This window comes from Mesoplodon bidens, assembly GCF_964165515.1.
Source record: "Mesoplodon bidens genome assembly, chromosome: 10".
NCBI lineage: Eukaryota > Metazoa > Chordata > Mammalia > Artiodactyla > Ziphiidae > Mesoplodon > Mesoplodon bidens.
The window spans coordinates 8,573,251-8,847,375 of record NC_138172.1 but is presented as its reverse complement, the minus strand read 5'-3'; the positions used below and the strand labels follow the sequence as shown (position 1 = coordinate 8,847,375).

The following is a 274,125-nucleotide window of genomic DNA, read 5'->3' as shown; positions in this document are numbered from 1 at the left end:
CTTAAAAAGAAAAAACTCATTTTCAAAAAATGCAAAGTAAAACCAGGTTGAAATAAATCACTTATTTATATTAAAAATATGTTGACTATCTGCTCTGAGCTGAAGAAGACACGGGCCCTGCCCTCCAAAGGCTCCCAGTCTCATGTGGGAAAGGAACACGTGAACTGACCCTTGTGAGACAGTATGGGGTGTGCAAAAAAAGGGCTCTACCCTGAAGAGGCTGGGAACCCAGGGCAAGGGCGTCCAATTGCACCTTGAGGTGAGGGTCAGGGGAGGGAATGAAATGGAGGGAGAACCAGAAAAGGCTTTCTGGAAGAGCCAATACCCAGATTCACACCTAGATGAACTCAGCTAGGTGATTCTGTTCATCTTCTCTTCTCCTCGAAATATTTCCTCTCTGGCTTGACTGGAAACGACACCCTCACCTGCTTTTCCTCCTGCTTCTCTGACTGGGCCTTCTCAGCCTCCTTTTCTGACTCCTTTTCACTTCCCTAAATTGAAAGTGTTGCAGCACCTCAGAGCCCAGTCCTTGAATCTCTTTTCCTCCATATTAACACCCACGCCTAGTGATCTTATGCAGCCCCATGGCTTTAAATACTAGCTATAGGCTGATGGCACCCAAACTTCCATCTCCATGCCTGGCTTTGCCTCTGAACTCCACATCTGCATATCTAGCTGCCCACCTGACATCTCCACTTGGATACTGAAAGGATCTCAAATATAAAATGTCTCAAATCTATTTCTGGTACCCCTTCCAAACCACTCCTGTCCAGCCTTCTCATCCCATCCCACTGCAGCTCATGACAGGGCAAGTCCATCCACTCAAGGCTCATCAAAAACATTGCTTCCTCTCCTCGGCTCGTAACTTCTGACCAATCCACCAGGAAATCCTCTCCACTATGCCTTCATTTTATCCAGAATTTAACTCCTTCTCACCACCTCCACTCCTGCACCATCATTTCTCACCTGAAATAGTTCTACCTCCTAATGGATGCCCATGCTTCTACCTTTAGTCACCTGTACCTTTCAAAACAGCAGCCAGAGTGATCCTGTCAAATGTAAATCAGATCATTCAGACTACGTTCAAACCATCTAACAGCCTCCTATTTCACTTGGAGCACAAGCCCAATTCCTTACAATGACCTGTAAGACCTCACATGATTTGTCCCACCCCCATAAGCTCTCAGACCTTGTCTCCCACTACTTTCCCCTTTGTTCACTGGACTTCAACCGCATTGTCTCCTTGTAGGGCCTCAAACACCCCAGGCACATTCCTGCCTCAGGACCTTTGCACTTGCTGTTCCTCAACCTGAGATGCTCTTTCACCAAATAGCTACGTGGTTCACACCCTCGCTTCCTCCAGACCTTCTACCCAAAGGTATGTTCATCAAGACATTTCTTGGCTACCCTGTCTAAAATTCCAAGCCCTACCCTCAAAACTTCCTATGGTTTTTCCTTGCCTTATTTGTTTTTCTTCTTAGAATTTACTATTACCTTGCATGTTTTACTTAATTAACGTGTATTTTTTTATCTCCCCCACTTGAATATAAGCTCTGCGAATGTAGGCATTTTTGTCTCTTATTTACTACTGTGTCCCTAGCACCTCAGACACTGGTTAACACGTAGAAGGCACTCGATAAATATTTGTCAAATGAACAAAGGGAAGCGAATTCCATTCCAGATTGGATAAAAGCTGAGAGAATGACATGATCATAAGATATAGTTCATATTCCTTTAATGAAAATAACTAACATATTTTAAATGTATTATTTAAACTTAGAAGACAAAATCTGGAAGAAAAAAATATTTGGAACAGTAAAGCTATATAATAAACATGTTTTGCTTTTTCTGCAATTTATAATCATGCTTATTTAAAAGTTTTATAAATATTTTTAAAAGCTCAGTGAGTTTTCAAATGCTTCAAAATATTAGGAAGTTATTTTGGAACATTCAAATTGTTAAAATGTAGAACGTAAAATCATTTTCAAAAAAATTCAACTTGTCAGCAACCTTAGAAAATAAACTAGTTTAACATTTAAATGTTTTGAAACTGTGTGTTAAGATGTTTGGATCTAAAATGGGAAAAACAGTTTGGAAACAGTTGTGAAAGCCAACAGTTTTCCAATTGATCATGTTTGAAATTTAAAGTTTTTATCTCGGCGAAGAAGGAGAGAGAATACATCAAACATTTCAAAGTCACTTACAAAGTAACATTTCCAAATTTGGGGGGAAGCAGATTGAAAATTTTCAGGGATACTTTTTGTAGCCCTGTATTTAATAGTAAAAACTGAAAATGTGTCTTCCAATAGGAAAACTAGTAAATAAATAAGGTATTTTAAATGGGATATTAGAAAATAATACCAAACACACTCTGCAAAGGAAGTACATTGTTTATAATTTGTAAATCATAATCCCATTTAGATTTTTTTCTAGGAAGTTGAATGTATGTGTCTGTAAGACATACCATGCATATGCATGTGTAAAGGGTTACTTATCCCAGCTGTTAACAGTGGTTGCCACCAGAGTGACAGGTGGGGAAGGTTAGAGAAACATGGGAAATTTAACCTATCCCCTGTTTTAAGGTTCTTTGAAATGTGATGAGTTATCTATCAGGGTTTTTTCTTTAAAAAATAAAAATAAAAACTATGAAAATGGTTTCAAATGTTTTCAGCATCAGAGGGTCTGAGATACCGAGATGAATTAAATCTGTTCCCAGCTGCTAAAAGACTGAAAATATATTAAAATAACCAGAAATGGTAAGGAATCACTGTTCCACAGTACAATAAACTCTAGAGCAAGAGCACAAAGCTCAGGAGATGTACAGATAAAGGAACATTTCAATTTGTTAGGAAGCCTTCCCAGAAGATAACTGGGCCAGTGCTTGAGGGACAGATAGAGCTGGGTCAAGATATTTCGGGCAGATTAGAGGAGCTACGGCATGCAAAGGGCACACTGTGAGGACAGGGAGCCATTTAGCTTGACTGGCAGATGGGCTGAAGACTCCACACCATGGTTATTGCTCTGAAGGCTGGGCCCAAATTGGGATGAACTTTGGAATAAAACAAGACATAAGCAAGTCAACACTTCAGCCTGCAGAATCCATTGTGGTCCAATTCCAAAACCTGTGGGTTTTCTACTAAATCTCGGGCCTTTTCTCTGATAAAAACGTCCCTGAGTGTGGCATCCTCACACAAAGCCGTCTTTCTAAAGGTGAAAGGTCACTTATACCTAGCTTATCAAATGGAGAGAATCCCAAATAATAAACTTAGGTTCAGCTTTTAAACTTTTCCTACTAAAGCAACATCCATGATTGTGTTTGACCATCCCAGCAACCTAAAAGAATAGATGATTTGGGGTATTTTTGTCTCCCATTTTATAGTGAAGGTCATGGAGACCCAGAGACACATCCACTCTGAAAACTGGTGGCTTGGCTGGAACTCAAGTTCACATGCCTGGCGCCTCCAGTCCATAGTGCCCCCCATTAGATCACACCATAAAATGATGATAGTCTTTAAAAGCTTAAGTATCTGATGACACATGCCACCATTCTCTACTCTCACCCCTTACAACTGGCTGTCGGCAGCACGTCAGAGAAAATACTGGAAAGAGATATTCATTTCTCTATGAATGTTCTTTCAGTGATCTTTTCTCCTCACTTTTGAATGAGGTAACACTTAATTTGTTGCTGTTTAATCCCCAAAGGAGTCAAAATCTGTAGAAATCTATCTCAGGTAGAAATCAATGATTCAAAAAGAATAAAGGAAAGAAGCTAGTGCTCTAGAAGGGTAATAAGAAAGATGCAAGTCACCTTGCTTTGATCAGGAGTTAATTTATCTTTGAGAAGAGAGAAGGATACGTGACAGGTCACCAGCAACTGGCCTTGTTGTCTGCCTCTGCTCTGTAAATTCACTTTCATGATTACTTGCAGTCACTCTGAGAAAAAACTCTTAAACTACTTTGGCCTTAATGTCTCTGAACTTCTAAGTCCTTACCTAAAAATGATAACAATCATAATATTGAGTGATAATAATAAAAATGACATGGAAGGCTGACCACAATTCTGCTTCTAGCCAAGCTGGAGAAACGGATTAGATTTACCCTCTCACCTGAACAAAAGATGGACAGAAAATCTGAAACAATGGCTTTCAAAACACTGGATAATAGGCAATGAAGGACACTGATACCTAAAAGATGAAAAACAAACAAGGTGAGTCCTAGAATTCCCCTAGATTACTGACTTGAAGTAGTTTCCTGTCTAAAAAATCTTAAGCACAAGGCACAAAAGGATCAAACTCTTTCTAAGGAATGTAACTATATAACAGAACACAGTTTTAAAATATTTATAAGAATACAAAAAAAATCCAGCAAAAAAAAGACATAAAATTCATAGTGTCTGGCACACAGTGAAACATTACCATATATTCAAAAAGCATAAAAATATAACCCATAATGAGGAGAAAAACCAATTACTCAAAACCAACCCAGAAGTGACACAGATGTTAGAATTAGCAGATAAGGACATTAAAAGAGTTACTATAAATCTATTCTATATGATCAAAAATTTAAGTAGAAAGTTACTTTTTAAAAGGCCAAAATAGAATATCTGAGGTAAAAACTAAAACATTTAAAATATACTAGTTGGAGTTTGCAAAACAAAATATTAGTGAACTTGAAGACATAGTAATAAATATTTAGGGCTTCCCTGGTGGCGCAGTGGTTAAGAGTCTGCCTGCCGATGCAGGGGACACGGGTTCGTGCCCCAGTCTGGGAAGATCCCACATGCCGTGGAGCAGCTAGACCTGTAAGCCATGGCCACTGAGCCTGTGCGTCTGAAGCCTGTTCTCCGCAACGGGAGAGGCCACAACAGTGAGAAGCCCGCGTACCGCAAAAATAAATAAATAAATAAATAAATAAATATTTAAAAAACGATGGCCAAAATGTTCCAAATTTGATTAGAACTATAAACATATAGTTCCAAGAATTTAATGACACATAGCACAAACAAGTAAAAAAATAAATAAATTCGAGGCACAGCATAATGAAATTGCTCAAAACCAGTGAAAAGGAGAGAATCTTAAAATCAATCAAAGAAAAAAGGTTTTATCCCATACAGAACAAAGCTAAGAAAAGGATGGTAACAGAGTTCCTGCTGGAGACAATGCAAGCAGGAAAACAATGGAACATCGTTAAAGTACAGAAAGAAAAACTGTAAACATAAACCTGTACACAAAGTGAAAATATATTTCAAAAAAGAAAGTGAAATAAATATACGAAGAATGCCAAAAATAGTAACTACATGGGTAACTATGTAAGATTGTCTCTTATTATTTGAATTTCCTCAGAACGTAATTGTTTGAAAAAAGCTGTGTGTGAGATTTTTATAACATATGTAAAAATAAAATATATGACGAAAATAGCATAAAGATGGAAGGGGGAGAAATGGAAATGTAAGGTTCTACTACACTTGGGGTGAAATAATAGCACCTGAAGGTAGACAATGATAAGTTAAAGATGTATGCTATAAACTCTAAAACACATAGCAAAATTTTAAAAAGTTATAAATAAAAAGCCAACAAAAGAAATAAAATGGAATCATAAAAAATACTCAATCCACAAGAAGATAGAAAAGTAGAAAAGGGGAACAAAGATAAGATGGGACAAACAGAAAACAAATAGCAAGATGACAGTTTAAACCTTACCATGTCAATTATCACATTAAATGCAGATGGTCCAAATATCCCAATTAAAAGGCAAAGATTGTCAGATTGGACAAAAATGTAAGACACAACCATTTGCTACCTTCAAGAAACACACTTTAAATACAAAGATATACATAGGTTAAAATTAGAAGTATGGAAAAAGATATACCATGCTAATCCTAATCAAAAGAAAGCTAGTGCAGCTATATCAATACCAGAAAAGGTACATTTCAGAGAAAAGAAAATTATCAGAGATAATAAGAGTTATTTTATCATGATAGAGGTATTATTCATCAGAAGGCCATAACACTCTTGAATGTTTATGAATCAAAAACAGAGCTTCAAAATACAAAGAGCAGAAATTGACAGAACTGCACAAAGGAATAGATAAGTTCACAAATACAGTCAGATATTTCAGTATCCCTCTTTCAACAATCAAGAGAATAAACAGAAAATAAGCAACATGATACAGAAGATTTGAACACTATGAACGAAGTTGATCTAATTGACATTTATATTTATAAACACTCCACTCAATAACAGATGAGAGGTATTGTAGTAGGTTTGCATTCCCCCCAAAAAAGTGTGTTAATGTCTTAGCCCCCTGTACTTGTGGATGTGACTTTATTTGGGAAAAGGATATTTGCAGATGTAATTAGTTAAGATGAGGTCATCCTGGATTACAGTGGATTCTAAATCCAATGACTGGTGTCCTTATAGGAAGACCATGTGAAACACAGAAAGACACAAAGGGAGAACATCTTGTTATGATGGGGGCAGATTATCCACAAGCCAAGGCACACCAAGGATTACTGGCAACTCCCAGAACTAGAACAGCAGGGAATAGATTCTCCCTCAGAACTTCCAGAAGGAACCAACCATGACATTGATTTTGAACAAAACCTTGATTTAGAATTTCTAGCCCCCTGAACTGTGAGAGATTAAATTTCTGTTGTTTTAAGCCACCTAGTTATGGTAATTTGTTACAGGAAATCTAAGAAACTAGCACAGGTATAGATCAAAGTACAGTGTAAGGGGTGTGAATAAGAAAAGTCAGGTAAAAGAGGTATTTAGGAGAGAGTAGAGTGTTGTCTATCTTCTTTTTTTTTTAAGGTTTCTTTTTTTTTTTTTATGTCAACCATTTTTTTAAAGTCTTCATTGAATTTGTTACAATACTGCTTTTGTTTTATGTTTTTGTTTTTGGGCCATGAGGCATGTGGGGTCTTAGCTCCCTGACCAGGGATCGAACCTGCATCGCCTGCATTGGAAGGTAAAGTCTTAATCACTGGGCTACCAGGGAAGTCCCATGTTGTCTTTTTTCTCAGCTTCCTGATTTGAAATGAGTTGAAAGTTTTGGAAATGATTTTAAAACAACTTGAGATATTCCAAAATAGCATTAAACAAATTTGGGTTCAAATTTTGATACTTGTTAGCTGTTAGACTTTGGGTATAGCAAAGTTTCACTGTACTTCATATCCAGAAAACCCACATCAATAAATAAAATGTCCTGCTCAAATAACCAAGAAGTTGGATAGCTCTGGCTTCACACACAGCTAGATTCAGAATCAGTGTGGTCAGGCCTCATTTTCTTCCTATCTTGGCTCTGCCTTCTGCTGTCCTGGCTTTATATGTAGCCTTCACATTTTACCCTGGCAATGCCAAGACCACTGCCACCATCTCAGCCTCCCTTCCCTGAGTCCAATGGGAAGATGCTTGTTCAGCTGATTTGAAGAAAGTCCCCTAATTCCTTCTGATTGTACTGCCTTAGATCACATGATCACCCTCATCCAATCTCTGCAGATTAGGGAATGTCACACTCTGATTGGTTTAAAATCTGCATCTCATATTCCATTCATGCAGTTGAGGTGGAATTCCATCCAGAGAGTGTGGGAGGAGTTAATTTCCAATCAAACACTGGGGGCCGTTTCTAGAAGCAAGGGGTTTGGCTTCTGGGGAGGCAAACAACAAATCCCCACTATGAGCATCAAACCCAGTTTCCAGCATGTGATGAGAATTCAGGAAACAGTATCTTCAACTTTAATTCTGGATCAGAAAGTGGCTAGTGATGTTATACCATATAAGTGTGGACATAAAGCCAATAAAGCAGAAAGAGTTTTACTCAAAGTTTTGACAACTTTTTCCTCAGGAAATTAGGTCAGACAAGAAACACTGTTCAAATAGCATACACCAGGCTATAATCTCTAAAGGTAATGTTAAGGAAAACTAACCTTAAGGATATTACGTGGCCATCTGCTGTTTTGAGGGATGTCCATAATCTCTTTTCCTGGTCATAGGACCCATCTCTTCATCTCCAGGGATGGAAATAAATTCAGAGTCAATTGAGGGTTCGTGTCCCCTAGCCTACAATGATTGGTCCTGAAGAGATTCATGGCCCAACCTATGCCAATAGGACAAAACCCAGAACTTTTATTCTGTTTACTGAAAATGTGATGTTCTTCCTGATGGGGTTACTAAGCTTGCAGGTTATGACCCTATAGTTGCTAATGATTACCTTTCTCACCATTATGGAAGGCTTGACTGAGAAGACAACACAGAGAACAACAAATCTCAAAGAGAAAGAGAGAGATTTTCCAATGACCATATTTAAGCCCCTGGATCCAGCCATACCCGAATGCAGTGGTACCCCTAGACTTTCCAGTTACGTGACTCAATAAATTCTTGTTTTGCTTAAGTCAGGTTTTGTTGGCCAGTAGAAATCAAATCTTTCCACTCACAAAATTCCTTAACTCCAACACAGCCAATTCAGTCCAGGACCCTGACAAGGCTTCAAGTCCCAGTGGAAAGTAGACAGCAAATGCACTTTCTGAGGATCAAGCTTCAGATTTCTTGCTCCTTGGTTGTCTACTCCGTGCATGTCTGACTTCAAGCACTTGAATTGTCTTGACTGTCAGGTTATTTGGACTTTGTCACTGTTCAATTTACAGCTGTGTCAATGTAGAATTTGGAACGACAAAATGTAATAAATGGACCCTATTTGCTGTGATGCTGGAGCTTAGCCAGATCTTATCATCCTGCAGGTGATGCATCCACAGCTGAGGCCAGGATGAAAGGAGCATAGGATGGGCGGGTGTAGGGACAAAAGGTAAGAGTTTAAAAAGGCAAGGACGAGAAAGTAAGGAGAGGCACTGGATGCTGTGGAAAGAGCCCTGGGCTGGATGCACCCAGACCAGGGTCTAGGTTATATCCTAACCCTGTTCTACCTAGGGAAGCCTCTTCCCCTCTTGATACCTCAATGTACCACTGTATAAAATGGGCACAGTAATGTCTGCCAGGTCCACTTCCCCAAGGTGATTGGGGAAAAAAAATCGAATGAAGTAACACATGAGCCAGGGGCCCTCAAAATGGTATGGACATTCTTGTTGTTGCACTGACCACTTCCATGGGGAAGAGCCATGGGGCAAGGCCAGGTGTCCAAGGTATTTTCCTTGTCACACTGGTAAGAAAAATGGGCTCAGATGAGGAAGTCACTGGCCTATAGTCACACGGCTGAAGAACAGGAAGACAGGCAGGATTTCAATCCTGGTTTGGATGAGCCCAGAGTGCATCTTTGTTTTACTGCTTCTGCTGGGCATAAAAATTCAATTACAAAAATAATATTAAATAATTTGAGGAAGAATAAACATTACTGAGTACCCACTCTGTGCTAAGGACCTCAAAACAGTATCGCATTTAATACTTTTGACATCCTTATGAAACAGATCCTAATTTACAGAAGAGGAAACCCTGAAAGTTGCAGTGACTTGCTCAAGGTCACAGAGCTGGCAAGTGGCCAAGGCAGGACTTGAACCTAGGCAGCGTGGCAGCAGAGCCAGCAACCTGTGAACCACTAAGCAGTAGAGGCTCCTAGGGAACAGAATTGGGGAGAGCAAAGTGAGGTCCCCAGTTCAGACAGAGGTGATCCTGGGCCCTGAGCTTGATGGGGGTGCTGCTCCAAGACGGTGAGGTCTGAAGCACTTCCGTAAGCTCTTCTCATTTACTTGAGCATCCCCCTGCTGCATGCTGCATGCTCTGTGGCTCGGCTGGTCCTGGACCAGACGGAGGCGTCCATTCACCCTGAGCTTCTGCGCCAGGTCTATCAGAACTTCTCCCCTCTGCCTCTAGGGTCTTCGATACGCGCTCAAGTCCATCAGTGCCTGCAGCCGATAGAAACTCCAGGGCACTTCAGGGTTCCCAGCTCCGCCGTTACCAAGTTAGCCTGTCAGCCAACTTCTCTGCTCCTGCCTGCCCTCCCTCCCTCCCTCCTTCCTTCCCCTCCGCAAATAGTTATTTAACATCAGTGAGTCTGGGGAAGGCAGAACGAAGCCAGGAGGTTCCAGGACCACCCCCACTCCAGCAATTTCCAGGAGCATTTGTCTGTGACCCCACAGGCCATCTTGGAAGCCACTCTCTGGCCCCCTGGACTTTCAGATGTCCGTCAGGACAGGCTTCTCCTGGGCACTTGGTTCTCAGCCACTTGCCAAGTGCTCAGGTATCTACTGTTGTTCGCTGATGGCTTATGCCTAGTGTTACATATCATCACCCCAACAACCCCAGGAGACAGATATGATTACCTCCCAGATACGCCACTAATGAGAGACCTCACAAGTCGCACGGGGTCTGAAAGTCACACAGCAAATGGTGCAGCCGGGCTCCCCTCTGCTGCACCATCGTGGGCTCCATGTTGGCTCCTTGGCAGGGGCACAGCAGGAAGAAGGGACTTGTCCCTGGAGAGCAGGAGACCCGGGGACCAGCCAGGTCAGCTGCCCTCCCACAGGGAACCTTACCAAGTCCTAACCCTGCTCCCAGCTCTGAGCTGTTCACCATCTGTAAGCAGGGGCTTCAGGCTGGATACTATTAATAACAATACTACTGGTAGCCCCCCTTTCCCAAGTCCTTATGCAACACAGGGCACTCTGCTAGGGGGATTGAACTGGCTGCAAACATGGGCTCTGGATTCAAATCCTGGCTCCACTACTTACTCATGAGTGACCCTGGGCAAGTGACTTCAGTTTTCTCAGTTTCCTCATCTGTAAAATGGGGGTAAAAACAATACCTACTTCAGAGTTTCCCTGAGGATTTAGTTAGTATAGATAAAGGTACTCAAGGCTGCATCTGGATTTAGATTTTGTTGTTGCCTTTTTGCAATCTTTGCCTTAATTATCTCATTTAGTACTCTCAGCAACACTTTCAAGTAGAGACTATGATCTCCATTTTACACACAAGGAAACTCAGGCTCAGCAAGGCTAATTAACTTGTCCAAAGTCACACAGTGAGTTAAGTTTAAGACTGCAATTTGAACCCAGGTTTGCATGTCCATGTTCTCATCCCCTGCTACACATCATTGCACTACATCATGGATTCTCAACTCCAACACTATGACATTTGGAGCCAGGTAATTCCTTATTGCGGGGGCTGTCCTGTGCATTGTAGGATGTTTAGCGACACCCCTGGCCTCTATTCACTACGTGCCAGTAACCAGCCTAGTTATGACAACCAACAACGTCTCCAGATATTGACAAATGTCCCCAGGGGGCAAAATTGCCCCTGGTTGAGATGCAGGATGCTCCCTGAGGTCAATTTCACTTTACCATTCTACATTTCTACTTCTATTAGAACTTCGACCAAATGACAAGAGAGCAGAGAGGGCGGTGATGCTGTTCATGCCAGGAAATAAAGAAAACCTAGTGGAAACCTCCTTCTCGGGACTTGCCTACCTCATCCTCATAGGGCGGCAGCTAGTTCATCTGCCACCTTTGTGCTAATTAAAGAAAGGTGCACCCACTCAACAGATAAATTACTGCATTGCATCTTTTTCACTTTTTATCATCTTTGAAGTTGGCATGTGTCTTATAATCAATGGCCTATCAAGATGTGATTGGCAGCATCTCGTCTTAGTTGTGCACCTTACAAGCAGCAGCATCCTAAACGTGATGATACACAATTTGCAAAGATCCCCCCCACACCATCCCACCCCGTGGAGAACACAAATTAGAAAAAGGCCCCACCTCTGCGCAGAGGTGGCCCAAAGGCCGTGGCTTGGCTAAGTGGACAGTGCATCAGCATGAAGAAAAAGATGCTCCTTTGTCCAGGAGGACACAGGGCACAAGGACAAGGCACAGGGCTTGGGGGAGAGAGCACAGGCTTTGTTTCAGCCCCAGGGGCATTTGTGCAGCATACAACCTCACCACAATACATGGTGAGCCTGCCACCCGTCATGAGTCACTGACTAATTCTATCCAACCCCAGGGGCTAAGAATTAACATATCATCAAAGACCACTGGATACTACATGGCTTCTCAGAGCCAGAAATAATTTTGAGTTACAGTTTCTTGAAATGGTTTTCAGTTTTTTTTCAAACCCCAACAAAGCAGATTGTTTTACAAACTGAGAATGGCAACCAATTACCTGCGACTCAAAGGCAAACAAATAAACATCCACAATGTGATATTCTTTTTTACAAAAAGGGAAATGCTCCCTCAACAGGAGACAAATGTAGCAAAGCATCTGTTAAAATGGTTCCCCAAAGAAGAATGAGTTAGTCTAAAACTGACAAGGACAACAGCCATACATCTTTCTCTGCCTTCATAAAACACAGCCTTCTTTGAAATCGATGTGATTACTTGTGAAGCCTAAGTTCCTCTATTTTTTTCTTCTTTGAAGCTGTGTGTGCCTTAATGTGCTTTAAATGTGTAATAAAAATATAATGAACAACATTCCTTTATTCACTGTGGCTGCTACAACATATGCTATAAAGCCCGACTCCTATAAAGTTGAATTTTATGGCATTTCTTACACCTGTTCCTTCAACTTAGAGCTGCCCTACAATACTGGTCAGAATTGAGTGTTTCTCTCTCCAACCTCTAGCTCCCAAGAAAATGACTGAGCTTGAACTTGGAGTTCCCATTCCTGCTTCTTTCTTTTCCTCCCATTATCACTCCCACACTGTCCCCTAACTGCTCTCATCTTCCCAGTCTCTCCCACCATATTCCACCATGAAGACATGCATGCTAGGCATGGCTAGTGAGAAAACCCATACCAGATACCCCTAACCAAAACCTCTAACTATCTACCTATCTATCAATCGATGGCCATGCCACCAGCATGAGGGATCTTAGTTCTGACCAGGGATCGAACCTGTGCCTGCTGCACTGGAAGCGCAGAGTAGTAACCACTGGACTATCAGAGAAGCCCCCCAAACCACCTTTTATATTAAAATGTTAAGTAGTGGAGTTAGATCCGGGCTCAGCGAACTACAGCCTGTGGGCCAAATCTGGCCCTCCTATATTTTTACAAATCAAGTTTTACTGGAATACAGCCCTGCTCATGTGTTTGGGTAGTATCAAAACCAAAGGCTCTCTAAACCTAGCACATTGTCATGCTACAAAGGCAGAGTGGAGGAGTCAGAACAGAGGTTGTACAGACCACAAAGCCTAACACATTTACTATCTGGCCCTATCTGCACTGCAATTTCCTGTGAGTCACATGGGGATAATAAAAGGAGCCTACACCGTGGGACTGTGAAAATGCACAGCGCTTACAACAGTTCCTGGCACGCGCTGTGGCAAGAACTCAAGAGTCGGGCGTTGCTACCATCCCAACCTGCATCCTCTGCTCTCTAGCATTTCCCTGCCTGCATTCCCCAGATGACAGAAACGTCAGTCCACCGCTCGTGTCTTCCCTGCCTGATCTTTCTGTCTCCTAATCCACCGCTTCATCCCACACCTTCAGCACCCCCGTAAGGCCTCTCAGATGTGCACGCAAAGCCTTCCACATAGCCAAATCCTCCCACTTCTGAAATCCTTATTCCTTTCCACTTTTCAGTGGCTTCTGATACCAGAGACCGCACTCCTCTTGGGGAAGCACTTCCCCCCTGGGAATATCCATCCAAGGACACGGACTGACTGTCACAGGCGCTCTAGGTTCTCATGCTTTAGAGAACATTAGTTCTTTTCCCTGAGCTTAACCCCTCGTGAAGCCACATGAAGGCAGCACATTCTTACAGAGGCCCAGCCACGCAGAGCAAGCCCTGCAGGCCCCAGTCTTCACTCCAACATCTGCCTAATGACATGAGGCTCTATTATGAGCCCCCGCTGAGGACTAAAGATAAACTTTCCTTCCTTGAAAACAATCATTACAGTTTGGGTTTCCCAAAAAAGCAGCCCCCGAGACAAGACTGGAATGCAAGCAGTTTATTTGGGAAGTAATCTCGGGAACGATTGGAGGAGGAGAGGGAAGTAAAGCAGAGAAGGGAACAAAGAAACAAGAGAAGGTGTGGAATCAGGACACTTATAGGGGTGGCAACCCGGGCTTCATTCTGATAGGGATCTCGCCGATATAGCTCAGGACGTGTGATCCCACGAGGACAAGGAAGTACCCTTTGAGGCTCTACCCACCACTTCTGATCAGTCATTGGTTGAGGGATGCTCCCTAGGGTGTTAATTATCCCGCCCTTCCAGCCTGCCAGGCATGAGCAGATGGCACCCGGAAATGAGACCAGAGTGCACTGAAAAGGTGAAGAGGCAAGGGGATGGGGCACCTGTAGCATCAGAAGCAACACTGAATCAAACAAATTGCCCCCCGTGGAAGGAGAGGATGGGTTTGGGGTTAGGGGAGACTGCAATTTTTTTTTTAGAAATTGAAATATGCTTGTTAAATAAAGCTGCTATGTGGCTGTGAGAAAACAACTTCCTTAGCCAAAGACAACTAAAAGTGTTAGGATTTGGAACACAGAGTATTTATTCTTCTGAGAGGATTGCTCTGGGGTGTGTGAAATAAGAGCAGCTCTCCACCTTCAAGGTATTATTAATGTTCCTAGGCTGTCAGTCAAGCTCTGTTTTCATTTCATTTGTCCTAGAAGAAAATATTCCCCTTTCTCTGCACTCAGGATGTATCACTTTTCCTCACCAGTACTACAGACCACGACTGTCCTTGCCGTGACATATTGAGTTTTTTTATACTTTTATTTTCCTTTACATAAACACAACTGACACTTTTAAGTTTTCAGGTTGGTCTTTATTTGACAATGCAATAAGTGAGAGACAAAGATATTTTAACATTAAGCAGCTATTTCAAATTCACTCATTTTGCGGCTCTTTCTGTTCAGGCACTCCTTCAGCCAACAACTAGTTTTCTGAATAGTTACTGTGTCACTTGTTAAAGGTGGAAGGAAGGTGTTAACAAATTAATCACCCATAACGTCTGCCTTCAGAGAGTTTAAAGTACAACTGTGTTGCAGAGAGCATTTGTTATTTTGGGTCTGCCCAGCATCCTTCCCTCCTTTTGGTGATGGCACCCTGATCTCAGCACACATAGCCCCCCCGCCAATTCCAATCAGGTCATGTGACCCAGGCCAGTCCAACAGCTCGCTGACTACTCTGAGACACAGTGATTGGTCCAGAAGTCACCACATGATCAAGTGTGTCCTACCAGAGTGAACTCCAGGACTTGTGTGGGACCTTTCAGGAAGAGATGCTTCCTCCTTGCCCTGTTGAATCTGAGCCCAAAATGACTTAGGCTGGAGCTCCTGCAGCCATTTTCCTTCCATGAGAGGAGAGGCTATCTAAGAATTCAGCTAAAACAGAGGAGGTGGAGCTGAAGGATGAATGAATGGGAGGAGTCTTGATGACAACCGGACCAAACATTCACCTCTCTCTGGACATTTTGGTGATGGGACCCAATAATGTCCCCTTTATGGCTAGGCCTCTTCACAGTAGATTTTCCAATAAACAGAAGGAGGCTTTACCAACCCAAAATCAAGTAAGATGGTATTTTCTGATGAGCAGTTTCACATGTCCATCAGTTCCACGAGACAACAATGTAACGTGGCCGCTGAGAGATTAAATGTTTCCTTAGGATGTAATGACAGAACCACAGAGGTGTGATTCTTGATCTTGATCTTCACTGGTCAGACCCCACCTAGAATATTCACAAATTCTGGCTACATCACCACATAAAACAAAGATATTCAGAGGAGGAAGAGCAGGATGAGGTAGTTTCTGAAAACCATGTTATAAGAATGATTGAAATACCTAAGATGTCTATCTAGCAGAAGAAAAACAGAAGTTATAATTTTATATTATATGCACAATTACTTGACTTATCTGAATGACTGGGACATCGTAAGGACCACCAAATCAGTAATGCCCTCCTGGTGAAATGTGTTTCAAGCCAGCCTTTGGCTTCTGACTTTCTCTGAGAGGCTGAAAAGCTGACAACATGCTTTACTGGTCTGTGAAAGTAAGCCTAAAAGCTGAATTCATCAATGTTACTTGAAAGTTAATTCTGTTACAGGCAATACTGGAGTACTGGACGTCGTCCACTCATCCAGCGTTGCCTGGTCTCATTTATCACCAAAGGTAACTGAGCAGAAGCAGTTCGCATGTCGGCAGAGTCAGACACAAATTGAAACTTAAAGGAAAAGACACTATAACATAACACAGGTGCCCTATCAATGCACTCCCTGATTTAATGCCCACATCTCTTCAATCTTATGTAACTAAACAGCATATTCCAGCCTTAGGGGATTTACTTAACAGACATAGTTGGAGCATCTAATGAGAATAGGACATTGTACAGGTAAATTTAATTGATGGGTATATAATTCAGCAGGATACAACTGATGCCCTTGAAGAACTTATCTATTAGTATAAGAGATGTTGCATACGTAAGAGAAGCACAATGGTAGAACAGTGAAGGCAGCTAAAAAATAGTAATGTCCCCAGTGGCATCAACTCCTCTTTTTTTCCCTCTAGACAGACACTGCTAACGATCATGAGAGTGTTTCCCACTGAGCCTAGATACAACCTCAGAATCCTTCTTAACACAACTTTACAGAGAGCAATTATTAACCAACCAGATTTCATTTCTGAGATGAAATCTACTTGTCACACCTGAATTGGAGTTTGGAGGGAGAACAGATGGATTCCCACTGCAGAGATTTCTGGTACTAAAAGGATAGCGAGATCGTCTCCTCATAGAGATCTGAGGAACATTCTCGCCATACAGAAGAAAAAAACATATGAGCCGTAACTGAGGTGGGAAAGAAAGAGTAGTGCATTATGACCGAAGTCTCTGAGAGTGGAGATGATGCTAGAAATGGAAGATTGAGGGCTTAGATGCTACACTAGGAACTGGAAGTTACTTGGAGGATAAAAAGAACCATCAAAAAAATTATATAAGAGAAGTGATATTTTTATAAATATCACTGGCTGGACTCTAGGAAGAAAAAGAACAGGAGTTGGGCCTCCCTGGTGGCGCAGTGGTTGAGAGTCCGCCTGCCGATGCAGGGGATACGGGTTCGTGCCCCAGTCCGGGAGGATCCCATATGCCGCGGAGCGGCTGGGCCCGTGAGCCATGGCCACTGAGCCTGCGCGTCCGCAGCCTGTGCTCCGCAACGGGAGAGGCCACAACAGTGAGAGGCCCGCATACCGCAAAAAAATAAATAAATAAATAAAAATAACAGGAGTCAAAAGCAAATTAAAATACAGAGAGATGAGTCAAACAGTCAAAGCATAGAGTATGACATATGACATATGACAGAGTATGAAGGTCTGACAATGAAAGTAAAAAAAAAAAAAAAAAAAAAGACAGAAGAATTCTTCTAGAGAAGAAACAGGAATAATGATGGTGTACTGGTCCCGACAGTGGGAGGATGAGGAAGGGGAAACGCAGATCATGACTCCAGATTCTGAATTTGAGTGAATAAGAGGATATGGCATCATTAGCTAAGATACAGAAGACTGGTCCCCTATGGCGCACGCTGAGCACTGAAGTACAGTAGGACATCCTGTTACCATGTCCAGGTAGAAACTGAGAATACAGGCCTGGAACTTGAGGAGAAATACAGGGTGGAGATATGGAGGTGAGAGCTCCAGTCATGAGAAAGTAGGAGGGTGGGTGGACGAGAGGAAGGATGGCCAAAGGGCTATGGAAAGAAAGCCTATTTTTAGGAAGCAGCCTGAAGGAAGAGCCACATAAAGAAATCAAAATGGAGCACACCATTTTTTAAGATAATAACTCTTAACAAGGGCTATAGATGATTTTGAATCAACTAGGATGTTTATTTTTTCTTTTTAGCAAAGCAAGTCCCTCTACCAGCCTTGCACTGGCTATTGGTGTGGTTATCTAGAGGCCACCGTTGGAACCACTCACTCCCTGGACCTATGGCCCTCAGGATGGACAGAGCTGTGCACAAAGCCATGAAGAGACTGGTTTAGCTACAGACTCAGCTCCAAGGAAACAGGACTCCCAGGGTCGGGTGGAGAGAAGCATCCCCTCGTGCACCCCAAATACATTTACGGCAGCCCCTCGGAGTCAGGCTTTGGCTTGACCCTAGGGATTACAGACGTGAATAAAACTCAGGCCTTTCAAATCCAGCACTTGTTAACACTTGAAAATGTTAACAAAAATATGATGGAGGAAACAGTTTGTCTATCCAAGGTGAAGGGTAATCAGAAAAGGCTAACCAGGTGTGAGAAATTTTCCTCTGACTTTCAAGGGACCTGTACTAGGCCTAGTACCCACTAAATCTGGATAGATGGATGGACAGATGGGTGGATGGATGGGTGGGTGGGTAGATGGACAGAGGAAGCATATATTTGTTAATGATAGTGATGTGGAATAAGTGTTAGCATACTAGAGTAAGCTATCTTTTTCCTCTCCCTGGTAGCTAAAGAAGAAACTAGTTTAATTGAAGTAAATCTGAAAGAGAAAGACAAACACCATATGATATCACTTATATGCAGAATCTAAAATATGACACTAATGAGCCTATCTATGAAACAGAAACAGACTCACAGACATAAAGAACAGACTTGTGGCTGCCAAGGGAGGGGGGAGGGATGGAGTGGGAGTTTAGGGCTAGCAGATGCAAACTATTATACAGAGAATGGTTAAACAACAAAGTCCTACTGTATAGCACAGGGAACTAACTATATTCAATATCCTGTGATAAACCATAATGGAAAAGAATATATATGTAATTGAATCACTTGGCTGTACAGCAGAAATTAACACAACATTGTAAATCAACTATATGTCAATTAAAAAAAAAGATGATACTGGTTTAGTTCTTTCTCTTTCTACACTCTACTTAAACGATACAGCAATTGTCACAGACCTCCTTTTCAATTTTTGGAAAAAGGGACAAAAAAAACCCCACGTACATGCTGATTTCCATGAAAAAAAAAAAAAAGATTGAGAGTTAATGATGAACTACACCACTCCTCTCCCCACCCCTGCTCTATGTGGGTGGTATGTGGTGGGAACAGAATATCTAAAATGAGAGTGAGAACTCTTCCTGGGCAGAGGAGTTAGCTGTTCCAAAATGTTGCTGGACTCAAGGGCTAGGAAACAACAGGGGACTGGATGCCTACCATGGAGTACACGAGGTCCTGGGTGAGACCAGAATCCCTACTTGGACTGCACTTCCCTGAATGTAATACATGGCAAAAACAACTAGTCCACCAAAATTTCATGGGCTCTCTTGCATTTCCAGACGTCTTGATTTGGACCATATGACTAGCTCTTGTCAATGAACTGTAAATGGAGACAACATATATCCCTTCTGGACTAATGCAGTTAAGAGCTGGTGTGCATTTTCCAACTCTCTCTTCCCTCTCTGGTGATCTATAAATCACACGTTCTAGATATCATAGTTAAGAAGACGGAAGAGGCTGCCAGAGCAAGAGATCCACCTTCGATGAGTTACACCAGTGAGACGTAGGGGTTTATTTGTTATTGCAGCATAGCCTAGCATTGTTCTAGTATCTAACACCACTCTGACCATGAAGTACATGGGTCACAAGTTCATTACAGTTATGATAGTGATATTGAATAAATGTTTTTTAAGTCCTCACACTCATTCTCATACTACCTAATTTCCCAATTCATTGCCTATAAAATACACAAACACTCACACACTGTTTTGTTGTCAGATGCACATACCAAAAAGATAAGTAGGTAGGTAGACAGATAGATAGGTAGGTGCTTTCAATACAACTACAAGGCAGAAAAAACAAAGAAAAAAAAATTAGCATCCGTATCTATCCAAATCAACCACTGTTTGTATTTTCTTACTCACATTGCATTAGATGAAAATATGTTTCAAGCATACTTTTCAGAGGAACAAAACACAAAAGTAATAACAGGAGACACCACTGATATTACTTGTATGTATGAATAGCAAACTGGCATAGAAGTTAGTATCCTGTTTTCAAGACAGTCCACATAATTCAAGGAACACTTATAAAGGTGGTTTGGAAGATGAATCATTTTTATTTCAGTAGCTCAGGGGTAAATTTTAACTACCCTCTCATTTTTTCTATTAAAAAAGGATATAGAAAAAAATGACAAACAATTTTTTTCAACCCTGTAGCATAAGTATTAGGGACAGTCAAAAACACAAAGAAAGAAGAAGGAAGGGGAGAAAATGAAAAAAGCTTTTTGCTATTATATTGTTACAATTTATCAATAGTGTCCCATAAAATTTTTATGTGACATCCTGAGATGTGATAAAAAAGTCATAAGTTTAAAATAAAACTGTACCTCTAGTTCCCTTCTAATCAGTCTATTTGTGAAACTGTAGCAAATACTAAACCTAAATTCTGAAAGCAAATAGAAGGTAGGCTCATAGGAAAAAGACAAAAAATAAAGAAAAAAATATTGTTTTTTCCTTTAAGATATTAAGTTTATTTTATATAAATAAAAATAATATTAAATACTGTATTTATTTATTTTATTTCAATTTTTATTTTAAACAATACCATTACTTATTAAACCTTTCTCAAGGTGTGCAGAAAGATGGCAAAGTCTCCCTCAGTCTAATTTCAAGTACTGTAGAATTATTTTTCAGTTTTCTTCACTGACCCATCTGTCCATCCTTTCATCCATCCCAGCACCCATCTATTCATCCCCCATCCATCCTTTCATCCATCATAACATCCATCCATTCCTTCCTCCCATCCATCCATTTATTCCCCCATCCATCCTTTTATCCATCCCACCATCCATCCATGCATCCATCAATCCTCCCACCCATCTATTCATCCCCCATCCATCCTCCCATCCATTCATTCATCCATCCACCATCCATCCATTCATCCCCCATCCACCCATCCATCATCATTTATTTGTCCCCCACATCCCTGCATCCATTCATTTCACTCACCAAATGTTCAATTAGTCTATGAAATGCGAAGTGCTAACCTCAAAGAACTTTGTAAACTATCATATATATAACTTTAGAGAAAAGCTGGTAAAGATATGACATAGGAGAGGTACCAAAAAGTACTGAGTTTGAAGAGAGGAGTAGTCTCACAGTGGAGATGGAAACGTCTTCATGGAAGAGAAAGTTGAGGGTGGAAATAAAGTCAAAGCAGCATCTCGTTCAGGGCCTTACAGATGAGGCTGAATCGGAAAGCAGTACCGTTAACAAACAACTACCCATCTCAAAGCAAGTTTATTAGCTGCCAATGAAACGTTTAACATTCCGCAAACCACTCCTGGAACATTCTACCATTTACTAAAAAGTAAAAACCTAGAATGCGGATCAGGGTGGCAGTTTTGTTTTTTTCTTAAACTTTGTTAAGCAGAAAGTTTCACAATGCCTTTCCTAGTGGGGCCTACAATCAAAATGTCATCAGATTGCCTCCTCCTGTTTTTCCAATCTCTCAGGGAAATTGCTGTTCAAAAAAACAGCCATAGCAGAACATTTTGACATTATTTCTATGCCGCTGTCCAAAAAGGTGGCATTTCGTTAATGTCGGCATTCAGGTGTCATTCACATCAGAAGCTGTGACTATATTTTTTTCAACCTAGGGTTTTACTTTTCTAATGACAGGTAAGGTTATCCCCACCCCCTCCACCTGCCCCCCCAAAAAAGACCCAAAATACCCTTGGTTATATAAAAAGGGAACTGAGCAATATCTCTGGGGCCCTCTCATGGGATTGATGAATTGGAAATACCGAGTTGCTGGTGAAGCAGCCACACTTTGGTCTTCTATTTCCTACTTCTCTTGTCTTAATTCCATGGAGGCTCAGAGCTGGGAATTCTCTTTACAGGACTGGCAGCCTCCTCTTCTGTTTTCCCATAAGCTGCACCGCTATTTAATCAAGGGAGCTAATCAACTGTGGAGTTCATAATGGTTGTCGGTCACATTTCCTGTGTTATGATTGATGAATGGAGATGATTTTAGACCGTTTTCATCCTAATGCATCCTAATGCATTTTAACATGCATTATGTGAACTTTCTGCTTATGATAACTGACACTGTTTTTTCATAAGGGTTAGTGATCAATTTTTTCCTTTTTGTAAAAATTCAAATAAAAATGAGTCCGTGTATGACTGTGAGTGTGTGTGTGTTGAATAAATAAATCTCAATCCACCTCCTTTTCTGCCAAAAATCAAAACCATTTACTAAGTCACCTTTCTCCTGTCTCTCTTTTTGTACCTCTCGAATCCATTCTCTCCCTTAAAATAAAAGTTAATAAAATTCAGGGACTTCCCTGGTGGCACAGTGGTTAAGAATCCACCTGCCAGTGCAGGGGACACGGGTTTGATACCTGGTCTGGGAAGATCCCACATGCCGTGGAGCAACTAAGCCCGCGCACCACAACTACTGAGCCTGCGCTCTAGAGCCCACGAGCCACAACTACTGAGCCCATGTGCCACAACTACTGAAGCCCGCACGCCTAGAACCCGTGCTCCACAACAAGAGAAGCTACCGCAATGAGAAGCCCGTGCACGGCAACCAAGAGTAGCCCCCGCTTGCCGCAACTAGAGAAAGCCTGCACGCAGCAATGTCTCCAACGCAGCCAAAAATAAATAATTTTTTTAAGTTAATAAAATGCAGATTACCCATAGACAATTGCCTGGGGCAATTGTCCCCATGGCCACTTGGGGACACAGTGTGAAAAAAGTGAAGTTTCTCTCCTAGAACTGGTCTAATCTAACTACTGAATCCTGAACCCACGAGGCACTTACTTGCTTCATTTACAGTGTCTTCTATACTCCCTCCTATTTTCCTTCGTTTTTTGATTACTTAACAATGCTTCTTAGTAATAATCTCAGAAGAATGTCTTGATACACTGAAACCATTAAGGACTTTCTCCACAGAGAAATGTACTTGAAATGTTCATCAGATAGAGGGGATGGGGGGGGGGGGGAGCGCTGTGGAGGAGTCCATGGCAGTCATAACAGGAAAAATTAGTAAGACTTAAAATGTTTATTTCAACTCAATGGGGAAAGAGGTGTTTTTCTTTCATTATTAAGTTCTTAAGACAACAAAATCACATTATCACACTATAAAATTGAGCAAAATGCAGAACGATCTTCTGCATAATAAGAAGTAACCTTATTATCTTGATTACTTTTAAGCTTCCCTTAGCCCCTAGCCCTTAGTTATCTCCTGAGATTACAGAAATCTCGACAATTATCCTTTTCTGTAAATCCCTTTTCTATTTGCTTTACTTAAATTTCGTAGGCTGCACTGTAACCTACTGAAGAAGGGGGTCTCTATTCTTTGGAGTTTAAATATGAACTCATTTTATCTTCTCCAAGAATTGCCACCAACTGTCCTCTGTAGAAGTCCCATGGCTGCCCAGGATAGAGTCTCTCTCCTGACATCTCCATCTGACTGTATAACTTGTGGTCACCTTTGGTTATTAAAACAGTTTCAGGTTGGGCCTTTGGGATCCATCATGTTTGTTTCAAAGCATCAATTTCATAGTCATTCCAAAGTAGCCTCTTTCCTTTCCCTCCCCGATACAGGCTACAATGGCAGCTCATGATCCCAGAGAAGAGGGAGGCGGGCAGAGCCTGCAGTTTGCTTGCCAGCCCTGCCTTCCTTGTGAATGGTGGTTAAGGTGAAGAGGAAGAAGGAAACACATCTTTCGTGACTGCCCCAGGGCTGCGCTGAGACTTCTCCTTGACTGGCCATAACCACTGATCTATTTCTTAGTCTATGGATTTCAGGACGATGAGTGGAGGCTCCAAGAACCCTGTTGTTGTGAGTGTCTCTCCACGCCCTGCCTAACAGGCAAAGCCTCAACTCCTCAGCAGAACATGCAAGGTTCTTCACAATCAGATTCAAAACTCTTTTTCCAACGTCATTTCCTGCGACTCGCTTTAGAAACCCTATACTTCAGCTCCATGAAACCTCTGTCAGTTTGCCCGCATCATCCTCTGTCCTGGCTTGTCCACTGCTTCCCCATCCCTCAAGTGAGACTACCCTTCCCCCTCTCCTCAACGCTCTAAATTCTTATTTATCTACCAGTCTTGGGATGCGTCAGGCTTCCAGACAGGCTGGGGGCTGGGGACAGGCCTGGTTCACTGAGTTCTCGGGAATCCTGAAACAGAGGACTCTATAACTACAAGATTTACAAACAAAAGAAAACTGAAAACATCCAGACTTCCTTTCATGGTCATCGAGACATACAGCTGGTATTCTCCCTGTGCTTCCAGTTCTTCCTATGATGCTGTTATAATTTTCTATAGCGAAAAGTCAATTTAAAAATAACAATAAACCAGGGACTTCCCTGGTGCTCCAGCGGTGGAGAGGCTGCCTTGCAGTGTGGCGAATGCGGGTTCGACCCCTGGTCGGGGAGCTAAGATCCCACATGCCACGGGGCAGTTGGGCCCGCGCGCCACAGCTACTGAGCTCGTGCGCCACAACTGGAGGGAAGCCCGTGCACCGCGATGGAAGACCCCGCATGCCTCCACGAAGATCCCGCGTGCTGCAGCTAAGACCCAACGCAGCCAAAAAGAAATTAAATAAATAATAAATAAATCTTAAAACAAAACAATAACCATATAAAAAAGCCATCAAGGAAACAGTTAAAATTTCTTTCAAAAGCCCCATCATGACTCCCATGTAAATGATGCTGTTTTCTTAAAACAAATAAATCATAAAAATGACCCAGAGAGGCTTCCCTGGTGGCGCAGTGGTTGAGAGTCCGCCTGCCGATGCAGGGGACGTGGGTTCATGCCCCAGTCCGGGAAGATCCCACATGCCGTGGAGCGGCTGGGCCCGTGAGCCATGGCCACTGAGCCTGCGTGTCCGGAGCCTGTGCTCTGCAACGGGAGAGGCCACAACAGTGAGAGGCCCGCATACCACAAAAAAAAAAAAAACAAAGACCCAGAAAATTAAAAGCCCTGATTGTTTCACTGAATGTTACTTCCTTGAGAACACAAACTCACACAAACACACACACACACACACTAGGGAATTTCATTAAGACAGCTTTTTATACATTGTCTCACATATAGTTCTCTAAGAGAATAATACAAAGTGATTCTTCACATCAAAAACAACAAAAGACAAAAATCAGGTAATGTTAAAACACGATATTCTCTGTGCCAAAGAATAAAACAGTAGAAAAGATTTTATCTTTTCATCTATAAATCACTGATACTTTTTTCAGGAGGGAGAAGACTTATAATTGGTTAACTGGAATGGAATTTTCTACTGTGTCATTTATCTCCTTCTCCTCTCTCCAAAATAAACTATGTATGGGAATAATCTAAAAGTTTAGGAAGAATATTGGCTTTAAGTGAGCAAAATACTTCTATTTCTTTTCTGAAATGACCTTTGTTTGAAGTTTCGTTATGCTATATTCAGGAGAAGAGATACAAATTGAAAATTAGTTTGGGTTTTTCCTTCCTTAGATGTTTGAACACAATTTCCATAATGGACTCCAGGGGGCAGTCAAGCTGGGTCCTGTGAGAGACAGTGTACGCAGCGGGTAATGGACTGTCTTCACCCTGTCAGACCTCCACCGACATGGGACTCCAGGTCTGGAGCAAGGCACATCTGGGCTCATAAAACTAGACAATCTCTGCTCTCTAGCACTCAGGCTTTCCTTGCTGGAAACTGAGCAAATGCAGCACAATTTCTTCTGTAAAGGCCAAAACAACCACAGACTTTTTTTTTTTTCTATCTGAAACAAAATAGTTTCCTGTTTGTTCTTTTTTTTAATTTTTGAATTTTATTTTATTTATTTTTTATACAGCAGTGTATTAGTCATCCATTTTATTAGTCATCCATTTTATACATATTAGTGTATATATGTCAATCCCAATCTCCCAGTTCATCACACCCACCACCACTTTCCCCCCCTTGGTGTCCATATGTTTGTTCTCTACATCTATAGACTTTTAAATTTAATTTAAAATTTAATTTTGGAGTTGAGGCAAACAGAGTCTTAACGGAGACATAATGGCCAGAGGATCTACATGAAGCAGGTGAAAAATGAAAAAGAAACACTGGCTTCCTGAAAGTGACATCACAGACCTTTCCTTACCACCATGTGAGGTGTGGATGTGATCCTCTGGGGCTTCACTCACACAGTCACAGAGCAAGAGTTCAAAATCTGTTGTAAAACACTAGACCTAGTATAACCTCACACCGGTCAGAGTGGCCATCGTCAAAAAGTCTACAAACAGCAAATGCTGGGGAGGGTGTGGAGAAAAGGGAATCCCTCTACACTGTTGGTGGGAATGTAAATTGCTAATAGCCACTATGGAGAACAGTATGGAGGTTCCTTAAAACTAAAAATAGAGCTACCATATGATCCAGTAGTTCCACTCCTGGGCATATATTCAGAAAAGACAAGAACTCTAATTCAAAAAGATACATGCACCCCAATGTTCACTGCAGCACTATTCACAACAGCCCAAACATGGAAGCAACCTGAATGTCCATAGATTGAAGAGTGGATAAAGAAGAGGTAGTACATACATACAATGGAATATTACTCAGCCATAAAAAAGAATGAAATAATGCCATTTGCAGCCATATGGATGGACCTAGAGATTATAATACTAAGTGAAGTAAGTCAGACAGAGAAAGACAAATATCATATAATATCACTCATAGGTGGAATCTAATTTTTTTAATGATATAAATGAATTTATTTACAAAACAGACAGATTTCAAAAACAAACTTATAATGACCAAAGGGGAAATGTGGTGGGGAGGGATTCAATTAGAAGCTTGGGATTAACATACACACACTACTATATATAAAATAAATAACCAACAAGGACCTACTGTATAGCACAGGAAACTCTACTCAATAGTCTATAATAAGGTATGTGGGAAAAAGAATCTGAAAAATAATGAATATATGTATAACTGAATCACTAGGCTGCACACCTGAAACTAACACAACATTGTAAATCAACTATACTCCAATAAAATTTTTTTTGAATTTTTAAAAATTTAAAAAGCAAGACACTATACCTAGAATTGTTGGAGTCCTCCCTCACTCCAGAGAGATCTTAGATCACCTCTTGAAACTGTGAATTCTGTTCACACATTGCTCATGCTGGTAAGTGGCTGTTATAAAAACTAATAATAATAACAACAGACGCAGTCTTTGCTCCGATGGGAATTTGGGGGCATGGCAGCGGCACGGAGTAGTGTGCACAGAGAGTCTGGGCCTCGCCGCGCAGAGCAGAAGTCCCAGCTCCGACAGTAACCAACCACTTGGTCAGTGGGGGAAATCCCAGCTTCCGTCAGCCTCAATTTTTCAATTGTAAAGTCAAGTCGGATGAGAACTGGGGGGATGTCAAAACTTTGAAAATGACTTAAGAACCCTTTGCTCAAGTGAAATCTTAGGCAAGATTTCATAACATAAATGGATTAAAGGTTACTTTACTCCGGTTGAGGAGAAGAGGTGAGGCAGAAACCCAGCCATCACAAGGAGACCCTGGAGATCTAAGGACCATGCTTTGAAATAGCCTGGGCTTTGGAAGATGACTTCTGAAAACCTCTCCTGCCCCAACACCCAATATCAGGGTTCTGCAAACTACAGCCCCTGGGCTGAATCCAGCCCACTGCCTGCTTTGTTTTAAAAAAATGCTTAATTGGAACACACCAATGCCACTTGTTTAAGTGTTGTCTATGGCTGCCTTTGTGCTATAAGGACAGAGTTGAGTGGTTGTAATAAAATATTTCTTTCTATCCCCCAACAGAATATATGTATAACTGAATCAAATAAGTTTGACAATCACTCCCCTAAACACTTTCAGCTCTGTACCTGGAAGCACACAGCATCCAATCAATGCTAGCATCTTCCCATCACCCCGTTCTATACTTGAAGAAAATGGGGTGCCAACTGACTGGTAGGAACACTTCTCCAATAAGAAGCCAATCTAAAAACATTACATGGACAAAGAGAATGGAACAGGGTAGACTGGGTTTCAAATAATGTGATTCAATCATCCTTCCGACCATGCAATTGAAAAATAAAGCAATGGTGTCACTTCCTTTCTAGTTGGGCACTGTCCCAACACAGAGACCTTCAGAAAAAGTAATAGGAAGCTCAGGCGACTCATTTCCCATACTACCTACTGAATGAGGAAAGGGAGAGACTACAAAGAGAAAAGGAGTTGCAATGAGTCACTTAGTCAATAAAAAGCCAAAAAAAAAAAAAACCAATACGATTATTTGAAAGGAAAACAGTGAAGACACTAAGAAACTACAAAACTAGGGCTTCCCTGGTGGCAGGATGATTAAGAATCTGCCTGCCAATGCAGGGTACACGGGTTCGAGCCCTGGTCCAGGAAGATCCCACATGCTGAGGAGCAACTAAGCCCGTGCACCACAACTACCGAGCCTGCGCCCTAGAGTCTGCGAGCCACAACTACTGAGCCCACGTGCCACAACTACTGAGCCCGCCACGCACCTAGAGCCCGTGCTCCGCAACAAGAGAAGCCACCGCAATGAGAAGCCCGTGCACCGCAACAAAGAGTGGGCCCCGCTCCCCACAACTGGAGAGGACCCATGCACAGCAACAAGGACCTAACGCAGACAAAAATTAATTAATTAATTTTTAAAAAGAAAAATAAAGAAAACAAAATACAAAACTAAAGTAAAACATTAATGATTCCAGCAGTACAGGAGATCAGAGCTCTTAATAAAACAAATAGTTTTTACACTTGAACTTGGGCTTCACTACTGCATGTGGGATTTTCTAATCCATCACTCAAACATGCGAAACACTGGCTTTGGCCACTGGTTAATTATTGGATTGTCATAACCCTTTTCATGCTCACCCACCTTTTTTTTTGAATAAGCTGATTTTGTTAGTGTTTTTTATTTAGTAATTACTGTCTCCTGACAAGTGCCTCTCCCATACCTGTCATTTTACAATGGAATCTACTGAGAGAAGGAAAAAAATTCCCTGTGTACAGAGACTCCAAATGCCTTACCATCTAGTCTCACATGTAGTTTTAAAACAGTGGAGGAGGGACAATGAACAGCCATTCTGATGCCATATAAGTCTATCAAGAGCCCTAAGGAAATACATAACTTCTTTTTTATATATAACTTCCTTTAAGTGTGTGTGCAGAATTAATAACCCTTTTTAATTCACTGATGCATTTCAATGAACCCTGGGCTTAGCTATCTATTCGAGCCAATTAGTAGTTATTTCTGAGCTCCTACAATCATCAGGATGACTAATTTAATGACTGCCATGACCAGTGTTCACAGCTCTCACACAGGGTGTGTGGTGGAGGCTTGCTGAGAACAAGAAGGGGTGATTCCACAGCCTCTTCACAAATAACATGAAAATAGGAATTTTTAAATCACTTCTACCTTGGTCATATTTCGCAAACCAAAAAATGATATTCTTTTTAACTCCTCTGGGTCCACAGAGCCCTTTGGTCACCGAGCCACAGCTGTGAGCACCTACTATGTCACCAAGTATTGGCTGATGATGGTGTCAGCTACTTACCTCTCTGTATGGCCACCCTACTAGACTGCAAACACCCTGGGGGCTGAGAGAAAGTCTTATTTATCTAGGAGTTTCTTATCCCTAACGGAGTACGAGGTACTTTCTAGGTTCTGTTCAGTAAATGTGCATTAACTTAGACGTGGCTTTGCTGGTGTGACAAGGCTCATGCGAGTTAAGGACAATGCCACCAAACTATGAAACCCTATAGGGCACAAACCATATTTCGCCTCCACGTATCACCAATGCCTATCATCTACAAGGCCTCGCACACAGCAGCCACTAAATGAATGCATGTGGAAAGAAGGAAAACTTTTCACTGGAACGTAAAAAGCCCATTTGGTGCTATGAAAACACAGCAATGTGACCAAGTATACTGTGCATCTAAATCAGGAGTCAACAATTTTCTTCTGCAAGGGCCAGTAGTAAATATTTAAGGCTCACAGGTTTTCCTGTCTCTGTTGCAGCTACTCCATTCTGTTGTAACATGATAGCAGCCACAGACAATATGTAAATGAATGTGTTCCAATACAACTTTATTAACAAAATCAAATGGTGGGCCAGATTTTCCTGCCAGCCGTAATGGGCTGACTCCTGCTATAAATGAGAAAGGCAAAACAATAAAGCTTTTAGAATAAAGTATCGATATGACTTCAGCATAAGGAGTGTTTAAAATACAAAAAAAAAAGCAGTTACCCTTCCAGAAAAATTACAAGTGGACTTATCAGAATTATGAACGATGGGATATGACACGGCCATGAAACAAACAACTTGTAGCTAGCAACACAACATGAATAAATCTCACAACACAATGTTGAACAAAAAAGGCAGGACACAAGTGTGTACACAAAAGCATCATTTAGAGAGGGAAAAGGTAAACCATAGGGTGGGAAAGAAATTTGCCACTTATATAACTAACAAAGGCCATATACCCATGAAAGAGTTCTGGAACCAATTCCAATGTGCATGTGTTTTTCTCCCCACACCAACAAGCAGTTCCACAACACCAGTGCGGTGTTCTACAATTTAACTCAGCTCTGACACTGTCTACCCAGAGATAGCATCAGATTCCACAGGTTAAGGGCTCAGTCCTACAAGACTGTCCCCCCTCCAACTTCAGATGCCAGTCATAAGCCCAGGTTATCACCTGTGCTTCTGGATGACTGGCTATAAACCAGAAGTTCCCATGACCTCCTCAGTGGGTTCAACCAATTTTCTAGAGTGACTCACAAAACTCAGAGAAATATTTCACTTACTAGATCACTCGTTTGTTACAAAAAGATATAATTCAGGAACAGCCAGATGGAAGAAATGCATAGAGCAAGGTATGGGGGATACAGCAGGGAGCTTCCATGCCCTCTCAGGGCACACCACTCTCCCCAGACCTCCACATATTCACCAACCCAGAAGCTCTCCAAACCCAGTCCTTTGGGAGATTAATGGAGGCTCCAAGACATAGCCACGATTGATTAAATCACTGGCCATTGGCAAATGAATCAACCCCCAGCTCCTCTCCCCTCCCCAGAGGTCAGGGGCTGGGACTGAAAGTTCCAACCCTCCCATCACATGGTTGGGTTCCCTGACAGCCAGTCCCTTCCTTAGGTATGGTCCAAAACTCACCTTATTAGCACTAAAAATGGCATCTTTGTTGTTCTCATCACTTAGGAAATTCTAAGAGTTTTAGGAGCTCTCTGCCAGAAACAGGGACAAAGACCCAATATATAACTCTTATTATCAATCACAATATCACAACCTATAATACATAAAGAACCCCAGATACCAATAAGGGAAAGACAAGTGAAAAAGAAAAATGAAAAAGGACAAGAACAAGCATTTCACCAAAAAAAGTATGCCCAAATGGCCAAGAAACATATGAAAATATGATCAACTTCATTAGGAATCTGACAAATACAAATAAACATCACAGTGATGCACCACTACACGCTCACTAGAATGGCAAAAATTCTAAAGGCTAGAAGTGGTCCAAGACAGTGACGTAAGAGGATCGTGAAGTCACCTCCTCCCACGGACACACCAAATCTGCAGCTACGGATGGAACAATTTCCTCTGAAAAAGACCTGAAAACCAGTGGAGCAGCCCTTCACATCAGGCAAACAAGGGAAGACCCACATCAAGCATGTAGGAAAGGCTGGGACATAATCTCACCCTAACCTCCATCCCAGGCTGGATGACCCAGAATCAGGGGAGAACTCACAAACCCAGAGCTTCTCCCCAAGGAACAGATGGTCTGTACCCACATCAGGCACCCCAACCCTTAAGATCTGCACCTGAGAGACATCTGGCCAGACATCGCAAAACATCTGGCTTTGAAAACCAACAGGGCTCACATCCAGGAGACCCAAAGGCCTGTCATGAACTGAGAACCGCCTCTAAAGGGCTGGCATAGACTCACCCACCCCGGGGCCCAGCACGGAAACAGCCACTGGAGAAGTGCCCAGACTTCATGTGAAAAAGAATCGTTTCCTCATCTTGAAGCATCAGCCTGAGAGACAGGGGCCTGTTGGGATACTCTCCAGAGACAGAGGAGTTGATGGATGCCTTGTCCTACTTTCCCTCTACCTTGCTAAAGTCACTGGGTGCCATTTTTTGTTGTTTTTATTCTAGATTTTTTTCTTCTCTCTCTCGGCCAGCATCATCCTTACCCTCCAACCAGCGGGCACCAGCTTCACATTCCCCCTCTGCCAGCTCCACGACACCAGGAGGTCCCAGAGGGGAGCTTTACATGTGTCTGCTGCCTGGGTTCTGCAGCTGCTGCCCAGGGGTTGGCCCTTGAACTCCTGGCTCTAGTGGCCATGGGGGCTTGCACTCCTGGGCCCCTCGGAACTGTAACAATCGGAGAGACAGTGCTTGGCTAGTCACTACCCCAGGGTTCAGCAGAGACAGCTGACTCAAACATATACTGCATCTTTCTGTGAAGAAAAGCCTTTCTGTTTGTTCTGGAGCCACAGCCTGGGGGGCAGGCTTCAGGTCTGGCACATGTACAGAGGCTACGGACATGCCCCAGGGAGTGTAGGCAGGGGGCTGCCATCTCTGCACTGTCCCTCTGCCCCACGACAGCTCACCCAGTATCTCTTAGACACTTAGGGCCTAGACACTTGTCTGGAGCCCTGATTTTTGCGACTGTCATCCAGGGAACACATCCAGATCATCAGATGTGGTGGCCAGTGGGGCTTACTCTTGCAATCCCACAGGACTGTATATATGTGCATACTTTAAAATCTGCTGCCTGGGGATCTGACTTCCAATCAGCCTGAATCTAGGTGCTAAGATCCCTCCCTCTGGGACACGGACAGGTCTTAGCATACCCTGGATTACTGGGAGCTGATAAAAATAAAAGAGGCTGGGCTTCCCTGGTGGCACAGTGGTTGACAGTCCGCCTGCTGATGCAGGGGACGCGGGTTCGTGCCCTGGTCCAGGAAGATCCCACATGCCATGGAGCGGCTGGGCCCGTGAGCCACGGCTGCTGAGCCTGCGCGTCTGGAGCCTGTGCTCCACAATGCGAGAGGCCGCAGCAGTGAGAGGCCCGCGTACTGCAAAAAAAAAAAAAAATTTTTTAATAAATAAATAAAAGAGGCCGCTAGGACAGTCACAAAGATGCAAGAGACAACAAAGAGCTACGACACGGCTGAGTGGTAAGTTTTAGCTCCTATATGAGGCGTCTCCTTCAAGACTGCAAGAAGTAGCTGTTTCATCTAATGCATAGACACTAACACAGAGAGTCAAACAAAATAAAAAAAACAGAGGACTATGTCGCAAAGGAAAGAACAAGATAAAACCTGAGGCAAAAAAAAAAAAAAAACTAATGAAAAAGACTAGTAACACCAAGTGTTGATGAAGATTCGACCAACAGCACTCTCTTGTGTGGCTCCAGGAGCATGAAATGGTACAGTCACTTTAGAAAACAGACTGTCACTGTCCACTCATACCCTCCTAGGTGATACCTTGGAGACATGCATGCCCAGATGCAACGAAATACACATTTAAGACTGTGCATAGCAGCATGCCTTGCTGGAAATGACTGGAAACAATCCATGTGTCCATTAACAGTGGAATGGATAAATGTTCATACAATGGAATATTCTACGCCAATGACATAAGCCACAACTACACACAAAGCATGGACAGAGTTCACAAACCTAATATCGAGAAGAAGAAAAAAAAAAGCCAACCACAAATGAACACATACAATATTAGCTCATTTATACAGAGTTCAAAAACAGGTAAAACATAGCCAGTGACTTACCAGAGAAGGTGGCCTTGTGGACACATTCATGGTGCAGAGAGGAGCTGTCACTGATATGGGTGTCCTGGGGGCTCTGAGTCTGGCTATTGGTTTCTTGCCCTGTAATTACACAGGGGTTTGCTTAATAACAATTTATTAAGCGGAATATTAATATGTGTGCACCTTTTGTGCTGGTAATAGTTCACAATTTTTCAAAAAGGATTTAAATTATTTGAGGCCTGCCATCTGTGAAATGAGATTTTTTTTTAATAAAAAAAGCATCTCTAGCAGGACTTTTTTCTTTTCAATGATACCACTGCCTCTTAATGGATATGTTGTCATCATCGTGACAAGAGTAATATTATGTGATTTCACTTTTTATGACTTTCACTAGCTCATAAAAGGTAGTGCAGTTCTGTCTGGTTCCCTTGACATGCTGGTTGTCAGGGCACTTCCTCTGAAAATGCAGTAAGCCACACGGAGATGACATCTGGATGTTCCCTGTCGAGAGCCCCAGCTGACCCCAGGCTGGGAGTTACCCCAGCCAGGCACCACACAGGTGAGTGAGGAAACCTCAGAAGATCCCCACCGCCAGCCAGTGGAGTCTTCCCAGCTGAGACCCAGACATCCTGGCTCAGAGATAAGCCACGTGCCATACTCCATCAAAGTCCCTGACCCCCAGAAACCATGGGCACAATGACACAGCTATTGATTGATGCCACTAAGTTTTCAGTGTCCGCCCAGTCAGAATGGCCATCATTAAAAAGTCTACAAATGACAAATGCTGGAGAGGGTGTGAAGAAAAGGGAACCCTCCTACATGGCTGGTGGGAATGTAAGCTGGTGCAACCACTATGAAAAACAGAATGGAGGTTCCTCAGTAAACTAAAAATAGAATTACCATATGATCCAGCAATCCCACTCCTGAGCATACACCCAGACAAAACTAATTCAAAAAGACACATGCACCCCTATGCTCACAGCAGCACTATTCACAATAGCCAAGACATGGAACCAACCTTAATGTCCATCAACAGATGCATGGATAAAGAAGACGTGATACATATATATAACGGAATACTACTCAGCCATAAAAAAGAATGAAATAATGCCATTAGCAGCAACATGGATGCAACTAGAGATGATCATACTAAGTGAAGTAAGTCAGACAGAGAAAGATAAATACCATACGATATCACTCATATGTGGAATCTAAAATATGACACAAATGAACCTATCTATGAAACAGAAACAGAATCATAGACATACAGAGCAGACTTGTGGTTGCCAAGGGGGAGGGGGTGGGGGAGGGGTGGGGGTGGAGGCTGGGGTAAGCGGATGTGAGCTTTTATATATGGAATGGATAAACACAAGGTCCTACTGTATAGCACAGAAAACTATATTCAATATTCTATGATAAACCATAATGGAAAAGAATATTTAAAAAACAATGTATATATATGTATAACTGAGTCACCTTGCTGTACAGAAGAAATTAAAACAACACTGTAAATCTTCAATAAAAAAAAAAATATTGGTTAGATTCTAGTAGGAGAAGAAAAAAAAGAAGTTTGTGGTGTCCGTGAGCTACTGGGATGACCACCTTACCACCATTATTTCTAATTTTTGTAAGATGAAAAGAGGTAGTTCATCAGCATTTTCCAGGGGGTGTGGGTAAGGCTTGGAGCAATAAGATGAGCCAACCAACCTTATATGGAGGGACCCCAACTGAAACCTGAATCTGTCCCCACAGTCTGGGCACCGTCCATACGCCATGCTGCCTTTCTTTCAGGGAGGGGTCAGTCACCACAACAAAATACCTCAGGAATGTTTGCAGCAGAGATAAGAGAGTTTCCTCCGTGTAACCTTTAATGCTGAGCCCAACCAACAGAATTTCCATGAGGAGAGGGAGAGGGGTTAACGTCCACCCAATAGCTCCAGAGCACAGGCAATTCACCCAGCCCACAGTTTCTCACCTGTGAACTATCACTCAAGATACTGGGACGTACCATCGGAGAATATCTGCTTGGGGCTACCTTTGGGGTTTTCTTTATGAAGGTAAAAATAAGGAAATAACAGAAATGTTAAGAAATAATGATGCCCTTGGACACATTGCTTCTTGGCCAACTGACTCGTCTTAAGAACGTGGAATTCTTACACATGTCTGCACAGCACTTGAAGTTTTCAAAGTGTTCCTAAAACATACCTTGGGTGAAAGTCCTTGGTAAATTGTAAGGCATGTTGAGGGACAGCACCATTATGACACACAGGGGACAATACAAGTTAAGGAGCATATATCTGCTGTGGCCATGGAAACAATGAAAGAAAAGAGGAAATGAAAGGAGGATGGGCACATGCCATGGGAATGTGATTTCCCTCTTCCGTATCCTCAGTATCAAGAACAGAGCCAGATACACATATGACGTCCAATTTCCAGAACGGTATCCGGATATTCCCTTCTACGCCAGCCACTGAAAGTTCCGCTGTCTCACAGGACAAATGTTCCTTCCCACTCTGCTCGCTCCATGGAGGAGCTCAGCAAAACTTCATCACAGCGATGAGGAGGAAAAGAGTGAAAGCCTGTCTGCGTATTAATGGTGGCCAAGGTGACTTTCCCCTTTATGAGCTAAAGGACACTAGTGTAAAAGACAGAGGTCTGTAGCCCTGTGAAGAATCCTATTCCCCATAAAAGGGTGTTAGAACTCCATCCGATGGTCTCCATTCAAGGACTTCCTGCTTTTCTAAACTACGAGAGTTTAAAAATGTGCTGGGTGACTCAGTCTGACCCTCTTTTTTATTTCCACTGCAGCGCATATAATGGAACAGAACATGAGGTCAAGGAAGAAGTAGAAGAGAAATTCACTTTCCATGTCAGAGAAGAAACGGAAAGAAGAAAGATCATGCTCCGAAGTGGTTTCCGCTGCTCTCCAAGGAGCAAAATACAATGAAAGATCCAAAAAGGAGGGTGAGAAGCCATTTCTTTGCACAGCTTTTGAACTGATGTATTTTACACTCGGAGGCTTTTGTTGTATCCTGCTCTTCAGGGGTGGAGAAAGTCACTTCAGAACTTGCTCGGCCATCTTCTGCTTTTTATGGAGTTTGTAATGGAGTTGGGGGTTGGTCTACCTTCGAAGGACAAAGGATTCTTTGTTGATTCTAAGTCTTTGTGGAATTCTTCCTATGTGTTCCTACCGTGGCAAGCTCTGGGTCTGACCTTGTGCCCCAAATACAGTTGGTGATCAAGAGGTGGTTGGTTTGTCATTCAACTATGGACTGCGCTAGGCCCTCAGCTCAAGTTGATGAAAGAGACCATCTCTGCCTTCATGGAGCTCCCAATATAATGAGTGGTGGTGGCACTCGGCTACTGAAGGCCACCTTACTAGAGGCAGAAGTGACTAGCTACCTGCCACAAGTTCATGCTCCCCTTCATAGAGGAGTCACTGGGAAGTAGTTGCCCACTGTGTTTCTAGGCCCTTTAGACAGGGTCATACAAGGTCATCATGTGCTAACCAAAGAAAGAAGTGATGTACACTACTTCCAGACTACAAAACCTTACTTCCTGCACAAGCCTCCAGGCTCTGTCTCTGCCCCCTTCTACTGGTTGGATGTCAATGCCTGTGGAACATCCAAGGTAGGACAACCTTTGTCAGCCTGGATCCCTGAATGACTCTGTGGAACAGAGATTCTGCCCTCACTCTCTGCACTGCCACGCCACCATCACTTATTGGACTTGACATTAGCAAAAACTCAATTTCTATTGTATTAAGCCACTGCGATTGAAAGTTTATCTATTACTAGTGCTAGTATTCTACTAACTACTCATACAGTACCTTCCAGTTCATTCATTCATTTTTTAATTTATGCAACATATCACTGAGAGCCTACTATTAGCCTGGCATAGTTCCAGATAATTGGGGCACCTTGGGTGGGGAGGGTCAGAAAATAAACAAAAAGATAAACACACAAGAGAACTGACCTTGTAATAATGCTACGAAAGTGTCTTAGTCCATTCAAGCTGCTATAACAAAATATCACAGACTGGGTAGCTTACAAACAACAGACATTCATTTTCTCATTTCCGGAGGCTAGACGTCCAAGATCAAGGTGCCAATACGGTAACACTCTGATACAGGCCTTCTTTCTGGTTCACAGCCAGAGTCTTCTCACTGTGTCCTCAAATGGTGGAAGGACAGGAGCTCTGTGGGATCTTTTAATAACGGCAGTAATCCCATTGATGAAGGCTCCACCCATACGACCTAATCACCTCCCAAAGGCCCCACTTACTAATACCATCACCTTTGGAGGTTAGGATTTCAACACATGAATTTGGGGGAACACAAACACTCAGACCATAGCAGAAGGAAAAACAAACATTACATGATAGACAATTGAGAAGCATCTCTGAGGAGATGACTATTTGACCTAAGACCTGAGGATATAAAGGAGCCAGCCATGCCCATATATACGAGAAGAACAAATGCAAGCTGAAGGAATAGCATATGCAAGGGCCTCGAGTTAGAATATCACTAGGCTTAGTCCAGGAATCAGAGATGTGTGGGCTATCCCAGCTAAAGCAGGATAGGAAGCATAAACCAAGACAGCTCCTAGTGAACCAGGAGGTAGAGACCACTACTCATGACCTTCTGACCTTTCCAATCACTGTGCCAAGGTCAATCACTACTGCCCTGTGGTCCCAAAGCTCTGCTGCCTTCCCAGTGCTCCATGCTCTGGCCGTGGCTATCACTGGTGAGCACTGCCTGACCCCAAAAGAAAGTTTTTTAGCAGCTGCAGCAGCAAGCATGATTTCAGAACACCACTTGGAGTCATCTCCTTCAATCAATGAAAAAATGTTAATTTCTAAATTTTTTTGTAAACTAGGAAAAGATCTATTGGTTTGAATGTCCCCAAGAATATCGGCCTGAGGGTTTCAAGAAAACAATACCACACAAAATGCTAAGTATTTCTTTATGAGATAAATTGATAAAAGGCAGGGCAATCACAATAACCTCACTATGGAATGTTTTTTTTTTGTAGTAGGGAAGAGGAAATTGTTATAGTTCCAATTCAACACATGGGACCACATTTGATATGAACTCTCCTGCATGAAATACTGAATTAATTTCTGTTATCAATTGGAATATGTTCCTGGCTTATTCACTGTGAATTACCCTGGCTGAAAATATTGGCTATTTTTCCTCCTTCAGATTAACCTGAGGGATAAACTGTCTGATTCAGATACAGAGAAAAATCACTGTTTTTATTTGATGCCTTTTTCTTCCCAAGGGGACAAGAAAAACATTCTTACCACTATCAACTTGTTTCTAAGAAAAGAAGGTGTCATTTCCCTAAAAATCTATCACACAGTCCAATAATGAGGTTGCTCTGAGCTAGGATGGGGAAGATTCCAGAAGATGATTTAAGTAGAAAGGAACAAATGAGGCTGGGGTGAAAGAGAAATACTGAGTAGTTCCAGATGTGGCCTCAACCCTGGGGGCAAAGGGAAGCAGAACCTCTGACATGCAATTGTCTGTACATGAAAAGAAGAGCTGGGAGAGAGAGAGGTAAATAGAATTAGGAAGCTGGATTCTGGTCCGGACTGTACTGGTCTCTCTTCCAATCCTAATGGTTCTACGGTTCTTCAACAATGTTCATTGAGCGCTGTAATGGATATTTTTATGTGTCAGCCTGGCGGGGCCATGGTACCCATATATTTGGTCAAACACTATTCTAGATGCTTCTGTGAAGGTATTTTTTGGATGGGGTTAATATTTAAATCAGTGAATTTAAGTTCCACTGCTCTAATGTGGATGGGCCTTATGCAGTCAGTTGAAGGCTTTGAGAAAAAGACTGACCTCCCCCAAGATAGGAAATTCTACCAACAAGTGGTCTTCGAGCTTCAACTGCAACTCTTCCCTGGGTTTCCAGCCTTCTGGTCTATCCCACAGATTTTGGATTTGCCAAGTCTCTCCAATCACATGAGCCAACTGCTTAACCTAAGTATTGGTTTTCCTGCTGGTTCTGTTTCTCTGGACAATCTCACTACAAGCATGTACCATGTACCTGGCATCGTCCTAAACACTTGGGGTTTATAGGGGTGGAAAAGAGGTAAAGTTCAGAGCCTTCTTGGAGCTTACGATCTTGGCCTGTGCAGTAAACTCAGAGAGCATGGGATCCTCAAACCCTGTGCAGTGCAAAGCAAGGACTGGCCCTTGACTGCTCCTGGGAGATAATCTCTAAGTGCTTGGAATATCCTGCCTAATAAGTATGTCTTTGTACCACTGGGGCCTTGGGCCATTCCTGATACTTTATGCTAACAATGAGATCTATGGTGAAGGCCTGCTTTTGCTGACCTGGGACCCTGGGCCACACTGCAGCAGTTTGACCTCTAAGGGGTCCTGGAGACTGAGTAGCTAAGGTCAGTCACGTGGGTGATCCACGCCTAGGTGAATGAGCCCTGATAAAAACCCTGGACACCAAAGCTTGGGCGAGCTTCCCTGGTTGGCAATACCTCATACATGTTGTCACATATTGTTGCTAAGAGAATTAAGCATTGTCCCTATGACCCCACTGGGAGAGGAAAGCTGATGCCCACTCTCTCCTGGACTCCACCTTATGTCACTTTTTCCTTTGCTTATTTGTATCCTTTCTCTGCAATAAACCACACCCTTGAGCATAACAACTTTTCTGACTTCTGTGGCTCCTTCCAGCGAATCAGCAAACCTGAGGGTGGTCTCAGAACCCTTGACACATTCAACAACATACACTGAGCATCTACTGTGTGCCTGCCACAACCCTCAACACTTGAGATTTACAAGGAAGCAAAAAAAAAGGCAACAACACCTGCCCTCTTGGAGCTTATGACCTTGGCTATGTCTTTGGGGACTCGAAGTGAGGTCATGGCTGTCATGTTCATTTCCTGGTCACAGTCCTCAGGAGTCAGCACTGACCAGGGGTAGAGTGAGAATCAGAGATGTGTTGAGGTGGTTAAAAATAAATAACTAAAAGAAAATAAAAGCCTAGTATGATCATGGGCTGCAAGGGAAGGAGATGTCTTATTTCATCCTGTTCCCCTCCTCTTATTTCATACCCGGAATACGCCCAAATGCGATCAGCTCTAAAGACCTTCCCACACCATTAGCAAACCACTGGCAAATGAGAATGAATGGAGGTGAGACCGTCCCCACTGGTAAAAGTGGCCCAAAGCTTCAAAGGCTCTAGAGGGAACAGTGGGAAAATGTGCGGATGTTTAAGTAGTGGTTGTCACCTGGAATGATTTTGCCCATCACAAGACATTTGCCAAGGTCTGGAGACATTTCTGGTGGTCACAACTGGGGGCATGCTACTGGCATGGAGTCCACAGAAGCCAGCCCACCATGCACAGGGTGCCCCCTCCCAATATGGAATGATCCAGACCCAAATGGCAAGAGTGCTGAGGCTGGGAAACCCTGAATCAGAGCCAAAGAAGACAGAGATCTACTTAACGAAATGAATCCTCTTCTTTGAAAACTATGCAAACATGGAAGCTGGCGATCTGTAAGAAATGCAGGACATTTCCAGAGAGAAACTATATAACCAGTCCTTGGGGATATTACAGAGGAGACCCAGATCCTGAACTACACGTGATTCTTGAACGTGGACAGGAAGCTATGTGGAGTGGCCCATGAGTCCCCATCCAGTTTAAGCATGAAGAAACATCAGAAGTCAAATGACTTAGATACAGTCTATGGTGCTCTGGGAGCAGAGTTAGAATTAAAACTCTAGCTGTGCAATCTAGCAAGGCAAAGGCCCCAAACCTCTCTCCTTTGGCAGGTACAATAACTTAACTGAATGGGAAATAAAAGTAATGTGATTGTTATCTAGAACGATTGCATCTACATTTTTGAGCACTTCCTACTAACCCCTCTGGATGTCTTATCTCCTTTAAACCTCTCACACAAGAGTGGAAAGCACCAACAAGGATGAAATGACAACCTCTCAGGCAGCTACTATTATTACACCCGTTTCTCATATAAGGCCACTGAGGCTTACCAAGATGAAGTAATTTGCTCAGCGCCATTCAGCCAGGACGCGGAAGAGCTGGGATGTAAGCACAGCCTGTCTGACAACCAAGTCTGTGCTGTATCCTGTGTGCGCCAGCTACACAAACAAAAAGAAGCATCTGGAATACCAAGCAAAGCATTAATGATCTTGCTTGAACAGTGGATCACAGTTAAATGCTAGAAATTACCTTTCTTGAAGAATCCCAGGTAATGCAATCTCACCACCTTTCATCCTCTATCAGTGCAACCAGAAGACTCAGTAGAGGTTAGACTCTGGGTCTCCCTGAGCCTAAACTTCCTGGCTTGTAACATGGGATGATGACCTGTCATCATTCACAATCTGTTGCAATTACTAATCAGATCATTCTTATCAGGCAGGGTCCCAACAGGAAACAGATGCAACACTCAAGAACAATCCAAGGAGGCCTTCTTTACCAAGGAATTCATTCCAAACCTCAAGGGACAGTGCAGGAACCTCCAACAAAGGTGGAGCCATCCAGATCCTAAGGGACCAAGGAACTAAGGGGCCAAGGAGTGAGTGGGTCCCAGAACATGGAAGGAAATGCAATGTAGAACACTCCACCTTGGGCACCCAAGAGACTGGATCTGTGTCACAGCTGACCATATAGAGAGGGAGGGAGTCGGGACAACAAACACCCTGACCTTGCTCTCCTCTCCCACCCATCCCGTCTCTTGCTGGGGCTCTGCACTGACCACTGGTCAAACCCAAGAGAAGAGACAGGGAGGGGGGCCCGTTGGTAAACTTTCCACAGGTCACCTCCCAGGGGTAGAGAGAAGAGAGAAGACTGGAGGGTGGACCAGGAGGCACAGAGAGACACAGTCAGGCATGGGACACCACAGAGCCATCGACATGGGAAAACTCTGCAACCACACTGGGATCAGAAGGAAAAATACAATTTTAAGTATTTTTCACATCAAATTTGGAAGAAGTATTTTTTAAGGTCGTATCAAGTGTAAATGTACATTTGATGGAACAGGCATACTTATTACAGCTGATCTGGGTCAAGATGTTCATTGTATCTGGAAGGCAGTTTGGAATAAGTAGCAAGGAGTGGTGAATATCCTTGCCCTTTGACTCAGTATTGCCACTGATATACCTACAGCTATTCTTCTACTAGAATATTCACTGTGGCATTATTTATTAAAGTGAAAAGTTGGGAAATTGAACGTCTAACAATATGGACTTGGTTGAATAAATTAGAGTATGTAAAACTCTACAACCATGGAAAATCATATTATTGAAGAACATGTATTGATATAATAAAATGTTCATAATATAATATTAATAGAAAAAATCAAGTTATAAAATATATACCGTGAAACCCAATTCTGTTAACATATTCTGCCTGAATACACCTGAATTCAATCAGGAAGGAAGGATCTCAAAATACTAGCTCTAACTACTTCTGGATCATGGGATTTGGGGTGATTCTTATCCCTTGTTAGCTGAGGAAACAGGAGAAAGAGAAAGGAAAACAAATGCCAGACATCAGTGTGCCTCCAATCAGCAGGAAAATGAAAGTTTCAAATTTCAGGTGAAATGCTGTGCCATCCCCAAATGCCCTCAAGTGACATCAGAGAACCCCAGACAGAGAAGGGAAAAAGGGGTGCTCCTAGAGTCCTCTTCCCTGGTTGGGAAAGACAAGAGTCTAAAATCAAATAAAAGTTCCAAGTCAAATATTTATTATTTCTTAACGTGGCGATTTAAAGTCAAGCTTTAGTTATTTTAAACAATAAGCCCTAAATTGAATGGTCCTATCAGAATCCACACTTCCCATTCTCATTAAGTGACACCATTTACTGTTTGCTGGTTCCCAAAGCTTCAGCAACTGTTTCTTAGAGACAAGGAAACCCAGTTTACCAAACTCTTTCCCATACATCACTTCCCATATATTATCCCATATTCATTTCCACATTTACATGTTAGGAGCTATGCAAAGGCCCTAGCACAACTGCAGGATGATAGCAGATGATTCCTGAGCTCAAGAACAATGGGGCGGGGGGAGCGATGCCATTGTTCTAACCTTGTACATGAGGAAAGTGAGACTCAGAGCAGTGAAGCTTCTTGCCTAAAGTTACACAGTAGGTGATGACTTGAGGCCAGGAATCCAGAGGCATTTCCCCTCTACCAGCTTCTCTCCAGATGGCTGAGTATTCTTGAGCCAAATGCAAGGCTAAGAAGCCCCCTAAGCATGGAGACCCTGATACACAGCTGCCCATAGGGCACTATGCATAAGACCCTTAAACGGGTTGTTCTCGATTCTGCATTTCATTTCTCAAAATTCACCCCAAAGGAATCCTCAAAGAGGCACATAACTTTTGATGCACAGAGATATTTCTGACTGTTATTTATAAGAGCAAAATGGCAGGAAACAACATAAATGTCCAGCAATAAGGCAATAGTTAACTAAGGATGCTATGTAATGGAATACCACGAAGCCATCTTAAATGCTTCCAAAGAATGTGCCCCAATAATATGAGAAAATGCTCACAATATGACAACCAGAAAAAAGAAAATAATCTGACACAGACAACAAACTGTAATCTAAAAGGAAAAGTATAAAATGATGATTTCAAAGAAAAATGACTGCTTCTCGCAGTCTCTAAGTAAATACTTCCTGGGAGGACCTCTTTGTTTTTCAAAACAAAACAGCTTGAACTCATGAAGAATCTTTTCTGCTGACCTCTATCCTCAAAGTAGTTCAACAAAACTACATTTCTTAATAGCTTTACTTCTAATCTCAACTCACACACACGAAGCAAAAAACTTGAGAAAACAGAAAAACAAAAAGAAAACAAAAGCACCAATAACTTTCACATTTACCCTACCCAACCTGTGCCCCCAAGATAGTCACCTAACAGTTTTGTCCAAAACTCTCCCATTTTGCTCCCAAGCTATGGTCGCTCTTAACGAAGTCTTTACATTCTGTAATTAATATGTGTACAATTGTGTTAACAAAAAGCAAAATATTCTTTAACTCTACAAGTACACTTTGTGTCTTCTTCTCTCTTTTGTTGTTCAAAAATGAACTAAATTAAAAAAAATAAAATAAACCCTACCAACTCACCAAAACCAGCCTTCCCTTCCCCAAGCATGGGAGGCAGGGGAATTCTTTACGACTAATGAACGAGTAAATGAATAAATAAACGAAACAAGTCTGAAATAATGAATGCACGCCGAGTCAATGTTTCCCAGCCTGGAAGAGAGCATACAAGACCACCTGCAAAGCTCTTTCCAGCCCACAAACAATTAATGGGACGAAAGGGGGAGGAACTTCCCTGGCGGTCCAGTGGTTAAGACACCTGAGCTTCCACTGCAGGGGGGTGCAAGCTTGATACCTGTTTGGGGAACTAAGATCCCACATGCCCATCCCTCTTGGCACGGACCAAAAAAAAGGGGGTGGGGGGAATGCCTAGCAGCTCATGACCACCTCCTCTGTGCTATAGCACCAAGAAGCCCTTCAGGGTGGGCGTAATTATCTTCATGTAGCAGAGAAAACAAGGGGGCAAAGAGAGAGCAAGAAAGTAGCCCAAATACACACAGATAGTTAAAGAAAGACCAGGGATGTGAATCCAGGTCTCCTGGCTCCACAGTGAATTACTTCCTCTAAGTATTATAAATTATGATATTATAACTATATCTTAAATATATTCTTACTCTATGTAATGATAGTATTGTATGAGTATCAGTATTATAAGACATTATATCGCTTATAAAGCCAATAAGCACAGGCATCTAAATGACCAATTGCTACCATTCTATACAATCCCTGACCCTATAGAACAGCTGAACTTGCCCACAAATCATCACTGATCTGAGAGGGAAAAGGTAGAGGCCAAGTGGTACCCAACTCTGCCTTGTGTCCTGAAGAATTCCTAGCAGCTCCGCTCTTGGTGTATTCCCCCCAAAAGAACATTTCATGAGAAGGGCTTCCCCTCCCCGCGCAAGTGATGACTGCTGGCGTGAATCCATGGTGGGTATCAATCCCATTACCAGCCAACTCTGACTTCCTGATGTAACCTGCAGTTCCACCCATTGTAATTTGGTGTAAGCGAGTGAACTTTCAAGAGTGTCTCCGTCTGCTTTCCCTTGATCGGGAACAAAACAGCAAAGTAAATGCCTGCCACTGAAAGGCATTTGTAGCGTGGTGATGTGAAGGTCAAGAGAAGGTCATTTACTGCCTTCTCCCCTCCTCCCAAGGTTGGCACAGTGAAGATTTCTAACACAAATAAAGTAAAAGGACCAAAGGCAAGACGAATGCTCCCTCTTCTCAAACGCTTCTGGGAAAAACCAAGGTCCTTGATGCGTTATATTACTTCAGGGAGAGAGACTCCTGTGATAACATGAACGTGCACAACAGGAGAATTCCAGCCCCACCTCGCTAACAAAGCAATCCAGCCAATGCATGCTCTTTTTTTTCCTAGACAGTATTATACCCTCCCCCTCTCACGCCACATTCGGCTTTTGCTGTCTTTTGGACCAAACTGCACCTAAAATCATGAGCAGGCCATGGAGACAGCAGAAGATCTTGTGGCCAACACAAAGTTTCAGAGAGTTTCAAACTCATCCGTAATTATGGGGAAAAAAAAAACAGAACCCTTGAGGCAGCTTACAGTAGAGTATACACAAAGAGGACAGATCCAAAAACTCCTTAGAAGAGTGAGCCTTGATGTTAGTGGCTGGATTCAGGAATGGGCCAGCGTGTGGGAGCGAACAAGTGCTTGAAGCCATAACATCGAGGGAGTTGTTGACGAGAAAATCCTAACATAAGTAAGTGATAGCATCGGGAAGCACAAACCCATTTGCTGTTAGTTCAGCCGCGCGGCTGACACGGTCTTGGTGCTCCGGCCGGGTGTCAGGCCTGAGCCTCTGAGGTGGGAGAGCTGAGCTCCGGACACTGGACCACCAGAGACCTCCCGGCCCCTGGTAATATCAATCAGAGAGAGCAAGTTCTATCAAACAATTAGAGAAGAGCTAACACCCATCCTTCTCAAACTTTTCCAAAATACACCAGAGGGAGGAACACTCCCAAACTCATTCTACAAGGCCACCATCACCCTGATACCAAAACCAGACAAAGATGTCACAAAAAAGGGAGACTACAGGCCGGTACCACTGATGAGCACACATGCAAGACTCCTCAACAAAATACCAGCAAACAGAATCCAACAGCACATGAAAAGCATCCTACACCATGATCGAGTGGGGATTATACCAGGAACACAAGGATGCTTCAATATACGCAAATCAATCCATGTGATACACCATATTAACAAATTGAAGGATAAAAACCATACGGTCCTCTCAATAGATGCAGAAAAGGCTTTCAACAAAATTCAACACCCATTTATGATAAAAAAAAAAACCCTCCAGAAAGTAGGCATAGAGGGAACTTAACATAATAAAGGCCATATATGACAAAACCACAGCCGACATCATTCTCAATGGTGAAAAACTGAAACCATTTCCTCTAAGATCAGGAACAAGACAAGGTTGCCCACTCTCACCACTAGTATTCAACATAGTTTTGGAAGTTTTAGCCACAGCAATCAGAGAAGAAAAAGAAATGAAAGGAATCCAAATCGGAAAAGAAGAAGTAAAGCTGTCACTGTTTGCAGATGACATGATACTATACATAGATAATCCTAAAGATGCTAGCAGAAAACTACTAGAGCTAATCAATGAATCTGGTAAAGTAGCGGGGTACAAAATTAATGCACAGACATCTCTTGCATTCCTATACACTAACGATGAAAAATCTGAATGTGAAATTAAGAAAACACTTCCATTTACCATTGCAACAAAAAGAATAAAATATCTAGGAATAAACCTACCTAAGGAGACAAAAGACCTGTGTGCAGAAAATTATAAGACACTGATGAAAGAAATTAAAGATGATACAAATAGATGGAGAGATATACTACATTCTTGGATTAGAAGAATCAACATTGTGAAAACGACTCTACTACCCAAAGCAATCTACAGATCCAATGCAATCCCTATCAAACTACCAATGGCATTTTTCACAGAACTAGAACAAAAAATTTCACAATTTGTATGAGAACACAAAAGACCCTGAATAACCAAAGCAATTTTGAGAAAGAAAAATGGAGCTGGAGGAATCAGGCTCCCTGACTTCAGACAATACTACAAAGCTACAGTAATCAAGACAGTATGGTACTGGCACAAAAACAGAAATGTAGACCAGTGGAACAGGATAGAAAGCCCAGAGAGAAACCCACGAACATATGGTCACCTTATGTTTGATAAAGGAGGCAAGAGAATACAATGGAGAAAAGACAGCCTCTTCAATAAGTGGTACTGGGAAAAATGGACAGCCACATGTAAAAGAATGAAAATAGAACCCTCCCTAACACCATACACAAAAATAAACTCCAAATGGATTAAAGACCTAAATGTAAGGCCAGACACTGTAAAACTCTTAGAGGAAAACATAGGCAGAACACTCTATGACATAAATCACAGCAAGATCCTTTTTGACCCACCTCCAGGAGAAATGGAAATAAAAACAACAATAAACAAATGGGACCTAATGAAACTTAAAAGCTTTCACACAGCAAAGGAAACCATAAAGAAGACGAAAAGACAGCCCTCAGCAGGGGAGAAAATATTTGCAAATGAAGCAACTGCCAAAGGATTAATCTCCAAAATATACAAGCAGCTCAATATCAAAAAAACAAACAACCCAATCCAAAAATGGGCAGAAGACCTAAATAGACATTTCTCCAAAGAAGATATACAGATTGCCAACAAACACACGAAAGGATGCTCAACATCACTAATCATTAGAGAAATGCAAATCAAAACTACAATGAGGTATCACTTCACACCGGTAAGAATGGCCATCATCAGAAAATCTACAAGCAACAAATGCTGGAGAGGGTGTGGAGAAAGGGTAACCTCCTGCACTGTTGGTGGGAATGTAAATTGATACAGCCACTATGGAGAACAGTATGGAGGTTACTCAAAAAACTAAAAATAGAACTAACATACGACCCAGCAATCCCACTACTGGGCATATACCCTGAGAAAACCATAATTCAAAGAGCCACGTACCGGGCTTCCCTGGTGGCGCAGTGGTTGAGAGTCCGCCTGCCAATGCAGGGGACACAGGTTCGTGCCCTGCAGGGTCTGGGAGGATCCCACATGCCGCGGAGCGGCTGGGCCCGTGGGCCATGGCGCTGAGCCTGCGCGTCCGGAGCCTGTGCTCCGCAACGGGAGAGGCCACAGCGGTGAGAGGCCCGCGTACCGCCAAAAAAAAAGAGCCATGTACCACAATGTTCCCTGCGGCACTACTTACAATAGCCAGGACATGGAAGCAACCTAAGTGTCCACTGACAGACGAATGGATAAAGAAGATGTGGCACATATATACAAGGGAACATTACTCAGCCATAAGAAGAGACGAAATTGAGTTATTTGTAGTGAGGTGGATGGACCTAGAGTCTGTCATACAGAGAAGTGAGTCAGAAAGAGAAAAACAAGTACATATGTTAACACATATATATGGAATCTTAAAAAAAAAAAAAAGTTCTGAAGAACCTAAGGGCAAGACAGGACTAAAGATGCAGACATAGAGAATGGACTGGAGGACACAGGGAGGGGGAAGGGTAAGCCGGGACGAAGTGAGAGAATGGCATGGACATATATACACTACCAAATGTAAAACTGATAGCTACTGGGAAGCAGCCGCAGAGCACAGGGAGAGCAGGTCGGTGCTTTGTGACCACCTAGAGGGGTGGGATAGGGAGGGTTGGAGGGAGACACAAGAGGGAGGGGATATGGGAATATATGTATATGTCTAGCTGATTAACTTTGTTACACAGCAGCAACTAACACAAAATTGTAAAGCAATTATACTCCAATAAAGATGTTAAAAAAAATCCTTAAATCCAAATAAAAAGGCAAGAAGCAAGAAATAACCATATTCAATTTGCTGAGACTTTCTGAATATATTTTCACATGTTAGTTGATAATTTCCTAATTTTCCAGAAACAGCAGATTCTTTTGTCCAGATGGGCATTTTTTCCTGGGCTGAGCAGCTCTTGGAGAAGTATGTGTATTTTATTTAATAAACGTTCTTAAAGGTTATTCACCCAACTTCAATATATTTGCAGAAGAGTCTACTCAGCAGGGTCTATCAGCTTCACAAAATGAACATTCTTGTGTTACCAGCAACCAGATCTAGAACGTAATGAACTGCCCCACCCCCAGTCTCTACCCTCTCCCACCTCTTCCCAAAAGGCAATCAATACCCTAACTCCTATCACCAGAGGTTAGTTTTCCCTGGGACGTTATATAAATGGGATCACGGTTCTTGCGCTCAACACAATGTCTGTGAGGTTCAGCCATGTTGTTGCACGTAACAGTAGTCTACTTGCATTATTACAGCACACTCCCTTGTATGACCATACAATATGTGCTATACGGTGGGTGCACACTTTGTTCATTCCTGTCCCCAGCTATCATGAATAGTGCTGCTAGGGACACACTTGTACATGTTTTGGAGTACAACTGCACACATATCTGTTGGAACTGAATTGCTAGATCATATGGTCTGTATATAGTCAGCTTCAATAGATATCGTCAGTTTTCCAAAGTGATTGCACTGATTTGCATGCCCAGTGACAGCCTTCCTATTGACCTAAAACGTTTTTCCAAGGTTTAACTGGTTTTGAATTTTTATCAAGTGATGCACATTCACAGTTTTAAGAAGCAAATAATCCCATAAGGGTTATAATGCAAAAGATCAGTGTCGTGCCCCACCCTGAAGTCCTATTCCCGAGAGCTAAGCATTTTCAATCCCTTTAGTGCCTTTTCCCAGCACTTGTCTTTATTTTCCCACACATTCATATTTTCATTCCTTAATTGATTGTTTTAAGGATTATCTATTGATTTCCTCCTATAGAAAAAAAAGTTTTAGCACTCTTCATCCTGTGCCTCCACCATCCCCACACACATTTCACATCTACCTTCCTCATAATACAACTTTATCAAGATGTTCGTTATATCAACAGAACAAGATGTTATTGTTTAAATTATTGCTATGCAACTATTATTCACAAATGAAACCAATATAACTGCACTACCTTTCTTATGCAAAATTTTGTTTTCCCTGAAGTTAGTGATTGCCTTTATTTTTCACCTACTCAATTTTCTAATTATCAGTTTTTCTCAGACTCTTTGGCTGAAATAGAAAATCCCTTACAAAAGGGTCCCACTCCTTGGGAATCCATCCGTACTGCATTTTCCCTCTGAAGTTTTGTGGGGTTTGGGGGTTTGGGGTTTACTGGGAAAAGATCTCTGTCTTCCTGCTGAGAGTCCTGGACAGCTGTCATACTAGGAAATTCCTTTATCATTATCCTAAGAATTCCTTTACTGCTTCTGAGATGGATCCCCTGTCTCCGAAATCTTACATTTTCTTTCTTGATATTTTCTCTTGCTTACTGGAGCAAATCATCCAGTAGCTCCCTGAATGTACATGTTCTGAGACCTCCCATCCATGTCTGCCTTCTTCCTGCACATTTGATTGACAGTTTGGAGGCATCTGAATGTCTGTCTAGGTTAGAAGCCAGTGCTCAGCTTTGAAGACACTGCTCCCTTGACTTGCTTCATGTTTGCCGCTGAGAAGTGGGATCTCACTGCGATTCCTGATCCTCTGATGTGTGACCCATGTGCTCTTCTCTGGAAACTTTTAGCCCCTTCTCTTTTTATCCTGGTGCTCTGAAATCCCATGGTAATGTGCCTTGGTGCAGACGCATGGGCTGACTACAGTGAGTCTTTTCCACGTGGAGATTCAAGTTCTTTGGTTCTCAATACATATAGGATTTTTTTTTTAATTCTTCCCTTTTTGTGTCTCTCTTGGTTGGTTATTGGACCAACTGTATTGATTCTCTGATTTTCTCATAATTATTCTTCTGCTACCCATTCCTTTGTTCTTTTGTATTACTTTCTAGGAGATTCCTTCAACATTAACTTCCAACCTTCTAATGATTTTTTTCATTTCTGCTATAATATTTTTAATTTCTAAGAGCTCTTTTTTCTTCAGTCGTTTTAAAAAAAAAGCATTGTATTTTGTTTCATCAATGAAATATCTTCTCTTTTCTTTGTGAGAATACTAATTAGAGTGTTTTTAATTAAGTTGCCTTCTGGTCCTTTCACTAACACTGTGTTCATCAAGTACATTTTCTCAGAGGATTTGCTTTGGTTTTTCTCATTTGAGAACAGAAGCTTTCCTCAACAGTCTGGGGACTCCTTTCTATATATCCATTGATACTTAAGAGAGAAGCAGTAAAGAGCTGATTGGCAGCTCTCTGTGAGTAGGCAGGGCTTTACTGGAAAGTGAGTGGGTAGAAATTTATCTAATTCATCAGAGATCTTTCTCTTGGAATGGTCAATTGCTACCAAGAAAAGTCCTCCCTTCTCTGCCTGAAGAGTATGTACCAGGCTGCCTATATTCTGGGAATTGAGGACAGGAAAAGGACTGGAATGAAAACTCTCTTCCTTTATTTCATTTTAATGTCTGAAGCCAGACATTGCTCCTGATGTCCTCAAAGTGGGTCCCTTCTGATGGAGTTTCTCGAGAGACAAACTTCCTTTCTCCAGATGCTGTGGGGAAGGAGCCATTATCTGGCTCTTTGGAGTAAGAAGGGGCATCTGGGAATAAAACGATTACATATGCAGTATGAATAGGGCTGTGTTTTGTTTTGTTTTGTTTTGTTTGAATTGCAATCAACAGAAATAGACTCTGGCAATTTAAATGGGAAAGGAGTTTGTTACCTGGTGGGTGGTTCACTCAATTCTTGGGAGGGCTGGAGAACCAGGCTCCAGGCTCATCTTGTAGAACTAGGCCCAAAACCACCCCCACAGAACAGGCCTGATGAGGACATCTTCACAGACTCTGCTACCCTACTGAGCACCCAAGTCAATCATCACTGCTTCTATCCCCACTGACGCCAGAGCTATTGAGTTGGCCAAAAAGTTCGTTCCAGTTTTCCACAGCATCTTATGGAAAATATATAAGAAACTTGAACTTACAAGCACTGATTACCGCTTCCACTAAAAGCCTGAGTCTCCTGCTTCAAAAATGAAAATGCACAGAGATCCTCTCCCTTCAGTACTCTTCTGGATTAAAATTTTATGTGTATCTGATTGGCACAGTCAGGTCACATGACTATGGACTAGCTGTAGGAGAAGCTGGGATTTAGAGTTCAGATTGAGGAAGCAAGACTCATAACTTTAGATTTCCCTAAATATGAAAAAGTTACTCAAAAGATGATGGACAGCCAAAAATATGAAGGCTATCCTCTACTGAACTGAATCCTTCACGTCTGTCTTTACAGATATCTGTGGGCTCCAATTTTCAAGTCTCTAGGATTCTGTGGGGGAAGTTGGCTTGCTTCTTGTTGGAATTTCACCCTCCAGGCCCTTAGTTCCAGCTTTCTTGCTCTGCTAATCTAGTTGCCATTTGTCCATTTGCCTTCCGTCTTCTCAACACTCACTGAAATCCTTGATTTGCTATTGTTTCTTCTCCTATGCTCTTTGTCACTGTAGGTTTCTGACTTTTTAATTCCTTTTCCGTCATTTTAGTGGGGTTCAGGAGGGAGCAGAAATCAATGTGTGCTATGTTTAATCAGAATTTAAGCTAGCTTTTGTGCAGCTATGAAGAAGAATGTATGTCCCAAGGTGACTTATTGATTATTCAATGGACTAGAATAAACTCTTGAAAAAGTTAAAATTTCTCCATGGGCTCAGACACATCAAGACTGCCACCCTCACCTGCTGACATTCTTCTACCCAGGCAAGAAGCCAGGCCTGTGTGTATTTGAATAATGAACTCTTCTTGCTGGGAATTTTATGTATTTCAGGAATGAAAAAAAAAATTAGCAAGATGAGTCCCTCTTTGTTTTCACCACATGATGGAGAAAGGCAGCTCCAGTCTCCTAAAACTATGGCATTTCTCTGCCTCTCTCTCTCTGTCTCGATTCAATTTGAAAATCTCAGGGAAGGATTCTTATTGGCTGGCTTGGATCATGCACCCACCACAGTGAGGGAGCATGAGGATCTGGGACTGATCCAGCCTGCCTTAGTCTGTGACTGGAGCGTGGGTCTGTCACCACAAGAGGTTAGGGGAGTGATGCAAGACAGTCGTAGGCAAGGGCAACCTAATATGTGTAAATGGCACTGCTGTACAGTGGATCTTCTCGAATATCACGTCACCACTGCAAGATGCAGATGGGGAAAATAAACTTGCAATGAGCTGAATAATGCCCACAAGACAGATCCACACCTGCATCCCTGGAATCTATGAATGTTACCTTATATAGCAAAAAAGGAATGTGCAGATGTGATTAAGGATCCTGAGATGGAAGATTATCCTAGATCATCTGGCTGGGCCATTTAGGCTGGGTGTAGTCCTGCTGACACCTTGATTTAGCACCATTAAAGTTAGTTTGAATTTCTGGCCTCCAGAAAGAATGAACTTTTGTTGCTTTAAGCCACCAGGTTGTATTTTGTTACAGCAGCCATAGGAGACTAATACAGACTTAATATAGACTCAATAATCTCTGAGAACAGAGCAATCAAGACGAAGGGAGTATACTCAGTAGAATGGGAACTAACCAGGAACTACATGCCCTGGGAATCCTCAAGTCCAAACACTGCCACTGATACTTCTGTCACCATAGACGAGACACAATCTCAGAGCCTCCCCTTCCTTACTGATAATGTGGGGTAATAATACCTGATTCACAGTATTCCGCTGAATAATGAAAGAAATAAGAAAATAAAATAGGAAAAAAATAGAACTGACATTGCTTTGTAAATTTAAAAGTACAATTTAAAATGTATAATGATTACATTTAATAGACAAATTCATCCAAACCATTCCCGTAAGTTGAAAGACAAGTACTACTGGGACCTTTAACTTTTAAAATGTAGGACGTGGGGGATCTCCCTGGTGGTACAGTGGTTAAGAATCCACCTGCCAATGCAGGGGACACGGGTTCGAGCCCTGGTCCAGGAAGATCCCACATGCCATGGAGCAACTAAGCCCATGTGCCACAACTACTGAGTCTGCGCTCTAGAGCCCACGAACCACAACTACTGAGCCCACATGCCACAACTACTGAAGCCTGCGCACCTAGAGCCTGTCCTCCACAACAAAAGAAACCACCACAATGAGAAGCCTGCGCACTGCAACGAAGAGTAGCCCCTGCTCGCCGCAACTAGAGAAAGCCCACGCGCACCAACAAAGACCCAATGCAGCCAAAAATAAATAAATAAACAAATTTTAATTAATTAATTAATTAAATGTAGGACAATGACTTGCACTGGAATTCACTGGATGGAACAGGAAGGCTTGGGGATTTGGCTAACAGAAACCTGAGTTCTGGGGAAAGAATTGATTTACTTTCTTCATCTAAGGTCAGCAATTTCAACCACGCAGGCAAGCTACCCACCCGTTCCAAGCTAAATGTACTTTGCCAGAAAGACTAGACACAATATATCACATCTACGAGGCATGATAAAATGCAACTTTGACAGAAATTCAGCCCATTCAAATGGCACTGTTGCTGTTCCAAACATCTGCATAATGACTCTTCGAGAATTTTTCCAAAGCCAATTTTACCAGCGAAACAAGCAAACAAATAAACAATTCACTAATTCAAGCTAAGCCTTTGACTTGACTCCAAAATGGTGCTCCCCTGCATAACTTCCCACCTTATCCACAAGACTTGGCTGTGAAAGTGTTGAAGAAAGTTCCAAAAATGAACACTATCCTCAAAGGACCAAGATTTGCTAACATCAAAGATGTTCTGAAAAGAAAAAAATTACTCCAGAAGGTCATTCCAAAAAAGGAGATCCAAGATTGTTTCAAACAATGGTAAATCACTCCAGTGAGTTTCTAGTTCCCCTAGAGGGACTAATTGTGAGGCAGATGTGCTCATTTCTCTGTACTGAGACGCAGAAGACTCTGGCAGGAAAAGACTTGGGTATTGGAGACAGACTGATCTGAGTTAGAATCCAGCTCCGTCGCCCACCTGCTGGGGGGAGCTCGAGTGAGTCACCTATCTTCTCTGTTTCCTCTTCCATAAAATAAAGATAATATCTTGGGTGACCATTTAATTTATTGTCCATCCAGGGCACTTTGGAAAGTGAAAAAGGGCTCTTTTAATATTTGCATCAGGACAACAGGCAAAACCAGGATGCCTAGTCATCCTAATAGCCAACTCCTTTCAGGGTTTTTGTGAGAATGAAGTAATATAAGAGATGCATAGAGTGTGCTTAAGTGAAAGCCCAATAAACGTTATACCGAGTTTTAAAAAAAAATCCATTGACTTGCTGGTGAGGCCTGTTTGCTCCAACAGGTCTTGGTTTCAAATGCCTTGTATTTACAACTCTGTGCAGGTCTGGCCCCTTGCCAGGTCCACTATGATAAATGGCTGTGTGTTTTCCACTGACTGCTTGGCGGGGCTGCCGACACGGCCTTTCTGCCCTCCATCTGTAGGGTATCACCAGCGAGTGGCAGGCTTCCCTGTGAGCCCAGCCAGGCAGGTGACAGCGCAAGGCCCATTATTCATTTGCTCTGCACGCACAGAGCCGACCGGACAGTGCAGTTTCCAGGCTTGTGACAGGCTCAACGTGGACACTTGCGCTTGAACGGCTGAGCTTTCTCAAGAAAAGTCAATTAAGTCCAAGTGCATCTGCACATCCAACAGTATACAGTAGGCACGCACACTTTTCCATTTCACCCTGGGATGACAGAAATTTCTTTGGAGAAAAAGGTTGTTAATAATCCAAGTCCTGTATAAGCTGTTATACTCTTTAAGGTTAGTACCTACTTCGGGAACAAATATATCTGATTATCTTAACAGGAAGTCAGGGTTCTCTGAAGAGCTCCAGCCATGTTTAGTCTTCTTCCGGCTCCTTAGACCTCCCTGAACAAACTGCAGTCAATAAAAAAATAATAACACCAATGACAACAGCATCCTGTAAAGATGAGGGGCACAGACTCAGGTCACGGTCTGCCTGGATTTGTACCCTGCCACTTATTAGCTATGTGAGCTTGGGAAGTACCTGAACTTCCTGGTGCCTCAGTTTCCTCATCTGTTAAATGGATATAATATGAGTAGCTAATTTTTGAGCAATGGAGTTAAGTGAGCCACTTATAAGTAGTAAGCCCTACGTAGATTTTGTTAAATTTTGTTTTTATTCTATAATAAAACAGCAACAGCATCACAATAATATAAGCTCCCATCTCCTAGGTCCTTACTAGGAACTAAGTATTTCATAGGCTCCAGCTGCTTCTTCCTGACATCATTCCAACTCCAATTCTCAGACACCAGCTGGGAGTCGTACAATTCAGTTCAACTCCAGCACTAACTAACCGGGGTTAGCACGGACCCCACAGGTTAAGGGCTCGGTCCCACAAGACTGCCCCCACTTCACACGCCAGCCGCAAATGGGGTCCCCAGACTACCCTCCCTTCTTCCCAGCTGACTACAACTTCAGGAGTTCCCAGGATCCTCCCTTAGGTTTAGTCATTTGTTAGAATAACTCACAGAACTCAAGAAAGCGCTGTACTTATTGTTACAGTTTATTATAAAGGAAACAAATGACAGTCGGGTGACGAGGCACACAGGGAGCTGTCAGAAAGGGTCCCGAGTGTAGGCGCCTCTGACCCCGCAGAGCTGGGATGTGCCACCCTCCTGGCACGTGAATGTGTCAACTTGGAAGCTCCCTCAACCCTCATCATTCCACGTGTTTTTATCAAGTTTCATTACGCAAACACAATTCATTAAATCATTGGCCATTAGTAACTGAACTCAGCCTTCAACCCCTCTCCCCTCCCTGGAGGTGGGGGGGGTGCTGAAAGTCCCCCCTCTCTAATCAGTTGGTTGGTTTTCTGGCAACCAGCTCCCCAGGAAACCTACCATGAGTCATCTCATTAGCATACAAAGCACACTCCCCTCGCTAAGGAAATTCCAAGGGTTCTAGGAGCTCCGTGCCAGGAACTCGGGTCTTGTACACGTTCTTTGAGCACGTTATCTCATTATCATTATTCCTTTCTGAGGATGAGAAAACTGAGATTCTGAAAGGTTGAGTTACCTGCCCCAGGTCACACGGCTGTAGGAGACCGAGCTGGGAATGGCCCCGCGTCTGTCCAACCGTAGGCCCTTTTCTTTCCTCCACACCAGACACATGGCCCAAAGTCCAGCAGTCAGAGAAGGAAGTGTCCAAACGAAGCAGGCTGCCTCTCACTCTGATGTCCCGAATTCATCCCTGTGGACTCGCAGCTTGTCACCACGGAGGGGGAGAGCTGTCACTAAAAGTAAAAGAACTAATTCACTCTGGGAACCCTCTGGGGGGACAGCAATAGGGTGGTGGTCCCCTGTCAGGTGCTGAGTTTGACGCAGAAAGAGGAAAGCAGCTTTCTCCTCACTTCACAGAAGCACAGCACCCACTCTGGAAAGCAAGCAAGCCCTCAGGCCTGGCTGCAGACAAAGGAAGAGCCAGCACCGCCGGGCCTGGCAACGACCACAAGCCCTCATGGATGTGCTGCAGCCGAGCAGGCCCCTGTGGGGCTCCTGGGCATGGAAGCCTTTCAGTGTCCCCCATTTCTGGTTTGGAGGGAATGGACTCCGGCCTCCATGACCTTCCCTGAGTTCTAAAGGGCAGATCCGAACAGGTGCTAATCAGGGGAGGGAGGGGACGCAGAGACAAGAGGGGAGCAGCCAAGAAACAGCAGTGCAGCCTTGGGGCAGGGTCCTGGTTCAGCCTCAAGGGATACACAGAGTATCTTTGAGCTCTTTTACAGAACGAAAACCCCCAACAAATGGCAGATGTTAGCATTCTTCATTCCAGAGAAGGTCACGGTTTGATAACCTCGAAGAGCTCATCAGGAGACCACCTGAAGGCAGATTGAAGGAGTGCAGCCCCTGCACACACCCTGATCCTTATCAGCAACCCCGCCCCTGAACCACAGCTATAAAACCCCTCACCAAATCCTCCCAGGTTGGGACCCACAGATTTTCAGGGCACGAGCCCACTGTACCCCCCTTTGCCTGGCAAAGCAATAGAGCTATTCTTCTCTATTAATACTTCACCCAAAACTCTGACTCCGAGATTCAATTCGGTACCAGCACACAACGGCTGGAGTTTTCAGCCTGAGAGTCAGCAACCACAGCAGAAGACGAAAGAAAGAGAAAGTCCCAGAAGTCCCTGACCACACAAGTGACTGAATGGATTTGTTCAGGGGTACGTGAAAATTCCTGGCCAAGACCCTGCAAGATGCCTGCGGGTTACTGTGAAGGAACAGGCAGTGTGTGTGCAAAAAGAGATAGCAGCCAGGCCAGTCAGGGCTTCACTCGGTCCCACAGGCACATAGACGTTGGGCTAAGATAAAATCCAACCTCAGATTCGATTTCAGAAAGGCAACATTTGATGCCTTCTTCTCTTAAGAGCCAACTGATACGTGATTAATGCAATTTTTTTTGCATTCAAGTTAAGCCCTCCAAAAATGTGTCTTATTAAATGCAGACAACTGGTCTGTACGTAGAGGTAGCATCTGATGGGGGGATGTGAACGACCAAGATCTATTTTAATTACAATACGACCGCAAGCGGACTTGCCCAGTTCACCGTCACAGCTGCCATCAAAGTCTTCATCCAGGTAAACCTGACGATTTTCACACTGAAACCCATAATAATGATAATAAAAATGCTGCTCCAGATGAAACAATAGAACAATGAGAGGTTTATTAGTGCTCCCTCTGACATCCAACCTGGAAAGTCTGCCTATGCTGACAGATGAGTTAGGGACAAAGAAGAGCTGCCCATTTAACAGAATCCGTTTTGGAGTCTCAGCACGTCAGAAAGGGGCTAAAAAAAAAAAAAAAACAGTCGGGGAAATATCTGAGGATTTGTGAATGTAAACAGTGTTGATGGTTTTTTCAGGTTCAACTTTATCTTGACTTCGCAGCCAGCATCATTAAGCAAACATTTTTAAGTTCAATTGCATCTTGAGTGAAGCCAGCTGCCATCATCAGGCAAACATTAGATTTGGGACATGTGTCCATACAAAAATGATTTGCTCTATTGACTGCGACACCAACAGAACAAACTCTGGACCAGCTGAGTCTATCAGAATCAGCTTCTTTCATCCTCACCTCGCCACCCCCTCCCCTCAAATCCCCTGTCCGTCAGAGAAAATTGTCTCTCTCCTTCCCTCCAAGGGCTGTTATGGTCCAGAAATGCAGGACCTCACACCCCTTTGCCTCAGAAGAGGACTCTAACCCCAACTGCCTCAATTATCTTGTTTAAGGGGACAAACCTAATAAATCAAACGCTCTCCTGGCTACTGAACAGTGTAAACTTACAGCTGTTTCATGAACTATTTCAGGGTCAAACACTCCTAGTATCTGAACTGTAATCATGTGTTGTCTCTGCTCCTATTCCTCTAAGATTATCCCAGAACTATTCTGCAAAGGAAAAATCCTACACAGAAGCTGGCACCTTGCTTCGTGTTTTCCATCCCAACCCCCAAAGCCAGAGTTTTACAATCAAGACTTAAAAAATTTCCTAGACACTCAGGTTAGTGCTGATGACGATGCTCGTTGTGGGCAACGAGCAGAGTGGATTCTGTTCAGTGAAGACTTTCCTAGTTATGGGTCTGGACCCCAAGGAAAACTCCTCAAAGCTGTTGGCTGATCTTCATGCTACAGAGGGACCAGACCTGTAGTGCTGGCCTGTGAAGTCTACCCCCAGACACGTAAAGGGAATTTCTGTTAACTCTGTAAGGATCTGTTTCAACTGAAGGTGGCTACAAATTCTTTGCCACTCCTTCCATCAAGAGGTGGGTCCACTACCTTGAGGGCATCATTCTAAGTGAGATAAATCAGACAGAGAGAGATACTGTATGACCTCACTTATATACGGAATCTTAAAAAAACAAAATGAACCCCCAAAACCCCAAAAACCAACAAAAAAGATACATGCACCCCAATGTTCACAGCAGCACTATTTACAATAGCCAAGACATGGAAGCAACCTAAGTGTCCATCAACAAATGAATGGATAAAGAAGATGTGGTACATATGCACAATGGAATATTACTCAGCCATAAAAAAGAATGAAACAATGTCATTTGCAGCAATATGGATGGACCTAGAGATTATCAAACTAAGTAAAGTAAGTCAGGTAGAGAAAGACAAATATCATATGATATCGCTTATATGTGGAATCTAAAGTAAATGATACAAGTGAAATTATTTGCAAAACAGAAACAGACTCACAGACATAGAAAACAAACCTATGGTAACCAAAGTGGGGGGGATAAGGAGGTTGGAATTAACATATACACACTATTATATACAAAATAGATAAACTACAAGGACCTAATGTATAAAACAGGGAACTGTATTCAATATCTTGTAATAACCTACAATGGAAAAGAATCTGAAAAAGAATCTGAATCACTATGCTGTATGCCTGAAACTAACACAACACTGTATATGAACTATACTTCATTTAAAACAAACAAACAAACTCGTAGAAACAGATCAGATTGGCGGTTGCCAGAGGCCGGGGGTGGGGGTGGGTGAAATGAATGAAAGGGGTCAAGAGGTACAAACTTCCAGCTACAAAATAAACAAGTCCTAGGGAGGTAATGCATAGCATTACATAGCTGACTACAGTTAATAATACTGGATGGTATATTTGAAAGTTGCCAACAGAGTAGATCTTAAAAGTTCTCAGCACAAGAAAAAACAAATTGTAACTACGTGTGATAACAGATGTTAACTAAACACTGTGGTGAGTGTTTCACAATATATACATGTATCAAATCATTATGCTGTACACCTGAAACTAATAAAATGTTCTATGTCACTTACAGCTCAAATAAAAAATAATTAAGAAGTGGGATCCACTTATTCTCCCTGTAAAGAAAAAGGACTGGCCTTGAGAACTGGGCAAAAGTGCTGCCATGCCAGAAGTAACTTCTGGGCCTGGGCTTTAAGAAGACTGGCAGCTTCTACCTTGGTCTGTTGGAAGCCAAGAGCCAGGTAAGAAGCAGGAATACTCTGAGTCCATCCTGCTCCATATGGAGGGGCTCTGAGGACGAGACACCACGTAGGAGAGAGAGAGGCCAGGCGGCAGCAGGGTGACGACGTGTGAGTTAGTAAAGAACCACCTTGAAGGCAGGTCCTCCAGCCTCAGCTGCCTTCACTGATGATGCCAGGTGGATCAAAACCAACCTCCCGCTGAGCCTTTCCCAAGTTCCTAATACCCACAAAACTGTCAGCAAAATACACAGGTCACTGAAAACGATTAAGCTTGGGGAGAGTTGGTTATGCGGTAATAGATCATTGCAATAGAATTCATTTACCGAAGATGCTTACATGGCAAGCATTTTCCCACATCAGGGCCTTTACAGTGTTGTTGTTGTTTTTTCCTTCTGACTGGGATGCTGTTCTTCTAATTGCTTCTGCCTGGGATGTTTGTCCGACCACGTCCTTCGAAGTGCTCAGGCTGTACATCAAACACCTCCAGCTCAGAAAGCCTGCCCTGACCACACTTTCTGAAGTGTGTGCTCCCAACACACACAATCCGAGTCTCCCTTTATCCCAACACCCAGCTGAAATACCTTCCCTGACTCATTTTTTTCCTAGTTAATAATGGGTGTCCCCATTCCTTAAGAATATGGAGCTTTGTCTTCTCTGTTCATGGCCATGATTTCAATCCCCCAGAACAGTGCATGGCACATATTAGGTACTCAAGAAATATCTGCCGACCAAAGTAAACATTCCTTTAAAAAAAATAAAGAAAGAATATGTATATCACCAGAATACTTGAGGAAACAAAATGGACCTCCAAGAGGAAAAAGTTGTAAGTTGTGATAAAATTACATTGTAATAAAGCAAATAAAAGCTTTTATCCCTCACTTAACCCGGTTCTTGTGGTTCTTGTGTTTCCAAATTAAGAATCTAAAGGAATGTTTTAAATTTTTCCTTCCTGATTCTCCAGAGTAAGACGCTGGACATTAAAATATCATTTACAACAGACATTACTCCATTATCGAGCAACGCTTCCCTCTTAAATGCAACCCATTTTTCTCACCTCAAGATTTCAATTTAAAATGTACACGAAGGTGCAATTTTGTTAAGCGAAAACCGTGAATTCAAGGGTATTGCCACAGTGCCACCTGGTGGTGAATGCTGATTCTGCACATTTTTCTCCTGACTCAACGTGGGAATAAGCAGGAAAGGAATCTTGCACCTCAGATTACAAAATGTGTGACATATGAGATCTTATTCGAGATGCAATGTTTTGACATGGGTAGTATTATTCCCATGTCATGGAGGCTGAGAGAAGGGAAAGGACAAACATTTATTGATACCTAATACGGACTATATTAGGTAAGGCCTTTTGAATCATTTTTCTCATTTAATACTTGAAATAATCTCAGGATATTGATACTACCGTCATGTAAATAAGGAGACTTGCGCATGCGCACCGTGATGTTCAGTGTCTTGTCAGACATCTAGTCAATGGAGGTTTGGATCCAGGAATGCTGGCCTCTGAGCCTGTTTCCACTGTATCGTACAGCAGCACTAAACAGCTTCACCAAGTTTGCCAAGCCGGTAAATGTTAGAGACAAAACCAAAGCCCCAGACTTCTGGCTCCGAAGTTAACTCATTCTATCAACATTTATTGAGTGCCTACTCTACGCCAGAGATTCTGCTGGATGCTGGGACATCCCAGCGACCCATATCTATCACGGTGTTCTTTCTGCAGCCCCAGAAAGCCAGTCATTGCCTTTTCCTTCAAAATGTGACCAACACATCAAAATCCATCCACTCATTCATTCATCCAACAAATAGTCATCAAACTAAATTTCACTGTGGCCCAAAGCAGAAATAGTCCCTGCCATCATGGAGCTTATAGCCCAGTTGGAGAGACAGATATTAATCAAATAATCACAATAAAATGTAAAATACCCATCGTGGCAGAGCTGGGGGTAGGAGAGATGTGGTACATAAGGGCGTATAATAGGGAGAGTTGACAGTTCAGATCATCACGAAGTCATGAGGAAGCCAACGGAATAGTAGGAGTTATGGAGGCAAAGAGGAGAGGAAAGAATTCCAGGCGGAGGAACCTGCATGTGCAAAGGCCCTGAGGTACTTGACGGATATGTATCATCCGAAATACAAAAAGCCTTTCCACCAGGCTTCTGCCTTACGTCAGAAAATAGAAGTACATTCTACAGACCTCAGATGCACTCAGAAAACCTGAGGTAACTGAAACAATCCCAAGATGCCCATTTTGTAACTATCAAGTAATTAGAAGAGCCTCAAATTTGTGTACTACTTTCAATTTCCAAAACACTTTTACACCCAGATTATGTTTACTCTTTCCCAAAGAGAAACTTATGGTTATTCTTGCACACACAGAGGAGAGGGAGGCCCAGAAAAGCCAAAGGAGCTGTCCACAGTAGCTGGTAGCCCTCAGAAAACTTCGCAATCCCAATCCAATTATGTTTTCACCACGCTTCCTGGTGTTAAATTACAGTGTAACTGACTCCATGGTCACTGCTAATTTACCACGCTGCAATCTGAGAGTAACCATTTGACAACTAAATCAAAATTAATTCTGATTTTCACATTATTAATGTTCTTAGCTTCCTAGACAACAACTTTGCTACATGTACTTCACTGGTCAGCAGTACTTCGGTTAATATTCTGGTCTAAAAAACAGATACCAGGGCTTCCCTGGTGGCGCAATGGTTGAGAGTCTGCCTGCCGATGCAGGGGACACGGGTTCGTGCCCCGGTCCGGGAGGATCCCACATGCCGCGGAGCGGCTGGGCCCGTGAGCCATGGCCGCTGAGCCTGCGCGTCCGGAAAAAAAAACAGATGCCAGTCTCCTGTTTTCTTGGCTATCTGATCAACACTCAACTGGGGAATTTAATCAACTGATCGATTTCAAACTAGTTAATTTTTTCCACTGAATTGCTCAATTCTTTAATGGATTTTTAGCAAATTGATCAGTTACATGAGAGTTGGGAAGATACAGCAGGATAGATCAATTAACTTTAAACTTAGTACGAGAGTGGGATAGGAGGGAATAAAAGCTATCATTTGTATTCCATAGATAAAATTCAAACCCGTGGTAAACCGCATTCACCAAAATCACTACCAGAGAAAAGCAAACCCTGTCATTCATTTATTTGTGCATGCACACATGCATTTATACCTTCTTTCAGTCATTGTCATTAACTTTGTATCTACTAAGTGCCAGACCTGGGCCAAGTAGGATGGTACAGAAATGATTAAGAGGAGGGTACAGTACAAGAGTATGCCAACTACCAATTTCTTGCTTTTCAGCTCCAAATCCATCTTTCACTGCCTGCTCCGTGAAAATATCTTCCGAAGACGACAAGATGCTAAATGTTGTCAGTAGAGGGCGCTGGAGAAACACTGCAAGAAGAAGAGGCTTCTCTTTCCACTCCCACGCTTTTCCATTTGCTTCTTCTGGTTTCTACCAAGAGCTGTTGCCAGCAGTGTTGGGGGGGGGCAGGGCGGGGGAACAGCTGGTGACCGTCATCCCCATCAAGTTTCAGTGACATCTACAGGATGGATCTCCAGGGAGTCACAGGCACCCAGCAGCCAGCTCCCAGCTTCACCCCACCTGCACCTGCAAGGGGTTTCTCCTGCTTGCTGGTCTCTGCCTCTCCTCCTGTTGTTTCCTGCTTGCCCTGCAACTGTAGACACCCACCCACACCCACCCCCGCCCAGAGAACATCCCCGCACAGTGGCTGCAGGGTTGAAGTTCAACCCAGTCTGAATCCCCACTTAGGAAGGGGGTCCACCTTCTCATTATGTCCCTTCCTTCAGACTCTCCCTTGGCCCTACGGTATTCTTTGGGCTTCTCTTTACTCCTCTCTCGATAAGCTCTGATATAGGCAATAATTCTTTGACCAGTGGTGATCAAGCAGGGGTCACTTTCAGACCAAGGGACAGTGGTGATGGTCTAGACATGTTTTCAGTTGTCACAACAGGGGAAGGAGGAAGCAGTGTTCCCGGCAGCCAGTGTGCAGAGGCCAGGGATGCTGCTAAACATCCTCAGGGCAAAAACACTCCCCTGAATTCAGAATGATCCAGCCCCAAATATCAACAGTTGCTGAAGCTGAGCAACCCTGCTTCATAGTCAGCTTTCCCTGTTGAGATGACTGTGTGGGTTTTTTTTCTCCTCCTGGACCGTAACTGATGCAGAGGTTGAGAAAGAAATGCAGAGAGATAAATTAAATCAGACCCTGGGAAGTTTCCTCACCAGGCTCTTGTCTTAGCAGCTCTGGCTTGTCTAAAGAACCCTGCTATGTTTTTAATTGTATTGTTTGACCTGTTGTTGCTGATGGAGTGAGAAAAAACACAAGTGCTGGAGGATGAAAAGAGGAATCCTGGGAAATTTTTTTTTTCCTTTAGCTTGGCATGGAATTTTCTTACTGATGAATGGGGAACACATACTCCACACACTCCAACTGCTATTCCCTGCCGAAAACAGATGGTGGGAACAGTGAATAAGGACACCACAAGATGGCAGCTCAAGTGCTCATTAACAAAGAGAATTTAAACATGAAATACTAGAATATAAAGTGTAACACAAAATCACCTCCTATTAGAGTGAGAAGGGCACTGAAAGACCACCAGTCCAATGGTACCCAAATCAGGAGGAAAATCAGAGACATCTGGAGATTTTCTGAAGAATACAGCTTCTGGGGCCCCAGCCCATAATGATTAAATCAGAGTCTCTGGGAGGCAAGAGAGTCTAATGCTTTTATTTTAAACAGAGCCACTGCTGGCCTATAGGGCACCTTTATGAAAAATAGAAAAGGCATTGTTCTCTGAACCAGGTACATGACTTGGCAGGTAGAGAATCTGGGTGTTAGTCCCCTCCCATCCTCTCAGGCAAGTTCACTTGTGCAGTGCACAACCTGCACAACTCTACATGGGAGCCCTGATTTGCAAAACGAAGAAACTGAGGCCCACAGAATTCAATTTCATTCTTTTGCTAATTTATTCTCTGGCCCATTCATTCACTCAACCACTGAGCGCTTGATACAGGCCAAACTCTGTGGGAATAAGATGAATAAGACATGGCCTCCACCCTCAGGGAATGTACAATCCATCTGGAAAACAACTTGAACAAAATGCTTTTGTGTATGTTATTGCATCTGATCATCCAACAACACAGAGAGGTAGGGAGTAGTATTATTATCCCAGTTGGACAGGTTGAGAAACAGAGGGTGTGAAACGTGCAAGATCACACACAAAATCCGGTCCTGAGATGGAATCAGAACTCAGACCCTCAAATCTCAGGGGAGTTCTTGTCCCTTAATTCAATGTTGCCTGCTCTAGGAAGCCACAGTGTTGCCCCAGATCCCAGCCTCGCACACAGCCTATCCCCCCAAAGGCGGGCTGTCAGGAGTCATTTTCTTCCCTAGTCTCACATCCTTGGGTTTTCTCCCTGACGAGGGAGACCTGTCTGTCAGATAGACATCCATGCACACAGATGCCCTCTCAGTTCCAATGACTGGATCTGAGAATGAATGAGAAATTGCAGAGGAAGGCAGGACCACATGAAGGTAGTAAATGGATCTCCTGTTCCTGGAAAACGTACCCAGGGTTCATCTCTCCTCTAACAATTAAGTGTTTTCTTCACAGCGCTAATCACTAGATGACACTAATGCTTAACTCTGGATTTGCTTCTGCCATACACATGTCAGTGCTTGGAGGATTGGGATTTGCCTGACTTGTTCGGTTGCATCTCCCAGAAGGAGGACAGTATCTGGCTCATAGAAAACACTGGCTGAAAAAATGCATGAAGGAAGAAAGGAAGGAACACATTTTATAGAGCTCATGAAGCCGGGCCAACCAAACCTTTATCTGCCTTTAGGAGAAAAGCCAAAAGCAATGTGACTTTGTAATTTCAACAAGAAGCCATAAAACCCTCTATCTTTAATAATGCAGTGTCTTCTTTGTCAGGAAACGAGTATTTCCTTTCCAAAGCCGTACGTTTATAGCTAAGACATTTTTTGCTTCACTGTCAATAAAGAAATTTTCTTCAAGTGGCACTAGCCAGTTTATGTTCCCTTTCTTTTTATGGGAACAGTTAAAAAAAAAATCCATCTCGTCATTTTGTGCCACTCCAACGCGCCAGAATAAACCATCCAAATCAAATGTGGACAGGATGAACACCATGCTAGTGATGCATCACAGAGCCACAAAATACTAGAGGTGGGAGAAGTCTTACAGAGTATGTGTGTCAGTCTCATATTCTTAAGGACACAAGGAACTGCAGCCCAGACTGGTTAAAGGAATTACTGAAAACCACATGGCAAGGTGGTATCAGGGCTGGGACCAGATCACAGCTGTCACTGATGGTTCATTTCTTCTGTTAAGGTGATCAGATCAACTACACTTCAATAAATTTTTTTAAAAGATAAAAATAGTTTAAAATAAATAAATAAAAAATTTAAAAAGATTATTAGAAATAGAATCACAGCATCAGGCATCTGTGACACCAACCTGCACTTTCATGGAGCAATGAGAAAAGAAAAATGTGGCTCTAATTCAGCTGCCCTATCTTCCATTTCTAGTCTCACCACCCAGTTCTGGGATGAATGGGTGTGACTTGAAGTTGAATGTGTCAGGTAGATTTTGTGGCCTACAAACCGCAAACTCAAAGCCTAGTGGCTTAAAGAAGTGACCACATATATAGCACATGGTGCTATGGGTTGGCAACCGGGGCTGGGCTCAGCTGGAAGATTCTTCTGGCCTCAGTTCACTCATGAATCAGCCATCAGCGGCTGGTTATAGGAAGCCCCGTTTCTGGGGGGAGCTGGTATATCCGCTGGGGTGATCACAGAGATCAGGTCATGTGCCTGCCATCCCTCGGCAAACTAGCTGCGCTCGTCAACACGGCAGTGGCAGGGTTGTGAGAAAGAGAAAAAGCCCGTGGGGCCTCTTGAGGCCTAGGCTGGAGCTGGCATGCCCTTCCTCCCAGTATTCTACTGGTATGTCAGACCACAGGCAGCCTACCTTCAGGGGCAAAGACAAGACTCCACCTCTTTATGGGTGGAGCTTAAAGTCACATTGCAAAGGCATGGGAACAAGGCAGGAATGAATTGGGGACCACTTTTGCAATCTCCCATGTCAATCAACAAGGTGAACACACCCTTCCCCCATTGCACTAGAGTCTGGCACACCCTGCTTTACAAGAATCTCCCAGCCAATCAGGACATTCATGCACATCTTTACTGAGTATAAGCTCACATCACTATTAAGAGATAGTAAGAGGACACGATATTTGAAATGGAGAAAGTCACCAACCCCTTCGGGGAAGTTGGGTGCACAGAGCCACCTTAAATAGTTACACACCGGAAGTTTACTTAAACAGTAGTTAAGTGTGTGGGTCCTGGAGACACCAGCCTGGGTTTGAACCTCAGGGTGACCATTCAGCAGCTGTGTGACCCCACACAAATTACTGAACCTCTCCAGACATCAGTTTCCCTGTTGGCAAAATGGGATGAGCATCACCATATGGTTTCATAAGCCTGGAGTGAAGATTAGGTGGAATAATGCACAGGCCTCACACCCAGGAGGCATAACAAACACTGCTGACCACCAGCTTTCCTGTGATTATAATAAAAGAAGGCGAGACAAACTTTCTCTCCTGCACCCCTGGCACTTTCGTCTTCTGGGTCCAGGCAGAATTCGGTGCCTTGTGGCTCTGTCATCCACAAAGGGGAGAGGCCTCGGGAGAGGGCAGTGGCCCAGCCCAGGAGAGCAGTCAGATATCCCAACACTACAGGATGGAGGGGAAGACAGCACTGGCCTCTCTCCCGTGCTGCATCCTTAGAGGGGGCAGGACCACCCAAAAGGTATAATGAGCAGAGACAGGGTGTCCACCCTAAGCTCTATGGCATTCAGACCTACAGAAAAGGTCCCAGGAGAAACCAGCCCCCGAGAAGCATGGGGGGCCACGACAGCCAGGAGTGAGACCAAAGAGGCCTTCACGTGCCCTCTGGGCCACGGGAACCCCATGGGGCCCTCACACAAGCCTGGGGATGGCGGGGGGCTGCTCGAAACATAAACCAGTCTGAAGGTCTTGCCCTTTCTGACAAATGGGGGAAGGGCCAAGGCAGACTGATTTGGTTTAGAAACACAGAGAATGTGGATTGTTTCTGGTGTCTTCTTCTCCCCAACTCCCCCCTCCCCCTCCCCCCTTTCTTTTTCTTCATGTGATACTGGTGCATAAGTCCATTTCACCCGCCCATAGAGCACAAGCTCAGCTAACAAACAACCTCAAAGTTGGGAAAATGTGAATGGCCACCAGCTCAAACGGTGAACTCTACCATCTCAAGATACCGAGGTCTGAGAGACCCCTAGTGGCCACTCTGAGGTAGCACAACCTCAAAGTTGGGCTTAGCCTTGAACCTGGGGTTGACCCCTGTTCTTGATCTTGGCTGAGTGACTTCACCCCTCTAAGCCTCAGCTGCTGCTGCTGCTCTGAGGATTAAAAGCGTAAAACTTGTACAGCATTTAGAGAAGTTCCTGGTGCAACTGAAGAGTTCAATAAATACTGGCCCCCGTCTTACTATCACCTTGCAGATGAGCACACTGAGACACGCAGAGGACTCTGCCAAAGCAGAGGCACACTCGTGCATCAGGGGCCAGATCAGATCCACGTGTCCAGCAGATTCTCCGAGGGCAGCTGTGGGTTCATTTTACCACATGCCCTTCCAGCCCCACCAGCTGGGATACCCGCTTGTTCTAATGACACATCAGGGCTCTTCCCTGAAGGCACCCCGGACACCCATCAGAGAGGAAAGGGATTTGGAATTCCAGCCTCGGCCCACAAGCCCTACGCTGGCAGCTCCTTATGAAAACAGTCTCCCCTCACACGCCAGCGTGCTGATGGGTGCTGGTTTATTTCAAGGTAGAGCTGTGGCCAGCGCCGTGACGGCTGGAGAAAGCAAATGGGAACCAACAAGGGAGAGATGGCCCCAAGGCAAACAGCCAGCCGGCGATCGACAGAACTCATCTGTCGGCAAGCCGGACACCAAACTCAAGTGGGTCTGCTGCCAGTCTGAAGCATTTATCTTGAAGGCTGAGATGCAGTGGGTGTGCCAGGAGAACAAGTTTGCATTTCAAAGATGTCTCGAGGAGAAGTGGTACCTGGCCTGCCAACAAGGTCTCTGAAGGTTTGTAACCCCTCAGCATCCAGCAAAACAATCACTTTATAAAGGCGGCTTAACTCTGTCAGAGGCTCAGCTGGGTGACGTGGGGCATTTTCTCACGCTTCCCCCCAGAAACCCTGCGAGGTTCTCCACCCACGTGTTAGAGGTCAGAGGATCACCCCAGCAGGAAATCAGATGGTAACCAGAAGCTGATCAGTCACCCTTCCCTCCCAGGTACGTTTCTACAAGGCCAACTTAGCCATTGGGCCTAAGAGGCAATACTTCTAGGGGACTTTGAACATGTTTTAATTTTTTTAATAAAAAATGAATTTTTAGGGTGAAGAAAATATTTCACTACAGGATGTTAATATGTTTGTCTTTATGCCAACGTATTTCTTTTTCCTTAAGTGGCAGTGAAAGTGCCTGGTCCCATGACCTGGGTTAATCCAAAGGCCAAATGGACATAAAAAATGATGCTTAAAAGGACAAAGCTTTCACTTTGAAATGTTAAAGTGTCCCAGGAAGCAGCAAGCTGATGGAGAAATGGCCCTCGGCTACTCAGGGTCAGGGTCCCTGCTCCCTTTTCCTTGGTTTTCTTGAGCTCATCAACGTCCCCTCACGTGAAGGCTGGTGCCACGTGGTGCCTGGGACTCAGGCTTCGGGACAGTGGGTGTCCAGCTTCAGTGAGCATCAGAATTACCTGGGGAGCTTGCTTACAAAGCTCCCACCTCCAAGAGACACGACTTAGACTGAACCATAAGTAAGTTCACAAATGGCCGTTTCACAAGGTTCAATCTAATAATTCGGCAGATCTGAGTTGGGACCAGGTAAAATGTTTTTCTGTCAAGTGTCCCAAGTGACCCTGATGCAGGGGACCCCGGAACCTTTCTCTCTGGAGTCCGACGGACACGCCTGAGTCTGGTCTCCACTGTCTCTTACCAGCTCTTGCCCGAGTTACCAGGTGCAGCAAAGATTTTAACGGTCAAATGTCCATGTGCTCCTCTACAAGGTCAGCAGTCTCCCCCACCTGTCTCTCCCTTGGCCTTCACCTTCAGGGCCCCATCTTCCAGATGGCAAGGCCACAAGCTGGGAGAGGACCACCCGACCAACTTCCCATCTTTGCTGTGTTAAGCAATGGGGATTTCCAGGCTTACTTGTGGCTGCTGCCTAGCCTGGCCCTTCTTAACTAACACAATTAGTCTTTTCCCTGCACGCTGTGTACAGTGTGACTGTATTTGGAGAAAGGGCCTATAAGGAGGTAATTAAGGAGGTAGAGGGCACAGCCCTAATGTGTTAGGATCAATGCCTGTAAGAGACACCAGGAGGGGGCTTCCCTGATGGCTCAGTGGTTAAGAATCTGCCTGCCAATGCAGGGGACATGGGTTTGATCCCTGGTCCGGGAAGATCCCACATGCCATGGAGCAACTAAGCCCGTGAGCCACGACTACTGAGCCTGCGCTCTGCAACAAGAGAAAGCCAGCACAATGAGAAGCCCCCTCGCCACAACTAGAGAAAGCCCACTCGCAGCAACAAAGACCCCACACAGTCAAAAATAAAATAAATAAATTTATTTTTTTAAAAAAAGAGACGCCAGGAGAAAGCTCACATTCCCTCTGTCCCTGCCACACGAGGACACAGAGCAGCCCTCACCAGGCACCAAATTCAGCTGATGCCTTGATCCAGATGTCCAGCCTCCAGAGCTGTGGGAAATAAATGCCGGTTGTGTCAGTCACAGCCTGAGCAGACCGAGGCTGGGGGACTGTCCTGGTGGGCTCAGGGTAACCACAAGTGAGCGAGGAGGTGGGCGGGCGACAGTCAGAGATGGAAGCAGAGGTCAGAGAGGTGTGATTGCTGGCTTTGAAGATGGAGGGAGGCTCGTCAGCCAAAGAATGGGGGCCGCTCCAGAGCTCTAAAAGGCAAGGCTAGGAATTCTCTCCCAGAGCCCCCAGAAAGCATCGCAGCCCAGCCGACGCCCTGATGTTAGCCCAGCCAGCCCCAGTTTAGACTTCTGACTTCTAGGACTATAAGATAATAAGTTTGGGTTGCGTTAAGCCATAAGGTTTATGGTAATTTGCTAGAACAGCCACAGGAAACCAGAGCAGGAACCAACCTGAAAGAGATCCCAGTGGCCAAAACTGGGAGCACTGGGACCAAAAAATATCCATAGCATAATACTGGATTACAACTCAAAGTGTATGATAAATATCTGAGTTAATGCATCCATACTGATATAAACGACTGAATGAATGAATACATGGGAAGAAGAGATAAGTCTCCATTTAGGGAATAATTTCAAATAATAGAAGTAGATATTTCAGATAACTGCATCACTTTGCTGTACACTTTGCTGTACACCTGAAACTAACACAACATTGTCAATCAACAATACTCCAATATAAAATAAACATTTTTAAAAAAGAAGAAGTAGACACTTCACCCTGCAGGCAGAGCTTAACCATCCACCTCAGGTGAGCACAGACTCCACCTAGTGACTTGCACCCAGACTAGGGGTATGGGAAGGGGTTGGGGGCGGGGGGGCGTGGAACACAGACCTAGAAAACCTAAACTCCACATGCTCAAGGGTGACTCAGGAGGGGGGTCACTCTTGGTGCCGCCATGAGACCCCGATCTCATCACGAGAAAGATCAGACCCAAATCGAGGGAAATCCAACAAAAGATCTGACCAGTACTCTTCAAAACCGTCAGTCATGAAAAATAAGGAAAGACGAGAACCACAGCTCAGAAGAGACACACTGCTGGGTGCTGCGTGGGGTCCTAGATGGGATCCTAGAACAGAAGGGGGCACTGGTGTGGAAACTGATGACACGGGAATAAAGTCTGGAGTGTAATGAATAGGTGAGGAGTGGGGAAGGGAGGGAAGAGATGAGGAGGGGAGGGGAGGGGAGGGAAGAGATGAGGAGGGGAGGGGAGGGGAGGGAAAAGATGCAGAGGGGAGGGGAGGGGAGGAGAGAGGAGGGGAGGGGAGAGATGCAGAGGGGAGGGGAGGGCAGAGATGCAGAGCGGAGGGGAGGGGAGAGTAGGGGAGGAAAGGGGAGGGGAGGGGAGAGATGCAGAGGGGAGGGGAGGGAAGAGATGCAGAGGGGAAACGTGATTATTTCTTAGCAACCTGAGTTTGTGGTTACAATGCCCCAGCAGCCACATAAACAACAAGGATGGGGTGAATATTATCATTTACTTCATAGTGCTAGTTAGAAACACTGACACACAGAGAACCCCGTAGGCAAAGATATGTAAGCGTACAGTTACCTTTAGTCTACACCCGAGGGGCAGTTCACTAACATTGGAAATTCCCTAATCAGGAATCCACATCGAAGTGGTGGGGGGTAGTGTCTAGTGGACTCTCATGGGGGGGGGGTCCAAACTCCAGAAGCCGCCACCTGAAGCACTTCAAACCTCTCCGTCTAAATCTGCTCTAGAGGGTCATTAGTTAGCAGATGAGGCGTTAGAAATAATTTTTCCCTGATTCAATGAGTGAAGTTCAGGGTATGTGTGAGGCTGGAAGTACGGTGATGCAGACCCTCCATGCCGGTCAGCGCCGGACAAGCAGCCGCCAAGCCACATGGCGCCTCGTGTCTGGAATGCCAGGGGTCCTGTCCCCCCCACCCGCCTTTGTCTCCTCGCCGGTCGCCGGTCGGATTAGAAAGCTTAGCTGCTGTGTCACTAACCCTTTCAGACAAAGGGCCTGTTGAAGCCTCTAAAAGCACCAAGGGTCTGTTTCTGTTTTGTACATAAGTTCATTTGTATCATCGTTCTAGATTCTACACAGAAGTGATATCATAGGACATGTGTTCTTCTCTGATTTACTTCACTTAGTATGATCATCCCTAGGTCCATCCACGTTGCTGCGGGTGACACTGTTTCATTCCTTTTTATGGGTGAGTAATACATTCCACTGGACATATGTACCACCTCTTCTTTATCCATTCATCTGTCGATGGACATGTAGGTAGCTTCCATGTCTTGGCTACTAGTGTACACAGTGCTGCAATGAACATTGGGGTGCATGTATCTTTTCGAATTATGGTTTCCTCCAGATATATGCCCAGGAGAGGGATTGCTGGATCATATGGCAGCTCTATGTTCAGTTTTGAGGAATCTCCAAACTACTCTCCGTAGTGGCTACACCAATTTATATTCCCACCAACAGCGCAGGAGGGTTCCCTTTTCTCCACACCGCCTCTAACATTGATTGTTCGCAGACTTTCTGATGATGGCAATTCTGACCAGTGTGAGGTGGAACCTCACGGTACTTTTGATTTGCATTTCTCTAATAATTTTTGATGTTGAACATCTTTTCATGTGCTTTTTGGCCATGAACTTATTTACAAAACAGAAACAGACTCACAGACTTCGAAAACAACTTATGGTTACCAAACGGGAAGGGGGGTGGGTGGTAAATCAGGAGCTTGGGATTAACACATACACACTACTATATATAAAATAGATAATTAACAAGGACCTACTGTATAGCACAGCGAACTCTACTCAATACTCTGTAATGACCTATATGGATAAAGAATCTGACAAAGAATGGATATATGTATATGTATAACTGAACCACTTTGCTATACACCTGAAACTAACACAACATTGTAAATCAACTGTACCCCAATATAAAATAAAAGTTAAATTAAAAAAATACAAAATAAAACAAAAGCACCGCAGGCTGCCAGTTCATGAGCCCACAGGACAGTGTGGGGCTGTTCCCATGGCCACCTGCTCAGTAACAGGTACATGTGTGGCACAGCTCAGCGGGGACAGGATACACCACCCAGAGGCGAGGCGGCGAGGGGACACCTAGAGCCCACACTTGCCTCCAATAAGTGAACCCTTATTGCCAAAAAGAGCTGGCCAAATGAGCATGTGCCCAAGTGGGGATGGGAGGGAGGAAGGGAGGAAGAAAAGGGGAGAGAGGCGAGAAAGGGAGTAAAGGTGGAGATGGGGGAAGGAAAGAGGAGGGAGGGGCCGCTGAGCAGGAGCCCGGCTGGCTCGGGATGAAAGGGGATGAGGGACAGGAGCGGGTTAAGAAGGTCGGTTGCTGACGCAGCGATGGCTGGCCCAGATGCTCGGCCAGCAAGTGAAAATGCGACCTGCTTGCTGAGCAGTTTTTGCTGCCCCTGTGGTCCCTTCCGCTGCCACGAGCTGTCTGTTTCCCAGACAGAGCTGGCTGCAGGAGGAAACATTCTGGCCTGTGACTAAATAAACACAGGCAGGAGAGCTGAGTGGGACCAGTATGAACCGAGGTCCGGGGCAGAGAGGGAGACGGAGGCCCTGGCAATGGCACAAGGGGGTCCTGAGTTCCAGGGAGCGGAATAAAGTTAAGTGTTAGACCAACCAGGGCCCCTTCCTGCTGCAGCCATTGGGCACCAGGGACCCTAACAGCAGAGAGGAGGCCAGCCACGTCCTTCCGGTTTCTCCAGGAAGCAGCAGCTGGAGTCTCTCCTCCTCCAGGAAGCCATCCCTGAATGCCTCGTCCTTAATAATATTTTCCTCCACCATGTGCCTTCTGTGCTGCTTACACATAACACTTTTAGGCACTGAGAAGAGCACAGGGATTTGGAGACGATACGATAGTAAAATACGAATAATAACAGTGAAAATTACTGGGGACCCAGCCTGTGTGAGGCACTTACTCTGTGCCACGCTCCTCGACATGCCCTGTACACATTGTCTCAGCCAATTTTCACAACACATGACACAGGGACTCTGAAAATCCCCATCTTAGTGGTGGGAAAATAAGGAAACTGAGGCACCAAGGAGCCAGGCATCTTTCCCAAGGTCACAACCAGTGGGTAAGGAAGCCAGGATTCAAACCCTGAATCTGACCCTAGCACTTGACACAGTAAGAAAGAAAGGCAAGGACACAGGCTACGTGTCAGTTAAATACAGGAACACATGTGGGCACAGGTGTACATGATGCCTCATTTAAGCACGGTAAGAATTCTGCCAAGCAGATACTCTTGTCCCAATTTTACAGATAATAAAACTAAAGGACAAAGAACATATTCACTGTTGTGATCATAAGAATCACCATCATTAGTCCAGTGTTTGCATTATGGCAGGTGTTGTACTAAATGCTCATATATATTAATTCAGTATATTTCACTGATTCTAACATGCCATCATTGATAAGATGAATCATTAATTTAAAAGAAAAAATACTGCCAATTATAATAGTAAGACTTGTTATGGGTGGAATCGTGTGCTCCCCAAACTCCTGTATTGAAATCCTAACCCCCTGGACCTCAGAAGGTGACCTTATTTGGAAACAGGGTCACTGCAGATGGAATCAGTTAACATGGGGTCACAATGAAGTCCGGGGGGTGGCCCCTGAACCAATATGACTCGTGTCCACAGGAAAAGACCACCGTGTAAGGAGACAGACGTGTACACAGGGAGAACACGATGTGAAGACTGGACTTAACGCTGCTACAAGCCAAGGAGCTACCAGGAGCTGGGAGAGCCCCCCAGAACAGATCCGCCCTCCAGGCTCCAGAGGGAGGACGGCCTGACAACACCTTGATCTAGGACTTTACCCTCCTGAACAGGGAGAGAATACATTTCTGTGGTTTAAGCCACTCAATTGGTTGCGCTTTGTTGCAGCAGCCCTCACACACTAAGACGACACTGTTGCTTGGAAGATGCACTCGAATTATGAGATACTGAAATGTCAGTTGTCCAATCATGAAATAAGATAGTTCGGTCTTCAAAACAAACCCACAAGTGATCCCCAATTTACGGATGGAGAAATCCAGGTACTAAAGTATCTTACCCAAGATCCGTGTTATGCATTGGTGCAGCCAGGATGGAATTCCCCATAGCTGCACGCGTGCACACACACACACACCCCTCTAGATTTATACTTAGGTCCTCAAGTTTTAGACCATTTACAATTACTGACAAAGTTCCATCCCCAAAGAGGGAGGGCCATCTGCCCAAGGGGAGGGTTCACTGACCATTCCTTTTCTGGCCTCTGCGGCCAAAACCAAACCAAAGTTTGCTCAGTGCTCAGGCTGATGTGTGCCTGCAGCTTGGCCTCTTCATCGAGTCGTGGAGATTCTCCAGCCGTGCCCTGGTACACTTCTAACCATCACGCATCAGATGGGAACGGAGGCCTCTTCGAGGCACCCAGCAGGAATGCTGACCGAGGCCACGGCTCGCCCCCTCTGCATAACGAGTGGGACACAAAGTCCCCAGAAGGTTTCTGAAGTCTCCCAGGTGGCCTGGGGGCATCTGTGTCATGGTCTGGCAACCCTACTAAATTCTGGGCATGCCTTTTAGTCCCTTCATCATGTTCCCTACGTGCTTTTAGTTCTGAAAAGCATCTTGAGAAAAGGGCATTTTTAACACCACTCAGAGATACTCCATTTTGGTGATACTCCATTTAACACCCCTCAGAGATACTCCATTTAAGGACGAATAATTCCAGGGCTTTTGTTAAGAATTCATGATAGGGGCTTCCCTGGTGGTCCAGTGGGTAAGAATCCACGCTCCCAATGCAGGGGGCTTGGGTTCGAGCCCTGGTCAGGGAACTAGATCCCACACGCACGCCGCAACTAAGACCTGGTGCAGAATGAATGAATGAATGAATGAATGAATGAATAAATAAATAGATAAATAAATAAATAAATGAGTTCATGATGAAGTGCCAGGGCTCCACACACACAAGGGGGTCAGAAACTGGCATTCACCAGTCTGACCGCAGGAAGGTGGGCTGGCTCTGTTTGTTCCCTGCAGGATCCCTGGTCCCAGCCCAGAGCCTTGCACATAGCAAGCATGCAATAAACCTCACAGAATTAATGAAAGGGGTAAGTCTCTGTCTCAGAGGTTTTCCACAGTCCCCTTGCTGTGTCTAAAATTTTGTCATTATAAACTCATTCCTTTAGACTGAAATAAAAGTCACCTAGTAAAATGCACAATTCCCAGGAAAAGACAAACCTTCAGCACTGAGGAGTTACCCTCTTAGCCAGGATCAAGTCAAACATCCTACAAGAAGACAGAGGGAAGAAAGAAGAATCAAGGGTGCAAGAAAACAGAAGCCTGAACAGAGAAGCAGGAGATGGAAACAGCCTTTATGGGGCACCTTCTATGTGATAGGGCCTCTCCAGGCAGCCTTCCTACATTTAAGGTGACCAACCATTTCCTGGACTGACTGGGTTTCTAGGATGCAGCACTTTCAGGGCTAAAATCAGGAAAGTCCCAGGCAAACAGGGGCAAGTCTGTCATCCCACTTTCATCATCTCCTTTCATCCTCACAGTGGTCCTAGGAGGTAGGCACTAGATGTCCCAATTAACAGATGAAGAAACTGAGGCTCAGAAAGGTAAGTCTCGCCTAAAACCATATAGAAAGTTGGTCGTTTGGGCCCTAATTCACAGAGGAAGAAACTGAGGCTCAGAAAGGTTAAGTCTTGACTAAAATCATACAGAAAGCCAGCTGTCTGGGCAAAATTTAAATCAAGACTCCTCTGGTTTCAGAGACCAAGCTTACCCAGTCAGACCATGCCATGAAATCCAACTGACTTCATACTTGATTCAAATATCTTTTCAGCCTCCAAATACTTCAAGGGCAATGAAGCCCGGCTCGCCAACCTCTGAGAATTCCCTAGACCAGAATGGAGCCAGGTTCTGTGCCGGGCACGGTGCAAGTCTTAGATAAATACCTGTCGCGTGAATGAGGGAAGAAGCAGTTGGGATACCTGGGTCCACCCCATCCCCCCCGACTCCAACCTGAAGAGTAACCTACTCTCCCCGGTCTCCGTTTCCCAGAGGTTTTCTGAGATGGAAGGATCTAGAGCCAGACCTTCCAAGGTGGTAGATTTTGACTGGGCAGGGAGGAGAGGGGAAGGAGGGTTCGGGAGGGTGGAATAGCATGAACCAGGGCAGGGAGATGGGACGGGGGTGTGAGTCAACCAGATGGAGACTCGAGAAGACAGTCTGCATCAGAGCGAAGGGCCCAGGTGGCAGAAGGCTCTGGACGCCCAGGGGGATGGAGACAGAGGAAAGCAGTAGACGCCGACTTATGTTCACTTTTTCTCATTATTTTTCAATTTCTCTTTCTGTATGCTCTTCAATAAAAATAGCACATTCCTGAAGTAGGGCACATAAATGTCTAAGTACCATCCATGCACTGGGGCTTTTCAGGGTTTTTCACGGCTGGGGCATAGTCAGAACAACCTGGAAATCACTACATTTAGCACAGGGGAGCCTAACTTTTTTTTTTTTTTAAGTAGGGAAGTGAAGTGGTCCAAGTACCTACTATAACCTCCTATTCCCCTGGGCTTTACACTCCCCGAAAATACATTTTCCTTTCCCTCCAATTATCCAGTTACTTACTTTGCTATGTTGTCTTAAGTTGAACAAGCCATAGATTCTGATTACTGGTGAAATACATATCAGCTGGGGGATAATCTGAAGGCCAGTTCCAACTGGACGAAAATATTACCCATCTCAGGTGGCAACGGAACTGACATTCTCTGTATTCATGACTCTTGGGTCTAAAACTGAACAAGGGTATTAAAAAATAGATTGTAATCTAGAACGTGCTGTGTGCCCATTGTATGCGGGCGCCTCGAACATAAAAGAGAAAGAAAGCGGGGGGAGGGGCGTCTCGCTGTTTAATGGCAGACACGGGCATGTGAATATGTTTCTACAGTTCCATGTAATGAGGGCCTGGTAGATATTGGATTTTCAGTAAATAGTTTCAACGAAATGAGAAGATGAATGAAGAGCTAAAATAAAGAGAAAGAAGAAATGTCTGGAAACCCCAGAGGAGCAAGTGCCCGGCGTGGCCGGGGCGGAGCAGGGGTGACGCATGCAGCTGGTGGCTGTGAGTGGTGATGTAGGGAGAATGACCTTGCCCGGCAGAGAGGATGATCACAGAGGGGACACTCAGTCTCCCCGCATCGAAACCTTAGCTCTGGTCCTCCTGGCAGTGCCCTTCTGGAGAAGAGGGGATGGGACGGACCAGTTCAGTTTGACTGCTGAGGAATGTTGCAGGAAAGATGCTGCCTGACTCCACAGAGATGGAGGAACAAAGACAGGAAGGTGGAAGACAAAGGGATGGAGGGGCGGTTGGGGAAAACAGCGGGGAGAGAAGAACAAATCTGAGGGTTCGCACTCAGTTTTGACAACTACCTCATCCAACCACTAGGGGTCACCAAACGCAAAATCTGCTAGAAACAGGTCTAACGAAGCCAGGGAATCTTAATCCTAAAAAAAATTCCTGAACTAAGTCCCAGAAAAGTCTTAAAGCTACGGAATGCTATACCCAGATCACTCGAGGTCAAGGAGGACTGATTTTCCTAATGATGCCAAAGGAGATACCACACGTCTAGGGTCCGGCATCTGCATCTCAGATACACAGGGTCTCAGGGAAGCCTGTGAACATCCTGAGGGGAAGGACCACTACTAGCCCACTTTACAGGTGAGAATACTGAGGGCCTGAGAGGCTCTTACCGACTCAAGCTCACACAGCTAGGAAGTGCCTCAACAAGGACTGAATCCAGGTCTGTCCGAGTTTACATCTGGGCTCTTTCACCTGTACGATGACATCCATCCCAGGGACGTGACGCATTGTCACCAGCACAGTGAGTCACCAGGCACGAGGCTCAGAAGACAGACTCAAGCACTTCTTTAATTCACTAACTCCATTTTTCTAATACAATCTCTCTCCTTGATTTTACAACAGCTAAGCGGTATAGCGGGCAGGGGGGAATGGTAGCTTGGATGATCCCAAACAGCAGAACTTTATTTTTTTAACTTTTGACATATGTGTATATGTTGCATATGAAACAAGGGGGCATCTGCGTATGTTTTTTAAATCAACCTATTTGTCCTCCCCATGCTGTTCAGGTGGGATAACATTCATCTGAGTGGTATGTTGCCTGATACAGGACGTAGATGAGAATTCGGATCTAAAGAGAGAAACGGCATGTAAAAGGCCTGGAAAGCTCAGCGAGGTTCACGCTTTGCCACTCACACATCACAAGTCGAGGGACAACAAGAGTTTGGAGGGGAGCGGGATCCTGCATGTACAAGAAGAGGAGCTGCAAAATCTCAACGATGTACTCACTCCCTGTTTTGAACATTTCCTGGGAGCCACACAAGTGGCCAAGGCACGCCTTTGTCCCTTCAGGACTGGTTCCCACGGTGAAGACCTCTAAGTGAGTAATCACAATACAATACACCCAGTGCTACATGTGAGATACACTCAAAGTGAAGGGAAAAAAAGACAACAGGGAGGAGAGAAGAGGCTTGCAGGGGATGACATTAGAAACCATGGGATCTGGGTTTAAAAGATGAATAGAAGTTCAGGTACAGAAGGGGATGTTGATCAAGAGGAAGGGCAGGTGCAAAGGCACAGAAGGTCAAGGGCACAACAAGTTCACAGGATGGCAAAGGTCTGGGGGGGCCTGGGAAATGTGAGGAAATTGGGAAGGTGGACCGCAAGGAGACTGGAGGGGGAGGCAGGGGCACTAGACTTGGTGCCACTAGTTGCTGAGAACCTGAAATGTGACTGGTCCAAATTGAGATGTGCTGTGTGTAAAATCCAGAGCAGATTTTGAAGATTCAGTGGCAACAGAGAAAGCAAAAGACCTCATTAATATTTTTATATTGTTTGCCTGTTGAAGTAATACTATTTGGGATGTACTGAGTTAAATAAATAAAATATATTACGGAAATTAATTTTGCCTGCTTATTTTTACTATTTTAACATGGCTACTAGAAAATTCGAGATGGCAAACGCAGTTTGCCTTGTAGCTCCCCAGGACAGCGCTGGGCTCATTCGAGCATGAGGGCATCCAATGCCGTCGTAAAGGAGTCGGGGCTCATCTAGTAGCAAAAGGGAGTCACCAGAGGTCTGCAGCAGAGGAGCGATTCAATACACTGAGGGTTTAGAAACACCGTGCGCGGGTGTAGACTGGAGGGGGAAAGCTGTGGTCTGGGAGGGCTCTCTGGGGGCCATTACAGTTTCCTAAATCGGGAATGCTTAGATCTGAAGAAAGCAGAGAAGGGAAACTTGGGAGAGCTATTCAGGAGAAGAGAAAATTCCTGGCAGGTAAACTTCAGACGACTGCACTGTGAAAAGACACACGATCCAATTACGGTCCTCCAGAGGGAAATCCTTTCTCATCACCCAATCACACCATCAAACCTCCCTGGCTGATGTAGAACACAAAGCTGAGAAGATAGTTTTCAGGGCACAGGAAAATACAGCCGGATGCTTAAGAACAGGACCTAACCCACTTTCCTTCTTACGGATCCAAGAGAAAACTGCGACCCCATTAGTCCCCAGAGAGCAACGCCTAACAGTGTGCTCTTTTATACCTCCCCTCAAGGCTGCTGAGAGGAAAGGCCGTTACCATGGAAACAGGCCCAGCCAGGAAGCCCAGTGGAGCAAACACAGACAGTCTCACGACCTGCTGTGTCCACAGAGCCGACTAGTTGGTAAATTACACCAGGCACATACCAGAGACCCAAAGCAAACAGTAAGTCATCCCAACGCTGTGCTGGAAGAGTTCCAGGAAGAAATGTTGAACTTGGAAGCCGTGTGGCTTGGTTCCCAGGCTACGAAGGACCATCTTCCAATACAACGGGGCTGGCGATGGGGCATCTTGACAATTTACTATAGTTATAGTGAGTATCTTGTAGCATGTAGCCATCCCAGACTAGAGGTACTGATGGCAAGAGAGATGCCAAGGTATTCTATACAGAAGGAGGAGATCAGTGGGCAAGTTACTTCCCCTTTCTGGCAGACTCAATTATGCTTACCTGTAAAATGGGTATAATCTACATATCACAGGATCACTGGCAGCATGCGTGGAGACAAAATAGGCTAATAAATGAGAAAAATGTGTAGTTGGCATATAGTAGTTGCTTAACAATAAATGTTAGCGTCACTTCCCACTCCAGTGTAGCCATACAATGTGTGGCATCTAGAATTAAAGATAGTCTCTGTATCGTCTGCACACTATATTAAGTATGGGATTATCACTTCCCTCACTTTAGAAACAATATTTCTCTTAAGGAAGCCTCAAGCTGCCTTAGCTTTCTCAGTACCTACCACTGAATAAAAGCACAAAGTGATTTCTTTCCCTTTTTATTTTTTCTACATCAACTGCAGCTCAGCCACATGTCCTGCATTTTCTACTGATACAACTAAAGATTCGGATTCAAGTCCTGGACTCGTCAACCATCCCAGGAAATCCCATTTATTAGCCTGAGGCCAAAGCTCTAGCCCAAGAAGATCATTTAAAAGCTGTCATCTGTTACAGAGAACAAACTGTGGATACTAGTGGAGAGGGGGGAGGGGCAACACAGGGGTGGGAGAGTAGGAGGTACAAACTATTAGGTGTAAGATCCACTCAAGGATGTATTGTAAAACACAAGGAATATGGCCAATATTTTGTACTAACTAAATGTAAAGTAACCTTTAAAAATTGTATAACAGTGCTTCCCTGGTGGCGCAGTGGTTGAGAGTCCGCCTGCCGATGCAGGGGACACGGGTTCATGCCCCGGTCCGGGAGGATCCCACATGCCGCGGAACGGCTGGGCCCATGAGCCATGGCTGCTGAGCCTGCGCGTCCGGAGCCTGTGCTCCACAACGGGAGAGGCCACAACAGTGAGAGGCCCGCGCACCGCAAAAAAAAAAAAAAAAAAAAAAAAAAAAAAAAAAATTGTATAACAAATTTAAAAAACCTTTTTTAATAAAAAACATTTTATATATATATTTTTTAAAAAGCTGTCATCTGTCCTCAAAGAGCTGTCTGGAGCAGTGTTTTTCAAAATGTGGTCTCCTAGTCCCCTGAACCAGAATTAATGGAGGTGATTGTTTAAAATGCAGGTTCATAGGCCCCATGCAAAAAACAAAGAACAACCCCTTTTTTGGAGAGGACGAACTTTATCTGAGGCATGGGAGAGACAAATCCTGGAAAAAAATTCCAGATCTACGTCCCCTAGGAAGATGACGTCTCCTGAAGCAATACATTGTTCTGTAGCCAACGCCCAGTGAAGTAAAGGGGCTCTCCTCAAGGGGATTGCTGACTCTTCCAGTTAACGAAACCAAGAAACGCTGGAATGACAGGAAACTGTGAAACGAATCTATGCGGAGGTTGGAAAGAGGGAGGAAGTGGAGGTTTAGAAACAAGGAGAAGTGATCCTGGTCTAGCAGAGTCTTCTACTCCATTCTGAGTCTACGGACACTTTCTATTTCTTGGTTTACTGTTACCATGTCATAAAATTTAACCGATTAATCACTGCGTCCATTAAGAGTCTTTCATCAGAAGCTACAGAAACTGATTCAGATTAACTTCATCAGAGAAGAAATTTATTAAAGGATGTGGGGCGACTCACAGAGTCAGAGAAAAACTGGGAGGAAAGAAAGAGCCCTCAAAAAGCCAGAAACCAGGGCATCTATGAGCATCTAGGTAGCAAGAAAGAAGCCAGGCCCAGTCTCTTCAGGACACGGCATTCTTGATTAATCAACCCCAAACACATATGCTCTTGTTCCATTCAGCAAAACTCCTGGGAGGGAGAGTCTGGGTCCAATGTGCATCCCCCAGCCAGGGGATGGCAGACCATCCTGACCAGTGGATTTTGCACACCCACGCCCCGTCCCCCCCGAGACATCTGACACTGTCTGGAGACATTCCGAGGCATCCATGGGTTGTCACCCTAGGGATCTGCTAAATAACCTACAATGCACAGGAGAGCCCCCTACAGCAAAGAACCCCCCTTCTCAAATACCAGTAGTGTCAAGGTTGAGAAACCCTGATCTTGACTGACTGGTCCAACAGGAATGCAAAAGGGACATTTCCTTAATGGAGAGTTGAGGATGTAGTGGCCACACCCACCGTCTGCTCCACCCAGATTCCCTGAGTCCCTTCGGCCATTTCTCTTTTCCCCTTGCCCAGCATGGCTGCTTCCACCTCCCACCTGCAACCTTCTTCAAAGGACAGTCCTTGGATTGTTGGAGTCACCTGTAGGCTCAGAAAGCTGAGAGTGCCTGGGCATTTCCGTCTCCCACGATGACCCTCAGCTAGGGTGGGAGGGGCAGGGAAACCCAGCTCTCTTACCTCAAGTCAGGTGCAATTTACACCCCAGAACACCCACAGGATCAGGCTGAGGCTGGGACCTTAATTGCTTGGTACTTTCTACTTCCCCACTTTCTTCCAGGGTCTCCTGGGAACACTTTCTTAACAACTCATTTGTACCCAAACCCCCTCTCAGGGTTTGCTTTCAGGGAACCTGGCCTAAGACAAGATGAGTTACCAAAAGAAAGGGCGGGAAAGACTGCCGGACAGTCAAAAACAACAGCGATCTACTAGGAGACCTCCTGCAGAGGTTTCCAGCTCTCCCCTCACTACGTGACAGGTTACTGGGTGGCCAGGGGTCAAGTGCGTGAGCTTTGCAGTCAAACCTGGGTTCAAACCCTGATTTTCCTACTGTGTGGCTTGAAACAGTCGTTTCCTCAACTGTTCCCTTTTCATCTATAAAATGGGCATAATGTTAATACCTACTCACAGGGTGGTCTGGAGGATTAAAAGGAAGAAGAAGTGTTTATTCTGACATGGAATCCTTTATGAATACTCTTAAAGGCAGCAGCTATGGTTAATAATAATCAGATCAAGAATCTTTAATTTACACAACAATGAAAGCTACTCCTTTAAATTAGTTACAGTTAAAGAAATTCACCTTTGAATGGGAATCCAGAAAGTGGGGATTTGTAGAAAGGTAGGCGAGACCCTTACAATTTATGAAGTAATGAGTGCCTTTATCTTATTGGTTTTATTTATAAGGTACACGGTAGCCTTTTCACAGTCAGTAATAGTTTAGAGAGAGAGAGAAAGAGAAGCGGGGGGGGGGGGGGAGGGAGGAAAGGAAGGAGGGAAGGAGGAAGGGAAGGAGGGGAGGGAAGGAGGAAAAAAAAGGCCTCAGAATCTAAATTAGCTAAGAAGCATCGCCCAGAAACTGACCCAACCTTGATGGAATTCCAACGGGTGGGTTGCAGGCCATCTGTTACCTAGAATTACATCTTCATCTTCACGAGCAGAACCAGAGACTTAAGGCTCCAAGACACTTTCTAATAATGAATAGCAGGTTGCCACTTTCTGATCATTACTGGTACATACAGCAAAATCACCGCTGCCGCAAGGCACCAGGCATCATCCCTGTGGATGGCTGAAGAGGCAGCCAGCGCATCCAGGCAGGAAGAGGAGATTATGTAGAGGGAGAATGATGATGCTTAGTCCCAGAAATGAGGTGGGGGAAGGCATGGCAGAAACCCAGGTGTGGACCCCTGGGGAGCTGAACTGCTAGCCGCCCGTGTAAATCAGGGCACCTGAGGGGTAAGGTCGCGATGGATGCCTTATGAATGGAATAGAAGAGATCACTAGTCTGCAGGTAAGAAAATTAGATATTTGCAAGCAGCAGAGATGAGCAAAGCAGAGTAAGCAATCTTCATGATGTGCAAACAAAGCCCTTCCAGGGGACTGAAATCAAAGGATATTAAGAGAGATTGAGAAGAGGCGCAGAACGCTGGTCTCAGTGCGGGAAGGGAAGAGAGTTCTCAAAACCCCTGTGTGTCTGCCTTCTTCGCAGCCTGTCTGGTAATGACGTTAAGGGCGCTCTCGTGAGATTAACAGGATGCCTTCTGCTAGGGCCGCGGGCACTGTCTGACACAGCAGCCACTCGCCACACGTGGCTATGAAATATGTATTCTTTAAAATCAAATTAAGTTTAAAATTCAGGTCTTCAGTTCCACTGGCTTCTAATCCCAGCTCAGGGAACTTGGTTTAGGGAAGTCCCATCCCCCCACCTCAGAGGCCCCATCGGAAAATAAAGGGGAGCCGATGAGAAGGCTGCGGGACCTCTGCCAGCTGCGGTGCTCCCTGCTCTGGGTCTGCCTTGGAAGAACTCAGGAGGAGCCCCATATTAGGTGATCAGTAGATCATGGAAACCTACAAATCCAAGCAGCACATGGCCCCGCGGACCCAGAGCTGTGCTGCCCAGATCCACCTCGGGGAGGAATTTGCTTTCTGTGGCTCCTGGGGCTCCGTCTCAGCTGCAGAGCACCGTCCCCCCAAGCTCCGGCCTCCTGGGAGCAGCCCATGACTGAGAGAGGCGGGGTGGAAAGGCCCGGCCCTTTCTCCATCACAGGGGACACCTCCTGAGCCCCCAGAGCGTCGAGGAGGCTGGGGGGGCCACAGAGTCGTTCAGCGTTCCCTCTGCACATCCCCGCTTCCTGCCCACCCTGTCCCTGGTGCTGGCCCCAAACAAAGGTCACGTGCACTCATAAACATCTCCGAGCCTGCTGCCAGAAAACCCCACCCTGTGGCAAACGGAACAGTGTGCGTGGCGCGGCAAAGTCAGACAAGTTGAATGAACGGATTCTGTGAGGTTCGGTAAGATAATAATACCAATAAATAACAACTCTCACAGCTAGCGGCTATAGGGCACTAACCAAGCGCCAGGCACCATTCCACGCACTTCACACGTGTTCACACATTTAACGCTCATCACGACCCAGCGGATTAGGTGCCACTGTCACAGATCAGGAAACTGAGGTACAGAGAAAGCCCACAGCCAGGAAGGAAGCCGGCAGGGCCCGAGCCCAGGCAGACGGGCTCCAGAGTGTGCGCCCCTAAGCAGCGGCTTGTCATCATTACTCTTACGACGGGTCTTAAGTCACCGGCCTCCCTGGGCTTCCCTTTCTTGTTTTGTGACGCTTGTTCCGTGATACTTGGCCACAATGAGCTCCTGGTGCTGGGTGCCCTTCTCACCGTGTCCATGGTCGCCCAAGGCCAGACGCGGAGTCGGGCCCGGCACCCAAAGGCCACTGCTGCCTCCACCCCGACGCTCCTGGCGCCTCTCTGGTCTGCCTGCAGAGAAAGCGAGCCAGAGGAGGACAGGAGAAGGGCTCTGACCCTGCTCCCCGCTCCTTCAGGGCACGAGACGCTGCTCCGGAAACCCCAGCCCGCCCACGTGCTGTGTCTCCTCTCCCAGCATCGCAAGGTAGAACAGGTAAACGGGCACGGAAAGTCTGCTGCGCCAGGGTCTCTCTCTTCCCCTCTCTCTCACACACACGCACACACACAATGTGAAGCAGGGCTTTCTCCAACTTAGCACCTAAAATGTGCCAGGCACTATCCTAAGAGCTTTTCATCTGTTCAGGTCTTTAACCCTTCAACAGAGGTGGTAACCGAGGCTCAGAGAGGGGAAGTCACTTTCCCAAGGGCAGAAAGCGGGCAAGTGTCAGACGGAGGATTTACACCCAAGCAGCGTCCAGCACCAATGCTTTTGGTCTCTGATGAGGCAGAGGTCTCAGGACCCCCAGTGGTGTTTATTCAAAGGAAAGATACCATCCCCAAACTGCACCCCAGCCCCAGACACACCCGGACTCCTGCAAAGAAGCAGGAGACTAAGGGGGTGTTGTTAAAGGAGAGAGAGGGGAAAAGGAAGGAGACAGGGAGGGAGAGACAGACAGATGGCTGGACTTCTCAGCCAGCGGGTGCCCACAAGGAAGGAACTACATCAGCTGCTTCTCCACTCTGACACCTGCCCAGGCAATGGCTGAGTTATCCCTTACTTTTGCAGAGAAGGGAGAGAACTGAAGAGAGAGATGGCAGGCAGAGGGCTGGGACTGGAGGACAAGGATACATGAGTTTCCTGATGGTTAGGAGGGCGCTAGGCCCTGGTATATGCACTTCAGACTTATAGTGATTCACTCGACCCCGACAATGGCCCCACGACATAGACGCTTTATAATCCCTATTTTGCAGGTGAGAAAACTGACGCATAGAAGGGTTAACTGATTCCCCGACAGTCACAGAGCCGGTAAGTGTTCCCTTGAGTCTCATCTCTAATTAGTTAACTATCTTCAGTTTCCATGACTGTGAATCTCCACGTAGCACGGAGTCCAGCAGTGCTGGCCCACGGAGGGATGGAAGGAACACAGCCCTGTGTGTCAGGAGGCCTGGTTTCAGTCCCATTTCTGCCCCTAGCAAATTCGCATCTCGGGCAGGTTCCTTCCTCTCTCTCAGCCTATGTGTCCCCATTTATAAAAAGACAGGATTGACTTAAATGATGAGCTATTGTGGTAACAGTAATAGAAGTAGTACAAGTATCACTAGTAGTAATATTAAAAGTACACAGTAGTAACACAACCCTGTAAATCAACTAGACATCAATTTTTTAAAGTACATCGTAGTAGAACCAGTAGGTGCAGTAACAGAAGAGGGAACAGTAAACACAGTAGTACTAGAAGTACTATTGATAGAAGCAGTAGTATAATTAGTAAAATATGTAGTGGTAACAGAAGTGGTAGTAGAAGTTATGGCAGATGAAGGAGGAGGAAGAGAAAAAGATAAATAGTAGTGATAAAGGAAGTAGTACTAATGGAAGAAATCATCCCAGTAACAGTAGCAGTCATAGCAACAGAGGTTGTAGTAGTAGTGGTGATAGATTACTACTAAGAGGAATAGTGGTAGTAATAGAAGAAGTCATAGTAGTAGTAGTAATGAAAGAAGTAACAGTAGCGACAGAAGTAATAGTAGTAATAAAAGGAGTCACTGAGGAAGAGGAGGAGTAAACCTACCGACACTGACTGGCAACCTCCTCTGCACCAGGCACTGTGTGTCTCGGACACTCACTCCTAACATCTCTCCTTAGGTAGCTACCTATCCTTATGCCCATTTTACAGACGGGAAAACTGAGACTTGGAGATGTCAGCCTGTGCAAGGAGGTGGTAGAGTTTGGACTGTCCAGTCTGATGTGTCTCCCGCCACCCAAGCGCCCCCGCCAGGCCAGGCTCCCTCTCTAAGGCCCCCCACACAGTGCTCCAGAGGGAGTGGCTGGGTCCTTTCAGCTGTTATGATGCTCATTCCAAAAGTTTTGCTCCGTCGCATGATCTGGCCCCCTTGCCCTCTGAATTAGAGGGAAACTCAGAACTAATTTCCCTCAGAGAAGGCCCTTTAGAACTATTTTCCATGGAATGCCCTCTTCGCGTTGTTGGAAGGATCTGCATGAGACTGGTTGTCACCCAACACTCTGTTGACATTTCCTTTTTAAAGAACATAACATACATTCTTGGGCTGGACTCAAACATTCTTACATTCTGGTGTGTTTTTTTTTTTTTTTTAATTATTTATGGACAGACATAATAGTTGGAAATGCTAGGTGGAAGCCCCGAGTTCTCTCTTCTTCTGTGATGAAGGACAGAGAATGTCAGCCGTCAATAATCCTAGGAGGAACACTCCCTCTCCAGCCCCAGTTTGAAGGAAGGGCACAAAGCTTCATAATAATAACAGAGAATGTAAATTGAGCATTTAGTGTAATTCAGATGCTGTGGAAAACATTTCATATGCTTTTTTAAATTTAATTTTCACCATAACTTATGAGATAGAGTATTGCCATCAGCCCCATTTTACAGATGGTGAAACTAAAGTTCTCAAGCTATTAAGAACATCTCCCAAGGTCACAAGTAAGTGACAGAGGAGGGCTCTTAAAACACAGGTCTGTTTGAATCCAAAGAAGGACTCCCAGACTGACTGGGAGTAGCTGAAATTAACCAGCTAAGGGAATTTAAGTAACTACAGAAGGACTAACCCACCAAAAAACAGTCATCAGAGGCCACTGCCAGTACCCACGAAGTAAGACTGGGGATGGGGTTGGCTCTGGGAATATCTTCACAATTATTCACTCATTCACTGTTTGTTCAACAAACATGTACTGATCACCTTTTGCCCAAGCAAAGCCCTAGGAACTAGGAATATAGGGGGAACCAAGTTGAGCAGGAGATACAAATCAATTACAACTCAATGGCAGAAATGAAACACTTAGGTTAACACAAAGGGACTACAGCAATCTGGGAGGGGACCTGATACAGACTAGGAGGAGGGAGGGTACAGTCAAGGAAGGCTTCCTGGAGGAGGTGACACCAAACTGCTATTTGAAGGACAAACAGAAGGTCACCAGGTGAGAGAGGCTGCCTATGGAAACAGTGTCCTAGGCAGAGAGGATGGCAAGCCTGGGGGAAACAGAGAGGGAGGCAAGAATGGGGAACTGGAGACCGGGTGGATGGATGGTGGCAACAGAGGCCTTGGTCTTGGGGGCTGGGTGATAAGAGCCAGTAAAATCACACAACGGAGAACTAAGTCTCCTAGTTGTGGCTCCAACTCCAAGCTCAGCCAGCTACTCTCTTGTTTTCATTGGCTTCCCATGTAGGTTTGTCTGTAGAGAGAGAATGTCCAAACAGGAGCTACATTTCAAATGCAAATTGATAAACTGACTCTGCAATTCTTACTTATGGGTCTCAAGCAAATCTGATTATCACCAGGAAGTCAGTCCCCCGGGGCCCAGTCTCCCGAGTGTCCAAGCTCACATAATGAAAACCCAGACGTACAACATGGTGCCCTCCAGAAGATCGAAATAGACATTTCTCCAAAGAAGACATACAGATGGCCAACAGGCACATGAAAAGATGCTCAACATCACTAATCATTAGGGAAATGCAAATCAAAACTGCAGTGAGATATTACCTCACACTGGTCAGAATGGCCATCATCAAAAAGTCTACAAACAATAAACGCTGGAGAGGGTGTGGACTAAAAGGACCACTCCTACACTGCTGGTGGGAATGTAAATTGATAGAGCCACTATGGAGAGCAGTATGGAGGGTCCTTGGAAAACTAAAAATAGAATTGCCATATGACCCAGCAATCCCACTACTGGGCATATATCTGGAGAAAACTATAATTCAAAAATATACATGCACCCCTATGTTCACAGCAGCACTATTTACAACAGCCAAGACATGGAAGCAACCTAAGCGTCCACTGACAGAGGAATGGATTAAGAAGATGTGGTATATATACATACAATGAAATATTAGCCATAAAAAAGAACAAAATAATTCCATTTGCAGCAACATGGATGGACCTAGAGATTATCATTCTATGTGAAGTAAGCCGAAGACAAATATTATATGATATCACCTGTATGTGGAATCTAAACAAAAATGATACAAGTGAAATGATTTACAAAACAGAAATAGACTCACAGACATACAAACTTACGGTTACCAAAGGGGAAAGCAGGGGCAGGGATAAACTGCAAGTTTGGGATTAAAATATACACACAACTATATATGGAACAGATAACCAGTAAGGACCTACTGTATAGTGCTGGGAACGATACTCAGTCTTGTGATAACCTGTAATAGAAAGGACTTTTAAAAAGCATATATACATATATACACATATAACTGAGTCACTTGGCTAGAGACCTGAAACTAACACAACATTGTAAATCAACTATATTTCAATAATTTTTTTTTTAAAAAAAGAACACGGTGCCCTCACTCTCCATGGGCCCACCTGGTTGGGCACACTGCTGTCAATCCGTGCATCACTGTTTATGGAACATCTGCACCCGTTAGAATCCTTTTTTTTTGCGGTACGCGGGCCTCTCACTATTGTGGCTTCTCCCGTTGTGGAGCACAGGCTCCGGATGCGCAGGCGCAGCGGCCATGGCTCACGGGCCCAGCCGCTCCGCGGCATGTGGGATCCTCCCGGACCGGGGCACGAACCCGTGTCGCCTGCATCGGCAGGCCGACTCTCAACCACTGCGCCACCAGGGAAGCCCCTAGAATCCTTTTGATTGTGAGCAACAGAAAACCCAATCCAACGTCTTCAACAATAAGGCCACTTATTATTTCACCTATCGGGAAGTTCAGAGGACCCAGAGTTAATTCAGTAGCACGGTGATGTCATTCCGTGGCAGATTTTCACCTCCCCCCCCCCATTTTTGCTCCGCCATTGTCTCACTATAGCTCTTACTATCTGACATGGAAATAATATTCATCAGAAGAAAAGGGACTTTTCCTGCCCCACTGTTACTCCCCAAAGGGCCCCCTCCCCAGATAATTTCCCTTCATATTTCACTGACCAGAAATTGGTCATGTGCCCCTTATAATTCGGCAAAAGTTGGTTAAAAAAATAAATAGAAAGATTTGCTTGGACTCCATCCGTCACAGGGAATGGAGAAAGTGTCGCAATGCCTGGCACGCAGCTCTATGGAGAAGGGCAAGAGTGAATTATCAGGGACTCTACCAGCCAGGAAAGGTGGGGGTGGGTGAGAAATGGATACGGGTCATAGTCTGCTGCAGTGGCCATGCCCCTGGCATACAGCAGGAGCTCCATAAATGTTTCCTGAATGAGGACAAGGAACAAGCAAATCGACATGGTTACCAGAGGGGGAGCAACAGAGCAGCTGCGGACACGTCTTCAACACAACCCTTTGAGTTGAAAGCAACAGGAACGCAATCCAAAAAAGTCTCAGAGAACATTAATTATATGTATTGGTCCCCATAATTGAGGGGTCTGAGACTGTACTGGCTTCAAGACATCGCTGGCTCCACGTATTCAAATAATATTTTTAGGAATCTGTCTCAACTCGTCTCTGGACTCTGCTTTTCACAAGATGCAGCTTCAGGCCCAAGTACCCCCAGTTCAACAACCCCAAGAGAAAGGGGACCGTCTTCCCCAGTCTTCCAGCCCAAGTCCCTGATCTGACACTCAATAGCCTGGCTCAGGCCATGAGTCAACCCTGACCCCAAACCCTGTGGCCAGAGGGGGCTGACTGGTCAGCTCCAGTCACATGTCCATCAGATCTGGGTCACACGACTGGCTCTCTTTGGCATTTTCCAACGTTCCTCACAGCTTCCACCTAAGTTTTCTCTGGCAGGTGGGAAACAAGTGACCAGTCTGTGCATTTCAATAGCCTCCACTCCAAGCTGAACAACAAAAATTACTTCCAAGAATCATTCCAAACCAAGAGCCGGGTAGGTGGTTGGGAAAAGAAGTTCATGTTTAATTAATGGAAACTGACAGTCTTCAAATGATCTCAGTGGTAAAAACCTCATTTAGCCTAGGTTTAAAAAGGGAACACTTGGGAGATTATTAATGAAGCTTGTTTTTCATGGCTCCAGTGAAAACACAGGGGGAAGTATAATTGATGCCATTCGGTTAAAATGTGGCAATTTAATCACTGGCAGATTTGTTCAGAGGGGTAAGGGTGGGGACAGGGCCAGAGCAGCACCAACCCAGCAGGCACATCTGAACAGTGCACGGCCTAAGGAATAATCCAAGCTGCCTGTCTTGGAAAAGGAGTTGGACTGAACAGGTTAACATGTCAGTGGGTTTTATGCAACTCAGATCCCACAATCAGTGCACTAATTTCAGGAGAATTTCCAAAATGGGGCCGTCCTGCATGAGCCTGTACGAGGCATCAAGCATCACGGTGATCACGTGACAAACATAAGAACACATGGCCATATAGGTTTGGTTGGGACATATTCTTTGCCCCAGTTTTCCCACCGAGAGGCCTTTGCCCTTGCTGACCTCCTCCCCAGATGCCCTTCCCCGTGATCTCTGCATGGCTGGCTCATACTCGGTCTTCAGATCTCATCTTAAATGTCACGTCGTCGCGGAGGCCTGACCACAGGACCAATTTCCCGTGGTGCTACGTGAATCCCCAGCATCTCAGCAGCTGATATGTATGTGGTCTATTGGCATGTTCATAGACTTGTGTATGTCCTGGCTTAAGGATGGTCCCATACGGGCAGAGCCCTGTCCAGTCTTGGTCATCGTTACGTGGCCAGTATCCCAACCGGCGACTGGCGCTCAAGATATGTGTTGAAAAGATGAATGAATTCTCTCTGGCCCTGGCCCCCTGACACTCAGCCCAGACGGGGCCATGGCTGACTCGCTGCTCCTCTGTCTCCCCTGCCTTCTCACCCTCACCGACGCTGTTCCCTATGGGGTGGGCACGTCCTGCCCACTCTCACGTCCTTGGACAGCCTCATGAATCTTGGCTCCCATGCTTTGCCAGCTGCGGGTACTCAGGAAAAGGGTTCATGTTTCTGGGTCTCAGTTTCCTCATCTGAACAACGGCGGTCAGAACAGCATCAACTAACAGAATTTCTGGGAGGGCTCAACGGGGTCAAGTGCACAGAAGATGAAAGGTCCAGCCCTGGCACCTCACCCCACTGTTTTGGGATTCTAGCATTAATCACAGCTATCCGTCCGTGTGTGTACCGACAGGCTGTGAAGTCTTCAAGGAGGGAAAGACATGCAGTTTCTCTGTGTATTCTCAAGTCTTGCATTTTGCCTCAAACACAGTAGGTGCTCAATAAACGTTTTTCAAATTAAACTGGGTGCCATTCCAACAAGACCCAGGCATTCTAGTGGCTTCTGTACTCCTTGACCTTCAGCTCTCCAGAGAAGGCAAACCCATACAGCTCATGTCTGTAGCAAAACTTTAAGAAGAAAGGCTGCCAGCCATGAGAAAGTAAGCTTGCCCTGCATTCCCCGCGTCAAACAGAATTGTTTTCAGTCAAACGTCTAGTCTGTGCACTCAGCCCTCCAAACCCATGTTTATTAGGGTGATCGCACAGAACAAGTAGGAAATAACATTTGGCTGGTATCTGGGCCTGTCATCTCTCTCTGAAATGGACGCATCTTCACATCCACTTCTCAAGCAGAGGCCTGTTCCCCCCACCCCGCACCAAAACTGCCCAGAAAACACAAGACCTAATGCCCTAGCCTTTTGCTGCCTCAAATGGCAAACGCTTCTGTTCTCCAGCCTCAAGGGTTGTGTCAACTTTAAGATCCTGACTACAGGGCCACAGAGGAGCCAGACATGCTAACAAAATATTATTTGCTTCCCTGGTCTTTGGTGCATTCAACAGGAGCCTTCAATCCCCAAGACTCTGAAAATTCCTGTCCCAGCCCCTAACTTCACTACTCACCTGGGCACTGATCATTTTTTCAGACACCTAAGGTGGCTCCAGCATCTCATTCCAAGTTCTGACTCCACTCTCTTTTTTTCCAACGTTATGAATGTGCTTCTTTTTTAAAACGTATTTTGCTTGGAAAGATCTGTATGTCCTCATTACAGTCTTTCAGATTTCACCGGAGCATAATATGCCCCTGAAAAAGTCAACCACCACTGATTAACATCTGCAATGCGTACACTTAACAGGGAAGCAACAAGATACGCTACATCATCCCAAGATGGTGCTGCTGTTGGGAGGGGAATGGGGTGATGGATGTGAGATCGCCGACGTGCCATCCGGAAGCCATTCTTCATTCAGCAAGTCGTCATTTATTTGGAATATCTGTTCCATGGATTTAAGGCATGTTTTCTCATTCAATAGGAAAATGGAAGAAATAGGTCGAGACCTTTCATTTTTCTCATTCCTGTCGTATAAACATGAAGAAACTGCCCTCTCTAAAAATGCTACTAAGTTAGGGCAGCCCAGGGATATTTCAAGCCTGCATTCTGGCCATTTCTCTGTTTTATGTGGCTTCCTGCTCTCACATCTGATGAAAATAGCTCTTTCCATGGCAACACTGCATAGAGATAGGGTAGGTTTGGGATTCTGTTAAGCAATACTGTTTATCTTGAAACTGAACTGAATTCTCCCCCTTTTTCTCTCACTCCACAATCACACCAGTCTTGGCAGACTCTTGGGAGCGTGTGAGGACACATCTTTACCGAGGGATTGTAGTTCTTCCTCTAGTCCCCCGTACAACGTTAATCCTGTGTACCTGTAAGGAGGTTTCAATTTTGAGTGCTAGAGTTCAAGATCCTAGCTTGATATTCAAGACCCTTTACAACTGGCCCTGCCTGCTTCTATATTTTCATATCCTAACAGTGCCTACATTTTACAGTACATGCTAACAATGCCAAGCTGCTTATCTGGGACCCAAACGTACCTGGACTTTCACGGCCAGCTCACCACTGCACTATAGTCAAGTTCAGCGTATCACCCTCTCCCACACATACACATGCTTACACACAAATACAGAGACACACAAATCCATGCCCTAGAGCATTCAGACCATAAAGTGTAATTTTACTGACGGTCTATGGAGACAAGACTGAAGAAGGGGATTAGACTGCGCCTCATTTGGCCAAGGTCCTCTAACAATTCCTTCGAAAATATTTTCTCCAAATCCCTTTCCCTAAGACAACTGTCAACTGTCTCTCTCCCCTCTTGATGCAGAAACTGCTCTCCAATTGAAGTTAACTCTTTCTCCTCATCCCGCCCTCGGCTCAAATATCCATGGAACACAAAAAAAAGGGGCTGAGAGATTGAAACCAGATCATTAGGCACACCCTGATGACCCAGCATTCCTGGTGAGTCCCGGGCTGTGGAGAGATGGGTGCTGGTGCTCCATTCACTCACTGTGTGAAGTTTACAAACATACCAGGCAGCTCTGGCTCTGTGAGTGCACTGGCCACTCCCTCTTCCTGGCATGCCCTTCCCACGCTGCCTATCTGATGAACCATTCAAGGCTTCAAGACCCAGGACAAGAATCACCACTTCTGAGACACCTTGGGGATTTCAGACTTGCTTCCTCATCCAAAGGAAAAAATGGAAGTCCAGAGCTGACCGCTCTGACTTAGCACTGTTACACAATTCTTGGGTTCTGCACTCGTTGGCACCCCCTTTTGCCCTATTAGGCCACAAATTCCTTCAAAAAGAAGTCTTCCTACCTGAACGTCGGCTCAGCACAGTGCCTGGTACTTAGTATATGCTCAGTAAACGTGTGTCAGGTGGAATTTTACTTTTACCACATAGCTGGGAGTTAGGTGGAGTGGATGTATATAAAAACAGGAATCCTAGGCAGATTCTTTCTCCTTTCTGAGCCACGGGGTATGCTGAATGCATTCTCTAAGCACTCTCCCTGCATTAATTCATTCAGTCATCACAATAATCCTATGAAGTAAATGTTACCACCATCCACATTTTACAGATGATAAAGATAAAATTTTAAATTTCCCTATTGCAGATTTTTAATAGTGTTCAAAATACCTGTTGCCCACCCCTTATATAATCCTATGTAAGAGGATTATATACTCACGCATGGGTATGTGACCTGCTTTGTCCTATGAAAACTAAGACGTGAGGTGTGTCATCTCCAGAGCTTTACGAACCAGCACATGGTTTCCCCTCTTTTCCCTCGGTCCTGTGAATAGCCTGCATCCTGTCACTCTGGGTCCCAGAGTGAAGAGGATGTGGAACAGAAACGCAGCTGACCACTGTGGCCAAATAGGACAAGCAAGTCCGTGTTTATAAGCCACTAAGATTTGGGGGTCATTTGTCACCTCAGCGTAACTTAGCCTAAACTGACTAATGAACTCCACAAACCTGGAAAAAAGTTTCCATGTTCCCATGTCAGTAAAAGAGACTAACGTCCACCTAGCCACATACACTATAAATCTGGAATTTATCTCTGCTACCTCTTCTCCCCCCGCCCAACCCCCCGACCAAAAAAAAAACGTTCAAGTCCTGTCAACACGCTTCCTAAATCTCCCTGGGATGGAATGTCTTCAACTTCCCCCTTCATCTGCCATGCCACCATCTCAGGTCAGGTCACCAACATCCTCTCCCCTTGGCTGTTGAAAAGATGTATCTGAACTCCCCGGACCCACGCTCCACCCACCTGTCCCTCCTTCCACACTATCCTATAAGGACGGCATCAATCACGTCACCATGGTGCTTGAAAACCTCCAATGCCTCCCCATTATTCTCTGGAGACAGAGCGATATCCTTAACCTGGAGACAAGTCGCCCCATGACCTGGCTCCGTCCCCCTCCCCAGCCTCAGCTTATCCCTCCCTCCTACTTAACCTCACTGCTCCAGCCACTCTGCCCTTTTATCCACTCTTAGACAAGCCTGGTGTCTTCAACGCTCAGGCCTCGCATATACTGTTCCTTCCACCTGGGGCTCTCTCTCCACTTCAGCCATCATTCTCCATCTTGCTACTCAAATGTCGCTTCCTCGGGGAAGCTTCCCCTGGCCCCCATCGTTTGGCAAACAGCCCTTTACTAAGTGTTTTCACTGAACCATATACTTCCCTTACATACTATTTTTCACAGTTGCAATTTTAGATGTATTTATAAGATTGTTTTCTGAAGCTGCCTCCCCAACTAGACCATGTTAATGAGAATCATGCCAAATTCACCTTTTAACCTGGTCACCCAACAACTTCTGAAACATGGAAGATGCTCAAATGACATTTGATGAGTGAAGGAATGAATAAACACGGGAAGTGGAGACCCTTTCCATCTGGACATTCTAGGGTTCCCTGTAGCGCTTGAAAAATACACGGGCTTGCTTTCCCTCTTAAGCTGGAAAAAAACAACCCTTTCCACTCAATTTGTTGGGTCAGGAAATCCCAGATACTACAGTAGTAATATTTTTGTCCATGTTTCCAATGGTACTTTCCCATGTAATCTCATCCACTTAGCCCTCCGGCCATGAAGATAAGAAGTTAAATTCAGGCTTGCTCTGGACACTGGCTCTGGACCTAAAGCAAATAGATGAACATGAGTAGTGACAAGTAGGGCTGTCTCTCTGCCGTCTCTAAGTTAACTTGGTCATAAGCTAAAATGGACTGCCTGTTTTTGGAATGGGTTACAGATGGTGACCAGAAATGGAGCACTTGCTGATATTTTCCCTCAACAATAAGCCAGAGCTCGGGGCATCCCAGGGGCACGGACTGAGCAGTTTCATATAAACAGTATCAGAGGGCCACGGCGGGGCCCCCGTGTTCTTCTAGACACCGATGGTGACACTGGCTGAGCTACTGCCCTTACTGACGGCAGTCCGAGGGAGGAGGGATGGGCCAGCTGCCAGAAGATGCTCTGTAGCTGGCAAGGCTCTATTTATTTCACAGAGTTCCAATCTGAGTCCTAGAAAACAGCCCTCAACAGTTGTGTTGAAGTTCGCACAACAGGGGAGCCCAAGCATGAGCAGCAGGCTATGATGAAAAGAACCAAGCTCTGCCCATGTTCTTGGGTTCAAATCCCAGCACAGCTACTAATCATAATGTAAAACTGGGCAGCTCACTGCATTTCTCTGAGCCTTAGTATCTTCATCTGTTGAATGGGAAGCACGGCAAGGATAATTCTTTCTACCTCTGGGACAACTAAATGCACGTGAAGCACCGAGCAGGTAGTAGGTACTCAAAGAACACCCACATCTTCTCCCCATCCCTAACCCTTCTGCCAAGTATGTAGCGAAGTCGAAGCTTCAGCTTTTATCTAAATAATTAAGAGAGCGATTCTTTGAATCTCATACTCTCATCTTTAATGGAAAGAATGAAAACTTTTAGTTCCTTTAGAAGTATGACAATTGGGGGTGACTTAATGAAAACCCCTGGAACACTGTAGAAATGAGTGCATATTAAGAAGGATCTCTCCTTCCGCCACAGAAACAGTAACATCAATGTCTGTCTCTTCTTGAGTGTCTCCCAGGGGTCAGACACAGGAAGAGGAATCAACTTGCATTTTTAACTGGTTCCTTATACATCCTGAGGGTCTTCAAGACAATTACAACATCTGACTTATTGTTTTTAATGTAGCAAACACCTTTATAGCATTTACTTTCATTCTGCAACAGTGCTTCACAAATGTGAATTCATTAAATTCAATGAGGTTGGTTTTATTATTGTCCCACTTTACAGATGAGATCAGAGGCAGAGGGAAGCTAAGCAACTTGTTCAGAGTGATGTAGCAGAACAGGGATTCAACCCAGATACTCTAACTCCAGAATCTGTGTCCTCAGCCACGATGGAGACTATGCTTCTATGTTAACAGGAAGCATTGGCTTCAAGCTGCAGCACAAAATCTGTTCCAATCCTTTGCCCTGGGAACTTAGCGGCCCTTTCTTTTTTCCTCCTTGAAGCAGAGAGGAAATATTTATGGATGTTCCACAGCCACACCACGGGGGCAGAAGTCAGTTTGCACAAGGGCCTAGCATGTGGAACTCTTCAGTCAGTGAAGTTCTAGTTATTTCTTGAGGCTCCACTTTGGAGCAAGCCCTCATGCTGGTGAGAGCAGATGGGTGGAGCCTCTGAGCGGACAGCCGGAGGTAGTGCACGGGAAAGATCTCCATCACCTCCTAAACTTACTTACTTACTTACTTACTGATTTATTTGGCTGCAGCATGAGGGATCTTCGCTGCCACTTGCAGGATCTTTAGTTGTGGTGTGTGGGGTCTAGTTCCCTGACCAGGGATCAAACCCAGGCCCCCTGCGTTGGGAGCATGGAGTCTTAACCACTGGACCACCAGGGAAGTCCATCCTTAACTTTTTATTATAGAAATTTTCAAACAAAGGGGAAAGGTGGAGGGAGGGCTAAATTAGGAGCTTGGGATTAACACATACACACTACTATATATAAAATAGATAATCAACAAGGACCTACTGTATAGCATAGGGAACTCTACTCAATAATCTATAATAATCTATAATGGAAAGGAAGCTGAAAAAGAATGGATATATGTATGTGTATAACTGAACCACTTTGCTGTGCACCTGAAACTAACACAACATTGGAAATCAACTATAATATAAACTAAAAATTAAATTAAAAAATTTTTTCCAACATTCACAAAGCTAAAGAAATTGATCATTTTCAATTCGAGGACTGATGTCTTTACCGACGGAAAAACCAGAGCGTGTTCGACTCACGTGTTTCAAAGGTAAATGAGGCAAGTCCAAATATATTCCAATTCCCATCCTTTCTCCCCAGGTCCACTGCTGTGACCTCAGCCCAAGCTGAAGGTCTCACTGCCTGGAAAACTGAGGCAGAGGCCTAACAGGTCTACAGTCTCCCATGCCTGCTGCCCTCAACTATGCTCCCTTTAAAGCAACCACAGTGAGCTTCGTAAAGTATAAATTACGTTACATAACATCCCTACTGAAGCCCTCCAGTGGCTGTCCATCACACAAGAATCAAATCCAAACTTTTGCCATAGCCCTTAAGACCCCACGAGATCAGCCCACAGCCAATATCCTCAACCTCATCTCCCACCAGCTCCAGCCAATGGGCTTTCTTTCAGTTCCTCAAACAGGACAAGTTCCTTGGAACCACAACACAGGGCCTTTGCACTCACTCTTTCCCTACCTTAATTTTTTTCTCCAAATGGTGATATGGCTGGTTCCTTGTCATCATTCAAGGTTCAACTCAAACACCACTTCCTCAGAGCACCTTGCTTGATCACCCCCATTTAAAGGACTCCTCTGGCATGTTCTAGTCACTTGCTTATGCATTTCCTGTTTAATTGTTTATTGGTTCTCTCCGCTAACTGGAATGCAAACTGCACCAGAGAGCAGAGACTTTGTCAAGTTCACAAGTGTCTCCCCAGTGCCTGGAACAGTGCCCAGGAGGTGTGTGATCAATATTTGTTGAATGAACTAACAATACCTGACGAAAATGAAATATGCAAGGGTGATGGGCTGCCACTCCTACGATTACACAGCGTCACGTAAGGCTCCACCTCAGGGCTTCCCTGGTGGCACAGTGGTTAAGAATCCGCCTGCCAATGCAGGGGACACGGGTTCGAGCCCTGGTCCAGGAAGAAGATCCCACATGCCGCGGAGCAACTAAGCCCGTGCGCCACAACTGCTGAGTCTGCGCTCTAGAGCCCGCGTGCCACAACTACTGAAGCCCGCACGCCTACAGCCCGTGCTCCACAACAAGAGAAGCCACCGCAATGAGAAGCCCACGCACCGCAACAAAGAGCAGTCCCCGCTCGACGGAACTAGAGAAAGCCCGCGCGCGGCAACGAAGACCCAATGCAGCCAAAAGTAAATTAATTCATTAATTTTAAAAAAGAGAAAGTGTTCACCTCAGCCGAACAGCGTGAGAGAAGCTCCCTCTCTGTTGTTGGCTGCAATGCTGTGAAACAGACAGGGGAGAGTCATGTGGCAAGGGGCCCTCCAGGAGCTGAAAGGGGTCCCCAGAAAAAAGCCAGAGAGGAAACGGGGACCTCAGTCCTACAACCAAAGCGGATGGATTCTGCTAGCCAGCCAAGGGAGCTCAGAGGTGATTCCTGCCCCAGCTGAGCCTCTGATGAGACCACAGCCCTGGCTGGCACCTGGAGTGCTGGTTGATAAGACCGAGTGGGGGACCCAGCTAAGCTGTGCCTGGACTCCAAGGTAATTAACATTTGAGGTAATTAACATTTGTCTTGTTCTAAGTCACTAAACATGTGGTAGATGGTGTCACGGCAATAGAAAACTAATACAAAGGAGATTAAAGTCATTCAGTTATTTACAGAAACAAAGGTGCCTTCACTAAAGGTGCCTTCTGCACTCAGGCCAAATCAGAAGCAATTAGAATTTACAGAGCCTGCAATCAAGAAAATAAAGAATATGATGCTTTTATTTACTGTTTCAGAGACAAAGTTTGTAAACCAGTGGCCAATATGGTTATGATGTCCTCTGGTAGTTAGCATTAAACTAAGAAAAATGTCCCTATGGGCTTCTCTTCTGGAGCAGAAGGGAGAAGAGAGACTTGTTGCACTCCCCAGCCAGGGTTGGGGGCAAGAAAGTCCCAAAGGAGGATGTATGTTGTGGCCAAGGACACAGCCGACTGAGACCCTGAGGTTTACAGGAAAAAGAAGAAAGAAGACTTTTTGTTGTGCACAACTTGGGCCCCAATTATACAGGGGTGCCTCGCCATAAAGGAGCCACTGGTGGGCCCCAGTGTACAAGCTGCCCCCTCTTTCATCTCTCTGTCTCTCGGGGAACCAGCTATAAGCATCTTCAGATCACTGACTTGCTCAGGGAGGAGCTTAAGGACATGCTGGGGCACCCATCATCTTGGTCACCGTGCACTCCAGCCCAGGAGGCTGACCTGGGCTCACTGGGAGTTAAATGATGGTGCTGATCAGCACTGGCACTGGGTTGATTCTGAGCATGAGTTGGGTTTTAGGTCCAACCACTTCCCCAACTCCTGGGTAAATTTCATGACACACTTGTGACGGTCCCATGGGGATCATCGTCATCCCTCAGAAGTCATTGCAGTCAGCACCTTGAGATGGCTGACACCAGGCACCAAACATATTTTTGAAGAGAAAGTACAAATACATGGCGGAGCACAGATGCAAAAAAAAAAAAAAAAAAAAAAAAAAAAAATCATAACTAGAACCAAGGGACCTTCCTGGGACATTGTCTTCATACTGACTAGTGATCTGCATCGAAGACATGGAGTGTTTTCCTCCAGGAGGTTGCGACTCAGCTGCCAGGCAGTGACTAGTGTGTGGGGGGGCACACTCCAGCCACACAGGCACCCTGGGTACTAGTATCCTCTAGGGGCAAAGAGAAGGGGAACGCATGTCAAGGTCTTAGGGAGAAGGACTGAGGGGCTCTCTGGGAAGAAAAGGGGGCACAGAATCAAGAGGGAGATGAACGGGAATGAAGGACAAAGGTGCTGAAATAGGACTGGCATGAAATCAACGGGGAGAGGAATGACCATCACTAATGAATATCACTCACCTTCGGTCATAACCAGGTTCCTTGGGAAGTGTAGTTCTTGCACGAACAGCATCAGCATTACCCGGAAATTTGTTGAAAGTACAAATTCTCTACTACCAGAAATGCTGGGAGCAGAGTGCAGCAGTCTGTGTTAACAAGCTCTCCAGGTGACTCTGATAAATGAAGTTTGAGAACCATGGCTGTTAGTTATCCAATGCCCTCACACTGTCTTCAGGTTCCAAATCTCTGCCACATCTAGAGGATAAATGGACTTTATGTTCTTCTCACCTTCCCTCACGTAATCGTATGAGCCCTGTCTGCCAGGCCTTCCCATCACTACTCCCCCTGGAAATAAGCCACCTAATTCATACTCAGGTGTTAATGGTTGTCACAGATTGAATTATCAGCCCCAGCTCTTCAGTGAACCCTCCCTGCATTTGGTGCCATTTGCGACAAAGCCATGCCCTTCCTCCACAAAAGGCACATTATATAACCCTTTCCCTTTTCTTTGGGCTTCGTCATGTGACTTGCTTTGGCCAACAAGACGTTAGCAGATGTGATACAATTAGGGGCTTGAAATGTGCTTGTGCAGTTGAGCTTAACCTCTGACACCTCTGCCATCCCCATGAGATGGGTTCCCCCCGGGAACACGTGACCCCCTCAGCCTGATCCCAGAATGAAGCCATGTGGAGCACAGCCAACCCAGCACAACCTAAGCCAATGCACAGACCGATGAGCAAAATACTTCTTGTTCTAAGATTCTGGGTTTGTTTCTTATCCAGCAATAGCTGACCAGTACATTGCGCATCAGTGGATTTTGGTGCTAGTCACCTGGTTGATCTATTTCACCTACGACGTGAGCCTCCTGAAATCCCAGTGTCTTATGGCAGAGTAGGACTTTCAGGCCCTTGAAAGGAGATAGTAGGGAATAAATTTTAAGGGGACCAGTTTGGTCGATGGCAGCTCTCCACTTCTCTCAAGCAGACTGTGAGCAGGGCTGCCCTGCAAGACTCTACTGGGTCAGACGATGAGAAAGACACATGGGGCAGAGTGGGAAACAAGACTGGAAGGAAAGACAGGAATGAGTTTGAATGGAAAAGGGGACAGCAGGTTAGAGAGAGAAGAAGGTGACCAGCAACAAGCATCATTTGACATGCTCACTATGTCCCACTGCTGAGGGCCCCCAAAGGGAATGTGTAAGTCTCTCAGCTCCAGGCAAACCCATCTTCATTTATTCCTGCTTCTGACCAGGCTTCCCTGTCACCTGGCTCTTGCTTAGCACGCCCTGTTGCAGCAGTGCCCGGATGAGAAGCAGCATCCTCTAGGTGGGAGGCGGCCGGGCACTGTTTGTATTGAGGAATTATTCACTCTGGAAGCCAAGTACTCCCACCCAGATTCTTAGACCGCAGTTAATTGCTCCTGAAGTGTTCTCTTAGTTGGGGTCACAGCAGTAAAACGCCACACGGGCTCTCAGAGCTGCCTGGGAACTCAGATGGTGAGAGAGGCACCACGTGTAACATGCTAGCTGCCACAGGACAACCCTGGCCACGTGGGAAAAGCTGAGGTTCCTCTTGGTCATTGGCACACACCTCCCTACATGGCAAATGATGCTTGCTATGCGCACAGCAGTGGCATCTGTCCCGTAAGTCAAACTCTGTCAAAAGGAGAAACAGTTTAACAAGTACTCCCTGGATACCCAGAGGCGGGGACTTGGCGGTTTTCCACACTGGGTTGCCAGTGTCTGAGACAGGCTGTGAATACTCTCTCTTCTCTACCCCAGTGAATTCAGCTGGTTCGTGCCGTGACAACATCAGCCAACGCACCCCGCCCCCCACCACAGGGATGCGAGCTGACCCAGCTTCTCAGAAAGAAAGGGAGGTTAAGGGTAACACTGCCGGCTGAGTACGTGCTTTGTGCCACGCAGCACGCCAAGTGGTTTACATCAATTGCTTTCATTCCCATCTTCACTCTGCGAGGTGGTTTCCTCACCCCCATTTTACAGACGAGAAGGCTAAAACTCAGGGAGATAAGGTCACATAGCTGTTAAGTGGACCGCCAGGGTTGGAATCCAGACTGAGCTAGAAGCCACCATTGGCATTCTTGCTGTAATACACTATAGGCGCTTGTCTACTGTATTAATAATCATTTTACTATTAACTTCCTGAGGACAAAGACTGGGTCTGTTCTCTCCCTGGGCTAGGTTTTACACAAATTGTCTCATCTAGTCTTCTCAACGCTAGTGTCATCCTCATTTTACAGATGAAAAAAGTAAAGCTCAGGGGCTTCCCTGGTGGCGCAGTGGTTGAGAGTCCGCCTGCCGACACAGGGGACACGGGTTCGTGCCCCGGTCCGGGAAGATCCCACATGCCGCGGAGCGGCTGGGCCCGTGAGCCATGGCCGCTGAGCCTGCGCATCCGGAGCCTGTGCTCCGCAACGGGAGAGGCCACAGCAGTGAGAGGCCCGCGTACCGCAAAAAAAAAAAAAAAAAAAAAAAAAAGTAAAGCTCAGAGAGGTTTAAGCAACTTGCCTAAGGCCACACAGCTAGTAAGTGGTAGAGCCAGGATTTGAACACAAGACTGATTCCAGAGTCTGAATCCCTCATCAAGTGCCCTTTCCTTAGGTTGTGGATGTCTGTGCATTACCACCGTATCCGGCCTGTTGAGAAGTGCTTATGAGTCAGGAAAAGAACTGTCTAAAGAATGTAGATTTCTCCAAGCCACAAGACACACCCCAGACCTCTTAGAGACACGTGACCTTGCTAACTTCTGCGTCTATGGCAACCTTGAAGCTTCCAAAATATTTTGGGAATGAACTCTACCCTCTCACACAAATGCCCTGACCCTGCCTCTGGAACTCACCTTTGGAAACTGCAAGAATGAAAACAATGAGAGCAGTAGGTTTGAACGAGTGGCTATAAAAGCACGGCACTTGGATGAGAAACAATATTAAAAATGTATTCCAGAGGGTCACAGTTCCCCAGCCCGAAAATATCCAAAAATGGAGATAAGAGAGATAAACTGGAAGAAACAGAGCCATGTTCTAGGATAGTTTTCCCCTTGTTAACCCCAGTCTCCATGAGCTTGGAAAGAGACACACAGGGTTTTCCCCACGGACACATCAGAGGCTCCCTACCTGAGCTCATACCATAGTAGATGGAACCATTTTTCTCTCTCAAAAGCTGCCTTTTCGGTTTGGTTTGGCCTTGCCTGCCTACCACCTCTCCTCTCTTCAGGGAGCATCACCCTCATTTTCCTGGAGGGGAAGTACCATCTCCCACTCGGGTTCCCGGGTTTCAGGAGGGGAGAACTGCACTGTCAGTGCCAAGGGCACCTGATGTAACCCGGTTTCGCCAGGTGGCATATTCCGTGGTCCTGGCTACAAGGACTGGTTCAGGACCTGCTGGCAGCTCAGTCTGGGCCACCCAGAGGGAGTCCGAGGCTTGTGGGGAAGCTCCCGGAAGAGCACCCCTCCTCCCCTGCCAGTGTCGGCAGCTGCAGGAGGGGATGGTGCAGGGGGAGACTGTCAGGGGGACCCTGCCTGGAAGGGAACCTGTGAGATGGGGGGAGACTGACTCCTGACTACGTGAGCTCATTTTGCCAAATGAGGGGTAACCTCAAGTTCTCCCTGCATGGCCAGATTCGAACGTGAGAAATGCACAGCTTGGTTCTTTGTCAACAGCTACCCAAAATCCTAGCTCACAGAATAATAATGAGTAGAATCCAGGAGAGAGACACAAACAGCCTACATCCTGGGGCGCTGGACTGGCGATCCAGTATTAACTGGGTATGTCCTATGTCCCACACCCTAGGCCAATGCTCTTCTTACTTTGAGGGCAACTATACTTGCTTCTACTCAAGTGATCCTTCCTGGAATAATCTCCACTCATCTCCATCCAGTGCACTCCTACTCATCCTGCAAAACCCTCCATCACCGCCTCCTCTAGAGTATGACGCCACCCCCTCTGGGCTCCCACAGCATGGGTCCACATCTCTGTTGTCACCTCTGTCATACTTCCTTGTTTCATATCTGCCCATGTGGTGATTTTTTTTATTAGCAGTGTAAAAATATTGAATGTGAAAATAAATAAAAATCCTAACAATATATGAGGGAACGAGATAAAAAGCAAGATAAATTCTCTCTTTCAACCCAGTGTCTCTCCCCAGAGGCAAACATCATCAACACTCGGTGTGAATCCATCCAGGTGCTTTCAATCGCACTACGTTGAAATGTCCTAGGACATGCAACATTCCAAGGACAGGGATTTGGCTTCCTACGTTTTGTAATGATACCATGGTGCCACTCAGCCTGGATTCCACCCTGGCCCAAACACTGACTACAAGTTGTGACCTGGGACAAGTTAAGTAAACTCTCTGTGCCTCAGTTTCCTCATCTGTAAAATGGGATTTGTCTCCTGTCTCATCAGGTTCTTGTGAGCGTTCAATGAGCTGACACATTAAAGCACACAGAACAGAGTCCGGCACGTGCACAAATGATTACTGCTACCATTAGTCTCTCTCTCCAGTGTCTAGCCCTAAATAAAAAGGTCTGACTAGGTGGGGATGCATTTCTCTCAATCTGTGTGATTTCAAGTGTGCATGTACCTGGGTGACCTCCAGGACTCCAGCTCGTCCCTCAGGCAGTCTTCTGGAACTTTCTCACTGACATTTCCTCCCCTTGGTAAGATCCACCTTCATCACCGCTACTATTTACTGAGTTCTTATGTGCCAGAGCGTATCGTATCTCATTTTACCTCCTGATATTCTTATTTATAAAAAGTACTCACCATTGTTCATGGCAGCATTATTCACCACAGCCAAACTACGGAAGCCACCCAAAATATGGGAGAACTTGGTCAAGGTTCCCACAACTAGTAAAAGGCATTCAACACAAGTCCCTGTCACCCTAAGTATACTATGTGCCCAGTGTGCCTGGTTCATTGTCGGTGCCATTTTCGGTGCTTAATAAGTTATCTCTTGGATGCACAAGAGAAGCGAAAGCTATCCTGATGATTAGCCTTAATTTTCCCTCTGCTAGGTGTAGTCAATGGCTTCCTGGAAACAGAGAGACAGCAAATGAAATCAAGGAAGAGTAAGAAAGACGTCAGCACTATCTTTGTTCACCCTGGGACCCCCAAACCCCAAAGCAAGGAAATTCCTTGGTGCTGCCAATCCAGACACAATTTTCCAAAACGACCCACCCCACGCTGTGGACCAGACAAGTTGGACTGTGGGCTGGCGGGGGATGGTCCCTTCCAACACGTCCACCACACACGTACTACAAGCAGAAGAATCAAAGAAGCTGGAGGTAGGTCCCGAAGCTTGGCTGGAAGAAAAGCTGTCGTGGTTCCGAGGAGAAACTGAAGCCCAAAGATGGAGGGACCCATCCAACGACCTCCAGCCCATGGGTGGGACCACAGGGGCTGGAGCCAGACCTCGCATTCCAGGCCCACGGACTTTGTAGTAGGAAGACAGTGTGGCCCTGAGATCCTGGATATACACTGGGTCAAACAGGTCCTCCATGGATCGCTACGTGACCTCAAGCAAGTCACTTCACCTCTAGGACACTTGGTTTCTCCACTGATGAAGTGCAGATATTAATTCTTCCGTTTGGATTAGTAAAAAAAAAAAAACCCAAAATCAGTAAGTAAAATACAACCAATGCAATAGAAAAAGCAGGGAAAAGAAACAGACAGTTCACAGGAAAGGAAACATAAGGCCAAAAATAAATAAATTGATATTCTGCATCATTAGCGATCAAGAAATGCAAATCAGTACCACAACAGGAGACCAACTTTTTTATGTCTATTAGCCTGGAAAGTACATTTAAATGTGACAATTCCAAACACTGAATTGGATGTAATCCGAAGCCTCTCTTATAAGTTGCTGGTAAGTGTGTAAATTGGTGCAACCGCTTTGGAAAACTGAGACACAGAAGAATGTTCAAAGGCCACAGGGTCGACAAGAGCAAAAGTCTGGCAACCACCCAAAACCCCGGAGCATAACAGTGACTGAATCAACTGTGGGCTATTCCCCAGTGGAATCTTCTAAGGCCATCTCTATAGATATACCACGAGAAGGGCACAATACAGATGATCTCGGCCACATCCCTCAAATTATGAGTCCCTTGATACAAAGTTAAAAAAACTAAAATGAAATATACACATGTAGTATGAATGTACACACACGAGATACAATTCTATCAAGAGGAAAAGCCAGAGGCTGGTGGGAATGGGGTTCAGGATAATGGCCACCTCGGAGCGGGTGGCAGGGATGAGATGGGGGAGGGACCCCAGTATACTGAGATGTAGTTAGTGTCTGCACTTGAAGTCCAGGCCATGAGTGGTCACTGCATTATTAAAATATGTAAGTTTTCACATGTCATGAACTTAGAGTCGTTATTAATTTAATCCTGTGAAGCTGAGGACCAGTGACAACGACAACAGTGACTCCTTCTGGCGGGGACGCTGTGAGGCTCCGGCTCCCAGGCACCAGCTGCGGGCTGGGGGTTGGCACCCGCCCATAATCCGCATGTGGCTGGAAGACAGCTTCAAGCGAGCTAAAGAAAATAAAATTCCTTTCCCTCTGACTCCCTCTGCCTCAGGGCTCCACCGATCCTGTGAATCATTACAACCTTTCTGCTCTCCTGGGCCTGGTGCTTTTAAATATCACCCAGCTCTTGTCCAGGAGATGACAAGACCCGGTTACTTCCAAAATCGTCAGCTGACATTTTTTTGGATAGCAACCTCTTCAAAGCTCGTGATGTGCCCACGCTTTCCCTACAGAAAGAATTCTCACAGTCGAGTCTCTGGCCCTGTCCTTTGAAGGATTTCACGCGGCCTGGACTTCGGGTTAAAAGAAAGCTGGCTTTCAGCAGTAAAGGGGTGTGTGTGTGTGTCGGGGTGCTTGTTGACACCACTCTCCCAGCAGCTGCAGGTAAGAGTTTTTCCTCCCACGTAACACAAGGGACAGAGAAGTCATTTAAGCTTTATACATACTGGCAGGCTCAAAAAGCAAGTCACCAGCCTTAAAAACAAGGCTCTGTTTCCTGTGGCTAACTTGCAAATCCAGTCATATTTTCAGCTAAGAAGGCAAACAGAGAGGGTGGAGGAGATGAAGGAGACCCATCTTAGGCCAGTATCTTTACCGAGAGACCAGGAGGAGAAAAGCTACTGGAGTCTTTCCCTTTCAGGGAAAAGGAGGGCAGCCAAGCCCACAACAAGCCCCACACCCCGGAGTGTAGCTGAAGTAGGCATTTCTTTCTGCCCCTTCAAGAAAAACATCAGGACACCAGTGAACAGGGTGGCAGACGTATTTGTGCCAGATCCCAGCCTCAGGGCTTAGAGACAGGGAACAGGGTCGAAGAAGAAACTGTTCTGCAGTCCACAGAGCTCTAGAATGGAATGGGCTGCCTGGAGAGGTAGCAAGTTCCCATCTCTTAAAAAAAAAAAAAATCTATACCTTGTGATAAGCCCCTCTTAGATGAGGAATGTGGAATGTTCTGGTAGAAGGTTCTGGTAGAACCAGATCAGAAGCTGGAAGCTAGAGGTAGAGAGGATGAAATAAAACCCTCTGAAAGTAAAGGCAGAAGTTTGCAGAACCGGAATGCAGGCTCACAGCTTCTACAATATTCTCAGAGAAGCGTGTGACCCAAGATGGCTGTTCTCCTGCTCTCTGTACATCCCCTGCTGGGCCAGGGCCTGCTTCACCTACACCCTACTCACCTGACTGACCTTCCTACATACTTATCCCAGGCCCCATATAATGACTGGTCTAACTTTAGCCACCATGGTAGCTTATCAAAGGGGTGGTGAGGAGTGTGCCCTTCTGTTGGTTTCCTTGGTAACTGATGAGCCAACCTGACATCAATTCCCCTGTAACTGGTAACCTTCCCCTCCCCCACGCCAGAGCAAAGACTGCCGCCATGTCCTGCCCTCTGTCCATCTCACACAGTGGGGTGTTGCTCCAGGACCCTGCTTCAGACATATAAGCTCCCCCCATTCATTAAACCATGCATGTCTCTGTTGCTGACTCTGGGCTTGCTCTTCCGGTCTTAAGGCTGAGCAAGTACAGGGCTTGTATGCCTGTGGGGTGCAGCCCAAGAGACCCTAAGAAAGATAATGAACCAACAGACCAGATAATCTTTAAGGTTCCTCCCCCAATCAGGCCCCAGGTCCTGGAATCCTTTATGTCTCTGAATTCAGGCTGAAGCAAGCAGATATTTTCTTAGACTCCAACAAGCACCCTAAGTAGAATGTGGGCTCCATGAAGGCAAGGATTTCTGCATTTCCTTCACGGCTGTAGCACACCAGCATCTCCACCTGTGACTGACACGTGCTAGGACCTTGGGGAACATCTGCTGATGAATGTAGGTGAATGGACGCCAGCCAAAGCCTCTATTTCTTCTCCTAAGGTGACCCATGGGCCACGGTGTCTCACCTGGACGGCCGTGGAGGAGGCAGGGCCCCAGCCAGTGCTCATCCTGGGACCTTATCTGCACGGATTCAAAGAGTCACCTCTGAATGTCTAGGGATGACCACATCTGGAGCTTCTGTCGGCTCCTCATTATTTAATCCGATGGGCAACCCTGAAATGTCTCCTCCTCCCCATCTAGAAAGGAAGGTGTTAACTGTGGCCCTGGACACCAGATTTATAAAAGGCTTCCGCTGCCCTTGACCTCCACGTAGCTGATATTGAAACCTAATTGTGTTGATGTTGGTCTCCAAGGTAAACAAAGCTTTACAGGGGAAATGTTTGGACCTAGAGATTCCTGTGTGCTCCAAGTTTGGACTAAGAGCCGGAATCGTGAGCATTTCCCTTCATTTCCTTTTAAAGGGCTGTGTTTAGCCCAGCCGGGTGGACAGCCCCAAACCATGCCTACGGGCAATTTTCAAAAACAGCCTCTGGAATACAATCAATTCTTTCCACCTCTGTGGAATTTCACCTGGAGGAAATGCCAAGGACTGTACCTCAATGAAGGCCCCAAGAGCCTAAGAGCCTAAGAGCCAGGAGAGGAGGGGAGAAGACGGCAAGGTCAGCAGAGAAGAGAGAAGAGAAGGACAAACAGCAGCGGCTAATCTGAACTGCTCAGTTCCACCCTTAAGATGTGCCCCTTGCAAAATAAAGCCTTTTAATTTTAAATGTGCAATGGCTCAGTGACTCTTTTCAACAACCCTGAGGAAAAGGTTTCACTTTCCCCATTTTATTGATGGGATAACTGAGGTCTCAACACTTGCCCAAGGTCACACAGCTGAGGTACAACCAAGCTGGGATGTACACAGAGATAAATCCGCACTCTTAACCACCAGTTTGCACTCTCTCTTTATGCCCAAATCCTGCCCCTCTCATCACTACAGATATCCTTCTATGGGATATGAAGGATGGTTTCTGAGTTAAATTGTGACTCCTCAGGCCTAGAGAGAAGAGAAAGTGACCATGTGAAATGAGGAACTAATATATGGGTGGGTTGTAGAGGCTGGAGATGGGAGTGCAGCTTGGTGGGGAGACCAGTGAGCCTGACCCTGGCCAAATCCGGGCCAGGGCAGGGTTTGAATTGGGGATGGAGTGTGGCCAGGACTGTGTACTAGAAACAGCAAGCTGATGATGGCGAGCCAGCCCTCAGGAGGCCCCAAGCAAGACGGACACCGCTGGGATGAGGAAGTCGTCTGGCCCACGGTTCTCCCGGAAGGGGTGAGCCTGGTAGACCTCAGCCTCGTAACCCAGTCTGGGCAGCTGGCCCCTGTTGGGTTTGGCAAGGAGGCATCTATGAGCTAAGCCGGAGATAATGCCGAGTGTCCCCTGTTTAGAGACGAAGAGGATCTGCTGCATCCCCATCACAGCCGGGCCCTCACACGGGAGGGCTTGGCAGTGTGTCTGGCTACCTTTGTTTCCGATACGTGTAGCGTCGCACCCAAATTAAGAGTTAGGCTCATCCTTGGCACACACGGCTTAACAATCTGAAAATGATCCCTGTATCGTGCTACTCCAAGTGCGGTCCAGAGACCGGCAACAACAGCATCACCTGGGAACTCGTCAGAGATGCAGAATCTCAGGCTGCACCCAGATCGGCTGAATCAGAATCTTTAAAGCCTGAGAAGCCCTGCCTTAGACGGTGCCGCAGCCTAGGATCAGAACCTCTCCAGCTATACTTTTCCAATCTGCTTGATGTACAAACTCCCCAGGTGAATCAGATACATGCTGAAGACTGAAAAACAGGACAGGAGAGCTTTGAAATGTCATAAGGACACCATCACTGTGGCATTCAAACCACATCTTTCAGATACCTCCTGCACCCAGGAGCAACACAAACATTTCCTTTGAGACGGCAAGAAAGGTATCATCAGTTGATCTGTAGCCCACCTACTTCTGGAAACGGACTCGTGATAGCTTATAAACAGAGCGGGCCAGCTAAGCAGCATGACACAATGGGGACTGTGGGACAGTTCCCCAAGCCCACAACCCACTCAGCGCCTTTCTCCACACATGGGCTATTAAAGAGCCTAAAAGTCCATCACTGTGTTCTCCTTGGGCTTCTTTTTAAAATTATAAGCTTTCCCCAGAAGAAAAAGCACATCTACATTCAGACCCAGCCGGTGAGGAGCCTTTTCAGAGCCTGCTTCTCCCCGTGGCGATCTGTCAGCAAGTCTTGTCATTCGACCTACCTCCAGAGAGAACCTTGAAAGTTCCACTCTCCACCTCCACTGCTGCGTCACAGCTCACGTGTGCCTGCCAAGAACTTCCCAGCTGGTCTCTCCGTTCCCACTTCCGCCTGCCTCTGCTCTCCGCTCCACAAAGCACTCAGAGTGGTCCCTGAAAGACACAAACCCCATCATGTCACATCCCAGCCTGAGGTTAAGAATTGCCTGTATCCATTTCCTTTGGCTGCTGTAACAAATTACCATAAACATGGTGGCTTATAATAAAAATTTCCTGTCCCCCAGTTCTGGGGAACAGAAGTCCAAATCAGTGTGATTGGGTTGAAATTAGTGTGCTGGCAGGGCCACGCTCCCTCTGGAGGCTCTAGAAGAGAAGCTGTTCCTTGCCTCTTCCAGCTTTTGGAGGCTGCTGGCATTCCTTAGGTCGTGGCCGCATCTCTCCTATCTCCCCTTCCCTGGTCACACTGCCTTCTCTTTTTCTGTGACAACTTTCCCTCTGCCTCTTTCTTCACAGGGATACATGTGGTGGCACTTAGGGCCCACCCCGATAATCCTGGTCATCTCCCCACCGAAAGATCCTTCACTTCATCACACCTGCAAAGTCTGTTTTTGTCCTATCAGATGACATTTACAGATTCTAGAGACGAGGATGTGGATATCTTTGGGAGGACCACTATTTAGCCTACCACACTACGTTTCCATCGCCCTTGCTGAAATCCAAAATCTTTACCGTGGCTCTGAGGTCCTTTTTGAACTGGTCCCTACCCACCCCTCAGACCCTCAGACCCCATCTTGTTCCACATTCCCCCTCTCCCAGCACACCCCTCTGTTTGCTTTTAGATTTTCAAGTAAGCATGTCCCTGCCAAAGGGCCTTGGCTCTTGCAGTCCCTTTTGCTTGGAAAACTACTACTCTTGGCCTCATCTGATGGACGAATGAATGCCTTCTTCCCAAGAACTCAGGAAAAGGAGAAACAGCAACATGAGGAGAGACGAACTGTGCCACCTCCCAATATCGCCTGGTTAAGGATGCTCCCACCCACTCTTCCTTCAGGTTCCAAATGCCCCAAAACATCCACAGCCCTTGGTTACCTGTAGACTCTGTCCGGAACGGAGTCACTTTGGACAGTAAGGTCAGAACTGGGATAGGGATAATGCCAGTGGCACCAGCCCAGCCTCCATGTTCTGGGAGAAAATGAGACTGTCCAAGATATAGAAATCTGTTTTGATTTCCTTTTTATGACGTGTCTTCTTTTAGTGGTCAAGAAACACCCGCTGTTGATTTTGTGGGAATTCTGCAAAGGCCACTGCTAATGGGAGCATCCTGCTCTGGAGACAGGAGGCTTGCCCGTGGTAAAATGACCTTTAATTTTCTCCTGACTCTGAGAACAGATCTCTCATTAAATGGAATTTCTAGTGTGCTATTATGATGAAAATGTAAAAGGCTTTTTCTTGCCCCAAAAAGGAGTTTTGTGTAGTTATACAAATCAACAGCAATCAGTAGTATATTACAGACAGTGGCTGGTCTCAAGTTATCAACTCACCTTGTTCTAATTTGCCTGGGTCTTTCTCCATTAGCAGTGTCAATCCTGCATCCTGGGAAACCCCTTAGTCCCAGATAAACCAGGATAAACTGGTCACCCTAGTGGTAGCTAAAGGCCTATCCCTAATACTTGAGGAACCCAGGAGAAAAGGGTACAAGCAGAGGCCTATATACGGTATGTCTAAATATACAGAATTTATAAGTCAAGCTGACACACTGCTCAGTAAAAATATGGTCCATCTTCCTACCATGATCAATGTCTTTAAAACTACCTGGAAGGCTAGGTTTTGAATTCCAAGCTCTTGGATTTTCCTGTGACTTCTGTTTCCACCTTCATGAACCACTCCCAAGATCTGTCCCACACTCTAAGGGATCTTGCTCACACATATGCAGATTCTCAAACATCATCCACATGCCATAAAGGGCCACCTCTTGGTTCTCCATCAGGCCTACCGGTAAACTGTGCCAAGGTCCATCCTCGGAGGAGAATGGTCCCACAGAAGAGGACCGCTCTGCTCTGGAAGTGGCATTAGGGTCTTTCAAGCAGGAAATTCTAGGGTCTAGGGAACCTAAGCCTGGCCTGGAAGGAGTGGGTGACCAGAGGGCCAGGGTGGGGTCCCCAGGACAGGAGCCACTCTTGCCCTTGGGACTCATCCCTCCCTGGAGGTCCCTTGAAATTGAAACCATGGGATACTTTCCAATGTCCAAACACACCAGGTCCTCCTGGGCAGAGGTCAGAGTTGACCAACCCAGGGAAATAAAGTTTACACAAAACCTTTTAGATGCCCTTAGACTATTCCTAGAAAGAAGGAACTAAGGTCCTCTGTACAGGAAACAAAATTATACTATGGTGAGGGGGAAAAAGCCATGAGGCAAAAAAGAAGTTCTGAGAGAAAGGCTCTCTTGCCTGGAGATAGATAAGAAAAGTATCGGTGACAGAGAGGAGACTGGGAACTTGCCAAGCTCTTCCTGCAGAGTCCACACTAATCCAGGTTTCTGTTTTCCTTTATGGGATTTACTTTGATGGGTGATGCAGACTGTAGGCCAAGTATCAGTGTATTGAAAGCAATGCACTCTGGAAATGACTCTGCTGCTTCTGCAGCCTTGCTCCTCTGAGTGTGGTGAGTGCCAGGCCACCACTATTACATAAATAACAGCACAGAGGTGATTTGATACGAGGTGGTGAGAAAGATCATGAAGGTAGAAAGCACTGCCGTGGTGCTTAAAGGACAGTGTCAAACAAGTTGGCTTCAGATCATTCCACTTACTCACGATGAGACCTCCGGTGGGTGACTTTGCTTATCTGAGCCTTGGTTTTGCTTCTTCAGCAACAGAGGGATCCAAATAGCACCTACCATATGTGACTGGTACGAAGATGAAATCAGACACAGCATATAGAGAACTCAACCGGTGGCTGTAACACCGTGTTACAAAATGTCCCCTGCTGGTACTAACAGGAGTGCTGGTGATAGCTGCAGTACCGCGTTAGCAGAGCAGTGCTGGCTGTCAAGAAGAGACAGTACCATTATAATTATATGGGATTTAGGCAGACTAGGTGGATTCTGAGTCTCACTGTTTGTGAATCTGGAAAAGAAGGAGTCGTCTTTTTTTTTTTTTTTATTGAAGTATAGTTCATTTAAAATGCTGTGTTAGTTTCAGGCGTACAGTGAAGTGATTCAGTTTATATATATATATATATAACTTATATATATTCAGTTTATATATATTATATATATAATAACTGAATATATATATAAAAGAATATCCTTTTTCTGATTCTTTTGCATTATAGGCTATTACGAGATATTGCATATAGTTCCCTGTGCTATACAGCAGGTCCTTGCTGTTTAGCTCTTTTATATACAGTAGTGTGTATCTTTTTTATATATCTGTGTGTATCTGTTAATCTCAGACTCCAAATTTATCCCTCTCTAACGATGGAGCCATCTTTCATGATAATGAGACATCGGGTAAAAGAATCCCTTTGGGGAAGGGATGATGGATGAACTAAGCCTGTGGCAACTGCAGACACCGAACAGAAAGGACAGGGAGACACGAGGAAATGTGACTCACTCACGCCTCCACTGAGAATATGCCCCCGTGAGCACAGAGTCAGCTCAGACCACGTGGGCGACACCAAGAGAAGCTGCCGAGTGCGCTCACCATTATATTCACAGTTGTACAGACTCAAGCTGAGTCATCATAGCAGTTCAGTCACATCTCGAGTGATAGAAGGCTGACCACTCACTGGCAAGCCTGAATCACCACACTGCTACAAGTACCGCCATCCCTGGCCAAACTGAGGTACTACTCAATGTGTAGATGAATCACTTCTAAATTAAGCATGAAGATTTCCAAATTAGCTCACAGTCATCTAACATCTGGACAAGAGATATCTATTACTGAATTGGACGAGGGGACATAAGGAGAGAGAAAAAATAGAAAGAAGGCTATGTTCTCTAAGAAAACTATTTTCTTTTGAAATATAGGACCTATTTATGCAAAAATGACTGACTCATTTTCTTTTTCTGATCATCGAAAAGGAAAGCGAGTGGGTGTAACGGAGTGCTTTACAACCAAATAAAGATGTCATGTGGGCAGTAGGTTCGTAACTCAGTTTATATTACTGTAGCTACATTTAAAATGCACGTATGAGCATACCACTGAGTTATTTCTGGGCTGCACTGCCTAAGGTCTTTCTACTCTTACATGTAGCTTCCCTCAAAGACTTCTCATGCCTTCTGGGAGGCAGGAACACAGCTCACACCAAGATGCTCTCTGACCTGGTCACCCCAAGTTCTTGCTCCTGTTCCCGTGGGCTGCCAGCCTCATTGCAGAGTACTTGGCTCTTTGGAAGTCAGCTAGGAAAGTCCAGAGGCTCTCTTTTTTTTTTTTTTTTTTTGCTGTACGTGGGCCTCTCACTGTTGTGGCCTCTCCCGTTGCGGAGCACAGGCTCCAGACGCGCAGGCTCAGCAGCCATGGCCCACGGGCCCAGCCGCTCCGTGGCATGTGGGATCTTCCCAGACCGGGGCACGAACCCGCGTCCCCTGCATCGGCAGGCGGACTCTCAACCACTGCGCCACCAGGGAAGCCCCAGAGGCTCTCTTTGCCTTGAGTTCTCTGTGCCTTTGTAACAGGCTTCCCAGGTCCTGGGAGGAAAAAAGCATCTATGGTTATCACCACGAGCTCTGGGAGCAGACACAACAAGGTTCAATCCTGGCTGTCACTTCACTCTGTGCAACTACAGACAAGTTGCTAATCCTCTTTGAGCCTCAGCTTCCTCATCTGTGAAATGGGGATACTTGGAGTCCCTAACTCAAGAGTTATTGGGAGGATTAAGTATGACCATCTTTGTAAAGGACTTCGCTCAGTACCTGGCCCCATACCAAGAGTTTCATAAATGTGAGCTCTAATTCTTTCTAATGGAGGACTGTCTGCAGTCACTTATTTAGACACCCTGGAAGTTAAGCCCCTGGAATCTGATGTTTTAGGTAATAGAGAACTGTAATATCCAGCCAAACTGATCTTCCTTCGCCTCAGGGCCCATGTTTTTCCTATCGCAATGATCCCCATTCATCACCTTTTGCTGTAATTGCTTGCTTAACATCTGTCTTCCCCGGGAGAGTAGATCCTGTGAATTTTTTTTTTTATCACTGCCGCATGCCCCACACCCAGCAGAGCTTTCGGTACAGAAAGAGATGTGCAATGGTTGTTTGTCGAATGACTGAAAGACTGAGAAATCAAGGGACCAATGGAATGAGACCACGTGACCAACTGAACCACAGACCAAATGACTGAATGACCTGAGTGATTGAATGAATGAATGAATGAATGAAATTAATCATCTACATTCAACGGATGATCTGAAAATATCTTCCTAGCATGACAAAACACAAGACTACTAAATACAGGATTTTAACTTGGACAAGTAGGATCTTTGGGGGCATATAACATAGTTGGTTTTCGGTATCTTAAGCAGTTCAGTTCTCCCTCCCCGCTATCAGTGATGGCACGGGTGATAATACCCGACTGGAAAACATTACTCACTCCACACTCATGTAGCCCTCAAACTGCACATCCCTCCCCCACGCCATCATAACCCAGGATCTGCTTGACAGCTTCTGGCCTCGGCGTGTCTATCTGTGTCAGATGACATCATGGCCAAACCATGTTGTCTTGGGCTGTGAGAACAACTGGGAGAACCAAGGGGAAGCAAGCCCCAGATCTTTCACTGCCTAATTTCTGAAAACGATGAGTCTTCCCTGAAATCGCCCACCCCTTCTTCTGGGTGAACTCATCCAGTCTTTCCAGAAAGGCGGCTCAGGGGCAAGGTCTTGCTGGACTCCATCGCGGGGATTTGGTGTCTTCATACCTTGTTCATCAGCCACGGGACACGCGCATCTTTCAGAAGCTCTGGAATTCTGCCCACGGACGTCGGGACGTTGTGCTGCATTCTCAGAGGGCCTCTCAGGACATACACAGTTAGCCAGAGAAGATGCAAATTGTTTTTAAATGATAACCTGCCTCAAACTAACAGACTGAAAATGACCATTGGATGGTACTTTGACTATCCTATCCTCCTGAGAATCTGTGATTGTAACGAAATAACTGAAACACTTACTTAAGGCCATTTTCCTGCTGTGATGGAGGAAAGGACCCCCACATCCAGGCTGAGCAAAACCTTAAGGGGCCCTGGGAAGATTTTAAGTGAATGAAGCATGATGACTACCTACCTGAAACTAAGCAAAGAGTAACTGCATAATAATTAAATAATTACACAGCCACCAGGTATCAAACACCTTCTCCATGCCAGGCGCTAGTCTGCATGCTTTCTAGACATCAGCACATTTAACCTGCGTGGCAGTACTATAAGATTGGTATTATTGTTTCCATTTTACAGATAGGTAAACTGAGGCTCCCAGTAGGTGCCCAAGCAGGGATTTGACCCGAATCTCTCTAATATCAAAGCTGGTGCTCCTACCCCTCTAGAGGCTGCACCACAGCCCACCGAGATAGGAGGGAAGGGTGAGCGCCAACAAAGTGGAATAGAAGGGTGGGATGTAACTTAGGCAGGATAAAGTGGTACCTAAAATCTGGAGGGGAGAAGGGGAAGAACTGAACACAGGACCACAGTTTTCTAATAGATCAACCGCCATCACGTGAGAAAAGGAGAGCCCTCCAAAGAGATTCCAAAGGCTGGAAAGAACAGATGGGTGACATCCTGGGCGGCAGATGTCAGCCCAAGGTAACCAAGCCCCTCGTAACAGTGAGCGCTGTCCCAAACTGCTGGAACTCTCTGGTCAGAGAATGAGCTCTTAGACACGGAAAGCATTCAAGCACACCGGAGGAAACACCCTCGTGGGTGCCACAGAAGTGGGGATGGGGTACCTTGGGGGTCCCGTCCAACTCCCAGTCCCTCTGCTGGCTCTGGGGAAATGCTCACTAAGCATCTGACAATGTTACCCTTGCGTGCACCCGACCACCATCTGCCGCAGGCATGCAAGTAAAACAATCTTTGCAGAACCGGCCCATAGCAACAGTTTCATCTCTCTCAGGACAGAGGAAGCAATAATGGGGAACAGTTATTCTGAACCTATTTGTGATAAACAAGGAAGAATTGGGTGGATGTTAGAAGGGACAGGAATCTTGGGTGAGGAAGGCAACTACACGTATTACTGTACTGTTTGCAATGGATTGGGTGCATTCCCTTACTAAAGCTGGGTACGACCCTCTTGAAGTGGGGCTCATCATTTCCATCTTACAGCTAGAACAATCTAAGAGAGAAGTTCATTTGCCCACGCTGCATCGCTAATAACTGGTTCAAACTCAGATATGCTGATTTCAAAACCATTCCTCTTTTCTCCAAAGTACGTGTTGAACCCAGGGAGGGGGAGACCGAGCAGAGCCCTGAGAGCACGGTACTGAGGACAGGTAGGTTGTGAAAGGCAGAAAAGGAATGATAAGTCTGCAGCGTAGAATAAGACACAGGGAGCAGGTCAGAATGGGCTGCTCAGACAAGCTAATTTATAATCACTGAGCAAAGACAAGAAACACGAAATGCATCAAACCAGAAATCACCTCCTTCACAATTCAGTCTAATTTTGGCCTAGAGCCCAAGCTACAAAACTGGTTCCAAATTGCCAATAATGCAGGTTCATAGACAGGACCTCAGACATTTCAATCTGAACAAAACCCACATATGTCAACTTTGCCCTCAAAGGTAACATATAAAAGCACCATCACCATTTTTTTCCAGAGTACAGCATGATTTCAACATCCCGTAAGGAGATGTTACCAGGTAACACAGGTTCACAAGGCTTTGGAAAATTAAAATGCCAACATGGCAGACAGAATGGAAAACAAGATGATGAGAAAGGATGTTAATGAGTGCTTTAACTATACTGATTTTTATCCCCTCTCTGTTCCTTAAGTTCTCCTGGGAAACTGGGGTGCTACAAGGCTCCCCCCGACCTCTCGCTCATTAGAGATTTCATGATGGGCTGAACAGGCCTGATTTTCCCCATTATCTGCTGTGTGAAAGTTATTCTAAAATAGATTTTATTCTAAACAGTTGCTATAATTAGCTTGTTGAGGTTTACCTACAACTGGACCACAGGTTTTAAGTGTCTGTTGTGGGCACAGAGGGCTGAAATGCTTCTTATGTCTACGCTAGGGATTCAGACCCTACACTGTAGGAATTAAATGTGATGAACTTAGCCTGACACATGGAGAACAGCCCAAGAAATGGTTGCTGTTGCTTTAGCTGTTGTTTTGTAGTTTTTATTCATACCATCTTTGGAGTTTGACACATGTGAGTCCAATTTCAGGCTCTGCAACCAGCTATGTGACCTCAGGAAAATTATGTAACGTCCCTAGGGCTCAGTTTGCTCTACTGTAAAAGGGGGACAAGACCACCGCCTCAGGAAGGTGTTGGGAGGATGCAGTGAAATCGCTCAGGGACAGTCTGGCAGAGTTGTGCTGATGGGAGCTCAGAAAGGGCACTTGGACCCAATTATCCTGAGCACAACCCCTGAAGCTGGGAATTCCCCCTTGGAGAGGCCACTGTAAATCCTCCACCCCACCCCCTGCAAGCTAGTCCACCCAGGACCCCCCTACCCCCAAGACCACAATCATTCTCAGGCTAGGAACTCAGAGCTGCACGTTTGCCCCTTAATCCCATTCAACCGCCTTTCTCCTTCGTGAGTCATATCAACACCTGGCGCCAGTGTGCCAGGCCAAGCACAACAAACATCAATATTTTGCTACCGCTTGGTTGCAAACTCCATGCAGGTCAGCAAATTACAGTGATTCCAGTTTAGGAAGAGGGTCCAACTCAGCAAATTGCTCCGGGTTCCCCAGTGTCTCACGCGCAAGCCTCATCCTCAAAGACTCAAGACGAGCACCCTGTTAGCTGGGGCCTGGCACGGGAATGCTTCACGTTTGGAAGGGCCATCGGGACCCAGACCCAGCTGCTACACACAGCCCCGCATTCGCTCCTCAAGCCATTTTCAGAAACCAGGGGACCGAGGCACAAGGGAGTGAGAGACCTCAAGTCACCATCACTGACCGAAGTCACTCCACGGTCAGTCTTCTCCTCAAGACTCAACAGCAGCCGGCAGATCTGCCCAAGAGAAGGCTGCCAAGTTTCTGTCTTGCCTTTCCTAGCATCTCTATCTGGTTTTCCTATTCTAATTAATTGCTAAGCCTCAGATTCTTTTAACTAACTCACATGCCAAGAGCCAAAAAGACAATGTGAGAGACCACAGGGCAGCCCGTATCTCCACAACCTAGGGAAGGGGTCCTCTCTAAAGCCCACTTTAGCTTCTGGATGGCTCAGGGGGCTAGCTGGAAACACTCGAAGGGGTAACTGAATGGCGTTTAACGAAAGGGCAAATCAACGAAGGAGAAAATAGCATCGTTCCATGAACCCACTTGGAAGGCGCAAGCATCCCGGGGCCAGCGACCACAGGAGGCAGGGACCACGCCCGGCCTGCAGGGGCAGAGGGAGAGAGCTGTCCCCAGGCTGACGGGAGCTGTGGCCGCAGGTGGGGGAACACGACCACCTCCGAAACCCAGGCCAACAGAGAAGAAGCGAGGATATTTAAGACACCCACCTCTGATCTCGCACCGGGGCCTCCTGCGCTGGCTGAGCTGTGCGTGGAGAACGCGGGTCAGCCTCCCAGGCCCAGAGCTGGAGGCGACAGGAAAAGGGAATCTTGAGGGGTCACAGGGAACATCCAAAATGATCCCCAGCTGCCGGGAGTCCTGTCTCTACGCCATCGTCCAGGCTGAGCCCTTACCCCGAAGCCAGGCATCTCCTGAGGGATCCCTGTTGGGTTTGGATCCCAACTAGCTCTGAGGCTTGAGCAGCTCACATAACACAGCGGAGCTTCATTTACTCATTTGTAAATAGGATTAACAATACCCACCACCTGGGGCGGTCTTGAGGCTTCACCACGTAAAATGCTGACGGGCACAGAGAAAACACCGAGCACCTGTTCGCTTTCTTCCTACCACGCAGACACGTGCTGCGCGCGCGCACACAAACGCACGTGCGCACATAAACGCATGCGCGCGCACGCACGCAAATACACGTGCGCGCACACAAACGTACGCATGCGCACGCACACAGACGCTCACAAACGCACACAGACGCACACAGACGCACACAGACGCACACACACACCGAGGATGGATAGGCGGAAGGTAGCAGTAAATACTACACCTATGGAAATTATACGTGGACGTGGTTCAGTTCTCCAGGACCATAACTAGAAAGTTCTCGTTGGTAAGAGTAAATGCTGCTTTGCAAAGGCCACACTCAACTCATGTAACTTACTGCCCCAGGAAGCGTTAAGAATTGAGGGGAGCAGATGTATTTCTTTTAAAAATAGGTACCAGGGCTTCCCTGGTGGCGCAGTGGTTGAGAGTCCGCCTGCCGATGCAGGGGACGCGGGTTCGTGCCCCGGTCTGGGAAGATCCCACATGCTGCGGAGCAGCTGGGCCCGTGAGCCATGGCCGCTGAGCCTGCGCATCCGGAGCCTGTGCTCCGCAACGGGAGAGGCCACAACAGTGAGAGAGGCCCGCGTACCGCAAAAAAAAAAAAAAAAAAATAGGTACCAAACATCTCCCCAGGAAGTAGCAGAGAAGTAAATCTTTTTTTTTTTGGCGGTACGCGGACCTCTCACTGTTGTGGCCTCTCCCGTTGCGGAGCACAGGCTCCGGACGCGCAGGCTCAGCAGCCATGCATGGCTCACGGGCCTAGCCGCTCCGCGGCATGTGGGATCTTCCCGGACCGGGGCACAAACCCGTGTCCCCTGCATCGGCAGGCGGACTCTCAACCACTGTGCCACCAGGGAAGCCCAGAAGTAAATCTTTCAACCAGATCCAAGAGTAAGGAGGATGATAGTATGTTGGTTTTCAATACACTGTGTGATAAATTACCACGAACTTAGCAACTTAGAATGTTTATCATCCTGCCACGTGGTTGTTGGCAGAATTCACTTCCTTACAGACGTGGAACTCGTGGCAGCTCACTTCTTTAAGGCCAGCAGGACTGAGGTAGAGATTTCCTCGGTCTCTGACGTCTGGCTCCTCCTGTGAACAGCTCACCTGATTAGGTCAGGCCCACCCGGGATAGTCTCCCTATTAGGGACCTTAATTACATCTGCAAAATCCCTTCACTTTGGCCATAAGACTCAACAACATCACAGGAGTGGAATCCCATCACCTGTGCCACATTCTGTTCATTAGAAGCAAGTTAAGAGGTACCACCCACACTCATGGGGAAGGGATTATCTAAGGACCTGGGTCATTGGACAGCATCTTAGAATTCGGACACTACAGATAGTTATAGATGAACATATGGATATGCCTTGTATGGCAAGAGGAATAAATATTGTTATCCTCATTTTTTTTGAAGGACTCAGAGACTCTTAAATATATTGCCCAAATCACTGAGCTCACCCCCGTGATGAAGCTGAAACACACATGGAGATTTTCTGGGTCTCAATCTCGTGCTCCTTCCACTCCCTTGTCAACCTGGCAAAGAAGGGAATGGCTCCATCACACCCTCAGGTGCAACACAAAGCTGATGTTCAGAGGAAATTGATCACGTGCCCCCAGTAACTAATGACAAATTTGAGTTGCAAGTGGCCTAGTGGATGACAGCAGCCACACCGCTTTCAGCAGAGCCAGAATCAAATGCAGGGCTCTGGGCTCGTAACCCAGTGCTCCTTTGCAATGGACAGATCTTCTTGTGCGTTTCACTATCCCTGTCAAAGACAGGCTCTAAGGCAGGAGAATAGCTGGGTCCAAGAATCATGTTTTGTTTTCATCCAGATGCTTTGGCCTTACAGGCAAAGCCTTTCTTGATCTAGGAGTCAGTCCATCCAAAAATCTGGAGAAAATTAGATAGTTATTCTAAAATTAAAGTTACTGTAAGCATGGCAGGAAAGAAACCAAAAAATTCAAGTCGTGAACAATTCACATATATATGGTACAAATGATGGTCCAAGCTGATACATATTAAAATATATGATGTAGTTCATGGTATATTTATATCAATTAAAACACATTAAAACATACTATGTGGTTCACGGATTATTGATATCTACCTACTCTTAAGTGTTGGGTGTTTTTAATGAAAACAATATGTTAAGGCAAATCATAACCAAATAGAAGCCATCATGCATGTTTGCATATTAAAACAACTAAACCACATTTGCTACATTATAACAGTAAAAACATCTTTGTGAGCCATGATGATTGGGGATTTTCTAAATTGGCATGGAACTAAAAGATCTGGGTTCCAGGTTTTGCTTGGCCTCTTTCTAGCTCTCTTACTTTGAGGAAATCACTTTTCCCTCCCAGCTCAATGCTTGAAACACACATACGAGGCCAGAAACTCAGTTATGGGTTCCCAGCCCCTCAGCCTCATGCTCTGATAATCAGGGGTTGTTAGTTACCAACTGGGTTTCTATTAGAAGCTCCTGGGTGTCCTTGCTGTGGGTTAACTAGCAAATCAGATACTGCCACTCCCCTACTTAAAGCTCTATAACACCCTGTCCAGTATGGTAGCCACTGGCCACGCACGGCTATTAAGCATTTGCAAAGTAGCTGACCTTAGCTGAGATGCCCTGTAAGTATAAAACACACACCAGGTTTCAAAGATGTAGCACAAAAAAAGAATATAAAACATCTCAATAATGTTTTACATCATTCACAAGTGGATATGACACCATTTCAGATATATGGGGTTAAATAAAATATAGTTTACCTTTTTATGACTCTTTTTTAATGCGGCTATTAGAAAAATTTTAATGATATATGAGGCTCCCATTATATCTCAGTGAGAACACTGATCTATAGTTTCCTACTGTCCTCAGAAAAAAATTTAAATTCCTTGGGACTTCCCTGCTGGTGCAGTGGTTAAGAATCCACCTGCCAACACAGGGGACACAGGTTCAAGCCCTGGTCCGGGAGGATCTGACATGCCGTGGAGCAACTAAGCCCATGCGCCTCAACTACTGAGCCTGCACTCTAGAGCCTGCAAGCCACAACTACTGAGCCCTCGTGCCACAACTACTGAAGCCCTCGCGCCTAGAGCCCGTGCTCCACAACAAGAGAAGCCACCACAATGAGAAGCCCGTGCACCACAATGAAGAGTAGCCCCCGCTCGCTGCAACTAGAGAAAGCCCACGTGCAGCAACGAAGACCCAATGCAGCCAAAAATAAATAAATAAAATAAATTAAAAAAATTTTTTTTAACTCCTTATCAGCATCCAAGGTGATCCAGTTCCCACAAGGTCCCCTCACAAATTCTCCTTGTCCCTCATTACTCTCCAACTGTAATGACCCTATGATCCCTCAGACACATCAAGCCCATGCCCACCTTAGGGTCCTAGCACTCATGACTCCATCCTTCTGGAATGTTCTTTCTGTGGCAACTCTGCTCATCGCCATGCTGACTCGAACTCCCTCTTTAGGTTTCATCTCACATATCACCTCCTCAGTCAGGCCTTCCTGGACCACCTGATCTCAAGGGACCACACATCCAGTGACTCACTCCTCCATTTATTTCCTCTGAGGCCCTCATTGCCATTCTTAGTTCCCTTGTCTAATCATCTGTTCACCTTTTCCATGCCGGTCTCCCCCAACCGGAATAGAAGCTGTATGAGGGCAGGAACCTTTCCGGTCTTATTCAGTCTATGTCATATCTACAGCTCAGGGCCTCACCCATTAGAGTTCTCAGCTCAATGTTTGTTGAATGCATGAATGAACAGTGAAAAGAGCATGAAACTCAGAGTCAAAAAATCCCACTCAGGACAAACCCAATGACAAGGATAACGACACCATCACCTTGTTCCTAATGCTGACTCTTGTCCTGTAATCAATCCTTGACAGTCACTATAGGAGGCAGCGTGATAACTCAGAGGACACAGTCTGGAGCTAAAAGCCCTGAGTTTGAATTTCACCTCTGCCACCTGCTGGAGTATGACCTTGGATGGAGCCCTTGACTGTCCCAAATCTCCATTTTCTCCCAGAGATATAATTAGAATTATTACGGAATAATTAGAATTATACCACGGTTGTCTTGAAGGTCAAGTAAGATAAGAGCTTTGTGAATCAAAAAGCCCCAGTGATATTCATCGGACCAAGACATTCTTGAAGGGGAAGGATTCTTTTATTTACCTGGGTGTCCCCAGCACCTACAACAGGGCTTGGCTTAAGGCAGGTGCCCCCAAAACTACTTGATGGATGAATGAAGCTTCTAATAAGCCCCAGCACCACCAAGCAATGAACCTTGGGGAAATCAGATCTCTTTGCTGTTCCAACCTGGAAAAGACACCCCATTTTCTCCCAAAGAGAAGCAAAAGGACCCCAGAGATGGAGTGAGGCTGAGATATAATGAGCCCTATTGCCTCCATTTTCCAGAACCGTCCGGATTATAAGACTGTCCAGGTGCCCAGTCAAAACTCTGACTATAGGTCCCCTGGAACATTTGGCTTGAGAGTAGGATTTAAAGAGTCAGAGTCAGCACCCTCAGCTGAGGACAGACTAAGCAGTACAGGAAGCAGGGAGCAGCTTTCTGCCTACGACAGGTTCTTTTCCAGAAAGGAGAGACAAGGCCATCTAAACAGTAGCTGCTGCTTCTTTTTTTTTTTTTTTTAATTTATTTATTTATTTATTTTTGGCTGCGTTGGATCTTCATTGCTGCGTGCAGGCTTTCTCTAGTTGTGGCGAGCAGGGGCCACTCTTCGCTGCGGTGCACATGCCTCTCACTGCGGTGGCCTCTCTTGTTGTGGAGCACGGGCTCTAGGTGCACGGGCTTCAGCGTTGTGGCTCGCGGGCTCCAGAGCACAGGCTTAGCAGTTGTGGCACAAGGGCTCAAGTGCTCCGTGGCATGTGGGATCTTCCCGGACCAGGGCTTGGACCTGTGTCCCCTGCATTGGCAGGCGGATTCTTAACCACTGCGCCACCAGGGAAGCCCCCAAGCAGTAGCTTCTGATACTCATATTCTGAGAAAGAGCCACAATACCTGCTTCCTTAACTGAAACTGTAGCCAAGGGTAAAAATAAGAAGAGGGGAAGACTGTCTTGTTTGGAGCTAAACAGTGTTACAGTTCATAAAAGTCAAATTATTCCATGGAACAATAATTTCTCAAAATGGGGCAGGGAGGGTGGCTGGGAAGAGAGTGGGAAATGACTTCACTGGGTAGGCTTCTGCCTAGTTTGCAAGGGATAAAGCTTGCCTTTGTTATTCTCCTGGCTTCTGTTCCCACAGCTCTGAAGTCTAAAGGCTTCTGGCAGGACATCCCAGTTCAACACCATTGTTTCTAGGATTTGCTACTGAAAGGGCTATTCACGTGGAAACCTCTCCCAGTCCAGGCTTCCGTCAGCCACTGTTAATTTACACCCTGGTTTAATCATGCAGCCCACCTAGGAAGTTTGGACAAACCAGACCAGGGGTGGCACTGAGCCATCTCTCCCAGTCCCACCTTGCCAGCTCACTGCTGGTTCAAAGCCAGAACGCAACCTCCATTCATTCCCCAGATGTGTTCTGAGCATCAATCATGGGCTAGGTGTCGGGGCTACAGGTGGGAGCAAGCGAGACAAACACTGACCAGAGCAGAAATCCATGAAAGGAGAAAAAGATCATCCCGCGTCTTGGAAAAAAGGAGTCACAGATAGAAAGCCCTTTCCAGGAATGTGAAAAAAGAACCACAGCTTGGGATCATGGGTCAAGATTCGGGACTGCTGAGGATGATGATGTGTTAAGAACCAAACTGGAGGAGGCTTTAAGAAGGAAAGCATCTCCAGTAAGAGAAAAAGCCCTAGAATGTGCTGCAGCTTCCCTGTCCCCTTACATCAGTCCCACACGACGTACTTTGAAACCACCCTGCATTCTTCTTGCAGCCGGGTTTTATTTTAGCCCACTTGAGCCCTGGTTTCCAGCAGGGGGGCACTGCCAATGTGGGTTACAGGAAGAAAACCTCATGACAGAGTACTCTCCTGTCTGGGAAAAAGGTGAAAAGGGGCTGTGTTTAATCCTCTGTCTAGGCTGGGAAAATGGCTCTGGGAACCCAGGTCTGTGGAACTGGCTTAATAGCTATGGATTATAGGCAGACAGCATGACACAGTGAGACCTGGCCGATTTTGTCTTCTAGGACTTGTGATGTTAGATGTTGCAAGAGACTTCCTCCCAAGGATGTGAGAAATCCACAGATGGAATGTTGCTTGTCCAGACCTGCATGACTCAATTAATCTCAAAAAATATGAATTTCCTAGTTTATGGCTTGTTATCCTGTGTCCCTTCTCCCCAGATGATCTCTCACGCTCCCTCTCTCAGGTTAAAGCCTTGCTGAAGAGTTCGCCTTTGTCCCAGTGACCCTCTCTGATCCTATTCCCTCATCCGTTAAATGGGAGTGACAATCATCATCATTATCATGGTAGCAATAGCAATACCTGAGATAATTACTAGATAACAATGAGAAAATATGACTACAGGAGTGAAGATGTATATGCTGCCACTTATAAAATCAGGACAGTGTTCTCTTCCTCCCTGAATGGAGAGGACTGACACGAAAGCAAGTTATAAAAGGCAGATTAATACTTTACAAACATTAAGTTTAAAACACAAATCACAACTCACTGCAATCTCACCTCCTCTCCGATGATTGGAAAACTTGCCCAGGTTTGGGAAAAGCTAGCCAGCTTAGTCAAAGCTGCTGCATACAACCTGCCCACCCCTCTACCACAAGGCAGAAAGAGTGGGCAGGGGAACACAGCTCAGCATTTATTTTTGGACCCAGCTCACTAAAAATACCCGAGCCTTCCTGTTTGATCACTCTCCCTTTTGACCTGAATGGATCGCGGGGCCCGGCGGCCCGCCCCACCCTCTGCCCATTGTCCTTTAAAGGAGAAGGGCGTGGGGACGGATTCCTGCCGCTCAGGGACAGATGTGCGCCGCCCGGGCAGGCAGGGGCCGCGGCCGCACTGACGTAAGGGCAGCGCTCACTCAGCTGCAGCCTCCCGGCCGGGCCCAGACCAACCGAAGGGAGGGGGGAGCCGCGCGCTGGGATTGGCTGGCCAAGCGCGAGCGCCCGCGCCGATTGGCTGGCGAGGTTTTAGAGGGAGTCCCGCTCTCCAATTAAAGGGCCCCGCCGCGCCGGGCTGCGAGCAGAGCTCGCCCTGGGCTAGCGATCCTGGCCATTCAGCCACCGCTGTCCGCGCTGCGCGCCCTCGCGCCTCCGCCTGAGAAGCCAGGCGCTGTTTGTCCACCCCAGAAGAGGATGGCAAAGGTGGCCAAGGACCTCAACCCAGGAGTTCAGAAGGTGAGCTGCGATCTGTCTGTACTTACCCAGATTCTTTCTTTCCCCGTTTCCCTCTCCTCTGTGTTTGAGGCGGCTTACCTAGAAGTAAGGAGAAGGAAATTCATTAAATTCCGAGACTTAACAGAAAATAGAATAGCTGGGAATAGTGTTTGAGCTAACAGGCACACACCCCAAATTTTACTCTTAAAGGCCGTCGTGTAAAGTTTTTGCCAAGGATCTTAGTTCTCTGATGCTGCTAATTAAAATTTAAATAAGGTAAAACTTTTTCTGAAATGGTAATTCTCTGGTCTGTAGTGGGGGAAAGACCATAACTTCCCCCTCCTGTGATTGAGGTGAAGGTTTGGGGAGGGGGTTATATTTACTCACAAGGAATCTCCCTTTTTGCTGTCATCCTAGCGTTTTGTGTTTTTCAGACTCACACACACACACACAGAAACCAGTTTCTTTAGTTGGTAATATTGGCAGTGGCAGCAATTCCAGCACAGGGGAACTAATTTCTGTCCCCAGGGTCTGCACGTTTCCCTTTCAAGAAGGGCTGGCCGGGAGCCCAGAAGGTCATGGGTGAATTACTGCCTGAGGGGCCTGCAGCTGTGCCCTAGCCCCAACCACCGCCTTACGTACCTGCAGGCAGTTGGGAGGGGGCACAGGCCGGAGGCTTAGAGGACCTGGGAGCTGGAAGGAAGCCGAGAGACAGCCTAGACCAGTGGAGAAACTGAGGTCCAGCGTCACAAAGAGTTGCTCCCAGCAGGCAGCAGAGCCTAAGGAAAACCTTAGGCATCGAAACCCCAGCCCTGCCACTTTTTAGCTGCATCACAATGACAGAGTCCCTTTTCTGAGCCTCAGTTCCCTTGTTTCCCATGGGGGGATGATAGGTCCCACCTCCCTCACAGAAGCAGTAACAGCTATGGTACCCTGTAGGGTCATCTCCCAAAGAGAACTTGGTCTTGCAGGGCAAAGTCCTCTTTAGACATTTGCCATTACCAGAGGCACGGGGTGGGGGCGGGGGTGGGGGGTGCCGGGGTAAAATGAGAGGGGAAAAAAAAAAAACAACTATGTCAGAATCAAAATGCAAGCCAGCCACTTAGAGGTGCAGGATTCACGCATCTGATTTTTACAGCTACGCCACTGCATGGCTGGCCTGCCCCAGACTCGCATACACAGAGTGCACCAGACCCTTCTGAATGTGTACACCAGGGCAGACTTCACCAGGGCATCTCTCTGGAATGCACCTGCCCCCATTGCATTTGCCAGACTATCTGCAGAATCCAGTCATCTCTCCTCCTATGGAATTCTCACAGCATGTTAGACCTTGGTGAGATACCCGGTAATTTCTACCACTAGTGAGTCAGGCACACACTGCTCTCACTCCTCTACCCACCTTTCTAAACTCCTGCAGGACAAACCTTTCTCGCTCATCTCTGTCCTGACGCAGCACGCCATGCACAGCAGGACTCAATCAACTACAAGTGAACGGGCTAAGACCATGGTGTTCTCGGACGGTACAATTTGTGCGTTATTGTTTTCTAACTTGTGGCGGCAACCGGGATATTTGTGTGTCTGAACTGCCTCCCCAAATTCAGCCAAGGTAAAAGAGTTCAGAGCTAAAGGGGCAGCGTCCCACTGGCCACTGGAAAATCAGATGGTTCGGGGTGGTTTTACTACAAGCTAGTGGACGGTTAGTGGGTGAAGGGAAACAGGATACACGGAACACCCCTCCTCAGCACAAGCCCCGGCCACCACTCGGAGGAAGGCTTGCTTTTACTTTCCTTTGCATGGGAGCGTGTGATTATCCGGATTAGAGGTGGAACACAGTCTCCGACCTGTCACCCTCTAGTGCCAACTTCCTTGGCCTGCAAAGCGTTTATTTTCCATTTAGATCCAATTACAGGCTTAGCGAAAGAATGTGGTGGGTAGAGATGAAAGGGTGGATATTTTTTACCCTTTGGGACTCTGACAGTCAGAGGAGGATCACCACTTGGTTGATTAACGCATGTCATCAACTCAGAAAGTCAAGGGAAGGGAAGGGAATGGGGGGAAAGCTCCACTTGCTTTTGTATAAGCTTGGACTTGCTGAGCTGTACAGCGGTGATTAAACACTGGGTCACATCAACAGCATGCTGCAAAACTTTTATTGCATAATTTACTTTCAAAAGCTGCAACAGTGGGGGGTTTTCTAACATTTGGCTTCGGGAGGCATAATCACACTTAGGCATTTTGAAACAATTTCATAGCCCCTTAGAGCTTCAAGGGACCTATTTACAAAATGAGAAATGATTTCAAATGGGCTACAAGCTGACTCCACTGCCCTGCCCCCAAAGGGATGGGCGCTGCAGGGAATCCCTAGCAGCTGGAAAGTCAGAAAAAAAAGTCTTCAAGAAAGAGAACATAAAATCCCAAACCTGGAGTAGGCTTTGAGACCATCTATCCAATCCCAAGCAGACAGGGGGACTGGCCGTGGGTCACATCCATAGTTCGTGGCAGGGTGTAGAAATAGTTGCCTACATCCTCTCATCTGTACTGAGTCGAATGCTCTCATTGGCGGCTCTTGAGTCACGACTTGTTTTTCAACTGGGAAAGAGGTTTCCTAGCATGGAGAGTTTCCCTGAGAATCAGGAACTAGCCACCATGCTCTGGTAACAAAAAGCCTGGAAGGCCAAATGCCATTTCTCTTGGTGGAATCAACCACCACTGTGGATGTGCTCTTCTCTTGTTTATTAAGTGGTTAGTATTCTTGTAACCAGATCTGGGTTCAAATCCCAGCTCCACCACTTACTAGCTGTGTGCTCTTGGGCAAGCTGATTTACTTCTGAGTCTGCGTCCTCATCTGAAAATTGGGAGACACTAAAAGCATCTCCCTCCCAAGGGGTCCGTGATCATGAAATGAGCTGATGCGTACAAAGGGCTCAGCACATGAGCGCAAATAGGTTTAGCCATTGTTATTGGCAGTGGTGGTTGTGTATTTCAGTGGATGTGTGATTGCTGAAAGGAGTCTTTTGGTGGATGAAGGACCTGTTTTTTTTTCTTCAGCTGACTGGCCCATCTGACGAGTAACTAATTTTCATTCGGCTGAGTGAAAGCCAGCTGCTCAGCCTTGATAACCTAGAACAATGACCAATGACCTTGTCTTCATTCTAGCCCAACAGATACAAAATCTGCTTACACAACAGAGGTCATCAGTCACTGAGCATTTCACTCTGGAGTGCTGGAATGGTAGGCCTGGAAGCAGACACAGAGCTCTTTTTACTTTATAGATTAGGAAACTGAGACCCAGAGAGGTCAAGCCCCTTCTGTGAGATTGCTAAGAAGGTGGGCCAGGGCCCATTAGGCTCTGTAAGAATACAGGCCCCTTGGCTGCCAAAGAGCCATTTGCAGGAGTTTGGAAAGGACTAGAACAAAAAAGATCAGAGAGCATGTTCACTGCTGACTCTGAGTCTGCCAGTGGACCGGCTCCGGAGGGTTCTATTTTTCACCCCTCAGCACCATGTCGGAGGAGCGTGAAAGAATGGTTCGTCCTAGTGCACTGCCAGGTTCAGCGGGGCGTCTCCCTCCACCCTTCTCCACATCACGTCCCTCTTGGCTTTCCTGTCCTCCAGCTCTGCCCTCCCCTCCGTACTCAGCCCTTCCTGCTTTCACCTCCAGTTCCTGCCGCGTGCAAAACTGCTGGCGCACTGCCTGGGCAAACCGATCCAACATCAACACGGCTCCTCGAGAATTGTCCTTGGCTCCCTCCATCTTAGAAATATATTAAGCTGTCACTTAAAGAGTTTAATAGCCAAGCCATTGGACACATGCCCATAGGTGTATAAGTAACTTGGCCCAAAGAGAGCCATATTTAAAAAAAGAAAAAGAAAGAAAGAGAAAGAAAGAAAGAGAGAGAGGAAGAAAGAAAGAGAAAGAAGGAAAGAAAGGAAGGAAGGAAGGAAGGAAGGGAAGAAAGAAAGAGAGAAATTATCCAAGTCCTTCTTAAAGATCTCCCCAAACAGATGCTGAAGCCACTGCTTGTAAGTTGCAGATGCTTGTCATGTTGTGCAGACACGTCCGAATATATGGGGTTGCAGTTAACAGTTGACTTTCACCAATGCATCCACCCCCTTGAGGTGGTGGAAGGCAGGGAAAGGTACCTCGCAGATCATCTCTCGGCTTTATTCTAAGCCATCTCAGCTCCAAGGCCTTCTCCCGGCCCAGGGCTTACCAACAGTTCTACAGGCAGGACAGGGGAAAAATGACTTTGGTATTCCCCTCTGGATCCCATGGTATCCCTTACGGATCTTCCCGTAGTTTGATCTCCTCTCCACGTTAACTGACTAAAGGTGACGAGGGAGAAAAAGAATGGGCTAGATTCAGCAAAAGCCTGGGGACCAGGAAGGAGGGACAGGTGCACAGACTCACATGTGCATCTTCCTTTCCCACCCCTGCTCCTGCTACTTCCAGTGAGGGTAAGTCAGGAGCAGAGAAGTCAGGGAATAGTTCCTCCTGTAACCCACCCACTAGGGTCAACTGGGCTCCACAAGAGGTATTCCATTTGACTTTGGCAAGGAGAATGTTTCCTTCCAACTTGCACATTCAAAACAGTGTCTGTATAATAAAGTGGAAATCTGTCCTGATAAGCACAGACCCTGGGAGTTCTTATCTCCCCAGTGTTCATCCAACACCATTTAAATATGTATCATAAGAAAAGTTTTCTGGCTGGGGGTGTGGGGGGTCGAGTCATTACAGTAACTGCAAGCACTTACCGGCGACTTTGGATAGGTCACTTTCCCTAGGAAGTGGCCAACCTTGAATGAGAACTGGACTTCGTTCCCCCTGCAGTCCACTGACCTTTCCTGGATACCATACTGTCTCCCAAAGAACACATGATTATGGGAAAACAGGACTAAAACTCAGTTCCACTGAAAGCAGAATTGGGGAACAGCTTTTCGGGACCTCCAGAAAGAAGAGACAGCTGCTGCTCTCTAAGTGGCTTTGTTTGGAAATATCCCCCTCTTCCCTTTCATTTGCTAACAGGAAGAGGATTTGGCTGGCAGCTGCCGTGACTTCACCAGGTGCAGGGCCACCAGCTACTTGTACAGGAGACCCTCAAGATCGAACCATTTCCTTAACTTCACATGCAACATTGGGGCTGGCTATCCTGAACCCATTCTGGGAGCTGAGCACATATCCATGGCACAGATCTGCAGATGCTCCAGAAATGCTATCTAGATAGCTTTTCTAGAAAGAGTGAAACAAGAAGTCAGGTCTCCTGTGTGGACCAAGACTCTTTTAGCGGCAGAAACTTGTATTTGGTACCTAAGCCTAAATATTTGATGTGGAAATCCAGTTGCTCACTGTCTGCTCTTTTTTATGAGAAGTGTTTACATGTTTTCTCAGAAAGGATGTGGTCTTACTTTCATCATCCATTTGGACTCTTGTCCCCTAAGGATCTGCAGGAAGACTCATCTGTTCTCTGTTAGGATGGACAAGTTTGGGGAAAGGCACAAGAAAGGAAGGAAAGATGTCTTTTGAGTACATTCAGGATGCTTGAGGTTTTCTCACATCCTATCTCTCTTAGCCTTTAGGACTACTGTGCAAAAATATTAATATCCTTTTTACACATGAGTAAATTAACGCTAAGTGTTTAAATGACTTGCCTAAGATCATATGATGACACGTTAAGAACTCATACCCGGTCTTCTCTGATTCCAAAACTGAAGCTCTTTCCACTACAGGAAGAAACCAGAAGGCTTTCATCAGAAGCAGAAATCTGGTGGAGAAGGACTAGGATTATTACTACAGGCTTCACACAGAGGTCAAGGTCTTCCTACACATTGATAGTGTGATTCAGGAATGGCCCAGCATTTGCCAACGGTTACCAGGCATCTGTGCCTCTCTGATAGCTCTTGGCCACGACCAGGTGTATACCATCACCCGCACCAAGTCAAAGCTATTTCCCAGGTAGAGAAGAAAGACTTTCTAGATTTCTCCCTTCCTGGGTTTCTAGAAGTCTGATAGAACTGTCTAGAGAGAAGGCTGGTAGAGAGACAATCTAAAGAATCATACAATATTATCCAGAAATTACTGAAGAAGCAATGATACTTGACAAAAAAAAAAAAAAAATCCTAGAGATCCAAGTTCCAGAGCTTCCAGGAAATTCTATCCTGGGGATAAGCTTGGCCTCTGGAATGTGTATCTCTACATGCCTGGTCAGCCTGACTCACGGTCTACCCAATAACACGGGAATCAGGACCAAGCAAAACAGCCCAAGCCCCCACCAGGACATGCTTTAAAAGGAAATAAGATTGCCGAGGGAGAAGAAACCAAAGGCTGTATTTGGCAAGTCACTCTTTTGAAGGACAAAGTTAGTGCCTTGGTCCAGCCCATGGCGGCTGTTTCAAATCCACATGATATGTGTATGGACTGATTTTTTTTCCTCCTCCTATTTTAAAACATGGGGTCCTTAAAATTAATCTTTGGAGAAAATATGAAGGAATCATTATATAAAAGAGCTGAGACAAATCTAGTGATCTGCCTGGTCAATCCCTTCATGTGGCAGATGGGACATGGGGGGAAAATGTCACATCCAAAATTTACATGTGACATAGCAGAGATGCACTGACTCACAGCATCTTTTAAGAATGAAGGAGAAAAGGGTATCTTCTCTCTTCCGTCACTTCCATGGCCATGGTACCCTGATTTCATGTCACCCTCATACCTTCAAAGCTCAGAAGGCCAGGCGAACATTTTGGCTGTGAACGTATCTTTGGCCACATGGTTCAGAGGCCATTTTGAGAAGTGGCTAAACATGCAGCCTTTGCAAGCATGGAGATCTAGATGTGACACGTAGTTCTGACATTTTCTAGGTCTGCAGTCAAGTTGCTTAGCCTCTCCGGACCTCTAGTTCCTCATTTGAGAAAGAGAATTAATAATACTGCTATATTTAAGCAGGAGTCTAATGAGATAAAGCAGGTTAAGTGCCTGGATGCATAGTACGTTCTGAAAATAATATTGCCTCCTGCTCTTATTGGTACGCCCTCTCATCAGCCCAGTGCAGAAATCCCATAGGTAGTTAAGTGCTAGAACGTGGAAGACCAAGTTCAGCTTACTGACGTCACAGGTGGCTTCTAAGGTATCAGACCGCAGGACCTTCTCTTTGTAGTTAAACTTAGACCTGGCCATAAATAGACTCTGGTCACATCATCTGCAAAAATCTTGACAATGGCAACAATTTGCCTTGGGTGTGTGGTTGCCACACTTCCAAAAAGCAGCCCTCCCCTTTGCTGAGACCACTCGTTGGCCCCAGCTGGGTGATCTGACCCAGGCACTTACCCTCGCCAAGGCCTCGGATGTCTTGCTTATAAGACAGGGTAACAGTCACCCATTTCTTCATTTCGCAGATATTTATTTAGTACCTATTTTGTGCTGAGAACTCAGTACAAGGCAATGAATAAGAAAGTTTTGGCTCCTGTCATGTAAACTTGAGTCCAGTGCAATGTGTTTTACATGACAGTGAGAGAAGAACCAAATAATGGCAGTGTTCTTTCACTCTGTGTGTTCCTTGACCTCCCCCATCACACACACACACACACACACACACACACACACACACACACCCCTCTTCCTCCTCTTTTGCTGTCTACCCTCAGTTTCAGCACTGCACACATCTGAGCCACTCCCAACCTCAGTCATCTCTACAGTGTAACAGTGAAATAAGTATGACAATTCTGCCCCCAGCTGTTGCATTTTAAACAGGGCACTGAGTGAAGAGAAGTCTGAGGCAAGGGGGCTACTGACAGCTCTCACGTACCACCGGTAAGCAGCGGCCCCATCAGCCCCCTCACAACTGGCGGTAGACCAGTAGTTGTCTGTGCTCAGCCCATGTCCTCAGACAGCTCAACACCCCAGGCTCTCTCCTTCCTGGTGCTGGTGTCAGAGGCACCAAAGGGCAGGAGCATGGGATGAGAGCTCTGGGCTGACTAATGCCCCATAAGAAACCTGCCTTAAGAAGGTAGCGTCTATTTGGGCTATATGACTAAGAGGCATTTCCACGTACTGATTCACGAGGCTGCCCACCAAGGTGACTGACCTGGCTAATCCTCTGGCTGGAAGAGGTTGTGGGAACGTGGAACCCAGCCCTGCCCTCATCCTGGAGGAGAGCCACCCACCTGCCAAGGCACACCTGTGCTCCCCTCCCCCGCTTTGGCCCTGTGGCCACCAGTGTCCTTGTTAAGGGCGCTGGCTCTGATGGTGGGGAGGGGTCAGCATTTGAGGCTTATTTTAGAGGAAGTCTGGGAGGGAGATTTTGTTTTTAATCTTGTTAGTAGATAGAGGAGAGGTTCTTAACCCGGGATCCGTGGATAGAATTGAGGGACGTAAATTAAGAAAACTATCGCATGCTTATATACCCAACCTCTAACTGAAATATAGAATTTCCTTCCATTATAAATGAAGACAAAAGCCCTGGCAGTTTAGCATCCCCTATGCCTTTTTCTTTTTCTTTTTTTTTTATATGACATTTAAGTTAGAAAATGATAACTGGAAATAGACCCCGTTCCCTTCATACCGATGGAAATCTGATGTTTTCATAATCCTATTACAGCCAAGAGAAATGCCGGGCATACTGCTCATGCCTGTCCTTATTCTGAAATAACAGTAATTAAATCCACGGCTGGTCTTGTTAATTAATTTAACAAAGGCCCGTGTGTTACTAAATTACAGATTTGTTTTTATATATTGGTATTATTTCAGTAATATTCATTTCCTTTGTAATCCTACATATTTTAACTTGTGCATTTAAAACATGGTTCTGAGAAGGGACACTTCCATATCAGACAGTCAAAAGGCCTCAAATAGATTAAGACTTCTGTCGACATAAAGCTTTAACAGTATTCTACACACATGCGTGCACAAATATACACATGTATGCATATAAAACACACATGCACACACACAACCATAGTGGATTGAAATCTGAGGTCCTTAGAATGGACAAACGGGGTTCAAATCCCAGCTCTGCCACGTGTTTCCTATTTGGATAAATCACATTACCTCTGAGCCTCAGTTTCTTCATCTATAAAGTGGGCCTAAAATTGTTGTCACAACAATCTATTAAGTTCTTAACACAGTATTTGACAACTAATTAATGTGTGTTACACAAGAATTATCATCACTATTGAAAGAGCCAATAAGAGTGAAATGGTAAAGAGAATGAAAACATTATTTTGATGACACTTATTACCCACCTCTGATTTGGCTGACTTTAAGAATTTATTCTGTGCAAACACATATTCCCTGTAATTATTATAAGCCAGGGACTGAGCTGGGAAGCGGAGAAGTAAAAAGGAAAGAAATCCCAGAGGCTGATGGTTTGAGAGACAGAACAGCCAGTCTGGCCATCAGAGAACCAAAGCAGTGCCAAAGGCCTTGATCAGAGGTACAATCCAGGGAGTGAGGGAGATCAGAAGAGGAAGTACTTAACCTCACCTGCGGAGGTCAGGGAAAGCTTACCGAGGAGACGGCATCTGAGCTGAGTGTTGAAAGACAAGGATGAATGAGTATTAGGATCAGGTCACAGGCCAGTTTTATGCGTTCCAAGTCTGAGACGCATATTCTCCATCTGATCTGACTTCTAATTTGGGGAATATCATCCATCTTGAACTACAGAGAAATACATTCCTACGTATCCATCCATCCATCAGGCATGTCTTGTAACTTTCTCGTATGAGAACTTGTTCCTCTCGCCTCTCAACCAAAACCCTTGGGGATGGTAGGATAGCAGAGCCTGCCAGCTGGCATGCTTGAGACTCCTAAGCTCAGCAAAGGAGTTCCAGCAAGCTCACCCCCAGTCAGTTTGAATTTTTGCAGGAAGATGTAGATTTGTGTTGTGATCAAAGGAAAAAAAAAAGTTACCTGAGGATATGCAACATATATGGAAAGAAAGGAACACACAGAGACACAGACAGACAGACACACACACCCTCTGCAAAATTCAGCACGCTGTCCTTGTGAGCAGAATGTGAAAACACAATTCAGAGGACCGTAGGATGCTGTGTCCACCCCAAGTTTTATTCACCTTCCAATTCTCAAGTCATTTAAGTGGTAATTAGAGGAAAAGAAACTCTACAGAGGATTTCTTGATAAACTGCGAGGGGGAAAATCAGCCTTTCGAAATATGGAGACTTGAGTAACGAGATCCAGACTCTTGCATCAAAACAATTCCTTTTGCACTGTTCTTCAGATTTCTGACTTGGTCTGAGACTGTGGGTCTCTTCTTGCCATGTTTTTGAGCAGGTGATGCCTCAAAATGAAAACCATATGGTTTGGATATCAAAATACCACTGGGATGATTGTTGTCAGTTGATTTTTTCAGTTGCTTGTGGTACGTTAAACAGAGGGGGGATAAAAATCCCAGATGATTCCCTGCCAATTATCTGGAAAATGAAATTCTGGGGACCATCCCTCTGTTTGCAAGGATCTGACAAAGAGGTGAAGTTTGATGGAAAAGTTGTGTTTCCTCAAGTCTGTCCTCATTCACAGCCAACAGGCCCAAACAGCCTGTGGAGAAAACACACCTTACACTAAGATTCACACTAATTAGAACGGCTCTTGTCACCACCCTGTACCTTTCCTTGGACCCAGCCCAGGGCTGAGACCATCACAAGGGAAATCATCATATCCTTATTTGAATAATTATTATACTGTATATTTCAGCAATTAGAATTAATTTTTAAGAGGTAGAACGGGCCTTATAGGTTCCCTGGGTCAACTTCCTTGTTAACAAACAAGGAGAGAGATCCAGCAGGTTAGGTGAATCGCTCAAGGTCACAGAGGTAATTAGTAGAAGAGCTAGGATTAGAATTCAGGATGTTTTAGCATCTCACGTTCAGAAAGACTTAAAAACTATTTTGTCTGGGCTTCCCTGGTGGCGCAGTGGTTGAGAGTCCGCCTGCCGACGCAGGGGACACGGGTTCGTGCCCCGGTCCGGGAAGATCCCACATGCCGCGGAGCGGCTGGGCCCCTGAGCCATGGCAGCTGAGCCTGCGCGTCTGGGGCCTGTGCTCCACAATGGGAGAGGCCACAGCAGTGAGAGGCCCGCGTACCACAAAAAAAAAACCAAAACCTATTTTGTCCAAGTAGCCTATCCAAAACCTTAAATGGGAGATGAACCAGAGGGCCAGGTGCTGTAAGAACCACTGACAAGCACTGAAACCTCGTCAAGAGATCTGGTTTTTTGAACCCCTTTAATTATTAGACAGCTCTTTCTTATTTTGAGCTAAAATCGTTCTCTCTCTGCAACTTCCCGCCACTCCCCATTGGTTCTCTCTGTTTCCTCAGTTCCTTAGTTCAAGGATGCAATGGCCATGTTTTTCTAACATTCTGGTTCTGGTTCACCGACCAAGTCCTACACATTGGTCAAGACTGAGGTCAGAGCATCTATTTCCTGGGTTGCTTCCTACCTGCTGGGAGGCCTAGAATATGCTTTTAACTGAGTGACATGGCCCACAGACAGCCCCCACTTTTTGTTTTGGCATCAGTTTTGGGACGTGTGTCACCTCCTCCAAGTAGGTACTTCCATCCTCACCCAATAGGGAAGGCCACTTCTGTGCCACCAAACTATCCTGTTCCTTGGAAGAGAGTTTTTTTTTTTTAAGTGGAAAGACATGTCAAGTGAAAGGAAATAGAAAATTTTAAATCACTAAGGGAAGAACTCCAAACCCATATCATAAACACTCATGAAAAATCAGCACTGTTCCACATGCAAAGTACCTGATTGATCAAAAGTAAGGGTTGGGGGGGGGGGTGCAGGTAATACGAAATCAGAGGCAGCTATGAAGGAAAAGAAGAAAACCTTGGTAAATAGGGTAATACCTTTCTGAAAAGCTTTTAAAGATGATTTGCAAAGTTGTCATAGCTTATTACTCTATGGAATGCTAGAACAGTAAGAAAGTAGTCTAAGTTTTATATCCTTATGACTCTTGCATCTGGAGGGAATGCTCAGTAAATAAATATGAAAGCTGGTCATCAAAATTAACTCGATTTCATTAAAAGATACCACTAAGAAATCGAAAGACAACCCAGAGAGAGAAAATATTCATAGTACATATATCTGACAAAGGATTGTAACCCAAAATAGATAAATAACCTCTATAAATCAATAATTTTGAAAAAGCAATCCCGTTTTTTTAATAGGTGAAGACTTCAATAGGCATGTCACAAAAAAAGATGTCTAACTGGCTGATAAGTGTAGGAAAAGGTGCTCAACCCCATGACTCATCAGAGAAACACAAATTAAAGGCACAATGAGATAGCATTATACACCCTACAGAATGATGAAATTAAACATTGACAAGAGCAAGTGTCGAGGGACTTCTCTGGTGGCGCAGTGGTTAAGAATCCACCTGCCAGTGCAGGGAACACGGGTTCGAGCCCTGGTCCAGGAAGATCCCACATGCCACGGAGCAATTAAGCCCGTGCGCCACAACTACTGAAGCCCGCGTGCCTAGAGCCCATGCTCTGCAGCAAGAGAACCCACCACCATGAGAAGCCCGTGCACCGCAATGAAGAGTAGCCCCCGCTCTCCACAACTAGAGAAGACCCGTGCGCAGCAACAAAGACCCAACGCAGCCAAAGATAACTAAATAAAATAAATTTAAGAGCAAGTGTTATAAGGGCGTGGAGCAGCTGAACTCACATACATTGCCAGGGAGAATGTAAATGACACACCCACTTTGGAAAACTGTTCGGTAACCTCTAATAAGATTGAACATACACCTACCCCGTGACCCAGCAGGGTCTATATCCATGAGAAAGGAGCACAGATGTCTACCAAAAAATTTGGACAAGAGTAGTTGGAGAAGTTTTATTCACAATGGCCAAACTCTGGAAATAATTCAAACCTTCATCAACAGGAGAATGAATAAATAAATTATTTTACATCTACACAACAGAAAACTACCTAGTATTAAAAAAACTACTAATATATGCATCAACGTGTGTAATCTTAAATAAGTTGTACAGAAGAAGTCACACTCAAAAGACGACCTACTGTCTAATTCCATTTATGTGAGATTCAAAAACAGGCACGACCCATCTACAGTGACGGAAGTCAGAATAGTGGCTAAGAAGAGGTTGTTATTGGCTAGAAAGCAGCATGAGGGAACTTTCTGGAGCACAGGAAGCGTTCTTTATCTGGATGGTGGTCCCAGGGGATATACATATAAGTACTCAAGTGAATACGTGGGATTTCTGAATTTTTACTGCATGTAAATTTTACCTTGAAGCACTGTTAGAAAATAATCAAGACGATATTTGACAAATAACTGGAAAGGGCTGCATATTCAAGCTGAAGGATGTGGGGACAAAGAGGCTGAGGGCTGAGTTCTTGCTTCAGCCCTGGGAAGGTACCACTTTAACAGACAGCTTTGTCCCAGGGAGCTGCCCCTAGGACCCTTTAGAATCTCTCCAGTGACTTGAGTCTGGCATTAAAGTTTCTACATGATGGGGCCCTGATCAGCCTTATCCATCACTACAACCTTCTGTTTACCCCAACCTGATCTGTCACTTTGTCCCTGAAAACGCTTGATCTTCCTCACTTGCATACTAAAAGGCCTTCTTCTCCGTGGGCCAGAGTCCCATCCATTCCTCAGCGCCTTCCTCTGTGAAGCCTGCAGTGCAGACAAAGTTCTCTCTCCTCTGAACTCCCAGCATGGATTTTGCTCTCCTACTGAATGGACGTTTCGTTTCCCAAATGGTCCTGGAACACATGCTATCACCGTCCCACCCGCTTAACTCCTGTCCCATAACATCTTTTTTGTCCCTACATCCTCCATTACTAAGCTCCTTGAGGGCAGGGGTCATGCCTTAATTCTCCTTTGTGTCACCTCGGAAAGGCTGGCATACAGTAAGGGCTCAGTAATATTATGGACAGAAAAGGAAATGGGATGGAATCAGGACACAGGAGAGAGAAGGAAAGGTATCAAGAGAAGTGAGAGCGGGCTTCCCTGGTGGCGCAGTGGTTGAGAGTCTGCCTGCCGATGCAGAGGACATGGGTTCGTGCCCCGGTCCGGGAGGATCCCACATGCCGCGGAGCGGCTGGGCCCGTGAGCCATGGCCGCTGAGCCTGCGCGTCCGGAGCCTGTGCTCCGCAACGGGAGAGGCCACAACAGTGAGAGGCCCACGTACCGCAAAAAAAAAAAAAAAAAGAATTGAGAGCAAGTTGGTTCTCCTTCCTGACGGAGACAAGGAATCCTGAGAGGATAGAAAGGGGGAGAGAGAAGATGGGGTCGGAGGACAGAGACAGACGTGGAAGAGAGTAGGTGAGACTGTTAACCTCTTCCACAGCCCCATACACGTTGCTTAATCTAAAACCTTCTGGTGCGTGGACCACGATCAGAACTGGCAAGATGGTGGGAATGGGGCCAGATGAGTGGGAGGAAGACTCCTTGGGAGTATTGAGGAAGGATCTTAAGATGAAAAAGAAATGAAAGTGAGGGGGATGGGGAAGGCACCATTCCAAAGCAGACTCGGAACTTTTGAAGTCTGGCCCCAAATTTAATGATCCTCCTTCGAACGCATCTATAAAAGGATGGACTTTAAGATGGCAGATGGGCCAAGCCTTCATTTGTTTCCTTCCTTCAGACAACAAACTGAAACCTTCATCTGAACCTTGAGGCCCCGTTTCTGGCTGGAAGTCTCTTGAGAACAAACTCCAGTGATTTCTCTGGTCTGGGGAGAAAGTTGGCTGGGACCTCTAAACAACGGCAGCCTCATCTCAGAAGGGTTGGCCCTCCTGAGAGATAAGATCCAGGGGGACGACTGAAAATTGGCTGAAATTTCGTCCAAACCACTCATAGCTCAGGCCGATATCTACTTTAAGTTTCTAGTCCTTAATGAATATTTATACCAAAGTAGAGCCAGTGGAAAAGTTCCATCTGTGTGGATTTTGAGAGTTTTGCCTTCCCTCAGCCACGTTAACAAACTCAGGAAAGTGGCAGAATCACTGCCAAGCACATGCTCTTTGAAGTGCGAGCAATTCTGAGAAGGGCCCTGGACCCATCATATTTCTTCTCATCCTGAAGGCTCAGAGGCGGGACATTCCCTTCTTTAAAAATGCTTAATATCAACACCTCTCGGTACTTTACAATTTTAGCCCAGCCTTTCACACTGTGCTGAGCGTGAACTCTTTTTTGAAAGAGGAGATAAGCCTATTCAAAGCTCTGCTGGGTGAAATTGCTTTGTTGGCTGCTCTTTTCCCCATCTTTTGAAAATCTGAATGGTCCAGTTCATCACTTTAAATCTCCTCTTTACTCTGCGAGTAGAAAAATGGCCCCAAGTTTTCTCCTCACTTTTATTAGTCATTCCATACTCCTCGGAACCAAATCACCAGAAACTTGAACCAGTTCTGCTCTTGGTATACAGGGCAAAAAGAGAAGCCTTGCCCTTGCACTTGGCCTATTAACTGCACTTATCAAGCACAGGCTGTGTGCCAGGCATTGTGCTACATAGTTTTTTCCTAATCTTTACACAAGTCCTATTTTACAGATGAGTCAACTAAGGTTCAGAGGGATGAAGTAAATTGCCACAGTGACACAGCTAACGTGATGAACGTGAATTAAATGTTCAGGTCCTCGTCTTCCCTCTAAACCATTTCTCGTCTATATCGAACGTGTTTACAGGGTTCCAGAACGATGGGCCATGAACTTGTTGGTCACAGATGAATTGAGCTGGTACCCAGACATGCATTAACAATGTTGAATCACATTAGGCAGAATTTGTCCCCCTTTTCAGTTCTTTGATCCTTTGGATTATATCCAGGAGGAAGTCTGCACCTGGTGCTAAAATGGCTTTAACACCTGGATCACTTGCCCAGTGTCACTTTGAACAGATGGAGAGTGGTCCTCAGGTTCAGAGCTTTAAAACGGCAACAGTATTAGCTAGAATTTAATGTTGTTGTTTCATATTTATTGTATTTTTTATGGCTACCTCCTATTCTTTCAAAACAAACAACTTTTTATTGAAGCATAGTTGATTTGTAATGTATTAGTTTCAGGAGTACAGCAAAGTGATTCAGTTATACACACACATGTGTGTGTATATATATATTCTTTTTCAGATCTTTTATATTATAGGTTATTACAAGATATGGAATATAGTTTTCTGTGCTATACAGTAGGTCCTTGTTGTTCACCTCTTTTATATACAATAGTATGTATCTGTTAATCCCAAACTCCTAATTTATCTCTCCCCGCCACCCTTCCCCTTTGGTAACCATAAATTTGTTTTCTATGTCTGTGGCTTAATTCCTATTTTTATATGTTTTAGGGATAAAGGTTTTTTTTTAAGAAACAGGTTTTTTAAAAGTGATCTGTTTGAAGAAAAATTATAAGTAAACAATCACACAGATGGTATACTGAGGATAGGATTTAGGAAGAAGGAACGTAGGGCTTCATAAACACCTAATACTTCATAATACCTGATCTCTACAGCACTTTCCAATTTTCAGTATCTCTTATATAAATTACCACATTGGATTCTCACAACAACCCCAAGAAGCTGGTAGGAATTATCCATTTTCAAGATGATGCATTTAAAAACTCGAGGTTCAGAGAGCAGGAACTGCTCACCACGGTCACACAGGCAGTGAGAAAAGCAGCCAGAGTTCAGGTTCAACTCCAACATGTATGGTGCTCCACCAGCACTCCGCCGGCACATCACGTCAAGGGCAGGAGCAGAGGAAGGGCTATTCCGAAGCAATGGGCCAAGGCCAGAAATGCCAAGGAAAGTCTGCAGAACTTGATGGCTCTCCCGATTGGCCTGAGTTTTCACAAGTTCCCCGTGCTTGTATATATTCTATTTCCTGGACAAGCCGGCGTTTGCTCCATTCTGAGTTTCTCTAGAGAAGTCTGACTCTCTCTCCTTCTAGTGAGTCTCCTTCCAGAAGATTCAGAAACTGGTCCTCCCATCAGGGCAACGTCTCCTACCTTCTGGGATCCACTACAGAAGGGGTGACACAAACTAGAAATGGGCCCCTCAAGGAGGAAAAGCCAGCCTCCGCCCGGTAAGAAGAGCATTTCTTCCAGCAGTTGACTAGGGTTCAGACCGCAGGTCCAGGTGACTGGATGAGCAGGGATTCCATAAACGTGGGGGAACCAGTGGGTTTGGGTGGCAAAGGAGCTGAGTTGTCAATTCCACCAGTCTATCCACAGAGAGTTTGCAGGAGCTGAACACACTCCTGGAAATGATGCCAAGAGCCGGAGGGAAGAGTTGAAGCCGTTTGAGCAGATTGATGCATAAGAGAGAAGCATCCTGAGAACCAAGGGGAGACCAGAGCCAGTGCTGGAACCTCGGAGGGGGGAGGGGAGCAAGTGAGGGGAGCAGAGAAGGGCTGCCCAGGCGGGTTGGGGGACCAGGGGAGGCTAGAATTCTGGAAACCACAGGAAACCAGGGTGGATCTTCTTCCAACTTGTCCTGCAGACAAGTTGTGTTAGCTTTTACGGCACCAAGAAGCATTGCTCGAAGGCAAAACTGAAAGCGTTACCAAGGAAGCTACTGAAACCCATGTTTATTGAGGAGCTACTATATGCAAGGCACTGCCTTAGGCACTGGTGAGAGAGAAATGAACTAGACACACAGGGACCCTGCCCGCATAGAACTTACGGCCCAGCAGGAAAGAATGACATTAAAGAGTTATATCCAGGGCTTCCCTGGTGGCGCAGTGGTTGAGAGTCCACCTGCCGATGCCGGGTACACGGGTTCGTGCCCCGGTCCGGGAAGATCCCACATGCCTCGGAGCGGCTGGGCCCGTGAGCCATGGCCGCTGAGCCTGCGCGTCCGGAGCCTGTGCTCCGCAACGGGAGAGGCCACAACGGTGAGAGGCCCGCGTACCGCAAAAAAAAAAAAAAGAGTTATATCCATGATTAAATAATTACAATCATGATGGGTACCACAAAGAAGTATAAGATACAGGCTTTTCTAAGACCCTGTAATAGGGGTACCTAAAGGTTCAGAGGTTCAGGAGTGTGTTAGGTGAAGGGAGAGAGATGAGGAAGATGGTCCAAGCAGAGGGAACTGCGTATGGGCTAGCTTAGAGGTATAGAGGAATTTGGCATCTCTTCTAGGGCATATGGTTAAATGAATAATTCTAAATTTACTCCAGAGATAATTTTCTGGAAAGGAACTTGGCCTCAGTATCTCTGATTTTACATATTCATTGTGTTCCATGACCTTCAAAGGTGGGACCTTGAAAAGTGGCCAAGTGAATGACCATCTGCTAATTTCTGCTTCATAAAAGTGAAAAACTTGGCCTAAACGCTCTCTAAGGTGTTTCCCTTTCTAAGAATCAGTGCTTTTCTTGTGTCAGGTTTTTGTAAACGCTGAATTCAACTCTATAGAGTATGGACAACTAGTGCTTTATGTAGGGGGAAAATCAGGGAAAGGATGAAATATTTGAAAGTATATTTAATGTTAGTTTTAATAGCAATAAAGAGAGAAGAGAGAAGTCATTTATAAGAAGGATACTTGATTTAAACCAAGAAAATGTCTCATGAAAAACACCGCCCAAAAACACAAGTGCTTTTTTCCATCAAGGCACCAGTGTTGGCTGAAGGAAACGTGTGTCTCAATGCTTCCCTTGTCCTATACGTTAACCGTGAGATTCCCAGCAGGAATCATTTATATAAGCAAAGCCTTCAGACATTTAGTAAGTGTTGTACGTTTACACGCACATTTCCTTTTAAGATATTAAGATTCAGATAGGCAAGATAAAAAATTCTCCAATTTGGTTTGCTAAGTGGCCCGCCCCCATTTCCAAAATTGACTCCAATAACAGTGTGTTATCCTTGGAAAGCTCAGTGATGCTGCGAGTTCAGAATTCAGAGGCACACAACCACACACCCCAGATTACATCCTTATAGGAAGCTGTTCTTGATACAACAGGCCTCTAAAATCAGGAGAGTCGTAGTGAAACTGGAGAGATCTAATGAGTAAATATTGCCAGCCTCAAGCTTACAGTTTTACACTTGAGGAGGGGTCTATTAAGGGTCCAAACCTAAGAACCACGCAGCCAGTGAGATTTTCACTTCCGAGGGTAACCTGGGGGCACCAAGCTTGCTCTCATTTGGGAAAGGGGTGGGAGGCGATAAAGGCTCCCCGCAAGGACTTTATTTTCTTTTATCTCAACTCCCCCGAGCTACTTCGTAAACCTGTAAATAAGATTCCCAGGAGGACTGGATAACTCTGAGCGAGGCTGGTAGCTTTACTTACATCTCCCCCAGAGCTGGCAGGGCCTATCTAAGAAAGAAAAAAGACAGCTCCAAGGAAAAAAAGATTGTGTCGGAGCCTCTGGAAACACTTAAGTTAGGCAAGAAATGCCAGGTCAGCTCCTGCCCTGTGGAAATCCCTTTCACAGCTGAAGAAACGGTGCACATGCTCTGGGAAGCTGAGTGTCTCAAAAGGTCCATAAAAAGTCTGGGGGGTTGGGCGGGGCGAGAGGTAGGAGGACCTCTCCTCATGTTGACTAAGTAAGCAGCCAGTGACGTGTTCAGATAATGGGCGAGCTTTTCTAGAAACGGGCAATTCTCAAAAATGGGAGAGAAGGGTTTTGCCCCCTGGGCTGGTTTGATCTGTCTGTGCTTGGCGATGCTCTATGCACAGTACCCCGGGCAGCGTCTGCAGTTGGTTGAAAGGGAGCTAGAGTCAATAAGAGTTCAGTCCTAAAAATCCTATCACCTGAGTCCAGCAGGGTCCCTCATACAGAAGATTTGTGGACCTGCTTTGGATACAACCACACGTAAACATCAGCTCTCATCAAGAAGCTGGCAGCCCAAGAGGCTGGTTTGCTTTCCGCCCTGTCAATAGAATGTTAAACAAAGGAGTCAGAGTCCTGGGCGGGGGCTGACGACTCCCTAGATTTTCCATAGCTGTCACACAGATCCAGCCCCCCAGCCGTCAGTGGCTCAGTTTAGGATATGGGACTTTTTTGCCCCCCTCAGTACTGCTCTTTTTCGAAGTGACCCCAGCCCCATCACCCGTGAAAGGTAATAAAAGATACTCTGCGAATATTTCAAGGCTGCTCCCTTGCAAGGGCTCTGGCGGTGCCAGCTGAGAGAGGAGCCCTGCCACTTCAACTGGTTCATAGAATTGCTACAGCTATTCAGTCCAAACAGCCTTCCTGTCAGGCCTTTCCATGAGCTGCCAACCCTTGAAAAATGTGCTGATTTGAGTCTTGTCGCCTCTTGGATTATTTTTTGATGAAAGTGCTAAAAACACAGAAGAGTCAATTTATCGAAAAGGCAGACAGAAAGAAGGCAGAGAAAAAAGGGGTAGATAATCCCCTATCGTGGCTGCCTGAGCATTCGGTGTCCGCACCGTCCTGCCAAGTGATGATGTGGTACAAGGCAGACATTACTAATAGACTCAGCCAAGCAGGCCAGATAGCTGAGGCAATCACAACGGCAATAATTCGTTTTTCATCGGGGGGGAAACTTCCAGGATGCAGCCGGTTGAGCGTGGGGTCAGCTCTGGGAGTGGAGTGCGGTTTTAGAACCAGCCACCCCAAAGGCAGGGGGTCTGGGCATTCGTGCTTTTCTGGAACCAGCCTCAAATCAGTGAGGCTTGTCTGACAAGGGTTGGGGGAGGGGAGGCAAAAGCAGGGTCTTAAACAGAGAAGGCTTTCATTTTATATCTCCCTGTCCACATATGGATTTGTTTTCCGACTTGGTTTTCATAGCCAGATTAACCCTTTTTGTTCACACACGATGCGAACCATGGGGATCTCCAATCATTTCCTCCCCCGCAGGGGAACACAACCAAATAAGTGATTACAACTATTAGAAATGTTCCGTAAACGGTCGTATATGGCAGTCAGGAACTTAAGGGGGGGAGGGGGGAGGGGACCTAGTCTAGGAAAATCAAGGAAGCAAGAAGAGGAACTGGATGGTGGTTTCTAGAACTTTCCTGGAACATGCTCATCGAGGAGCCTGAGCAGATGATTGGGACCCACTTCAGGGACAGCTGGTGTGGGAGATACAGGAGCAGCAGGCCCCTCACCCCACAAAGGGTCTGGGTCCACCATGCTTCCTGTTCACCTTTCATGTCCTCTAGAGCATCCGTGAAATCAATGCTCCTTCCTGGCCACCCTGATTTTAACTTAATTTTACCTGCTAAACATGGATGTATTGAGAGAAAGGGGACAGTTCCTGGGGACATATCCAGAGAAAACTCTACTTCAAAAAATTAATGCAGCCCAATGTTTATAGCAGCACTATTTACAGTAGCCGAGACATGGAAGCAACCTAGGTGTCCACTGACAGAAGAATGGATAAAGAAGATGTGGTACATATATATAATGGAATACTACTCAGCCATAAAAAGAATGAAATAATGCCATGTGCAGCAACATGGATGGACCTAGAGATGATCATATGAAGTGAAGCAAGTCCGAAAGAGAAAGACAAATCATATGCTATCACTTACGTGTGGAATCTAAAAAAGAATGATGCAAATGAACTTATTTATAAAACAGAAATAGAGTCACAGATAGAGAAAACAAATTTGGGATTACCAAAGGGGAAGGGGGTAGGGGGGGATAAATTTAGAGTTTGGGATTAGCAGGTGCAAACTACTGTATATAAAGTAGATAAACAACAAGGTCCTACTGTATAGCAAAGGGAACTATATTCAACTTAAAAAAAAAAAAAAAAGGACAGCAAGGGAGAACATGGTATATTTTATGCCAAACCCAAATTCTCCTAGAGCTGAACCTGTACAAACTATCTTGATGGACAAAACCAAAACACAACCCAGATGAAACACCATTTCTCACAGGAGTGAAAAGTACTCTTGTTAGGCATTTGTCAACAACTTTCTTTGGGACCCCAGACACTCCTAACATCCTGAGCTAAATCCATCAGACTAACTCTTCCAACCACAGCCAGTCCATGGGATCAACTTCAACACACACATGTAATAGGAAAAATAACTGAGTATTTACCCTAAAATACTAGCAACCCGGCCACTTCTGCAATCAGTTCGTCACCCACCCAGTGTTTTCCTTTTCTGTCACTTTAAATAGGATTGGTCTTTAAAACCAGAAAGAGAAAAGGAAAAGTTTTCCATGCACAGAATTCTAAGCACTGGATCAGTAGGGCTCATCTGAATTTGTTTAGTCTATGCATTTTTATTCTCATTGCACAATTTAGGAAAAGAGAGTCTCTTTTCCTAACTGGAGAGATTTCTTCACATCCGTGCTTGTCCAGACAGAGGAAGAGAAATTCCCAAGGAGCAAATGTGGGGGAGAAACAGTAGATTTGGACACACACATACACACACACCCTGCCCCCAGATATGACCTCTAATGTAGACGAGGATGTTGCTCCTGCTTCTGGGACTCGCTGTGGTTTTAGGGGGGCACTTTATCCAAACCTGTCTCCGTGGTGACTTACACGTCATCACAGAGCGCGTGGGTCAGACGGCACAGGATGGAAATGTGCAAAAGGGGAGAGACTGCCAGCATTCGGTTCTGCACACCCTTGTCTGTTGCTACCATGTTCTGAGCCAGTCCTCTTAAGGCGGAGGGAATAAAAGACAGAACCCGCCAGGGTCTGGGCTACACATCCCAGTCTTTCCTCTCCTATTTGGGGAAACAGGGTTCTCTTGGCCAAGACCTGAAGCCATAGCCAGGTTGGGCTCCTCCGTCTGGCACGACCCCTCAGCCCCTGCTTTGGCTCCCAGTGGGTGGGGGGGAGGACCACCCCTGACCTCAGGCCTGGTAGAGGGTCTCAGGATCCGTGAGAGCCCCCGAGGGGCTTCAGGCAGCCAGTGAAATTGAAAGGAAGAGGAAGGGTGTGGTTTCCTTTCTGCCTGGCTGTTAAGAAAGTTACTGCATTTGGCAAGGAAGCCTGTGAGGCAGGTCTGTGCCAGGGCAGATGGGACCAAAATGAAAGGACAATAATAAAATGCAGGCGGCCTGTAAAAACTCACATTGGAGGGGGTGGTGGTCTGCGAGTGGAGTAAGAGAGGGGGAGACATTAAGCCAAGGAGCTGAGAGCCTTCAAGTCCACGTTGGACAGCTGAGGGCCCAGTGGTGAGGCCTGGATGTTCCCAAACTTGTCTTCACATTAAAATCCCCTGGGGAACTTCCAAAAATGCCTACAGCCCGTGGTCCATCCCCAGAGATTGGAGCTAAACTGCTCTGGGATTCAGCCTAGGCTTTGGAAGTGCGAAAAGATCCCCAGGTGATTCTAATGGGCAGACAAGTCTGGGAACCACTGATGGAGTCCCTGGCTACTCAAAGTGTGGTCCCCAGACCAGCAGCATTGGCTTCCTCTGGGAGGTCGGGAGTAGTATGGAATATCAGGCTCCCCCCAGACTTGCTAGACTAGAATCTGCACACTAGCCAGATCCCAGGTGATCTGTATGCTAATCAGAGTGTCTGATTAACTTGAGAAGCGCTGCTTCACACACTCACACACACACACACACACACACACACACACTCACACACACACACACACACACACACACACACTAGGTCAAATCCTCCTACTCAAGTACAATCTCATGGCACATGCCTTTTCTCCTTCCTGGCATGGATTGCACTTGTAATTGTATATTTATGTGAGCTATTACAGAAGTCAGTGTACGGGCCCAAAATATCTAGAAAAGGTTTCTTAACATTGCCTATAGTACATGGGTTAAATTAAAATGTAAACTTCAGTCAGAGTTTCAGTGAGTGCCAGCTCCCTGGCCTGGTCCTATGCATTCGTGACCAGTAATCATTTCAGGCTTCCAGTGCAGGGCAGATAAACTAGGTGAAGCCAGGGCCTGGCTTTCTCTCCCATAGGCACTGCCTGTGGTTCTGATTCTCTTTCTCCTCTGGCTGCCACCTCTCCCACTTAAGCCTGTCTGTTGCCTTGAACATCTATACTTTATTTAGCAGAACAGGGTTAATTGGTAGAAATCCTGGAACCAAGGTGATCATGACCTTGCCCTTGCCCCTGACCCTTCCAGGACCTCCCATCCCTGAAGAAACGCCGCCCACCCCCTCGGACCCAAGTGGCCCGAGGCCCCGAGTCAAGGCTAGGCTCGTGGGAGGCTGTCTGGGGTCTGGAGACGCCCGCTGTGGTAAGAAGTCACAGGATCTAGATTCCAAAGACATGAGTGTGACTCATGTCCTGAGCATCATACCCTATCAGTTCTGTGAGCTTGTTTTTCTCCTGAGCCAAAGGCAAGATATTGACATCCTAGGGTTGTTAGGAAAACCAAGTGAGATAAGGGATGTGAATACACTTTGTAAACTCTAAAGTGCTGTACCTGTGGTGGACAGTGCCACAGAACAGTAGATGAGAGCACAGCAAAGAAGTAACACCTGCCTGGTTTCACTTCCTGGCTCCCTCACTCACTGGCTATTGGATCTGGAAGCGGAGGCATAACCTCTCTGGGCCTGTTCAGCCCCCCACTGCTCTCGGTGGCATTGTTCCCCTTTCAGACTTCCCTTGGGGTTCACTGAAGGTAAAAGTTCGAGGAGGGAGGAGACCCTGCCGCTCCCCACCCTTTGTGTCCCAGGGGCTTCTGGTCTCATCCAAGTCCTTTTAAGTCCCTGACACCATTCAGTTCCCCAGCATCAGATGAACCACATCCTACTACCCCGAGCCAAAGAAAACTGTCCAAACACTTTATCCTCCCCTCGGGAAGAAGGACAGAATGGATGCTGTATTCCAAGAACCCATTTTTTTAAGTGGTGGCTCCTTTCAGGCGCTTGTCTTCTCAGCTACTGTGAGCCACTTTGCCATCTTTCATCTGAGATGGCGTCCACATCAGAGAAACCCACTGTTTACAAACCGGAATATCTCATTTGAAACACCTGTTCTGGTTGATGTTTTCCCCTCGTCGATAAACAGGATGGTCATTTTCTGTGTCGGGGAGAGCTGGGTCTGTCTGCCTCCTTGGTGAATGGCACGTAGTGGACAAATGGCTGTTGATTGTGTTAAGCTGTCAGCCAGGAAACCGGCAGCAAGTGTGGCCTGATGGCCCAAATCGGTTTCTTCCTTGCAAGGCCATTTATTTTTCTCACCCACGGACTTCTGTTGCCATGGAAACTGTCCCACTAGCAGGATAGAGACTCAGCCCAACCCTGCTTCCTGCATCCAGTGAGAGAGGCAAGATTTATAATCATGAAACAAGGTAGACAGTAAGAAAGTATATGGGGTGTGCAGCTAGAAAAGTAGTTCCTCTTAGTTGCCTAGAACTCTGAAGCTGGGAAAAAAAATGTTTTTGAGAACATCTGATTCAGAGTATGTTTATATGAGGTATACTGACAACAGCAAACATTCAGTGCATAATAAGTGCATGCTAAGCCCTTTCCGTGCAGCAGCCCGTTGAACCCTCTCAGTGACTCCAGGGGGCAGGGTGGTTCTTATTGTCCCCATGACACAGATGAAGAAACAGACTCCACGATGCAGTCACTGGCCCAAGTTAACAGAAGAAAGGGACAAAACTGGGATGAAAATCCAGACCTCTGACCCCGAAGCCCGGACCTCTTGACTTGAAACAGCTGCCTTCTCTCTATCTCTCTTGCCTCTGTCATAAGCTAGCTCTTGAAAGGGGCTGGATGCCCCGGTCCATCCAGCATCCACCATTTTTATTTGATCATATAATCCTTCCGACCTCCGCCACAAGCCACTTTGTAAGAGCCCACAGAACGAGGATTCCACGCAACAGGATATGGGCCCCCCTGATCCAGGCCAGTTTTCTCATTTCCCAGAGGACCACCTTGGGCTGGGCAGGGAAACGACTCGCCTCGAGCTGCACAGCTAATAAATGTCAGAGTTGACACCACAGGGCCAGCCCCCCGACCCACGGGCCCGAGCTCGGCTGTACTGGGCTGCCTTGCATCTAAACCAAACCCTGAGAAGCAGTTCCGCTCTCCCGGCCAAGCATCAGGGCTAACTAATCCCCTTGTAGGATGGCTGTTAAATCCGACAGTCGTTAGAAGAACAGCGCTCCAGTGGGCGGGGTGATTTGCCACTTAGGAAATTCTCCCGCGTAGCTCTTCTCTTTCAGGCTTTGCTGCCTCCGGGTAAACCTAAAACCATCCAGTGATGAAGCCTGATTCATAAATCATACACCTCCCCGCAAAACTTCAAATCACTTAAACATGAAGTGTTATGGGATCGTTGTATTTCAGCTAGTAGAATCCAACGTGTCAGGAACAAGAGGCAAGGTTTTCTATGCCAACAGCTTTAGGGACCAAAGTTCCGCCCACGAATGAAAGTTCCGCAGCTCAGACAACGAGACGGTGGTGAGCACCGTCTTGGTTTTCCATTTTAACATGAATCTAGCACTGAATAGGCACAAATATAAACATGCATCCCTTCAGATACGTGCCACATGGCTCTTACTCCCAAGGCTGTAAAGGTGTATTAGACAGAACAGTGAAGTGTCTGAGGACGTGGTATAAACAACAGTCACCAAGCAGGAGGTGTGGAGCTGGGTATTATCGCGGGAAGACTTGGGCGGGAGAAGAGAAATACTGTGAAGCGTAACTGTTTCTTCCTATGTCCTTCTTTGAATTCTGACACTAGCCATGAGGACGGCCTCACGACTTGTCTTCTCCCCACTTACAAGCAGGGAGAGTCGAGGTGTCATGCCCCACAGAGCGTGCTCAGATTGTGACACCCTACCCATCCAGCCCTTTTGTACCCTTCTGCTAGGACCTCCTCCTCCTCCTTTTCTGCCTGCTCACCTTGCACAGCCCCAATCCTGAGTCACCGCCTCTGAGAAGCCTGTCTGGAATTCCCATTCAGGTTAACACCTTCCTCTGTGCTCCTAAAGTCTGTGTGCAAGATAACAGCAGCTACCATTTATAGCGGCTAAGGTGGCTGGGCACATTACATGCATTATCTCTGTACCCATTTGACAGGTAAGGAAACTGAGGCTCCGTTTGTCCAAGACCACATGGCTGTTAAGTCATGAAGCTGGGTGTGGAATCCAGGTCTCTCAGGCTCCAAAGTCCGTGTCTTTCTACTACACAACAGGCAGCTGTCCTTGCCTCAAACGAATCCCTTCCCAGGAAAGGGGATAAGCATGTGTTTCTCCATCTCCCCCTAGACTGTGCATTCCTCTAGGGCACCGCGACTCTTACCATGTATCCCTGTGCCTGGCACATAGCAGATGCTAAATAAATGGTTAAATGAATCAATAGTTTGTTGAATGAGCTTATCCCTTTATCCCACAAGTTGATGAAACACTGCTCCTGATAAAATCCTAGTACATGTGGTTCCTTTCCCAAGTCAGCGCCCACCCCCAGTGGAGAGTCAGGTCAGTTTCTCAGCTGGCAGATCCATATACTAACCCACTGCTTCTCCAGGTTTCATGTCATATGAATCTCCTGCAGATTCTAATTCAAAAGGGCTGAGACCCTCATGGGTGGGGCGTTTCCTGCAGGCTTCTGGTGATGCTGCTGGTTTGAAGACCCCATTTGAGAGCCGGCTGGGTCTAAATACATCAGCCAGCAGCAGCCAATGCACTTTGGTTACCTTTGGCTGGTAATGAACAATATAACCTGTCTCATGTGTTGCTCGCCTTCCAAAAGATGACCAGATTTCAAATGCTCCTGATTTTCCATGATTTACCAAAATATTTAAGTTATGCTTTGAGCTATAAACATTTGGCAGCATGAACCTTTGTTTGTGCCTGTAGCTTTGGTTTAATCACACCCTATCAATAAATCACAAATAAATGAGAGACAGGAGGCACTCACTGGAAGATTCCATTCCAGTGACAAGTGGATCAGGGGAGCGGGTGAGGGTGGGGGAAGGGGCGGATGAGCCCCAGGGCATTTCTACTGGGAAGGTTCCACCCTTCCACATTTCCCTACCCCATGGCCACTTTCCCGACTGGTCTCCTCCATTCCTGGTAAACAGTAAAGTGATGGCTTATTCATCTTGAGACCTTTGAACCCCACACAATCGCTTCACTGGCATGCCAAGTCTTTAGAGGTCAAGCATCCCCGGTCCAAGACATTTGGAAGGAAAACACCCTCTTTTCTGTCTCCTTTTCCAGATGTCCCTGGGCCAGCAGCAGTCAGCAAGAGGTGTGCCTTGTCTGAGATGCAAGGGGACGTGTTCGGGCTTCGAGCCACATTCATGGAGGTAACGGAGTTTGTCAGGAGAGGCTCTGCCTGCCTTCATTTCTTGGCTGTCCTTTCTGGGAACCCTGGTCATTCTCTGCTGGGACTGCTTAGGATGCATGTGTTGCTGGTGGACTGGCTCCGGGGTGAATGCCTTCTTGCTTGGCTTAATTCAGAAATGACAGAAAAGCCCTTGAGGGGCCAAGATGAAGAAGGAGTTCAGGGCTTTATAAACCATTTCCAGGTGGAGGCTGCCAAGCTCAGCCCGGTGAGGATGCTCTGGGAAGCGGTGGACAGTTGTTAGCTGGTGCCTGGTCCATGCTGAGTAGACCTGTCTGTCCTGGGGTTTGGTGTATGGGCTTCATCTCCCCCTCCTGCGCCATCATCCCCCCTGGGGTTGTGACCAAAGAGTACCCCTGGGACAGAAATAAAAGTCACTGTGTCCACAGTACTTAAAAACCAGGACCTGGTATTCACATCCAGGCAGGAGGGCTGTGAGATCCAGCTGGACTTGGACTCGCAGCGCTGTTCTTTTTCTTTTCATTGAGGACTCTGCAAACAAGAGGTAGGGCTGCCGCTCTGCACAGTCCCCAGGCACTATTCACATGAGCATCTGTGTGGATCGTATGCCCTGGAGGTGTGCAGGGCACAGCCTGGGGGACCGTCCCTGCAGCCCTAGGAGAGAGAGGCTAAGCCCTGTAGGGCACGAGAGCTAAAAAGGAGCTTTTGTCTCCACTGCCAGAGGGTTGCCTTGGGCACTCAGTGGAAGAACAAAATTGGGGAGATGTTTGTCTCAGAGAAGTTGGTTTCCACGGTGAGATAGCAGTTACAAAAAAATACTTATTGAGCTGAGCTAAATCTTTTCTACCTAAATGCTAAAATAACCCTAAGCAGGAGGTATTAGTATGTCCACTTTACAGATCAGGAAACTGAGGGTGGGTAATGGGGGAACGGCTACCAGAGGGCAGAATTCGGACTCAGGTCTGTATGAAGCCCCATCCCATGCTGTCAACCATTCTGCATGCAGTACTGTGGTCCAAGCACAAGATTGTTCCTTGACGCTATTCCCAGGCAGTCCCCACTTCGGAGGATCTCATATGGTCTTCTGGACGCCAGGGACCGTCAAGGTCATCCAATCCCAACACCCGTCCCCTGCACAAATTCCTCCCACAGCTAGGATGTCCTTCCAGGACGAAGAACTCCCCACGCATCTATTTTGGCCACTTGAGCTCTTTCTGGCCTTGAAAAGAGTCCACCTCCCTATCATTTCACCCCTTTGGTCCTGAATCTGCCACCAGGGTGTCAGAGAACAAGGCTGGCCCCTCATCAGCTCTCTGCAGACAAGCGAGGATGCCTCCCGCAAGAGTTCTTGGAGCCGAGGGATAATGTTCCCTAAATGCACACATGGCGTCAGGGCAGTAACGTTTCCATTCTCTCAAGGACCACAGTCCCGCGCTGTTATCTGGCATCTGAAAATGGGTGTTTGATATATTTTGTCTGGTTTCCTAGTTGTTTATGGCAGGAGGGCAATTCTGGACACTGTTCCTCTCGGCTAGGAGCAGAAACCTCTCGGCACTGTTTTCATCCCATTTCCTCATCATCCTACAAGTTCTTTGAACGTCAAGTGAACTTGTCCTTGAGAAACAGAGACTGCAGCTTTTAGGTCCTGCCTATCCAGTGTCACCTTGGAACAACCTTAATAGGGACCTAAATTTGAGGCTTCGTGGAGCAGTGAAGTCGCAGAACCTTAGCAGGGAAACCGTGTCAAACCGTTTTTACGCTTCAGTTCTTATGTTCTCAGTAGTTTGAAAGATATTTAAAGGATCAGAGTGGCAGCCAGTCTGGTTTCATGGGAAAGTTTCCTAACTAATAATCACAGGACAGAATTCATGTGCTGACTCTGTTTGAATAAGACACTTCCCTTCTCTAAGCCTCAGATTTCCCATCTGAAAAATGGGAAGGTTGGAGCTGGTGGGCCCTAGGATCCCCTTCCAGCTTTACAATTCCATAGTTTCAGGCAAATTGTCTGGAATCCAATTATGGATTCTCATGGTTAGTAGAATTAGAACGGTCTTCATATTCGCAGCACAGAATAAGTAGAATTACTTAGAGAGGAGGGTGCAGAGAGAAGACAAGAGAGACTTTCAGAACAAACATATCATGGAAATGTAAGGGGGGGTCCCCCCAGCAGCCTTCAGCATCCCGCTTTCCACGTGGCCATGCCGGACTCCCTGCCCACAGGGGCCAACCTCACAGGATGCTGAGCTGCCATACAGGGCGGAGGGAAGCGGGCCTCCAGAAGGCCGAGCTTTTCAGAGAGAGCCCAGGGCAAGGCTTCTTCCTCGCAGGCAGAGATTTATCATCATCATCATCATCATCATCATCATCATCATCATCATCATCATCATCATCATTCTAACAGCTTTATTTTTTAAAGGCACACCGATTTCAGTGAGTAGAGGGAAAAAACCTGATCTGAGGGAAGCAGGGGACATACTATGAAAAATGGAAGGGAGACCACTGGCTCTGCAAATTACAAAATTTTACATCCTTTGGGGGTCTCTCTGGATAGACTCCCCCAATCTCCTCATCGCGGCACCCCTGTGATGTTAATTCTGCTCCTCTCACCAGGGTCAGGATCTTCATAGGTGGCTGCACAGTAATACAATAGCTGGGCTTCCTGTGCTTTTGGAGTGACAACCTATAGAAAGTCAGCCTGAGGTGCCTAAGTTCCTGAAAGGGACATACTCATGCCTCTCGTGCTTTGGGGTGCATGAGAATCCCCTGTGGAACAGGGTCGCTAGTGCCCGGGCCCAGATCCCACTCCAGACGTGTGTATCTAACTGGCGGGGGCCAAGCGGGGCATCCCCAAGTTAACACAGCCTCCCAGGTGATTTGGGGGTGCAGCAAAGCTTGAAAACTCATCAACTAGATCAGGGGTCAGCAAACTTTCTTTAAAGAGCCAGATAGGGCTTCCCTGGTGGCGCAGTGGTTGGGAGTCTGCCTGCCAATGCAGGGGACACAGGTTCATGCCCCGGTCTGGGAAGATCCCACATGCCGCGGAGCGGCTGGCCCCATGAGCCATGGCCGCTGAGCCTGCGCGTCCGGAGCCTGTGCTCCGCAACGGGAGAGGCCACAACAGTGAGAGGCCCACGTACCAGAAAAAAATAAAAATAAAAAATAAATAAAGAGCCAGATAGATAGTAATCGTTTTCGGCTTCACAAGCCACATGGCCTCTGTCACAACTATTCAACTTGTAGCAGGAAATCATCCATAAACAATACGTAAATGAATGAATGTGACTGTGTTCTAATAAATCTTTATTTAGGGACACTGAAATTCAAATTTCTCATCCTTTTCATGTGTCCCCAAAGAGTTCACAGGCCATATAAAAAGAGGCGATGGACTGGATTCTGCCAGTGGGCTGTAGTTTGCCAACCCCTGATATAGACCAACCCTCTCATTTTACAGATAAGAAACTTGCCAGGGGTCTGTCGCGGGCTAGTGTTCAGGCTGCGATTAGATGCCAAGGCCATGCCATTTCCATAATTCCAGGTTGCCTATGACAGATTGCAGAAATGGCCGTTGTGACACCATTGAGGATCTTTCCAGATGTGTCTGTGTCCCCTGCAATCTGGGTGCCTGGAAAGAGCGGGGTGGGACCAAGGGGGTGTCCTCCTCATCTGTAAAGTCTCAGAAACGTGTCTGGTGACATGAAGAGCATGAAGAAAGGAAAACTAATATGGACACAATCTCAAAGAACAGCTATTTGTCAGCATTTTCCATGTCAAAGCGTTCTGCATTCCCAACGCCTCGCACAGCATCCTGAGCGTCTACATGAACCAGCAGAGCAAAGGGCAGCTTCCTCCCCCACGTCCACGTATGGAAGGTTTGGGGACGTCAGGGGAGCCGGTGGGACGCTGGGCTTTCCTTCACTTCCTTCCTCGTCCTCCTCTCTCCGCTTCCTGCTCTGCTGCCCCCCCCACCCCATAAACCAAAAGTGCCCTCACCTGTCTTCTTAAAGAATCAGCTTCCTCCATGACTGGCTCATAAAGAATATGATTGGGTCATGAATAAAATGCCCCAGTTCCATAAAACAAGCAACCCTTTCTCAGGAGAACGAAAAGAAAAGCCTTCTTGCATTTGCCCTGTACCGTCTTTAGGGTCCTATTCATCTTTAGAGATAATTTCTCTGGAATTATCGTTGAGATCTGCGATTTTAACATGTCTCAAATGGCAGCACTGAATGTGAACTTGGACTGGAAGCTTCTGCTCAAATAACGCTGGAAATGTTGCCTTCTCTTCCCCTTAATGTCACACTGCACACCCGTGCATTAAAAGCAAGAAGCAGCCTTGCACTGAAGAAATGTGTTTAACCTTCTGCAGCCTGCTGACCTCCATCACCGCTGAGCCCTTTCCCTGGGCCACATCCTGACCTCCTGGGGGAACGGGTCCAGGCAGCAGAACCCCCCCACCCCAGAGCATATGCGACTCCCACGTGGCCCAACCTGATTCTACCTTATGTTATGGTTTCCACCTGATTTTCTCTCCCTCTCCCACCCCAACTGCAGTCTCCTTGAAGGTTGTGATGGGGCCTCCTTCTCTTCATATCAGACTAGGATTTCTCAACCTCAGCACTACTGACATTTGGGACTGGATAATTCTTTGCTGTGGAGGGAGCTGTCCTGTGCATTGTAGGATGTTTAGCAGCAACCTTGGCCTCTACACTATAGACGTCATAGCACCCCATTGGGACTATCAAAAGTGTCTCCATACTCAGCCTTAAAAAAGAACAAAATAGGGGGCTTCCCTGGTGGCGCAGTGGTTGAGAGTCTGCCTGCTAATGCAGGGGACACGGGTTCGAGCCCTGGTCTGGGAGGATCCCACATGCCACGGAGCAACTAGGCCCGTGAGCCACAACTACTGAGCCTGCGCGTCTGGAGCCTGTGCTCCGCAACGGGAGAGGCCGCGATAGTGAGAGGCCCACGCACTGCGATGAAGAGTGGCCCCCACTTGCCACAGCTAGAGAAAGCCCTCGCACAGAAACGAAGACCCAACACAGCAAAAATAAATTTAAAAAAAACAAAACAAAAGAAAAAAAAGAACAAAATAATGCCATCTGCAGCAACATGGATGGACCTAGAGATTATCACACTGAGTGAAGTAAGTCAGACACAGAAAGACAAATATTATATGATATTGCTTATATGTGGAATCTAAAAAAAGGGTACAAATGAACTTACTTACAAAACAGCAGTAGAGTCATGGATGTAGAAAACAATCTTATGGTTACCAGGGTATGAGGGGGGGGATAAATCGGGAGGCTGGGATTGACATATACACACGACTGTATATAAAATAGATAACTAATAAGAACCTGCTGTATAGCACGGGGAACTCTACTCAGTACTCTGTAATGGCCTATATGGAAAAAGAATCTAAAAAAAAAAAAGAGTGGAATATGTATGTGTATAACTGATTCACTTTGCTCTACAGCAGAAACTAATACAACATTGTAAATCAACTATGCTCCAATAAAAATTTTCTTTTTAAAAAGTGTCTCCAGACATTGTCAAATGCCCCCTGGGGACAGTTCTGACCTTGGTTGGGAACCACTGATTAGACCATGAAGGCATGCGTCTGGTAGCCCCACAGTCAAAATTTGTGCTCAATGATTAAATGCATAGTCTCCTGAGTTTAGAAGAGAAAAGAAGGGTTCTTCCAGGCAGGCCTGGGTGTGAAGTGCAACTGCCCTGACATGTCTCTGGCTTAGCCCTGCCCCATCCCGCGGTAGGTCTTGATGTAGCTCACTCGACCTAACAAGCTCTAAATCGCGTGTGTTCCAGCATCTGAGATACAGCACGCCTAAGGGGACAGGGCCGGGAAGGGAGGGAGCGGTTTTCCTCTCACACTGGGGAGCCCTCTGGGTGTCTAAACCTTAACAGCAGGACACAAAGCAGCCAACTGCTTTTGTTTTTAATTGTCAGAGGGAAGTGTCAGACTTCAAGTCACTGTGAAGCTTCCCCGGGACGCTTTTCCTTTTCCCAGCCCCAGGACAAAGCCTTGGCAAGGGACATCAATCTCTCCAGCCCGAGGGGTTTCCTAAACTCATTCCCTTCCCCACAGGTCCTGTCCACCAGTTTCTTGAAGAAAATTTCCAGCTATATTTTTACTTCAGGATGAGTGCTAAAGAGTTTTACAAGTTGCTGAAGCTCTGAGGCTCATGAATCTTGGGAGACAATTTCAATAATTCTTTAGAGCAGGGATCAGTAGACTTTTTTTAATAAAGGGCCAGATAGTAGATATTTTAGGCTCGGTGGGCCACGTGATCTCTGCTGCAATTACTTATCTGCTGTTGCCACCCAAATGCCGCCCGAAGACAATATGTAAATGAACGGGCATAGCTGTGTTCCAATAAAACTTTATTTACAGAAGCAAGTTGTGGGCCGGGTTTAGCCCACAGGCTGTGAAGACTCCTGCTGTAGAACATCTCCAGTGATGAACCAGCCTTTGCCACCCCAATGACCAAGAGGAAAAATGTGCTGCTCTTTTTACCCACGAAAGTCATACACACATTCCCCACAGATAGATAGGAAGATGTGAGTTTCTGATCTCAAAGGCCTTTTGGGCTCCGGTTACCCTTTGTCTGCTGCTAACCTTTTCAAGTTACTAAAGTTAAACTTTGAGCTTGCTTTCTAAAGTGTAGGTGCTGCCAGCGGGAGATTCTGCCTCTCTTTTCTAGAGGTTGCTCTCACTTGTCCCCATCCCACCCCCCAGGAAAATGTGCAAGTCATGCAAATGCAGTCAGGAGGACCACTGCCTGAGCTCGGACCTGGAAGACGATCGGAAAATTGGCCGCTTGCTGATGGACTCCAAGTATTCCACCCTCACGGCACGAGTGAAAGGCGGGGACGGCATCCGGATTTACAAGAGGAACCGAATGATCATGACCAACCCCATTGCCACCGGGAAAGATCCCACCTTTGACACCATCACCTATGAGTGGGCTCCCCCTGGAGTCACCCAGAAACTGGTAAGAGAGCTTCCTGCAACCAAGTGGTTGTTTCCCTACCCTTGGACATAGGAGCCATGCCATAGGTTCCTGGATGTCAAAGACAAGGTAAGAAGAGGGCAAGATTGCGAAAATCGTAGGAAAATAGCTATGATTTCAAACCTGCTCCTGCCTCACTCTGTGATCTTGAAGTAAAAACTGTCTGGGCCTCAGTTTTCCTCATCCATGAAATGGGTAGAGGTGTTCACGTGAATTCTAAGGGGCCCTTCCAGCTCTAGTACAGGGTTGCTCATGGTTCCCTTTAGGTTCCCCACTTCTGAACAGAGGATGTTTTATTGTTCAGAACTCTCAGAGTGCTCATGTTCATCCATAAGTTCCTCATTTTCCCTCAAAGTGGCCTGGGATGTGCCCTTTGCAAGTCTTCGGGAGAGCACAGGAACACTTCTCTCTTCTCCCTAACTCCTGGGTTTAAAAGAGAGAAGTAAATTGGCTTTACACAACCCTAAGGAAGAGGCACCCAGAGAAGGACAAGACCCAGAGAGAGCAGGTGACTTGCACAAGGTCACCCCGTGGCTGCCCACTAAAAGGATCCAAGAGAAGTCCCCATGCACAGGCCTCACCCCAGACCACTAAATCGGAAGCTCCAGATTGCAGGATCAGAATTATCAGACACGAGTATTTAAACGAAGCCCCAGGTAATACCCCATGTGGGCCCCCTTCAAGACCCAGAGCAGCAGACCAGCGCCCCTCAAATTTCCACAAGTGTATAAACCATCTGGAGAGCTCACAGAAACACATCGAGTAGGCTCAGGGCCGTTCTGAGAATCTGCAGTCCCGCCAAGCTCCCAGGTCATGCCGACGCTGCCGGCTCCCAGAGCACACCTGGAGTAGCAAGGACACAGATGATTTCTACAGGTTAGTGAGATTAAAAAAACCCTACAGCGTTAGAAATGCAAGCCTGGCGTTGAATTCCATCTCTCCGGGGAGAAAAGGAGAGCCTTTCGAGACCCGTGTGTCCTTGTCCCTGCAGGCTTCCCCCACAGCTCCTGCTACGCCCCCTCACTGAGTACTTTGCATGGCAATGACCTTCCACCTTCCTGCCCTGGACCACTCTACGGCAGGCCTGGGCTCTCTAGGCTCTTGCCTTCCTCAGGGACTTTGCACATGCTGTTCCCTCTCCTTGAAACATCCTTTCCCGGCTCTTCGTATGGCTGGCTCCTCCTGCCACTCACATCTCAGACAGGCCGTCCCTCACTACCCAATCTGTGGAAGATGCCACCCATCCCCCTACTACATTTCCTCTCTCTCCCAGTTCTCCATTGCTTCTTTAGAAGCTCTTATTTCGAGCTCTCATTGTCTCACGCCTGTCTGTGTTCCGTCATCACCTCTCCCCCACACTGGAGTGAAGCAAGGCCCACGAGGGCACGCGCACGCCTGTCCCGTGTACCGTCTCGCCCCTCGCCTTACGCTGCACAGGGCACGCAGCAGGCTTGAGGCGTATTTGTGCCACGTCGCCTCCCAGCCAGGGACACTGCACGTGTGGTCTGTGGACTGGCACTGCTCCACAAAAGCCTTGTGACTGGTCCACAATCAGAAGCCCAGAAATTGAGAATAAATGTTGGGAAAATTTTGTGGCACTTGACATCCAAGTGTGTGATGGCTGAGCAGAGCTCCTGCGTGGTCAGCCTCACGTGGAAATCCCACGTGGCCTGAGCCACATTCTCATCACATGCACTGAGCCCACAGATCATCCTGCAATCTGTGGAGAAAACACCAAACAAACCTTGATCCTTCACCATAGAAGGTTCAAGCAGCACAGTGCTAAGCTGGAGTTTAAGAGAGGGAAAAAATCCCTTCTAGATAAAATGAAGAGAGGCAAAGTTTTTTTGGTTTTTTTTTTTTAAGCTTTGCTTTTTGAGAAGCATATTTTAAAAGAACACTTCAGCCTCCATGAGCTCAGCCACCCTGTGAGGTGAGGGTTAGTTTACATGTGAGGAAACACAGAATGCTGAACTGGACTTTGACAGCTCCAGTGGGTAGGCAGGGGCAGGTCGGGGGCCACAGAGGGTGCCACGGAATAGCAGCAGTGCCGGGTGGTTCCGAACGCGGGTCTGCCCTCCAGCACACGGGCCTGGGTGAGCCATCAGTGGGTCTCCAAGATGTCAGTGGAAACTAAAGTAAGCAGCTCATAAAAGAGCCAGCTGTGGGCGTCAGGAACTGACTGGTGAAAACCCCAAACGCTTCAGCCCCAGACTAATCAGAGGAAGGCATCGTCGGGCCGTGATTAATGCCGGCTCATAAAACCACATGGGATAAAGGCCCCTCTGTCTGCCCGGCGTCTGGCCTGCCCGAGCAAATAGCATTGCTGAGATTGGACGACTTTCTTCCCACTCACCCTTCCGACTTTTTTTTTTTAATTACCAAGTGATCGGAACTGATTATATTTTGGAAATGGGACCGAATCTTGCTCTCTGTCACCCTTCCCAACCAGAATAAAAGCCAGAGAAATGCTTCAAAGACTAAAGTCTTCAAAGACTAAAGTCACAATAAACCTAATTGCTAGTATGTACTGAGTACTTACTATGATCCAGGCACTACGCTAAGACCTACACATGCACAGTCGCATCTGATTTTCCAACACTGTTAGGGCTGTACTATTATTACCCTCATCTACAGAAGAAGAAACTGAGGCTCAGAGAGGTGAATGGGTCTTTGAAAGCTAGCCGGGAATTTGGGGGGAGGCAAGACGGAGAAGATGAAGGGAACCAGCATCCATGGAGTGTTTGTATATGAAGGATATCAACACCTCACTGCTCCCTGTGCGCCGGGTGCATTACTGCCCCCATTTGACAGGAGGGCAAACAGAAGCTGGTGAGGCGCGCATGCAGGGCTGGCATCCACTCATACCCCACCCTCTGCTCCCTTACCCAGGGCAGTCAGAGCACTGTCTCCCACTGAGCCCTCATTGGGCCTCAGAATCCTACTCAACACAGCACTCCAGGCTGCCATGATTGACCAGGATTAACATGTAACGTGAAGCCCATTTGCTCTCTTTGTCTGACAGCTGGAGAAGAATCAGAAAGCGCAGAATCAGGACTGGGTTTTCTGATTCCAGGGTCTGTGTGTGTCCCACTGCCCAACCCTGGGAAAAGAGCATCTTTCTCCTCCACTTTTCTCTCTGCTCTTTTGATTTCTCTCCTGAAAAAGCCTGGTTCCAGGAACCTCTTCACCCAGTATGGCTGTGCCAGACAGCCAAGCACCAAATGATTCAGAAAGTTTCTCACGAAAAACTTAAAACCTAAACCAATCTTTCCAACTGATCCTAGAAAAGGCATCTTGCTAAAGGTTTTGGGAACATGACCTTAGCTTCATGGAGAAATACCTGAGAGATTCTCTTACAGGCTCTGAGCAGCACCGGCAGCTGACTCTGACCTGGCCTCTCTCCCCACCTTCCCCGACCCGAGACCATGCCAACGGACAGGGATTGTCTGAGGGCCGCCTTGAGGTGGGTTCTGAGACCCTCATCAGGGTTGATTAGCAATGTCTGCCATCAGTGTGTGGATAGGGAGTGTGGGAGGGGTCTCAGGCCAGCCAGGCAAGGCCAGCCATCAGGAAACACATGCCTGTGGTAGCCGGATGCTGGGGCCTTGCCAATGCAAAGGCAGAGAGCCGGTACCCAGCTGGGGCTTTGAGGACGCTGTGAGTGCAGGCGCAACCTCGACCACAGGGCTGACTTATAAAGTCGAGCAGGGAGGGGTGCAGGCCCTAGAAGACCAGAGCCACACACAGATCCAGGGACTACAGCATCCTGGCACCAGGCAATGCTTCCACAGCCCCCTCACCCTGACATGATGACAAAAGGAAACTCCCCCAGAGATTGGGGGACATTTTTTTTTCTCTTTGCAAATCACCCAACTTGTAGACAGTCAGTATAGAAGAAGTTGAGACCCAAGCTGCTGAGTTCAAAGCTGTCTCTGCCGCATACTAGCTGTGTGACCTTCGGGAGGTTACTTAACTTCTCTGTGCCTCAGCTTCCCGAGGGATAATATTAGCACCTTCCTCCTAGGGGTGTTGTGAGAATTAAATGGGTTAACATAGGTCAGGCACTTAGAAGAAGGCCTGGAACGCGGTAAGCAGCACGTAGGCATTAGCTGTCCCTACCACTGCTCATACCACTCCGCTGGGGGAAGGAAGCAGCCTTCCTAGAAGAGGCTGCTCTCCCCTCAGCCGAATCCTCTGTGCCACTGGGGCTGCTTCAGCACTCGGAGTAAGTGAGATATCGGCCAGGTCTGGATGCCCCTTCTGGCAGCATGAGCAAAGCTCTTGTTTCCACTTCTGCAAAATCCTTCCTGAGATTCTAGGAGCCTGGCAGGCCCCAGGCAAGATATAGGAAGGGCTGACGGGGGTATTTCCCCTGCCCCGCCCCTGCTGCATCTCCCCAGGGTCCTGTGCCCTACCGTACCCTCATCCATCTCCCCAGGGCCCTGTGCCCCACCCCAGCCTGCTGTCTGTTGGGCTGCTGCTTCCTGTCCTCTGTTGGTCCCATCCCTTCCCCCACCCACTGCCCTCGGATGTCCTACTTCAGACTCCCCCAGGAGGACCTATACAAGCACTCACTTCCAGGCCCCTGCAGGCTCCTAGATCAGAGCGGGCCTGGGAAGCTTTCCCACAAGGTCGCCAAGTGAGTCCTATGCACCCCAAAGTTTGAGACAAGGGTCTTCAGATCTACCCATCTGGCCTGTTCTCGTTGGAGGCCACCTGCAGTTTCACACTGATCAAGAGAAAAGCCACGGTCTTCCCAAGACACAGCAGGAATCAGCCCCTGCCAGACGTGTCGTCTCGTCAGCTGGGGGACTCCCCGGGGCTTCTGGTTCTTCTGAGTGCTGGGTGAAGGGCCTGGGACTCTGTGGCCAGCAGCCTACCTTGGCCCCTTTTCGGGGCTGCGGGCTCGGCTGAGTGACACTGCACCCTCTTACTTGTGAGGAAGATCAAGTGAGGTCGCCACTGACTTCTCACAATGGCCCAGACCCTAACGATCATGCTTTCTACCCTGAACTTTGCAGATGAAGAAACGGAGGCCCAGAGAGGCTGGTGCTTTCTTGATCTTACACAGAGAGCAGCACCAGCAGGGCTGGAGCTAGAAACCCAAATGTCCCGGCACCCCAGGATTCTGTGCACCACCCAGGCCATTTCCTGTGTCTAGAAGGTGTATATGCTCTATACAGAAGGTGTCCTGAGAGTATGAGGGGCTGTGCCCACAGGGCCGGGAGGTCTCAGCCGGGTCCCCCAGGATCTAGGGCTGAGCCGCCGAGGGTGGGGCACTCACAGCCACCCCTCAACTGCATTCCCACACCTGCCTCTCCCTGTTCTAAAAAGGCTCTTATCCGGAATTCATTTATTATGAAATTCAGCAAACCAGGCTCTGGACTAGCACCCCCCACCCGCAGGTCCTCATCCCCCGTTCCCTACAGACAGGCCGCAGCTGGGACTGTCCATTATGAATCGCATTTTCCATGTTGGTTAACGCAACTCCAGTGTGAGTCCAGCCTCAAGGACAAGATATGGGGCAGGCAGATTCTAAGAGGGTAACTATGGCAGCAGCCATGGGGGAATGGGAATCAGGCCGTGTGGTGGGCGAGTCAGGTACGGGTCAGGGTCAGGGTCGGGCACAGTGGTGGAGAACAGCAGTCAAGGACAAACAACTGGCCTTTCACACTTTCTCATGCTGTGTGGCCTTGACCTTTATCTTCCCCTAATCTCCCTGTCCCTGGGACCCACCCAAGTGTAAGATTTCTGCTCATTTAAAAAAAGCAAGCAAGCAAACCAACAAAAGGCCACTGGACAGTTATCCATGGGCATATTAATATTCAGATGGTCTACCATCTATGCCAGCCCTGTTGGTGTGGAAATGTTATTAACCTGAGACCTTGTCGATTCTACAATTAGAAGGTGCCTTCGCATATTTTTAAATTAATAAACTATGAAATACCTTCTGCCTATAGTGATTTAATTATACTTTGCCAAGAAAAGCAATTTTAAACTAGATCGACTTTTTTTTTTTAAATGAGAAGTATTGCCATGAGGTAAATGAGGTAAAAACATTCAGTTTTGAAGGAAACAAAATCCTGTTGCAAAGCCTGCAAATCTAAAACGAACGTCTACTGAAATGACCCGATTCTCATCAAGAATGTGAATCTGTGAATGTGACTCAGGGGAGAGTGGAAGCTTACTTAGGCCTCTTTCCAGTGTTCCCCAAATGCACCCCGTTTCTTCCTTGAGAATAATCCTTGGGTTCTGCAGAGACCTGAGGAAGCCCAGGTCTTGCCAGGGCTCAGATCTCTGCCTGGTGCTTGGGAATCACGGTGCTGGGTCTCCTCTTCCCCAGGGCCTGCAGTACATGGAGCTCATCCCCAAGGAGAAGCAGCCGGTGACGGGCACCGAGGGCGCCTACTACCGCCGGCGTCAGCTCCTGCGTCAGCTCCCCATCTACGACCAGGACCCCTCTCGCTGCCGCGGACTTTCGGAGAACGAGCTGAAAGTGATGGAGGAGTTTGTGAAGCAGTATAAGAGCGAGGCCCTGGGTGTGGGCGAAGTGGCCCTCCCCGGGCAGGGCGGCTTGCCCAAGGAGGAGGGGAAGCTGCAGGAGAAGCCCGAGGGCGCAGAGACGGCCGCCCCGACTGCCAACGGCAGCATCAGCGACCCGTCCAAGGAACACGTAAGTCTCCACCATCCATCCAACCATCGGGTCCGGCTGAAGCCACCCAGGCCAGGGCTGCAGGGTCAGGGCCCCAGCTCCGGGCTGTGTTCCCTCATTCCCGCCTTCATTCGTGGTCATGGTCCAGGAGAGGTCACGGACAAGCAAACCGTCGCAGTGCGGAGAAAGGGCATCAATCCTTGCTTGGGGGTGAGGGTAGGCTTGGGGGAGGAGGTGAGGCCCACGCTGGCCTTGGAAGAATAACTAAGAGTACCCCAGGCCTTCAGGCTCTTCGGGGAAGACCTGTGTTGCCTTAAAGAGGCGATCATGTGCAAAAAAAGGTGAAAGTCTCAGAGAGCACAGCACAGAGGACTGAATGAAGTCCCAGGTGGCTGAAAGTGTGGTACCAGGGGGCAGGGGGGCCCAAGGCTGGCGAAGTCAGCAGGGGCACACTTCCTGAAGGGTCATGCCCTCCGTCTATCCATCACTCGAGCATTGATTGGCCTGTACTCTCCGCCGAGCCCCAGGAAATCAAACAAGCAGAGGACACTGTCCCCGTATTGGGATGCTATCGATTTAGGACTTTACTCCAAGGGCCGTAGGGAGAGGTGGCAAGCATGAGATTGGGGCCACGTGGGGCTGTTTGCTAACTTTCATGGGCCCCCAACCCCTATCAGCCAAGAGGCTTCATGCTTCCATGTGACATTTGGAGATAAAAGTCCCAATATACAGGGTCCTCAAGCAAACCAGCTGCCTTGCTGGGAACAGGCTAGCCGTCACCCACGTGAGCCAGACACCCCAGGGAAATGCCAGCCCGAACGATGCTGTCAGTACCTCCAGAAGGGGCCGGGTCTTTCTTCTCTGTAGTGACTCACCCTTGTTATCCAAAACCTGCGTCCTGCATCTCCCAACCCCGCCCCGTAGGCACGTTCATTTGGGATTGCCATCCAATGCAAAGAACAAAAAGACAAAGAGACAAAAGAATAAAATTGATTTTCACTCACAAATTGGTGGTCTTGAAAAGCCCCATTTCTCAGGAAGAATTCACATGCCAGGAACTTCTGAAAACATTAGACCCAGTTACCATGTTTCATAAACTAGCCTCGTCCCCAGCCCTGCCTTCTATCCACCCTCCGGCAGCCATAGGTCTTTAACACATTAGTACTGTGTAATTCCAAGCTGGAACGCAACGTCTTTAAGTCTGTGACATTTCCCAGTTGCCATTCCAAAGAGAGAAATGCTGATCTGAGAACGTATTTTATCCTGGACTCAGCCCACGGGTTTGGACAGCGTGGAAGTGGGGCAGGGGCGGCCTGAGATCCCAGGGCCTTGGCAACAGTCAACTTTAGGAAATGTCTGTGACACTTTGGAAGCATTTAAACAAGACCAGGCAGTAAAGAGGGAATCCGAAGGAAGCCGATATTGGTGGGTTGGGCTGGCTGGGAAGACAGACTTTTCCTTCCTGACCCTAACCCCAATCTTAATTAGATAACGAGTGATGTCATTAATAGACTCACGTCCGTCACCCCCTCTAAATGCTGAGGTCCTGTCTTGTCCATCTCTGTATCTGCAGCAGGAGCCATCAATACAATATAGAGAGTAGGTGCTTGATAAATATGTGACCCATGAATGACTGAACAAGGGACTGAATGAATGAATGTTCAACCTAGCGTCTGGTCTCAGTTGCAGCACGCAGGATCCTTCGTTGTGGCGTGCAGGCTTCTCTTTAGCTGTGGCGCGTGGGCTCTGTAGTTGCGGCACGCAGGCTTTCTAGTTGTGGTGCGCAGGCTCAGTAGTTGTGGCACACAGGCTTAGTTACCCCGCAGCATGTGGGATCTTAGTTCCCCAACCAGGGATCAAACCGGCGTCCCCTGCATTGCAAGACGGATTCTCAACCACTGGACCACCGGGGAAGTCCCATGTTCGAACTAAATTGATCCTCAAAAGATGGGGACCACTTGGGTGGCCGTTTTGCCTGAAAGGACGATGAGCTTTCAAGTTCACATGCCTTAAGCACCTGCTGTGTGCCACGTGCTATGCTCAGTACTTCCAGGTCTTGGATTAATTTGAACTGTTACCTGGTAGGTGGATTTCACCAGCCCCATTTTACAGGTGAGCAGTCAGAGATTCAGAGAAGAACGGTGGTTTGTCGGAGGCCCCATCGTTTCTAAGGGGCAGAAGCTGGATCATCATACGCTTTCTACTGTGTGATGCTGACTTATAAAACCCTGCTTGTTATCTGCATGTAACTCCCTGTTTATCTCCTTGAAGCCGGGGAGCAAATTCTATTAAGGTAGCTAAGTAGCCTGCCAGGCCATAGATGGCTTGTCCCCGGCAGCCCTGCCGTCGGGCCTGGCTGTGGGCTCGCTGCCTGAGCTGCTCTGCTGTACCCCAGGGGGCGGCATATCAAGGGGACATGGGTGCTGGCTGTCCTGTGTGCTGGGCTCCTCTTGTTCTCATAAAAGGGCAGGTAGGACAGTCACCACAGACAAGCATCAGGCATGAAGCCTGACGTTTGCTCCCCTGACGAGGGCCACAAACTTTGCTAGAAGCAGTCGGGGCATTCAACTTGAGAACCCAGGTACGGGGAGGAAGCATAGGACTGACACCCCAAATCAAACAGTGATTTATGAAAGAAAAGGCGGCAAAAAGAAGGACATGTGAAATGTATTACACTGGAGCTACGATGGTAACATATCACACTTTATCATCCTAAGGGAGACGTTATTCCTGTTGTTAGCGGCTACCATTTAGTGGGCTTTCTCTGGACCGAGGACAGCGCTGAGCTGGAGAGTATCTGATGTAAAGCTCCCAACAGCCCAAGGGAGGCTATGGGATTCGAACCAACTGTTAGCCCCCAAACCCCTCCTTCCTGTTTCCCAAAGCTTATTCCTAGAAAGCTCATGGCCATGAAACTATAAACGGGCCATGTGGCCACGTAAAGGGGACATCAGACTAAACAAAACGAAATGGGTTTCTTTAGGGCTGGACTTCTCAGAGCCTGTAGGAGGCTACGGCAGTGGTTCTCAAACTAAAGTCACCTGGAAACTGGCTAAAATCCAGAGGCCTGGGTCCCACCCCAGACTTGTTGGTGCAGGTGGAGGCTGAGAATCTGAATTTCTAACGAGTCTCCAGGTTGATGCCAATGCTGGGGGCCACACTTTGAGAACCACTGCTAAAGAGGGTTAAAAATGACCTTACATTTAAGCTCAGCCAAAATGATACTGCCGATCTGGTATACAGGGAGGGTCCAAGAGATGCTAACAGGGGCATTTTCTAGACTTATGTGGCGCCCTGGCTTAGGGTGTCCGGCTTTGAGAAGACTGCACAGCACTCTTGAATTCCTTGAACTCTCCACGGGGAGCGGTGGAAACACAGACACAGAACATAGCCCACTGCTCTATACCCGCCCCGAATGCCCCATCCTAGAGCACGCTACACTCTACACTTGGCAGCCGGAGGCCACGAGCCCTGCTTTCTCTGAGCTGCCGGTAGCCTACACCCCACGGCGGTTCTCCCAGGAGCTCGCTCGGCTGTCCTGCTGCCGGGCGGCCTGTTACAGTCGTGCCCTTCCTCGGAGACCTGGGCTGCCAAGTCCTCCCCCCAACCCCAGGCCCCTCCACCAGCCTGTCCGGACCAGAGGAGCATTATCGCCAAAAGGCTGTTCCAAGTCGCCTGTGTGGAATCCCCACCCACGGGCTGAGCGCTGGGTGAAGCCAGAGGGCGGTGGGCCAGCTGGGTGACGGGAGCAGCACCCTCTGAGCCGACCCATCCTCATGGCCGGGGCTCTTCACTTACTCGGATCTGAGTAAGGCCCTCCGCCAGGCCTTCCCACGGGCCCCGTGACAGGACGGGCAACCTGAAATCAGCCGTGGCACGTCTGGGAATGAACCCCAAAGCTGCGGCCGCCCATGCCGACCTCAGGGCAGGTCCCTGAAAGTGTCATCCTGACCCTGAGCTCAGGAGAGGCAGTGGCGTGGCAAATGCCCTGAGAGTCATCCCTCTTCATGAGGAAACGCCACGGCACAAAAATCCCAGATACTAACCAACCGCTGTCACTCCCAAAGCAGGCCCTTTAAATCAGTGAGGCCAAGTAAAAGAAAACCCAATATTTAGCCTTCTCTTCCCCTGACTTGCCCCTCTGTGTGTGCGTGGAGCGGCGAGGGTGGTGGGGAATTGTTACTTCACGGCAGGCTCGTTCATCTCTTTGAATCCTCCGAATGACCAGCAAGACAGCTTGGGATTGTTATGCCCATTTCACAGACGTGGAGCCTGAGGCACAGAGAGGTTAACTGGTTTGCCGGTGAGGTTCCAGCCCAGGTCCTTCCGCGTCACCTGCCCTGCGGGGTCCCAGCAGGGTGGGGACAAAGCAAGGACACGTGCATTTATGTTTGCTGGGGTGGGTGGCAGTGTGCAGAGTCACTCCCAGCCCAGCCTGGTGAAGAACTTGAGGGCCTCTTGTCTGCGAGCCAAGAACAGGGGAAGGACGTGCCTGCCCCACCCAGTCCCACCCACCATGGGTTCTCGGGGGTCTTGGGGGCTTCGAAGCGTTCCGTGGCCGTGGAGCTGCCCACCCCAGCAGCCCAGACCATTCCACAGCAGCACGGCGGGGCCCCATATCTGCTTTCCAGGCCCCCGCTCCCGACCTCTCCCACCTGGATGGATCCTACGGACACTGGACCTCAATGCTCGGACGGTGAACAGCTCTACCAGACCATCTCCCTGCGTTTAGAAAGTTTACTGGATATTTTCTCCGAAATTAAATATACCAATTTCCTGGGCATGGTCATCCTGCCCAGGAATTTCCGCCCTTCCCTACACCCCAAACTTGTAACCGAAGAAAGAGGAAAGAAAGCCAGGACATAGCATTTAATGTCATCTCCGCCCTTTCGTAGTTTTCATCCCTGCCGGGAGACCCCAGCTCCTGCCTCACGGGCCAGGCCGTGGCCCCAGAGGAAGTGATTAAAAGGAGAACAGACTGAAAGAAGTGAAGACATTGCTGGAAGTCGTAAAGATGTGTTAATTTGGTCCCAAATTACAGTGTAACCTCCCTGCCCCCTTTCCCCACAAGAATGCACAAAGGAGGGACCGGAGGTGTGGGTCCCCTCCCTCCCACGAGGTGGGCCTCTCGGATGGAAACTTAACAGCCGCTGGCGGCTCAGCCCGACTCCAGCCCCGACAAGGGACATACTTGTGGGCAAGGGACTTCCAAAGCTTGGTCCGAGCAGATGTTTGGCTTGTGGGCTGGCAGGCTGGTTTTCCTGCCAGCCCCTCTCTGCGAATTTGAAACCACCGTGCGCCCCCAGGCCTTCGAGCCCTGCCTGAGCTGGAGGACAGAGGATGAAAGGAAGCCCCCCCCAAACTGCCATGGTTACCAGGCTTCTCAGCATCTGCCTGCCACCTTGTTCACAGGGGAGATATTTTAATGACATTAAAGGAGATTTTATTTTCCACGGAAAATTCCTTTTATCCTGCTTTCCATACTATAAATACTTGGCCGTGTTGCCTCATAAGGCTTCACAACTATCTTCCCCCACCCCAAAGTGGGCTGCGTAATAGTCCATTGACTAAAACAGGGGTTGGCAAACTTTTCCTATAAAGGGCAGATTGTGAATATTTCAGGCTTTACGAGCCACGAGGTCTCAGTCATAACCACTGGCCTCTGTCCTTGTGGCACTGACACAGCCAAAGACAATATCTCAACAGATGACCAGGGCTGTGTCCCAATAAAACTTTATTTGCAAAACCAGGCAGCAGGCTGGATCTGGCCCCAGGGCTGTACTTTGCTGACCCTAGAACTAGAAGAACCATAAAAAATGTTTTTCACTGTTTATGAATGACCTGGGCTTTGTTCAACTTTATTATGCTACTGGAGGTTACTTGGTGACGCTGATGATTCTGATGATAGTGTCATCTGCCATTCGTTGACGACCTACATGGTGCCAGGCAGCACGCCAGAGGCTCCACACGGTTGTTTCATTCAATCCCAAGAACTACCCGGCAAGATATATCACCCCCCTCTCTAGGCGTCTAGCTGGTGAGCCGTGAAGCCAGAACTGGAACTCAGGCCTGCCTCGCCTCAAACCCCGCACAGACTCCACAGGACGGCAGCTCCCGCTCCCAGAGCCCCCGTGTGGCCCAGACACCTTGCGAGGCCTCTGCAACAGAGATGACCACACGTAAGCCTTGTCCCTACTCACAGCATCCCGTTGTAGGGATACACTTGTCAAGGCTGGATTCGGGAGCACCCCAGGCTGACGTTCTCTCTTCCAAGTGTCGCATTTGGGAAGCCTTCCTGGCCCCATCCTCCCCCTTCACCAGATAACCAGTGAGGGAGACGCGGTTAGAAACACCTGACATTCTGCCTCGCTTGGGAGAGAGCCCCCTCCTCAAGGACCTGCCCCTAGAAGATGCGGGAGACGAAGCACTGGTGGGCCCACAGCACTGACCACACGTGCAAAGCACTTCCCACGATCAGGGCCCACCTTGTGTCACAGATGCGGCAACTGAGGCTCGGAGATGCCCCCAGATGAAGCTACGGCGGGACCTCATGCAAAGGCCGGGACCCTAACGGCAGCGCCTGTGGCTACCCACCTATTCTGCACCATAAGGAACCTCTCCGGAAGTTGCCCGTGTGGGGCAAGAGAACGCAAGAGGCTAAAGATGCCAGCCGTGACAGTGGGCCAGAAAAGAGGGGAAAATGCCCCAAAAAACTGCCGATAGACGAGGCTGCAAAGCAAAGATGGTGAATAATCGCCATAAGAGGAAATGGAGAGATGCTGTTTATAACTAAATTGTTGAGTATCTGTGTTGGAAAGAACCCAGTGCCTGAATTCAAGGCCCTTGAGTCAATATTTACTGTATTGTAATGGGGAGCTTTTCACAAGGCAATCTGGGTTTAGACTGGGGAGGCCTTTGGATAAGGGCCTTCCAGAAAAGAACCACATGATTGGAACAGAACTGCTGGCAACCGCGGCCGACAGATTACGGCTGGTTTACAGGGCTCTCCATATCTGCAGATCCGTCCCTGAAGGCCAGCACGGCTCATCCCTGGAGACACCTCTTTGGCCGTGGAACCCGGGGCCACTGTCCTGAATCTGCTGCTTCCTGAAACACTCTGTGTCCTAGTTACTGCCATTTCAGAAGCCTGAATAACTCTGCATGTCCACGTGTGCTGCTCCTGTCACCTGGGGCCGCACAGCAAACCACCCTGAGATGCAGCGGCTTAGAACACCTGTTCCAAGATGTCTGTTTTTCTCACAGATCAGCAATCTGGGCAGGGCTCAGCGGGAGAGCCTGTCTCTGTCCTTGACCCCTGGCCTTGATGCTTGGAAGACAGATACGGCTAGGGCTGGACCAGCAGGGGCCCCGGCCTCTCCCTCTATCTCTGTGTTTTCTCCGTGTGGCTGCCCTAGGATGCGGGCCTCAGGACGCCCAAGAAAGAGCCAGTGGAAGCTGTGTTGCCTTCATGACCTACCTCAGGGATCTACAGCATCCCTTCCACCACATTCTGTTCTACAGAAGTGAGTTACTAAGGCGGGACCATATGCAAAGAAAAGGAATATGGGTATTGGTTGGAGGAGGGTCCAAGAAGTTGCCGGCATCATTTCCACACCTCACAGCAGAGGGAACCCCAGCCCTGCAGGGTCTGAGCTTTGCAGGCAGCTGAATCTAGAATGCTCCTCAGCTTTCTCAGTGCAAGTGTTTACAGAAGCCCAAAGTACAGAATATACAAACTCTTTCATTTAGACACTTGTGATGAACAATCTCTCACCATTTGAACAACAGGGCAAGACAAAACTTCAGTGGCACCAGGAGAAACGTCACATGTTCTACCTATGAAAGGTCTGTGCTACAGCTCCTTCCCCCGGAGGCACCACAGTCTGCAAACTAGGTTACGTGGCAAAGGCTGGACAGATTCCCATGAGAAGGCTCTAGTTTTAGACAGTTGGGAGTCTGAATGAGAACCCACTGACATGCTAATGATCAATGGTCTTCTCTGTGCGTTTTAGCCTAGTTCCAAAGGCCTTCTACTCGACCAAAAGTGGCTCCTCCAGAGGGGAAGTCACCTGGGAATGACCACATTGGGCTTTCTTCAAAATAGTCTAGAATTTAAGCGTCCCAGGAATTCAAATTGGCTTTTGCTGTAATGGAACCTAATTGGTCATGTCATTTTTGCTGAGTTTTTATATAAGGTCATGTTCAAACACTCTATGACAGTGGGTCTCGAAGTGCGGTCCCCTGACCATACCAGCACCCCCTGGGAATCTGAAAATTCCCCTGCGCCCTCCCAGACCTACTAATCAGACACTCAGGGTGGGGAGGTGCAACACTCTGTTTGAGCAGCCCTCTAGGGATGCTGGGGCAGACTCGAGGCTGAGCACGCTGTCTTGGAGCGGGTGGGATGGGCGAGGGAAAAGAGCAGGCCCACCAAGGCGGGCACTGATTGTAGCTGAGTCTGGGGTAGTGACAGAAGATGAAACTCACATGACTTGATTCTCTGGCCTTGCACAGAGGGAAAGAACAGAGGTGGAAAAACCCAGAGCTCGTGGGTGGGAGGAATGACCTCTTGCCAATCTACGTGCTCATGGTGCTACCGAAAGGAAGCCAGGCCTCCAAACCAGAAGCAGATCCTGCCTTCGACGTCTTTGTCATCTTAGGAAGTGGATTTAGCTCCTCAACTTTCTGTAAGGAGGGCTTCGTAGGGATAACAGGAGATTTTCGCTAATTATTACTGAACCCTTGTAAAGTTCACTAATTCTATTATCTCATTTAATCCGTGCAGCAGACCTGTGATGTTCTGAGCATTACCTGACAGGTGAAAAAACGAAGGTGCAGAGAGGTTGGGTAACTTGCCCAAGGTCACACAGCTAGCCCCCGTCTCAACCATCCACTGCAATTTAGAAACTGTAAACCTCCCTTCCAAGGATGGTAGGAGAATACGTTTGTGCAGAGAAAGGCAGGACCCGGATCACAGGACCCCAGGCAGGCTGGGCAGTCTGACTCTTGGTTGGCAGGCTGCCCCTAGTGGCTGAGGGGCCACCAGCTGACAGAGCCAAGACACTGTCAGATGTCTTGTCCTTTGAGACCACAGGGAAGGGGGCACGGAAAATAGCTCAGAGGCCAGAAGAAGAAATTGGTTCCTGATGCATGTTGACAGGACTCATTACTCTCACAGCATGTTTTCATAAAATGTCAGTGACACTGTTTGCTTAAAAAAGGATTGGCTACTGGTGGTAACAGGGTGCACAGCCAGGGATGCTGGGGGACAACGAGGGAAGAGACACTCCCCAGAGAGGCTCCTGACAAAGCCCATTCAGACAGTGCTCCCAGAGTTACCTGCTCCCAGTGCAAACCACACGCCAGCACTCCAGAACCAGCACTGGCTTCCCATGACCTCCAAAGTGAAGTCCCAACCCCCAGTTCAGAGTCACCCGGGATCACCCACAAACTGCTTCCTGACCTCACATCCCTCTAGTTCCTTCTGAGGGTCGCAGGCGCCTGCTGGTACCCACCAGACACATCCAGGTGCATTTATATCCCTCCCTTTCCCCACTTCTGTGTTAGGCACATCTGGAAACTTGGAGTCAGGCGCCCCACTGATGTATCCTGGTGATAATCAACCAGGTGTGGTGGATGGACAGTATGCCCCTTCTGTGTGGGAGGAAAGGGGCTGGAAATTTCATTCTGTGAAATTTAGAAAGACCAACAGACAGAAAACGCACTTGCTTCTCAAACAGCCCTCACCAGACAGTTTACACTTCTGGAGACGTGATGGTCAATGAACGCGGACCCATCACCCATTTTTGGTTTGTTTTGTTTGTTTGTTTTTAATTTTTTTGCCACACTGTGAGGCTTGCGGTATCTTGGTTCCCCCACCAGGGGTCGAACCCGTGCCCCCTGGTATGGAAGCGTGGAGTCCTAACCACTGGACCACCAGGGAATTCCCCATCACCTATTTTTGGTTCAGACCCTCTGATGAGTTCCAGGTGAGCTGGGGCTCAGTCACATGCAGAAGGACAGGGTTTCACTTTGGTGAAGGACTCACACCCGTCATTCTCATGGGCATAACTGAAACCAAAAATCCAGCACGTTCTAAGGAACATCATCATCAGGCAGCCAGGAGCAATTAACCAGACACACTCCTCACCTGAACACGAGCTCAGCCACGACCGCGCTTAGGGACCCCACTCAGTACGTGGACACATTTTGTCATTTTGTTTCCTTTCCCCAATTTCCACCATTTTAATTTTTATTTCCTCTTCATATACAAGAGTATATGAAGTATGCAGTTAAAGGATGTAAAGAATTCTAAGTGTTTAGGCTCTGAATATATCCCTATTCATCTTCACATAGCAAAACAATAAATATATCTATTTGGGCTGACACATAATTTGTGCTTAGTAAGACAGAGTGTTCATCTCAAGCCAGGGGTCAGCAAACATTTTCTGTAGAGGGCCAGGTGATCTATCTCTCAGGTGTTGTGGACCAAGAGCGGGAGTTGATGATATCACGTAGGTACTTTACGTCGTAACAAGAGAGAAAATAAACATCCACAATTTTTTTTTGAAATTCAAAATACAGTAGTATAATTAAGACAGGTCTTTGTAATACAGGCCGCATTAGCTAGCTCAGGCTGCCATAACAGAATATTGCAGGCCAGGTGGCTTAAACAACAGAAATATATTTTTTTCCCAGTTCTGGAGACTAGAAGTCCAAGATCAAGGTGCTGGCAGGGTTGGGTTCTGGTGAGACCCCTCTTTCTAGCTTGCAGAGGGCCACCTTCTCACTGTATCCTCACATGGCCTCCCCTCTGTGTACACCCAGAAAGAGAAAGAGACAGCCATCCATCTCTGGTCTCTCTTCTTATAAGGACACCAGTCCTATTTGATTAGGGCCCCACCCTAATGACCTCATTGAAACTCAGTTAACCCCTTAAAGGCCCCATCTCCAAATACAGCCACATTGGGGGTCAGGGCTTCAACATGTTAACAGGGGGAGGGGCACCATTCAGTCCAAAACCCCGGTCTACTATGAGAAAAATGGAATTCTTTTTTGGGAGAAAACATTTCACTAAATTAGAGTTCAAATGTAAAACCCATTCGACGCTGATGGGTCCTACAAGAACAGGCAGAGGCTGGGTTTGGCCGTAGTGTGCTGACTCTGATGGAAAGGCCGCACGGTGGAGCAGAAAGAACCTTGGCTTTGGGGCCAGGCTTGGCCTGTGTTCGAATCCCAGCTTTGCCTCTTGTCAGCTATTGCTACTCAGCAATCACTGAATCTCTGTGAACCTGGGTTTGGCCATGTCTGGGGGGAAATATAGGTCTCCTTAAAAGGGAGATAAGGGCTTCCCTGGTGGCGCAGCGGTTGAGAGTCCGCCTGCCGATGCAGGGGACACGGGTTCGTGCCCCGGTCCGGGAAGATCCCACATGCCGCGGAGCGGCTGGGCCCGTGAGCCACGGCTGCTGAGCCTGCGCGTCCGGAGCCTGTGCTCCGCAGCGGGAGAGGCCACAACAGTGAGAGGCCCGCGTACCGCAAAAAAAAAAAAAAAAAAAACGGGGGAGGGAGATAAGTCTACAAGGGAAAGTAACTCTCTCGGGTTTCCGTAAGGGTGTCAGTCAGGAGGGAACACCTGAGTTGGACATACAACGGCCCCAGGGAGATGACAGCCAGCATCATCCTCATCATCAGAGTTCTGAGGAGGAGGTGAGAACCCCGAAACGACTGGAAAGATTTTACAGATCGAGGCTGCCGTCTGCATAGGACGTGATGAGAACGGTCGTTCAGCTCTGTGGTCTTCCTCCCAGTGCAGTCATGATAACATCAGGCAACTCCCAGCTGAGGGCCAGTCTCCCACATAGCTGACTGGTCCTCCTCCAAGGTTATTAAAAACAAGGGACATCTGAGAAACTGTCACAGTCCAGAGGAGCCTAAGGAGACATGATCGCTAACTGTAATGTGGGATCCTGGATCCACTCCTACAGGAGGAAAGGGACAGTAGGTAGAATCTAAGCACATCTGGATAAAGTTTGGACTTCAGTTACTAATAACATATCAGTACTGGTTAATTGGTTGTGACAAGTACACCATATTAATGTAAGTGCTAAGAACACAGGAAAGCGGGTGCGGGGTATACGAGAATTCTCTGTACGATCTCCACAATTTTTCTGTAAGTCGAAAACCGTTCTCAAATTTTAAGTTTATTAAAAATTAATCCTGCATAGGTAAAAGATCCATTCAAAGTGCAAGGTGGACCAGTGGGTTTTAATGTAAATGGCATGAAAGGTTGGTTGATATGGTTTCAGACTCCACATCAACTAACTTTTGCGATAGTAACACTTGTCTAATTTTGATGTAATAGCAAAGAAAAATACTCCACAGTTATCTAGAGAGGCTATTTAAAATGCCTGCCTCCCTTTTTCAATTTCTAATCAGTGTAAGGTCAGATTTTTTTCATGTATTTCAAAGAAAACCACATAATGCAAAAGATGAAAAGCTAAAACACTTATAAGAATCGAGAAATCCTCTACTGAGCCAGTCATTAGAGATTTGCAAAAATGTAAACAATGCCACACTCTGCCTCAGTTTTTCTGTTTTGGAAAATATAGTTATTTTTAATTACAAATATTTATGTTCACATGCTGTTGGTTTACTATTTTTTAATGAATTAATAGTTATTTAATTTTTTTCCTCAGTAATTTCTTGTATGGTAAATATCAATAGCTATTACCCACATGAAAAAAACTCTTTGGGCTTCTCAAAAATTTTTAAGAGTCTAAAGGGTGTTGAGAACAAAAAGTGTGAGAATGACTGTGCTAAACAAATATTGGGCTGGCCAAAAAGTTCATTCAGGTTTTTCCACAAGATCTTACAGAAAAAGCCAAATGAACTTTATGGCCAACCCGATACTTTATTGAGTCCTCACAACTACCTACTAGGTAGGCAGTATTATTATTATCCCACTTTGCAGATGAGAAAACTGAGGAACAGAGAGGTATAGTAACTTGCTCAAGGTCACCCAGGAAGTAAAGAGACTGGAGTTGAAACTCGAATCCAGGTCACGATGCACTCCTGACTACCTTGTGTCCCGGGGGTCCTCCCCCACCCTTCCAGGTCTGTGAGCTCTGCAAGGGGGTGGCCCCCGCCGACAGCCCTGTGGTCTACTCGGACAGGGCAGGCTACAGCAAGCAGTGGCATCCTGCCTGCTTCGTGTGCACCAAGTGCTCCGAGCCGCTGGTGGACCTCATCTACTTCTGGAAGGATGGGGCGCCCTGGTGTGGCCGTCATTACTGCGAGAGCCTGCGGCCCCGGTGCTCCGGCTGTGACGAGGTGAGGACCAGTGGGGTGGGCACCCCCAGACTGCAGGAGGGGACCCAGAGGCCCGGGGGAGTGTGGCTTCAGGATGATGTGATCCACAGATAAGAAAACTGAGGCTCAGATCCCCCTTCACACTCTCAGCCTCTGTTTTCCCATCTGCAAAATGGGGCAGAAATTAGTTCCCACCCCCGGGCCTGTTTGGATGGGTCAGACACAGAGGACCTGTCAAGTCTCATCCTTGACACAAGGCTTGGCACTAAGTAAGGGCCCAGAAGAACATTATGGGGTGCCACCAGGAGGTAGACGGCCCACATTCAAACCTGGCTCTGCATCTGTGAGGCATGTGGGTCCCTAACTCCTGTGCCTCAGTTTTATAACTTACCAAATGGGAGGGTAACAGTGCCCATCCCATGGAATTGCTGTGAGGATAAATGAGATCATGCCTGAAAATGCTTGGCACGGGGCCCGAGTAACTAAGAAGTGGAAGCTGCTGTGAGTCTTAGGATAATGTAATACAAGATGATACAATAAAATCATGTAGCATTAACATAACACAATCCGACAGTTAGGAGATGCTGTGAAAGGGGTTCAGCTCTCCAACATGGGTTTAGACTAGAGAAACTCTAAGGTGTGTGAATAGTGACAGTAATGGCTATGACAATAATAACTACTGCCTGCATGCCTCTGGTGACGAGAAACTCACTACCTTCATCTCTGGCACATACGAGGGTTAGAAATGTCTTCCTCACTTTAAGCCAATATCTACCTCCTCCCACCTTTCACGTGTTGGTCTCCGTGTGAAGTTAAGACCCTGTAATCCTCCTACCTCATAACTGAGTGAGCAAGGATGTTACAGAAGGATAAGGGCTGTCAGCAGGCCTGGTCCCACCCACCTCATTTCTGTGAGGACAGCAGTATGCTCGCGGTAACAACACCTCGTCCTAATGTGCTACAGACGTTGTATGTGATGTACCGTTTACATCTCACAACAGTCTTTCAGGGAGAGAGAATCATTGTCTCCGTTTGACATTTGAGAAAAGTGCAGCTCAGAGAGGTCAGCGATAATCACAAAGCATTGACTTTGTCTCTGTTACCATTCCGAGTACTCCATCTGTAGCAACACATGCAGCGCTCATAAAACTCCATGGGATGGGTAGTAGTTATATCCCCATCCTACAGATGTGGAAACTGAGGCACAGGGAGGTTGAGTAATTTGCCCAAAGTCATGCAGCTGGTATTTAAGTGAAAACACATACCTGGTCCCTGTTTGACCCCAAAATCAGAAAGCACATTTAACCAGTATGCTGTTCTGCTCTCTGGTTCCTCACCAGATTGTACAGATGTTCCAAAGTGTTACTTTATTCCAAGCCCAAGTGACTCTGGGTGTTCTTGCTCTTGAAGACTGGCCATTGGTCGCTCAGCTACCGTTAGGCCATCTTCACTGGGGTATGTAATTCCGTCTCTGAGCACAACTGGGCTTTGGATTTGGCCCGGACAGCATCATAGATGCCAGATACGTAAAACCTGTCAATAGTGGAGGATTTTTTTTTTTTGATCCCAGAAGCTAAGACGCAACCATGACCTTCGCCAAACACTGTACTTACTGTCTTAGATTTATGTCAGATTTCTCCAGTGAGGCACTGAAAGGTCCAAACAAGAATGGGGGACGAGGGACCACCATCTTACGGCTTGTCTCCCATGCCCTGTCTACTAGGGACAAAACCTGAGCTGTACGATTCTTCCGCTCCCCTCCCCAGATAATCTTCTCAGAGGACTACCAGCGCGTGGAAGACCTGGCCTGGCACCGAAAGCACTTTGTCTGCGAGGGCTGCGAGCAGCAGCTGGGTGGCCGGGCGTACATCATCACCAAGGGTCAGCTTCTGTGCCCAACGTGCAGCAAGTCCAAACGCTCCTGAAGGGCCGTCCACCCACGGCTGGAATCCACAGGATCCCACCGAGAAGTAGAACCAAGCATGCCAAGGCCATCCTAAGGGCCTGGCGAGACAGCCAACAAGCAACAAAAACAGTGATCTTTTTTCAGTGGAGATATATATATATATATATATATATATATATATATATATACACACACACACATATTCTAGATCGGGTGGGGAGGGGTCCTTGAGGGTCAATAGTTTCAAAGCCGGAGACGTTCTGAGAAGTCTTAGGACGCAGTTATTTTGTTTTTGCTGCTGTTGTTGTTTCCCAGCTACCAATGAAACGCATCCTGCCCGGGCTCTCTAGGAGGAGTTTCCCAGAATGCAACTCTGAGTGATCAAATCACAGAGCTGGCGGATGTGCGTGCTTTCTCGTGAACCTGGGGGCTCCTCCAGGAGCAGCCTGGGATCCCAATGCTCGTTTGTTGCCTCCCTTTCAAATGGAATTTGAATTTTAAATAAAAAAATGTTGGCATGATAAATATATCAATAAAAGTTTTACGAAGTTCGCACAGGCCCTGATCTCATTATTTACACCTGGCGGTCATTTCACGGCATCTGTTTTGCCCCAAGATCCTGAGTGCGGGTGCTAGCGGAAGGCACTGGAAATGCAGGTGTGCCTCTTCATCAATTGTGTCTCATCAGACTCCTTTGGGGACTGAAGGTCCTCGGGGCAGAACTCCCATCCCCCCAGTTCTGGGCACCCCGAGAGCACTGATGGAAACGAGCGTGTCGTGTTTCATGGGATACCTAAAAGCAGCCTCTTGAAAACTGGGGAGCAGCAACTCAGGTGTTCTCCAAGCCCCAGCAGGTGACGAGTGAGCCCCTCTGGGTGTAAGACCAGGCAGGGGACTCAAAGCAGCCAAACAGGGCCACCTAAGCTCAACCAATGGGTGCCACATGGCACACGGTGACCAGTGCAGACCAACCTGAAGAAATACGGATTTTATGAGAAATCTCTCCCTTTTCAAACGTTGCCAGTGGAACACTGAATGAGCCGAACGGAATAGCTCTGTGGGTGAGACTGTCTCTCTTTTATGGCCTCTCTGTGCATTTACAGTCTCCAAATTCATTTCCTCCCCACAATTTCAGAAAAACCTTTCTTAAAGGTGAAAAAGACCTGAGGCTTAGGAGCTCACAGTCTCATCACCACGGCCTCTCTTTCCTTTTTGTTTAAGTCACGCCACGAGTTCCCCGACCAGGGATCAAACCCGCGCCCTCTGCATTGGAAGTGCGGAGTCTTAACCGCTGGACCGCCAGGGAAGTCCTGGCCTCTCTTTCTTAAACTGCCCATCTATTGCCCAGTTTCTTTACTTTCACCACCCGAATTGTGCTCACATTACCTCGTCTACAATACCTCCGTTCATGTGCTTTGCAAGCTGGACGAAAGCTATTGCCCTATCCTTCGCAGGTGGTTTTCTGCTTCCAGCTCATCTCTCCAGCCCCCGTGTTTCTCTGCCACGTCCACCTTCTCAAAGAGGAGCTTTCGGACCCATCCTTCCAGGATCCCTGTAGCCCCTCAACTTAACAAGCAAGTCCTCACCCTGACAAGTGAGGCCCTCCAACACTTGGCTTAACTGTCCTTCTGGTCTTAAAACCCTTTCTTGCTCTAGATTTCGATTTCCCTATTTCACTTAAACATTCAGAAACTCCTTTTGATCAAGACCCTCTCCCCTGCCACCACCGCCCTGGTCTGTGCTCGGTCCTTGAAGACCAATTCCTTCTACAGAAATTCTATCTGTCCTAGAAGGAGCTACTGAAACATAACCTGCTTCCCAGCAGCCCTCCCTGAAGCGCCAATGGAATATGCACTTGTTCATTCCCTCATTCATTCATTCCACAAGTATTCACTGAGCACTACAGAATTCCAATTTGCATGCTGAGGACAGGGGGTACAGCGCTCACAGAAAGAACAGTGCCCCCAGACTTTACAGTCTGTGCAGGAGATGGGCCTCGGGCAAATATTCCCACAAGTTGATGTAAAATTACTGCTTTTATGGATGGTATAAAGGTGGGGGATGGGGGTGGGGAATCCGGTCTCTATAAAGCAAATGAAAGAGATTGGACCTAATCAGGGATGTCAGGAAAGGTGCTCCTGGGAAAGTGACACTTGAACTGAGATCTAAAGGGCAGTAGATGCCGAGTAGCCAAAGAAGGAAAGGAAGATGGTTAAAGATGGATGCATGGATGGCATGTGCAAAGACCCTGTGGCTGAAGCAGCACCAGTTTATTCAATATCTACTTATTGCTGTTGGAGATACAGTGGTGACCATGAATGGGACTGAAAGAAGATGGGTGGGGCAGGTCCACAGTGGGAGGATGGATGCTGAGGCACAAGAGGGTCACCAGCTTTGTGGGCAACAGAAAAGACCAGTTTCTGTCCTACGAGCAACGGGGAGCCTTCTGAGAGTTTCCAGTAGGGGTTGGTAATGGCGCGACAGAGAGATTACGGGATACATGATCTCTCCTCTGTTGAAACCCCAGCGTGATGCCTGATCGATTTTGTCCTGGTGCCTCTGTTCACACCACTGTGGACAGGAGTAATGTCCCCCACAGACCCCAGTGGATGCCACCCAGAGCGTGCTCCTGCCTTCCTGGTGTCTACTAATGACACCAACCTTGCACTTGGAACACCGAATCCTCTCTGACACCCCCCTTCCCCTCTGATGGTCACTCAGTGCAGTCCTCTCTCCCATCACCTCTTCCTTCCATCCCCAACGTTGTATTTCACCTTGAACATTTTCTGCCCAGACTGACAACTATCTCCCTGCCACGAACTCACCCTGTCCACACACCACTCAGCTGGACCCTTCAGAAACACATCCTCGCCATGCATTCTCCCCAACAAAACAGGGGCTCCCTGTTCACACATGGGAGAAAGTCAAAGCTTCTTAGCTTTGCAATCAAGTTCCTTAATTTTCCTGACCCCAACCCACCTTGCTTACTGCTCCCTTTTCAGAAGCCAAATGCATAGCACGTGGGTTCCTCTATGTGACCCAGCCTTCCCCGCCTCTGCCCGCTGCTCCAGCTGTTCCCTTTGCCTGGAGCTCCCCCGACGGTGCCCTATGACTGCCTCTTCCATGGGGCTGCCGTAACTGAGTGGGATGCTGCACCAAAATTGGAAAGACATACGCTCTACAATGTAACAGCGTTCATTCTTGCATGGTTTATCCCCCACGTCAGCAGGAAGCACAGCTGCCATTCTCCAGCCTCACCCTCCCTACAAGGGTATTAGAGGTTCCCTTGCCCTTCATCTGTGCTCTCAAAATACCCCAGGCTTACAGCGATAATTGCACTGATTCTATTGTGCTATAAATATTAGTTTGAGAAAGACTCCCCCGTGCACTTTTTTTTTTTTTTTTTTTTTTTTTGCATTACGCGGGCCTCTCACTGCTGTGGCCTCTCCCGTTGCGGAGCACAGGCTCCGGACGCGCAGGCTCAGCAGGCATGGCTCACGGGCCCAGCCGCTCCTCAGCATGTGGGATCTTCCCGGACCGGGGCATGAACCCGCGTCCCCTGCATCGTTAGGCGGACTCTCAACCACTGCGCCACCAGGGAAGCCCTCCCCATGCACTTCTTAAGAAAATACTCTCATCTTCAGTCTCCAATCCTTAGAATAATGCCTAGCAACAAAATCAAAGAATAAACAGCCGAGGGCCCTTCAGTGATTCATTGTTGCTAATGGCACTGGGTTCCAAAAGGGCCTAAATCAACTATGAAAACTTCAGAATGAGGCAGACACCGTTGGCTGCCTATGTGCGGCCATTCTCCGCCCCATTTCCTTCTTCTTTGTGGGGAGAGCCCACTTCCCGCGATACAAACTCACTTTCCCAGCTGCCTCTGCAGCTGGAGGAACAGCATGTGACTCAAGGCTGCCCAACGGGGCTTCACCTTCGGGGAGCTGCTTAGAAATACTCTCTTCCTTGATGAAAAGAGCTGCTCTGGAGGGAACAGCCCTACTTTCTTTTTCTTTTGATATTATTTCAAACTTAGAAAAAAAGCCACAAGAAGAGAACAATGAACTTGTCTTCTTGAACCATTTGAGGGTGTTGCTGACACTATGCCCCATCACCCCATCAGTATTTCAGTGTGTAATTCCTACAAGGACATTCTCCTACCTAACCATGAAACAACCATCAAAATTAGGGATTGGGCTTCCCTGGTGGCGCAGTGGTTGAGAGTCCGCCTGCCGATGCAGGGGACATGGGTTCGTGCCCCGGTCCGGGAAGATCCCACATGCCGCGGAGCGGCTGGGCCCGTGAGCCGTGGCCGCTGAGCCTGCGCGTGCGGAGCCTGTGCTCCTTAACGGGAGGGGCCGCAACGGTGAGAGGCCCGCGTACTGAAAAAAAAATAAATAAATAAAAATTAGGGATTAACATTCTACCAATCTAATCCTCAGATCCCTGTCACCAGTTGTGCCAATAAGGTTTTTTATAAAAAAAAAAAAAAAAAAAAAGATCCAGTCCAGGATTATGCACTGCGTTTAGTTAACTTGTCTCTTTAGTTTTCTTCAATTGGGAAGTGTTCCTAGTTCTTTCCTTGACAGTTATGATCTCAACATCTTAAAAGATGAAAAGCCACATAATGAGTAGAATGTCCATCAAATTGGCTTTGTTTGATATCCTCTTATAATTGGATTCAGGTTATGCTTTTTTGGCAGGAAGGCCATGGAAGTGATGCTGTTTCCTTTTCATTGCATCCTATCAGATAATACAAGATTTTTATTTGCTCCATTAGGGTTGCTATTAATTTTCAACACTTGATTAGACTAAATTTTTCCACTGTCAAGTTACTCCTTTTCCCTTTGTGTTTAATAAGCATTTTGTGGGAAGGTACTTTGAGACTATGTCAACATCCTGTTCCTCATCAAAATTCCACCCATAGGTTGTCGGTACCCACTGAGGTTTCTTGACTGAATTATTACCATGACAGTTGCCAAATGTTGATGTTTTTTCTAATTCAATCATTCCTTCCATGTTTATTACTTAGCATTCGACTATAAGGAAAAGCTCTGTTTTCTCCCTATTTATGTATTTATTCATATTTTATATCAGTTTGGAGTCATGGATTTCTATTTTATTAAATTGTTTATAATCTATTATTATCATTATTTATTTTGATGTTCAAACTGTCCCAAATTTGGCCAACGAAAAGCTTTTACAAGCTGGCTGTTATGTCCTTTTAACAGGTCCCCATCATCCTTTGAACAAAATTTTACATTCTGGCACCACAAGGAACTCTCAGCTCGTCTTATACTTCTCCTGCCCCAGTTTTGGATTCAGCCATTTCTCAAGGAGTCTCGTCTTCTTAAGCTGGGTGCTGTCAGGCTGGAACATCTTAGAACCTTGAAGACACAAGTGAACCAAGCTAATAAGTTGAGAATGATGGAGCTGAGACTTAAACAGTCTAGATCCTTGGTTATATCATCAAGCCAGTGAACTTAGCTCTGGCTTTCTTGTTACCTGAGACAATTTCCTTCTTCTTTATGCTGGGTTATACATTTATTACTTGTGTAATACATTTCTTCACCATATAGTTTCTCTTTAGTGAGGTTTTATTCATTGTAGCCAGAAACAATGGGACTAATACCCAAGATGTTTCCCATTTTAGCTTGAGTGAATTAAACATTTCTGAAGCCATTACACCCTCTGGTTCATCTGGATGTTTAAACAAGTCTATCTGGGGAGGACACAGGCGATAGTGACATGAGTGCTTGACTCACTGGGTCATCAGACTTTGGCTCCAAAAGTTTGGCTTCAAATATGAGACAGTTCCATGGAAGCAGAGAGGGTGCCACGGCATGTGTGCAGGCCACCCATGCCTTTGACGAGCTGAGCCTGGAGATGATGCTGTTGAAGGAAGAAGTGTGTTTGCTCCTTCTCAACCATGATCTGTGTTCATTCAGATGCTACTAGTTTGAAGCAAACTTATCTCCTGGACCGATTCCCTCGGTTCTATGATAATAGAATCTGCACGCATCAGTGTATCGGGTTTCTTTGGTCTGAGTTTGGGACAACTTTGGTGCGTTTTTTTGTTTTTGTTTTTTTTAAGATTTTTTGGATGTGAACCATTTTCAAAGTCGTTATTGAATTTGTTACAATGTTGCTTCTGTTTTATGTTTTGGTTTCTTGGCCAAGAGGCATGTGGGTTCTTAGCTCCCCGAACCCACACCCCCTGCACTGGAAGGTGAAGTCTCAACCATGGGACCACCAGGGAAGTCCCACAACTTTGGTTCTTAAACAGCAGAAAGGATGTGGACTTGCAGACAGAAGAAATATTACTCAGGCCTCTCTTGTTGCAAGGGAAGGAAGTCCAGTGCAAACCAGTTTAAACAACAACGATGAAAAGGAAAACCTGGAGGGAATCCACATTCTAGAATCTATGTTCTCGTTGAGAATCTGCTTCCTTTCTCCATCTCTCGCCTGTTTTCCTCCATGTCAGCTTCGTCCTCAGGCAGACCAGCCCAGATGGTAGCAGATGGCGGCCCCCAGAACCCAGTAAAGGTCACATTCACCCTCGGAGCCAGTGAGCCCAATGAAAGGGGAGTGTCTCTTTCTGGGGCTTTCTGGGAATGACTTTGATTGGCCCAACATGGGTCATGTGCCTATCCCTCGACCAATGATTGTGCCCAGACAGCCGGGGTACCCTGACTGGCAATGCCTTGATCATGTGCCAACCAGCCAACCCCTGAGTGGAGGAGAAGGGATTTGAAAAGACGGCCACCCCTTGGGTCTTCCCTGGTGGTGCAGTGGTTAAGAATCCACCTGCCTTTGCAGGGGACACGGGTTCAAGCTCTGGTCCGGGAAGATCTCACATGCCGCGGAGCAGCTAAGCCCGTGCACCACAACTACTGAGCCTGCACTCTAGAGCCCACGAGCCACAACAACTGAGCCCATGTGCCACAACTATAGAATCCCGCGCACCTAGAGCCCATGCTCTGCAACAAGAGAAGCCACTGCAAGGAAAAGCCCACGCGCAGCAATGAAGACCCAGCGCAGCCAAAAATTAATTAATTAAAAAAAGAAAAGAAAAGAAAAGACAGCCACCCCCAAATCACGTAAATCAGGCCCCTTGTAGAAAAGAGAGTCCCTGTTAGAACTGCAGGTGGCAAAGGAAATCCTTCTGGGCAAAGAGAGGCAGGATGGATAAAACTACAGGAGCAAAGCACAGAGAAGAAGCAATTCGAGAAGTTGGAAGAGAGCCAAGCCAAGGAATCTAAGGATAAGACCATCCCGGGATTGGGGAATGCAGGCTCCCAAGGGGAGCCCAGCAAAGAGCAAGGGTAGAAGCCAAGTCACAACACTCATCTTGAACTAATTATCGCACTACTAAAACTCTCATTTGTCTTGATTTTTTTTTAATTACTGGCAAGAAAAGACAAATGTTTTTAAAGGTCTGCATAAAATGGTATTCCCTAAAGGATTTTATTGGGACCTTTTTTTTTAATTACATGAAAGATGATGGAGACTTACTAAACGGTCTTTCTGGGAAAAGTTTAATAAATGTGAAGGATGTACTTCCATGCATTCAAATATGGAAAGTTTTAAAATAGAAGAGTGACACAAGCAGCTAATGATCCCAATATGCTAGATTATGCAGGCTGCTGGCACAGGTTCTGGGTTTTAATCAAATATATAAATTATGAAATATTGTTGCAAGGAATTGCAAGCCTTTGCCCTACAAGGGAATGGTTTGTGCATCGTTTGACAGGAGAGCTCTGTGGAGTTCATCTTCAGCTGACAAGGGGAGAGGAGGCAGGAGCCAGCGGGTGGGCGGGCATCTTCGGCCAATGCAAAGAGACCATCTGTGCCAAAGCTGGACAGAAGAATATGCTCCAGCCAGAGCCCCAGGCCAAGGAGGAAGGTGTTTGTTCAATATGTGGCCTGTGTGGTCCCCTCTGCAGGGGAGGTGTCTGTGACATCTCGGGCCAGAGCTTGTAAACACTGAGCTTTCAGCGCTTGTTCCCACCCAAAAAGCCACCCTTCAGCCGCCTCCACTTCAAGGCTCGGCAGGAATGCTCCCTCTTCCAGGAAGCCCTTGCTGATTCCTCCAGATGTTCAGAGTCTCAACCAACTGTGTGCCTGATGTGGCCCTTGACCAGACTGTACTTATGTCAGACTCCACGTTTGTCTTCCGAACAACAGGCAACTCATTCACTGGTTCATTCTTTGATTCACTCATTCACCATGCTTTTACCCAGGGCCTACTATGCCCCAGGCACTGTGCTATGCCTGGGAAATACAATAGTGAACAAAGGAGACACGGTTTCTGCACTAATGGCATCAAAATCTCTCAGAGGAGAGCAACCAATAACAGACCATCATCTATTCAGACATGCCTGCAGCCCAGCAGAATCCCAGCTCCCGTTCCTTCCCAAAGTCTCCCCAGCCTCCTCACAAATAGGTCAGTAGGAGGCCTGGTCTTTCTCCCTTGCTCACCAAATAGATCCTACACGTCTGGTGGTGCAAGCACAGCCACTGACGGCACAGGCTTGGAACCTAGGTACCTCAAGTCTAAACCCAACTCCATTGTGTCACTTAGATAAGTCATTCCGCTTTGTTCCCAAGTTTCTCCTTTATAAAATGGGGATAGTAATATCATTTCCTTTACAGGGCTGTTCTGAGGATTAAGTGGGCATACGCATGTTAGAAGACCTAGAACAGCCCCTGGCACACAGTAAGTGCTCAGTAAGTACTGGCTTCCATCATCGCTGTGGCTTCTATTCCCCAACAGCGAACCTTGGAAGAAGATGGCTTAATTGGAATCTCCTCTACTCTTGGAAACAGTGGTTTGCTTTTTCTGCTGTTGTTTTTAATTTTGTATTTTTATTTTAATTTCATCAGCAAACTTCCTTTTCTTATTTCTGGCGAATGCCCAAATATGACCAACCTACCCGCTGAGAGAGACATTTCAGCATCCTGCTCTACACACACACACACACACACACACACAGAGTTGTGAATGTAAAGTGCTGTCCTCTGTGAGTCTGCAGAGGTTAACTGTCTTGTTCCCTTGGTTCCAAGGTACACGTGAAATGAAAATACGGCATTCCTAGAATGGGGACTCATCTCGGAGCGACGATGCACGTTTACCGTGGTTGAGTTTCGCCCTCCAGCCCCCTACAAAGTTGTCACTTGAGTGAACGGTACGTGCAGTGAGCTAAAATCCACGGATGAGGTGACGTCACCTCAACTGGAAACAACTCATGTAAGGAAATCTTCCTCCAAGGGCGCTGCTCTAAGACATGGTGTTCTTTGGCTTCTGTCACAGCGTGACAGAGTGTGACAAGCTGGAGTTCTAGCTCAGGGCAACCAGCGCCTTTTCACCGAGGAGAAACCGCATGGCTGGCTTTGGTAAGCGGACGGGATTCACGTGGAACCAGAGATTGAAAATTGTCGTCGACTTTCAGAAGCTGCACGTCTCCCCGCCAGCACCCACCACAACGCCCTATTCCCGCCAGAGCGGTTTTCCCACCACATATGACCGGTGTAACTTCCCTAAAAGGAATCAGTTCGGTACAGGCTGAATTATCACAAGTTCCAAATGAGCGTGTGGGCCTGAGGGAATGGACCATGACTGCACCTATATATTCACATGTTTTTAAAGAAAGCATTTTTTAAAATCAAAAGATTGTTGAGGGCTTCCCTGGTGGCGCAGTGGTTGAGAGTCCACCTACCGATGCAGGGGACACGGGTTCGTGCCCCGGTCCGGGAAGATCCCACATGCCGCTGAGCGGCTAGGCCCGTGAGCCATGGCCACTGAGCCTGCACGTCCGGAGCCTGTGCTCCGCAGTGGGAGAGGCCACAACAGTGAGAGGCCCGCGTACCGCAAAAAAAAAAAAAAAAAAAAAAAAAAGATTGTTAAAATAAGGACCTGGAAGAAAATGCCAAATGTTCTAGATGAAACACCCACATCCTAAAATGAAAACACCTCATGTTGGAAGGATGAACAGCAGTTTACGTGGCTCCAGAGATGCGTCCACTGAACTGGTGTGAAGTCAGAAAATACCTGGCAGCCCGCCATGGCCTTGGAGGCCGGCTTTTCTTCTGACTCTTATTGCTTCTTCCATATTTAGAGTGTCAAGTGCCTTCTGATGGGTAAACGTGTCTGTTTCGGTTTGGTGGTTGAGACGCTGTCCATCTGCCAGTTAGGGTGAGATCTTCCAGATTTTGCCCAAATTGTGACTGCCTTCTAACGTTTGGTGAGAGAATCCTGCAGGAGAATGCACACATGGCCCTAAAAATCGGCCATCGGCTTCATACGGAGAGTGACTTGGGGATCAAGCTCACGCTGGTGTCGGGGCACTGCTCACTCTAGGAAACTTCTTTCTATCCCAAAGGCAAACCCAGTTCCAAAGGTTTTATGCACCATGTGGCATCCTCCATGCTAGGAAACTTTCCAAGAGGAAAGGAATGGTATTTAGAAAGAGAGCAAAGGTGAACCATATCTGTTCCATTTATAATGAAGAACCAGAGATATTTTCTCTAATTCTTTAAAATTAGATGGCGTTTATTCAAAAGGCTAAGTCATCTGTGGGCAACCGTGCAGTGACCGGAATGATTATTCCAGGGACCATATTAGAAATGCATGCAGCGCTGGGCTTCCCGTCGGCGGGGAAGAAGAGGGGTTGTCACCCCCCTCCCAGGTAACTTTGTAATAAGGGAAGAACAAATCTGACTCCCTATTAGATCTGTTTCTTTGACTTTAACCTTTGTGCTCTATTGCTTTGGCTTCAGCTAAGGATGTTGCCTATGGCCTGAAATATATAGGATAACCTATTCTCAAGGCTCTGACCTTTAAGGTTATAACACTTTTCCATTCATATAGAGGTAAAAAGTTGCAGAACAGAGGATAACATTTGTCTTATTGGAAATTTACAGGAACATCACGGCCTGACCTACGACCTAGGTAGACAGCTGGAAGAACAAAGGATTCCAACACCAAGAAGTCTGCAACAACCAGCCACGCCCCTCCCTTACCTTGCCTTTAAAAGTGCTTTGCTGAAACCCTTCAGGGATTTGGGCTTTTCTGGGCACGAGCCACCCCCCGCCCCTTGTGTGGCCCCGCAATAAACCTTTCTCTGCTCCAAACTCCGACATTTCAGTTTGTTTGGTGTCGACGTGTGTCAGGCACACGAACTTGCATTCAGTAACATCTGGAGGCCAGACATCTGGGTTCTCCTCCCCTTCTGAAAACACTCTAGCTGCAGTGTTGCAGGAAAAGGTTTAGGAAGAGGAAACACAACTCACACTATTACCCCAGCCCCAAATGACCCATCGGAGGAGTCAATCCCAGCTGCTACATACAGAGAGGAACTTTCTGAGGTTCCTGATGACGAGGACACCACTCTGCACCCATCTCTCTGCTGGCCTGGTATCTGGGACCTGCTGGCAGACGAGGGTAGGACAGGGAAGAATTCTTTTCCCCTCTACCCGTCTTAGGTTCATTGGCTGGGGCCCACCAATCAAACTGATGAAAGAAAGATTAACAGGAGGAAAAAAATCTTCTAATTGCATACCTGTGCCCAGGAGTTCACAAAGAAAACTGTGGCTCAGGAAGGCAGCCAGATGAATGAGGCTTATGGAGCATCTTAGACAAAACAAAGGGGTTTGGGCTTTGGGGGATGGGGGCAGGGCAGTTACAGGAAGGTAACCGGGACAAGTCCAAGAAACTAGAGCTGTTTAGGAGGGTTTGTTAGGCAGTTTTAAGGCCAAGCTTTCTCCATTAATAACAGTTATTAAGAGTCCTCCTCTTCAAATTATGAGACAGGGAGCTATCTTTACCAACAGAAATTTCCCTTGTGAATCTAAATGTCCTTCTGTGCCCTGTTTTCACAGCTTTTTCTGCATCTGCTGCTTCTCCACGGCCTTCAGCTCATTTGGGGGCGGTGCATTCCCACAAGCATCATTAACCTAGACTTTTTCTAGCCAGGGCCCTCTTTCTTGGGGGTTCTTAGATAGGGGACAACAGGGAACTGGCCCCGAAGGCAGAAAGCCTGAGCTCAGCCCTGGGCTTTCCTGCTCCCTGGCAAGTCACGGGAGATCTCTCACCTCAGCATCACCTGCAAAATGGGGCTGAGCATCCATCACGCCCACGCCTCAGCATTGCTGTGGACCAAATGGGAGATCGGATAGGAAGGATTTGTGTAAATCGTAAAGAGCCCTATTCATGCACAGCCCGCTTATCTGATATTCTCAGAAGAAATATTAGCTTTCTCCTGATCCGGTTTGAGATGAACATTCTTTCAGCAGCCCATAATGGGCTAACTCAGGCATATGCAGACATTTTTCGAACTCTTCATGTCAATGATATTTATACAGCTTCCTCGTATATGAAATAAATTAAAGCAGGGCTGTAGCATGACCAGGAGGCAGGCAGCCAGAGACCCACCCAATCCACTTATGCATCAAATTGATGGCAACAGCTGAGGCCTCCCCTCAGACTCCAGGGCTCCCAGGAACCAGGGGGGAAGCTCTAGACCAGATCGTGCCCTAAGCCTCATCCTTGAGAGGCAGGAACAGAAGCCAGACCCATCTCCTTCTGGAAGTTCCTTAAGGAAGGATGTTGGGAGGGAAGAGAAGGCAAAACAGACCATTTATTTGACCACATGGTTCAAATCAGAGGGCCGGAAAGGGGTGTCACTGGGGGAGAGGACTCCGAAACGTCCAATGGCCTGAAACGAGGCTGGCAATTTGGTCCCATGTTGCAAAGGTCACGTTCATGACTCCCCTTCCCGTCCTGTCAAGCTCAGCCTTTCATCACACGCTGCAAGCGAAAACTACCACCCAGGCTCTGTCCAGACAACCCACGTGGTGATGGATGAGAGGGGAACTGGGGGAACTTTCCACATGTTCGATTTTCTTAACCAGCCAACCAGGTGGAGAAGCATTTTGGCCCTGGAGCAGCCGGTTCCCAGGCCAGTTTCAGGGTCTTGCAGGTAGAGGACTGGGGCCCCATCCCACCCAAGATGCTGATGTCAGGTGGGGAGCTAGCCTTGAAAAGGACCTGGAGCTACCCTGGGGGTCGCCCCTTCTGTCTGCCCGACCTCGGACTCGATCAGGAGACAACGGATCCTAAACGTGAAACACGATCACAGCTCCTGGCCTCACATAACTAGCAACGGCTAGCTCAGTCCCGTTTCTCCCCCAAACCGACAAACTCTGTGGCTCTGGAAAAAGCAAGCTCAGAACAACTGTGTTTATTTCCTTGACTATCACTGAAGATGGCCAGATACCCAGTGTGGAGCCGAGGAAGATTACACCGGGGAAAGTGTAAGGCCAGTTCAAGTAGGCAGGCATTACTGTACTGTGACGCAGCCTAGAAACTGTTTCTGGGGACCCTCACACGTCCTACCTACACCGCAGTAGGGGTCACTCATCTCCTTTTTGCAAATGATAAAACTCTGGCTCAGACAGGTTATGGAACAAGCCGAGGGTCACTTGGTGGAGAGCTGGCAAACCAGGAGAGGTGACAACTTGTGTGGTAGGGATTTTATACATGAGGAAACTGAAGGCCCAAGAGAACTGTGACTTGCTCAGGACCACACGACTGGGACGTAGCAGAGCTGGGACTGGACGCCCGTTTTCCTGGTTCCTGGTCCTGAGATTTTTCACCTCCTCTGTGAAAGCAGTGCTAATAACCGGGAACGCAAGTAGCGATTATTAAGGATGTTTTTGTCACTATTTTTGTTGTCTTCCTTGTAATTTTTTGACCAAAGGTCAGAGAATTTAATTGAGGTTGGCAAGCAAAGGAGGAATTGATCCTAAACACACACTCATTTTTCTTGTTTTATTGTAAGTCTGCCCATATATTCTGCCTGCAGTTCCATTCGATTTAAAAGTAAATTTAAAAGTAAACAAAATCCACCACCCCAATTAGTTTCATCCACACTGACCCGGTCCCCAGGGGCTCATAGAAACCCTGTGTTAGCCAGTTTGACTGCAGTTCAAATGAACCGAGAGGCAAATATGACCTCCATTCTCACGAAATCCACATTAAAATATTGGCTGGCCCGGCAAACACTTCTGAGCCTCATACTCCAACGAGGACGTGTTAACAGGAGGCAAGAAAAACGGCTCACAACCCCGGCTGAGCCGCGCAGATCAAGGCACGAGCCCAGGGTCCTGGAATCTGTTCACAGTTCACTCCAAGGGCAGTGGAGAGGGAAGCTCGGGGCCCAGAACCTTCCATCATGGGCTCTTCCCTGGCACTCAGGGAAAAGCCCGGCTTTGCCAGGCCTCCAGAAGACTCCGCAAGGGGCCACTTTTTTTTTTTTTTTTTTTTGCGGTACGCAGGCCTCTCACTGTTGTGGCCTCTCCCGTTGCGGAGCACAGGCTCCGGACGCGCAGGCTCAGCAGCCATGGCTCACGGGCCCAGCCGCTCTGCGGCATGTGAGATCTTCCCGGACCGGGGCACGAACCCGTGTCCCCTGCATCAGCAGGCAGACGCTCAACCACTGCGCCACCAGGGAAGCCCCAAGGGGCCCCTTTATAAGAAGCTTTGCTGGTTTCCCGGCAGGGGAGCAATGTTGAAGAGAAAGTTGAGCACTTTGGGAACCCCATGCCCAGTGAGAAAGACGAGCTCACGAAGCCAGCATGGGGTGGGGCACGTCTCTGTCCCAGGTTTGTACGGGTCTGCTCCCTGGTCCTCTGTTCTCTACTCAGTCCGGGGGACCTGTCCTGGGGCACCCTCATCGTCCGGCGTAGCGCCTGGCACTTGTCGCCTCTCACCTGGTGACTTTAGTTGCCTCCCAACTGGTCTGTACCCTTGTCCCCCCATGACCCATTCTCCACAGCTGGTGACTGACACGCCTAAGTCCCTCCCTATTCACAGCCCTGTGGTGTCTCCCATAGAATCAAGTCCAGTCCCCGAGTCATGGCCTGGATGATCTGGTGCCCGCCAACCTCCCCAATCTCATCTCCCACCACTCCCGCCCTTACTCACTACGCTCCAGGCACACAGGCCTCTCCATGGCACTGAGATGTAACAGCCTCAGGACCTTTGCACTTGCTGTGTAAGGGGATGCTCCTTCTTCCCCAGATCGTCACACACGTCTTGCCACTGGGCATCGACTCAGATGCCGGCTCTTCAGAGAGGCCGTCCCCAGTCATTCTTTTTTTTTTTCTTAATTTATTTTGGCTGCTCCGTGTCTTAGTTGTGGCACACAGGATCTTCGTGGCAGCATGCGGGATCTTTTAGTTGCAACATGCAGACTTCTTAGTTGCGGCATGCAGACTCTTAGTTGTGGCATGTGAACTCTTAGTTGCAGCATGTGAACTCTTAGTTGCGGCACGTGAACTCTTAGTTGCAGCATGCATGCAGGGTCTAGTTCCCTGACCAGGGATCGAACCCAGGCCCCAGGAGCACAGAGTCTTACCCACTGGGCCACCAGGGAAGTCCCGTCCCTGGTCATTCTGCGTCATATCCCTCCCCGGGACGGAAAAAGTCCTCTACACCAACTAAAGGAAAACCCTGTTTGTCCAACTCCGTATGCTGGCTGTTCACAAAACCCTCTGTGACCAGTAGGGACCCCCTGTAGCCCAGAGCCCTCCCAAATTATTCAAACCACCCAGCCCTCGGCAGCTGCGCTTACTCACCCTGCCTCCCGTGCCGTCCCATGAAAACCACAGTAAAGGCCCCGGCCCACGCTTTCTCCTCTCTCCTTTCGCCTCCTGATGGAGGTCGTGCTTCCCTGCCTAGCCCCCCATGGCGTGGTGTGCTCCCTTCTCTTGGGAATGAGTAACAAACTCTATTTTCTATTTTTTTTAAGATTTATTATCTGTTTACTTATTAGTTTATTTATTTTTGGCTGCATCGGGTCTTAGTTGTGGCACATGGGATCTTCGTTGAGGCATGTGGGATCTTTCGTTGCAGCGTGCTGGCTTCTCTCTAGTTGTGGCACGTGGGTTCCAGGGTGCGTGGGCTCTGTAGTTTGCAGCACGCAGGCTCTACAGTTGAGCTGTGTAAAGTCAGTAGTTGTGGCGTATAGGCTTAGTTGCCCTGCAGGGTGTGGGATCTTAGTTGCCTGACCAGGGATTGAACCCGCGTCCCCTGCACTGGAAGGCGGATTTTTTATCACTGGACCACCAGGGAAGTCCCCCTGGTGGTCTCTTTTCAATGGCCGTCCTCTCCTGATCTGTTGGCCTCATCCTACATAAATAGTAATGAAACCTACATTTTCATACAGTCTCCCACCCCCAAACACAGAGCCTGGCACTCAGCAAACACGCCACAAAGATCACACGAGGGCAGAAGCCATGCCCACCCAGCCCACCGCTCTACCTCCAGAGCCTAGCACACTGCCCACCCCACAGCGGGCGCATAAGAAATACCAATTGAATAAATGAATAACAAGGGCAGACTACGTGCCAGAAACATTCACATCTGGGAGGATAGCACAGTGGGTGGGAGCACGGATCTCGAAGCCTGGGTTGAATCCTCTTCTGCCACGTTCTAGCTGTGCAGACTTGGACAAGTTACTTAACTTCTCTGTGCGTCCTCATAGGGAAAAGGGATAGGTAATAATGCCCTCAGAGAGTCGCTGTGACTGTTAAGTGAATCTGTTTAGGCAGGGGGTGCAGAGCTGCGTGTGGCACATGGGCATCACCACGTATGTAATTACACGTCCTTGTTTTCTCCACCAACCAGCTCTGAGGACAGATAACTATTCCCATTTTGCAGAGGAAGACAATGAAGCGAAGAAGTGGCAGGGCTGTACCCTGACTATTCATCGTGTATTAGAATCCAGGGTTCCTCCGAGTCAGGGCCAAGAGCTGGGCCTCCACCCCCCGAGGGCCCCCAGCCCCCTCTGGCTCCTTGCCCGCCCACCTCCTGACCTGACCTGCTCTCCTGAGTGCCGTATCTTGGGCTGCACACACAAGCCGCTCGGAGCAATGATCTGGATTCCGGGTGTTCAAGTTAAACTACAATTACGCCTGTGAAATCATGACGGTATTATGCTTGGCAGAGAGGCTGTCCAATGGGACTCAGGCCATAGCCCAGCCCCACTCCCCACCAACAGAGTTTAAGCATTTTTTAGCTGCCAACAATGAAAAATTGTGAGATTCCACAGAAAACATCTAAATGTCCACATTCTGTTGAAAAATCAAAAGGTCTGGTCTTATCAGAGTTCAGAGACCCGCCTCCCCATTCCCACTGACCCTTTGTCCACTCTCACTCAGATTGTCACAGCCTCAGATGCCCCTGTTTTCACCCCCTCTAATCCTCCCTTCAGACAACTCCCAAAGAAGAATTTTACTCCATTGCCCTTGTCACAAGAATCTTTTAGAAAATATCAATTTTATCAGGTCATGCCCTTGCTGTGAACTTCTGATTCTCTGTTTCTCTACAACTTCATATCTAAACTCCTTACTGGGGCATTCTAACCCGCTATGGCCCAGCCTCTGGCTACTTTTGCAGCCTCAATTCTTCTGACTTTCTTCAAAGCTATCTTAAACTATAATCATATCCTAATGTGGAAGACAGACAATGAACAAACAAAGAAACAAATGAACAAGATTATAGAAGACATATGAAAGAGCTGAACAGGGCAGTGTGATAAATGGTAATTGTGGGTCACCTTGAGGTAGAGCCATCTGGGAAGGCTTCTCAGAGGAGGTGGCCTTTGAGCTGAAACTCTCACGGGCAGAGTTATCTCCTGAGTGCTCCCAATGAATCTTAAAGATGGATCTTCATTCATCCTTCATCACGAAGGACTCCACTCCTTTGTGTCTCCCTGTCTCCACACTCCTTGCAATGCAAATGTGCTGCCCTCCCACCAACAGATATAGTCTATTTCCCTATTCCTTAAATCTGGACTAGCCTTGGGACCTGCTTTGGCCAATAGAATGCAAAGACCATTCTTTCCCAATCCAAATGCTTAGGTACCTTTGCTGAAAATCAGTTATCATATGTATGTAGGTCTATTTTGGACTCTCTTCTGTTCCACTGATCTATGTGTCTACCCTTTACCAATACTACACCACTGTCTTGATTGTTCTGATATAGTAAGTCTATGGCAGACCAGGAAAAGGAAGTTTCCCAACTTTGTTCTTTTCCAAAATTGTTTTGGTTGATTCTAGGTCATTTGCATTTCCATATACACTTTAGAATCAGCTCATCAATTCCTACAAAAGTACCTGCTGTGATTTTGTTTGGGACTATGTTGCTCAATTTGGGAAAAATTGTTATCTCAACAACACTGAGTATCCCAGTTCATGAATATGGTATACCACTCCATCTATTCAGGTCTTCCTTCATTCTCTTATTGCAGATGTCTTCCATTATAAAAGTCTTGGCTATCTTTGGTTAAATTTATTCCTAAACTGTTGGTGATACTGTAATTTCTAAAAATTTCATTTTCTAATTGTTTACTGCCAATACATAAAAACACAATTGATCTTGTTTAGCCTTTGCTGGAAGCTGCTTACATCTGCCCTGCACATGTATTTTCAGTGTTCAGCCAGAGACATTTTGGAGAATATGGAGAATTTAGGGGTTCTCCCCTCCAGCTCTCTCCTGCCCAGGACTCCACCGTCACTCTCCAGTGGCCACAGTAGCCCCACAGAACCAAGCTCTGATTCCCAGGCCAGAGATATGGCAGGATTTCTACTGGAGTTTTAGCTACTGTTTATTTCACCATGACTGCACCCTACCTTCAAGCTAAAGCCATAAAAACTGGAAACTCCTCAATGTTGGGTCCCTTCTTTCAAGTTTTCTCCAAAATCTACTTACTTTGTGCACTTTCCAGAGGCTTGAGGTCCTGGTTATGTTTTGTTTTGTTTTGTTTTGAAACAGTCAGCTTTCCTCTGGCTGACCTTTCTTCCTTTTTTTTTTTTTTATAAACTTATTTTATTTATTTTATTTTTGGCTGCGTTGGGTCTTCGTTGCTGCACGCGGGCCTTCTCTAGCTGTGGCGAGTGGGGTCCACTCCTCGTTGCAGTGCGCAGGACTCTCATCGCGATGGCTTCTCTTGTTGTGGAGCACAGGCTCTAGGCACGTGGGCTTCAGTAGTTGTGGCTTGTGGGCTCTAGAGCACAGGCTTAGTAGTTGTGGCACACGGGCTTAGTTGCTCTGTGGCATGTGGGATCTTCCTGGACCAGGGCTCGAACCCGTGTCCCCTGCATTGGCAGGCAGATTCTTAACCACTGCACCACCAGGTAAGCCCATGGTTATGTATTTTATTCAGAGTTTATAGTTGTTCTCTGAGGGAGGATCAGCCTGTTAGGAGCCTACTCTGCCATCCCAGAAGTGGAAGTCCTTGTTGATTTTAACACCTCTGATGGAACAAAGAATTTTGAAAGAAACATATCTTAAAAAAAAAAAAAAAAAGGAAAATAACAAGTGTTGGCAAGGATGTGGAGAAATTAGAAAACTTGTGCTTTGCTGGCAGGAATGTATAATGGCACAGCCACTGCAGAAAAGAGTTTGGCAGTTTCTCAAAAAGCTAAGCATAGAGTTACCATACAATCCAGCTATTCTCCTCCTGGGCATATACCCAAAAGAATCAAAAGCTGAGACTCAAGGAGACACCTGTACACCAATATTGAAAGTGGCATTATTCACAACAGCCAATGGATGGAAATAACCCAGTGTCTATCAACAGATAAACGGATAAACAAATCGTGGTCTATATACAAATGGAGTATTTTTCAGTCATAAAAAGGAAGAACTTTCTGCTACATGCTGCTTGCTAGAGCTGTCATAACGAAGTACCACGGACTGGGTGGCTTAAACAACAGAAATTTATTTTCTTCAGTGCTGGAGGCTAGAAGTCCAAGATCAAGGTGCTGGTAGAGTTCGTTCTTCCTGAGGGCTGTGAGGAAAGGGTCTCCTTGGTTTTTTGTTGGTCCGCTTCTCCCTGTGTCTTTATATGGTCTTGCCTCTGTATACGTCTGTGTCCAAATTTCTTCTTCTGGTAAGGACACCAGTCATACTGGATCAGGGCCCATCCACATGACCTCATTTCAACTTAAGTACCTCTGTAAAGACCCACTCTCCAAATGTCGTTATATTCTGACGTACTGAGGGTCAGGACTTCAGCTTATGAATTTTAGCAGGTGGGGGGAGGAGAGACACCAAATCCTGCTCCAACATGCAACAACATGGATGAACCTTGAAAATGTTAAACTAATAAGCCAGACACAAAAGGACAAATATTATGTGATTTCACTCATATGAGGTACCCAAAATAGTCAAATTCATAGAGACGGAAAGTAGAATAGAGGTTAACAGGGGCTGAGGGGAGGGGGAATGGGGAGTTAGTATGGAACGGTTACAGAGATTTTGTTTGAGACAATGAAAATGTTCTGGAAATGGATAGTCATGATAGTTGTACAACACTGTAAATGTTGTACATTTACAGATGTCACTGAACTGTACACTTAAAAATGGTTAAAATGGTGAATTTTCTTATGTATATTGTACCACAGTAAAAAAAAAAAAAAAAAAAAAAAAACTTCTGTAAAAGAAAATCTGTAAGAAGAAATTATTACCTGAAGTTTCTTTCATATCTGAAAATTGATGGAGTAGTAGAGGGTATTTCTATTTTCTTTTTTGTTTCCTGAGAAGAAATTTTAATTTTCTATTGTTTGTTTCTCTTTGTTTTATGTACCTCAACACGGTGACACCATTATTTTAAGAGACAAGTTGTTAAAGGCAAAATGAGAAAGAGAAAACAGTTTCTGAAACAAGTGTTTTAAAAATGAAATTAAAAGCCAGGTCTTCCGTTTGACTAGTGGGGGCATCCATAACCTTGGGTGATTTACTTTATTTAATTTAAATAGTTTACTTGAACTTTCCCAGGGTGGTCAGCTGGGTGTCCTTTTGCCCCAGTAAGCTATCATCTTTTGGGCTGTAGACTCAGAAGAATGATTTCTCTGTGTGTCAAATAGCATCATTACCCACTTAGAACACAAAATGTCGTGGTCCTAGAAGTTGGACATGCAAAGACATACAAAGTATGGACAGCACTTCCGGGGCAAGGCATTTTCACTTCATATTCAAAACCACCTTGAGAGAATTACAATAATCCCCATCGAACAGATAAGAAAACACGCCTCAGTCTTCCTTCAGGAGCCTACAGGAGCCCTGGAAAGTCTATGTGTATTAAAAATTATTTGAGGAAAATGTGTATCCTTTCCTCTGGTGGTTCCAAAATAACTACCTTTTCTTTCCACTGGACAAATAAGAGGGGAAGGAGGTGATGGAGATACATATATAATATACCTGTATTATAAACCTTAAATCCTTGCTCTATCACCTTATAAACCATGTAACTTTAGGCAAGTGACCCCACTTCCTTACACTTAGCTTTTCTCAGCTGTAAAACGGAGATACTCATGGAACTTGACTGAAACATAGGAAGTACTCAATAACTATTAGCTAGTATTATTACTGTAATGGTGGTTATTCTTATGTTCTCAGCAGGATGTCAAGGGCTTTAAGCATATCGTTGTCTATTTTCTCTCTTTCTACAGATAGACATCGATCTATTAATATCCAGCTACTTCATTAAACCCGTCTCAGCAACTCTGCAGAATATATTCTCTCATCCCCCTTATCGGAGGGGAAACTCAGGTTTTGAAACATTAAATAAACTTCCCCGAAGTCTGCACAGTTTATTGGCTGAGAAGTTCAGGGTTTAGAAAAATCTGTGACTTGGAGGACCTGGTTCCGACACTGGTTTGTGATCGTCAGCAAGTCACTCTGCTTTCTCCCCAGCCTGTTTCCTCATCTGGAAGCTGGGAGTAACCGATCCCTGCATCCTCAGCATCCTTGCTGTGGGTACCAGCTGAGACTGTGGCTGTGCAACCCTCTGTCATGATGAAAGAGAACACAAGCTGCCTGGGAGGTCTGCATCTGTTGTGTTCCTGGCTGTGCTCCCAGTTGCTAGCACTTTGGACGGGACGTAGCAGGTACCCAATTTAAAGAAGCTGGATGAATGGGCAAATTAACTGTTTTGCTCAGAGCAGAAGTTTCCTGAATAATTCCCCAAATCCCAGCCATCCTGTGGTTCTCAGGACAAGAATCTGAGAGGGTGATCACAATATCTGTCCCAGGTCTAGCTGTGATTCCAAAGAGGAAAAACAGATCCCGAAATCCAGGAGAGATCGGGACATCTTTATGCCGGCAGCAGCTGTGCCAGAGGGAGGAACGGTTGGTATCTTTGCAAAGGCCATGGCGCTTGTACCCCGCCTGCCCACGGAGGCCCCCTCCACAGGGAGGGGAGAGTCCATGGGGTGTCTCATGAACTGAAGTTCACATAGAAAACTAAATGCCAATTTCACTCATGACCTTATTTTAGCAGTTCAGAGCTCAGCCCCTGTTTCGAAGCCCACACTCAGGCCATGTAGAAAAGCATTCTAACTCACTCACTGGCTGCCCTGGGGCCATCCCTGCTTTCAACTTGGGTTTTTCCTACTCTGCTCAGCAGAGATTAAATTCTCATTAGTTTTCTACTGTATCTTGAGGATGTGTATATCTGACAATGAATCATGCCTGGAAAAACGAAAGAAACCCTCCAGAGGCAGCCATTTATTTGTTTGCAGATAAAGCTGCAAAGGAACCTAATTAATGCCTTTATTTTTAATTGAGGTTCAATTTTGGAATGCTCCATTACCAAGAGCCCAAAGGAATCTACTTTCAGGGTCCTGAGGACTTGAGCAGCTAGACCAGAGGAGAAAGGAGCTGGGAGTCAAAGAAGATGCAGACCGCCTTCCAGGGACAGCGGGAGAGGTCCTGGGGCTGAACAAGAGCCCCCTGCCTGAAGGAGTATGACTTTCCCGGTCACAGAGATGGCCATTCACAATATTATTATCCCCATATGACAGCATGCAGACTCAACTGCAAGTTCTTATGAAATGTTTCAGCTGCAAGGTGCTTAGCCCTTTGGGCCTCAGTCTTCTCATCTGTAAATGGGAATCATAATGCTTGCCTAGGTCAGAGTTGTTCGAAGCAGTCCAATGACATGCTGAGTGACAAGGCAACTTTATAAGTGGGACCTTGCTTCCCCAAGTTTGGGCATTCTTTCCTTGTCTCATGTCTCCCCCCTCTCCCACCCCTCCTCCACAGAAACAATGAGCTCTTTCAGGGCCAGGTCCATGGTTTATCTAGCAGTGAAACACAGCTCAAAGGGAACAGGCTTTGGGGCCTCCCTGGTGGTGCAGTGGTTGAGAGTCCGCCTGCCGATGCAGGGGATACGGGTTCATGCCCCGGTCTGGGAGGATCCCATATGCCGCGGAGCGGCTGGGCCCGTGAGCCATGGCCGCTGGGCCTGCGCGTCCGGAGCCTGTGCTCCGCAACGGGAGAGGCCACAACAGTGAGAGGCCCGCATACCGCAAAAAGAGAAAAAAAAAAAAAAAAAAAAAAAAAAAGGGAACAGGCTTTGACACAAGACATACCTGGGCTTCAGTTCTATCCCTGCCATATTCCGGCTGTGTCAACATGGGCCCATTTCTTAATCTGAAACTCTCACTGGACAATGGAGGTCATAACATTTTCCTCCTAGGGTGTCGTGAGGATAACGTGAAATCAGGGATTGACAGTGTGTGACGCTTAGTAAACGTTCCCATGGAGGGTCATTCTCTTCTCCTCTTTCTTCCCCTAATACACTTGTTCTTATGATCTCACAGTCAGCAGGACAGGGCCTCTGCACATAGTGTAGGCAAATTAATGTTTGCTCAACAGATGATTGGTGTTTGATCAATACTTGTTCGAGACCAGCTGGCTAATTCACCCAACCTTGTCATGCAAAAAGACTACTTTCCCATAAAGCACCCCAGCCCCCACCCTACTACTCTCTTTGTGGGAAGCCCAGAGGGAACTAACAGAAGTGATATCCTTTCATCAGCTGATAAAAGCAATAAGCTACATTTCAATGATCTGATGTGGAAATCCTCATCATCACCATCATCGTCACTTATGTAGCTCTAACTCCATGGCAGTCACTGTCCTAAGAGCTTTACAAATATTCATCTACTCATCAGAGCAGCCCTATGGATGCCTGTACTGCTATTAACCCCATTTTACACATTAAGTAAGACACAGGAGCCTTAAAGAAGGTCTCCTAGCATATGAAAGATGAAAGGATTCAAGTCCCAGAACTATGAAGAGAATTCCCAATTATGCAACTTTAAACACACACACATATGTGTAAATTCACACACTGCGATGAGTTTAAGCCAAATATAAAGTTAGAGGGCACTGTCCCCAAGACCACCTTCACTTCCGACACCAACTGCAAACTCCGAGTGGTTCCCGAAACCCTCAGGTTCAATAATTTGCTAGAATCCACAGAACTCATGAAAGCTCTTAGACTCACAGGTATGGTTTATTACAAGGAAAAGATACAGACTGAAATCAGCCAACAGAAGAAGTGCACAAGGCAGATTCCATGAGAAATGCCAGAAGTGGAGCTTCCACTGCCCCCTGTGCACAGGGTCATGGACAGTTTCTTCTCCCGATGTTGACATGGGACAACATGCACAGAGTGTCACCAGCAAGGGAAGCTCACCCAAGCCTCAGAGTTAAGGATGTTCACTGTGGTGCCATTACAGGCACACCTGATAGATTAATTGATTGATTACCCCATGGTTGGTCTAATCTTCAGGTCAACTGGTAGATTGACCTACCCACCGGAAATCACCTTGTTGGTCTTTCTGGAATGGCCAGCCCCACCCTAAATCACACTGTTACTATCTGGCTGACCCAGGCAAACAAAGATCCGCCTCCCAGGAGCCAAGGGTAAAGGTCAGACCTCCTTTGGGGCAAGGCGGAAACTCTTTACTACATATACACACATATATTTGCTTGTACTTACACAGATAAGTATATAAATGCCTAGAAGAAAGACTGGAAGGAAACTTACAGACTGTGAACAGTCAGAATAGAAAGAAGTGTAACCTAAATATTTCACTCTGTTTTCTTTCTAGATCTCTCTATTTTTAAAATCTTTTCTGGTGAGAATATATTTGCATATCACTTGTGAGAATAATTACTTTCAAAACCTCAGAGAACAAAGAAAAAAGAGGAAAGAAAACAAAGTCCATTGTGGCTGCCAGGTCTGAAGTGCCTCCTCATCCTATAAATAGGATGAAATCTGCTGCCTTGACCCAGTGAGGAATGGCATGGGCTGACCATGTCATGGAATTCGGAGTTGGGAAATGCTAATAAAATGGTGCACAGCTGGGAGCCAGGAGCAAGGGGAAGGAAGGAGGTGGATCCAGGAGAGTAATGACCCTCAGACAAGGGTCTGTTTGACCTCCAGCGAACTGGCAGCCAGGCTGCGCTGAGTCCTGGGAGGAGATAAGTGGGGATGGTGGCTGGGGTGGAGAACATGGAACTCAGATCTTGGCCTTGAAAACGGGGGAGGGAGGTGAAGGTCAGAGGAGCACGAGGAAGTCCCCACTTTGATGCTCCTCCACCCCAAACCCTAGACAGAAGCCAGGAGAAGTCAGTGGCGAAACCCCACGTCCCTCCTCTGTGGCACTCCATGGCACTGATCTGTCCTCTTGTCCTAGCCATGCAAAAGCTCTTCTAGCTCAGCACCCCGGGGGCGCCCTGATTTCACCCAATCTCATAGCACAGGTCAGGGCAAGCCCTGGCCCACCTGTCGCTGTCATCAGGACAGACTCCCAGATCCCTGCTCCGTGGGGCCCAGCTGTCCCAAACAAAGGCAAGGCCTGCACTTTTCTTTTGAGATGCAGTTGTACTTTCCCCTCTGAAAAGACTCTAACAAAACCTAAGAGCAAAGAAAGGCCAATTTACAGTCACCTGCATAAAAAACACAAATCAGAAATCACTTTGAAACCGTAACTCAAGCACCCTATGGAATCTGTATTATTCATGTTCTCCAACATTTTTTTTCTTTTTAGAAGAGTCAGGTTTTCTGAAAGAGCTCACAGTGTTATTAGAGGCATAAGAGTGAAGTTAAAAATACAAAGTCTGCTATATACCAGAAACTGCACTAACTCAATTAATCCTCACAATTAATACTGCAAAGTACTATACCCCCATTTTACAGATGTGGAAAACTGAGGCTCAGAGAGGTTAAGAGGCTCAAGGTCACACAGACAGTGAAAGGAAGAGCCACGATACAAACCCAAGACTGATATGAGAATCTGTATTCTTTCCAGAAGGTCCTAAGAGTTCCTGGCTCTCCCAGGCTCCCAGCGACCCAGGAGGTCCTGGCTCCAATTTATCACAGTGACCTATAGTTTATCAGGCTTTGTTTCCAAATTCAGCAGCATTCTGAATCCCAAAACGACCTGGGCTGACTTTAAGGTCACCTATTACAAGGACACATTTTCCAAACCAAAACACAAGCTCAGAGTCTAACAGATGAATTTTATTCTCCTTCAAGTGTGAAGTCAATCTAGGAAGGTGTCATTTGGACACCAAAGTGTGATGCTTCCAGGGAGAGTTCAATGGTTTACGAAGACCATGGGACAGAACTTCAGACACTGGGATTACCCAGGAACCCCGCGTTCCCGTAGCATCCTGTGACACTTGGGGCCCGCCTCTCACCGGGGCATGGATGCTGGTGACTAACATGTGCCTCACCCAATGGCCTGCAACCTGGAGGACAGAGGCACCTTGGGTGATGGTGAGTACAGAGACAAACTGTGCTGGGGGCTCTGGGGATGGGGGCACTGAAAGAAAGGAGAAAAAGGACAGGAAGTCAGGGAAAGCAGAGAAGGAGGGAAGGAGCAAGAAAAATAAACCAGAGAAATGTGAGACCTACAGTCACTCTAGTTATAAAACCACTGAATCCAACCCCTGGAAAAGGTTCCACAGGTGAACAGACCTGTAGGGAGGAGGCTCCCTTTTCCCTGCATCTGTCACCCCCAACCTAGCCCTTCCTGGTGACCTCAGGCCCCAGGACCCACACAGGCGGCCGCTGTGTCGGGCTTGCCTCCCTCTGGGTTCCAGGGCCACCTGAAGACCTGGTCCTCCAGACAGATGGCGAGGGCTACCAGGAAGAGCGCAGCTAACCGTGCACAGGACAACCCCCTCCCTGCTTTAACACAACGACAAGTCACTTTGGTGGGGGTTATGCATACACACAGACTACCTGGATCCTAGCCCGGTTTCCCCAAGCACCCGTGGGTGGGTGAAGAAACGGGAGCTACGTGATGTCCGGCCTGCAAGGTGCTGAATGACCACCCAGCAAAAGGGCGCTGAATGGTGGCTTCAACAGAGCCTGACAGGGACGCACATGCCCAGTCCCACAGATCATGTTTCTCAGCCACGGGGTGAGCACAGCCGCAGGCTCATCCACGGTGTGGACAGCACAGAGCTGAGAGGGGCTGCCAACCTCAAGAGAATTAGGACCCAAAAATATCCAGACAGCCTGGAGCAAGAGCATGAATCCAACAAGGTGAAACTTTAATGGGACAGATGCTTGGGAGCCCTGTCCTTGGGCCCCAAAACGCAGCTGCCCAAATCCCAGAGCGGGCGGAGCACTTGACGGCAGCAGCGTGTGTGAGAAAGGCATGGGGGTTGCGCTGCGTGTCCAGAGCTGGGGTGTCTGCCAAGCAGGGCAGGGGTGACTGTAGCTACGTGAGAGGCGGAATAAAGGAAGTGCCCGGCTTCTCTCTGCTCTGAGCAGCGCCTCCAGGGCCTCACGCTTTCAGAAAGACAGCAAAGAGCTGGGCAGCGCCTCCAGGGCCTCACGCTTTCAGAAAGACAGCAAAGAGCTGGTACCCATCCACAGGAAAATGATGAGGACGGTGGGGTGGACTGAAGTCATGTCATATGAGCGATGGCGGCAAGGGCTATGTTTAGCCTGGAGAAGCAGCTCAGAGGGAACAGGAGAGCGGCTTTCCAATATCTGAAGGGCTGTCACAATGAAGAGGGATTTCAGTGGGTTCCCTGTGGCTCCACAGGGTGAAACCAGGGCAACGGAAGTGGCATCAAGGCAAACTGGGCTGTCAGAAGTCAGGTTGGTGCTGCCTAGCAGTTCGAGTTGTCTGCAGAGAGAATGCTCCCCGTCACTGGGAGTAATCAAGTACAAGAAGAATGACCACCTCCTTAGGGGTGTTGGGAAGGGTACTGGCCAGCCAAGATGACCTCTGTGGGACCTTTCATCTCCAAGTTGAGCCTTTCCTGGGAGACCTCGGGAGGGAAGACCTCTCTCTTGAGCGGCATGTCTCCAAAGGCCTTTCCCTTAAATTCCCTGGCTAAAGGCAGGAGCCAAGCACTTTGAACAGCTGCCATCCCACTGATTCCTTTTCCTAAATTAGGCTCCCTGGGGCCTCACACCGGCTGGAGACCAGAGACAAGGGCCCTACGTGCTCTAGAAAGTAATTAAGTCCATGATATCATCACTGACTTGTCCCAAGAACACCGAAGCCCCAGGGGCAGGGCGCCAAGGGTCCTCAAATTACCATTCTTGTAGCAGATTTTGGCCTTTTGTCCCCGAGAGCCCAGGCCCCTGTAAGGCGACCCATGCCAAATGGCAACCGAAATAGAGCTGAGTGCTGGGATACAGGCTGTCACCCAGGAAGGGGACGTCCAGTCAAGGACACCGGGGACATGGCCTCCAACATCCCTGCCTACCTCCTCTCCCTCCACTGTTGTATGCAGTTGTTTTCTCCTCAATCAGCCAAGCAAAGTCAGATATGGGAGATGCCCCACAGCCAGGAGTAGGATGAGAAACATCCTGAAGCGGGGCAGGACTGGCGAGTCTTGGGCATCTGACCTGCTCACCCAGCGGATGAGTGAGCCCTCCCTACGTGCTAGGCATTCTGCTACAGTGACTCGAGTCTAACAGCGGGAAAAGAAAGGAATAACCAGTGAACAGATATTCTCTCTTGCCGCATTTGAGGCAACTAGAGCCCAGAGAGGTTAAGTGACTTGGCGAGGGTCACAGAGCAGTGCCGAGGCCTCAGTCAATTCTTAAACAGAACCGTCAGCCCCACTAGGCCCAGAAGTACCAAGGAGGCCCTTCTACCAACCAATCCACTGGCTCTCTCATCCCTGGATCCTCTTCTTTTTCAGGGAATCAGAATTTGCTGGGAATCAAAGTTCCTAAGCAGGTAAAGGAGGTGGGTGGGAAGCCCGCAGGGCAGATAACCCCCAGAAGAGCTAGGGGGTTCCAAAGACAAATCTACCTCCTTCCCAAATTCCCATCTTGGAATGACTATAAACCTGAGGGACATGAGAAAAAGGATGGAGACACAACATGTGGCAGGAGAAGAAGCAACATGAAGGAGCACGTTCAAATCCTCACTCAAGCAAACCAACTATACAGAAATATGTTTGTCGATTAGCAACTGCATATGGCTCCGTGTAATACTGTACATTCAGAAGTATCTGTGGATGAAATAACACAATTCTAGGATTTCCTTCCAAATAACCCAGTGGGATTAATCGAAGGAGGGAGGTGGTAAGAGATGAAACGAGACTGGCCCTGCATTAATAATCGCTGAGAGCAGGTGCCGGGTGCAAGGGGCTCATGGTACTTACCATCTCTCTACTCTTGGGTATGTTTGGAATTTATTCTGATTAAAGATTTAGAAAGGAGGGCTTCCCTGGTGGCGCAGTGGTTGAGAATCTGCCTGCTAATGCAGGGGACACAGGTTCGAGCCCTGGTCTGGGAAGATCCCACATGCCGTGGAGCAACTAGGTCCGTGAGCCACAACTACTGAGCCTGCGCGTCTGGAGCCTGTGCTCGGCAACAAGAGAGGCCGCGATAGTGAGAGGCCCGCACACCGCGATGAAGAGTGGCCCCCGCTTGCCACAACTAGAGAAAGCCCTCGCACAGAAACGAAGACCCAACACAGCAAAATAAATAAATTAATTAATAAACTCCTACCCCCAACATCTTCTTTAAAAAAAAAAAAAAAGATTTAGAAAGGAGATGTTGTCAATATTTTGAGCATCACTGCTAACGTCCCAGCCTAGAAAGAGAATCTGTAAAGGATGCAAATATTGTGCAAAGGTCAATTTTGGTGTCCGTGATCATGTTAGCGTGTATTAGTCTTTCTGGAAGGCATGGGAGCACATTCCAATTGAACAGGACAGGGATTGAGAGAAGCACACTCATTAAAGACACGGCCAAAGAGTTGTTCATCCTCACTTCTCTTTTCCAGGAGACCAAGGTGCTGGTTTCAGCCTCCTTCATAGGAAGGGAGTACCTCTGGGGAAGCTCCTAGAAGATGTGGCAGGTTTCCTGTCCCTTTAATTGCTCCGTGGTGATCTCGGAGCAGGGCTATTGTACCCTGGCTCCAGTGATGTCACCAGCAAGCCTGATTTGGAGATTCCAACAACCCCTCCACAGAGCCTGGCCCATCCAAACCCAGTTGCTCAGATGCCTTCTCTAAATAGAAGGCTCGTGTGATGATGCCTCCCTTCTGCCTGCTTGAGGAAGCCAGGCTGGCAGGCCACGCTGATTAATCCTGAGCTTATTTTTACCTGCATCCACCTGTCAATGTCAATTTCCAGAGGTCCTGAATCGTGTAGCCATGTGGTGTGGTGATAGGACAGCCTGACTTCAGGACAGGACTGTCCCTGGTGTAGGGTGAATTCCACCAGCAGTTCAGGGATGGCTCTGGGTGGTCCACAGACCCAGCATGAAATGACACCGGCTCACACAGCCGGAGATTTACCATTCTCACCGTCAGTTCTCTCCAAATCATGCTGGTTACTGCAGGGACAAGTCTTACTTTGCTGCCAGTAAGTCTTTAATTCTAACAATAGTTAATTTCCCTTTTAACAAACAGAGAGCAAACCTCAAGTTTGGGGTCCTTGCAGACAACAAGATCTAGGTAAGATGGAATAACTTTGATTTCCATCATGTCTAATTCTGCAGCCGCTTTCCATGTATGGAAATGATGCTGGCTTCCCATGCACAACCGTAAGACAAGGCAAAGAGATGTTCAGCAAATATAATTCAGGTGTTCTGCAAAGTGTGCAGAAACAGACAGAATTAACATGGAGCTAATGAAGTTTGCACGGGCCCCTCCAGCAGATGCCCCAGCTCCATCCAACACAAGGGACAGTGCGCAGAGATCAGACAGGACAGGGAAGGCATCTTCGCTGACTGGGTTAAGATATCCCACAGCCAACTTTTCAAATTCTACAAAAGCATAGAACCATCTGAATATATTCTATTTGGGTTTTATTTTCTCGGTCACCAGGCCTAGAACTCCAGGAGTCATCCCTGACTTTTCCTTCAAACCCCACTTGCCATCCCCATTCCTTTTATCACCATCCATTCCATTATCACCATTATCTTCACTAGCATCACCATCAGCAATGGATGGCATTTACTGAATGCGTCCTAAGAGCCAGGCACTTATCTCAGTAAATCCTCCCAACACTCCACAAGCAGAGATAATTGCATCCAGCCTATCTTAGAGATAATGAAACAGACTTGGAAAGGTTAAGTGACTTGCCCATGTTTACACACCAAGTAAGTGGTGGAGTCAGGATTTGAACCCAGGTTTGCCATCAGAGACCAAGCTCTTAACCATTACAAATTCCTGCCTTTAATGCAGTCAATCACTGACCTAGCTTAGGCCTTTAGCATTTCTTTTCTGGTCATCAAAACTATCTAACCAATCTACCCACCCTTATCCCCATAGGAACCAAGCCATCCACTGTTCAGCACCAGCCTGACCTATATAACACTCAAATCTGCCCCAGAGACTCCGCTGCCTAAAATTTTCCAAAGCTGTTTCACCACTAGATGGTATAAACCCCTTGCACCTATTGGGGCTCCTTGATAGAAAGTGATACAAAGATTCTGGGTAATTTAAGAAAGGAAGAAAGGCAAGGGCAGGGAATGTATTAGAAAGACACGAGGCAGCTCACTTAAGTTAAGCATGGGGCCAAAGATAAAATAAGCACTCATCTCAAGTTCGTTGGATGGATAAATGAAGGAGAGAATAAGAGAATGAACAGGGCAGGCTGCTTGGTGAACATCATTTGTTTTTAATCCGTTTGGAATTGCTTCAAAAGCCCCTAGTGGATGAGGCTCTGAACCACACATAACCCCCTCCCCACTACTCCCATCTGTTTCTGAGTTGTAAGGACTCCCAGAAAACATTCACAGGTAAAATAAGTAAAGCGCCAGCCTGGAACCTGGAGATTTACACGTTAGTCCTGGCTCCACCACTCACTGGGTGGGCATTCTTGGGCTAGACACGTCCCCTCTCTCAGCCTCAGTTGCCACGTCTGTAAGATGGCCACATCCAGCAACTCCAAGTTGCCGGCGCTCAGAGGGAAAAGTAATGGAGTGTAATTGCATAAACCCTGGATAAATCCAAACACAAGCGCTGAGAATCAACTTTCTCACTTGTATTTCTGAGTTACTATTAAAATAGTAAAATGAACTCATTTTATTAAAATTAAATAAACTCTAGAGTTCATTAAAATGAACTCTACTCAGTCAAGAGAAATGATGGGGCCACGGCGGGCACTCACAGGAAGAGGGCTTTGTTCAGGGGAAAGGTAGCCCTGGGTTTCCATAGGTGCTACTAAGAATCCACTAAGTGCATTTACAGCACCAGGACAGCAGGAGGAAGTTGAAAATTACAGGTGAGTGAGCTGGGATCTAGCTACTATCCAGCAAGTGGATTATACAGTAGAACATATATTTTGTTTTCTTTTTTTTTTTTAGAACATATATTTTCGACGCGTGTGTGCACGCACACATGCATGCACGAGTGTATGTGCACTCGATGGAAAAGGTCCTAGAAACCCTTCTAGCGCTAACCCGCACAGGTGAGGAAACTGAGACTCAGAAAGTCTCAAATCCCTGCTTTTGACGTGACCACTGATTTTGCACCACTGGTCTCCACAGCCCAGGTGTCCTGATTCCACAGCCAGCACATGCCTGCTCTCTCATCAAACTCCCACCCATGAATTCTTTCTACAGCACATCCTGCTGCTTCTCCTCCATGGAGATCGGCTGCCCCCTCAGTCTCCTGGTTTGCCCGAGCCCATGGGAGGCAGGTGCAGACACGTTCTGCCACGTGAGCACAACATACAGTGTTTTTTGTTCTAAGTGGATTGGCACCAACCCACTCTCAACCTGCCAAAAATCTCCTGTGTTCTTTGGGCTCAAGCCCAAGGTCATCATATCACTTTCCAGGGAGCCATGGAATTGGCCCCAGAGAGGAGAAACATCTGGAAAGTAGAAAATGGAAACGTATTACTCTTGGAAGCAGAGCGGCTCTCACCCACCGCACCTCACAACAGGCACTTGGCTCCCCTTCAAGACCTGTGGAGGTGGGACCTGGGGGAGGCGGGGCTGGGGCCTGGGGGCGGGGCCAGGCCCTGAGGAGAGGTCGTACCAAATTCCCCGTAGGCAAAGCTACCTTGAGACCTGCACCCTCCTGGCTGACAGGCAGGAGAAATGGGGCTAGTACAGCTCCTCTGCAAGGCACGACATCAGCATACAATAGGAGACTTCAAAACCGACAGACAATGCTGCACACAAACTTTGTACTCACATTTTTGTGTTTATCTGATTATTTCCTTCATTCAGAATTTAAAAGTGGAATTACGGCATCAAAGGCCATGCGCATATATATGTGTATTGAACAATATATATACTACATATTCAATATATATTATATATTCAATATATATTTTATATTCAACATATATATTGAACAATATATACTATATATGTGCATATATAGATATCATATATATATATCTACAATAACAGAAAAATAAAAATTAGAAAAGAAAAAAATTAGATGCCTCCTGTCACAGAAAAAGTTATATAAACAAATTTTGTCAATTTATATGATATTTAAAATTTTTGAAAGCTTAAAAAATCATGTTTATCCATAATGTTTGCTCATAACGCCAGGAGAAAGAAGAAGAATGCAAAGTTATAAGAACAGAACAACTACTTTGTGGAAGAAAAAAGCCTCTAAGGAAATACACTAAAATAGTAACTGCGGTATGCCTAGGTGGTAAGATCCTGGATGATTTCTATTTTATGCTGTGGTTTTCAAATGGCCTGTACTGAATCTGAATTGCTTTTATAATCAGAAGAAGGGAGGAGCATCTTTTCAGTCTCAGCACCGCTGAGCCCTCTGAGCTGACCTGCCCTGCGAGCCCTGCAAATGCCCTGGCTCCGCCCCTCCCTTACCTGGGGGCTCCATTCTGGGTAGGGTTTTTTTGTTTTGTTTCTTTGGCCATACCTTGTGGGATTTTAGTTTCCTGACCAGGGATCAAACCCGGGCTCTCACCGCTGGACCTCCAGGGAGCTCCCAGCAGCCCCATTCTGAATTTACGTCTGACATCTCCTCTGGTGTCTGATCTTGGGCCAGTTTTCACTCCAGCTCCTTCAATACTGTCTTCTACTTGACATGTAACCTTGAACCACTTAGAGCCTCAGTTTCCACATCAATGAAATGACCACACCCAGCTAATCTCAATTCCCCACCCTCTGTGTCTTAAGATCCTGGCTGTTCCCAGCCTTCAGTCAAAGGAGGACCACTCCATAATGGCCCAAGGGGTCCCAGCCTGGGTGACCTCCCGGAGCCACTCTGATGTTCTGTGACTCACATTTCCAAGTGACCATGGCCGCGAGGGGCAGCCAGGCTGCCGGGAGATCCCCGGAGGGCTTCTGAATGTGTTTGCTGTAACCCAAGTCAGCTCTTCCTTTGTCTGAGGGAACTCCTGCTTCAGCTTCTTGCCTGGGACGCAGAAGCCATCCCTTTACAAACCTCCAAGAGAAATGCACTCACCCCGTGTGGGTTGGCCAGAGTCCCAGCAGGAAGCAGCCAGCATGCTCAAATTAGGATCATTTAGGGAATGTTTAATAGAGGGAAATTTTACAAAGGTGTGGGCAGGGTGCAAAGACACCCCCAGGGACCATGTGCTTCTCTGTCATCAGCAACAGCCCACCCAAGGTGGTGAGGATGTAGGAAAACAAACATCCCCCCTCATCGCTCTCCCCCTTCCCCCTGATGCCCTGACCAGACGTAAATGGGGGTGCCCCACTGGCCGAACCCAAACCTCCCTGTTGGCCAAACCCAAAGGAAGCCAGAGGACAAGGAGCCCATGCAAGGCTAGCCTCCCGGGGCGAGGGGAGCAAAGAGAAGAGATGCTGCCCACCAAGCATTAGGAGATTTCTTAATAATTTCTAACGGCAGCGTGTGTGTTCACAGGGAAGGCCCACGTCAGCCAGCACCCTGAACTTCCCTTGGAAAGTTCCCCACCTGGCAGTCTACGTTCCTTAGGCCCCTCTCACCTCAGCAACGCTATTTCTCTCCCTCTCTCCTGACCTGGTGGTCAGCTTTTTTAAACCAGTCACTCCCTCCCCAGCTGCAAACCTCTCCCTCCTTCATCATGCAGAGCAGTTTAGAGAGCATCCTGCCCTCTGGTCCAAGAGGTCACCACGCCTGTCTTCCCGACCATACAGCGCTCTCCCCAGGAGGCAACCTGGCAAATTGTCTTCTCGTCTCATTTCACGTTTCTGTCATTCGCACTGCACAGCTCAAACCCCTTATTCGCTGCAAAGCCTTATCTGGGGAGTGTTGCAAAACATAATTTTCCCTAATTGATCTGGATAAACATATGTCTGTCGATACAGATCCCATCCCTTCACGGATCATTTGCTGCGTCTCCAGCTATACACCCCAGGGCAACGCCAAGCAGGCTCAGTGGATCTGTCTTTGAGAAAGTCCTTTCTGAGACAAGCTGGAGGAACGAGAAAAATAAGCAGGTGCTTGGAGCTGGAAGGAGTTTCACGTTGGTATCATCAGATCTGGTCTGTCCCCTGCAAGAATCTAGATTCCCTGGCACCCACCAAGAGACACAGCCCCGGAGCCACCTGCCCAGCGCCACGCCACACTGGCTCTGCAGCCCAGCTTGACGTCATTCTGTCTCTAAGTGACATCTGTCCTCTGCGCACCGTCCTCTTTCATCTCTGGGTATCCTGCCTTGATCTACAGGCAGTGGGACGTGACGGGCACGAGTCCGAGCTCAGCCACACGGTGGACAGGTGACAGCAAGCTGGGGGCTCTGGGACGAGAGCGTGGAAGCTGGACCCAGGGATGCTCGGGGGTCAGACACCAGGAGACGAGGCTGGGGATGTCCAAAGGGGTCTGTGCCCTGAGAAGTGAGGCGGGTCTGGGCTCTAGGTCATGGCTGGCTCACCAGGAGTCGTCAGTTACAAGAGGGGACCGAGCCAGAATCAGAGGCAGTGACCTCACGGGCAATCGGAGCGGCCAGGGTGGCCAGGGAGGCAAAGACGGGGAAGGAAGCACCGTGCTCCATGGAGGGAGGAGCTTCTTGGAACACGCAAGCCTTTTGTTTTTGTGGCCATGCTGTGCGGCGTGTGGGATCTTAGTTCCCCGACCAGGGATCGAACCCGCGCCCCCTGCAGTGGAAGCGCGGAGTCTTAACCTCCGGACCACAAGGGAAGTCCCAAGCCTCCTCTGGTCTTAAAGGAGCTCCCTTCAATTCCACACAAGGGAACGAGAAACCAGAAGACCTGGCCCCAGTCCGACCTGCCACATGACTGCAGGCAGGAAGCTCAACCTCTGTGAACCTGTTCTCTCATCTTTGAAATGGGTCTTAAAGTAAATGGGCTTCAGAGGACTAAAAAGTGAATCAGACTGAGACGGCAGACAGAAAAACGTGTTGTAAATAGGCAGTTGGTAGCTGATATGGTTTAAAGCGTTCTTTCTGGCCTAACAGGAGGGCCCCTTGAAGGAGCCTTCAACGCTTTGTCCCAGAGTAGGAATGCATGGCGGTTGGGAAGAGGGACGAAGGATTCTGAGCCTGAGTATTGTGAATTTTGGACGCGACTGTGACCCTTACTCTTCAGGAAACCTGGAACAAGACATTTTCGGTTTCTCTGCATCTGTTTCAACATGTTTCAAGTGAGAAAAAGAATTCCAGCTTTCCCTCAGATCTAGAGTGAGGACCAAATGAGGACAAAAGAATTCAGTAAAATACAGCAACAGAAAAATAATAGTACCTACCCTTTAATAAGCACTTGCTCTGGGCCAAGCACTATCTCACCTGCGGCCCACAGCAATGCTCCTAGATGTAACGGCAGTAATAACAATCGCTGACACTGGATTGATGACAAAACTCCTTACTGAGCACTCACCACGCACTAGGCCCTGTTCTAGGGCTTCCCAGGTAATTCCTACCTCTAGTTCCCCCAGTGGCTCTAGGAGGAGTAGGTACTAATTAACACCCCATCCTGTAGCTGGACAGGCTGAGTTCACAGGGATTGATAAGCCAAGGTCACAGGGCCCAGAACGGCACAGCTAGGATTCACTCAAATGCAGGGCTGGTTCTCCAATGTATCATATGTACATTGTGAGCGTGTGTGCTACAGCTATCATATACTGTCTGATACCTAAGTAATTCTAGTCCGGAGAATGACGGGCAAGAGAAGGATCCCACGGGGCTCTGTCAGTCACCTCACCCAGGACAATGACACCAACAGGAAGCCACAGACAGGACCCTTATGTGCATTCCAAAATGAAGCTGTTCCTGTGTAGCTGAAGAGGTGACCTGGAACCAACCCACCTGGAGAAACCTGGGACCCAAACCTCTACCCAAGAAGAACAACTCACTTCCACTCAGCAGCTGCCCCCAGTCGCCCCCGGGCTGCTCGGCCCACCCAGCCCAGGGCGGGCCCTAGACGGGGAGTCTGCTGTCGCACTGGCTGCTTTGCACATTTATCCCCAGGAGTGCCAGGGGCTCGTCCCTTCTCACACCCACACAGAAGCATACCATCTACACCGGCACACTGCATGCGTACCCAAGATCAAAAGATAGCCTGGCTCTACGCTTCCTTGCTCTGTGACTCTGGGAGAGTGATTTAAACTCTCTGTGCCTCAATCTGCTCACCTGTAAGATGGGGATAAAAAAAGTCCCTCCTTGTAGAGAAAAGGGAACCGTCCTACACTGTTGGTAGGAATGTAAATTGGTGCAGCCACTATGGAGAATAGTATGGAAGTTCCTTAAAAAACTAAAAATAGAGCTACCATATGACCCAGCAATCCCACTCCTGGGCGTATATCCAGAAAAGACAAAAACTCTAATTCGAAAATATACATGCACCCTAATGTTCACAGCAGCACTGTTTACAATTAAACAACACATGGAAGCAGCCTAAATGTCCATGAATAGATGAATAGATAAAGAAGACATAGTACATATATACAATGGAATATTACTCAGCCATAAAAAAGAATGAAATAATGCCATTTGCAGCAACATGCATGGACTTAGAGATGATCATACCAAGTGAAGTAAATTAGACAGAAAAAGACAAATATCATATAATATCACTTGTATGTGGAATCTTAAAAAATGATACAAATGAACTTATTTACAAAACAGAAATAGACTCAGACATAGAAAACAAACTTATGGTTACCAAAGGGGAAAGGGGGGTATGGATAAACTAGGAGTTTGGGGTTAACAGATACACACTACTGTATATAAAATAAACAAGGACCTGTTGTATAGCACAGGGAACTCTACTCAACATCTTGTAATATCCTACAATAGAGTAGAATCTGAAAAAGAACAGATATATGTATATATGTATAACTGAATCACCTTACTATACACCTGAAACTAACACAACCATACTTCAACAATAAGTAATCAACTTATTTCTGAAGTAAGTCAACTATACTTCAACAACAACAATAATAATAAAGTTAGAGTTAAGGCTTTGAACAAGGGGACTGGTTTTTCTAAACAAACAGTACAGTTTAGGAATACTTTAAATAATCAATAGAAAGTGTTGGAGGATTACATTAATAATGATAAAGAAAAAGAAGTAGTCCCTCCTTCCTAAAACTGTTGAGAAGATTTAGGGTCTAACACTTATACAATGGTTACAGCAGCACATGATAAGCTTAGTAAAGTCTTATATTTACCATAATTATTCCCGGTTGCAATCAGTAAAAAAGCGAAACAGGAATTGGGAGGGGTCACAGCACCTCCCAAGGCTAGATTAGACGAATCTCACAGAGCTTTGTGATATGACTGAGGTGGGAAGAGACAACAGGTCTGTCAGTATAACAAGGTTCAGACCCTGGGCTGGGTCTCCTGCATGGAACTGTGATGACTGGCCACAGGCCCCTAAGGTGAGATGCTTGGATTTCTACCAGGTACCTGGGGGCAGCCGAAAAAAAAAAAAAAAAAAAACGAGCAAGAAGAATGGGACTTCCCTGGTGGTCCAGTGGTTAAGACTTCACCTTCCAATGCAGGGGGTGCGGGTTCGATCCTTGATCAGGGAGCTAAGATCCCACATGCCTCGTGGACAAAACACCAAAACATAAAACAGAAGCAATATTGTAACAAATTCCATAAAGACTTTAAAAAATGGTCCCCACATCACACAAAAAAAAAACCAACAAGCAAGAAGTAGCGTCTCTCTCCTTCTGATCTCTTGCAGGAACCCGCAGCGCCACAGGGCAGGCAAGGATCAGACTGAAGGGCTACCCAGCACCCAGGGGTGGTGGTGAAAGTGGGCAGCTAGTCACCGAGCTACCTTCCTTCGCAAGATGAGAGCCCCACTGTCTAGCTCAGGAAGGCGTCAGCAGCAGGCCTGGGGACAAGGAGTGACAAAGGCATGAGTCTCCCATCATGCTTATTGCTAAGTCATGGTCACGTCTCCCTCCCCCACCAAACCAGACAGAGCATGGGCTCTGGAGCCAGACTGCCCCTGTCCAAATGTCCAAATCCCTGCTTCTCCCCTCGATGGGGGACTTTGACTTAACTCCTCTGGGCCTTAGTCCTTCCTCTCTCAAGTGGAGGTCCGGTTCATACTTCCCTTGCAGTACTGACATCAGACGACACGTCAGGAGCCCAGAACAGCATCTGACACGTGGGCGGTACTCCCGAAACGTTCACCATCATTTTGAACACCAAGGGTCCTCAAGGCAAGATCAGGGCCTGATCCACCTCTGCTCCCCGTCCCTTAGATTCAAGAGCTCATGTGTTGACCTAAAGCCCTAACTTCCAGTCTGGCATCTCAAGTCTGCCTTCCTAAATGTCACTATTGATTTCCATGGTGTCTTTTTGGAAGGATAAAGCAGTTTTAACTGCAACCGATGAATAATGGAAGGTATACTAAATACACCTCTGAAGAAACTTTCTGGAGCCACCCTGAGTTCCCTGAGGACCCAAGGACCGCTGAGAGTGAGAGGCCCTCACAGGGTTCTGATTTTACCGGATAAGGCACTCCTCCCGCGTGCAGGAGAAACGCTCTGAGGTTTTATGCGTGTGCACTTGTGGCACCCTGGTGGAGAAAGTCAAAGGCATCAGGAAGCCTTGGAAACCGTGGAGGTTGTCTTTCCCACGCCTAACATGAAAAATACGTGTGCAGCGCTGTAGTCTGCAAAGCGCTTTCCCATTCCCTGTCTTATATGAGCCTTCAAACAACCCTGCAAGGGAGGTAGGACAGGGATTCTCCCCACTTCACAGATGAAGAAACAGGTTTAGAGAAGGTCAACCCACGGTGAGCTAAGAACTGAAAATTCAGGCTCAAAGTTCTGATTCCAAAGCTGTTTTTTGACTCCAAATGTCAATTTTCTGTTCTAACCATTTATAAGAATCATCTTGGGACACTGGGTAAAACTGCAGAATCTCAGCCACTAAAAGCCCCAATATCTAGGGCTGGGGCTGGGAATCTGCATTTTCGACAAACTTTCTAGGTGACGCTAAGTGCAGTCAGGTCCAGATACTCAGCCTGGCTTCTGGAAAACACTGCCTGATATCACACAACCTCAGACTCTGTGCTTAGACACCTTCTAAGTTTGTGTGGGCTGCTAGAATAGAATATCATAGACGGGGTGGCTTAGAAACAAAAGAAATGCATATCTCACAGTTCTAAAGACTGCAAGTCCAAGACCAAAGTGCCAGCAAATCGGTTTGTGCTGAGGGTCTGCTTCTTAGTTCAGAAACAGCCATCTTCTAGCTTTAACCTCACATGACAAGGGAGCTCCCTGGGGTCTCCTTTTATAAGGGCACTGATCCCATAAATGACAGCTCTGCCCTCATGACCTAAGCATCTCCCCAAGGCCCCAACTCCAAATACCATCACATTAGGGGGTTAGAATTTCCACATATGAATTTGGGGGGGACATTCAGTTTACAGCACCCTCCTTCTGCTCTACCCCCAATGCTAAGGGTCTAATCTCTTCCTCCCTGGAGCTTTCTCCTCTCCCTGGATCCCCTCATACTACTAACAGCCCAAATCTCTTGAGAACTCGTGTGCCATGCATACCCTGCACACTATTCATTTAGTCTCCCCACAATCCTAATGGTCAGTACTCCCGTCTTACAGATGGAGGCCTCTGGGCAAGCATGAGTGAGCTGCAAGCTGTGAACCCCAGGCCGTAGCCACGGAGACCACACTGTGTGGCTTTGTAACCACACTGTAATGTCCCATCCTGTGTCCCAGCCCCCTTAAAGTTCTGCCAGATTTTCTGATCATGGGACAAAAACAGATTGTCACTAAAAGGACAGTGACTTATTCTGGCCTAAAAGAGGAGCTCCCCATGTCCAGGTCACATCTTTCTTTTAGCAGGAAATCCCAATTCCATCAGCTGATGGGGAAAAAGCAAAGACATGCCCCAGACTTGAAGACATAAAGACAAGTAGAAACACGCTCCTACAGCTTGGGGGACCAGGTTAGAGGGAGGGGACCCCAAATCTGAACGCCCCAGAGCCATTCTGCTCCAAAGTACAGGAAAATTAGCAACTGCTTAGAGTACCGCTAGACAGAACATTCTATGGTGCTTTCCTCTATGCACGTTTCACTCTGAGGAATACACAATCAGAAAATAAGGTCAGGTCAAAGGTTTAATTCTTTGAAGGAAAAAAAAAAAAAAAGACAGAGAAATTTCTCAGGATTGGCCTGTGGTCTGTTAGAGATGCAGCCCACCTCCCAGAACAGGAGTGAGAGGCTCGCCTGGCCGCGTTCCGTGGGCTCCCAGACGCCAGAGGTTGGGGGCGAGGAGGGGGCAGGTGCCCGGGAGGCCGCTGGGCCCCCCTCACCAACCATAGCAGCCCCACTTGATCTGTGAGCCGGGTTTATTTATCTGGGTCCCACAGATTTGCGGGAGAAAAGGTGAAATTTTAAAAGGAAAACCGGGATCAAATGCAACTCTCCAAAGTACAGGAAGAAAACTGAAGCCCCAGAGGGGCCTGAACGGTCTTGTCCAGGGCCACACAGCTGATAGAAGCCAGACTGGAATTAAAATCCGGTATTTTTGTGTTAAATCAACGTGTGGCACCTCCTCCTAGCCCTTGGGTCATGCTGGGCGGTCATCACTGACACGCAACACTCTCACGTAAGGCAGCGACGAGCAAAAACCCAGCCGCCAGCCAGTGGTCCAGCGGAGGCCGAGACAAGGCAAATCAGGGACCAGCACAGGCGCATGCGCCCCGAGACATGAGCGCAGAGGAGGGGCCGCTGGACGCCGCCCGACCCGAGGGCAAGGTGAAAAGGACGCGGGGAAGTAGTGCGTGTGAGCTGGGCTGAAGGATGAAGGAGGGGAGCCGGCGGAATAGAGGTCACTCGCACTCACTCTGGTGCACGAGGCCCTGCTCACGGGTCACCTGGAGAGGCTCTGTGACAAGCATTCAGGCCCTGCCCATCGCCACAAAGGAGTTTCCTTCTGGGAAGAGATGGCCTTTCCAGGTACTGAGCACCTACTGAGGCTGAGCTCTGCCCGCCTGATCTCTTTTCAACCTGCCCTGCAAAGCGAGTGGTATCATCCCATCTCACAGATGAGGTAACTGAGGCTCAGCAAGGTTAAAAGAACTGCCCAATGTCACACAGCTGATTATCGGGCAGGGCCAGAATTTGAACCAGAGTTTATATGCTCTTTCCACAATCCCTGACCGTGAAAGGTAAGCAAAAGGAGAATTCAAGCTGAATTCAAGCTGAAGGTCCCAGGCACTGCATCTAGAAGAGTCTTTCCTGCTGAGAAACATAACGCCACGGTCCTGACTGAGAAAACACAGTTCTCTCACCACGCTCCATATCAAGGGTTGCACGTGAACTAGAAATTGAAGTTGGCTGTGGTACAACAAGCTGATAGGTGTTGGAGGCCAGGGTATAGGGAACCACAGCGAATGACAGGGACCAGGAGAGAAGGGAGGCAAACCAGGTGGGGGAGGAAGTCCCTCCTGCCTTCTAAGCAGGGATCCTCTCTGCCTGGCAAGCAAACACACACACACACACACACACACCCCATGCACACGCAACATGCAATACACACAAATACACACCATGCATATATACACAACATACACACCAAGTGTGCACACATATACACATATGCACGTGCTCATGTAAAATACATGCATGCACATCACATGCACACATATATACACACAGGCACATTCATACACATGCTTGTAACCACTACCGCCATCTTGCCTCTTAGCCCTCCTCGTGTTGTAAAGCCACCTGACTCACATGGATTCTTTCCTTATTCTCTGCTTACAGACAGACTCTCCTCCCATCCTGTAGTCTCAGGGCAGAGACATCAGATCCGTGGGAAACCCTCACCAAGACCTGAGTGGCTCTGGCCGCCAGGCAGAGGCCCAGCGTCTGTCAGTGACTGGTAAAGAACAGGGCTGGTGTTCTCCTTTGCCAGGGCCATAAAGAAAAGGCCAGCCACTTGAGTCTCATATCCTTCTACAGCAAAACTGAATCGGGACCAGAGCCACCTTGGGCAGTGGCCAGTTTGGGGGTTACAGCTGCCCTTGCATTCTGTTCTCTACCCTCCAGGGACTTCAGCTAGGTCTGGGCCTACCAGCAACAGCCAACTCAGCCCTAGAATAACAGGCAGAAAGGGCAAATTAAGTCAGATCCTGGCTGCAGCAAAGGTCATAAAAACAGATAACACTGCAGGGGAAAACACGCAACAGTTATCAAACAGCCAGAGGACCTAGTAACCATCGGGGATTTTGCCAGAACCACCAGAACTAAGGGGCCCTACGGCTGGTGGCTCACTAAGGCTCAATTAGAACAGTGTCCCCATGACCCACTTTATTCCAGCTAGATTTTCTTGTTGGGTCCAGTTCACATGCCAACAGCGTGTACGGGCCACGTGGCCTCAACCCGAACATACGCAAGGCTCCCTTTTTATCCTAAAATGACATTTAGACATAACCCACTTACATACCATTTTTAAAAAGCAATTTAATGCCCAAACGGAAATATAAGGAGAAATAAAAAGAAAGCAGTGTTTTAATACATGTATTTCAATCTGTGAGGCTCAAGCACAGCGGCCCGAGGAACCCCAACGAAGGCGTCAGAGTTCCAAGTGTGTACTTGAGAGAAGGGAGAGGATCAGAAGCCGTTTCAAACAAGACACACCAGAAAATCAAAGAACAGAGGCAAACACCAAATAAAAATCACACTGCATTAAGTAATAACTGATGAGACCTTGTAGAAGTAATTTCTCCGTGAGTGTCAGCGGGGTATCTGCCAGCCATGTTAACACGTGGAATGCCACTCCACTGCGCTGACGCCCCCGAGCACTGCTGGATGCCCCACTTTCCTGGGCTCCATCCACCAATGATGGCAACAGCCAAAACTGTTCCCTCCATTTGTACGATGCCCCAGGGGAATGGCCTCAGACCAGCCCCCCCCACCTGAGCCTCCCCCAACCAGGTCTCTTATGTCCATGTGCTTCTACCCTATGGGGGACGAGGGCTGCAAGCCAGCAGGAGCTTGGGGATCAAGAGGGTACAGACTGGCCCTCCTGGGGTGTAGCACTCCCCTTCCAGGTGGGGGGCAGGCATTGTAAGATGACAGGGACATCTGGTTACTCACAACCAGGTACACAGTGGCCCACGCAGCCCCCGAACCACCCCTCCAAAGCCAACCGGGCACTCAGTGTGCAGGGTGTCCCCTCCACCCACCCAGCCTCACTGCACCAGGTGGGAGTTCCTGCCTGGGACTGGGTACACAGGACTTCCAGGTCACCTTCTACTCGGTGCGCAGTTCTAAGGTCAGCACGTGATGTAAGAACCTGCATATATCCAAAATCACTCTCTAAAATTTACCCATGCACAGGAACCATGTTAGAGATTAGCATACAGACCCTTGGTCTATCCAACACAGCGGGTTTGTTCTCCAGTCTGGGAACAGATCTCTGTCTCTTTAATCGGGGCACACGTGTGGGGTGCTTACCCTGAGAGCTGCCATGCTGTGAGGAAGCCCACGCCACATAGGGAGGCACACATAGGTGTTCCAGCCGAAAGCCGCCATCGACCACCAGGTATCTGGGTGAACCAGCCTTCAGATGATTTCAGCGCACCTGCCCTTGAGCCACCCCAGCCTTTGATATTTCCAGGTGAGGCACCAGACTTCATGGAACAGAGTTAAGCCATCCCACCATGGCTATGTCTGAATTCCTGACCCACAGAATGAGGAGTAAAATGGTGTACGTTTTTGCCTAAGTGCACTATTTGGTGTGCATAAGAGGCAGCTAATTTCAGTCTATCTTTCAACATTTCAGAATCACTCAGCTCCACAAAAGGCCCAGACTAGCAGAGACACACCAAAACTGAGACTGACCCAGGGAAAAGTAAAAGCAACCCCATGCTCAATCAGGGCTTTAGTTCACAGGCCAGAGGCAAAGCCCCCACTGCTTAAGTTATTTCTCCTAAAGCAACGTGTGTAGATGAATTCTTGTAGGTTAGACACATGATAGATTCCGCCAAACAGGCTCCAGAAGGACTTGTAGCTTGACAGAGAAGCTGAATTCTCTGGAAGGACACACCAGGGTTTGCATGCAATTGTCCAGAGGAGCCAACAGTGAGTCAACTCAGAGACCTCGGCCAATCTCCTGGGCAAACGTGAGTGGCGGGCTCTGGGGGCAGATGTGCGATGTCAGATGATGGTGCAGCCACAGCAGTACCTCTCGGGGTAATCCACCACGTACACTTGGTGGTCGGTGCCGTAGATGTAGTAGACGTAAGTCTTTCCTTGGTACCAGTAACGAACTTCCGTGAGGGGGACCAGCTCAATGGTCTGGCGCTGAGGAAACAATTGGCCAAGAAAAACCTCAGGGTTCTGTTCAAGTCACTCACCTGCTCAAGAACCTTCAGTAGCTCCCTATTACCTGTGGAATGAAGTTCATGCTCTGCAGTTGGCGTTTTGGCTCCAACCTGCCTCCTAGATGTATCTCTTACTAGGCTCCTTCACATACCCTAAGTCCTGGCCCAAACCGACTTCTCATCTTTAACCACCACCTCATTCTAAGTTTCATGAAGTGGGGGGGGGGCGCACAGGCAATCCCCAGGGGAGTTTCAGGATGTATGGAAATCCACCAGCTGAACAGGACATCTCCCAGAAGCGGTAATTTTTAGATGGGGGGTGGGGGGGCTGGACAGACTGGAGTGGAGAACAGTGGAGGATAAAGTCATTTTAAACATTTTTATATTGAAATAACCATGGAGATATTAGGGAATGTATTATGCAATTTGAATTAAATTTTAAGATAAAATGTTGACACCAAAGAAATTCCAAAGTTTGGTGGGCTGCTTCAGGCTATTTTCTCAGACCCTTCCCTCCCTGCACCAGGGTTTCGCATCGACCCTCCTTTGAGAAAAGTCTTTCTCAAGTTTTCCCCTCCTTTTACACATGGGGAAACTGAGGCCCAAGGAATTTCAAGCTTGCAAGATCATCCAGGTCAAGCCCCACCTCCTGGCTGCACCTATTTCAGGCTCAAATCTCCTCCCTGGCATCCCTGTCTACTTGAGAGTCCAGGGCACTCACTCCCCCCTGCAGAGGGGTCCTAAATCCCTCGTTCTCTGGCCCTTTCTCTGAGCACTTACTCAACAAGCTTCCAAAATTACGGGGCAGTGAAGAGAATGCCCTGCCGCCTTAGAGCTAACACTGACTCCTGCTGAGACACCCAGGTCATTGGCTTTGGCGCTGATTTGTTACGGAAAACTACGGGTGTAACCCACAGAGCAAAGTGACTCCTCAGCCCCAGCAAAGCTTTCTCGGGATGTACTGTGAGCCAAGCTCTGTGCCCAAACCCTAAGTTCCTGTGCACAAGCTGCTCCCCTGTCCCAGACTCGGATGTGGGGTCCCCAACCCCAGAGGGAGGTGGTGTGGTTGGCCCAGGGTCAGACCCTCCTACTTGCAGGAAGATCCCCTCCTTGGGAAAAGAGCCCAAGTCCTCTCGTGGGAGGTGACGGTCCACAGGCCCCCGGGGAAAGTGGGGAACAGGCCGGGAGAGGATGTTGAGCAGTGGGCTCCCTACGCTGGGAGGTGCGGGTTGGAGGGGTGGCAGAGTGACTGACACTGTAGCAGGAGTGGGGGGACTCAGGGTCAGGGCGTGCACTTCCCATGAAGCCATCTGCGTGACCTCCCACTTCCTCTCTCTGGGCCTCCGTTCCCTCATCTGTGAAATGGGTACAAAAACGTCTATGTCATGGAGTTGTTGAGAAAACCAAATGAGATGGTGAGACTGAGTTTTCTCCGTGTGCCAGAAAGCGGCCTCCAAGGGGGATAACTATGGAAAGAAAAGGCAGATGATCCCTCCTGCCATGTTGGTACAGGAGACCCAAAATGGGAACCACGGGGCAAGAGGGGAGGGGAGCCAACCTCTGCTCAGAAAGCCTGGGCCACGGGTCAGACCACTCTGGTTTCCAAACTCTTCTACTATCCAACAGAGAGCAAAACCACAGCAGCCCCACCCCACGTGCCTCCATTTTGGATTCTAAAGGTCTCCAGGTTGGAGACCACAGGTTGGCCAGGACATCAACTGCCATCCAGTGGTCATCTCGTAATCGGACGTATATCTGCTGGTACACCTTGGCTGTGCCCCTGGGATGAGCAGATTCCAGGTCTGAGAGGAGGGGCCAGGGCCCCGCCTGTGACAGCTGTCCCCTCACTGGATTCTACTCGCTAACTTCCCAACCCTGAACAAAATATCAGCATGAATCTTTGTCTGTAGATCCTGGGCCAAAGGACAATTTAGGACAAAGTCACAGAAGTGGCCTCTTCTCCCTTTATGCTCCCTTTTTTTTTTTTTTTTTTTTGCAGTACGCGGGCCTCTCACTGTCGCGGCCTCTCCTGTCACGGAGCACAGGCTCCGGATGCGCAGGCTCAGTGGCCATGGTCCACGGGCCCAGCTGCTCCGCGGCACGTGGGATCCTCCTGGACCGGGGTACGAACCTGCGTCCCCTGCATCGGCAGGCGGACTCTCAACCACTGCACCACCAGGGAAGCCCCTACGCTCCCTTTTAAAGAAACATGCACATCTGCCCCTGGTGCACCCCTCCCTGCTCCAGGTCTGGTTCACAGATGGCTTGTGTCGCCTGAGACGGGGCTGTGCTGTCAGGGAAAGCCCAGGAGGCCCAGGGTCTAGACGGAGGCCTGCCGCCAACATGCTGTGTGATCTTGGGCAGTCACTGCCCCTCTGCCAAGTGAAGGGTCCAAAAAGGACTCAAAATTGTCAGCCTCAGCAGCAAAAGCGTCCCAGGAGAAGCACCTGTGTCCACAAGCTGCTGCAATCATGCCTCGTCCTCCGGCCAGTCCTACAGTACGCAGCTCACTACTGGGTGGTCTTCACTGTAATACCCACCAGACTGTACCAGGGCTGCAGGAGCAAGGCCCCTTAGAGACCGGGCTGGGGTCCTCCATGGATGAGGCTGAAGAACAAATGTCAGCTCCAGGCGAACAGCCGCTGAGGTATGGCTGACACTCAGAGCGCCACTACCCTCACCGCCCCCTTGTCTGACCCTCTTCCTGTTCCGGCTCCCCCACCCCTTTACCCATTTCCCCTGGGAGCCCTTCCTTAACAAATGTCTTGGGCTTCCCTGGTGGCACAGTGGTTAGGAAGCCACCTGTCAATGCAGGGGACACAGGTTCGAGTCGAGTGCTGGTCCAGGAAGATCCCACATACCGTGGAGCAACTAAGCTCTGAGTCTGTGCTCTAGAGCTCATGAGCCACAACTACTGAGCCCATATGCCACAACTACTGAAGCCCGCATACCTAGAGCCCATGCTCCACAACGAGAAGCCACCGCAATGAGAAGCCCGCGCACCACAAAGACCCAATGCAGCCCAAAATAAAATAAATTGATAAAAAACAAAACACACAAAAATGACTTGCACACGGATCCTCGTCTCAGAGCTGCTTCTGCGGAGCCCAACCTAAGGCAAGGTCCAACCGTGCCCATTTTACAGATGAGGACATCGAGGCTCATGAATGGAAGAGAAGGGCCAGGAGCCATGACTATGTGCCAGAGCTGGGAAGCAGGACATAACCTGGGAAGTGACTCGCCCCTGCAGTGTCTGCCAGGCCAAAAGGGCGCTGCCTCGTCCGGCTGATAGCCCTGCAAACCTACACTGGCTTTCAGAGTCGCTTGTGTGCCTTGAGTGCGGCAGATAATAACATTTCCCTTGGAGTTGGGAAATCTGAGTTCTACTCCTGGGCTCTTCCACTGAGAAGCTGTGTGATCTTGCCTAAATTACTTCCACTGTCTGGGCTTCCTCTGATTTATCGGCAAACTCATGGGTTTGGACTAGACCAGGGGTAGCCGAGGATGCCCACAGGCCAAAGCTGGCCCAGCAGCCCATCTTAGCTTTTTTTAAATTTTCCTTTCAATATTGAAAAACTGGAAGATTTCATGTACAACTGTGGATTTCAGAAGGTCTGAAATCTCTGCCCCTGCGCTGCACAGAGCTGAGGGGAGGCGGGGCCCTTTGGATAAGGGAGCCTCCTACCCACAACACCGCCCCCCCCCCAGGCCTTTGAGTTTGCAGCGCCCCCGTTTCATCCTCTCTGAGGTGCATTCCAGCTCCAAGACGGTCATTATTAATTTTAAATTAAATGCATCCTTTTCTCTCCTGCAAACAGGGTAAACGTGGAAACGTGGAAAGGGAACGGAAGGCACAGGGACATTTTGAGCACCGGGTTCCACGCACTTAAAGCAAATGATATCCCTACCAAGCCCTCTCAGGCGACAGTAGTATCTCTTTTTTACGGGTGAGAAACTGAACTTCAGGAAGGCGTTTGTAGCTGGCCCGGGACCACTCTGGGACGTGGAAGAGCCAGGATCTGCGCCCAGTTTGTAAGACTCGGACCCCCGACAGAGCCCTCACGGAGCTCAGGGGCTGGGCTTTCCCTTACCAACCCCCCCATCTTCCATCCACACGCCCCGCCCCCCGCGGCTCCTGGGGACGCGACGGGCACCACCGCCACCTACTGGCCAGCAGGATAACAGCCGCAAAGCAGCGAGGGCCTTCAGCCCTGCCCTTGGGGGCCTGGGATTTGGGAAGTGCCCCGGGGGGCCGGACGCTGGGTTCCAAACCTGCCTTGGACCCTAGATCTCGAGCTTTCCCTCCCCTTCCCTGAATACCAGGGGGGCTGAGAATCGAAACCACACTGAGCCACATTCCTGCGTGAAACCCTGTAAGCTCCCTGTCGCTCGCAGAATAAATCAATCCAAACTTCTCCCCGTGGCCTTACGTCTGACCAGCCCTGCTCTGTGACCTCCGGTCACCCTGGCCCCAAGTCAGTCCCTAGTACCTCTGTGCTCCTCCGACTGGGGCTCCACCCCTCCCCCCTTCCTTCTGCCCTGCCACTCTCAAGAAGGAACCTCCGCACAAAGGGAGGGGCCCGTTCCCTTCTTTACGTCCACGGGGACAGTGTCCTGGAGCCCCAGCAGACCCGGCACCTCACCTTCCACCAGCCCCGGTCCCCACCGCCCCCCCTCAGCTCACCTGCTGCAGGACGCGGGCTCGGGAGGCCAGCGCAGCGCTGTGCTCGGCGATACCCCGCTGGGAGGCCAGAGAGATCTCCCGCAGGGGGAAGTCCACGATGGGATACACCTGGGGGGAGACGCAGACCACCTAACCCGGAGCCTAAGCACCTGGAGCCTTGGAGGGCTGATGGGAGCACGAGCCCAGAGAGGGACGGCCCGTGCCACGGGCGAGCGGGATGGGTGGGGCTTGTTAAACCCACGCGGACCATTGATCATCCACCTTATAGCGTCGGGAACTCCAGCCAATAAACGAGGGCCGTAGACAGACTACACGCCCACCCGGCGCGCCTTCGCTGCCTAACTCAGGCTAGGATTGGGCGCAGGGCTTCCTAGAGGGGTGATGCCTGAAGTGAGCCTTTAGAAAGCCCAGTGATTGGGGCAAAGAAAAGAAGCTGAGGACTATTATGAAGCCATAAAGAAGGAATTCCTGCCATTTTCAGCAACATGGATGGAAGAGGGCATTATGTTAACTGAGATAAGTCAGAGAAAGATACACACCCAATGATCTCACTTACATGTGGAATTAAAACAAACACAAACTCCTAGATCGTTTCCAGAGATGGGGATTGGAGGGGTGGGCAAAGGGGGTGAAAGGGGGTCAATTGGTACAAACTTCCAATTATGAGATAAGTCTTGGGGCTGTAAAGTACAGAATGCTAACTACAGTTGATAATACTGGATTGGATATTTGAAAGTTGCTGAGAGTAGCTCATAAAAAAGGTCTCATCACAAGAAAAATCATTTTAACTGTGTGGTGATGGAAGTGAACTGGATTTATTGTGGTGATGATTTCACAGTAATATACAAATAGCAAATCATGATATACACCTGAAACTAATAAGCCAGTCTGAAACAGCTACATACTGTTAAAAAAATAAAAAGAAGGAAGGAAGGAAGGGAGGGAGGGAGGAAGGAAGGGTGGGAAGAAGAAAGGGAAGAAAACGAAACCAAAAAAACCTGTCTGAGGATGACCCATAAAGGCCAAATTCCCTTCCCAGGCCGACAGCAGGGAGCCACAGATCTTTTCTGTAAAGGGCCAGAGTAAATACTCAGGTGTGAAGGCCATGGGGTCTCTGTCTCGACTACTCAACTCTGCCCTCGAAGCACGATAGCAGCCACAGACAATACATAAACAAGTGGGCTGTGCTCCAATAGAACTTTATTTATAAAAGCAGGCCAAGGGCTGGAATTTGCCAACTGCTAGTGTACAAGACCCTCCCTGATCTGGCTGCTGGCACCTGGCACGTCTTAGCTCCTTGCTCCGCCCAGCTCGCTGCCCTCCAGCCCCCTGCCCTGTGCTGCTCCCCGAGGCCTCTGTCGTGCTGCTTCCACTGCTGGACACCCTGACTCCCATACTGCCACACCACCCACTGCCCCACTGCACCACGCTCTCCACCCCCGACACCCTGCCCCTTCCTGTCTCTCTACCTTGCTTGTGTATTTCTCAATGGCTGACAGTGTGGTGAAAATGCTATTATTACCCTCTCCCTCACCGACTGTGAGATCGGAGGGCAGAGATTCTGTTTTATGGTATCTCCATGGCCTAGAATGGTGCCTGGTATAGGAGGAGGGTCTCAAGATTGGTCCAAGGGAAGGAGGGAGGAAAAGAGTGGGAGAAAAGGAACAGGGGAAGAAAGGAGGGTTGAATATGTAAAATTCAAGACAGAAACTGCCCCATGGGGTCCCAGCAGCCTCTGTCCCCGCCCAGCCTTTCTGAATGAATGAATCTCCTGCAGAACCAGAAGACCTGGCCTCACAGGGGGAGGAGGGACCCAGCTCCCTTTAGGGCAGCAGCAAAGCCCTCCTTACCGTCGTGTTTTCATCCTTAAAGAGGGTCTCTCCTCGGGCTTTAGCAAGCAGCTCCCCAGGGCAGTCCAGCTGGTGCTCAGACACAAACTCAAACAGGCTATTCTTCCTGGGAGTGGAGAGGATGAGGGACGGAGCCCGGGGGTCGGGTTAAGAACCTGGGTTTGGAATCAGGCAGATCGGGGCTGGAGGGCTTGCCGTGCTACCGGTGGGACCTTGGGAAAGTGCTTTAGCCTCTCTGGGCCTCAGCATTCTCACGCGTAAGATGGAAAACTAGTAAAGTACAGACAGTTCTATTCTAGCAAGGTACCCGATAGGAGAAACCCTTAATGCGTGGGAGCTTCCCTGACGTGGGGCCTTAGGACCCTGGGACTCCTTCTCTCCCAGCAGGTCCCTGCACTGTGAAAGCCCCAACCAAGTGCAGCTTCTCTGCAGAAACCAATCCAGGCCACGTCCCCCCGGCCACCCTGCCAGGCCATGGCATTGAGAGGTGCCACGTACCATACAATGACCAGCTGGAGGAAGTGCAGCAGTTTCTTCTCGCCCTTGCAGGTGGCACAGGTCTTGTTCCCCCTCCCTGAGCATGTGCTGCACCTGAGAGGGGCCCCATCAGTACCACTCAGATGGTCATGGTGTCCCAGTGGCTCCAGAGGCCCCTGCCTCACATCCTTCCTCATAGAGGTGACTGTGGTGGGCACGGATTGCTTCCACGTGCCCACCGTCTAGACCTCCTGCTCCTCGTAGCAGTGCCCCAATCTCCCTTTGGAGACCACCCTTCTCCCCACCAGCCCACATGGTTTGTGGGCTTGCCCCCATCCCTTCTATGACCAGCTTGGGACCTCAGCCTGGCCAATCGGAGCATTCCATCTCTCTGGCCATAGTGGCTGATACAGAGATTGACATATGACCCAAGTGAGTGCATTGAGATCCACCCCAGAACTCTTTCTGGAACTATCAGGAAAGGGCCATCCTTTTCCACTGAGGTCACCAAGCTTGGAGCTGCTGGTGGCCTCCTCTGCCACCACAGGAGACAGCCTGCCTGAGGATGAAGCCAACATGAAGGAAAGCAGAGTGAGGGACAGAGACAGACTCCTGGTGACACTGTTTAAGCACCTGGATCCAGCTGTACCTGAAGTCATCCCAGAAATCTATTCCTCGACTTTTCCATTACATGGGCCTATAAATTTACTCTTTTGCTAAAGCCAGTTTGAATTGGAGTTCTTTTACTTGTAAGTGAAAGAAATCTAAGTTTCTTTCCAAATCAAAGAGCTCCTTTACCAACCACAGGTGGCAAGTCCACCAAAGCTTCACCATCTGGCCTTGTCAGAAGGATGGCCTGGCCCTGGATGAGCCACAGGTATCATTAACCCAACACAACTTTGAAGAGTTTCACTCCTCATGGTTTCTTGTTTCCCTTTAAAGATTTATAAATACATGAAAGGACATCAAGTCCAAAAGGCAGCAACCCACTGTTGGCAAAGCCCTGTGAACAGGCACTTTGTTTAGTCAATCAACCAACCTTCCTTCACTCTTGCTCCATTTAGTCCCTGCAATGGGTTATAAATAAGGGTTTGCCCAGGCCCGGATCCTCAGAGATCAGAATCTCACCTTGGGTGCTCTTCTGTATTCACTTCCCCTCCACGTGAGCAGGAAGAGGTCTCCTCTCTTAACCCACGGCCTCCCTTCCTCCCTGCAGACCCTCATACCTCCCCCCGCCCCCGACCCACAGATTGCTTGATGGGCTCCACTTGGTCTCAAGAAACACCGAGGTGACAGGGCACCTACAATGCACAGAGCTCTGGGGACACAGGGGGGACAAGACAGTGCGCCCGCTTGCCTTGCTGAGGGCAGGCAGTAAAAAGCAAGGACGCCAGTGAGAGCACTCAGCTCAGGGCCGGGGAGCCCCATCTTACCTCTGCCTGCCGGACCCCGAGCACATCTGACACCGCCGGGCGGGCCTGGCTTTGCGCTTGGCCCCGCTGCACGAGGGGCACCGCACCTGCGGACACACGTGGCCTCAGCCCTCACCCGCCTCCCGGGGAGCAGGCAAAGGGCATCCTGAGACCTGGCTCCAAGCCAGCCTGGGACCTTCCCCAAGTTGTCACTTCCCTACCTGCTCTCCCTGGGCCTCGCCCCTTGTCTGTGAAATGCAGTGTATCTTTGGACCCCTCCAGTTGTAGCTTCAGAGACTCTGCATCCTCACGTCCCTGTTTCTCCTGAGACCTCAGCCTCTCCTGCTCTTCTCGGATCCCCATGACCCTTGGGACCGTCCCCTGACCAAACAGCCATGGCCGGGGCGGGGAGAGAGGGGCAGGCTGGCCCTCTCTGGTGCTGGAGAAGCCCCCAGAGATGGACCAGGTTATGCCCTCACAGCGGGCTTGGGGTGTGCTCCGGAGACATTCCAGGGAAAGCCTGAGGGACAAGGGGTAGGAGGAGGAGGGGCGGGGGAGGGAGCAGCAAAGCCCACCGGAGGGCACAGAGCAGGCGCAGCCGCCGCAGAGCCCCACGGTGGGTGCGGAGTGGGTAGAGCACGCAGCAGGCGGAAGGTGGGTGGAAGGGCGCGTGGGCAGACAGAGAACAGAGGAGGCCGGTTTAGAGCAGCAAGTGGTCCGTGTGTGTCCCAGGGATTAGGCACAAACGGGGAGGTGGGGAGAGCTGAGAACACACGAGGGGCGTGGACTTACTGCTGGGAAGGCTAGTAGCCTAGAGGATTCTGCAAAGAACGCTGAGGCCACGAGGGCCTGGCTGGTGCTGAGGGGCCCGCGCGGGGCTGAATCGTATATACGTGGTCATCCCCGCCCGGATTTACATCTACCAGAACCGCAGAATGTGACCTTATTTGGAACTCACCTCTGCAGATGTAAGTAGTAAAGGTGAGGTCATACTGCGGAAGGGTGGGCCCTACATCCAATGACTCATGTCCCTATGGGAAGCCCGTGAGGAGACAGAGACACACACACAGAAGCCAGGAAGCAGCACGGAGGCAGAGATGGGGGTGAGGCAGCTATAAGCCAAGGACTGCCAGCCGCTGCCAGAAGCCGGGAGGAAGGCATGAGGTGGCTCTTAACCCTGCCGACACCTTGGTATTGGACATCCAGCCTCCAGAACTCTTAAGGGAATAAATTTTTGCTTTAAGCCACCCAGTTTGTGGTCATTTATTACGGTGGCCCCAGGAAGCTACTCCAAGGCCTGAGTCTACTGTGTCCCTCAAAGGCCCTGAACTTCACTTCTTGGCCGGCAGTGGCCCCTGCACTACAAGTGCTGGTCATCTGCCAGTCTGCCCCTCGGACAGAGGGTCCCTGTGAGAAGGACCCCAGGTCTCAGTCCTCCTGCACCCAGCAGGTACTCAATAAATGTTTGTAGGTGGAGGAGAAAAGGAGAGAAGAATGAAAATCATAAACCATCAAAGTGAAATAAGGTCAACAGAGACCACCCACTCCAACATTCCCATTTTACAGGTAGGAAGATGGAGGCCCGGAGAGGGAGGATGACTTGTTGGAGGCCCCACTGTTGGCGCAGGGAGTCCCAGGCTGCCAGCCCAGCCCTCCATCCCCATATGGTCCTGCTCCACATCACGTACTCACCAACGGCCACATGTGACTCACCGTGCCGGCCCCATGGCAGCTGCTGCACTTGTAGCGCCCATGCCCGTGGCATTTGTGGCATTCCTGCAAGTGAATGCTCTCCTTGATCTGGTTTTCCAAGTACCAGCAGCTCCTGATTTCACCAACCCCACCCCCATGATGTCAGCATCCCACGTGGAGGTATAACAGTTCAGGCCATGGTGGGAAGATGACCATTTGTGACTAGGCTTCCAAAGGGCCTTGAACACCAAGCCAAGGAGATCACGTTACCACTTCCTTGGAGCCTCAGCCCAGTCGGTCCTGGATGCTAAGATGGGGAGACCAGGTCTCCGACTCCCATGTCCTAACTCACACTCCCAGGCTAAACCACAAAAGCCAGTATCCTCAGCCCATTAGGTGGCTAAAGTGGTCTTTGGGAATAGAAGCCATAAAAAAACAGGGTGTCTTTGCAAAAGGCAGCAAGCTAACTACTGGAATTCAATGGCTGAATCAAAATAGCTTTTCCACCCTGGAGAACAGAATGAAACACTTTCTTGATCTCTCAAAGTCCTCTTCGTCTTATGATGCTATGAAAACTCAGAGGGTAAAATGACACGCTTGAGTCAAGTTCTAAAGTGAAAACAAGGCAGGTAATTAGATGAGAACATAACATAAAACATCTCAGCTGTGGTTTTGTAACACATTAGGTTACCCTCACTACCTGTCCTGATTATATTTCTGTAAAACAGCGTGGATGTCAAATTCTACTCCCCTAATGACTTCCATTAAAAAATCCCAGTGATGCTTTAATTTTATATGTTTCATTCAGCTGTTTCCCAACAGGTCAAAAAAATAAAAATAAAAGAGACAAAAACACTCAGATGGTTTAGGAAAGTGAATGCTCGCTATTTAAAGCTGGTGACAATTTCGTACCATCCTGTGGCTATGTGAACGCTCCCTAATTTGCACGGAATTTCGTATGGGACTACATCCCATACGCTGGGTTTTCTTAGAATTCTGCTTATTTGATGGGCAAGGAATAAACCACCAGCCTGGACTTTGGGTTTCCTTTTTAAAAGGATAAAGTGTGAAGACACTACGGTGCCCGGAAAACCAGCTCCGAGAGAAGGGCGGAGACTCCAATGCACACATTACCTTGACCAATGATGAGTGAGGGACTTGGAACTTCCTGATATCTTCCTGAAACATCGGGGGAACCTGGACCTTGATGTCCCAAAGCCTGGGGGAGGTCCCTCTTTGTGGCCCATCCACGGAGTGGTCTGACAGAGAAAGGGGCTGTTCAAAGAGCAGCAAACGGCTGCAAGGACCAGCCTTCATGTATTCGCCAAATAGTACGGAGCCTTCACCTGGTGCCAGGCGTTAAGCTAGAACCTGGGGCCGAGGGACTGGTGGGTAAGGGTCCCCTTAGAGCCTGTGGTTAAGCAGCCAAGCATCGGAGTTGAACAGACCCGGCTGAGTCCTGCTTCTTGTACTTCCTGGCTGCGGAACTCGACACCAGCTCCCCCACCTATACCTCTCTGCCCTGCAATCCTCTCCTCTCTAACCCGGGATAACGGTGGCACCTACCATGGAGAACGGTAGTAAAACTGAACAGCAGAAGGCATACCAAAGCTTAGCCCAGGGCTGGCACATGCCGAGGGACCAATAAACCAGGATTGTCATCACTACCGTCACCATCCCCACCATCTTCTTTCTCCTCCTCCTCGTTCAAGGAGAGAGAGTACATCACAACACAACAGAATATGACATGGTAAGTGCTTTGGACAAGAGCTGCATAAGGCGTTCTGAAGACTGACTCATTCTGCTGTGGGGGGGACAGCAGGGAAGAAATCCTCAAAGGCTTCATAAAAGAGGGGACCGTTGACCTAAGTCTCGAAGGATGAACCAGAAAACAGGTAGGGCACAGAGCTTCCCAGAAAGAGAGCCTTAAGCCTCTGGGGGTCCAGCAGAGGTGGCATAGCACACTGAACAGGGTGGGGATCTAGAGACCCAGGGAGGCGCTGGGGTTGGCCCAGGAGGCAGGTAGAGGCCCGAGCACACTGGCTGCCTTTGCAGTCTGGCCCCGTGTGGCAGCACCAGCCTGTGGCCAAACGCAAACACTAGACTTTTGCAGGCCCTCCTGTAAGCCACTTCCTGGACAGGAAGCGTCTGCTAACGTCAGCCCTGGAAGGTCTCCAGGAGGAAAGGCCACCCTCTCTTTTTATGGGGGATGGGAAACTGAGGCTCCGAGCAGCAGAGCATCTTCCTCGGGGTTAGTGGCTAAGCCACGTCCTGACATTCTCCACCAACCCCTGCCATGTTCGGTCCTAATTAAACTGATTTCAGACAGCTCACTTACTGGTAAAGGGCTGAAAAGTCCATTCACTTATCCTGGATTCACTGAAGGTTTCTAGTCGATACTACAAAGAAAAAAAAGTGTGTTCACACTCATGCCCTTAGGAAGACAGAGCCTTATGCGAAAGGATGAAGCTCCCCACCCCGGGCTCAGCAGGGAGAACAGAAGTTCCCAAGCACGGTCAGCGCCCAAGTGCTGCTCAGAACAGGCTGGCAGCAGCGACTCACGTCGCAGATGCCCTGGGACACATCTGCAGGGGGTCACTCAGCCCCAGGAAATCTCCCCTGACAGACACACCACTGGGCACCTTCAGTATAATGTGTATAATTTCTTTATACACAGAAATGGTCTATGAGGCAAGTTTTGAAGCAAAACTTGCCCTCTGACAGATGGAGGCTGCTGGAATCAGCCACTCCGAGCAGCCCCGGGGGAATTTATCTGCCTGAGGTTGAGATCCTCCTTCTTGATCCTCATCCACGGGATCCTGGACATCACCTGGCTCCTCCTTTTCCATGTGAGGAAAGGGATGCTCAGAGGTCAGGTGACTTGCCCAAGGTCACACGGCTACACAAAGACCTCGTACCTCAAATCCCTGCTCTGACCACTCCCTGCGAGGCTGATTTCTGTGACTGTGTGCCCTCCAGGGGACGGCTATGCCAGTGACACTAGGAAATGTGAACTTCAACTTGTCGCTGTCAAGGCAGAAGGTGACAAAGGTGGGATCACCTTGTGTGGTCTTGGTACCAAGCACAGGACCTCCCTGGAGCCTCAGGCCTGGGGGTGATGAATAAATACCCCTGGCACAGATGAAACTTGGGGGAGGCAGAGGGAGCTGGGATCAGGGGAGGAGACGGCCCTTTCTAGCCCACCCCTCCAGGAAGCAAGTAAGTTGTGTCTTTAAAAAAGGGCTTTGGTGCCAGCAAAGCTGTGTTTGAATCCCAGCTCGGTCACTTCTAGCTGCATGTTTGGGGGCAAGTAACTCCACCTCTCTAAATGTCCAATTCCTCCTAACTGGTGACGATGATACCTACCATGCCGGGTAGCTATGAGGATTCGGTAAGACATGTAAGTAATGCGCTGTCCATGATGCCTAGGGCATTCGAGCTGTTCTCTGGTGATTGACAACCATGATTCCTTGTGTTATAACTCACTACAATGTCACCGCTATTCACACGCACTGTTCCCCAAGCCTCCTTTCTCCCCGGCCTCGCCAGGCGCCCTCCGGCCAGCCCTCACCCTGCGCAGGGCCTGCTGCTTCAGCTCCAGGATGACGAGGTCGCCGGCGGCCGCACTGCCATAGCAGCACTTGGAGTCCACGAAGCTGAGGAGGGCTTCCCGGGCCACCTCCTCTGTCACCACGGGGACTCTGGTGGGGACCGAGCAGAGGGGTGGTGGGCCTGGGGAGAGCCTGCGGGCTCACCCAGGCCTGTCAGCCCCCTCACTGTGCAGATGGAAACTAAGGCCCGGAGACAGGGGTCCCCCGGCCGTGTCCACAGCAGTGGTAGAGCCCTTGGGCATCCAGCTGGTAAGGGCATCTCCGGCATCAGGAACTGTGTGAACAGATGCCCGGTGGGAAAGTGGCAGGTCCTTCTAGAGGACAGCAAAACCACTTTAGCTGAGGTGTGGAGCCGCAGAGAAGGGCTGATGGGGCCTTAGAACTCAAATGAAAAAACAAAAACAGAAACAAAAAACTGAAAGATGAATTATGCCACTTTACAGATAAGGAAAACTGAGGTCCAGAGAAGATGTCACCCAGCTAGAAGGAGGCGGAGTTAGGCTAGACGAGGTTCCTGCCCTCTGGGACCCTGACTTCAGCCAGAGGAGGTGTGAGTAACGCTCAGGGGAAGACCCCAGCCGAGAACCTTCTGACAGTGGCGCCCACAGAGACCCGCCGTGAGCCCGCTGGACGGCAGCGGTGCAGGCTGGGAGGGCAGACTACGAAGGACCTTTTCTCGGCCCCCTCTCGGGACACCTCTCCTCCTCCTGGAAGACTCCCCTGAGGCCCAACTGCCCTGTCCCTCCTCGGCAAAGCCCTCCCGCCACCGCCACGAGCAGAGGCCCCTTCCTCCTCCCCAACCCCCACCTTCACATTCTTCTCCATGGCAGACTGCCTGCAAATGTAAGCCCTCACCGACACATGCTGTGTCGCCGACACTCCCAGCCCAGCGCACAGAGGGGCCCACGTGCTCACAGCCAGTGCACAGCGGATGGAGAGCGTGGGCACAGCAGTGGCCGGGACGACTCCACGGAAGAAGGGGCGTCTGCAGGCACACAGGGAGAGCGGCCAGGGAGGAGAAGGGAGGTGGTCCAGGCAGCAGCGGGGCCAAGAGCACCAGGGAGACACCCTCGACAGCAGGACACGGCCACCCCGGACCCAGAACGGGCACGGCTCCTCCTCCTGTCCGCACAAAGCTGGCCGGACAGCCGGAGCTCTGCCCCGAGTCCTCCAAGCAAGCAGACTTTTGGTAAAGGGCGAGATAGGAAATGCTTTAGGCTTTGTGGGCCACTTGGCCTCTGTGTCACCACTCAGCTCCTCTGTCACAGTGTAAAAGCAGCCACAGACAGTAAGGAAACAAAAACACATGGTTGTGTGCCAATAAAACCTGACAGACAAAAATAGGCAGTGAGCTGGATCTGGCCCGGGGGCCGTAGTTTGCAACCCCTGATCTAGACTAGAGTTTTCAACCCTGGCTTGGTAGCCAAACAACCTGAAGAGCTTGGAAAAGTACACACTCCCAGGCTCCATCCCTGGAGACTCTGATCCACTGGGTCTGGAGTCCTGATGCACTGTCTGGGTTGAAATCTGTGGCCCCCGAGGAGGGCTGTCGGGGGACAAAGGTGACCTGAGGATCATCCCGCGCAATGGCTCCATGGGGGCTGCCAGGGCTCACCTGTGTTCCAGAAACGAAGACCAGCACCTTTGTTCCTGGGGCCTCCCCGGGGCCTCCGAAGGTGGGAAGAATATCTGGCATCCTGGAGGAGAGCGGGGGAGTCAGGGCTCAACAGCCCCGCTCCAAGGCACAGGTATTTGTGGGACAAAAGGAGGAAAGATGGGCCGAATGTGAGAAAGAACAGACGAAGAATCAGGGTTCCAAGACCAGCAGCATCCTGGTCGTAAGTGGAGATGGACGTGGTCACGGAATGTCCGTGGACACAGGGCCTATGCCCCGTCCTCCCGTTCCCTCCCAATGGCGACAAGGGGCTTCCCAGGGCCCCCAGGGGACAGGGGAGCTCTCCCAGCCCGGCCTGTTCCACAGATGCCCACACAACAGCATAAGCCCCGGGAAGAGGCTGCGGGACCCAACCCCCCAGGGACACAGACTCACTGTCCCCTTGAAGAAGCCAGTCACAGCTGGGCAGCCTCTCCAGGAGTTCAGCCGGGGGCACCAGAGGACTCTCGGCCTCGAAGCTGAGGTCCATCTCACCTAGGGAAGAACGGGCAGTGCTGAGCCTCAGGGAGGAGGGGGCCAAAGGCGACTCCTGTCAGCTACCTGGCAGGTGCATCGTAAAGAGGCTCACGGTTTCAGTCAGTCTCACTCTGGCCCCCTCAGGACACACAACATATTTGCAGGGCGGCCAGCAGTGGGGCTGGGGGTACAACAGTAGCAGCGGTAATAATAAAGATGAGACACACCTTCGAAAGGGCAGCTCCTATTTGCTGGGCACCTATTCTGTGCCAGTCAGCAGGACAGGTGCTGCATAAACAGTACCATATTCCCCAGCCCCAGGAGACAGACATTGAATAACGGGTGGGCACACTTCTTTGCCGCTCCTCTCATCAACAGACAGGTCTCCGTTTCCTCCCCTTGAACCTGGGCAGGCTTGTGACCGCTTCACCAAGTGAACACAGCAAGCAAAGAAGAGACTGCAGCTCCCACTTCTGGCCTCCTGAAGCCGTCCCTCTTGATGCCTGAGCTGCCAGGTAAGAAATCAGACTATCCCGCTGGAGAGGCCACGAGCAAATGCCCTGAGACTACGTGGGGAGGGGCCCAGTGGAGCCTGGCCTTCCAGCCACCCTGCCAAGCCACCAGGAATATGAGCAAAGCCATCCGGGACCCTCCAGTCCAGAGCAGCTGCCTGCTGAATACACTGAGGGACACTTTTATGGACTGCATGTCTGCATCCCCCCAAATTCATATGTTGAAACCCACAGCTCCAGTAGAGCTGGATTTTGGGTTTTTTTTTTTAACACGTTAAAAAAATTTATGTGTTTGTTTCTGGCCGTGTTGGGTCTTCGTTGCTGCACTTGGGCTTCCTCTAGTTGCGGCGAGCGGGGGCTACTCTTTGTTGCGGTGCGCGGGCTTCTCAATGCGGCGGCTTCTCTTGTTGTGGAGCACGGGCTCTAGGTTCATGGGCTTCAGTAGTTGTGGCACATGGGCTCAGTGGTTGTGGCTCGCAGGCTCTAGAGTGCAGGCTCAGTAGTTGTGGCGCACGGGCTTAGTTGCTCTGCGGCATGTGGGATCTTCCCCAATCAGGGCTCAAACCCATGTCCCCTGCAATGGCAGGCGGATTCTTAACCACTGCACCACCAGGGAAGCCCTTGGCAGGTGATTAGGTTTAAATGAGGTCTTAAGGATGGAGCCCATGATGGGATCAAGGTCCTTATAAGAAGAGAAAGAGGCTAGGGCTCTCTCGCCCTCTCTACTATGTGAGCACCCAGTGAGAAGGCAGCTGTCTACAAGCCAGAAGTGGGCCTTCACCAGATGCCGGGTCTGCTGATGCCTTGACCCTGGACTTCCCAGCCTCCAGAACTGTAAGAAATAAATGCTTGTTGTTTAAGCCAACCCAGTCTACGGTATTTTTGGTACAGAAGCTTGAACCAACACAGACCCTAATCAATTACACATGGAGAACCCACCTGAGCCCTGTTGAAATTTCTGACCCACAAAATCATGAAATATATTAAAGTGGTTGTTGTTTTAAGGCACTGGGATGGGGGACAGTAGGTCATGCAGCTTCCTCCATCAGGCAGTCTTTACTCTGAGACTCTCCACAGACCCACACAAGGCTTTCTTGGAGACACCCCAGGGTCTCAGGCTCCCCTGCTGCCCTCTCTCCTCTCACAGGTGTCGGACCTACACTGTGGTCCAAAGACGGTCCCTGCCTACGCCTGCCCCTTCTCCCCCTTTCCATTCACAGGTCTCCAAGGGACGTCTGGCGTGTCTCAGGCCATCTTGGTGTCTGCTTCTTGGATGACCCAAACTGACACATCAGCACAACCACATTCTACCAATGAGGAGACTGAGGCTCAGAGAGATTGTGACTCGCCCAAGATCACCCAGCCAGTGAGGGATAGAGTTGGATTCAAACCAAGGTTCTTCTCTCTCCAAAGCTGGTGTTCTTTTCCAAGTGCTTTTTACAAGGCAAACCCTATGGAAGAAGCAGTGATGATATAACTGTTTTTAATACCTCATCTTGATCTGTCAGGCTGTGACCTCTATACATAGGGACTGAGACTCCAAGTAGGAAAGCATAATACTAGAACTGGCTCCTGGGAACTCAGGACTACTCAGGAAGCACCTCCCACACCTGACGCCTCACCCCACCATCCCACCTAGAGGTGTGGAAGGCAGGGCGTCTAACTCCGCTTGACACGAGGAGTCTGAGCCTCAGAGAGGTTACTCCAGTACTCCTAGGGTGCACAGCGCTGGAGTTAGAGCAGGCCAGAGGCTCCTTGCTCCAGGTCCAGCCCAGTGGGCACCCTGTCAAACCTGTTCCGTGAAGTCCCCAGGCTGGGGGACAAGGATCCCTCCGCTGTGTCTTTCTAGTGGCCAGTTGACCATAGGAAGTTGACTTTAAAGGGCGAGCTGATAAACGGCCAGTGGAAGGGGATTCTCTCTGCATTGAGTCACTGAAGGCCACTTGGGTCAAACTTCCCGCTGATCCACCTCATCTCCGAGATCCTCCTCTTTTCTGCAGCTCTCTAAAACCTATAGCTCTTTATCACTACAAAAAATAAAAATATTATGTCCTGTTCTGTAGAGTTTAATAAAAGCAGAGGCCAGAAGAATAAGTAGATCTTGTTCAAAACCGGAACAGCGTAGGTTATCTGGAAGTAGAGACAAGACGTTGGATGGTGAAGAAGCCTGAAATTCTGGCATTCGTGGCCAAGAACAGTGACGGAGGAGGCGGTGTCATTAAAACAAATAAACAACCCTGCTCTACCACCCCTCCCCCATGAGGGGTGCCCTTTGTCCTCTGATAATAAGCAATACATATGCGTCTCTAAGGTTCTGTCTCCTGGCAGGAAACTTCCAAAGGAAGCTGAAATAGAAGAACGTTTGTGGATATAGAGAGTACCTTTCTTAGCAGGAAAGCTTATCTTTGTAAGCAAATGATTCTGCCAAGAAGCAGGTGAGAGCCCTGGGACGCATGCGAGTGCGATGTAAAGTGACATCACCCCAAAGCTGCAAACGCCTGCCAATGTGTCCTGAAATCCCCAGGATGAGATTTCCCCTGGAACTATTCTTCGAACCTTGGTTCTCAATATTGTTTCGCTTCTAATACGTTTATTAGCATTCTCAGCTACTCCAGCCACCAGGGACCCAGGGATCAGCAAACATTTTCTACAAATAGCCAGGTGGTAAATAGTTCAGACTATGGGCTGTACAGTCTATCTTAGTTACTCACCTCGGCCGTAGTGCCCTGAAAGCAGCTATAGACAACAGACAACTGAATAAGTGTGGCTGGTTCCAATTAAACTACAAAACAGGCGGTGGGTCAGCTTTGGTCCATGAGCCGTATTTTGCCCACCCTGACCTGACACCCACCTGTGCGGGGGGGCTCTGAGGGGGATCAGGAAGGTGGCGGTTGGAATTTGAACCTGTCTGGGGTAGGATCCATGCAGTGTCTGTGAGCGCAGTTAAAAGAATTAAAGGTGAGGGGCAGGGTTGGACTGTAGCCAGGGTGGGGATGGGGGTGACTGCACTCAGAATCCCTGGGCATGGTGTTTAGGAACCCGGGCTCTGATATGCTGCCGTCTGAGCCAGGTAGCACATGACACTGTGCCAGACACTCATCCTCCCAGCACTCAACTCCCCCAGCTGGGAAAGAGAGCGGGTGGTATTAGGGCCCACCTAACAAGACAATGTGTATTCAGCTCTCAGCCCCGAGCCTGGCATGTAATAAATGTTCGGTCAGTGCCTTGGACCGAGGAGGGCGGGTCTTCCTCTTTCTTGGTGCTCCTTTAAGCCAGCGCACAAGGGTGAAAATGTCAAGCGTGGAAAGAAAGGCGAGGCCATCACAGCCCCCTCCCCTGGGAGGGCCCCCGCCTGCCCGGAAGCCTTGGCTGAGCTGGGGCATCAATACTCCCCTGGACAAGAAGACAAGGAAACGCCACGTGGCTGCTCTGTCCTGCTGGAAACCAAACAACAGGGCAGGAAGACGGGAAGAATGAGAGGTGGGGCACTCAGAGCTCCATCCATCAACTGGAAGCCACAATGACCTCTGACAACTCGTCAGAGCTAAATTAACCTCCCCATTATGTTGTGGACGAAAATAAAGGCCTCCAGGCTGAAGCACGGGCAGACACGTCATTTCCTGGGCAGATCTCATCGGGCACAACAGGAATGCGGACGTCACGGGACATTGTGTGGCGCCCAGTGTGGGGTGCTCCGATGGGGGCCACCAGCTGCGTCACCATTTCCACGGTGTTGGGCTGAGTTCCAGGGTGGCCGTCCAGCTGGACCACCGCCCCCTAATTCATGCACTGCCTCGGTGAGGGATGCTCCATGATCTTGTCTTGCACCTCATAACAACCACTATTTTCCCCATTTAGTAGAAGGACAAGATGAGGCTCAGAGATGTGATTTGAGACAGCAAGCTCACAGGCTCATAGCAGAGACAGAAACAGTGCTTAGAACTCAGAGCCTGACTCCAAGCCCCAAGGCCTTTCTACTCGGGTGAATACCCCAGTGCTCCAGGCACACACGTCAAGGGGTTGCTGAGAGAGCTTTGCAAAGTGCCCCCCAGGTCGTGTTTCTGCTCACCAGACGCCAGCTATTTTTTTTTTGTATAGGAAGGAATTTTTCTGGTGGAGAAAGGCACAATTCGTGGATAACCCCCTTATCTTTCTCTTTCCCTTGATTTCAGGTGATCAAAGGAGTCCACGTCTCCTGCCCCCGATTCATCATTGTTAAAGCACTGAAATCCGACAGAGGTGGTGCTGAAAGTGACTTCCAAGCCTACTTTGGTACCAAATTATGTCACTGGAGGAAGATATTCTCTCTCTGAAGCTTCCCCACATTGTAGACTCAAAAACTAAGGGGACAACACTTGAATGACTGGGAAGGGTAACTCAACTGGCTAAAGTGGACAACCATCTCTCACCTAAGAAGGGACATTTAAATTACAGAAGTCGGGCTTCCCTGGTGGCGCAGTGGTTAAGAATCCACCTGCCAGTGCAGGGGACACGGATTCGAGCCCTGGTCCGGGAAGATCCCACATGCCGTGGAGCAACTAAGCCCGTGCGCCACAACTACTGAGCCTGTGCTCTAGAGCCCGTGAGCCACAACTACCGACCCTTTGTGCCACAACTACTGAAGCCCACACACCGCAACTACTGAAGCCCATACACCACAACTACGGAAGCCTGTGAGCCTAGAGCCCAAGCTCTGCAAGTGAAGCCACCGCAATAAGAAGCCTGGGCACCACAACGAAGAGTAGCCCCTGCTCACTGCAACTAGATAAAGCCTGCACACAGCAACGAAGACCCAACGCAGTCAAAAATAAACAATAAATAAAATAAATTTATTTTTAAAGAAAAGAAAGAAAAAGCTTTAAAAATAAATAAATAAATTACAGAAGTCCCATAGCAGGCTCCCTTTCTGAAACCAGGAGAAAACTTTACCTAGTTTCAGATTTTGTCAATCTTGTTTCTAAAAACTTTCTGGGCAATCTCACACCTTGCAGTAGACCCTAAATGCCGGCCTGAGGTTTGATTATGTTGGAAACCAGCACATAGGGTGACCCTACGGCAGAATCAGAGTTTTTAGAATTTTAAGGGAACTAAAAAGAGTTCACCTTCCTCTTACCTTGCTTACCAAAAAGCTTGATGCCAACACAGAAACACCACGGTGGTAATATTTTCCATTAATAGCAGTTTAATTTTAAAGCTCTCGGGGACATAATCTGATAATTCTCTAGAGTCAACATTTACTCCATGCCTACTCTGGGCTGAGTGATATATTTGGCACTTTGCATCCAATTAATCTTTTACCAGTTCTGCAAGATGACACCATCTCTATTTTTATTGGGGGAAATAAAGCTCAGAGAGGTCAAGTAACTTAGGCAAAGTCACCCAGCAATCAGGAGGCAGAGCTTGGATGTGAATCCAGATCTGACATAGCCCATGTCCACCACAACAAACTCCAAGAATAAACTGAAAGAATGCTAATGAGCAGTATTTTTAAGAGGAAAGACTGCATTCGACTGTTAGTAGAAACTTATTAGAATAAGACTGTGGATACACAATTTCCAATATATCAGAGATCAGAGTCGGTCCTCCTCAAATACATGCTAAAACATCTAGGTACAGTCTCTCACTTCAATATGAAAAAGGACTCCAACAAAATGTAAACTGAGCTCTCTCAGATTAGCATGGGTTCATTTTATATCCCACTGCAGCTCTGAGGCTTAAAGCTCGGAGACACCAACATTAAAGGCAGGAAAGAGTGTTGGGCCTGCAAAGGACCTTCAAAGTCACCAAGTTCGGTAACTCTGAAAATGTACTAGTGTCACGGGCCTCTCTGGGATTCAAGTGAAAGCTGTGGATGCCTTCCCCTCCCCCCCCCCACAAAGCCCATACATACAGTATTTTGCCTTCACCTTCATGGTCCTCAAATTAAGAACTCCTGACCAATCTCCTTTTACAGATGGGGAAACTGAAGCTCAGAGAGATTAAGTGACTTGACCAAAATCACAGAGCCAACTCACAGCAGGGCTAGGACTTGAACCCTAGCCTGCCAATTCCCAACCTGATACTCCCCACGTTGTCCACTCCAAACTCACTATCCAACTTTCTTTTCTGTGTTTTAAAACACAGCACATTTCTCCTTAAAATACCACTTCCTTCTTCATCTCTTTAATTAGTTCTTAGATTCCATTGTATTTCTGTCCCACTAATGACAAGATGGGGTCACCTGGACTATGTTTCCTGAGCAGTAATGAACAAGCGAGCTTTTTGCTAGAGGGAGATCGTGTGTAAAGACCTTTCACTGACATTGCTTTTATAAAATTAACCTCATCTAAGAACTGATGCAGCTCTGACTGAAATGAGAATCCTGATACTCAGGCTCACATTTGGCTTGGGCGGGGGAGGGGTGACTATCAATCAGAGAAAGGAAGGATAGAGAGTCTAAGATTTGGACAGTGTTACGTGGTGAGGGAGGAAAGTCCTCACCTTGGTTTTCTACCTTCCTTCTCCACTGCCCCGAGGCACCTAATGGAAGAACAGCCTGCAGGCTGCAAATGGGCTTTACGTGTGAAAGGAAGGAAGGAAGGAAGGGATGCTCTAGCAACACAGATGCAGAACCAAGACAGCGCTGAGGGCAGCGGGGAGATTTCAGCTCAGCGGCCCATGGAGACGGGCGCCCCTCGCCCTGACAGCCTGTACTTACTGTCACCGTCACTGAGATCCTTGTCCCTCGTCGAGACGTCCAGCCAGGGAAGCGTCTGCCCTCTCAGTGGGCTCAGGCTGCTGGGATCCGAGGGACCACCCTAGGCCCCTCCCAGAACAGCGGGCCCATTGTTACCTGATCTGAATACAACAGAGGGAAACATCTGTGGGGAAGCACCGAGTCCATCAGAGCGGCTGCTCTGGACCCAGTCTCAGGGTTCTTGGGGCTCGTCCTCACAAGACCCTCTACTTGCCGGGCTCGGCTGGCGTTCCTGACCACCTGCGTCCTCACGCAGCCCTGTGAGATGGGCACTTTCATGGAACCCATTTTCCTAGCTGGGATTCAGACTCTTGTCTGCTTGACTCTCAGGTCAGAGCTCTTGACCCCAGTGCCACATGGCTCGTCTATAAGGAGGCAGGTTCCTGAGCGCTGGGCAGGCAGGGTGGGGGAGGGGGTAGAGAACGACGTGAAATGTAATAACCGCAAGGAGGTTACCTCCCCAAGGGCAAGGGGAGAGGCAGGTGGGAGCTCTCAGGTTGTGAGTGTCAACCTCCTGGGCTCCCTGGGGAAGAGTCGAGGCTGGGATGAAGAGGTGATGCTCCGAAGCTGCCCAGCACAGCATGGGCAGAGCCGGCTCCCAACCCAGGCTGCGTGGGCCACTGATGTCACCACACCAGCCCAGCTCTCTGGGAGACATCTGTGGGTTTCCAAAGGCCTCCTCCTGAGCCTCCTGCCTCAGGGCTCAAAACACCTGCAACCCCGACCCTTGCAAGATGACGCAAGATCACCCCTCTCCTCTAGAGGAGTCTAAACCATGAACACCTGGACCTGGGTCACCTGCTGGTGGAGGCAGAGGACCCTGAGCTGGCACCACCTGCACCGCATCCTTGGCAATGACGTTCACAGCCGGGCCTGGAGTTCTCTAGCCAGGACAGCCTCGCTCCGTAGGGCAAAGCATGTACCCTATGCCCTGCCTGCCCAGCCCAGCAATGCCCATGGGATGCGTCACAATGCCCACAGTGAAGACTGGCTGTCGCCTTCACCTGGGGAGTGCTGTGACTGATGTGTCCATGGCCGGGCTTCAATGGCCGCGCTGGGCACAGAGAGGGCTCCAAGGTGACCACGAAGTGCCCTCAGTCTCCCTCTGCTGTGCTCACCCTCCTCATTCACTGCCCGCCCTCAACACAATGCTGGTGACAATCGTGAAAGCAGTAGCCATAATTTGACAAACGCTTCTTAAATACAGTCAGATGCTTCAACGCCCACAAATAGGTTTTTATGGTTGATCGGAGCACTAAATTCCTTAAACTTGAGAGTTATATAAGTTTCATTACTGCGTGTTCGTGAGAAAGACTGAGATCCTAATACAGCCTTTAATACCTTTAGACATTAAGCAATGATTTGAAGCCCTTGTAGAACTGTCCTCAGGGTAACAGGATTACCATGGATGTGTATGCCTGGGTGTGTATTTTACTCTAAACATAATATGTGTGTGTGTCTATGTCTGTGTCTGTGTCTGTGTGTATGTATATTTGAGCCTAAACATGGTAGATGACAGATAGATACATGGATACATAGATACATACATGGATAGACAGACAAACTACCTGTGGCTTAAGTAAAACAATATACCACTATTACATGTTGAGTACTTTTTAAGAAACAATACATGCATGCCAAAAACCCCCCTCAGCATTTGAAAGAAACAATCATAGGAAATTATTAAGTGGCAAATAGAAGCACAGAATGTTAAACAGAGCTGAGTACTAAGGGGTCCAGAAGTCTTGAGGCTGCAAAAATGCAGACAACCATGAGTTGTATCCTAGGAACCAGGGAGTGTTGATCAAAGGCAGTGAAAGTCCCTTGCTTCACACTAGTTAGATCACATAGTAATGGGTTAATAAATATCTCTTAAAATACATGGAAAATGAACAAACAAGCTGCTAGACCTTTCTAATCTTGCTTAGGCATCAAGACGGGAATGCTGTCTGCAACTACAATGGCGTGCGTGAGTGACTCAGGCCAAACAATGTAACCATCGCCACCTAGTATTCAGCTGTCAGGAGAAACAAGCATCACTCATTCTAGGCTCCAGGCCAGTATGAAACTAATACTGGTTCCCACTTCCTGCTAGTATCAGAGGGGCTTCGGGTAGGGGAAGAGAAGCATCAAATGCATTCCAGACATTTCACATTCATTCTGTATCACCGCTATTGAGGTCAAGAAGGGGGTGCTTAGAGCTCTTCTTCCCGAACCGGTCCACAGCAGTCCATGGATATGATCCATCATCACACTCTTCAGGTCTTTTTTGGTTTTGGTTTTTTTTTTTGCAGTACGCGGGCCTCTCACTGTTGTGGCCTCTCCCGTTGCGGAGCACAGGCTCCGGACGCGCAGGCTCAGCAGCCATGGCTCACGGGCCCAGCCGCTCCGCGGCATGTGGGATCTTCCCGGACTGGGGCACGAACCCGCGTCCCCTGCATCGGCAGGCGGACTCTCAACCACTGCGTCACCAGGGAAGCCCACTCTTCAGGTCTTACACATGATTAAATACTCATGAAACATTTGTTGAATGAACATAACTGTCTACGAGCTAACTCTATCCATTTATTGCTGTCTGAGAATCTTGTTTGTTCTTGGAAATAAAGGCTATTTGATCTCATAGTTTGGTCTCTGAGTCCTGAGGGTACCTCATGGCTGTGGGAATCATGTTAGGGCAGTATAGGGCTTTAGAAGAGAAACCAGAAATCACAGTGCCTGGCTGCAGCTGAATATGATGCTGAGAGAAATTCCTAGAGGTAGGGCTCAGCTAATACCTGCAAGTATTTAAAGGGTTGTCACGAGGAGGTGAGTCTCAGGGCACTCATCCTACGAGCAGGCATGCTGGGAGCTGACCCAGGATGGGGGACATTTCAGCTTATCAGAGAGAAGATCTGTCTAGTGACAGATGCTTCCACTGGGTTGGGCCTCTCCAAAGAATGTTAAAGCAGAAGCTTGCCGATAAAACAAAGTGGGCAGTAGTAGATCCCAACAGTTTATGACTTCAGAATCAATGTAAACTGGGTTCGGAATTCAAAGGTGGAGCTGCAGCACTATAGTCCCTTTTTGGAGCATCCCCAGAGGACAGTGGAAGGAAATCCTCCTGGTGGGGACAATGCTGAACAGTGCACCTGCTTGTGCATTTTGCCTGAAGGAAGAAATGGCCACAGATGAGAGTCTACACCCCTGCTGTATAGCACAGGGAACTCTACTTCACTTTGCTGTACAGTAGAAACTAACACAACATTGTCAAACAACTATACCCCAATTAAAAAAAAAATGAGTCTATACCAATTTATAGGCTATGGAAAATGGTTTTGCTGGATGGTCAGGAACATTGGAAGGAACATCACTGGAACACAGATGACAAGGAGGTCTGGGAAGTAGGTATATTGATAGATTTCTCTGAATGGGCAAAGAATATGAAAACATTTGTATCTCATGTTAATGCTCATCAAAGGGTGACTTCAGCAGAGGAGGCTTTCAATCATCCTTTAAAGTTGAGCTGTGACCCATCCCGTGGGGACCAGTCAGGCTCCTTCTGCAGACACTTTTGCCATTGCCTAGTGGGTCACAGTGGAAGGGATGGAGGTCATGCATGGGCTCAGCAACACGGGCTTCCAATCACCAAGGCTGGCCTGGCTACTGCAGAGTGCCCAGTCAGCCAGGAGCAGAGACCAACACGGAGTCCCAACACGGTGACCAACCAGTTACCTGGTGGCAGGTTGATTACACTAAACAGCTTCCATCATGGAAGAGGTAGTGCATTGTTCTTCTGAAACAGACACTCTGAATATAAATGTGCCTTTCCTACACACCACACTTCTATCATCTCCAGACTCTAGCAAAAAGAGCAGAGGCTGCATCCTCTAAGATGAAAGAAATCATCAGACCAGTCTGGATGAGAGACAGAGGTTTCTGGCAAGTAGATCTCATGTTTAAGCCACCAGGAAGTTCACCAGATGCTCCTTCAACAGTTCAGGAAGTGCTTACTGTGTGCCCAGCCCTGAGAGGTAAACCAGGTAATTCCTGCCCTTGAGGAGCTCCTGGTATTAAGTGGGAGACAAATTCATAACCAGGTACTTAAAATTCAGAGGCCCAAAGGCGGCAGCAGAGGAGCAGACAAGATGTTCTGGAATATCGAGGGTCAGGTATTACGTGGGATACACACATTGGCACGGTAGTGGCAGAAAATGCACCGCCCACTAGGCACTGGTAACACCTCAACTGTTGGATGAGTACTGGGTGAACTTCCTGGTTACGTAAACATCAGACCTCCTTGTGGGGGACCCTTGCCCCTCAGCCAGTCTGGGCTGTTGATCGCTTTGTATCAGAGGAGGCCGCTTCTGACAAGCACTGGCCCCTGCTTGCCTCCCCCTGTGACTACACCTCAGACCCCCAGAGGCCGTTGCTGGTTTTTCTCCCATTGAAATGGCAGCCACCCAACATGGTGTTTGTCCCTGGCTTCCCAATTAATCTGCTGGGGCTGGTCCCAGGCTCTTGATTCTCAGTCAATCAACAGGAATCACCAAGGGGCTTGTCAATATTACAAAGTCCCAGGCTCTGTCCCCAGAAATCCTGATTAAGTAGGTCTGAGGTAGAAGCCTGGACTGTGTCTCCTTTTATAAGATCTCTTGATGATTCCAACTCAGGTGGTCTACACTTTAAAAACCGCTGACCTAAGCAACAGCAGAATTCAGCATCTTAACTTCTTTCTTACAAGTGTCATTTCAAGATACAATCAGTAGCAGATTAATGAGGTTACCCACCATCTACCTGTCTAAGATATTTTTCCTTTTTATGGGAGGCAGTTTCTTGGCCTCAAGATGAAGACATAATATTGGGTTAAGTTCTTTAGTGAGATCATTCTCCTATCAACCCACAGGTTTTCATTTTCCTCCCTCAAGGGCACAAATCTTGGGACTTCCCTGGTGTGGTTAAGAATTGGCCTGCTAATGCAGGGGACATGGATTTGAGCCCTGGTCCAGGAGGATCCCACATGCCGCGGAGCAACTAAGCCCGTGCGCCACAACTACTGAAGCCTGCGCGCCTAGAGCCCATGCTCTACAACAAGAGAAGCCACGGCAATGAGAAGCCTGTGCACTGCAACAAAGACCCAGCACAGCCAAAAAAATTAATTAATTACTTTTTTTAAAAAGGCACAGATCTTACAGGGGTAACAGCAAGCACCACAGTGAGAACAGGTGAAGCTTTTTAGAATCACCGAGCGTTTTCAGATGTTCTCTCATTTAGTGGCAGCCTCAACCTGAGCCATCCTAGGGCATTCAAATACAGAAGCCCTATCTATTTCATGTCTCCTCTCCTCTTCTGAGCCCAGAGAGCCACCATAACCACATGGTGAGTAGATGGCATCAAGAATTCACCCAGAAATTCAAATTATTCAGGATTTAGCCATTCTACACGTAGATAAGTAGAAAGGCTCAATTCCAGTCAAAGCAAATTGTTTTCATGAAGGTGGTGGTGGTTATACAGCACTTTAATTTTTTTTTATTGTGCACGTAACATAAAATTTACCATCTGAACCATTTTTAAATGTACAGTTCAGCGGTATGAAGTGCATTCACATTGTACAACCATCACCACCATCCAGCCACAGAATTTCTTCTTCATCCCCAGCTGGAACTTTGTACCCATTAAGCAGTAACTCCCCAATCCCTGTTCCCCACAGGGCCTGGTAATGACCATTCAGCTTTCCATCTCTATGAATCTGACTACTCTAGGTATCTCATATAAGTGGAATCGTACAGTATTTGTCATTTTGGGACTGGCTTACTTCACTTATCACATAGGGTCTTTTTTATTAAAATTAATTTTTATTTATATTTGGCTGCATTGGGTCTTCGTTGCTGTGCATGCGCTTTCTCTAGCTGCGGCGAGCGGGGGCTACTCTTCATAGTGGTGCGCGGGCTTCTCACTGCGGTGGCTTCTCTCGTTGCGGAGCACGGGCTCAGGCGCGTGGGTTTCAGTAGTTACAGCATGCGGGCTCATTAGTTGTGGCGCACGGGCTTAGTTCCTCCACGGCATGGGGGATCTTTCCGGACCAGGGCTCAAACCCATGTCCCCTGCATCAGCAGGCGGATTCTTAACCACTGAGCCACCAGGGAAGCCCCTCATATAGGGTCTTTAAGGTTCACGTATATTGTAGCATGTATTAGAATTTCCTTCCTTTTTAAGGCTGATCAATATTCCTTTGTATGTTTACACTACAATAATATTCCTCTGTATGTTTATATCACCCATCCATGGACAATTGGGCTGCTTCCACCTTTTGGCTACAGCAAATCATGCTGTTAGGAACATGGGTGGACAAATACCTCTTCAAGACCCCACTTTCAATTCTTTTGGGTATATACCAAGCAGTGGAATTGCTGGATTGTATGGTAATACTATGCTTAATGCTTTAAGGAACTGCCATGTGACTTTCCACAGAAACTGTAACATTCCTACCAAGAGTGCACAAGGGTTCCAATTTCTCCACATCCTCACCAACACTTGCTTTCTGTTTATACAGTACTTTACAGTTTACAAATTATTATTACCTCCACTTGACAGATACTTTTAAAAGGCTCACAGATGTGACGTGACCTGCCCAGGATCACACAGTAAGGAGCCAGGCCGGAGCCTCCTAACTCCTGGTGCTACACTGTCCCCCTGCCACACAGCTACATGTGAGCACTGGCTCCAAATCCAGTCTCACTCTTTCCAGACGTGGGTCTTGTCCCACCATCTCCAGAGCTCTCACCACTCACTCACTCGTCCATCCAGTGAATACTCACTGAGCACCTACTAGGAGCCAGGCCCCGCCCCAGGCCCTCTCAACAGCCCATGTCAATAAACCTGGAGCCACCCAGAACCCCCAAGGAAGCCAAGCGTGCCCAACAAAGGAATTCTACCCCACAGGGCCTGGCAGCTGCGATAACATTGTTCCTGGCTTATCGGCAGGCTGGGTGGATGGAGACCAGTGGTGCCCATAGCAGGAATCGAGGATGGAGGGGAAGAGAATGGTCTTGACACAAATAAGAAACTTGCCCACGTGGGAGGTTCCTGGAACACTGCACCCAAGCACCCTCCTCTCCCTGGGAGCCAGGGAAATTGGCACATCCCTTCAAGGTCAAATCATGAGCTCCTAACTGCAGTGACAGAAAAGGGACTGAGATCTTTTGAAGCCTCCCAAATGCCAAGGATGAAGGGAGATGCTTTCATAGGTGTCTTCCCACCTAAACCCTTACAGAAACATGTAAGGTAGATATTGTTCTCTTTATAGGTGAAGAAGCAAGGGCTCAGAGAAGGTGAGTGACTTACCCAGGGTCACACAGCTCATGTATGGCAGAGGCAGGATTTGAACAAGATCTGTTGGCACCAAGGCCCTAATGCAGACTGCCAACAACTCCATGCATTACTACCTGTCATTGCTAGAATCTGGGGGAAGAGAGAACGATGTGGTTTTCACCGACCTGGCTAGAAAATGGCTCCGTCCTTGTAAGCCTGGCTACCCAACCGACCAAACAGGTAAAGCACAGAGGGGAGTTTTCACGGAGGAAAGTGGGACTCTGACGGTGTCGATTCCCTGGCCTTCAGGAGGTCACTCCTCCACCTTCCCTTTCCTCACTGAGCAATGATAATCTGAACCTCTGTCTCCTTGGCAACAGAGGAGCCATACTTCAACAGGTGTCCCTCCCTGGTCTTCCTGGAAGCTCCCGAGGATCACCCACGTTGCACTAATCCACACTGTGTGTGCTGCCCCTTGGCACCTTGGCCGGATGCCCTTGGGTTCTCCCTTCCACCTCCTCCGGGTCTCTGCTCACCATCCCTTACCATCTTGACTTAAGTGAGGCCCCTCCTTCAAGTCTCTAGAACCGGGCTGTCTCACTTTACAAAATTCAGCTGCAGAAACTACGGAACACAAAGGAAGACTTAACCCGGAAGTCGGACGCATCACAGCTGCTGGGTTCCATCAACCTTGACTCTCCAGGGAACCCCAAACTCACCAACTCTTGTAACAGACCCTGGCGTGCCACTGTCTTACAAGGGCCTGGCCACGTCCCCCAGTGGATGGGGGGAGGTGTGGGCGCTGCGCCGCACCCCCAGGTCCCTCAGGACTTACTCCCCAGCCTGGGGGCATCCCCGCTCAAGGCCCAGAGGGGGCCCTTCTGGAATGGCCCCGGGCAGAAGGGAGCTGCCCGGCCCCAGGGCATGCCCCACCCTCCGGAGGGGCCAAGTCCAAGGACCGGTCCATGCAAGGCCGGCTTGCCCGAATTCGGGGCAACTCTGAAGGGCCCCCGACCGCAGCCCCCTGAGGGAATCAGCTGAGGCCTTCGCTGTGACCGCCCTGCAGCTCCGATCCCCTCCCCACAGGCCCGCCGCCTCTGCTCCGCCCTCCAGCCGCACACCCCCACCCCCTGACCCCCTCCCCCACCCGTCTCTAACTCTGGGGGCCTGGACTCACCTTGTGTCCGTCAGCACTCACTCCTGGGTGAACTCATGTCGCTCCCTGACCACCGATGACTTCCAACTTTGCACCCTCCTCTGAGCTCCAGGCCCCTCTCCCGCTGGGACACGTCCGCTCAATGTAACAGACTCTCCAGCTGAACTCCTGACCTCTGTCCCCCCCACTCCCCGCCTGCAACTCCCCTCTGCTCGCCACGCAGCACGTCCCATCTACTGTCTGGGTCACGTCGCAGTGTGGCCACTTGCTCCCACTGTGTACACTGCGCCCCGCCCCCTCTTCCCGGGGTCCTGCTGCTGCCGCTCGCCTCCCTGCACCTCTCCGAGCCTCTGCTAGACACAGCCCTCAGACGCATCCTTCTAGACCTGCAAGTCACGTGACGGCCCTCCTCTGTTCAACATGCCCTTGGCTGCCATCTCACAGGTCCTGAAAGCCGAGCCCTTGCCGTGGCCTGCGAGGGGCACCCTGCACCCCTCCATCGTCCCTGCCCTGGTCCCCACGATTCAGTGTCCTCGTTGCTCCAAAGCCACATCAAGCACAGTCCCACCTCAGGGCCTTTGCACTGGCTGTGCCCTCTGGCTGGAATTCCAGATCCCACAACTCGCTCCCTCACCTCTTTTAGGCCTTGGCTCAAATGTCACTTTCCCAATGAGGCCATCCCTGGCCTACTACTTAAAACTGGACACCCCGTGGGGCTTCCCTGGTGGCACGGAAGTTAAGAATCCGCCTGCCAAGTCAGGGGACATGGGTTTGAGCCCTGGTCTGGGAAGATCACACATGCCGCGGAGAAACTAAGCCCGTGCGCCACAACTACTGAGCCTGCGAGCCACAACTACTGAAGCCCGCGAGCCTAGAGCCCATGCTCCGCAACAAGAGAAGCCACCGCAATGAGAAGCCCATGCACCGCAATGAAGAGTAGCCCCCGGGCTTCCCTGGTGGCGCAATGGTTGAGAGTCCGCCTGCCGATGCAGGGGACACGGGTTTCTGCCCCGATATGGGAAGATCCCACATGCCGCGGAGCAGCTGGGCCCGTGAGCCATGGCTGCTGGGCCTGCGCGTCCGGAGCCTGTGCTCCACGACGGGAGAGGCCACAGCAGTGAGAGGCCCGCGTAATGCAAAAAACAAACAAACAAACAAAAGAGTAGCCCCTGCTCACCACAACTTGAGAAAGCCCACGCGCAGCAATGAAGGCCCAACGCAGCCATAAATAAATAAATAAATAAATAAATAAATTTATTTAAAAAAAAACTGGACACGCTGACACCACCCTCACCAACTCTGCAGCTCCCCAGTCCTACTTCCTGCTTTTGTGTTTCTTCACAGCACCTATTACTCTCCAACACTTTAACTATCTTACTGTTTTAACATCTGTCTCACCACCCTATAATCAGGATATAGGATCCATGAGGACAGATTTTTGTCTGTTTGGCTCCCTGCTGCATGCTTAGCACCCTGAACAGAGCCTGGCGAATACGAGGTGCTCCACGAATGAATGAAGGAAGGAATGAATGAATGAATGAATACACAGTCAATATTATTATGCAGTGACTTCATCATCCCATTGTTCTGGACTCTGAGAAGATTTCTCAGATGAGTCTGTTTCATCTATGGAGCAATAGCAAGACAAGGAAAGGAAAGGAAAGACTACTAGTAATTTTTAAATATCAGTTTGTATGACTTTCTAGACTATGACACTTTGAAAAACAGAGGACCCTGGTCTCACAATGCCTCGTTACAAGGACAGCAGGAGGAAATTCACTGTGACCCTGAGGCTTAAATGCTCAACTAAGGATGTTTCCCCAGAAGCTGGGAATAAGGAAAGCTCTGTCCCCACGGGGTCGGAACACAGAAGGGTGACAGCTCGAGATCCATCCCATGGCTACAACTCCACAGGACATTTCTCACAGAGCTCTTTAGCAAGTCCAAGCAGATACGCCACCTGGGTGCTTCATATTCCACCAGCCAGAACCAGCTTCTGTGGCCTGGTTGCCATATGCTCTCTGGGCTAGAACCTGGGGGAGGTTTTCACCCCTGGCTCCTGGCAGGCAGGAGGACACAGTGGCGTGTTCTCAGCAGAAGGTCCCGGAATCTAACCTCACAGCACAAGGCTGCTGCTGCCAGCAGTTCCCTCCCTTCCTCCTTCCTTCCCACCTATCCAATCCATCTGTCTCCACGACCAATTTGGAATTTTTAAAGGTCAATCTATTTAGTCACTTACATTTTCAAACACAAATTCAATTTGCCCTGTGAGGCGCCGCCAGCTTCCCAGGCCTCAGGACAGCTCCTCCCCCAGCCCGTGTGACCACAGAAGGGGCTTCCACCATCAGGGCTCCAGGTCCTGCCTGCACCTGCCTGCATGGCCCCAGCCAGGGCTGGGTAACAGCTGTGGGGGTGGGGGGGTCGTCATTGTTGGGGGTGAACACGTGTTGGCATCTGAGAAATCCTCTGGTCCTACCTCCCCACCGTACATGTGGGAAAACTGAGACCAAGAGAAGGGAAGGGACTTGCCCAGGGTCACGTGGCAGGGAGAAGCAAGCCAGGATTTCGTCCATGACAGATATGCCTCGCAATTCGCCCTGCGGTCCCCCAGACATGAAGTGGCTTCTGCGGGCCACGCGGGGAGCTGGGAGCAGGGTGAGGCGCAGCAATCAGGTAGGTACCTTTCACTCATCATCAGTAACATGCTCCGACCCTTGCAGAGACCTTGGCAGGTGCTGGAGCCATTAAGTAACAGCAGACACATCCAGGTGCCTCCCGCAAAGCCGAAAGTGGCAGAAGTGATTTCTCCTCCACCCCCTGATGTTGGGCTCCCATCTTACGTCAACTGGAGACACAGTCCTGAGGAAGGACAGACGCGCGGCCACGACTCTAATCTAATTGCCTTCCTCCCCAGGCCAGCCCCTCCCTCCTCGGCCTCTTCTGGCCCCATTGCTCCACCATCCCCCCCACCCCACGCCCAGCCCCCGGCCACACACACACTGGAAACCTCTAGCTCTCCTCATCTCCTGCCTCTCTTTGCCCCCGACGCCTCCTGCCCATCTCTCCTGCCCCATCTCGGCCGCGCCTTCCTCATCCTGGCCGCCACCACCCCTCCTCCCTGGGGCCTGGGCCCCCGCTCACCTGCTCTGCAGCGCCAGCCCGGGAGCCCGTCTAAACCATGCGCATGCGCATGCGCTCCGCGGTGACCCCAAGGGTGGAGGTAACCGGTCCACCGCCAGATCCTGGAAGGGAAACCGAGTGATCAGAGGACCCTGAGTCGTTTAGGGTCTGGAGAATGCGAAACAAGACTCTTCCCTTTTCCTGTTGAGTCACCCATCCAGCCCATCTCAGCCCCTTCTCCCTGGTCTCCTCCCCAACCACCCTGCACCACTACCTCCCTGACACCCCGCGGTCTCAGGTACTCTGGGAAGGGCTCAGCAACCTTCTGGATCTGGAATGTAAATGGCTTCACCGCCTCTAGATTCCTCCAAATAAAACAACCACAAGGCCAGCAAACCTTTGTGTCACTAATAGCGGCCGCGTTCCATAGCATAAGCTCCACGCTCGTAACACCTACCAAGACCCTGTCTTTTTCTCCTACTGATGGGAGTCCCTCTCCCCGGAAGGAAGGATGGGAGAAAGGGGGGAAAGAGGGGGAAGGATTGGAAGTTCCTTTCTGCCACACTTCAGTCTGAATAAGCTTCCTGCTTCAAATCTTCTATGGCTCCATATCACTCACAGAATAGAGTCCAAATTTTCAATCTGGCTCCCAAGAGCTTTCCCAGCTTTACCCCTCACACTTTGCCCTGACCCACTCACGCCCTGAGTTCTTGGGCATGCTACACTCCTACATGCCCCCAACAGCCAAGCTCAGTCACAACACCAAGACTTTGTGCATGCAGATCCTTCCATTCCTAACGTTCTCCTCCTCCACTCTCTGCCTGTCAAACTCCTGCTCATCCTCCAAGGACCATCTCAGATGCCCCCTCCTCCAGGAAGTCACCCTGATTTCCCTGGGCAGAACCAACTGTTCTATCCTCTGTGTCTCCACAGGGCCATTATTTATGGATATGAGCATGTGACTGCCTCCCTGATACCCCGGGACATCTCCCTTTGGTGTGTGTGTGTGGGGGGGGGCCAAACTGGGTATCACTTCCAGAATGGCCATCCTGAGGCTCGTCCATGGCGCCTCGCTTCCAAACATCAAACCTGACTTAGAGAAAGAAGCCACAAAGAAAATTCAGGACAACAGCCACAGGAATAGACAAGGCTGAACACATTTGTGGGTCTAAATGGAGAACCACAAATGGAGATTTAGGGCCATACAATTCAAAACCTGGACCCCTGGAGGGGTTCAGCCTTAATCACAGACCCCAGAGCAGGAAGTGGGGACTTCAGATATCATCTGCTCCAAACTTCTCACTTATTTGCCCCTTTTATCTACCTTCTCTATGTATCTATCTATGTATCTATCTATCTATCTATAAAGCAAATACCCTGATGCTGTGGAAAAAAATCAAACCTACAGAAGATTAAAAGTTAAAAATTAATAGACCCGCCCCACACATGAAAAAATGCTCAACACCACTATAATCATCAGGGAAAAGCAAACCAAAACCACAAAGAGATATCACTTCACACCAGTCAGAATGGCCATTATTAAAAAGACAATAAATAACAAGCATTGGCGAGGATGTGGAGAAAAAGAAACCCTTGTGCACTGTTGGTAGGAATGGAAATAGGTGCAGCCACTGTGGAAAACAGTATGGAGATGGCTCAAAATATTAAAAATAGAACTACCATATGATCCAGCAATTCCATTCCTGGGCATTTATCCAAAGAAAATGAAAATATTAATTAGAAAAGATATATGCACTCTACGTTCATGTCAGCATTATATACAATAGCTAAGATATGGAAGCAACCTAAGTGTCCACTGATAGACGAATGGATAAAGAAGACGTGGTAAACATATACAATGGACTATTACTCAGCCATAAAAGAGAATAAAATCTTGCCATTTGCGGCAACATGGATGGACCTAGAGGGTATTACGCTAAGTGAAATAAGTCAGACAGAGAAAGACAAATACTGTATTCTTTCACTTATATGTAGAATCTAAAAAACAAAAGAAATGAGCAAACATAACAAAACAGAAACAGTTATAGATACAGAGAACAAACAGGTGGTTGCCAGAGGAGAGGTGGTCGAAATAGGTGAGGAAGATTAAGAGGTACAAACTTCCGGCTGCAAAATAAATGAGCCACATGAGTCACGCACGGTATGAAATGTACAGTGAGGGGAACATAGTCAATTACTAAGTAATGTCTTTGTAATATCCTAACTAGACTTATGGTGGTGATCATTTTGAAATGTATAAGAAAAAAAATCACTATGTTGTGTAACAGGAACTAACATAGTGTTATAAGTCAATTATACCTGAAAAACAAACAAGCAAACTCATAGAGAAAGAGATCAGATTTGTGGTTACCACAGACAGGGGAAGGGGGGAGGGGGAACTGGATGAAGGTGATCAAAAGATAGGAACTCCCATTCATCAGATAAGTACTAGGGATGTAATGTACAACATGATAAATACAATTACCACTGCTGTATGTTAAATATGAAAGCTGTTAAGAGACTGTTAAGAATCCCATGAGTTCTCATCAAAAAAAATTTTTTTTCTTTAATTCTGTATTTGTATGAGATGATGTATGTTCACTACGCTTATTATAATAATCATTTCATGGTGTACGTAAGTCAAATCATTATTCTGTACACCTTAAACAGTGCTGTATGTCAATTATATCTCAACAAAACTGGAAACAAAACAAAGAAAAAATTAATGGTCCCCACCTCCAATGTCCATATATAATTTATATAGAGATCTGCATATAAATGTACGTGACCTTAGAGCTTTTATTATATTTTTACTAAATGAGATACTATAAATATTGCTCAGCACCTCCTATTAAAAACAAAATATATCATGGATCTCCTCTGTGTCAGCACACATAGTTTTACCCTGTTCATTTTCTTACTGTTGTAGCAAATTTTACATTTATGTACACTTACCAGGGTTAAGTCCAGGCACCGGGCTT

The 274,125-nt window shown here is 47.4% G+C and overlaps 2 protein-coding genes and 1 long non-coding RNA gene across 3 annotated transcripts; 1 reads left to right on the top strand and 2 right to left on the bottom strand.

Annotated features, from left to right (window-relative positions):
* Positions 1 to 33,727: 33,727 nt before the first annotated feature.
* LOC308623786 lies at positions 33,728 to 132,825 on the bottom strand. The gene is made up of 3 exons (XR_014016884.1): positions 132,711 to 132,825; positions 116,012 to 116,159; positions 33,728 to 33,798 (listed from the first exon to the last, which is right to left on the bottom strand). It is a non-coding gene; the product is annotated as an uncharacterized lncRNA (long non-coding RNA).
* Positions 132,826 to 133,212: 387 nt separating this feature from the next.
* Positions 133,213 to 190,952, top strand: LMCD1 (LIM and cysteine rich domains 1). The gene is made up of 6 exons (XM_081245061.1): positions 133,213 to 133,381; positions 161,414 to 161,502; positions 168,259 to 168,514; positions 174,879 to 175,208; positions 188,301 to 188,516; positions 190,262 to 190,952. The coding sequence occupies exons 1-6, from the start codon at positions 133,340 to 133,342 to the stop codon at positions 190,418 to 190,420; spliced, it is 1,092 nt and encodes a 363-aa protein (XP_081101187.1). The 5' UTR covers positions 133,213 to 133,339; the 3' UTR covers positions 190,421 to 190,952.
* Positions 190,953 to 235,182: 44,230 nt separating this feature from the next.
* On the bottom strand, positions 235,183 to 259,869 carry SSUH2 (ssu-2 homolog; the record flags this gene model as incomplete). The annotated part of the gene is made up of 13 exons (XM_081247343.1): positions 235,183 to 236,456; positions 241,161 to 241,268; positions 243,011 to 243,116; positions 243,509 to 243,601; positions 244,921 to 245,006; positions 246,613 to 246,675; positions 247,726 to 247,850; positions 248,930 to 248,990; positions 250,163 to 250,292; positions 251,818 to 251,899; positions 252,253 to 252,351; positions 259,543 to 259,642; positions 259,792 to 259,869. 13 exons carry the CDS (start codon positions 259,867 to 259,869, stop codon positions 236,310 to 236,312), a joined length of 1,278 nt encoding a protein of 425 aa, XP_081103469.1. The 3' UTR covers positions 235,183 to 236,309.
* Between the last annotated feature and the right edge of the window lie 14,256 nt (positions 259,870 to 274,125).

What these genes read in the sequence shown, in the direction of transcription:
- LMCD1 (XM_081245061.1), top strand. Translation starts at nt 133,340, where the DNA reads ATGGCAAAGGTGGCCAAGGACCTCAACCCAGGAGTTCAGAAG. An exon ending in TCAACCCAGGAGTTCAGAAG is followed by an intron (nt 133,382 to 161,413) that starts GTGAGCTGCGAT and finishes CTCCTTTTCCAG; the next exon opens with ATGTCCCTGGGCCAGCAGCA. An exon ending in GCGACCCGTCCAAGGAACAC is followed by an intron (nt 175,209 to 188,300) that starts GTAAGTCTCCAC and finishes CCACCCTTCCAG; the next exon opens with GTCTGTGAGCTCTGCAAGGG.